The sequence below is a fragment of the Macaca mulatta genome, chromosome 11 (genome assembly GCF_049350105.2).
Source record: "Macaca mulatta isolate MMU2019108-1 chromosome 11, T2T-MMU8v2.0, whole genome shotgun sequence".
Lineage (NCBI taxonomy): Eukaryota > Metazoa > Chordata > Mammalia > Primates > Cercopithecidae > Macaca > Macaca mulatta.
In genome coordinates, this window is record NC_133416.1 from 117,789,750 (window position 1) to 117,999,886 (window position 210,137).

General features: G+C 46.0%; 3 protein-coding genes and 2 long non-coding RNA genes across 31 annotated transcripts; 2 read left to right on the plus strand and 3 right to left on the minus strand.

Moving 5' to 3' along the window:
- The first annotated feature begins 8,653 nt into the window (after nt 1-8,653).
- On the plus strand, nt 8,654-52,275 carry TCTN1 (tectonic family member 1). Of its 18 annotated transcripts, none has more exons than XR_013401388.1 (17): nt 8,654-8,900; nt 14,014-14,134; nt 20,416-20,546; nt 23,107-23,258; nt 26,852-26,939; nt 29,333-29,442; nt 31,430-31,450; nt 35,284-35,418; nt 35,924-36,049; nt 36,443-36,528; nt 37,114-37,254; nt 37,652-37,756; nt 40,027-40,189; nt 42,259-42,384; nt 42,806-42,950; nt 46,238-46,438; nt 51,156-52,275. XR_013401388.1 is itself a non-coding variant. In XM_077955049.1 (16 exons), the coding sequence occupies exons 1-15, from the start codon at nt 8,681-8,683 to the stop codon at nt 42,947-42,949; spliced, it is 1,869 nt and encodes a 622-aa protein (XP_077811175.1). In that variant the 5' UTR covers nt 8,654-8,680; the 3' UTR covers nt 42,950; nt 51,156-51,283. The 18 variants fall into 18 exon arrangements, 13 of the variants coding, with proteins under 13 accessions (XP_077811175.1, XP_077811173.1, XP_077811176.1 ...); XR_013401387.1 differs by having other exon boundaries at nt 51,174-52,275; XR_013401389.1 differs by lacking the exon at nt 37,652-37,756.
- Nucleotides 43,832-85,134, minus strand: HVCN1 (hydrogen voltage gated channel 1). 9 transcript variants are annotated; one of them, XM_077955082.1, is made up of 8 exons: nt 84,846-85,134; nt 83,522-83,605; nt 78,106-78,145; nt 56,435-56,715; nt 50,611-50,715; nt 46,260-46,491; nt 45,197-45,309; nt 43,832-44,515 (listed from the first exon to the last, which is right to left on the minus strand). In XM_077955082.1, exons 4-8 carry the CDS (start codon nt 56,678-56,680, stop codon nt 44,450-44,452), a joined length of 762 nt encoding a protein of 253 aa, XP_077811208.1. In that variant the 5' UTR covers nt 56,681-56,715; nt 78,106-78,145; nt 83,522-83,605; nt 84,846-85,134; the 3' UTR covers nt 43,832-44,449. The 9 variants fall into 9 exon arrangements, with proteins under 9 accessions (XP_077811208.1, XP_077811205.1, XP_028685700.2 ...); XM_077955079.1 differs by having other exon boundaries at nt 56,435-56,719; XM_028829867.2 differs by lacking the exon at nt 84,846-85,134 and adding an exon at nt 84,210-84,263 and having other exon boundaries at nt 56,435-56,719.
- A 13,060-nt stretch (nt 85,135-98,194) lies between these two features.
- On the plus strand, nt 98,195-101,045 carry LOC144333060 (uncharacterized). Its single transcript, XR_013401402.1, has 2 exons — nt 98,195-99,102; nt 100,996-101,045. It is a non-coding gene; the product is annotated as an uncharacterized LOC144333060 (long non-coding RNA).
- LOC144333056 (uncharacterized) lies at nt 100,555-106,263 on the minus strand. Its single transcript, XR_013401398.1, has 2 exons — nt 106,077-106,263; nt 100,555-101,195 (listed from the first exon to the last, which is right to left on the minus strand). It is a non-coding gene; the product is annotated as an uncharacterized LOC144333056 (long non-coding RNA).
- A 5,656-nt stretch (nt 106,264-111,919) lies between these two features.
- On the minus strand, nt 111,920-135,931 carry PPP1CC (protein phosphatase 1 catalytic subunit gamma). Of its 2 annotated transcripts, XM_015152791.3 has the most exons (8): nt 135,660-135,931; nt 123,466-123,597; nt 121,787-122,017; nt 116,227-116,331; nt 114,490-114,713; nt 114,153-114,287; nt 113,218-113,278; nt 111,920-112,315 (listed from the first exon to the last, which is right to left on the minus strand). In XM_015152791.3, exons 1-8 carry the CDS (start codon nt 135,712-135,714, stop codon nt 112,245-112,247), a joined length of 1,014 nt encoding a protein of 337 aa, XP_015008277.1. In that variant the 5' UTR covers nt 135,715-135,931; the 3' UTR covers nt 111,920-112,244.
- Nucleotides 135,932-210,137: the final 74,206 nt, after the last annotated feature.

Here is a 210,137-nt window from a genome sequence, read left to right on the forward strand (position 1 = left end):
GACCAACATGGTAAAACCCTGTCTCTACTAAAAATACAAAATTAGCCGGGCGAGGTGGTGTGTGCCTGTAATCCCAGCTACTTGGGAGGCTGAGGCAGGAGAATCACTTGAACCCGGGAGGCAAGGTTGCAGTGAGCCATGATCACACCACTGCACTCCAGACTGGGCAACAAGGGTGAAACTCTGTCTCAAGAGAAAAAAAAAAGAAGAAGAGGAATTCACTAACAGGCTGCCAGTAGCCAGTAAAAGGTAAGTGAAAGAGGAACTATCTGCAGGTCCCGAGGAAAGAATGAAAACATATTTACAACACAGAAACAGAAATAGCGGTGGAGGAGGAGAGAGCAGGGTTGCTCAGTGGGACCAGGAAGCCAGCTGACTTTCATTTTTTGAAGCTCCTTATATACAGAAAAATGAGTTTATTTTTTCATTTCACATTTGACAAATACTTTCAGCACCCCAAGATTAAAATGTAATGTAGATGTGCTGTCACCAGGTGAATGGATTTCTTTTCTTTCTTTCTTTCTTTCTTTCTTTCTTTCTTTCTTTCTTTCTTTCTTTCTTTCTTTCTTTCTTTCTTTCTTTCTTTCTTTTTTTTTTGAGACGGAGTCTTACTCTGTCGCCAGGCTGGAGTGCAGTGGTGCGATCTCAGCTCACTGCAACCTCCATCTCCCAGGTTCAAGTGATTCTCCTTGCCTCAGCCTCCCAAGTAGCTGGGATTACAGGCACCCATCACCATGCCTGGCTAAATTTTTTGTATTTTTAGTAGAGATGGGTTTTCACTATGATGGCCAGGTTGCTCTCAAACTCCTGACCTCATGATCTGCCTGCCTCGGCCTCCCAAAGTGCTGGGATTATAGGCATGAGCCACCGCGCCCGGCCGTGATTGGATTTCTTAAAAGCCAGTTAATGAAACTGCAAAGAAAAACCACCATACACCTATCAGAATAACTAAAAACAAAAATGAAAACAATGGTGGCCATCCTAAGTGCCCGTGAGCATGGGAAACTGGGACTTTCATACGTTGTTATTGGGAAAGCAAATGGGCCAGTCACTTTGGAAAAAAGTTAGGCAGTTTCCTATACATTTAAACACATACTGACCACACAGCCCAGAAATCTCACCCCTAGGTATGTATATAAGATAAATGAAACATATATTTTATTTTTAACCACCAAAACCTAGAAAAATCCAAATTCCTTCAACTGATGAATGGATGGATAAATTGCAAAAGAGCCATTTTTGGAATACTTGTCACCAAGAAAAAGAATGAACTGGGGCACCCGGCCTGTAATCCAGGCCTAGTGGCTCATGACTGTAATCCCAGCACTTTGGGAGGCCGAGGCGGGTGGATCACCTGAGGTTGGGAGTTCAAGACCAGCCTGACCAACATGGAGAAACCTCATCTCTACTAAAAATACAAAATTAGCCTGGCATAGTGGCGCATGCCTGTAATCCCGGCTACTTGGGAGGCTGAGGCAGGAGAATCATTTGAACCCAGGAGGTGGAGGTTGTGCTGAGCCAAGATCGTGCCATTGCACTCCAGCCTGGGCAACAAGAGCGAAACTCCATCTCAAAAAAACGAAACAAAACAAAATGGACTGGGTCAAGCATGGTGGCTCATGCCTGTAATTCCAGCACTTTGGGAGGCTGAGGCAGGAGGATCATTTAAGGCAGGAGTTTGAGATCAGCCTGGGCAACGTAGTGAAACTCCATTTCTACAAAAAATTGTAAAAAATAAAAAAATAATGAACTGAAAGAAATTTTTGCAAATATGGTTAGAGGAGTTTCAACAAGCATGCCAAGACTACGCAATGCAGAAAGAAGAGTCCCTTCAACAAATGATGCTGGAAAAACTGGAAATCATGTGCGGAAGAATGAAGCCGGATCCTTACTTTATACTATATACAGAAATGAACTCAAAATGGATTAATGACCTCAAAATGTTAAGACCTCAACACTCCTAGAAGAAAACATATGGGAAAAGCTTCAGGATATTAGATTTGGCAATGATTTCTTGGATAAGACACCAAAAGCACAGACAACAAAAAAGAAAAAATAGACAAATGGGACCATATCAGAGTAAAAACATGTGGACATCAAAGGCAAAAATCAACAGAGTGAAAGGCAACCCAATGGAATAGGAGAAAATATCTGTAAATCACCTATCTGAAAAGAGGATAATTTCCAGAATATATAAGGAACTCCTACAACTGAACAATGACAATAAACAACCCAATTATAAAATGGGCCTCTGACTTGATAGACATTTCTGCAAAGAAGATATACCAATGGCCAACAAGCACACAAAGAGATTCACAACATCACTAATCATTAGGGAAATCAAAACCATGAAATATCAACTTGTACCCATTAGGATGATAACTATCAAAATAACAGAAAACCATAAGTGTTGACAAGGATTTAGAGAAGTTGGGATGCTTATGCACTGTTTTTGGGAACATAAAATGGTACAGCCACTATGGAAAACAGCTAATTTTTTCACTTCCATAGAGATGGGGTCTTGCCAATGGCCCAAGCTTGTCTATGAACTCCTGGCCTCAAGTGATTCTCCCAGCTTGGTCTCTCAAAGTGCTGGGATTATAAGCGTGAGCCACCTTGCCCACATGTTCTACATCTTGATTGTGGTTGTGGTTAACATGATTGTATGTGTTTGTTAAAACTCATAAAACTAGGCCAGGCATGGTGGCTCATGCCTCTAATCCCAGCACTTTGGGAGGCCGAGGTGGGTGGATCAATTGAGGTCGGGGGTTCAAGACCAGCCTGACCAACATGGTGAAACTCCATCTCTACTAAGAATACAAAAAAAGTTAGCTGTACATGGTGGTGTATGCCTGTAATTCCAGCTACTTGGGAGGTTGAGGTAGGAGAATCGCTTGAACTCAGGAGGCAGAGGTTGCAGGGAGCTGAGATTGTGTCATTGCACTCCAGCCTGGGCAACAAGAGCAAAATTCCATCACAAAAAAACAAAAACATAAACAAAAAAACTCATAAAATTGAGCCAGGCGTATGGCACGCGCTTGTAGTCCTAGCTACTCTAGAGGCTGAGGTGGGAGGATCCCTTAAGCCCAGGGGTTCAAGGCTGCAGCGAGCTATGATCGCACCACCTTACTCTAGCCTGGGCAACAGAGTGAGACTCTGTGTCTACCCAAAAATAAAAATAAAAAAGGAAATAAGAAATATTCATAGAATTGCCCACCGAAGAAACCTGTACCCTGATGTGTAAGAAAAACCTTACATCAAAACTATTACACAAAAAATGTATACTGCATATAAATTATCCCTCTATAAACCTAGGAAAAAAGAAATGTGGAGCAAGTATGGCAAAATGTCAATTTATGAATAATCTTGGAGGAGTACACAGTGGCTTTCTTTTCTGTGCCTTTCATCCTGTTTGGAAAATTTCTTTTTTTTTTTTTCAGAGAAGTCTTGCTCTTGTCCCCCAGGTTTGAGTGCAATGGCTTTATCTCGGCTCACTGCAACCTCAGCCTCCCGGGTTCAAACAATTCTCCTGCCTCTGCCTCCCAAGTAGCTGGGATTAAGGTGCCTGCCACCACTCCTGGCTAATTTTTGTATTTTTTAATAGAGACGGGGTTTCACCACGTTGGCCAGGCTGATCTCGAACTCCTGACCTCGGCCTCCCAAAGTGCTGGGATTACAGGTGTGAGCCACCGTGCTCGGTCCCTGTTTGGAAAATTTCAATCTGAAAAGAATAAAAACAAAAATGATTTTTTAGAAAGCCGAGTTTATTCAAACTGCAGTCTGGTTCAATAATAGGATGCAAGGTTAAAACTGTATGGTAAGCTGGGTATGGTGACTCGTGCCTGTAATCCCAGCACTTTGGGAAACTGAGGTGGGTGGATCACTTGAGGTCAGGAGTTTGAGATCAGCCTGGTCAACGTGGTGAAACCCTGTCTCTACTAAAAATACAAAAATTAGCCAGGCGAGGTGGCGGGCACGTGTAATCCCAGCTACTTGGGAGGCTGAGGCAGGGGAATCACTTGAACCTGGGAGGTGGAGGTTGCAGTGAGCTGAGATTGGGCCATTGCATACCAGCCTGGGCAAAAGAATGAGACTTTGTCTCAACGAAAAAAAAAAACCCAAAAAGAAAAAAAAAAAACAACTGTATGGTAAACAAGGAATTCTTATTTCATTCCTGTTGGTGAATGTCTGTGACTGTATGTATGACTTTGTTTTAGAAAAGGTCAAATGCAAATGTGAGACCTTTCAAGAATGTGAAGTCTGCTCAGATAGTCCTTCTGTGCCTGTAACATTTCAGAAAACACTTAAAGAACAAGAATAGGCTGGGCGCAGTGGCTCATGCCTATAATCCCAGCACTTTGGGAGGCCGAGGTCGGTGGATCACTAGGTCAGGAGTTCGAGTATCTGGCCAAGATAGTGAAACCCCGTCTTACTAAAAATACAAAAATTAGTTGGGCACGGTGGCGGGCGCCTGTAGTCCCAGCTACTTGGGAGGCTGAGGCAGGAGAATCCCTTGAACCTGGGAGGCAGAGGTTGCAGTGAGCCGAAACTGCTCCACTGCACTCTAGCCTGAGTGACAGAGCAAGACTCAATTACAAAAAAAAAAAAAAAAAAAAAAAAAAGGAGCAAGAATAGTACTCAGTGGTTGATGAGGTATGTGGGGACTGAGAGAATGAGAGCAGTTGAGGATTATTTTCTTCTAGGTGTTGATCTGGAAATCAATTACCCGACTAGTTACTTCAGTCAAAATGGTACAGCCAAACCTCTGTCTTCACACAGTCTTGATCCCTTTGTAGCTCTAAAGCAACCCCTTTAGGAAGCTTGATGACTCTGCCACCTCATTTGTGAAATGTTTGGGTAAGATGAATAAAAATAGATATACTAATCACCAGAAAAAAATTTATGCTTTTTTTTTTTTTTTTGAGACAGGGTCTCACTCTGTTGCCCAGGCCAGACTGCAGTAGTGTGACCATGGCTCACTGCAGCCCTTGACCTCCCGGCATCATGCAATCCTCCCACCTCGGCCTCCAGAGTAACTGGGTTTACAGGAACGTGCCATCATGCCCAGCTAATTTATTAATTTTAAGCAGGTTGGAGCCATGACTTCAGCAATAACAACAACAATAACCAATTCACCTCAAACCACACCAAAGAGCAAGACAGAGTGGTTGACACTACCTTGTGAAGTTAGCCTTAGTTTTGTTTCCCTACCTACATACTCCTCCTATCTTTGATTTTTTTTTTTTTTCTTTCAGGCTCCTCATATATGGCAGCTTCTCAGCACAGAATTCTAAAAAGCTGAATTGTCTTGATCCTCCCAATGTCAGCATACACTATAAGGAATTGTGAATGCCAATAATCCTGGAGAAACAGATGGATATTTGAAATCACAAACATTTTTGCACAAACCAAATGTTGAGGTTTTGGGCACAATATGGAACTCAATCTTAGCCACTTTTGTGTCCTTCCATCCTAATGAGGGAACCTGCTAAGGCCAGGGACAAAAGGAAGGGAGAAAGTGTGTTCTGGGTTGAAAGATGAAAACAGGCTGTCAGAAATGGGTCACCTGTGAAATGAAAAGTTCCAGTGTTCCTAAGGTTTGCAAAATGTATCTGGGTAGGTGCAATCCTCATTCAGAGTCAAATGTCATAAAATTACTTTGGGGCCATCTACCAAGTGTTTATTTGAGATTGGACAAAAGAGGCGGTGAAATTGGCAAATCATATCATAGCAGGTCCTTGTTGGAAAAATGGGATATCAGAACTGAAGAGGATCTCAGAGGTCCTATAACCATAACAAAAATTATAAAACTGGATGGGAATGGTGGCTCATGCCTGTAATCCCAGCACTTTGGGAGGCCAAGGTGGACGGATCACTTGAGATCAGGAGTTTAAGAACAGCCTGGCCAATATGGTGAAATCCCGGCTCTACTGAAAATACAAAAATTAGCTGGGCTGGTGGCGGGTGCCTGTAATCCCAGCTACTTGGGAGGCCGAGGCAGGAGAATCACTTGAACCTGGGAGGCAAAGGTTGCACTGAGCCAAGATCCTGCTACTGCACTCTAGCCTGGGTGACAGAGTGAAACTCCATCTCAAAAAAAAAAAAAAAAAAAAAAAATTATAAAGCTAAAGGACGAGTTATCAAAATTTAATCCAGCAGTCTAAAATTTCAAAACAGAAAGTAGAACAAAATGGTTCACAGGTATTAAGAAATAGGAAAGAAAGTAGAGGGCTGGAAGTAAAGAGGTTTAAAAGGAAAACAAATATGCCCTGGTTTTAGAAGTTATGAGATGAAGGTTTGGAAAATATACTTTTGGTGTTTTTTTTTGTTTTGGAGACGGAGTCTTGCTCTGTCACCAGGCTGGAGTGCAGTGGTGTGATCTTGACTCACTGCAACCTCCACCTCCCAGATTCAAGCAGTTCTCCCACCTCAGCCTCCTGAGTAGCTGGGACTACAGGCGCCCATCACCACGCTCGGCTAATTTTTGTATTTTTAATAAAGATGGAGTTTCACCATGTTGGCCAGGATGGTCTCGATCTCTTGACCTCATGATCCGCCCGCCTCAGCCTCCCAAAGTGCTGGGATTACAGGCGTGAGCCACCATGCCCAGTCTACTTTTGGTTATTTTTTTAAAAGGGGAAGCATTTAATCAGTTATTAAAAGCAGCCCAGAATTTCAGTCAGATGCTAAAGCAATCCTTCGCAGAAAAAAGAGAAATATCTGTCTTACACATTTGAGTGATTCAATTATATTTTTATACACTGTCTCTGGAATGCCACAGGAAGGTGCTAAAGATATCACTTTGATGATTTAATTTTGCTAAATACATTTAATAAACTAGATATATATATGCTGTTTGGCATTCTTTTGAATTGGTATATACATTTCTTGAATAAATACTGCATTATGTTTAAGGTTTTTTTGTTTTGGAGTGCAGTGGCCCGATCATGGCTCACTGTAGCCTTGAGCTCTCCGGGCTGAGATGATCCTTCCACCTCAGCCTCCTGAGTAGCTGGGACTACAGACACGTGCCACCACACCTGGCTAATTTTTGTATTTTTTGTAGAGATATGGTTTCACCATGTTGCCCAGACTGGTCTCAACTCCTGGACTCAAGCGATCCTCCCAAAGGGCTAGGAGTACAGGTGTGAGCCACTGCGCCTGGCCATGTCTAAGTAGTTTGACATCTACTTCTGAATTGTACAGAGATTAAGTGTCAAAGGTGCAGCCAACATCCCTGGGCTTGGGTACCTCCTAAATAAGCCCATTCAGAATGGACAGGCTTTCCTAAATCTTAGGGTCTCCAGGTCATTTTGTAGCATTACAGTGGATTTGCTTTGTTTTCCCCTTTAAGATGTCTAAATTATTTTACTTAATTTTTGTGAAAGATTTTTGTCTTTAAAAAAGTTCTTAGGCCTGGCGTGGTGGCTCATGCCTGTAATCCCAGCTCTTTGGGAGGCTGAGGTGGGAGGATCACTTGAGGTCAGGAGTTTGTGACTAGCCTGATCAGCATAGTGAGACCCCCTCGCTACAAAAAATAATGATAATAAAAGTTATTAAGTGTTCATTTGTCCCCTTTATCACAATACAGCAGACAGAAGTTATGTGGCAACCTTGTGAGATGCAGCTAAAACAAAAAAGGTGAAGCCAGTGTTGACAGAGTCTGGGATAGAGAGAATTCAGGGACAGTGATCTCACAGATCCCTATGCTCCTTTGAAACACCCACATTAGTGGTGTTGAGACGGCGCTTCCCAAATTTCCATCCAACTCATCTGCTTGTGTCGGGACATTTGTTAAAAATATTTATTCCTGGCTGGGAGTGGTGGCTCATGCCTGTAATCCCAACTACTCAGGACTCAAGAGGCTGAAGCAGGTGGATCACTTGAACCCAGGAGTTTGAGACCAGTCTGGGCGACGCCTGGGAGGGAGACCCGGGCGACGGAGGGAGACCTCGTCTCTACAAAAAAATACAAAAATTAGCTGGGTATGGTGGCGCGCGCATGAGTTCCCAGCTACTCAGGAGGTTGAAGTGGGAGGATTGCTTGAGCCCCAGAGGTCGAGGCTGCAATGAGCCGAGATCGAACCACTGCACTCCAGCCTGGGCGACATGTCGAGTGAGACCCTGTCTCAAAAAAATCCCCCAAAAACTGATTCCTGGGTCCTGTCCTAGACTTACTGACTCAGGATCTCCTGAGGTGGTACCTGGAAATCCGTCTTTTTTTTTTTTTTTTTTGGTTGAGACAGAGTCTCGCACTGTCGCCCAGGCTGCAGTGCAGTGGCACGCTCACGGCTCACTGTAGCCTCCACCTCCTGGGTTCAAGCGATTCTCCTGCCTCAGTCTCCCGAGTAGCTGGAACTACAGAAAATCCACATTTTTTAAGTAAGCGCCGCAGACCGGTTGGGAACCACAGCTGGGATTTACACGCCTCTCGTTTATGCCAGCTTCACAGCCGCTCACTAGTGCTCGCCCTAGTGCCTGCCATCGCTGCCTCACCCAGGCTCCGCCCTCTGGCCTCATCCAGGATCCGCCCCCTGCCTCATCCAGGCTTCGCCCCCGTCAGTCTCCGGCAGCTTCTCGCGGCTTAGCAAGCCGCTTCCCGTGATGCCTCGCGCCTGGGTGTAGCGGTTGCCGGGCAACGCGCGGTCCCTGGCGCGGGCGTAGCTGGGACCCGCTGGAAGATGAGGCCGCGAGGCCTCCCGCCGCTCTTGGTGGTACTCCTGAGCTGCTGGGCCTCCGTGAGCGCCCAGACCGAAGCCACCCCGGCGGTGACGACAGAGGGCCTCAACTCCACCGAGGCAGCCCTGGCGACTTTCGGACCTTTCCCGTCGACCAGGCCCCCTGGTACTCCTAGAGCACCAGGGTCCTCCTCCGGCCCCAGGCCTACCCCAGTCACGGACGGTGGGTACTATGTGCCAGCTCCTGTGGTCCACAGGGATCCAACCTCAAGGGGGCAGCCCGGGTGAGGACGTAATAATGATAGCTAACGCTTATTGAGCACTTACTGTGTGCATACACTAAGTGTTCCATAAACGTCCGTTCTTTAAACAATAACCCTGAGAGGTAGCTCTTACTATCACTGTCATGTAAATGAGAAAACCGGGTCTCAGAGAGTTTAAGTGGTACGGTATCAGACCTTTGAAAATACTTGAAGTGATCCCAGACAACAGTAATGCAAAGAGCAATAATGAATGAATCCTTGCAGCCCAAGACGAAATTAAGTCGAGACAATGGTGGAAATTGGTGCCTAGGCTGCATGGAACTTTCACTTAAAGAGAGGCCAAAGGTCTATCTTACTAAATGTGACTAGGTTAAGACGCTTGTCTGTTGACCTGAATTCTAAAAACCCAGGATTCCTCCTGTGTTGAATTGGAGGTGGGAAGCCATGGAGGGAGGGGTTATGCTCACTTCTTAGGAGTCATATTTAGGGATAATTAACATTTTTTTTTTCAGAAAATGATTGTCTAATTCTAGAATTACACATTTAGTGGAAATATTTTATAATCTAATTTGACGTTTGGCTGGCGCCGTGGCTCACGCCTGTAATCCCAGCACTTTGGGAGGCCAAGTCGGGTGGATTGCTTGAGGTAGGAGTTCAAGATCTGCCTGGTCAACATGGCGAAACCCAGTCTCTACTAAAAATAGAAAAATTAGCCGGGCATGGTGGTGCATGCCTGTAATCCCAGTTACTCGGGAGGCTGAGGCAGGAGAATAGCTTGAACCCAGGAGGCAGAGGTTGCCGTAATTACCACTGCACTCCAGACTGGGCGACAGAGCAAGACTGTCTCAAAAAAAAAAAAAAAAAAAAAAAAAAAAAAATTGACGTGGATGACTTCAGAGAATGACTGTGACCCTCTAAGATTGAGTGCAAAACTTTGTGAATATGCCTTTTCCTGAGATGAGAGTTCATAGCAGCCGATTCTTAAAGTGGTTCATGATCTCAAAGTTTTTAAAATTTTCCAGTTGTGTGGATTGAGAGTAACCCCAATAGGTATGCAGTACTTTAAATCTTTTTTTCAGTCTTTTTTTTTTTTTTTTTTTTTTTTTTGAGGCGAGGTCTCACTCTGTTACCTAGGCTGGAGTGCAGTGGCATGATTATATCTCACTTAAGTCTCAATCTCCTGGGCTCAAGGGATCCTTTTGCCTCAGCCTTCAGAGTAGCTGGATCCACAGGTGTGCTCCCCCAGCTTGCTTTTTAATTTTTTTAATTTTTAGTAGAGATGAGATCTCGCTAAGTTGTTCAGGCTGATCTCAAACTCCTGGGCTCAAGTGATCCACCTTGGCCTTCCAAAGTGCTGGGATTACAGGTGTAAACAACTGTGCCTGGACTATCCCTTCTTAAGAAGATCTTTTCTCAGATTGATTAAGACTCAGTATTAGTAGGTAAAAAAGTCATCAGCTGGTATCTTGAACTCTAGAACTTAACTTCAGTTACTGAACCTTGATTTCTCCAAAAAGCTCTTTCTGAATTATGAGTAATCTGAAAGAAAAACTACAGAGAAATATATTTGCTATTTTAATATATAAACAGAGCTCTGTTTTATATTTAAATTGTTGATTTGATGAATTAGTAGGGAAGTTAAATCAGTGACAAACTGGGACAGAATGAAGCCAAGTATTCAATGTCTGAAACTCTAAGTAGTTTTTGGACTGGATTGTCTTTTATTCATGTAAGTACTCCATCTGTTAATGCATTTTCTCTCCAAAATAAAGCTATGCTTGAAACATCATTATTATAGCATGTGTTCAAGGCTGTTTTTCCATTATCGGGGATGAATTTGTACTTGTCCCCACATTTTATTTTTTTTTTGGATACAGGGTCTCACTCTGTCACTCAGGCTGGAGTGTAGTAGCATGATCACAGCTCACTGCAGCCTCGACCTCCTAGGCTCAGGTGATCTTCCCACCTCAGACTCCTGGGTAGCTGGAACTACAGGTGCATGCCACCACGCCTGGCTAATTTTTTGTAGAGATGGGGTTTTGCCATGTTGCTCAGGCTGGTCTCGAACTCCTGGCCTCAAGTGATTGCCCACCTAGGCCTCCCATAGTGCCTCCATACAGGCATGAGCCACCGCACTCTGCCTGTCGCCTGTCTTCACTTTTTTAAAGGACCTCTCTTAAGACTTGTGACAGTAATAACTCATTTGTTAACTGTTCACTTAGCACTGTGCTAAGCATTTCACCTATGATGTATCTCATTTAATCCTTACAACCTCATGAGGGTACTGTTATCCCCATTTTTCAGGTGGGTAAATTATTTGCCTAATTTTAGAACACACAACTTATAGATATTAGAGCAGGAGGCTGACTCTGAGTGGAGAACTGGATGGAACATTGCAGGTGGCTTGCAGGCAGTGTTGGTGGAGAAGAGTGATAACCCTTCATCTTGAATCTGGGCTCTGTTCATTAGTACCCTGCTCTACAAGCCAGGTGTGCAGATGCTATAGGAGGCAAGAGCAGCTGAGTGCTTCTTGGACCTGATGGGGCTCAACAGCTACTTGTTGGATGATTAAGTGCACTTGCATCCTGGGTAGAAACCTTTTTCCTAAGTGGAGTTATTAAACACTATTGCTTCGTCCTTAGTAGTCTTATAGCTACCTACAAGGGCTTTAAGTTTTGAAAACAAAGCAAGATTGTAATTTTAAACATACAGGGAACCTAAAGCACTTTTTATTTTTTACATTAGCATGCATAAGTTGTATCATTTTACTAAGCACATAGAAGAGTTCTCAATTAGAAGCACTCTAAACTTTAGGGGGAAAGCTTTTGTGTCTTAGACTAAGAAATTATCGTGTATTAACAAAACCTTCCCCTTCACCTCACACATTTTTTTCCAGAGTGCATTATACCTTTTATGGGGTACTTTTTCTTTTCTTTTTTTTTTATCACCCAGGCTGGAGTGCAGTGGCGCAGTCTCAGCTCACTGCAACCTCCACCTCCCAGGTTCAAGCAATTCTCCTGTCTCAGCCTCCCAAGTAGTTGGGATTACAGCTGTGCGCCACCATGCCTAATTTTTTTGGTATTTTTAGTAGAGATGGAGTTTTACCATGTTGGCCAGGCTGGTCTCGAACTCCTAACCTCAGGGGATCCACCCTTTTCAGCCTTCCAGAATGCTAGGATTACAGGCGTGAGCTATGGGATATATTTTTCTTTTGTTTTCTTTTTTCTTTCTTTCTTTTTTTTTGGGGAGGGGATGGAGTCTTGCTCTGTCGCCCAGGCTGGAGTGCAGTGGCACGATCTCGGCTCACTGCAACCTCTGCCTCCTGAGTTCAGGTGATTCTTCTGCCTCAGCCTCCTGAGTAGCTGGGACTACAGGTGTATGCCACCATGCCTGGCTAATTTTTGTATTTTCAGTAGAGATGGGGTTTTACCATATTGGCCAGGCTGGTCTCAACCTCCTGAGGTTGAGACTATGTCTGGCTGCTCTGGGGTACATTTTTCTAAAGCTCCTTTTTATCGTGAAATAATTCATACGTACAAAAAAGAATGTTGGGTGGACACTAGCAGCATTTGCTTCAGATTCCTTTTTCGTTATTTTTGTTTTTTGGCTTGAGTTTCTTTTTTTTTTTTTTTTTTAAGATGGAGTCTCACTCTGTCATCCAGGCTGGAGTGCAGTGGTGTGATCTCAGTTTACTGTAACCTCTGCCTTTTGGGTTCAAGTGATTCTCCTGCCTCAGCCTCCCTGAGTAGCTGGGATTACAGGTGCCCACCACCATGCCTGGCTAATTTTTGTATTTTTAAGACAGACAGGGTTTAACCATGTTGGCCAGGGTAGTCTCAAACTCCTGACCTCAAGTGATCTGCCCGCCTCCCAGAGTGCTGGAATTACAGGTGTAAGCCACCATGCCTGGCCTTGAAATCTTCTTTTGAAAAAGAAAACATTACAGATATGATTGAAGGTTGATCTTACTTCTTCCCTTCCAGCAATAATTGCAACCATAAATTCATTCTCTATTTTTTTAAAAGGGCTTTCTCTTCCTTATTTGACAGAATAAAATAGAGAATTGAAAATCCAGATAATCATTTTTGTTACAAAGCGGCAAAGAAAAATCATCCTTATTAATAATTAAAAGTTGGCCAGGAGCGGTGGCTCACGCCTGTAATCCCAGCACTTTGGGCAGCTGAGGCCAGTGGATCACTTGAGGTCAGGAGTTCGAGACCAGCCTGGCCAACATGGTGAAACCCCATCTCTACTAAAAATACAAAAAAAAAAAAAAAAAAAGCCGGGCATGGTAGTGCATGCCTGTAATCCCAGCTACTCAGGAGGCTGAGGCAGGAGAATAGCTTGAACCCAGGAGGCGGAGGTTGTAGTGAGCCAAGACTGCACCATTGCACTCCAGCCTGGGCAACAAGAGCTGAAACTCCTTTAAAAATAAAATAAAATAAAAGTTGTGACGTGGGGGAGATTCCTACCCTGCCCTCAAACCTTATTGTCTAAATCACCAAAGACATTCTGAGCACCTGAGCCGTTATGATTCTTGGCCAAGAATCTGTGAATATGAGTTCAGCTTTAAAGCAGCAGGTTATACATGAAGAGAGGGGCAAGGTTGAAAAACCTCTTTCCTGAAGGTTTAAGTGGGCCCTTCCTCTGACTCGTAATCTCCGGAGAAGAGGCTTAAGGACTTTGGAGTTTTAAACTGGTGGTTCTATGGTCAGGCAAATGGTTTAGGCGTGCTGGTTCTTAAACTTGTCTAATTATAAGTATCACCTGGAAAGTTTCTGAAAGCTGCAAATGCCTGGGTTTCGTATTCAGCTTATCAAATCAGCATCTCTGTAGGCAAAGCACTAACAGAACTTTCCAAGCGAGTCAGATCATTAGCAACTTTGGGGAAACCTCTAATTGTGGAATGCTCAAACTGACTCATTTCCACTTCACAAATTTCCCCCAAAATGCAATAGGAAAAATAAAATGGACCCTTTGTATGAAATTGACTTATGGTACACTGTGGTGGCAGGGGGCAGTCACCACCTGCTGATGGTGATGCTCTGGATCCTACCCCTCTTTTTTGTGCAGTTGCTGCTCTGTGTGTCTGTGACTTGTCCCCAGCACAGTGTGACGTCAACTGCTGCTGTGATCCTGACTGCAGCTCTGTGGATTTCAGTGTCTTTTCTGCCTGCTCAGTTCCAGTTGTCACGTAAGTTTACGTATGACACATGCAATTTTGATAAAATTTGACCAGGATAATACAATTTGGGGAAAGGGAAAACTTTCCCAGGCTTAAAAACCCAAACCTGATTTCCGGTGTTTTGCATCGTTCTGAAGCCATACTATCCAAACAAATATGTAAAAAAGTAGCTGTCCCTGGCCAGGTGCGGTGGCTCACACTGTAATCCCAGCACTTTTGGGAGGCTGAGGTGGGTGGATCACCAGATCAGGAGATTGAGACCATTCTGGCTATCACAGTGAAACCCCGTCTCTACTAAAAATCCAAACAAATTAGCCAGGCGTGGTGGCGGGCACCTGTCCCAGCTACTGGGGAGGCTGAGGCAGGAGAATGGTGTGAACCCGGGAGGCGGAGCTTGCAGTGAGCGGAGATCTCGCCACTGCACTCCAGCCTGGGCGACAGAGTGAGACTCGTCTCAAAAAAAAAAAGTAGCTGTCCCTTATCTGCATTCAACCAGGTGACTGTGCGGGCAAAAGAGAAGAGAGAATGTACATTAAAAGATTGTAATGAAACCTCTTTGTTTAGAGATTGAATCACATTTCAATTTGAGTTGTAAACAGACAGTGGTCACATTTTTTGTATCAGTGAATTAGTATAGCCTAGGGTGAAAAGTGCAGTTTAATTTCACAGCTTTTGTTGTGGACATAGTACTTGTAACAAAAAATTAGATAAGAAATCTTTTGTACTTTTCTGATATGTAAATCTACCAGGAATTCTCACAGTTCGCATTGTATAGAACAATGAAAAATGACATTCCCAGCTGATTATAAGGTAAAGAAATAATCTGTTCTGAATGATCTCTTATAATTGAGATTTCAAGCCTTTTTTTTTTTTTTTTTAATGAGGTGGAGTCTCGCTCTGTCGCCCAGAGTGGAGTGCAGTGGTGCGATAGTGGCTCACTGCAACCTCTGCCTCCTGGCTTCAAGCAGTTCTCCTTTCTCAGCCTCCCGAGCAGCTGGGACCATAGGTGCACGCCACAATACCTGGCATATTTTTAGTAGAGCCGGGGTTTCACCATATTGGTCAGTCTGGTCTCGAACTGCTGACCTCAGGTGATCCGCCCGCCTTGGCCTCCCAAAGTGCTGGGATTTCAGACGTAAGCCAACGCACCTAGCTTCAAGGCTTTTTGAAAAACTAGCAACACTTAGAAGAGGCTCATTAATTCAGGATGGGACCAACTTAGTATTCAGAGATAGCTAATTTAAATTTAGCCTTATAGCAAGTTTTAGCAATTGATATTTGATAGGTGAACCTTTTAAGAGGTACATTGGGTTTTTCCTGTGGGAAACTATTTTATTGACTAATGGGATTTTGAGCCTATTTCTAGTATTGTAAAAATGCTCAGAGAACAGGGCAATGTAGTCAGATTAATTTTCTGGCTACCTGGCCTGTAGCATGTTTCAGTATTTGTTGAAAATCATTCTGTTTTCCTCCCTTAGTAAATACAGGATCCTGAAAGTGAGATTTTTGCTCCAACTTGGGGCTTTTTTTTTTTTTTTTTGAGACAAGCTGCTTTGTTGCCCAGGCTGGAGGGCAGGGGCTCCATCTTGGCTCACTGCAACCTCCACCTCCCGGGTTCAAGCAATTTTCCTGCCTCAGCCTCCTGAGGAGCTGGGACTACAGGCGTGTGCCACCACGCCCAGCTAATTTTTTGTATTTTTAGTTGAGACAGGATTTCACCGTGTTAGGATGTTCTCGAACTCCTGACCTCGTGATCCGCCCACCTCGGCCTCCCAAAGTGCTGGGATTACAGGTGTGAGCCACCGCGCCCCGCCTGGAGGATCTCTTTACTTCTGAACCATTAGTGCCTAGTAGAGCTCCTGCCACGTAGTGGGCCCTCATTAAGAATGAGTTGAATTGGCTGGGCACGGTGTTTCATGCCTGTAATCCCAGCTCTTTGGGAGACGGAGGTGTGTGGATCACTTGAGGTCAGGAGTTCGAGACCAGCCTGGCCAAGGCGGTGAAACCCCGTCTTTACTAAAAATACAAAAATTAGCTGGGTGTGGTGATGGGTGCCTGTAATCCCAGCTACTCAGAGGCTGAGGTGGGAGAATCGCTTGAACCTGGGAGGCAGAGGTTGCAGGAGCCAAGATTGCGCCATTGCACTCTAGCCTGGGCAACAAAAACGAAACTCTGTCAAAATAATAATAATAATAATAATAATAATAATAATAATAATAATGAGTTGAATGGATGAATGAATTTCTCCTCTCCATCTCTAACTGATTTCCTAGTGTCCCTTTTTGACTTCCTCTACCATTAGTCTTTTAGGCAGACACCAGGCCAGAAACCTGGAGGCTCCCCTGACCTCTGCCTCTTCCTTTCACTTTTCATGTCTCAGCAGTCTTTTCTTTCTCCCAACCTTTCTTGAGCACCTCCTGATGCCAGCACCAGGGACGTAAAGATGAGTTAGGCACTCTCCTGCCTTCAAAGAACTTACCATTGAGTAAGGGAGATAGAAGAGTGGATGGCAGTTTCTACATCAAGCACGATGAGAAGGCAGAGGAATGGCATCTAACTCAGCCTCACTAAGAAATGCTCCCCAGAAGACAGGAGCTGAGCTGGGTCCTGAAGGACACGTGGAAGATGGTCAGCATGGACCGAGGAGAAGGGCATTCCAGGCAGAGGGAGCTGCATGGGCAGAGATGGGGGATGCAGGATGGCCTGCTTAACTGCAGGTAACTCAGTGTGGCCAGAGAGGGGTGGGGTGAGAGGAGTACAGCAAAGAGATCAGGGGTCAGGTCCCCAGGGGCCTTGTGTGTATGCTGAGGGGTTTGGACTCTGTCCTGAAGTCCACAGGGCCTGGGTTGTTAAGAGGATCAGATTCACATCTTCTGTAATTCTGCAGCAGCATGTGCAGTGGATCACAAGGCCAAGCCTGATGGCAGAGAACCAAGTAAAAAGCTATTGCAGATGTGGATTAACGGTTTCCCTCCCCACCTTCCCCAAAAGCTGTGACAGTGGGGCTAGAGAGAAGTATCTAGATCTGATGATGATACTGAAATACTGCGCAGGACTGGGGAGGTGGTTGACTGGAGGGGACTAAGGAGTCCCATTCTGTGGAGCCTTCCATCACTCTAGCCCTTATGGTCGTCCATCCCTGCTCCTACTTTATGAGCTCACACCTCATCCTGTCAGGCGCTCACTAAAAGACCTTCAGAAGTTATCATTATCTATAGGCTTCTTAACCTGGATTCAGATTGATTCCCACCTTCTTTCAGAGCCTGTTGCCTGCTACCAGCCATCTTGAATCCACTCCAGTCCAACCTCGGTACTCAGAGTTTCCCAAAGACCATGAGTCATTACCCAGCCTTGGCCATTGCTGTTCTTGCACTTGGATTTGCTTCCCATTCCTACTGTCTGTCTGATTTCTACTTATCCTTTAAGGCCCAGTAAAAACTGAATGATAATATCCAGTCTTGGCAAGAGTACAGGGAAATAGGCACTCTTACTACAGTGTTCGTGAGAATGTATATTGTGCACTTCTAGAGGGCAATCTGGGAGTGTGTCTCAGAAGCCTTAAATAATGTTACCTGCCTTTTGGCTTAGCAGTTCCACTTCAGGAAACATATCCTAAGGAAACACCTGGAGATACTCATAAAGATATATGTATAAGGATGTCATTATAGCATTACATATAATTGGGGAAAATTAGAAACCTAAACCAACAGTAGAGAATTGGTTGAACAAATTGGGGTATTAATAGGCTGGTATACAATGAAGCCACTTAGTATAATATTGCAAGTGCATATTAGGCATTATATATTAAGTGAGAAAAGCCTTAAAACAGTATGTAGAATATGGTCCCATTTTTGTTATGACTTTGTCTCTATACCATTATCTATCTGTCCAGCTATTTTTTTTTTTTTTTTGTAGAGACAAGGTCTCACTTTGTTGCCCAGGCTGGTCTTGAGCTCCTGGCTTCAAGTGATCCTCCTGCCGTGGCCTTCTCAAAGTACTGGCATGGTAGGCGTAAGTCACTGTGCCCAGCCTCTATATTTTTTTGAGACAGGTCTTGCTCTGTCACCCAGGCTGGAGTGCAGTGACACGATCATAGTTCACTGTAACCTTCCTCCTGGGCTCAAGTCCTCCTACCTCAGGCTCCCAAGTAGTTAGAACTATGGGCATCTGCCAGCATGCTGGGCTAATTTTTTCTTTGATTTTGTAGAGATAGGGGTCTGTGTTGCCCAGGCTGGTCTTGAATTCCTGGCCTCAAGTGATCCTCCTCAGCCTCCCAAAATGCTGGGATTAGAGGCATGAGCCATGGTGCTTGGCCTGTACCATATCCATATCTATAGCAAATTGATTGGGGTTTGTCAAATCTGGGATTGGTTGAAGACTTACAACTTCCTTTTTTTTTTTTTTTTTGAGACAGAGTCTCACTGTGTCGCCCAGGCTGGAGTGTAGTGGCATGATCTTGGCTCACTGCAACCTCCCAGGCTCAAGCAATACTCCTGCCTCAGTCTCTGCATGCCACCACGCCTGGCTAATTTTTGTATTTTTAGTAGAGGCAGGGTTTCGCCATGTTGGCCAGGCCAGACCTGAGGTGATCCGCTGGCCTCAGCCTCCCAAAGTTCCGGGATTATAGGCATGATCCACTGTGCCTGGCCCTGTACCATAACTTGTAAGCATTAAACCTTCCAGATGACTGATCTCAGGTGGTCCACCCGCCTCGGCCTCCCAAAGTGCTGGGATTACAGGCATGAGCCACACTGTGCCTGCCCCTGTACCATAACTTCTAAGCATTAAACCTTCCAGATGACTCCACATTTTCTTATTCTCACAGTCCTTTGAAGACAGCTTTATTCTAAAGACAAGGAATTTGGATCTGTTCTGGGTACTTTTAAACAATCTGAAGGTCTGCAAAATTTTATCTAATTGATGCTATCAGAGTTTATAAGGTTCATTGACATAAAAATTATACCCTGATCTACATTTCTTGACAAGATTTCCTTAAAAGCTATTCTACTTGTCTCAATTTTTTTTTTTTTTTCTGTTAGAGGAAAAAGTTTTAAATGCCAAACTTTTTTTTTTTTTTTTAAAAGAGATCAGGGTCTCAGTGTGTTGCCAGACTGGCCTCGAACTCCTGACCTCAAGTGATCCTCCCATCTTAACCTCCTGAGTAGTTGGTAATATAGGTGCATGCTACTGTGCTTGGCCCAAATGCAAAAATTTTTTTTTTTTTTTGAGATGGAGTCTTGCTCTGTCACCCAGGCTAGAGTACAGTGGCACGATCTTGGCTCACTGCAAGCTCCACCTCCCGGATTCATGCCATTCTCCTGCCTCAGCCTCCCGAGTAGCTGGGACTACAGGCGCCCACCACCATGCCCAGCTAATGTTTTGTATTTTTAATGGAGACGGGGTTTCACTGTGTTTGCCAGGCTGGTCTCGATCCCTTGACCTCGTGATCCACCTGCCTCGGCCTCCCAAAGTGCTGGGATTACAGATGTGAGCCACCGTGCCCGGCCAATGCAAAATATTTTAACACAGAATAAACTAAATAAAAATGGATTCAGCCGGGTGTGGTGACTAATCCCTGTAATCCCAGCACTTCGGGAGGCCGAGGCAGGTGGATCATCTGAGGTAAGGAGTTTGAGACCAGCCTGGCCAACATGGTGAAACCCTGTCTCTAATGAAAATACAAAAATCAGCCAGGCGTGGTAGTGCACACCTGTAGTCCCAACTACTTGGGAGGCTGAGGCAGGAGAATCACTTGAACCTGGGATGCAGAGTTTGCAGTGAGCTGAGATCATGCCACTGCACTCCAGCCTGGGAGAGTGAGACTACATCTCAAAAAAAAGATCCAATTTTTTTTTTTTTTTGAGATGAAGTATCACTGTGTTGCCAGGCCGGAGTGCAGTGGCGTGATCTCAGCTCACTGCAACCTCCGCCCTTTTGGTTCAAACGATGTTCGTGCCTCAGCCTCCGTAGTAGCTGGGATTACAGGCACACGCCACCATGCCCGGCTAATTTTTGTATTTTTAGTAGAGATGGGGTTTTACCATCTTGGTCAGGCTTGTCTCAATCTCCTGATCTTGTGATCCGCCCACCTCGGCCCCCCAAAGTGCTGGGATTACAGGTGTGAGCCACCGTGCCCTGCCGGATTCAATTCTAATGTCATGCTTTCATAAATATCCTCCACATAACTGTTAACATAGTATAGTACAAGCATCTGACAGTTTTTAAATAATCTTGCTGAGATTGTGTGCTTATGTCTTGTAACTTCGTATTATTATTTTTTTAATTTTCAGGGGTGACAGCCAGTTTTGTAGTCAAAAAGCAGTCATGTATTCATTGAATTTTACAGCAAACCCACCTCAAAGAGTATTTAAACTTGTTGAACAGATTAGTCCATCTATTTTCTGCATTCATATTACAAACTGTAAGTATTTGACATTGATATGTTTTGTGAAACTCTGGAAATTTTTTCTCAAAGTTATGGAAAAATGTCAGATTTATTGTATGATTATGATTATTATTTTTTTGAGACAGAGTCTTGCTCTGTCATCTAGGCTAGAGTGCAGTAGCACAATCTCAGCTCACTGCAACCTCTACCTCCCAGATTCAAGTGATTCTCCTGCCTCAGCCTACTGAGTAGCTGGGATTACAGGTGCCTGCCACCACGCCTGGCTAATTTTTGTGGTTTCTTTTGTTTGTTTGTTTGTTTTGAGACGGAGTTTCACTCTTGTTGCCCAGGCTGGAGTGCAATGGCTCGATCTCAGCTCACCACAACCCCAGCCTCTTGGGTTCAAGCAAGTCTCTTGCCTCAGCCTCCCAAGTAGCTGGGATTACAGGCATGGACCACCATGCCCAGCCAGTTTTGTATTTTTAGTAGAGTTGGAGTTTCTCCATGTTGGTCAGGCTGGTCTCGAACTCCCGACCTCAGGTGATCTGCCCGCCTCGGCCTCCCAAAGTGCTGGGATTACAGGCGTGAGCCACCGCATCCAGCCCCCTTTTTTTTTTTCTTTTTTTTTTTTTTGAGACAGAGTCTTACTCTGTCACTCAGGCTGGAATGCAGTGGCACGATCTCAGCTCACTGCAACCTCTGCCTCCCGGGTTCAAGTGATTCTCCTGCCTCAGCCTCCCGAGTAGCTGAGATTACAGGCACCTGCCACCACACCCAGCTAATTTTTTATTTTCACTAGAGATAGGGTTTCACCATGTTGGCCAGGCTAGTCTCAAACTCCTGTCGTTAAATGATTCTCCTGCCTCAACCTCTCAAAATGCTGAGATTACAGGTGTGAACTGCCTCGTCCAACCCTCAGTTAGATTTAAAGCAATTATTCTATGTTTTGCTATATGTATAGTGTATCTCTTTAGAGACCATTTCACAGGTAATAGGAAGTAACTTTATAGACCTGTGGGCATGCACATTTTCTTTAAAAGTAATTATGTTTGTGTAGTTGTCTTTTGAAACCTTATACTTATCTCAAAGGTGTTTATAATATGCAGACATACATAGGAATCTAGGTTTCTATATATACATGTTTTTTTTTTTTTTTTTGAGACGGAGTCTTGCTCTGTTGCCCAGGCTGGACTGCAGTGGCCGGATCTCAGCTCACTGCAAGCTCCGCCTCCCGGGTTTATGCCATTCTCCTGCCTCAGCCTCCCGAGCAGCTGGGACTACAGGCGCCCGCCACCTCGCCCGGCTAGATTTTTGTATTTTTTAGTAGAGACGGGGTTTCACCGTGTTAGCCAGGATGGTCTCAATCTCCTGACCTCGTGATCCGCCCGTCTTGGCCTCCCAAAGTGCTGGGATTACAGGCTTGAGCCACCGCGCCCGGCCTACATGTGTTTTTTTAACTTTATTTCCTCCTGGTTTAATGGTTGAAAATCAGGCTCAGCTTTGAACATTACCTGTGGTTTCTATTTCCTTTTTTTCTTTTATTTTTACTAAGAATATTTGCATGAAAACAGGATCTTTATTTTTATCTGAGCATTTAGCTCAAATATATTTCTAGATCCAAAGTACAAGTGCATGTAAAATGTTATCAGGATATCAAAGATCAGAGACACATTTATGCTTTTATTTGTCAATTAAACTCTGTCATATTTTCAGAATATCTTTACAGATTTTGGTTTTATTCTCTTGTGATTGAACAGACAGATGCTCTGTGTGGTTTGTAGTCTGAAGTGATAACTGGCCAGTGACTCAGGTTCTCTGTTGTAACACCAGCCCAGTGAACATGCCAGCCTGCTCCCTTCTCTCTCTTCTGTACACAGCACATTTTTCTCCAGGACTTTCACAGTGGCTGTGTGAGAGTAGAAATCGGATTCTTTCATTCCCACAGGCATCCGGAGAGAGCTTCTCCTTACAGGTTGATACAGCAGACTCATCAGTCCATGGGCTAGAGAAATAGACAGATTATTATCGGCTTCTGTTGTGCTGTTCACTTGTAGATGCTATCAACTATTACTTCCCCATTATTAGAAGAAGCAGGCTGAGTCTGGAGGTCCTGTTTATTGAATAAGCTTTAAAAATTCCTGGGAGAAGTGAATATGGAAAAAGACACTTTTTTTTTTTTTTTGAGATGGAGTCCTGCTCTGTCGCCCAGGCTGGAGTACAGTGGCGCCATCTCAGCTCACTGCAACCTCTGCCTCCTGGGTTTCAGTGATTCTCCTGCCTCAGCCTCCTGAGTAGCTGGGATTACAGTTGTGCACCACCATGCCTGGCTAATCTTTGTATTTTTAGTAGAGACAAGGTTTCACCATTTGGCCAGGCTGGTCTCAAACTCCTGACCTCAGGCGATCCGCCCACCTTGGCCTCCCAAAGTGCTGAGATTACAGGTGTGAGCCAGTGTGCCCAGCCAAGACACTATTTGTTTTTTACATCAGCCTTAATGCTATTAAAAACTGTTTCCAAAACCTTTATATATATCATACATACTATACATATATTTTATACCGATTTAAAATACTGTTTTTTTTTTAAAAAAAAACAGATAAGCCTGCATTATCCTTTATTAATCCAGAAGTACCTGATGAAAATAATTTTGATACATTGATGAAAACATCTGATGGTTTTACATTGAATGCTGAATCAGATATTTCCTTCACAACCAAACTGGATATTCCTACTACTGCTAAATATAAGGTGAGCCTGAACTTGATTGATTCTTTTCATCCCATCACAAATGTCTTGTCCTTGTAAGTTAATTTTCAGGTTACCAGCAAAACTGTCTTCGCTGAGACAGAGTTGATATTACAGACTAAATAACTTAATGTTCATGCCTACAAATCAAAGATCATGAAAATTAAAACTGAATATTTGAAGATGGATTAAAGACTTAAATGTAAGACCTAAAACCATACAAACCCTAGAAGAAAACCCAGGCAATACCATTCAGGACATAGGCATGGGCAAAGACTTCATGAGTAAAACAACCAAAAGCAATGGCAACAAAAGCCAAAATTGACAAATGGGATCTAATTAAACTAAAGAGCTTCTGCACAGCAAAAGAAACTATCATCAGAGTGAACAGGTGACCTACAGAATGGGAAAAAATTTTTGCAGTCTACCCATATGACAAAGGGCTAATATCCAGAATCTACAAGGAACTTAAATAAATTTACAAGGAAAAAACAACCCAATCAAAAAGTGGGTGAAGGATATGAACAGACACTTTTCAAAAGAAGACATTTATGCGGCCAACAAACCTATGAAAAAAAGCTCATCACTGGTCATTAGAGAAATGCAAATCAAAACCACAATGAGATACCATCTCACGCCAGTTAGAATGACGATTGTTAAAAAGTCGGGAAACAATAGGTGCTGGAGAGGATGTGGAGAAATAGGAACACTTTTACAGTTGGTGGGAGTGTAAATTAGTTCAACCATTGTGGAAGACAGTGTGGCGATTCCTCAAGGATCTCAAACCAGAAATACCATTTGACCAAGCAATTCCATTACTGAGTATGTACTGAAAGGATTAAAAATCATTCTGTAAAGACACATGCCCTTGTATGTTTATTGCAGCACTATTCACAATAGCAAAGACTTGGAACCAACCCAAATGCCCATCAATGATAGACTGGATGTAGAAAATGTGGCACATATACAACATGTAATACTAAACAGCCATAAAAAAGGATGAGTTCATGTCCTTTGCAGGGACATGGATGAAGCTGGAAACCATCATTCTCAGCAGACTAACACAGGAACAGAAAACAAAACACCGCATGTTCTCACTTATAAGTGGGAGTTGAACAATGAGAACACATGGACACAGGGAGGGGAACATCACACAGCGGGGTCTGTTGGAGGGTGGGGGGCTTGGGGAGGGGATAGCATTAGGAGAAATACCTAATGTAGATGATGGGTTGATGGGTGCAGCAAACCACCATGGCATGTGTATATCTATGTAACAAACCTGCACGTTCTGCACATGTATCCCAGAACTTAAAGTATAATAATAAAAATAAAACAAAACTGAGTATTTGAATTCTGAATAGAGGATTTAAGGTTGTTTATTCTATGATAAACTTGTATTTTGTCTCTTCAGAGTTCTTTGTTCTCCTCAACCTTAAAAGATGTAGCAAAATGCTTGAGGCACGTTGCTGAGACCATGGAGTAGATTAGTTGGATACCTGGTCATCTTCTCAAAATTGTATTTAGTTTTACGGGTTTTGGAAGATGTGTGCTGTTTTATGTCTATTCAGTAGTACATCTTTAAATGCAACACATATTAACTTTGAATGAACCTTAACTTTTTTGGAACCTTAACTTTTTTTAAAAGGAAAGTATGAAAAAAGTCGGGAAACAATAGGTGCTGGAGAGGATGTGGAGAAATAGTTCTAAAAGTTCAAAGTATAGAGGCATATAAGTAAAAGTTGAAAGATCCCTGTATCCATTAAAATTCATACTGCAAATCACTTTGAAAAGATTGGTGTGTATTCTTGCTGATTTTTAAATATGTCTATTATAATGTATATATGGTGTTGTACAGAAGTGGGATTTATAGCTATCCATGTTGTTCTAGAAAATTCCTTTTTCAGTGGTAAGTCATGTGCATCTTCCCATGTCAATATAAAATTTACCATTGAGCATTTTTCATGTTCTGGCACTGTGAAGAGCTTTTCAGGCATTACTTCATGCACCCCTCTGGGAAGGATACACCATTGTCTCCATTTACCTGATGAGAAAAACTTAGGCACGGGAAAGTAACTTGTCAGAACTAGTGATAGAGCTGCTGCTGCGGCCTTTTTTTTTTTTTTTTTTTTGAGACAGAGTCTTGCTCTGTTGCCCAGGCTGGAGTGCAGTGGTGTGATCTCGGCTCACTGCAACCTCCGCCTCTCAGGTTCAAGCGATTCTCCCACCTCAGCCTCCCAAGTAGCTGGGATTGCAGGCACCCACCATCATGATCAGCTAATTTTTGTATTTTTGTAGAGACAGGGTTTCACCATGTTGGCCAGGCTGGTCTTCAGCTAACTTTTGTGTTTTTGTAGAGACGGGGTTTCACCATGTTGGCCAGGCTGGTCTTGAACTCCTGACCTCAGGTGATCTGCTCACCTCGGCCTCCCAAAGTGCTGGGATTACACGCGTGAGCCACCGCACCCAGCCAAGAGCTGCAGTTTACAAAATATTCTTGGCGCGGTGGCTCACGCCTATAATCCCAGCACTTTGGGAGGCTGAGGCGGGCAAATCACTTGAGGTCAGGAGTTCCACACCAGCCTGGATGATATAGTGAAACCCCATGTCTACTAAAATACAAAAATTAGCAGAGCATGGTGGCGCGTTCCTGTAGTTCCAGCGACTTGGAAGGCTGAGGCATGAGGATCACTTGAACCCAGGAAGCGGAGGTTGCAGTGAGCTGAGATCATGCCACTGCACTCCAGCCTGGGCAACAGAGCGAGACTCTATCTCAGGGAAAACAAAAACAAAAATATTCTTTTCTGTGTATGTATCTGAGCTGTTCCACTCTTAACAGTTTCCCATTTTTGCTTTTATCCACAATGAACATTCTCATATATACATACATTTTTGTACACTTCACTGATTAAATCCTTAGGATACATTCCTATAAATGAGTTAGTTTGGTAAAATGAATGGAAAATTTAAATATTGATACCAGATTGCTCTCCAGAAAAATTGCAGTGCTTTACACTCCCAGCTCCAGTGAGTGGAAGGACTTGTTTCCCATACTCCTGCTGGCACTGAAGCATTTGGATAAACTTGCAAGTTCGAGAAAATTGGCTATAAACCTAATAGCTATTAATCTGAGTTTTGAAGATTGGGAAATAATTTTGTGGGGTTTGGTTTTGGGAAAGAAGGCATTCTTTCATAAAATTGATTCATAAAAAATTGATTTTTATTTTAATGTATACTGTATATGTTATTTAAATAATTAATGCTAGTGAAAAATAATTCTCTCACCCCTGTGTCCAGCCACCTAGTTCCTGTCTGCAGAGGCAAACTGTTATGTCAGTGTCTCGTGTACCCTTCCAGAGGAGTTCCATGACTAAGAAGCCTACAAATACAGTAACATGCACACACACAAACACACATCCTTTAAAAAATGGCGACACAACTAAATGTGAGCTTCTTGAGGGCAAGGACCACATCTGTTTTTTGCTCATCACTGTGTCCCTGATGCCTGCAGTGCTGCTTGGCATGTTGTAGGTGCCCAGTAAAGTGTTGAATGAATACCTTAATTACACCATAATTACTGTTGGTTGTTGTGTTTGCAGTATGGGGTTCCTCTGCAGACTTCAGATTCGTTTCTGAGATTTCCTTCATCCCTGACATCATCTCTGTGCACTGATAATAACCCTGCAGGTAAGAAAGTGGCCATTCTTCTTTCCTTAGACATTTGCTGTTATTATTAGGTTAGTGGAAAAGTAGTTGTGGTTTTTGCCATTAAAAGTAATGACCAAAATCGCAATTATTTTTGCACCAACTTAATACCTTACATTTGTAGTAGTCATAATTAAACAGGCCTTGTGACTAGAAACAGAATCTTTGGGTTAAAGAGGCCTCAAAGGTCATGTAGTTCAATTTCCCACTCAGGGCCAGTCTTTTCTACCACGTGCAGCCACTGCTTGAGCACTTGTAGTGATGGGGAACTGACTACCTGAAAACAGCTCACTCAATTGTTTACTTCCAGTTATTGGAAAGTTCTAAAGCATATCAACAGCTAACAATTATTAAGCACTTATTTGTGCTGGGTATTATGTTAAGTGCTTGCATGTGTTTTCCCTTTAATTCTCTCTGTAATCCCTTGAGGTTAGTATCTCTGGTTTTGTTTGTTTATTTTTCTTTTTTTTTTTTTTTTGAGACAGTCTCGCTCTCGCCCAGGCTGGAGTGCAGTGACACCATCTCGGTTCACTGCAAACTCCGCCTCCCGGGTTCATGCCATTCTCCTGCCTCAGCCTCCCGAGTACCTGGGACTACAGGTGCCCGCCACCACGCCCGGCTAATTTTTTGTATTTTTGGTAGAGACAGGGTTTCACCATGTTAGCCGGGATGGTCTCGATCTCCTGACCTTGTGATCTGCCCACCTCAGCCTCCCAAAGTGCTGGGATTACAGGTGTGAGCCACCGCACCCGGCCAGTATCTCCCTTTTTTAGAGCAGGAAACGGAGATGTGCAGTTTCTTATTCAGGCTCACTCAGGTGGTGGTAGAGCAGGGATGCAGTTGGCCTGCAGCCTGTGCTCCCCTATGCTCCTCTCCATTCAGGGGCCTCCAGGAGTTTGCAGAGCGGCCCCCTAGGCAGTGGAAGGCAGCAGGCTTGGCTCTGCCATCCCCAAGGGACCTCACAATGAAAAAGCTAAGTAATGGACGATAGGAAAATGTATTCTTCTGAAAAGACAATCTTGTACACACCAAGAACAGTGTAAATTAAAACCAAACCAAAGGCTGGGTGCAGCTGTTAATGCCTCTAATCGCAGCACTTTGGGAGGCTGAGGTGGGCAGATTGCTTGAGATTAGAAGTTTGAGCCTGGGCAACATAGCGAAACCCTGTCTTTATAAAAATTACAAAAATCAGGCCAGACATAGTGATGCACATCTGTAGTTCCAGCTACTCAGGAGGCTGAGGTAGGAAGATTGCTTGAGCCAGGGAGGTGGAGGTTGCAGTGAGCTGAAATTGCACCACTGCACTCCATCCTGGGTGACAGAACGAGACCCTGACTCAAAGAAAAAGAAAAAGAAAACAAAATTAAAAACAACTCCCCCACTGCGACAAAACCTAAAAACCAAACTGAGATACCATTTTCCCCTGTCAGATTGGCAAAACTCAAAAAAACTGAAGCTGTGGGGAAATAGGCACTTACCTACATAGCTGATAAGACTAAATTGGTACAACCTTGGTGAAGGGCAACTTAGCAATTTGTATCCAGATTACCAATAAATGTGCTCTTCAACCCAGCTGTTCTACTTCCAGGAGTTGATCCTACAGAAATGCTGGCCAACATGCAAAATAATAGATTGCAGCATTGTTGGTGATAGCAAAGATGGAGACAACTTAAATGTTCATTAATAGGGAACTGGTACAATAATTATGCCACATCTATAATATAATACTAATTATCTCCAAGAAAGGAAGAGCTGCTTCATGTAAAGACAGGCCAATCTCTAAGATATATTGTTCAGTGAACAAAATGAGGGGCAGAATAGTGTATATATTGTACATTTGTTTCCAAAAGGGGAAAGAATAATAACTATATATATATGTTTTTTACACACATATTTGCTTTTTTTCCATAGAATATTTCTCGAAAGATACACAAGAAGCCTCTTGCCAGTTGCCTCTGGAGAAGGGGACTGGTGGTAGGTGGGGGGCAAGAGAGGAATGGGAAGGGGCTTTACTTATTATCTTTTTGTGCTTTTTGAATTTTGAATACAATCTCATGAATGTATTACCTATTTGAAAAATAATTTAAAACCCTGTTTAAAATATCGTAGGCCAGGCGCACTGGTTCACACCTATAATCCCAGCACTCTGGGAGGCTGAGGCGAGAGGATCACTTGAGGTCAGGAGTTTGAGACTAGCCTGGGCCACATGGTGAAACCCTGTCTCTACTAAAAAAATAAAAAAAAAAAATTGTATATCTGTGTTGTAACTTATTTTACAGTTTTACCTAGATTGCAATTTTTTAGTTGCCATTGGGAAATTGAAAAATTTCTTCTCTTTTGTATTTTTTTCCCTTGGGAATGTTAATGATTTCCAGCGTTTCTAGTGAACCAGGCTGTTAGGTGCACCAGAAAAATAAATTTAGAACAGTGTGAAGAAATTGAAGCCCTCAGCATGGCTTTTTACAGCAGCCCGGAAATTCTGAGGGTAAGAATTGTTTTGAAGTGGAACTTACTCATTAGGTATGTTTCTGTTCTTTCTGCCCTTTTAAAATATGACAAGTATAGAATAATTTCAGTACATGATTGACACTCAAGTTTAAATTTCTCCAGTACTTTTGTATCAGTGATTATTGAAATAATCCTTTAAATAATTTATTTTTATATAATTAGCTCATATTTTGCTTTTGTTGATTTTTTTCTTTCATTCATTTTGATGGTAACCAATACCTGTCTCCTGAATAAAAACAAATCTTTACTAATAACTAAAAACTTTAGAAATCATAAAAACATCTTCATGTCTGTGACAGAAATAATCTTTTTTTTTTTTTTTTTTTGAGACGGAGTCTTGCTCTGTCGCCCAGGCTGGAGTGCAGTGGCCAGATCTCAGCTCACCGCAAGCTCTGCCTCCCGGGTTCACGCCATTCTCCTGCCTCAACCTCCCAAGTAGCTGGGACTACAGGCGCCCGCCACCTCGCCCGGCTAGTTTTTTTGTATTTCTTAGTAGAGATGGGGTTTCACTGTGTTAGCCAGGATGGTCTCGATCTCCTGACCTCGTGATCCACCCATCTCGGCCTCCCAAAGTGCTGGGATTACAGGCTTGAGCCATCGCGCCCGGCCCCAGAAATAATCTTATTAGCCCCAAAAAGGGCTCTCTCTCAGAAACAGGCCAGAAAATAAGAGGAAATCCACTTTTTGGTTGGCAGATGACACAGGCAGTCAGGAAAGAACAGGAAATGGGAGAAGAGGGCACGGTGGTGAAAGGGCCCCTTCTCTCTGGTTGCAGTGTCTGAACCCTAAACTGAAGAAATGAGTGAGGCCACTGGCCCACATGACAGATGAGATGGAGGGTGGCAAGGCAAGAAGACTTTTTTCAATGATTAAAAAACCATATGATAGGCTGAGGCAGGAAGATCACTTGAGGCTAAGAGTTCAAGAACCAGCCTGGGCAACATAGTGAGACCCTGCCTTACAAAGAATAAAAAAACTAGTGTGGCATGGTTGTGCACACCTGTCGTCCCAGCTACTCAAGAGGCTAAGACAGGAGGATCACTGGAGCCCAAGAGGCTGAGGTTGCAGTGAGCTAAGGTTGCAGTGAGCTATGATCACACTCCAGCCTGGGTGACAGAGTGAGACCTGGTCTCTAACAAAACAAAATAACCCCCCCGCCAGAAACATATGATTATTGTCAAAGGGGTCCCTTCTCAATTTCCTTTTTATGAGGGGTACAGGGGTAGGGTGGTTCATGGCACCATTATTTGTCTGGACTTCAGTTTTTAGGATCAAGCTTAACCTTTCCCTCTCCTCTCATTTTCTCTCTCCCTCTCTTGTGTAAGTCAGCCATCCAGGCTTGTGAATTCTTCTAGTTAGCTTGAGCTCACAGTTGTCTTGAAGTAATTCCTTGGGCATCCAGGTACAGTTCTCTTTCAGCACAGTCTCTCCAAACAGGTGTATTTGTCTCCCTCCCCACATTTCCCAGTGGGCCTTTCAGAAACAGAGCTGCGGCTCTACTGGGGAGGCAAGGGCTTGTCATTGAGGAGGCTTGGGCCAGAGGCAGGAAGACCAGTTAGGATGTGGAAATCGCCTTGGCAAGGAATGGTGGCCTTCCAGCAAGGACAGGTGCAGTGAGAGTGACCAGGAGTGCAAGAACTGTGCTTCTCACAGTGCTTACGGCCGTGAGACCATGTGGAAATACACAATAATGACCCTGGAGCATGGAACCTTCCTGAGACTAGCTCAGTGAGCTTCCACCTGGAGGAAATGAAGATAGAAGGAAAATGCAACGTGACCTCTTTGATTAGGACGTAGATTCAAACAGATGGATATGGGAAGTTTTGATCAAGGAAATTCTGTTTTCTTCTTTGTGAAACCTTTAATAAGATGAATATACTCTTCAACTCAAGATCTGAAAAAGCAATGAAAATGCTTCTTTTTGTTGTACTTAACACAATTTTTTGTGGTTTCTTTTTATCTAGGCACCTGATTCAAGAACAAAGGTAAGAGTATTTTTTTTTTGTAAGGGAAAGTAGAATAGTTTATAATACTCTGTCTTATTTCTGAGCCCTTTTAAAGGAATACAGTTACAGTTAGAAGGGGACCTTGTTGTCAATAGCAAATACATTTGCCAAAAAGCAAGCAGAAGAGCAATAGGGAAACTCCTTAGCGGGAGTAACACTTCTGGGCTTTCCAGCTGCCTCCGTTGTTGTGGTTTTGTACTCTTCTACGGTTCAGTGACACCACTGTCGTGACCAGCAGTGGGTGTGATTGACAGATTCTGGACATTCAGGCTGTCCCTTGTTCTCTTCTTGGTCTCTTGTTGAGAAAGCTGTCCAGCTCCCAGGATGCTGCCTGTCCAGGACAGAAGCTGTAAGCACTTTGGCCAGTAGGTGTCCACACCATGTGGGAGGCGTGCCCCACAGTGTACCTTCAGGGCTTTATTTGAGGGTGGGTTCTTTTCAAAACCTTATCGCCCCAGCCCAGGGTTCTGCTTGGTTGTGGTCAGGATGCCAGGGTCTCTTCATGGCTATGTCAAAGGAATGTGGATCCCTCACCCCTTATTCTAGGGTCTGTAGCCTAGGCCTGCCTGTGAACACAGTCCCCATGGAGGCCTGAGTTGGTGGCTTTGTCCTAGTTTCCCAGCCTATGGAACTGGCCAGCCTAGGTTCAAACCTCAGCTTTGCCATTATTTTCTTGTCTTAGTAACACTGAGTTCTCCCTTTGTTGAGTGGATGGTAAGTATCTGTGCAGAGGCGTGATGCAGGGTCAAGTGGGAGAAGCACATGAGGTGCTGGTGTGGCATCTGTGCATGGGACGCACTTGGGATGGGGATGCGCTGGCTGTGATTGACTTCACTGATGCTCTGCACACAAACGTGTTTGAAGGAGATGTTTGAAAGGAAATAGCCACGTGACTTTGGGTCTCACACAATGGTGTGTGGGGCTGGATCCCGTCTTCTGTGAAGGATGGAAAGACCTATTATGAGGAATGATGGATGTTACTGGATGTTACTTGTGTTTTCAAACTTGTTTTAGTTATAGATATCCTTTCTTAAATGCAGTCTGAAGCGGAACCCTCCCTAGAGTATAACACAGACTGAATGTGGAGCTGTGCTGGTTGGAGCAGGGATGGGGCCTGAAGCCCTCCACCTGCCCAGTCTCCTTCTCTTTCCTCTTTGGTCCCAGTAAAGAACGCTAGGGCTCGCAGGAATGCAGTGTGAAAGTCATGCAATGGGCTAGCTCTCACCTCCCTCCAATCCCTAGAGAGTGCTTGGATTCTACCACTTAAAACTGGAACTGTCTGTGGGGGCAGCAGCCCTATCAGCCTTGTTCATGATATATCGGTATTTCTAATGCAGCGTCCGGTATGTTCTGGGCACTCAGTGAGTTATGTTTTTAGTGATGAATGACTAGGAAGGAGGTGGGTCCAGTAAGTGTGGAAAGACCTATTATGAGGAATGTGATGGATGTTACTGGGAGGCTTGGAGCAGATGCCAGGCACCATTCTAAGTGCTGTACGTGTCCACCATCTTTGAATCCTCTTGGCTGTCCTAGGAGGTAGGTTCAGTTACTGTCACTCTCTGGCAGATGAGTTACAGGGAGATGAATGAGCTTGCCCACGGCTGCACAGCTGGGAAGTGGCAGAGCTGGGACAGGAATCTAGGCGGTCTGGCCCCAGGGACCTTATACTTTACCACCACACTGGGCCAGCTCTCTCTGTGAGCCCACATGACAGGCTACACACACCCAGTGGACTGGGACTTCCAGCTTAGGTCTGTGTGACACCAAAGGTTGTGCTCTAAAGGACGAGCATGTAAACTAATAGCAGGAATTTGTTTAAAATTTTCTTAAGCAGATTTTAAGGTTAGAGGATCAGGAGTATAGAAATTGGGTCTAATCTCCTCACTAAGTGAAGACTGTTATGATTGCCTGGAATCATTGACAGTATCTGTGAAGCCATCAGTAAATGATTCCAGGGTAGCCCTGTAGTTTCATTGAGTATGCTGGAGTTCTTTACCAGTGTGTGGTTTGGGAATGGTATGTGGTGAAAGAGGAATCAAGGAAATCAGCACGGCCCTACCGTTTCCTTCTCGTGACTGTTGAGTGAGCTGCTGAGATGAGGGCAGCTACTGCCATTGACACCAGGACTCTCCAAAGCTCATTGATATTGAATCCTTTGGTTTTTGCCAATTCCACGGACACACCATGGAAGTGGCTTCAGCAGAGGCTGGTATGGCAGGCTATGCTCTTTCTTGGAACCCGGTGTCATTGCTGAATCAGGGGCCACTGTGCTCAGAGTAAGGAACCCAGGTTGTCCTTATGTTAAACAAGAGCTAATTGAATCGCAGCCTAGGATCCCCTCCATGCTGAAACTCTTTGGTGCGGTGTGTTATGCAGAGGGCTTCGCAGTGACTGGCGTTGCACTTCTGCCATTCTCGTCACATGACAGCTCACAACCTTGTTACTGAGTCATGTCACTTTCTTCTGTGAGAGGTTTTGACTCGCAGGTCTTCTTGGTCATGGGGGCAGACACATAAGGACTGCTTATTTATCTCTAAAATGACTGCTTAAATACTTGGTCATTTTGAATTATAAACAGCATGGTGCATGATTAAGTTCAAAGTGGTATAAACAACTATTAATAGATACATGAGGCTCCTTCCTCAACAGTGGTTTCCAAGAATTGAAGTTTAGAGCAAATGACAGATTCATCCTATAGTGTGAGGAGGCCCAGCTACCTTTAGAGGATGGGTTGATGCCTTGCTAGTCTGCTGGCGGTGGCCATGAATGCAAAATGTCCTTTAATAGCACTGGGATAAGCAGGGCTTCCTGGTGTTGCTGAAAACGTTTGTCTGTGTCTGTTTTCTATTGCTCATAATCCTACCACCCAGAGAAACCACTGTGTGTGTGTGTGTGTTTATGTATGTGTGCACTTGCATTTGTGTAGAAGTTGTGTATAAATTGGGTCAAATGAATATTCGGGGGTGTGTGGGGGCTTAAGCATATGTATCCTGGGACTGTGTGTGAATGTGCATGTGTGGGTATGGAGTGTGTAGGAGTTGTGTTTTGGAGGTGAGGATATATATGTGCGCTTGACAGTGTGATGGAGTTTTGTGTGTATGTATTTGAGATATAATTCACATACCATAAAACTCACCATTTTAAAGTATACAATTCTGTGGCTTTTAGTATAGTCACAGGTTGTGCAACCATTACCACTAATTCCAGAACATTTCCATCACCCCAAAAAGGAGCCCTGTGTTAGCAGTCACTCCTCATTCTTCTCCAGCTCTGTCCCCCAGCCCCTGGCAACCACTGATCTAGTTTTCATCTCTATGGGTTTGCCAATTGGACATTCCGTATAAATGGAATTAGAAGTGTGGCCTTTCGTGTCTGGCTTTTATGACTTAGCATGTTTTCAAGATTCATCTGTACTGTGGCATGTATTAGTACTATTTTTAAGGATAAGTCATATTCCTTTGTAAGGCTAGACTTTGTATTTATCCATTTATCAGTTGATGGACATTTCGGTGGTTTTTGGTTTTAGCTATTATGATAGTGCAGCTGTGAACATTTGTGTACAAGTTTTTGTGTAAACTTTGTTATTAGAGGTAACTACTTTTAAAGTTTTGGTTATATCTTCAAGTATTTTCTTTGTGAATGTATATATGTTTATTACTTTTGCAAATGTGGATCATAGTATACACATGTTGTGTAGCATGCTTCCCCCTACTTGGCCATATATCAGGGGAGGTTTCTTTCCAGTTGGTTGTTATTTTAGCCCATCCTCCCTGGGTAGAGCATCTTCAACACTCCTGGTCTTCACTCTGCAGGTCCCTATCACTGTTCAGTCAGTCCTCATTCAGTCTCTAAATAAAACGCTCACCCGACGGGAAGACACTGATGTGCTACAGCCGGCTCTCGTCAATGCTGGACACTTTCACCTTTGCATGAATGTTGTTCTTGAGGTAGGTGCCGAATTTGGCTTTGAGAGCTTGTCTGTGGCAGACTTAAGCCTCCTGTCACGCTGGGGTAACTGGATGCCGTCCGAGGACACTCTGTCCTAGCCTGTGGTGTGGCTTTACCTGGCTTGGCTGCCTGCTTGCCTTTCTGCTGTCTCATCAAAGGACACCTCTTGTCTCCACAAACCTAGTGACTTGCCGGAATACATCAAAATATTTTTGTTGTTGCTGTTTTTGTTTTAACATGTTTCCTCTGCAGAGATAGGCTTATTACATTCTGCTTGGACCAGCTTATGTGGAACTTCTGTAATTGGGCAGAGTGGCTCAGATGACCTTGTCTGCTAGGGGTGGTGCTGAGGGAACACCTCTCGTAATCCAACTGGACAGCAGAGCAAGGCTTTAACACATGGAGAAATGGGGAAAGATTTGCTATCTGTGGGTATTTTCAGTTATTCATACAGCTTCTGAAATGTAATGGAACAGGTATATTAGGAGTATCATTTTTTTTTAGGTAAAATACAGCCTCACATACACAGATAGAGGTGAAGTCACCAAAGCTGATCTGTCATTCCTTCTGGGGACAGTTAGCAGTGTAGTGGTCCCACTGCAGCAAAAGTTTGAAATTCATTTTCTTCAGGTAAGGTTGATCAATTTGGCATAAGTATTTAATTGCCAAGTTAAAAAGAAATAATGACTTCTTAGTGGATAAAACTGAATTTCTAAGTATTACATCCAAGCCTTTGTAGTGAACAGAGGGCTTTGTGTAGCCTGTGGCATCTGTAATGAAACCAAGCATTCTCCTTGTATTTTTTTTCCTTTTGGGAAAAGATTCCCTTCCACGTTAGCTTGTTCTTTTACAGTATGATGTACTCCTACACCTGGCAGATGTATTTATAGTTCTGAGTAGGGAGGGAGAAATTATTTTGTTGGTTGTTAATTCCAGATTTTATTATGAAAGAAGCATTTTTCTCCCTGCCATTTCCTTATTAAAATGAGAATTATTTGGGGGCATTTCTACACTGTCTTTCAGGAAAATACCAAGCCAGTCCCTCTCAGTGGAAACCCTGGTTATGTCGTGGGGCTCCCGTTAGCTGCTGGATTCCAGCCTCATAAGGGATATCCTTTTTGGTTCTGTAGAGGGTGGATTTATTCCTGTCTCCGTGTGCGTGGGCTGCACTGCTTTTTATCACCGAGGCTCCCCTGGGCTGCTTGTGGGAAGAAGAGAGCAGTCCAGGCCGAGCTTCCTGCAGGTGGCTCTGGTGGGCGGCCAGTCTGGCTACACAGCAGGTGGGCTGGGGGGAGACTGGCAGTTGGGGGTGAGACAGCACATCCTGGGAAAATGTCAGGTTTTTTTTTTTAAAAATCTCCTTTTTTTTTTTCCCAGCCTGCCATTAAGCCACAAAATATGTCAGTGTTTTACAACGAAAATCTTAAGAGAGAAAAGTTGACATTTAAACGTTTTTAATTTCACATTTAAACAATTTTGAAGGGCCAGTTTCTGATAATTTTTCTTCTGAGAATCCACTTACTAAGGAAAATAGAACTACTTTTTTGCCCACTCCTGGGAAATAGCTGTTAAAATCACAGAGGCCCAGAAAAAGTGTATTTGGGTCTCCCTCATGTCACACAGTGACACTGTCTTCTTACCTGAGAATCAGGCTGCTCTACCACTAGGCAGTTGTCCCTTAACTGTCTGTGAATGTCTGGGATTATTCAGACCACGAACAGATACAGACAGTTTACTATTCTTCATAGCACAGCTGAGCAAGACTGCTTAGCACTGGAGGGGGTCCGGACCCCAGTATTATTTGGTTACACTATGCAATCTGGCTGTAAACTAAGGTAAAAGAGTCACTTGTTTCTATTTGAACTTGTGTTGATCAGAAAACAAAGCATTCTCACTTTTCCCCATTTTAATCAAATCTCTGCATCAGCTGATGAGCTCATATGAAAGCCACATACAGTATATCATCATGCATGAATAGTAGCAAAACTGTTACAATCATTTTTGTTATTAAATGTGGCAAAGCAAAAATTTCAAGGCTTTGTGTGTTTCTTTTTTTAAGAGATGGGGTCTCGCTCTGTCTCCTAGGCTGGAGTACAGTGGCGCCATTATAGCTCACTGCAGCCCTGACCTCCTGGGCTCAAGGGATCCCACCTCAGTCTCCCAAGTAGTTGGGACTACAGGCACGCACCACCACACCTGGCTTTTTTTTTTTTTTTTTTTTTTTTGAGACAGAGTCTCGCTCTGTCACCCAGTGGTGCAATCTCAACTCACTGCAACCTCTGCCTCCAGGTTCAAGCAATTCTCCTGCCTCAGCCTCCTGAGTAGCTGGGACTACAGGTACGTGCCAACATGCCCAGCTAAATTTTGTATTTTTAGTAGAGACAGGGTTTCACCATGTTGGCCAGGCTGGTCTAGAACTCCTGACCTCAGGTGATCTGCCTGCCTTGGCCTCCCAAAGTGCTGGGATTACAGGTCTGAGCCACTGTGCCTGGCCTGTATGTTTCATTTTTAAGGTTGTTTAGAATTTGAGTTCACAGTAAAAATATTTCCCCTGAAAATATTTCCTATGTTTCTGCATTTTAATATACACAGCACATCAAAACCAGGGAGAGGAAATCTGAATATAATCTGCTTACATCTTACCAAATATGTACATAATGTAAAATATCAAACAGCGCTGCATGGCTTGTTATAAAAACAGTTCTTACCCTCATTTGCCCCACCTTGGAGGCAACCACTTTCAAATCTTGTTGCTGTTTTTTTCAAAATCTACCCCCAAATCTTGAAATATCCTGCATATAATGCTACTTCTTGATATTTTGGTTTTATGAATTTTTTATTGAGTTTCCATTAAGGAAGACAAAGGTTGGCTCTTTCCCCTTCATCCCCTACCTCATGACCCACACACTTCCCACATCTTCCCAGGGTCATTGGATCATTATTTTGTTTAGACCAATATTTACCATTTACTTATTATTTTTTGAGACAGGGTCTCACCCTGTTGCCCAGGCTGGAGTGCAGTGGCGTGATCAGGGTCACTGCAGCCTCGGCCTGCAGGCTCAAGCTATCCTCCTGCCTCAGCCTCCTAATAGCTGGGCCCACATGCGAGTGCCATCACACCTGGCTAATTTTTAAAATTTTAGTAGAGACGGCGTCTCCCTATGTTTCCCGGGCTGGTCTCGAACTCCTGGGCTCAAGTGCTCTTCTTGCTTCAGCCTCCCAATATGTTGGGATTACAGATGTGAGCCACTACATCCAGCCACCATTTACATTATTATTATTATTATTATTATTATTATTTATTTTTTTTTTTTGAGGCGGAGTCTTGCTGTGTCTCCCAGGCTGGAGTGCAGTGCAGTGGCCGGATCTCAGCTCACTGCAAGCTCCGCCTCCCGGGTTCACGCCATTCTCCTGCCTCAGCCTCCCGAGTAGCTGGGACTACAGGCGCCCGTCACCTCGCCCGACTAATTTTTTGTATTTTTAGTAGAGACGGGGTTTCACCGTGTTAGCCAGGATGGTCTCGATCTCCTGACCTCGTGATCCACCCGTCTCGGCCTCCCAAAGTGCTGGGATTACAGGCTCGAGCCACCGTGCCCGGCCCACCATTTACATTATTAATTCTGATCCATTTAGACCAGCATTTCTCAAAGGGAGAGGGTTCCATGGAATACATTTCCACAAGACATCAGTAGGGGTAGGTCTACGGTCCAATACGTTTGGGAAACACCAAATTAAAGTTAAAACGATGGTTCCTTCCTATATTACTCATCAGAACCTTTAATAGACACATGTGCCTCAGGAGGGACATGGGGACATGGAGGTTCAATGCTTCCCCAACTTTGGCCATGAAACCCTTCTTGTACAGAGCTTCAGTGGAACACATTTTGGGAAACATTGTTTTAGACTCATCATCTCGCAGGTCAAGATTTTGCAAAGTTAGAGACACTTTAGCTTCTGTCAGATAATCCCCCATTTGGAGAGTGAGGAGATAATGAAACTGGGAAGGAATGAAACTGCTGGTGGGGCTGGGAGCGGTGGCTCACACCTGTAATCCCAGCACTTCGGGATGCCAATGTGGGCAGACCACCTGTGGTCAGGAGTTCGAGACCAGCTTGGCCAACATGGTGAAACCCCATCTCTACTAAAAATACAAAAAAATTAGCCGGACACGGTGGTGGGCGCCTGTAGTCCCAGCTACTCAGGAGGCTGAGGCAGGAGAATCACTTGAACCCGGGAGGTGGAGGTCGCAGTGAGCTGAGATTGCCTCACTGTACTCCAGCCTGGGTGACAGAGCAAATTCCATCTCAAACAAAACAAAACAAAAAACAAAAATCGAAAATCAAAAAACAAAAAACTGCTGGTGGGCTGGGTGTGGTGGCTCACTCCTGTAGTCCCAGCACTCTGGGAGGATCGCATGAACCCAGGAGTTTGAGGCTGCAGTGAGCTATGATGGCGCCACTGCACTCCAGCTTGGGCATCCGAGTGAGACCTTGTCATAAATAAATAAATAAATAAACAAAGGGAAGGAAAGGAATAAGAAAATAAAGAAAAACTGCTGGTGGATGAACAACAGCCTCATTCAGTTGACTTCTTTTTCCTTCACCAAGACTGATTGGAGCTCTCCCGTGTCGGCTTGTAGCCCAGAAGGTGAAGAACCTGCTGTGGGGCCAGGGCTTCCCAGATTATGTGGCCCCTTTTGGAAATTCGCAGGCCCAGGATGTGCTGGACTGGGTGCCCATCCACTTCATCACCCAGTCATTCAACAGGAAGGTAAAGGGGAGAAGGTGCAGGTTCCATGCTAGCAGTCTCTCTCTTCCAGGTGGTGTGATGAAGGCAGCCGGGGAAGCCAGCTGTTAAGGAGGCAGGATGGTTCTGAGTGGGAGCATGTGCTGAATCTTGGATACTGATTTTTGCCCCTTGTTAGCAATGTTGTCTCTGGCTGGCAGTTTTATGGCTTTGAGCCTCTGTTTTCATCTGTGAAATGGGAACGCTAGTCATAGTGGGTGAGTGGCCTCATGGGGCACTGAGAGGGTTAAGTGAGGTAACATTTATGTGGCCCTGGGCATGGTGCCTAGTGGTCCATAAATGGGAACCACTGTGATCCTCATCCTGTTGCTACCATCATTGTGATTGTTGGTGTCCCTTGAGCCCTCTCCAGGCATCTCATGACACGATAGACGAATGTTGAGTCCTGTATCAAAGACTGAGACTTCCTTCCATGCACGTGGCTATCCCACCCATTGTCCTCTGGTCTACCCAGGCAGCCTACACCTCAGAGTTTTCACTGCCACAGTTCCTCACAGAGTTGAATGGAAGTTGACAATCCTACAGATAGGTTCCTGGTCACATGTGATGCTTCTGCCCACCTTTTTCTTTTGTCTTAGCAGTCAGTGTGTGGGCCAGCCCTGGCCCGGAGGCGTGCTCTCCATCTTAGCCTGTAATTGCCCAGCTTGTTCTTGTCACGCTTTCTTCAGACCTCTCATTATCTGCTCCGAGTATTTCTAGCATGGGCATAGCAGGGATGAGGACTGCTCGCTTTTCTGATCCGCCCTCCCACCGAGGCCAGCAGAGACCCAGGATTACTCCATTCCACTGCGAAGTCTTGGCTCAACTCTCCCGCCAGAACCAGGCACATTGCTTCTGGCTTCTTGGCCATGGCTGAAGACATGCAGTTATTACTCCTCAGAAGGGAAGATACGGGTCGGGAGGAGAGGCAGCAGTGCGCACACAGCATTGTCAGGGTCTGTGCTGATCCTGAATGCTCAGAGGGCCTGCAGCAGTGGGTTTTGTACCAACTCTGCCGGCAACCCAGGTAGAGGCAGGCACGAGCACCTGCTAAACTCAGTTTCCACCAGCTGCATGCTGCATTGTCTCCTAAGAACTGGATATTCGAGAGGATTGTTCAGCCTGCACGGTTTTTAAAGGCAGTTCCAAGCTAAGGAATTCCATCAGTGCTTTTTTTGCAGCCACCAAATTTAGCAGGCCTGTGAGGTTTTCATGTCCTGAAGAGATGTATTTTAAAGCTTTTTTTTTTTTAATGAAAACATGTCATACATACACAAAAGTAGAATAGTACCATGGGGTCCCCATGTACCCAGCCTGCAGCTTCAACAGTTACCACATTTGCCAACTGGAGAGACTGCAAAGGCAGGAAAAAGTCCTGGAAGTCCCACGGCCCCTTTTTCCCTTGGGTCAGAGGCCTTAGAGTTGGCTCCCAAAGCAGCCAACCAAATGGGCAGCTCAGCTCCTTCATGGCACCAGCAGCGTTCCTGGTGCAGATGAAGAGTTGATGTCTTTGACAACATACTGACACTGCCTGGTTACCCAAATGTCACATCTTAAGTGCCAGTTGATGAAATTAGATAAATGAGAAGGCACTTAAATTTCCCCTCAGAGCATTTTAACATGATATGCAATCAGGTTTTATTTGTCTGCTAATAATTATTTCTTCCCCTCCATCCCTCCCACCAGTTTCTTTCCTGAAGTCTGTGAGGCAGGTGTAAACAGGTAGATGAAGTTAGAGCAGTTATGGCCCTAAAGGGTCCACAGTTGAATATCGGCACTACCGCAGTTTCAGGTGATGTCGACTTTTTTAGAAATAGAAGGGGATGGAAAAATTATGCTTCAGTTGTTAAAAATATTTTTGGGGCATTGAGTTACTTTAAAATACGTACTTTCTCTAAGCTGTTTTTATCTGAACTACTAGAGTCTATTCATTTTCTTGTTCAGAACATTTTGTAATATATGAAACCTTTTCTAATTAACACTCTGAACTGCAGATTAAGTCTGACTTGTGGTTGTGTAAGATTCCAATGGATTAACAGCATTCTGTTTTGCAGGATTCCTGCCAGCTCCCAGGGGCTTTGGTTATAGAAGTGAAGTGGACCAAATACGGATCCCTAATGAATCCACAGGCCAAAATAGTCAATGTAACTGCAAATCTAATTTCATCCTCCTTTCCTGAGGTAGGTCTAACCTAGTTTAAAGGCATATGTTAAGACAGAAGTCTAGACACAACTCAAGTGTGGTAGGTGACAGGTATTACTTTGTGTAAAAGATTATAATTTAAACCATGGGGGTTCATAAAATACTTCAGCATTCTTTTACTTAGAAGGAAACACTGATGATGGTACTATTTATATTAGCATTCTGGTTTCGATTGGATCTTTAAAATTCTCATGAAAATTATGACTGATATTCATGTGTTAATCAGACACCCTGGTAAAATTGTTTCCCTCATCCAAGTTAATGGCTGATTAGTGCTCCAGGATCTATCAGATTCATGAACTGACAGTGGTTGAGTGAGGAAGAGAATGAAAAGTGTCTCATTGTTGTCATTCTGGGAGCACACTGGAGGGTGGGCCTTGCTCTCTCTGTTTATTACAGGTCAGCTCAGGAAATGAAAGGACGATTCTTATTTCTACTGCGGTTACTTTTGTGGATGTGTCTGCACCTGCAGAGGCAGGCTTCAGAGCTCCGCCAGCCATCAATGCCAGGCTGCCCTTTAACTTCTTCTTCCCGTTTGTTTGACGTAAGTCATCACTTGAGGAAACTACGCCCCTCCTCTGAGGTCATCCCCTGTGGAAAGTGCATGTGGGGCTAGAAGTCCCTAGGGGACACTGCATTTTATACTTTTTGAGGGTCTTGCTTTGTCACTGAGGCTGGAGTGCAGTAGTGTGATCATGGCTCACTGCGGCCTTGACCTTCTGGGCTTGAGTGATCCTCCCACCTCAGCCTCCTAATAGCTGGGACTACAGGTACACACCACAACACCTGGCTAATTTTAATATATTTTGTAGAGATGGGGTCTTGCTGTGTTGACCAGGCTGGTCTCAAACTCCTGGGCTCAGGTGCGCCTCCTGCCTCAGCCTCTGAAAGTGCTGAGATTACAGGTGTGAGCCACCATGCCTGGCCTTATTATACTTCTAACCTTTGAGGTTGCCTCCAAACCAGCACACTGCCCTTCTCCATTCCCTTCCCACCTTTTTTCCTTTTGGAAATGTTATTCTGTCTGACTTTTGAATGGGGAATACACTTAACACATAGGTCATAGATAGAACCGAAAAAGTCTTTGGAGAGATGGTAAAGAAAATGAACAGGCCTTGAAGCAGCAGAGGCATGGGGGATTTGGCCAGTTCATTCATCCCCTGCTTTGAGTTATTTTAAAAATATTCAGTTCAGGTTTTTTCCTTTTTAGGTCTGGTTGCAGTGAGTACAAAAAATAGCAATATATTAGATAAAATCGTGCGAGAAGAGTACACAGCCTTGCAAGGGATCTTCCCCTAAGTACCATGTTAATTATAGTGGAGTCTTGGGTCTTATTGCCATTTCTGCACCAGGCACTATAGCTAGCTTGCTCTCTGACTGGCAGGCTGGTATGGGTGCCACAGAGGAAAGAATACAGTAGGAGGATCCAGGGGAAAGAGAGAGTTTATTTTATACAGTAATTGTACAGTAATTGAGGAAAAATATCAGGTGGCAGAACGCAATGGAGCCACCTAGAAAGCTGGCTGATGCAGCTGGGGCACACAGAGGAGGGGCCTGGGTACCCCTTTTGGGGAAACTGAGACAAGGGAAGCTATTTAGAACAGCTTGAAAATAAGAGACTTTTCTAGAATGGGGTGGCAGCTAAAGTAGCTTCTTTTTCTTTCTTTCAGAATGCTCATATGAAAGGATACATCAATTCCTTAATATACATGTGAAATTTGAAAACTGTACATTCGATGCGACTAAATTTTATATACAACTAGAAATTGTCCAGCTTTGTTGCTCATTTTCAAGCAAGGCTAAAGTGTTCAACATGAGAAAATGTGATACCTTTGACACAGTGTGGGGTGGGAATGGATGGGCAGCTCTTGGTGGTACTGGACCTTCCACAAGGCTGTGTCCACCCAGAATCCATGCTGGCAGGAGGGAGGCAGAGGCATCAAACCAAACCTCTCACCAGGTGGCCCAGGAGGGGCAGCTGTTCCTCACATGACAGCACAGGCCCATGAGGCAGTGTCTTCTCTGCGGGGAGCTGGTCTGGGTCTAGTTCACTTCACCAAGAAGTCCATGCTGTCGCAATAGCTTGTTAAGTCTTTCAATTTCTTGTTCCTATTGCAAAAGCAGACAAACACTGGAATTTACTTTGAGCCTCGCCAGGGATGTGACAATCATTCAGTAAGCCCCAGGCACAGAGCCACAGAGATGAATGAAAGCTACACTCTGTGGCATTCAGTCTGCTGAGGAGACTGCTACAATTATAGGCTCCACTGAGCAGCAGTGACAGCAGTGAGAAGACAAAGGTGGGGGACCTGGCAGAGCCCCAGGGTGTGGGAGTGGGCACAGCTTCAGGGAGGATATGATGCCTGGGCTGGATCTGAAAGGACAAGGCAGGCTCAGCCCAGGGAAGGGCGCTCTAGGTGCATGAGCAGCGCTGTGCTGCAGGCGGCTGCTGCAGCAGAGGCCAGCTTCTCAGACGTCTTTTTGTTGTTGTTGTTGAGACAGAGTTTTGCTCTTGTTCAGGCTGGAGTGCAATGGCGCAATCTTGGCTCACTGCAACCTCTGCCTCCCAGGTTCAAGCGATTCTGCTGCCTCAGCCTCCTGAGTAGCTAGGATTACAGGCATGCGCCACCACGCCCGGCTAATTTTGTATTTTTAGTAGAGACAGGGTTTCTCCATGTTGGTCAGGCTGGTCTCGAACTCCGGACCTCAGGTGATCCACCTGCCTCAGCCTCCCAAAGTGCTGGGATTCCAAGCATGAGCCACCATGCCTGGTCCCCAGATGTGTCTTACCTTCTCAGAGCAGCTGAACTCAAGGTGTTGAATCTTGGCGGCCAATTGTACATTCATCTGTTTTAACCTTAAGAGTTGCCGTTCTGAACGTGTCTTAACTGAGATGATAATCCCTGAAATAAAATTGGGGGTCTCAGTGATACTGGTTTCTAACTTAACCACTGAGGAAAAAAATCTGTATTCTTACACCCGTATAGTGTTGGGAGGAGTGGTGACAGACACACGAGACAGTCATCACTTTAGGGCATCAGAGCTGGGAAGTCAGGGTTTCATGCCTGAGCTACTTAGTCCCCAGTTATGCAATATCTCTCTATAGCTGTTATGGCTGAGAAATCCTTAAAAATAATTGCTGACAAGATGAACATTAGGCTTCTTAACCTAGAACCTGTTCACAATCATATGGGTGCATAGCAGCAGTGTGCACAGATACCACGAAAGCACAGGCTGGGAAATGCCCCCTTTCTCCATAACAGGCATCTTCCGTAGGAACTCAAAGGCTTTTTTTCTTTCCTTTGACAGAGGCCAGTTTTTTTTGTTGTTGTTGTTGTTGTTTTGAGATGGGGTCTCGCTCTGTCACCCAGGCTGGAGTGTGGTGGCACAATCTTGGCTTACTGCAGTCTCCAAATCCTGGGCTCAAGCGATCCTCCCACCTCCGCCCCCCCCAGTGGCTGGGACTACATGTGTGCACCACCACACCCAACTGATGTTTCTATTTTTTTTTTTTTTGTAGAGACAGGGTTTCACCTTTGTTGCCCAGGCTGGTCTTGAACTCCTGGGCTCAAGTTATCCTCCTGCCTCAGCCTCCCAAATTGCTGGGATTACAGGCATGACCACTGTACCCAACCGTTTCATTTTATTTGCTTGACATAAACCTGCTCATAACCAGCTCCTAAAAGGGCTGAAGAGGAAGAAGGGAGGAGAGGGAGGTGAGGGGTCAGTGGGGAGGCCTCCGTAATGGGAGCCACTGTGAGCTCAGGCGCCCAGAGTGACTGTGCTGCCAGGCCTCGGATGTATGCCTGAGCCCCCACTCTCCATCCACAGCCTGGGAGTGCACGAGACGTACCGTTGATGATCCGGGCCACCCGCCACAGCCGAAGCAGAATCAGCAGGCCCAGAGCCTCAAACTCGTGCTCCTGGAACAGGAGGACAACGTCGAGGACGAATGAGACCACCACCACGACGGCATCCAGGATCTCAAACTTGTGGTGAAAGAACTCCAGGCGGAAGACAAATAATTTAAAGGTAATCTCCATCATAAAAAGGGCCAAGATGGTGATGCTCATGTAGTGGAATATCTGAAGGGGACAAGGAACCACAGTCAGGGGAGATCGGGCCTCTGGGAGGTCAAGCTGCCTTCGCATGCACCTGCCTGGTCACCAGCAAGATAATTCATCTGTTGGACAAATCCAGATGCCCGGTGCTGGATACACGGCTGTGAACACCACAGATGAGGCACCTGCTGTCTAAAGGGCAATTAGGCAATGTCGGAATTAAAGCGTCCTCCAGACCCTTTGGACCAGCAATTCCGTGGCTAAGAACTTATCCTACAGCTGAACTCCCGTGTGCACAGGGACTAAGGATATTTACTGCAGCACTGTTTGCAGAGCAAATATTTTCTGCATTGTTTGTAAGACAACGGAAATGTCCGTTAGACAGAAATGTCCATTAGAAGGTACTCTTAAAATGAATGGTGGCACCTCCATATGGGGCCCTAAGGACACAATTGTTAAAAAGATTAAGCTGGGTGTGGTGGCTCGAGCCTATAGTCCCAGTTACTCAGGAGGCTAGGTGGGGCCTCCTGCCCAGAGCCCAGTTTGAGGCCAGCCTGGGCAACATAGCAAGACCCCATCTCTAAAATAACTGAGTGAATGAATGAATGAATGAATGAATGAATGAATGGAGGCAGATCCATATGTTCCAATTAGGAGTGATCACCAAGGTAAGTGAAAAGGGTTCCGAGATCTTGATCTAGTCCTGGCTGGGCACAGTGGCTCATGCCTGTAATCCCAGCACTTTGGGAGGCTGAGGCAGGTAGATCACTTGAGGTCAGGAGTTTGAGACCATCTTGGCTAACAGGGTGAAAACCTGTCTCTACTAAAAAAAATACAAAAAGTGAGCCAGGTGTGTTGGTGCACGCCTGTAGTCCCAGCTACTTGGGAGGCTGAGGCAGGAGAATTGCTTGAACCCAGAGGACAGGTTGCAGTGAGCCGAGATTGCACCACTGCACTCCAGCCTGGGTGACAAGTCAGACTCCGTCTCAAAAAATAAAAATAGGCCGGGCGCGGTGGCTCAAGCCTGTAATCCCAGCACTTTGGGAGGCCGAGACAGGTGGATCACAAGGTCAGGAGATCGAGACCATCCTGGGTGAAACCCTGTCTCTACTAAAAAAATACAAAAAACTAGGCGGGCATGGTGGCGGGCACCTGTAGTCCCAGCTACTTGGGAGGCTGAGGCAGGAGAATGGCATAAACCTGGGAGGTGGAGCTTGCAGTGAGCTGAGATCAGGCCACTGCACTTCAGCCTGGGCGACAGAGTGAGACTCCATCTCAAAAACATAAAAATAAAAATATAAAATAACCAGTCCTCACACCAAGATAACCATTTCCAGATCTGGGGCAGGGAAGGTACAATGTGGGCAAGGATGTCTTGTGCCAGAAAGCAAGGAAGTCTTCAAAGACATCACAGAGTCATGTCAACAGGACCCAGCAGTCAGCTTGAAGAGGTTCACAGTGACAACATTTGGGGCAATCTGAACATTGAAAAGAATGACTAAGATTGATTGTAACACAGTGAATAAAAAAAAAATTCACAGTGCAGCACATACACCCATGCAAACGCACACACATGGGAAAACAGGGAAGTGCCTTTTTATAGAAGAGTACCGACTACTAAATGTAGAAGGAAAGACAGAATTAGAAAATCACCATTCTGCATCCCCTAGTGTAGTCACTGACTCAGGCAAGGATCACCAACAGATGCCAACTGGGGAAGAGGATATTTGCATGCTACCAAAGGAGTACCGTCCGGACAGATCATTTACCACTGCAACAGGAAAAATGCCCCTGGCCAGTGGAGCCATCCAGCATTTACTACCTAAATCAAGTGACCCAACTGAGTGGGACCCCTGGCGTGTGCCTCCTGAAAATGCCACCTCCAGAACATCGCCCGCCAATGAGGACTCCCTGCTGATCAAGCCCTGGACCTAACCGTGGTGTGCAGGAAATAAGGCAGGAGACCTCAAACTCATCAGACAAATCCAGAACATGGGACATTCTATTGGCTGGGCTCTTCCAAGAGTCATGGTCATGAAGGAAAAAGAAAAGCAGGAGGATTTATCTAGATTAAGAAAGCCCAGGGAGGCTGCGTGTGGTGGCTCACACCTGTAATCCCAGCATTTTGGGAGGCCAAGACAGGATTGCTTGAGCCTGGGAGTTCAAGACCAGCCTGGGCAACACAGGGAAACTCTTTCTCTATAAAAAAGTTTAAAAATTAGCTAGGTGTGGTGGTGCATGGCTGTGGTTCTAGTTACTCAGGAGGCTGAGGCGGGAGGAAGGCTTGAGCCCATGAGGTCAAGGCTGCAGTGAGCTGTTAGTGCTACTGCACTCCAGGCTGGGTGACAGAGCAAGACTCTGTCTCAAGGAAAAAAAAAATTCCAAGGAGACACAACCAAATAGAATATTGGAATTCCCTATCCTAGTTTGAAAAAAAGTGCCATTAAAGACATTCTTGGGCTGGGCATGGTGGCTCGTGCCTGTAATCCCAGCACTTTGGGAGGCTGAGGTGGGCAGATCACTTGAGGTCAGGAGTTTGATACCAGCCTGGCCAACATGGTGAAGTCTCGTCTCTACTAAAAATACAAAAATTAGCTGGGTGTGGTGGCGAGCACCTGTAATCCCAGTTACTCTGGATCCTGAGGCAGGAGAATCGCTTGAACTCAGGAGGCGGACGTTGCAGTGTGATGAGATCGTGCCACTGCACTCCAGCCTGGGCGATAGAGACTCTGTCCCCCAAAAATAAAAAGAGACATTTGGGATGAGTGAGTGAATAAAAGTGGTTGTTAGGTGGGACTATTGATCTTATTTTAGGTCTGATGATGCTCTCATGGCTCCACGGGAGAAAAACCTTATTAGGCATGTTGAAGTATTTAGGAGTGAAGGTTTGTGACGTCAAATGGTCAGATGGAAATGTGTGTGCATCTGTGGGGATATATAGTGACAAAGCAAACAGCAAAATGTGTCTTTGCCATTTTTCATAATAAAAAGTTGAGAGAAAAAAGACAATATGGCAGGTATGTTAATGGATTCTATTAAAAATAGAGGAAGAGAGCCAAGTGCAGTGTCGCACGCCTGTAATCCCAGCACTTTGGGAGGCAGAGGTGGGTGGATCGCTTGAGCCCAGGGGTTCAAGACCTCAGTCTCTGAGAAACATGAAAGCAATTATTTAGGAGAAATTAGATGGACAGGGAAGATTCTCCTTTCATGCCGGCATAGGAGATGTCACTGGGCTGCCTCTGGGAAAGGTACCAGGAAGAAGGAGGTTTAACATTTCCTTCTGCCTTTTTCACTACTTGCAAAGACATATATTTGCATATCAATTCCATTTTGTTTTTCCAAAAAAGGGCATGGCGGGGGTTGGGGACGGGAAATGCTTTTTTTTTTGTGGAGACGGAGTTTTGCTCTTGTTGCCCGGGCTGAAGTGCAGAGGCGCTATCTCGGCTCACTGCAACCTCCGCCTGTGGGGTTCAAATGATTCTCCTGCCTTGGCCTCCTGAGTAGCTGGGATTACAGGCCTGCGCCACCACGTCCAGCTAATTTTTTGTATTTTCAGTAGAGACGGGGTTTTATTATGTTGGCCAGGCTGGTCTTGAACTCCTGACCTCAGGTGATCCACCCACGACCTCAGGTGATCCACCCACCTTGTCCTCCCAAAGTGCAGAGATTACAGGTGTGAGCCACTGCACCCAGCCAGGGATGATTTTAACTCTCCTGATCTCCTCCCTTGGCACCGAGACAGGGTGTGTCCACCACCCTTTGCCTGAACGTCTGGGATGGGCTCAGTAACTGAATCAGTGAATAAACAGCACATCCCCTGACGGCCCAGCATGGGGACCATGCAGACCATCAACAGAAGACAGGAGAAATGCCCCTCCTGAGCCAGAGATGGCAGAGTGGATCCACCCCACATGCTCACTAGCCTAGCATCACCCAGGATTCCAGCCATCATGTGAAACAAGGTTTCCTGCTTGTAGTAAATGCTAATCCATAATCTGGAAAGGAAGATGAAAACACCTATTAAACTACCACAGACCTTGCTACTCCAAGTGGGGTGTCAGCTGCTCCACTCTGCACCCCTACTGTGCGGATAACACAAGCAAAACATATCAGTAAGACCCCAGAAGAGCTGTCAACCCCTACCATGGCGGCATAGTTTTTCTTGTCGGGCTGGATGATCCTCAGGTCCAGGATGAGCTCAGCAAGCACCAGGAGGGTGTCCAGAACCACCAAGCAGATGATGATGACCTGCGGGCCGAGGGAAGGCACCAGAGACCATGAGACCCATATGGAGGCCCTCCCTCTTCCCATGATTAAGAGCTGGCTTGGAAGCACGTGGGTGAAACCACTGGGCAAAGCCATTAAGGGTGGGAGGCTATTGCTATAGTTCGCCAGAGGCCCCACCGGGATGGTGGCTGCGCAGGGCCAGCTCCTCTCTGATAGAAGCCACCAGCCTCCTTCCCACCACCCTCCTGGCCTGCTCTGCCTCTAGGTGGTACCCACCTTCCCTGCCCTCCCAGAACATGTCTGGCTCATTTTCTGACCCTTGGTCACTGTTTCTCAAATACCACCTCTCAAACCAAACTGCCCATACCTAGATGGCAACAAATAATCAGTTTGTGTGTGTGTGTGTGTGTGTGTGTGTATATATATATATATATTTTTTTTTTTTCTTTTTTTTGAGACAGTCTCGTTTTGTCGCCCAGGCTGGAGTACCATGGCATCATCTCGGCTCACTGCAACCCCCACCTCCTGAGTTCAAGCAATTCTCCTGCCTCAGCCTCCCGAGTATCTGGGATAACAGGCACACACCACCATGCCTGGCTAATTTTTGTATTTTTAGTAGAGATGGTGTTTCACCATGTTGGCCAGGCTGGTCTCAAGCTCCTAACCCCAAGTGATCCACCCACCTTGGCCTCCCAAAGTGCTGGGATTACAGGCGTGAGCCACCGCGCCCAGGCAAGTTTGTATTTTTCTATTCCTGGGGCCTGCTGTTGCTGGGGTGCTCACAGAACAGATGCTCAATAAATAACTCAACACAGCCCTGCCTCAGCAGTCTGAGTCCTGGAAGGGACCTTGGGGACTGCCGCCTGCAGGCTCCTCAGCTATAGGGATGGCTGCTGTGCTTACAAACCAGCTTCTGCCTGGAGATGTGAGGTGCCTGCCCCAGCTCACGTGTGCCCACAGTGGGTGAAGAGGGTGACGGGGAGAGGAGTCCCGGTGTCCTGGAGAATTGAGGAGAGCTGCTATGGGAAACAACCTCGTGGGCTTTGTGATGGGCTGACAGAGGACAGGTGGGCAACAGTGTGGAGTGGGTGGGTGGTCTCACTGATGGCAGCTGTGGGAAGCAGCTGGTAGTGATGGCAGTCATGGTGACAGCTGGTGATGTTGGCGAGGGCACTGATGGCAGGGTGAAGGTGACAGCGTTGGGGATACCATAATGGCAGTGGAAATGTAGCAGTGGGAGGAGCCCCACAGGACTTTGAGTGACCCTTCTGTTCCCTAGGAAATTCTGGACCATCGCCATCCCCTGCCATTCGCACTCTCAGATCAGTTGATTCTGGCCTCTGAAAATTAATCTGCCACTATCTTGGCAATTTCTGCAGTTTCAGTTTAAAATTAAACAAGTTCAGGCCTCTGCAAGAACAGACTATTAATTCTTTGATCCTTTCAACCTGTAGGTAATTATTTCAGTAATTAAAGTATTCTATGATATGGTTTGTTGTGAAAATTGCATGGCAAATTGCCTTATAATGAAGTTTTCACACATTCCAAATTCAGCAAGCTTAATAAAGGTGCAAGCCTCTAGTGGGGTTTTTGTTGTTGTTTTTCCTTGGTTTTATTTTGGAACTAAAGGGATCTGAGAGCTCATATGAGGTAAAACCAAGCCACAGAGCTACAAGGAACAGACCTAATATTCAGCCATGAAAAGGATGAGGTTCTGACCCACACTACTATGAAATCGTCATACTAAGTGAAAGAAGGCAGACAGAAAAGATCACACATTATATGATCCCATCTATACGAAATGTCCAGAAATGGCAAATCCAGAGACAGAATGCAGGTTCACAGTTGCCTGGGGCTGGGGGAGGGGGAATGGGGAGTGACTGCTAATGGGTACCAGGTTTCCATTTGAAAATGCTCTGGGGTCAGGCACGGTGGCTCATGCCTGTAATCCCAGCACTTTGGGAGGCCGAGGCGGGCAGATCACCTGAGGTCAGGAGTTCGAGACCAGCCTGGCTAACATAGTGAAACCTTGTTTCTACTAAAAGTACAGAAAATTAGCTGGGCATGGTGGCATGTGCCTATAATCCCAGCCACTTGGGAGGCTGAGGTAGGAGAATGCTTGAACCCGGGAGGCGGAGGTTGCAGTGAGCCGAGATCACATCATTGCAGTCCAGCTTGGGCAACAAGAGCAAAACTCCGTCTCAAAAAGAAAAAAGAAAAAAAAGAAAATGCTCTGGAAGTAGATAGTGGTGACTTGTACAACACTGTGAATGTATTAAATAAATGCCACAGAATCACTTACTTAAAAATGATTGTTACGTGAATCTCACCTCAATTTAAAAAACAATGCAAAAGAAAAATGAGAGACAGACCAACCCAAGGTCACAAAACTACGATGCCTGGATAATAACCCTGGCCTCTATGAAAATTCATCCCCGGGGCCCTGAATCTGCCAGTTCACAGGGAGTGTTGCTTCTGAGGGGAACCAGGTCACAAGGAAAATTGCTGAGAATTCAGAGAAGCTGCTTCATTCCAAATCCTCACCCTGGCAAAGACTGCAGAGTCCGCGCTGTGGGGCGGCCAGTCCTGGGCTCAGCTCCCAGCTCCCCCATCTGCCTGGACCTTGGGCACATCTCTCATCGCTGGAACCTTCACTGTCCTCACGGGGAAAATGGAGTGGGCCACATTTTCTACCCCAGAGCAACAATGGGAGCATGATGTGAGTGAAGTATGAAGAGCGCTTAGCACAGGGCTGGCCTGCGGTACATGGGAATAAAAAAGCTCCCTGACTCCTGGGACCACCTTCCCTTGGCTCAACTCTGTCCTGTCATTCATGGCTTCCTTGGGCCCTGAATCACCCCCTGTATTCTCTCCCTTGGTGGTGCCATCCCATGTAAGAAGGGACCGCAGTTAACAATATATCAAGCACCTTGGCCATCTCAAACCACTCAAGAAAGGGATCCCAGGAGCTTCCTGGATGCCGATCCTACCTGCAGAAACCACAACCTCTGAGCCTCCCCACCTACTCCAGTGTGGCCTCACTGCTGCCACTGAGTCCCTCTACAAATCTGATCCCCCACCCACACACTTAGAGCTTTCAAAGTTACCCCACAACCCGTGGATGACCTTCCCTGGCCTCTTCTCTTGCCAATTGCCTGCTGGCAGCACCCACACCCAATCCACGTGCACCCTTCTCAATTCCTCCAATGCTGCAAGTCCTTGGCAAAGGAAGCCCTTCTACCTGGAAGCCTCCCACGCCATCCATCCACGGGGTTCACTCCTGCTCAGCATGCAGGTGTCACCTCCTCCAACTCCAGTCCCTGATCAGTCCCCCACCCCCAGGACCTCTCAAAGCCTCCCTCCTCCCTGAGGAGGGCTTCTCTCCATCTGTAACCAATGTGTGTCTCAGTGACGGCTCCCATCATTCCTGCCTCTCTGCAGCCTGCCAGATCCTCAATGAGGGCGAAGATGTGTCTGCCACATTTGTCACTGTACACAGCAGGTGCTCAATAAGTGACTGTTGGGTAGGTGAATAAACACCTCCACTCACTTTATGACAGGCATTTGTCTTTTTCCCCAGCAGGAGTGTCTCTGGGGGTCCCAGCTCAGGGGCCAGTCCCCAGCCCTAAGCCCAGGGAGGAGGGGAACATCCTGAGGGGGCGGCCCAGGGCTCCCCTTGCAGCTGCAAGGAAGCTGGTTCCTTCCTTCTGCTCCTGAAATTGAGGGTTTGGGATTTCAACCCCCAACAACTTAATAGCATGTTTCCTTTCCCATCACAGCCACAGAGGAGCTGGGCCGCCAGGCGCTCTGGCATGTCAGCTCTCTTGCTTCGCTGCTTTCAGCCACACAAGAGTGGGGGAAAAAAAAGACCAAAATAATTTTTTTAAATCTTTTACCCTGGAATAAAGTCAGTGATAGAAGATGCAAGGGCTGCATTTCTCTGCTTCCAGAAGAGGGACAGGCTCTAAGGAGGGACAGGTCTATTTTGTTTGGGGACACCTGCAGTAGCATCCTCCAAATGCCCACCTTTGAGAACTGTGTGCTTCCCTGTGGTCCCCAGGCCTGTGCCCTCCCAGGACTTGAATGGACTTCTAGGAACCCAGACATAGGCTCTGCCATGTTGGGGTTGGGGATGGGGTCTAGAGAGAGCTGACCAGACTCCACTTGCATTTGTCCTTCAAAATCAGAAATGTCTTTCTAGACCATGTATGGTGGCTCACACCTGTAATCACAGCACTTTGGGAGGCCAAGATGGGAGGATCACTTGAGACCAGGAATTCGAGACCAGCCTGGGCAACATAGCAAGATCCTATCTCTTAAAAAAATAATAAAAGCCCTTCTAAATGGCAGGACATGGCCAGGCAGAGTGGCTCATGCCTGTAATCCCAGCACTTTGGGAGGCTGAGATGGGTGGATCACTTGAGGTCAGGAGTTTGAGACCAGCCTGCCCAATATGGTGAAACCTATTCTCTACCAAAAATACAAAAATTAGCCAGGTGTGGTGGCGGGTGCCTGTAATCCCAGCTACTTGGGAGGCTGAGGCAGGAGGATAGCTTGAACCCAGGAAGCAGAGGTTGCAGTGAGCTGAGATCATGCCACTGCACTCCAGCCTGGGTGACAGAGCAAGACTCTGTCTCAAACCAATCAATCAATCAGTCAATGGCAGGACAGTTGGCCGGGCACGGTGGCTAAGACCTGTAATCCTGGCACTTTGGGAGGCTGAGGTGGGTGAATCACCTGAGGTCAGGGGTTCAAGACCAGCCTGACCAACATAGTGAAACCCTGTCTCTACTAAAAATGCAAAATTAGCCAGGTGTGGTGGCAGGCGCCTGTAATCCCAGCTACTTGGGAGGCTGAGGCAGGAGAATTGCTTGAACTCCATAGAAAGTTCAGTTCCCTTCGCTCGTCTGTGAGGACCACCCCAGCTCTGCTTTCTCCCTGCAACCACACCTGGAGGCTATCAGCAGTGGGCTAAGGCCAGGACAGCCAGGTATTTTGGGTATCACTCCACAAGAGAGACTGAGGCCCCCAGCAGGATGGGTCTCCATGAGGCAGGGGAGCCTCTGGCACTGAGTGTTCGCAGAGTGAACGGATGAGTGTTCTTTCTGTCTCTGTTATTTACCCTTTATTTACTTTGTGTGTGGTAAAATTTGCATAACGTAAAATATACCATTTTAAAGTTGGCATAAAATTTAGTGGCATTAAGTCCATTCACGAGGTTGTGTAACCATCACCACTATAATTCCAGAACATTTTCATCTCCTCAAATGGAAACACTTCCCACCTGTGGCAGCCGCCAATCTGCTTCCTGTCTCTATGGATTTGCCTGTCCTTAGACGTTTTGTATCAATGGAATCTTACACTCTGGCCTTTTGTGTCTGGCTTCTTTCCCTCAGCACCATGTTTTCAAGGTTCATTCACATTGTGGCATGGATCAGCACTTCTTTGCTTTTGATGTTGGAATCATATTCCACTGTACGGATAGAACACATTCGATTTCACACTCATCCATTGGTGGACCCTTTCCTTTTGGATCATGACTCTTTTCTCCCTGACAACTTGAGATCTGCCTGCCACATGCCCAGTGCAGTACAGGGTCCCCGGCACGTGGTAGGTGCTGGGCAAACACTCATAGAATGAATGAGGCAGTGGCCAAATGGGCTCAGCCTGGCCGCCTGCCTCACATTCCCTGATGGCTCTCCTGCCAGCTCTGGGCATCCCGGACTCCTGTCCCACTTACCTGAAACCTGTGGGAGCTGAACAGTTTCCTCAACGTGCCCCTGAAGTCAAGGGGGGCCCTGGGCGCGGGGCCAGGGGCAGGAGCAGCGTCAGGGCCTGCAACTCTGCCTTCCTCGCCCGAGGCTGGTGTGGGTGGCGGCTGTTCCTCCTCCTCCTCGTCCTCTTCATTCTCCCATTTCTTGTAGTTGATGTTCCAGGCATGGTAGTCGTCCCCTACGACCGTGAAGTGCTTTAAGAACTTGCTCATCCTCTCAGCGGGAGCCACCTTGGCCCTGCGGGTGACTGCCTAGAGGGCGGGGACAGAGAGCAAGAGCTTCAGGCAGGTGGCTCTGGGGCCCTCTGGGCCACTCAGAGCCCACATGGCCCAGGCCGGGCCAGGCCACTGCAGGTGAAGATGGTCCCGGGTGCTCAGAAACCCCTGCGAGCAGAGACCATGAGGTCACGGTGGTTTCTCGTGCTTTTATTTTTGGAATCCAGGGTCTCGGTGTCTATGAGGCAACAGGAAACTCCTGCCCCCAGCAGGCCTGTCGCTGTGGTCTGGTTGGTGGTAACCAACGGAATCAGTACTGCAGCCTGGTCCCAAAACACCCGCTACAGGCCCACGTGTGAATACCGGAAGGGCCGCCCCAAGGTTCAGAGACATCACAACCTGGAAACTGGAGGGGCCAGTGGGCAGGGCGTGGGGAGGGGAAGCCAAAAGTAAAAGTACCCAGAGTTTCACAGAGAAGTCATGAGATCCCCACCCATCACGCCACACATCATGACAGGCGCGTGGCAGATGGACATTTTCCAAGTTCAGCCAGCGTTATTCACACAGACAGTTATTTAAAGCAAAAGCAAATATCCCTGTGCCCTTTCTCCACTTTACCCACTTGCCCTACCAGGTATCAAATTTTACGTAAAGTTAAATAATTGAAATGTATAGGTATGAGTGCAAGAGCAGGCTACATGACTACTCATTGGGACTACTCCTACCTCATTGGGAAGAGAGAGCCCAATGTCCCTGAGGGAGCCTAGAGGAGATGGGGTGGCAGTCCAGACTCATGAGAAAGAAAGGCTGGAGAGGCTGGGACACCTGGCTTTCTCAATAGGAAAAAAAATCCATTCCCCACCTTGCCCCCGACACAGAATACATCTGAGATGCACTTTCATCAATGTGTAAAGTGTATTTAAAAAGGAACAACTTAAAAAGTCTTAAGCCAGTAACTTCATGAGCTTAGGATAGGGAAGATTGCTTAAATAACACAAAACACCACAAAATAGTTTTTTTTTAAAAAACACTATTTTTTTTTTGAAACACCGCTGGGCGCGGTGGCTCATGCCTGTAATCCCAGCACTCATCCCATGGGCTAAGGCAAGTGGATTGCCTGAGGTCAGGAGTTTGAGACCAGCCCGGCCAACACGGCGAGACCCCATCTCTACAAAAAATACAAAAATCAGCTGGGTATGGTGGCGCATGCCTGTAATCCCAGCTACTGAGAAGGCTGAGGCCCCAGAATCGCTTGAAGCTGGGAGGCAGAGGTTGCAGTGAGCTGAGATCACGCCACTGCACTTCAGCCTGGGCGACAGGTTGAGACCTGTCTCAAAACACAAACGAACAACACAAAAGCAAACACAAAATCCATAGATTTGACCGCATCAAAACTATAAACTTTACTATGACACACACACACACACACACACACACACACACACACACACACACACACACACAACCTATGAAGTTAAAAGACATACCTCAGACTGGGACACCACAGACTGGGATAAATATTTGCCATGTATTTGATAGACAAAGACTTAGTAACCAGAATATATAAAGAAATCTTATAAACCAAAAAGAGAAAGAAGAACTCCATGGAAAACTGGGCAGTGGACGTTAACAGGCAGGTCATGTAAGAGAAAACTCAAATAGCCAAGATGCTTATCCCCAATAATACTCAGAAAAACGCAGAGTGAAGTAACAACAGCACATCTTTTCACTCCTCAGGTTGGCAAGAGTCTTAAAATCTATATCAAATATTGGTGAGGGCGTGAAGCAATGGCGTCTCTTGACTACTGAAGTTCTATAGGCACCAGCACCATCGTTTTGAGGAGAAATTTGGTATGATCTTGTCAAGCTGAAATTGTGCGTATCTTTCTGAATGATCTAGTGATTCTATCCCTACATAGGGTCCAAAGAGAAACTTGGGCACATGTGCGCAAATTGGTGACATGTTCAAAAACGTTTATTGCAAATATTCACGTAGTTGGGCAGGTGTGGTAGCTCACACCTGTAATCCCCACACTTTGGAAGGCTGAGGTGGGAGGACTGCTTGAGCCCAGGAGCTGAGACCAGCCTGGGCAATATGGCAAGACCCTGTCTCTAGAAAAATAATAAAAAAAAATTATCCAGGCAGGGTAGCACACCTGTAGTCCCAGTTACTTGGGAGGCTGAGGCAGGAGGATTGCTTGAGCTTGGGAGGACGAGGCTGCAGTAAGCCATGTTCTCCAGCCTGGGCAACAGAGCAAGACTCTGTCTCAAAAAAGAAAAAGAAAATTCACCTAAATGTGGGAGATAGAGGAATGAATATTCTCTGTTCATGTGATGGGACACTATACAGCAGTTAAAATGAATTAACTGCATCTCAGTATGTCACTGGTGATGCCCATGTGTACCCACTCGGCAGCACTGAACACGGTAGACCAATCACTTCTTTCTTCAAACACTTCCTTCAGTGGCTTCTAGGATGCCACAGTCTCCTGGTTTTCCTCCTACCTCAGTGGTTGTTTCCTGCTAGTTTCTTTTGGTCAGTGGATACTTTAGAGGAAGACCTTACATTTAATTTTCTTTTCTTTTCTTTTTTTAAAGAGGATCTCACTCTATCACCCAGGTTAGATGCAGGGGTGCAATCATAGCTCACTGCAGTCTTGAATTCCTGGGCTCAAGCAATTCTCCTGCCTCAACCTCCCAGGTAGTTCAGACTATGGCACACTATACTGTATCTGGCTAATTAAAACAATTTTTTTTTTAGAGATGGGGTCTTGCTATGTTGCCCAGGCTGGTCTTAAATTCCTGGGCTAAAGCAACCTTCCAGCCTCAGCTTCTTGAGTAGTTGGGATTACAGGTACATGCCTGGCTTACATTTAAGTATCAAGTACAACTGTATACCCAGCACCTAGAACAATGCCTCGCACTTAGCAGACACTCAATAATATTGAAATGTTTGTTAAGCAACAATGAATCTAGCAATGTGGATAGCTCCTAAAAAATGTTGATTATAAAAGAAAGATATGGAAGAATAAGAACAATGTCATAACACTTAAGCAAAAATGTTAAATATATGGAAAATATTATATACTGTTTTAGAATGTATAAAAGCATGAGTGTAAACATACACAAGAATGAGATTTCTGCTTCTGGCCTTATTACACTATAGAGTCACTAAACAGATTATCCCTCCTGCCATAACCAATTATAAAACTGGATAAAATATGTGAAATTTACTGTGATCCCTTAGAGAAGAAAAATGAATGAGGCACACCCCACAATCACCCTGCCTTTGTGCCTGGAGGTACTTTCTGGACTGTGAAGGCAAAGACTGGAGTTCAAAGCTATTGAGGCTCCCTCCCTCGGGAATCTGCATGGCAATGTACCAGAAATAGGAAAGCTATGCAAAGGAGGAGATCCAAAAATATGGACTTTGGCTGAGTCCTAAACATCGTGTATATGGAACAAGATTTCATGAGGCAGGGAAAAATATAACTTTCAGGAAAAAAAAACCCAAAAAACCTTGGGGTGCTGTGAGCTGAACAACGACCAGAGATTACATAGGACTGGGTTGGGAGATATGTGAGTTCCCAACAGCCAGAGTAGAGAGACCTTATTGAACACCCTAAGCATTCAGCAGAAATCCCAGAAAAATCATGGCCTTATAAGTAGACCTAATCTAGCTTTATAGGAAGGGCCACATTACACTCATCCCAACAAAGCTTAAAAATAAGCCTTGAAATGAACAAGCTGATACCCAGGTAAATTAACTGCCTGTTGGAACAAAACTCAATACTCTATTAGGAAGACAACAACATAAACTCAACCTCATAGATGCATACTGTCTGGCATACAATAAAAATTACTAGACAGATAAAGCTGAAAAATGTGGCCCACAACTAATAGAAAAATCAGCTAATAGAAGACTCAGAATAGTTGGGTGCGGTGGCTCACGCCTGTAATCCCAGCACTTTGGGAGGCTGAGGTGGGCAGATCACCTAAGGTCGGGAGTTCGAGACCAACCTGACCAACATGGAGAAACCTCATCTCTACCAAAAATACAAAATTAGCTGGGCATGGTGGCACATGTCTCTAATCCCAGCTACTCGGGAGGCTGTGGCAAGAGAATTGCTTGAACCCAGGAAGCAGAGGTTGCGGTAAGCCGAGATTGCGCCATTGCACTCCAGCCTGGGCAATAAGAGTGAAACTCCATCTCAAAAAAAAAAAAAAAAAAAAAAAAAAAAAAAAAAAAAAGACTAAAAGTGGATAGAAATGATAGAACTGGCCAACAAAGACTTGAAAACAGATATTACAAAAATATATTCAAGAATTTCAAAGAAAACATAAACTTAATGAGGGAACAAATAAAAATCTTAATAGAGAAATGGAATCTACAAAAAAGATCCAGATGGCTGAGCATGGTGGCTCACTCCTGTAATCCCAGCAGTTTGGGAGGCCGAGGTGGGCGGATCACCTGAGGTCAGGAGTTTGAGACCAGCCTGACCAACATGGAGAAACCCCATCTCTACTAAAAATACAAAATTAACCAGGCATCGTGGCACATGCCTGTAATCCCAGCTACTCAGGAGGCTGAGGCAGGAGAATCACTTGAACCCGAGAGAAGGAGGTTGCGGTGAGCAGAGATTGCACCATTGCACGCCAGCCTAGGCAACAAAAGTGAAACTCCATCCCACAAAAAAAGAAGGGGGAAAAAAAAAACCAACCCTGATCCAGATGGATATTTTAGAACTGAAAAGTATATATATGAAATGAAAAATCAATGGATGGGCTTAACGACTTATAACATATTACCAAAGAAAAGATCAACGAACTTAAAGACATGGCAATAGAAAACATCAACTGGAAACACAGGGAGAAAAAAAAGCTGAAAGGAAAAATAAACAGAGCCCCAGGGACCATATCTACTAGTTTAACATATGTGTACCTGTAGTTCATGGCCCTCCAGGAATTGGCATCTCTCCTTCCCCACAGCTTCCTCGCCACACTCCAGCAACTCTTCTACCCCTCTGATGCTCCACACTGAACCATCATGCAGGCTGTTCCCTCAACCTGGAATGCTCTTCTCCCCACTCCGAGCTTCGCTTACTCTTACTTCTGCTTGAAACTTCAGCTAAAATGTTAGTTCCTCAGAAAGACCCTCCCTGACCCTAAAATCTAAATCAGTTCCCCTTCCATTTATAACTTCTCTTCCCACTTTTCCTTTGAGAGCCCTTATGCTAGTTTCTAACTAGAAACTGTTTTGTGCAGTCATATATTTATTCCTTCTCCCTCCTCACTAGCATTTACCCTCCATGAAGTCAGGGTCTGTGTCCCCCAATTCTTGTGTGACATATGACCTTGAGCAGAAGCCCATCATGCACCTGTTGGCTGAGGGCACTGATACCTCATCTCCCACGCTGGGCTCATCTCAGCCAGACCAAATGTCTCTGAACTCCCAGGGCTGGCCACGGCCAGGGCCAGGGTATACTTAAGCTCTCCAGGCAGCCACCGGCCATAACTCCTTCTTTTTTTTTTTTTTTTTTTTGAGATGAAGTCTTGTTCTCATCCCCCAGGCTGGAGTGCAGTAGCACGATCTCAGCTCACTGCAACCTCCGCCTCCCAGGTTCAAGCGATTCTCCTGCCTCAGCCTCCCAAGTAGCTGGGATTACAGGTGCCTGCCACCATGCCTGGCTAATTTTTGTAATTTTAGTAGAGATGGGGTTTCACCATGTTGGCCAAGCTGGTCTCGAACTCCTGGCCTCAGGTGATCCACCCGCCTCGGCCTCCCAAAGTGCTGGGATTACAGGTGTGAGCCACCGTGCCTGGCCATAATTCCCTTTTTTGAGACAAGTTCTCACTCTGTCACCCAGGCTGGAGTGTAGTGTGCAATCACGGTTCACCACAGCCTTGACCTCCCGGGATCAAGCGATCTTCCCACAAAAGCCTCTGAGTAGCTGGAACTACAGGCACATACCATCACACTTGGCTAATTTTTTATTTTTTGTTTTTTTTTGTAGAGGCAGGGTTTTGCTATGTTGCCCAGGCTGGTCTCAAACTCCTGGGCTCAAGTGATCCACCCGCCTCGGCCTCCCAAAGCACTGGGATTACAGGCATGGGCCACCGCGCCTGACTCCATACTTTCCTTTGGAAACACCTTACCTGGCAGACAAGAGCAGCCTGTCCTATTTCTCAGTAGGGTGGGAACCTCAAGGTACTTTGCAAAAACCGCATTTATATTTTACAGAAGAGGAAATTTTTCTTTCTGAAACCTTGCAACCAGTGAAGAAGCAACTTTTAGTAATTTGGGATGAAAATATCTAGGGCACTCAGCAGAGCAGAAAACATTTCTGGTTTTCAGTCAAGAGTCTGTCATTCCAGAAGCAGAAAAGTTCCAGAAAAGGGCAAAGATAGGGCTAATCAAGAGAATGTGGTGGGCCTCAGCAGCTTCACCATGCACCCCGGACTCCTGGCATTCATGGACAGACTGATCCAGTGTGGCGCACGGAGCACCTACCTTGGTGCCTGGCTCGGAGCAGCCCCCAGCTCTGGAAGTGCCAGCTATGATTATCCCTTAACAACAAAAATTCGCCTGGGCGCGGTGGCTCACACCTGCAATTCCAGCACTTTGGGAGGCCGAGATGGGCGGATCACTTGAGGTCAAGAGTTTGAGACCAGCCTGACCAATGTGGCAAAACCCCATCTCTATTAAAAACACAAAAAACAGCCAGGCGTGGTGGTGGGCGCCTGTAATCCCAGCTACTTGGGAGGCTGAGGCACGAGAATTACTTGAATCCAGGAGGCAGAGGTTGCAGTGAGCCAAGATCACGCCACTGCACCCCAGCCTGGACGACAGAGTGAGACTGTCTCAAAAAAAGAAAACAAAAAATCCTCAAACTCCTCTCCTCCAGCTTCATCACATCCTTGGATATTTCACTTCTCTGCCCACTGCCTGCCTCTGCATCCCTCAGGCGTTAAGTTACATGAGCGGATACAGCTGCTTTGTGGCTTAAGTGACACTGAGCTATGTTTCTGTCACTTATAACCCCAAAAGTCTACAGGTGGAGTTGCTGATGTGGGACACCCTCACAGCTCCATCTCCTGTGCAAGACTCCTTGCTGTCCCCACTGTACTCTGATGCTCCTCTGAGGTCACCTTTCCATATCAAAGCCTGTGACCGTGACTCCAGCCTGCCTGACTGTCCCATACTCTTTGACGCTGTTGAATCTGCTCTGCTTGGCAATCTCGCCCCCTGCTTCTCCTCCTATCTCTGGCTGCCCTCCTCAGCCTCCTGTACCATGTCCCTGCCCCGCACCAGGAGTCCTGGTGACCTCAGTCCTGACCCTGTCCTCGGGCCGGTGACTCTCTCTCTTTGGGGGTCTTAGCACACCTGTGTTTTCGATGCGGTTCACATTCAAATCAAAGACTCCAATCTGATGTTCAAGATCCTGCTGGGTCATTGGTTTGCTGTGACCCACTTGAACTGATTTCTTACCTTTCTCTCCCAGTCCACTCCTCCTTCCACATCCCCTAGGGCATGCTGTCACTTCCACCTGTCTGCCCAGGCCAAGAACAGAAAATCGTCCTTGGCTCCTCCCTCTCCCTCACACCCTATCGGTTTCACTTCCTGAACCCGGCTGGCACTCCATCGTCCCCTCTCCCTCCCCAGAGCCTGCCCTGACCCTCCCTCCACCTCCCTGTGGCCAGGGTCCTCCTTCTCCAATGCCAACCTGACTGTGTCCTTGCTGTGCAGCAATCCCCACGCCCACAACTGCCTTTGGGATCAAGTCCCAGCTCTCTTGGCTTCCCCAGACCCTGGTCTCCCTGCCAGCCTTATTCCTTCCTAGCACCCTGCCTCTGCCACCCTCCAGCCACATGGAACTTGTAGTTCTAGAGCGGACCATGCTCTCTTGCTTCCAGGACTCCGCATGGCCTGTCCCCATCCCATCTATCTTCCAGGTCTTATACCTAGATTTTACCTTCCCTGGGAGGCCTTCCTTAATTTTCCCTCATCCCGGTTAGGGTGTACGTCACACCATCTTAACAACTACTGGGACACTGTCCCCACCACACTGGGCTGCGAACGCTGGGAGGGCAGAGACTCTTCCTCAGTCACAGGGAGAGGCTCAAGAAATGGTTAAGAGGCTGGGCATGGTGGCGCATGCCTGTAATCCTAGCACTTTGGGAGGCCGAGGTGGGCAGATCACCTGATGTCAGGAGCTGGAGACCAGCCTGACCAACAGGGTGAAACCCCATCTCTACTAAAAATACAAAAATTAGCCGGGCGTGGTGGCGCATGCCTTTAGTCCCAGCTACTTGGGAGGCTGAGGCTGCAGTGAGCCAAGATCGCGCCACTGCACTCCAGTCTGGGTGACAGAGCGAGACTCCATCTCAAAAAAAAAAAAAAAAAAGAAAGAAATGGTTAATAAATGAATGAATGAACAAAATCTTAGGCACTGCTCCTTCAGGGTAAACATATTGCTGACCTCTCTTACAGGTATTAGACCAGAAAAACTACCACCAGGGAGAGAAGGGGAAAGTGAAGAAGACAGACCTAGAAGTGAAGGAGAGAAAAGCATTTTGTGGATGCCTATTTTTACAGGCTCGGAAGCTGCCATCTGTGGGAGGGGGAAAGTCCCTAGTTCATTATTATCCAACAATTGGAGAAAAAGGTACTTTTTAAGAAAGTCAGCCAACTCCCAATTCCCATGGCCTGATGTCCCTTCAGTTTCTATTTCCCTGTTCCCTCCCAGAGCTATTTTTGGGGACTTGATTTGCATATTAACTACCACCCTCACCCCAAAACTCCAACACACAATGGCAGCAACGTGTATTAGTATGGTTGCTTATTTTATCACATCTCATATCATCTCCGCATGCTGCTAACTTCCTTCCACGCACTATTTCATTTCAACTCCTAACAACCCTGAGGTTGAGGCCATCCTCTAGGGTCCTGATGATGGGGGGCCTTGTCCAAGCTCACACACCGTGGGGAACTGGAAAAGCAGGATCTGCCCCTGGGCTCCATGACTTGGAGACTATGTTCTAGAAAACACAGCTGACAGAAAGCCAGGCAGCCAGTGACCGGAGAGCCACCTGCTCAGAGGGTAGAGTAGGTGGAATCGTGCATACCCCCCCAACAATTCCTGTCCCCCTGGAACCTTAGAATGTGACCTTATTTGGAATGTAGGTCTTTGCAGATGTAACTAAAGATGTTAAGATGAAATCATACTGGATTTAGGGTAGGCCCTAAATCCGGTGACTGGTGTCCTTATAAAAAGAGAAAAGGGGCTAGGCACGTTAGCTCACGCCTGTAATCCCAGCACTTTGGGAGGCCGAGGTGGGTGGACCACTTGAGGTCACGAGTTCAAGACCAGCATGGCTAACATGGCGAAACCCCGTCTCTACTAAAAGTACAAAAATTGGCCGGGCGCGGTAGCTCACGCCTGTAATCCCAGCACTTTGGGAGGCCAGGGTGGGCAGATCGCCTGAGGTCAGGAGTTCGAGACCAGCCTGGCCAACACAGTGAAAACCTGTCTCTACTAAAAATACAAAAATTAGCTGGGCGTGGTGGTGGGCACCTGTAATCCTAGCTACTCAGGAGGCTGAAGCAGGAGAATCGCTTGAACTCAAGAGGCTGCAGTGAGCCGAGATCATGCCACTGCACTCCAGCCGGGGCGTTAGAGCAAGACTCTGTGTCAAAAATAATCATAATAATAAAATAATAAATAATAATTAAAAATAAATAAAATAATTAACCAGGCGTGGTGGCAGGCGCCTGTAATCCTAGCTACTAAGGAGGTTGCAGCGAGCCGAGATCATGCTATTGCACTCCAGCCTGGGAGACTGAATGATACTTGGTCTCCAAAAAAAAAAAAAAAAAGAGAGAAAAGGACACGTAGAGGGTAAGGTCACGTGAAGTCACAGAGGTCAGAGTGATATGCCTACAAGCCAAAGACTGCCAGCAACACCAGAGGCTGGGACGGAGGCCTGGGACAGATCTTCCCATCCCAAAGCCTCCAGGAGCCAGTCCTGCCAACACCTTGAGTTTGGGCTTCTGGTTTTTGGAACTGGTGAGAATGAGTTCCTGTTGTTGAAGCCCCCAGTTTGTAGCAGTTTGTTACAGTAGTCACAGGAAACCAGGACAGAGGACGTGTGCCCGAGTTAGCCAGGGTAGTCTGTAGACCAAGTACTGTTTTTCCCTTTATGTTTCTGGGCCACACGTTTGTCCTGGACTCCAAGAAGAAAGCCGACCTCTTCAGGGCCCAAAACCACTTGGAGAAAGCCTGATTCTGCAGCCAACAACAGCGACAGCTGCTCCTTTTACTCAGAGCTCACTGATCACACCACCTGCTGTTGCTTGATACTTTTAAGGTGCCTAAGTAGTAGGCAGGGCGGGTAGGTGCAGTCTCTCCATTTTGTAGAAGGGGAAACTGAGGCCTGGGGAGGCAAGACCGCTTGCCTGAAGTCACACCGTGCCACACATTGTGGCAGGGTGACAGAAGCAGAGGGAAGTGGACACTCCTGTATGCCAGCTGTTGGGCATGTAAATGGGTATACCCTTCCTAGGAGGGTAACAGGGCAGTTCCTTTCATCTTTTGAAAAAAATATTTGAGTCTCTCTGATGTGCCAGACTTGGGGACAAAGGAGGGGATTGGCCCTAAACCAATTTATATCAAAATTTTATTTCCTTTTTATTGAGATGGGATCTCATTTTGTTGTTCAGGCTGGAGTGCAGCCTCAAACTCCTGGGCTCAAGCAATCCTCCCGCCTCAGCCTCCCAAGTAGCTAGGACTACAGGTGCGTGCCACCATGGCTACCTTATTTTCTATCAACATTTAAAATGCCCTTATCGCCTGACTTGACAGGAGACCCCACGTGCACACGGGTGCTCGCTCCAGTCCTGCTTCAATAGCCCAAAACTAGAAACCACCTCAAAGTCTGTTACCCAGGACGCCATGGAAGACCCACACCACAGAGCACCTCGCCACCGTGTGGCCGGCCTGCAGACCTCATGCACCGACAGGGAAAGGGGTCCTCAATCTACATTTATGGGAAAACTGACAAAATCAGCCCCAACTCCCAGGAGGAGAGAGGGACTGGGTTGGTGGGTGAAACTTTGCATTTTTTTCTAATAGGTTTGGCTGATACCAAACCTATTAGATATGATTTGGTTTGGCTGTGTCCCCTCCCAAATCTCAACTTGAATGATATCTCCCAGAATTCCCATGAGTTGTGGGAGGGACCCAGGGGGAGGTAATTGAATCACAGGGGCCAATCTTTCCCATGTGATTCTCGTGATAGTGAACCAGTTTCACAAGATCTGATGGGTTTATCAGGGGTTTCTGCTTTTGCTTCTAATTTTCTCTTGCTGCCACCACGTAAGAAGTGCATTTCACCTCTGCCATGATTCTGAGGCCTCCCCAGCCATGTGGAACTGTAAGTCCAATTAAACCTCTTTCTTCCTAGTCTCAGGTATGTCTTTATCAGCAGTGTGAAAACTAATACAGTAAATTGGTACCAGTAGAGTGGGACATTGCTGAAAAGATATCCGAAAATGTGGAACCAACTTTGGAACTGGGTATCAGGCAGAGGTTGGAATAGTTTGGAGGGCTCAGAAGACGACAGGAAAATGTGGGAAAGTGTGGAACTTCCTGGAGACTCGTAAATGACTTTGCCCAAAACGCTGATAGTGATCTGGACAATAAGGTCCAGGCTGAGGTGGTCTCAGATGGAGATGAGGAACTTTTTGGCAACTGGAGTAAAGGTGACTTTTGGTATGTTTTAGCAAAGAGCTGGCAGCATTTTGCCCCTGCCATAGAGATTTGTGGAGCTTTGAACTTGAGAAAGATGATTTCGGGTATCTGGCAGAAGAAATTTCTAAGCAGCAAAGCATTCAATGCCTGCTATTAAAGGCATTCAGTTGCATAAGGGGAGCAAAGCATAAAAGTTTGGAAAATTTGCAGCCTGATGATGTGATAGAAAAGAAAAACCCATTTTTCTGAGGAGAAATTCAAGCCAGCTACAGAAATTTGCATAAGTAGCAGGGAGCCTAATGTTAACCACCAGGACCTTGGGAAAAAGTCTCCAGGCCATGTCAGAGACCTTCACAGTGGCCCCTCCCATCAGAGGCCCGGAGGCCCAGGAGAAAAAATGGTTTCATGGGCCTAGGGACTTGGTGCCCTGTGTCCAGCTGCTCCAGCTATAGCTGAAAGGGGTCAACGTACAGCTCAGGCTGTGGCTTCAGAGGGTGGAAGCCCCAAGCTTTGGCAGCTTCCACATGGTGGTGAGCCTGCAGATGCACAGAAGTCAAGAATTGAGGTTTGGGAACCTCCGCCTAGATTTCAGAAGATGTTTGCAAATGCCTGGATGCCCAGCCAAAAATTTACTGCAGGGGCAGGGCCCTCATGGAGAGCCTCTGCTAGGGCAGCGCGGAAGGGAAATGTGGGGTGGGAGCACCTTCTGGGGCATCACCTAGTAGAGTTGTGAGAGAAGAGGGCCATAGTCCTCCAGACCCCAGAATTGTAGATCCACCAATAGCTTGCACCATATAGCTGGAAAAGTCGCAGACACTCAACCTCAGCCCATGAAAGCAGCCAGAAGGTGGGTTATAACCTGCAAAACCACAGGGGCGGGGCTGCCCAAGACTATGGGAACCTACCTCTTGCATCAGCCTGACCTGGATGTGAGACATGGAGTCAAAGGAGATCATTTTGAAGTCTTAGAATTTGACTGCCCTGCTGGATTTCAAACTTGCATGGACCTTGTACCTCCTTTGTTTTGGCCAATTTCTCCCATTAGGAACAGCTGTATTTACTCAATTCCTGTACCCCCATTGCATCTAGGAAGTAACTAGCTTGCTTTTGATTTTTACAGGCTCATAGGCAAAAGGACTTGCCTTGTCTCAGATGAGACTTTGGACTGTGGACTTTTGGGTTAATGCTGAGATGAGTTAAGACTTTGGGGGACTGTTAGGAAGGCGTGATTGGTTTCAAAATGTGAGGACATGAGATTTGGAGGGGTCAGGGGCAGAATGATGTAGTTTGGCTATGTCCCCACCCAAATCTCAACTTGAATTGTATCTTCCAGAATTCCCATGTGTTGTGGGAGGGACCCAGGGGGAGGTAATAGAATCATGGGGGCCAATCTTTTCCACGCTATTCTTTTGATAGAGAATAAGTCTCACAAGATCTGATGGGTTTATCAGGGTTTCTGCTTTTGCTCCTCTCTCATCATTGCTGCCACCATGTAAGTGCCTTTTGTCTCCCGCCATGATTCTGAGACCTTGCCAGCCATGTGGAACTATAAGTCCAATTAAACCTCTTTTTCTTTCCAGTCTCAGGTATGTTTTTATCAGCAGCATGAAAACAAATACAACGTTTATCCCTAAGAAACTGCCATTTTTGGAGTGAGATCCAGCCTGCAGGGAGTTAAGTGGTGAATGAAGTATTTAGTGAGGGTGGGAAGAGAAGGAACCAATATACTCATAACTGGAATCCCTGAATAAGGAAATTAGATTAATAGGCTAGAACAAAGATATAATTCAAGAAAACTTTTCTGATATAAAAGAGGACTTAAAAATGCCATCGTTGTAGATAAAAACTAGAAGAAATGGACAATTTCATATGATTCAACCTAATATATACCTGTTTGCTGTTTTATTATGCTATACATATGTTCATGTAGAGTTGTTAAAAAACAAACACAAGGCTGGGTGCAGTAGCTCATACCTGTAATCCCAGCACTTTGGGAGGCCAAGGCTGGTGGATCACCTGAGGTCAGGAGTTCAGGCCCAGCCTGGCCAACATGGGGAAACCCCATCTCTACTAAAAATACAAAAATTAGCCAGGCGTGGTGGCACGTGCCTGTAGTCCCAGCTACTTGGGAGTCTGAGGCAGGGGAATCACTCAAACCCGGGAGGCAGAGGTTGCAGTGAGCCAAGATTGTGCCACTGCACTCCAGCCTGGGTGACAGGGCAAGACTCCACCTCAAAATAAACAAAAAAACATAAAATCATAAGTAAGTGATGAAGCCCGCACAGGAACTCAAGTCCACCAGCTTTGTTCTTTCCTCTGCCAATACGGAGAAAAAAATGGCAGAAAAGTAGATTTTTTTTTTTTTTAAGTAACAAAAATGATATTTTAAGAGATGGAACTGGGAGTGGTGACTCATGCCTGTAATCCCAGCACTTTGGGAGGCTGAGGCAGGTGGCTGGCTTGAGCCCAGGAGTTCAAGACCAGCCTGGCCAACATGGTGAAACTCTATCTCTACTAAAAATACAAAAATTAGGTGGGGGTGGGGGTGGTACATGCCTATAATCCCAGCTACTTGGGAGGCTGAGGCATGAGAATCGCTTGAACCTGGGAGATGAAGGTTGCAGTAAGCCAAGATCAAGCCATTGCACTCCAGCCAGGACAATAGAGCAAGATTCTGTCTCAATAATAATAATAATAAAATAAGAGATGGGATCAAGGTTCTGAGATACAGTCTTACCTCCCTTAGCAGAGGAGCAAACTGAGGCCTGCAACACGGTAACCACCACCTGTCAGTGGACAGTCCATAGACTTGCAGCCAGGTGTGCTGCTTCCTGGTCCAGGGTCTTAACGCCACCCAGGCAGGGCCAGGGCAGTTGTCCCCTGTCCTAGCTTCACTCACCCTCCTCTATAGCCCTATCCAGCACTAAGCCTGGTGCATTTCGGCAACTAAGTGACCCCTGATCTGCCACCTACTTCTCCCACCCTCTGCCACTGCCCTGGCCAACTCCCCACCTCACTTGGAGGCTGTCGCAGCTCCTCTCTGCTCTCTCCTTCCCTGCTGCATTCTCTATCAGCTGCAGGAGAGCATCCCTCCAAGCATGACTACATCACTCCCCGTGCAGAAAAGGGCCAGCCCAGCAGGCCTGAGGCTGCCTTCCTCAGACAGGCCTGCCTAGCCTCCACTGGCATCTGGGAACGTGGACTTCTGGAAAATTCCCACCATTCCCTGATAAGAGCAGCTCACTGTGCCTAGACTGCTTGTGGAAACAGCATGGTTTATGCTGAACTCCTACTTTCCTTTGGAGAGTCTGGAACTTTTCTAAGTGCCAGGCAGAGGGTGCCTCTGTGCCCAGCTCCAGTGAAAACTCTGGGCATTGGGTCTCTAATGAACTGCTCTGCTAGCAAACACTTCACACATCTTGTCACAACTCCCTGCTGGAGGAATTGTGACCCCTAGGACCTCTGCCTCCAACCCAGGAGAGGGCTCTGGAAGCTTGCGCCAGGTTTCTTCTGAACTTCACCCCACGTGCCTTTTCCCTTTACTGATTTTAATTTCAATCCTTTCATGGTAATTAATCTGCACCAGGAGCGCATCTGCATGCGAGTCCCACAGGTCCTCCTAGTGAGTCACTGATGCTGGGCACAGGGTCTCGGGGACCCTGACACACTCCCTTATTTAAAACTTTTGGCTGGGAGCAGTCACTCACACCTGTAATCCTTGCACTTTGGGAGGCAGAGGAGGGAGGATCCATGAGTTCAGGAGTTCAAGACCAGCCTGGGCAACAGAGTGAGACCCCCGTCTCTACAAAAAAATCTAAAAGTTAACTAGGTGTGGTGGTGCTCGCCTGCAGTCCCAGTTACTTGGGAGACTAAGAGAGGGGGATCACTTGAGCCCAGAATGTCGAGGCTGCAGTGAGCTATGATCGCGTCACTGCACTCCAGCCTGGGTGATAGAGCGAGACCTTGTCTCTTTAAAAAAAAAAAAAAAAAAAGACACCAATGCCTTCCAGAAGTTCACTCCTGTTTGCACGCTGTAGCCTCTATCTGCCCAGCTGACCTTCCCTCTCACCTCTCTCCCCACTCTGGCCACACTGTCTCCTTTGAGCCTTTCATACTTGGCTGGTTTCTCCAACCACAGGGCCTTTGCACACGTGACTTCTTTTGCGTAGAATGTGCAACCCCCTCTCACCCTGTCCTCTATCTTCTTCTTCGTCCCAGCTCTCAGGAGCCAGCCAGGCCTTTCCCATCACACTCTCATGTGGCCCAACTGTTCACAGCATGACCTCTGTGCCTGGCAGACCGCAGGCTCCTGCTGAACATACCTCCTGGATGGTGGAAGCTGGAATGAAACCCCTGAACAAATCTCTTCTCTGTGGGGAGGCAAGAGGACTCCAAGCAGCAGGCTCAGCTGCCCCAGCACTTCTCCCCTCCTGCCCCAGGGGATCTGTGTTCTGAGGAAGGCCTATTTTTAAAATCAGGGAAGTCTTTAAATAAGTGTAGAAACTTTTCCTTCTCTAGGGTGGGGAGGAAGTCTGAGGTTCATGAAAACAGCCACCGTGACAGCTGATCAGCTCTGGCAGGATGGGCTGCTTACAGGCTGAGGGGTTTAGCTGGTGGCCCAGGTCCTCCTAAAGCCATGGTCCCCAGCTCTCTCCTTTTTCTATAGGGTTAGGAACCCTCCTGTCTTGATAGGTGAGCCGCTCAGCCTGGTGAGATGATGGCAGGGCTGCATGCAGACTAATGGGACATATTTACAGGAGTGGGAACTGTAATCATTGCAACTATCCCTAGAATACCTGCTGTTTAATATTTTCTGAGCTCTGTGCAAAGACCTTCATTAACATACCGTAACAAGCCCATGGGGCAGGGACTGCAATGTCTCTGTTTATGGATGAGGAGACTGAGAACAGAGAGGCCAGTGACTTGCCCCAGGTCACACAGCCAGTGAGAAGCAAGGCTAGGATTCCAACCCAGGCTGCCCAGCCCAGCGCCCCCTCCTCCTGCAGGACCCCTCATGAACACTGCCCAGCCCTGCACCTTCCTCACAGCCGGCGAAGCCCCGTGCTGGGAAGGGAGTTTGGAGCAGTGTTTCTCAATAAGAAATCACGTTTCATACCCTGCCTCTCAGTACACACTGACTTGTGTACACACATTCTATAACTAGCCCTAAAGTTACTATGTGAGGAGATCTTATTTTCCATTTTATTCTATTTACTTTTCTTTTCTTTTCTTTTTTTGAGACAAGGTCTCACTCTGCCACCCAGGCTTGAGGACAGTGGCATGATTAGGACTCACTGCAGCCTCAACCACCTGGGCTGAAGAGATCCTCCCACCTCAGCCCCAGAAGTAGCTGAAACTACAGACGTGCACCACCACACCTAGCTAATTTTTTGTATTTTTAGTAGAGATGGGGTTTCTCCATGTTACCCAGGCTGGTCTCAAACTCCTGACCTCAAGTGATCCACCTGCCTCGGCCTCCCAAAGTGCTGGGATTACAGGTGTGAGCCAATGCACCCGGCCCTATTTCATTCCTTAAAAGGTTGATTGTAGCCCACTCAATGGATTTCAGGACCCGCCAATGGGTTGAGTTTAAAGACAGTTCTAGGGGGACACACTCTGCCTATTTCCCTGGGAATGACTGAGAGGGGAGTCTGCTCCAAGCCTGTGACATCAGTCATGTCAACCAGGAGCAGGGACTGTGCAATTTGTTTTACGAAAGTGTAGAAAGAAAAAGGAAAAAGTTACCCAGGTAGAAATGTAGAGCTGCCACCCGTGTGACTAGGTTGCCTGAGCCAATGTCTAGTGATGCTTTGGCCATGGAAACCACAGGACACACAGCTCAGCTATTTCTCTTTCCTCCTTCTGCAGAGGGAGGGGCTACCCAGGCAAGGCTGCATGTTGGAATCACCCGGCAGCTTTAAGGCACCCCAAAACCTGAGTCCTGGGCTCAGAGCTTCCAATTCAACCCATCTGGGTGTGGTCTGGGTACTGGCGTGGTCGATGTGCAGCCGAAGTGAGTAAGGAACCCCAGCTGCACCGGGCCTTTCTGCATGCCTCACACGAAATGAGCCCAGCAGTTGCAGGGATTTCTACACACACCTGGCTCTTAAGTTCCCCAGAGGTGGCTGCTGAGTGCAGTCACCTGTGCTGAGGAACAAGGTCAGCTGATGGCTGAAAAGCGGTTCATCCTCATGACAGAGCCAGCAGCTCCCATGTCTTAAATGCAGGCTGGAGCCAGGCACCCAGCTAAGTGCTTTCCACATGCAATCTTGTTTAACCCTCACCTCAACTCTGTGAGGTAGTGTGATCATTCCCATTTTACAAAAGAGGAAAACTGAGGCTCTGGGAGATGGAAGCAGGCAGAGAGGGGCTCTGAGGAGGGCTGGTGAGCCTATCTCAGCAGAACTGCAAGCCAGGTCTGCACCATGGCTACAAAACCCCACCAGTCTCTCCCCCAACACAGCTGTTCTCCTCTCAGAAACTAGGAGAGCTAACACAAAAACTTCTAAAAGCAATCTCATTAAGACAACTTTTTCCCAAAACACAATTAATTCCATAAGGGCAGATCATGAAAAGGAACATGTTCTTCAACCCAGTAAGAGGCTTATTTGCCACAAGTGGTCCTGGCCCTTTCCCCAGCCCCCCAACAACGCCCTCCTGACAACGCCCTCCCAGGCTAGCCTCTGTGTGACCACAAACAGGCTCCAGGCTCCAGGCTGCAGGCCCTGGGAGTTCCCTAAGGTGTGTCCCTGGTCCTGTATTTCAATCTCTACTTCCCTTGCTGTCCCTATACCCTGGTATGGGCTTCTGACAAGGCCCTCACCCCACCAACTCGTTCCTGCAACCCCCAGCCTCATTTGGAACGCCCAGACTCAAATGCATACCCCCAGTTTGACCTGCTACCTTTTACCCCATGAACAGATCTTTAGCCTTGATCTATTTCTTTTAGTATTACTATTGTGAAAAGAGGAAAAGAAAGGGAAATAAATTCATAACAATCCCAGCACACCAAACTTATGTGTCATCTACCTGTCTACCTCTTTCTCTCCCACCTGTCTATATCTTTTACAATTATAATCAAAGACAGTGGCCCAGGTGCGGTGGCTCATGCCTGTAATTCTAGCACTTCGGGAGGCTGAGGCAGGTGGATTACTTCAGGCCAGGAGTTCGAGACTAGCCTGGCCAACATGGAGAAACCCTGTCTCTACCAAAAATACAAAAAAATTAGCTGGGGATGGTGGTGCACACCTGTAATTCCAGCTACTAGGGTGGCTGAGGCCCAAGAACCATTTGAACCCAGGAGGCAGAGGTTGCAGTGAGCCAAGATCATGCCACTGCACTCCAGCCTGGAAGACAGAACCAGGCCCTATCTCAAAAAACAAAACAAAAAAAGACAGCAGACAATTTCCTATCTTATTTTTTACCACTATATGCATCAGATTCACACCTATTCAGAGACCAGGAAACTTACCAAGGAGCCAAATGGTCTTCATTATTGCATTTTGCATGTTTTTTAACCATTTTGGATGGTTTTTAATCCAATCCTAAGACCACGTTTTCTCACATTTTAACGTCTCTGAAATCCAGCTGGGCCTGACAATTGACCGGTTTCAGGCTTGTGTTACTTTTAATCACAGTAAATGGCAGCACATGCTTGTTTCACTTTTTTTCTTCATAGTACATAAAATAAGGTGCATCTACAGTGTTGTCTCATGTGCTAAGAACATGGTGCCATAAATTGTACTTTTTATTTTTTCTGGGTTCTTTTCCCATAAGTGAGATGACCAGGCTTGAATATGGGAATTTTCAAGATTCTTGATATACATGGTCAAATTTTGTGTCTAGAACAGTGGCATGGGTTAACCCAGTTCCCCGTGCTATGTATGAGTGAGCTGGTTTCATCACAGTCTAATCGGCATTAAGCATTTCTGAATGTTCTTTTTGGTTTGCCTAATTTAATAGGGAACTACAAATGAAGGAAAAGCATGAACAGTTCCCACTTAACCTTTCTTCCATGCTGACTCTCTTATGGATACCTGGAGCTCCTGGGGCTCCTAACTCTTACAGTTACCGGGGTCATCAATTTGATGAAACACACAATCACCATCATCACCATCCTGTGGTCATTCTGACCCTCACATTTGCTTCTCAGACTCTGCCCCACTCACCCCTGCTGCTGCCCTGAGCTTCCTGCTCTGCCCTTGCCAGCTTGGCCTGGCCAGGCTCCCAGAACCTCAAGATGAACAGCTGATGTGAAAGTCAACACTTCCTTTCTACCTCGCCCCCAATCTTCACAACCAATGCCCCCCAAATCCAACAAACCTGCGCCTCAGATATCAAAAACAGTCTATTTCCTACTCGAGATGGCCACAAGATACAGGAGGAAAGCATTTCCTCTGGAGTCAGGCCAGGTTGAAATCCCAATTTCTGTTTTTTTTGGAGATGGAGTTTTGCTCTTGTCACCCAGGATGGAGTGCAATGGCGCGATCTTGGCTCACTGCAGCCTCCACCTCCCAGGTTCAAGCGATTCTCCTGCCTCAGCCCCCTAAGCAGCTGGGATTAGAGGTGTGCGTCATGATGCCTGGCTAATTTTTGTATTATCAGTAGAGATGGGGTTTCACCATGTTGGCCAGGCTGGTCTCAAATTCCTGACCTCAGGTGATCCACCTGCCTTGGCCTCCCAAAGTGCTGGAATTACAGGCATGAGCCACCGCGCCTCTGCCTCCTAAGCTCAAGCGATTCTCCTGCCTCAGCCTCTCCAGTAGCTGGGATTACAGGTGCATGCCACCATGCCTGGCTAATTTTTGTATTTTTGTAGAGATGGGGTTTTGCCATGTTGACCAGGCTCATCTTGAACTCCTGACCTCAAGTGATTTGCCCACCTTGGCCTCCCACAGTGCTGGGATTACAGACATGAGCCACCACGCCTGGTGTGAAATCCCATTTCTGCCACTTTCTAGCTGTGTGATCTTGGAGAAGTGACTTTACTTTGCTGTGCCCAAGCCCTGTTATGGGCTCAGTACTTGCCTAACATTCTGAGACCATTGTATTATCAAATCTTCCCGACAATCCTTCAAGGGCAGGGCTGGTAAATAATCTTTTCACTATTTTCCAGATAAGGAAACTGAGGCTTAGGGAATTGAAGGGCACAGTTACTTTGTGCCTAAGGACACATAGTTATTAACATGCACAGTTCGAGACCAGCCTGACCCACATGGAAAAACCCCATCTCTACGAAAAATACAAAGTTAGCCAGGTGTGGTGGTGCATGCCTGTAATCCCAGCAACTCGGGAGGCTGAGGCAGGAGAATCACTTGAACCTGGGGGACAGAGGTTGCGGTGAGCTGAGATCACACCATTGCACTCCAGCCTGGGCAACAAGGGTGAAACTCCATCTCAAAAAAAAAACCAAAAAAAACCCAAAAAACAAAAAACGCACATAGTTATTAACATGTAGGACTGGGATTCAAATGGTCTGATGTGGAATATCAGGCTACTTGGAGGTTTTGTGAAGTCCTTTTATAGCTTTTGATCATTGTGATTTTAAATATTTCAGTATAGTGGAAACATCTAAACAGGTGGTTCTCCCTCTCCTGTTTGAAACACCAAACAGAATTATCCTCTCAAGGTTAGGATATCCTCTAATGCTGCAAGACCACAGAATTCATTTACCTTCTCGTCCCAGGTGGCCATGTCCCTGTTGCCTCTGGATCTGAAAAATAAGAAGACATTTGTCCAGATCTATCATCCTGCTGCCATCTACCTTGGTATTTGCTCTGCAATTCTTTCTGACAAATTAGTTTTAAGTTAGTTTAGTTTTAACTGTGCCTGAAATTAGTGTAAAGTACAAAGTGTATGTAGGAGGGCATACATCCTGGATATAGAGCCAAATGAGCTGAAACAGGGACTTTGAGTCCTGTGTACAAACACTTATTTGTACACAAAAGTTCATAGCTTTCCACAGCATTATTCTCAAAAGCCAAAAGGTAGAAACAACCCACTTGTCCATCAACGGATGAATGGATCAACAAAATGGGTCTATCCACACAATGGAACTTTATTCAGCCCTACAAAGAAATGAAGGGGGCCAGGTGTGGTGGCTCACACTTGTAATCCCAGCACTTTGGGAGGCCGAGGTGGGTGGATCACCTGAGGTCAGGAGTTTGAGACCAGCCTGGCCAACATGGTGAAACCTCAATTGTACTAAAAATACAAAAATTAGCTGGGCATGGTGGTGGGGACCTGTAATCCCAGCTACTTGGGAGGCTGAGGCAGGAGAATCACTTGAACCTAGGAGGTAGAGGTTGCAGTGAGCTGAGATCATGCCACTGCACTCCAGCCTGGGTGACAGAACAAGACTCCATTTAAAAAAAAAAAAAAAAAGAGAGAGCCAGAGAAAGTACTGATACATATTACAATGTAGATGAAACTCAAAGATACCATGCTAAGTGAAAAAAGCCAGACATAAAATGTCACATATTGTATGATTCCATTGATATGAAATGTCCAGAACAGGATATGAAATGTCCAGAACAGAACAAGCAGATTGGTAGTTGCCAGGGGCTGGAAGAAGGGAAGAATGGGGAGTGACTGCTTAATGGCTTAGGGGGCTCCCTTTTGGGGTGACAAAAATGTTCCATGCAGCTAACAAGGTATTTTTAAAAAAGAAAAATGATTTAATTTTAATACAAAGAAAAACAATGAAAATATTCTGATAGAGGGTGAAGGCTGCACACTGTGAAACGTACTAAATGCCACTGAATTATTCACTTCAAAATGGTTAACTTTACATCATGTGAATTTCACTCCAATTTAAAAAAGACAGACATTACAGTGTTGGGGTTGCTCTGAAAAGCAGTAAAACCTTCTGAACATCCACCACCAGCTACATCAGTGAATGCACCTCTGAGCAGCAGGAGCTGCTAGTGCTGTTTGAGTATTCACATAAGGACGTGGAAAGACGCCAGCCACAGAGCAAGCAGAGGAGTCACATTACGGCAGAGTCTACAGGATGACCCCATCTAACTCAAAAGAAATACAGATGCTTTTTTTTTTTTGGTCTGTAAGGATCACTCTTCGCAGTGGTTATTTTTGGAAGAAAAGGGTGTAGGGCTTTTCTCTGCTTCTGGGAGGTGTGAACTTTTACAATGAGTAGGTGTTGCTTTAAAACATTATTTTTAACATAGGTGATCTATGCATGTAGTAAAAAATTTAAATTATATAAAAAGATATTCTATGACGAGTCAATCTCCCCTCTACCCATTCTCCTTCCCAGAAGCGGTTGCTCTGACCGGTTTCCTACGTCGCCTTCTGGAGTATTCTATGCCCTCATAAGCACATGAGTATACACTCTCCCCCAACCTTCTATTTTTTTTTCGTAAACAAATGTGAACCCACATACTGCTCTGAACCTTATTTCCCTTTAGGGTGTGGTAGGCAAAATAATGCTCCCCCTCAAAGATGCACATGCCCTAATCTCTGAACTTGTATATTACTTTACATAGCAAAAAGAATTTTGCAGATATGATTAAGTTGCAGCTCTCAAGATGGCGGGAATGATTCTGGATTATCCTAGTGGACCCAATGTCATCAGAGGAGTCTTTGATAAGTGGAGGCAGGAGAAAGAAGAGATTGTGAGGACAGAAGCAGAGGCTGGAGTCAGAAAGATCTGAAGATTCAATGCTTTAAAAGATGGAGGATGGGGCCTCAATCCAAGGCATGTGGGCCCTTCTAGAAGTTGGGAAGGCAAGCAAACAGATTCTCCCCCAGAGCCTGCAGCAGCAACACAGCCATGCCCATACCTTGACTTGAGCCCACTGAGACGGATTGCGGACTTTTGACCTCCAGAACTGCAGCATAATAAATGTGTTATCTTAAGCTACCAAGCTTGTGGCCATTTGTTACAGCAGCCACAGAAGACTAACACAGTATCTCAGAGGTGGTTCTATACCAGTGCATCCTGCATGAAGTGCACGCCTTGCCATGGCTGCACAGGAGCCCCCTGCAGGAATGTGTTTAATCTCACTAGTGATGGACACCTACGGTTGTTTCCAATCTCCTCCCACCTCAGTGCTTCAATGAATAACCCTGCAAGGTTATTCGTTGCACCCTTTGTTTTTTTGTTTTTTTTTTTTGTTTTTTGTTGTTGTTGTTTTGCTTTTTTGGAGTTGGGGTCTCACTCTGTCACCCTGGCTAGAATGCAGTGGTGCGATCAGTGCTCACTGCAGCCTCAAACTCCTGGACTCAAGGGATCCTCCCACCTTAGCCTCCTGAGTAACTGGGACTATAGGCACACACTACCAGGTCCAGCTAATTTTTGTAGACAGGGTGGGTCTCACTATGTTGTCCAGGCTGGCCTCAAACTCCTGAGTTCAAGCGATCCTCCTGCCTCAGCCTCCCATGGTGTTGGGATTATAGGCGTGAGCCATTGCACCTTCTCTCTCTATGTAACTTCTATACATTTTTTTTTTCCCCTGAGACGGCATCTCGTTCTGTTGCCTAGGCTGGAATGCAGTGGTATGATCTCGGCTCACTGCAACCTCTGTCTCCCAGGTTCAAGTGAATCTCTTGCTTCAGTCTCCTGAGTAGCTGGGATTATAGGTGCCCACCACCATGCTCAGCTAAATTTTGTTTTGTATTTTTAGTAGAGACAGGGTTTTGCCATTGTTAGCCAGGCTGGTCTCAAATTCCTGACCTCAAGCGATCCATTGCCTCAGCCTCCTAAAGTGCTGGAATTACAGGCATTAGCCACCGTGCCTGGCCTAATTCTAAAAAATTATTTTGAAATAAACTTTCAAGAAAACTTTAAAAAGGTTCTTTCTCTCCCCACAGTTACATGCTGAGGGTGCAAGGGACTCTTAGAGTTTCTCGCTGGTTGACTGGGCAGCTTCTGGACCTAGCAGAGCTCAGCTTTGTATGTCCCCATACCAGCCCCCTGGGATCCTCAACCTGCTCTCACGAGAGGGGCTCAAGTGGAACCATCACCACAAGAGGAGGTGAAGGGAAGAATTAAGGTACCCCGGAGATTTCCTTCCTTTGCAAGACAGGAACTAGAACTAGCACACATGCAGAGAAACACTCAGCTTCAGCAATTCAAGCAACAGAAAATGTAAAACTACCATGCCCTTCTCCATTAAACTAGCCAAAACAAATAAAAAGGGTAAAACCCAATGCTTGCAGAGCTGCAGGGAAATGTGCACGCATTCCTGGAGATGATTTTTCTAAATAGATACCTGGTCACAAGAGGTAAGTGCCTTCAAAATGATCCCATCCTTGACTTGCACGCCTCAGTTAGGAAACTGTATCTCCAAGAAGTCATTTGATAGCCAAAAACATGCACAATATGGACAATGATATTTATAGCTAAGTTGAATAGTACGGTTAAAACCTGGAAGTGGCCCTCAACCCTCAAGCCCTACTTTAGGGAAAAGCTGAGGAAGGCAGTGGGCTCTTGGGAGGAATGATAATTCTGAGGTCTATGTAGAAACAGGAGAAAAAAATGCTGTCAAGCAATGAGAAGAAAAATAGGCTGATGGCTGACACATTGCATGCAACTGTACAAAAGTATCTGCGTCTTTCCTAGGTGCCAGGCACTGATTTCCCAGGTTCTGGGAAATCCAAGGTGAAGAGGCAAGGGCAAGGGCAAGGTCAGGATGCTGGTAGACTGACATGTTACCTGGGAGACAAACAAAGAAGCAAGGAAATATACAAGACAGACCACATCCCCAGCTAAGCACTGGAAAGCCAACCAGCCACAGTAAGGGGCCAGGGAGCAGGCGGGGTCTCCTTAGGTGGGGTGGTCGGGGACAACGTGACATTTAAGGTGTCCCCTGAATTACAAGGGAGTATGTCACAGATTGCAGAGAAGAGCATTCCCGGGAAAAGGAAGAGCATGTGCACTGTGTACAACCCCTGAGAGAGTGGAGAACTTAGGAGGAGGAGGCTGGGGACAGCAGTGTACAGGACAGTGGCCGGAGAGAAGAATCGAGAATAATCACATAGAGCCTTATCATGGAGAGGGCTTGGCAGGCGATGCTAGGGATTTGGATAGGAGTGAGGGGTCAAGCGTGATGAGGAGGCAAGAGATGCTGGCAGCCTGGACTCAGGGTGGAAGTAGGGGATGGAGGAGTGGCCGGATTCAGGATATACTTTGGGTTAGAACTTGTCGCTGGCCTAGACTGTGGGGAAGGGAGGAGGAGGAGGGTGGTGGATGACAGCTCCCAGGGCCCAAGCCCCAGTGACTAGCAAAGGATCAAGTTTGGGGACAAGAACACTCTGGCTTCCTCCTTCTTGCTAAACCAGTGGCGGGGAGGGCTGGGGGCCACGGAGCAGCTCTGGACCTTGTGCAAACCTCAGCCCAGAGATTTTCAAAACCCTGCCCTTATCAGCCTTTCTCTCTGGGGAGTCAGAGCCAGAGAAGTTGCCGCCCCCTCACCTTGGTCTTACCCAAGCAGCTCCTAGTTGTTGGTGGGGCTGTCCGGAAATCCTGCAGATCTCAGATAGCCCTGAACAACCTGAAGTTAAAGGTGCCCAGGACAGAGAATTACCCTCAGAGGGGCGCGACGGAGGGTGGAGCAGGCACTGGAACCATGAACTTTTGGTAGTAACCTGGTGCCAGGGGGCTAAGCCTGTACACCAAACATCTTATGTCATCTTCTCGGCAATCCTGAGAGGTAGGTACATGCTTAACCTCATGGCACAGATGCGGAAACTGAGGCACAGACAGGCTAAGTCACGTAGCTGAGCCTGCAAGATCCCCCACACCTAGCACTGGTGAGAGTGGTGGGGGCAATGTTCCTGGAGGAAGTTGCAGTGAGGAACCGCTCTCCCCTCTCTGTCTTGGTGTTTCCCTTGGCCCCAACCATGCTCGTTCCTCAGCATCTCTGTCTCCAACAGGTCGGTGTTTTTAAACTGTTTCCAGGGAAGGGTTTGCTGCCCCGGGGCTCCTCCTTCAGGGATGGCTGGGTCTGCTCACTGCAGCCTTCTCCCGGGACACCCAGCACTGCCTGTACCCCTACTTCTCTCCCACAATCTCCCAGGAGGGCAGCGGGGCAGGGACGATGCATCCGAGGACTTAGGGGACACAGACCTGGTTGTGAGTTCTGGCTCTGCCTCCTTTGGCTGTGTGACCCAAGGCAAGGGGCTTGGCCTCTCTGCGTCTTGGCTCCTTCACCTGTTAAGAGACGACGATGGTCACCTGCGGCTGCTGCACGGAGTGTGAAGAACTGAAGGCACCTGGCCCAGGGCGGCGCGCACCACCAATTTTCCGAGATGGGCGGGGGGGGGGTCACTGGGGCCGGCGTCTCCCGCGTCCCCCTCCCCTGGACTCCAGTCCTCGCCGAGGGAACCACTGCCCGGCTGCGCCGCCCCCGCTGGGACACGCCAGAGCCGAGGGCAACCGAGGGTTGGGGTCCTGCTGGGGCTCAGCGGCGAGGCCTGGACAGCGGGGATGCGAGGGGGTCCCCTCTTCTCAAAGGGATCGGGCACTGGGGGTCTTGGAGAAAGGGCTGCACGCCAAGTGGGGTACGCCCCCCGCCCGGCCCGAGAACTTACCCGGCGCCCCACCCTCCCGCGGTCACCGCTGCGACTGGGAGCCTCGGAGCAGGTCTGGCCCGGCCCGCCCCGCCCCGTACCAGGCCCCGCCCCGGCCCGGGCCGTCTCCGCCCCCACTGCCCGCAGCCCCCCAACCGTTGGCGGGCGTCTAGGCCTCTCCCCGGGTCTCAGCCCCCTTGTCCCTGCCTGTGGTCAGTCCACCCGTTCGTCCCTACCTCCCTCACCCCGACTGCCTCCCGCCCCGCAGGCTGGGCCTGTCCTGGGCCTCCCGCAGTTACAAAGGTCCCGCCCGTGGGAGCGAATCGCGGATCACGAGAATCCTGCCCCGGACCAGCCTAAGGAAAGGGTGGGCGGAGGGAACTACTTCCTTCCTCCTCAGGCTGGAGCGGGGCGAATTCATCCCGCCAACCCCTCTCGGGGGGCTTCTGCTCCATTCCACCGTCTCCGGGCCGTCCCTGCCTCCGGATGTCCTGATTCCTTGGGCTCGTCCCCTGCACAGTTTCTGCATGCAGGGGTGGAGGCTGGGCAGCATGCTGTAAGGAGTGAGCAACCTCGCAGCCCTCAGGACTCCTCTTGGTCGGGGGCGCTGAGGCTGCTCATGGGATGGTACTGGCAAGAGCGAACCTTCCTGCGGGCAGCCCCTGCCTGTCCTGGGCTGCCTTGCTCCTGGCTAACTCTGGCGCAGGCCCAGCTCTGAAGTCCCTCCCCTGTGGGCCCTCCCAGTACCCTGTTCACACAGTGGAATCAGTTCTGTTAGCTTCTGTCTTTCCCCAGAGACCATTTGTCCCAAACATCCTGCAGAGCCCTCTTCTGCACCCCTCTCCCTTCCGGTTGGGTCGGGGCTGTGGGGAGAGGCTCACCTCCTTGGGGTTGTGTTAGTTTCCTCATGCGGCTGTAACAGATCACCACAAACCTAGTGGCTTAACACAAAAGTGTTATCTTAACAGCCCTGGAGGCCAGAAGTCTCAGATGGGTCCTACAGGGCCAGAATCAAGGTGTGGATGGGGCTGTGCCTTCTGGAGGCGCCAGGGTAGTGTGTTCCTTGCCCTTCCGGGCTGGAGAGGTGCCTGTGATCCTTGGCTGCCTCAATCCACCTCTGCCTCCACGGTTACAGCGCCTTCTCCCTTCTGAGGAGCCCTGTGATTATATGGGATCCACCTGGATCATCCAGGCTAATCTCTCCAGCTCAGGATCCTTCTGGTAGTCACATGTGCAAATTCCCCTTTGCCACTTAAGGCAACATACAGGTTTTAGGGGGTTAGGATGTGGATATCTTGGTAGGGGGGTGCATTCTTCTGCCTCCCATAGGGGTATTGTTTCCACGGCTTCAACTGACTCGGCTTTCCTCAATTCTGCTGGGCTTTCTTTTCTTTTTTTTTTTTTGAGACGGAGTCTCACTGTGTCGCCCAGCCTGGAGTGCAGTGATGGGATCTTGGCTCACTGCAACTTCCGCCTCCCAGGTTCAAGCAGTTCTCCTGCCTCAAGCCTCCTGAGTAGCTGTGATTACAGGCCAGCATCACCATGCCCGACTAATTTTTGTATTTTTAGTAGAGATGGGGTTTCACTATGTGGGTCAGACTGGTCTTGAACTCCTGACCTCAAGTGATCTGCCTGCCTTGGCTTCCTAAGGTGCTGGGATTACAGGCATGAGCCACTGCACCTGACAACATTCTCATTCTGTGACCCAGGCTGGAGTGCAATGGCATGATCTTGGCTCACTGCAACCTCTGCCTCCTGAGTTCAAGCAATTCTCCTGCCTCAGCCTCCCGAGTAGCTGAGATTACAGGTGCCCACCACCATGCCTGGCTAATTTTTGTATTTTTAGTAGAGATGGGGTTTCTCCATGTTGGTCAGTCTGGTCTTGAACTTCTGACCTCAAGTGATCCGCCTGCCTCGGCCTCCCAAAGTGCTGGGATTACAGGCATGAGAAAGCCGGCCTGCAGCAGGCTTTCTTAAAAATATTTTGGTCGGATCTCCTGACTTCTCAGTCATGTATGATTACAACAGTCCTATGCTAGTTCCTAAGGCATAGTCTGGTCCATTTTCAACTTCAACTTCCTTATATTTTATTAAAAATTCTCCTCCTCCTCCAGGGCCAGCTACACAGACTAGAGAGGATGTGGGGACTGCTCCCGACAGCCCCTCCTCTGTGTTCACTCCCCTCTGGTTGAGGAAGGGAAAAGGGAACAAGTACCCCGTCCCCTAGTTGCACACCTGGAAGTTGCAGTCCTCTGTCTTTACATCTGGTCTTGCCTGTAGTTAGACCCTTAGTGTAGACAGGTGGTGACCTCAGCAGGCCCTGCTAAGGCAAGGCAAGGCTCAACCCCTGGCCTGGCTCAATCCTCTGGCTGCCTTCCCCCATCCCTTCCCCTACAGAGGCATCTCTCAGTCTTCTCCCCGGGTACTTGCCTCTGCTCCGCATTGCAGTGGCCCTGAGAAAGTCTGCAGCTCCCAGCCTTACTGATGGCCTGGAACCTGGGGCCACCAGCAGGGACCTATGTCCGTACTTTTTGGGAACCAGGATCCCAAAGGAGCACTTCAGCAAGTCTGGAGAATTTGGTGATGTTCTCAGCATTGTTGTGTTCACTGAAATCCTGCTACTGCTCAGACATTTCAGTGGACAGGAAAAGATCTCAAATGTGTTACATTGTTATCCCCAGGCACAGGATTTGGATTGGGGTGCCCTCCACCATTGCTACTATTCAACATTTCATTAATGATCTCAGTCAATGCAACAAGACAAGAAAAAAGAAATACAAACATTGAAAAGAGAAAGACTATCATTTGCAATCGATGTGATTGTCTACCTAGAAAATCCAAAAGACCTAACAGACTAACACATGACCACTTACTGTGTGGTAGGCACTTTCAAGCTACCAAGTGTAAGGTGAAGGAACAGCCTTTGTTCTTAGTGAGCTCCCATTTTAGTTGGGAAAGTGAGGCCAACAATACTTAGGGCAGAAGTCCGGGCACGGTGGCTCACACCTGTCGTCTGAGCACTTTGGGAAGCTAAGGTGGGAGGATTGCTTGAGCCCAGGAGTTCAAGATGAGCCTTGGTGACAGAACAAGACCCCATTTCTAAAAAAAAAAGTTTTAAAAAATTAACTGGGCATGGTGGTGTCCCTGTAGTCCCAGCTACTCAAGAGGCTGAGGTGGGAGAATCCCTTGAGCCCAGGAGTTCGAGGCTGCAGTGAGCTATGGTTGCACCACAGCACTCCAGCCTTGGTGACAGAGCAAGACCCTGTCTCTAAAAGAAAAAAAAAAAAAACTTAGGGAAGAGTAACCCAAGGTCCACAGAAAGAATCCAGGAGGTCTATGAACTTGGGTGGGAAAAAAATTGGTTTTATTTTCATTAACCTCTAACTGAAATGTATTATTACTTTGTTTGTTTAGAGACAGGGTCTCACTTTGTTGCTCAGGCTGGAATGCAGTGGCTCGAGCACAACTCACTGCAGCCTCAAACTCCCAGGCTCAAGTGATACCCCTGCCTCAGGCTCCCAAGTAGCTGGGACTACAGGCACATGCTACTGTACCCAGCTAATTTATTATTTATTTATTTTTATTTTTTGTAGAGATGGGACCTTGCTTTGTTTCCCAGGCTGTTCTCAAACTCCTGGCTTCAAGCAATCCTCCCGCCTCAGCATCCCCACATTTTTTTTTTAATTGAGATAATAGATGTGAGCCACTGGCCTTTAACTGAAATTTAATATTTCCTTCAATTATGAATGTATGTAACAAATTGCAGTTGCATTAAAAATATCACTAACTGGCCGGGCATGGTGGCTCACGCCTGTAATCCCAGCACTTTGGGAGGCTGAGGTGGATGGATCACCTGAGGTCAGGAGTTTTGAGACCAGCCTGGCCAACATGGTGAAACCCCGTCTCTACTAAAAAAATACAAAATTAACTGGGTATGGTGGTGCGTGCCTGGAATCCCAGCTACTTGGGAGGCTGAGGCAGGAGAATAGCTTGAACTTAGGAGGTGGAGGTTGCAGTGAACTGAGATCACGCCACTGCACTCCAGCCTGGGCAACAAGAGCAAAACTCCATCTCAAAAAAAAAAACACACAAAAAACAACAACAAAAAAAACCCACTAACTTTGTCATCAGTCGAAATCACAGATGTTTTTAAACCACAGTATAGTTATTGCAGATATCTCAAAATATAACTTATATGTATCATTACTTCAAAATTATAGTAGTTACTGAGCCAGCTGTTCTTATAGTTTCATGTGTACTATAGGAGCCTCATCTATTTATTACAAGTGAAAAAAAATTCAAAACTTCAATGCAAGATAGCTGGCGTCATTTGTAATACAATGCATTCGTTCTGTTTTATGCATTGAAAAACATGACTCTCAGAAGAGGTCCGGAAGCTTCCCCAGATGTCAAAGGCCCCAGATTACAAAAAGATTAGGAACTGCGTTAGATGAAGGACTTGTTCTGGTTTGGTCAGAACTTACACAGTTCTCTTACACAAGGCAGTCCTCTTACACAAGCCCCACCCCCGGTCCCTGCCCCACCCCCGCTCCTCCGCATTTCTTACCAAGCGGTGAGCCCAGCTTGCTTGAGTTTTCTGGGTGTCCTGCCTTTTGATGTTCATGGAGCATGTACTTACTTATTTAGGGATGGGATCTTGCTCTGTCGCCCAGGCTGGAGTGCCGTGTGGCAATCACTGTCCACTGCAGCCTTGACCACCTGGACTCAAAGTATCCTCCCATCTTAGCCTCCTGGGTACCTGGGACCACAGGCATGCATAACCATGCCTGGCTAATTTTTATTTTTTTGTGGAGACAGGGTCTTGCTATGTTGCCTAGGCTAGTCTCAAGCTCCTAGGCTCAAGGGGTCCTCCCGCCTCAGTCTCTCAAAGTGCTGGGATTCTAGGCATGAGCCACCGCACCCGGCCACATGGAGCATTTTGAGGAAGATCTGAGTATAGCCCTAGGGGACTGGGCCTTCCCTGGGCTCCAGGACAGCTGGGGCTGGGCCAGGGCAGTGGCCAGCTCTGGCTTTGCCCAGCAGGAAGAGAGAGGGCTGCCTCTGCTGGTTTTGGTTCCTCCAAGGCAGTTTTCAACGGCTGCAGTTGGCCACTTCGTTTCCTAGAGCAAAAGCCCTGTCCTGGCTCTGGTAGAGTGTGAGAAAACGGACAGAGGGAGAGCAAAGTAGATGAGTTCTCAGTCAGGGACAGGGTGGGGGTTCTGTTGGGATTTCTCAGAGTGACATCTGTTGTTTAGGCCCAGAGGCGCCTTTCCCAGCAGATATGATTTATCTACAGCAGTGACGGCCACATGACGGGATTTGCACAAGGCCTGGGCAACGATGCCTGACGACGTAGCTATGGGAAAAGGGCATGGTCACCTCCGACTCTCTTCTCTGGCACTTGACTCAGCCTTCTGCCTCATAGTTCAGAGTCACACAGAGGAGTAGGAAGAACACAGGAGTTGCATCAAAGAGGCCTGTGTGTAAATCCTGCCTCCATTCTTTCTCTTGCCCACTGGGTGATCTGTCATCAATTCAGCAAAGAGTTTCTGAGTGCCAACAATGTGCTAGGCAGAGAATACAGAGTGGAGTAAGACAGGCAGGTCCTGCCTGCCCTCATTAAACTTAGTCTATGTAGGGAGGCACACAAATACTAAACAACAAATTAAAAAGCAATAAGTATTGAAAAGGGGCTGGGTGCGGGGGCTCACGCCTGCAATCCCAGCACCTTGGGAGGATGAAGCAGGCAGATCACTTGAGGCCAGGAATTCAAAACCAGCCTGGGCAACATAGTGAGACCCTGTCTCTAAAATATATGTGTGTGTATATATATATTTCTATAATTATAATTGTGTAATTACATATATTTTATTTTTTTTGTGTGTATACACACACACACACACACACACACAAAAAAAAAAAAAAACCTAGCCAGGTATGGTGGTGCATGCCTGTAGTCCTAGCTACTCAGGAGGCTGAGGCCAGAGGATTGCTTGAGTCTGGGAGGTCAAGGCTGCAGTGAGATGTGATCACGCCACTGCACTCCAGCCTGGGTGACAGAGTGAGACCCTGTCTTGAAAAAAATTAAGTATTGCAAAGGAATGAGCTGGGGGTTGTGGTGGAGGTAACAAAAGGTGGAGACTGAGATGAGGAGCCACTGAGGCAGGATGGCAGGGAAGGGGTCTCTGAGGAGGTGATATTTAAACGGACACTGAAAGTTGAAGGAGAATCAGCTATGAAGAGAGAGGGAAAATCTTTTCAGAAGAGGGAACAGCATGTGCGAAGGGCCTGAGGTAGGAAGAGCTTGGCCTGATGAGGCCAAAAGGAGGCCAGGATTATGGATACACAGAGGAGAGGGAAGAGAGTCATGAGAAGTAAGGCTGGGGAGGAGGCCAGAGGCCCACAGAAGGGGCTGGAGTCCATACAGAGCACAGGAAGCCATGGGAGTTCTAAGCAGGGGAGGGACCGTTTGATTTTTTTTTTTTTTTTTTTTTTTTTTTGAGCTGGAGTTTTACTCCTGTAGCCCAGGCTGGAGTGCAATGGCGCCATCTCGGCTCACTGCAACCTCTGCCTCCCAGGTTCAAGCAATTCTCCTGCCTCAGCCTCCTGAGTAGCTGGGATTACAAGGGCCCGCCACCATGCTCAGCTAATTTTTGTATTTTTTTAGTTGAGATGAGGTTTTGCCATGTTGCCCAGGGCAGGTCTCAAACTCCTGACCTCAGGTGATCTACCCACCTCAGCCTCTCAAAGTGCTGGGATTATAGGCATGAGCCACTGTACCCGGCTGGGACCATTTGATTTTTTTACAAAAAATATGGTAAAATACACATAACATAAATGTTCTCATGTTAACCATGATCAAGTATACAGCTGATGGCATTTAGTACATTCACAATGTTGTGCAACCTGCAGTACTATCTAGTTCCAGAACATTTTCATTATCTCAGAAGGAAACACTGTCAAAATCCCCATCCATGGTGGCATGCACCTGGAATCCCAATCACTTTGGAGGCTGAGGCAGGAGGATTGCTTGAGCCCAGAAGGTCGAGACCAGCCTGGGCAACATAGAAAGACCCCATCTTTAAGAAAAAAAAAAAGGAAACTCTGTACCCGTGAAGCAATTACTCCCATTCCCGTCTTCCTCCAGCCCTAAGAACCTGCTAGTCTACTTTCTATCTTTATGGATTTGCCTGCTTTAAGTGGAATATCATCATATATGGTCTTTTGCGTCTGGTGTCATTCATTTAGCACAATGTTTTCAAGCATCATCCGTGTTGTAGCATGGTCCTTCATTCCTTTTATGGCCAAAGAATATTCCACTATATGGGTATACCACATGTTGCTTATCCTTCCATCCACTGATGTGGTTTGATTAAAAAAGATAACTCTGGTTGTTGGGTGGGGATTAGATTATAGGGAAGATAAAAATTGAAGTGTAGAGAGATAAGGATGGCTTGGACAAGTCTTTTGAGAGTAGGGAAGGAAAAAGGGGCATGATTCCAGATCCATGTGGGAGACAGAATGGACAGGTGGGAACTGTGGGTGGCCTGGACATCGAGGGGAGAGGAAGGGCAGAGTAGCAGGGTGAACCATGGTGCCCTCTATCGAGCAGAGAAGCCTGCGAGGGGGCCAGGTGGAGGATGTCCCTGTTTTTGATAATGTTTCGTTTGAATTGTCGAAGTGGAGGTGTCACCTGGGCAGTAGGATCTGAGTCAGGAATTTGGCAAAGAGACTTGGGCGTCATCAGTGCACAGCTGGAATTGACAACAAGGCCTGGGCTGGGATCCCCTTCCAGAGTGTTGACAAAGGGGTTCAGGACCAAGCTAGGGCCTGGGCAGGTGAGGAAGAGGCTGCAAAGGGAGACAGAAAGAGTAGCCAAGAGGTAGAAGGAAAAACCAAGGGCGTATGGGATCCTGGAAACCAAGAGAAGAGTGTTTTGAGGAAGAGGAAGGAATGAATAAGTGGTGTCAGATGGAAACTGATAGGGTGAACAGCGCAGAGAGGGAGGGAGTGGAGAGGAGATATGAAAGCACTTGAAGGGAGCGAGAAAGGGGAGGACGGGGGGGGGCCACACTGGAGTCCCCCCAAGACTAGCACAGCGCCTGGAATGCAAGAACACCCATTGATTCAGTTCTTACTATATACCAGGCACTGTGCTAAGCATCTTTTTTTTTTTTTTTTTTTTTTTTGAGACGGAGTCTTGCTATGTCGCCCAGGCTGGAGTGTGGTGGCATGATCTCAGCTCACTGCAACCTCTGCCTCCCAGGTTCAAGCGATTCTCCTACCTCAGCCCTGCCTAATAGCTGGGATTACAGGTGCCCACCACCACACCTGGCTAATTTTTGTATTTTTAGTTCAGATGGGGTTTCACCATATTGGCTAGACTGGTCTCGAACTCCTGACCTCGTGATCTGCCCACCTTGGCCTACCAAAGTGCTGGGATTACAGGCATGAGACACCGCACCTGGCTGTTAAGCATCTTGTCTCCATTTCACAGCTAAGGCTGAGACTCAGAGAATTATTCACACGGCCACACAGCTGGTAAGAGGCAGAGCTAGAACATGAACCTGGCTCCCGATACAGGATTCTCAGTGGGCTCCTTCCCTGCCTGCAGAGAGAGAGAGTGGGTACGGCTAGTGTTCATGGGCCAAGTTCTCCAGTCCTTTAGGATCTTTCTTGTCTGCTTTTTATTATTATTTTTTTGTTGAGACAGGGTCTCACTATGTTGCCCAGGCTGGTCTTGAACTCCTAGCTTCAAGCGATTCTCCTGCCTTGGCCTCCTAAAGTGTTGGGATTACAGGCGTGAGACTCTATGCCCAACCTTTCCTGTCTGTTGAAGTGGGTGAGACTTAACATTGGGAAGATGGAGGCAGAAGACGCTGGAAATATGTTCTAACTCACTTTAGTGAGCAGAACCTCATACTCAAGGGTTTAGCAGCATCCCCTTGTTCCACCTGCTGGTTGCTGGTGGAAAGTGCTCTCCACACCTTGGTTCCATCCTCCAGGCCAACTAGAGGCTCCCACAGCGGCTGCAGCACTGGAGGAGAGCCGACCTGGGAGGACTCCCAGCCGTCTCCACCACAGGAGTCTACATTGAACTCCCCCGCACCCCTTGCAGTTACCTATTGCAGCAGAGGTCATGTGATCATCAACTGCTCTGGCCAGGGGGACCCGAGTGCTGTCTGCAGGACTTCCAGGAGTTTCCTCCTTCTGCCTCTGCTTCCTCTGGACAAGGCCTGGTGCTTAGTCACTCCATCCACTGGCCCTGGGCAGCCCCCGCTTCCGTCCTTCGGTTTTTGAGAGGAGAGGACCCATTTACCCTTTGTTGGGTCAGGGTGTCTGGTGCTTACTGTCAAGAACACACAGCCAGCCAGGAACGGTGGCTCACGCCTGTAATCCCAACAGTTTGGGAGGCCAAGGCAGGCAGATCATTTGAGGCCAAGAGTTCGAGACCAGCCTGGTCAACATGGCAAAACCCCATCTCTACTAAAAATACAAAAGTTAGCTGGGTGTGGTGGCGGGCATCTGTAATCCCAGCCAGTTGGGAGGCTGAGGCAGAAGAATCACATGAACCCGGGAGGCAGAGGTTGCAGTGGGCTGAGATTGCTCCACCGCACTCCAGCCTGAGCAACAGAGTGAGACTCCATCTCAAACCAAACAAACAAAACACAGCCCCTGGCCAGACTTGACCTTTGCTGGGCTTTGCTGAGTCTTCAGCCCAGGGCACATTTCATGTTCTCGGCACTCTCGCTGGGTCCCTGATGGAACTGCTCATCCAGGCATCCCCCTCTTCCTGCCAAAGGGTTGGCCTGGGACGGGAGTCAATGGGAGAGAGACAGAATCATGGTGAATGGCCACATGCACTCCTGTTGGGGTGGACTCCTGCAGCAGAGAAGCTCCTAGGCCCCCTACTCAAGCCAGGGTTTCCAGGCCTCTGTCGTTCTGTGGGGCCCCCTCTGCCTTCGCCGTCTCCGGTTTGCTGCAGTCAGCCTGAACTGGTTTTGTCGTTTGCAGAATAGGAGCCCAGGCCAGGAACTGAGGGAGAGACAGAGAAGATGAGGTCCTTGCTGGTAAGGGACACACTCGAAGTGCGGGAGGCAGAACCGAGAACAGCCAGATCGAATGTGATGTTGAAGAGTGAAACGGCCAGTGATGATAATAACGGGGAGATAATAACAGCACCGCCGCCCCTACCCTCCCGGCCGTGTGCCACGCGCTGCGCCAGGCACGTGACACACATCTCCTCTTCTAGTCTTCACAATAGCCATGAGGTAGGCCCTCTGACGAGTTAGGATTAGGTTCTGCGCGGTAGAAAGTCCAAAATATCAGTGATTTAAACAAGCCAGCGCTATTTCTCATGCCACAGGCTGGAGGCAGGAAGTCCAGGGCTGTGAGGTGCCTCTGTTCCACAAGGTGACAGGGACTCCCTGCTCTGCCAGGCCTAAGCGCCTTCTTCCTCATGGCCCAAGAGGGCAGCATCTGCATTTCAGGCAGGAGGACCCAGGATGGGGCGAACAAGATTGGGACCACAGTCACGTGCCGGTCGCCTCTCTGAGGAATTGCCCAAAGTGGCCACATGCTCCCAGCCCATGGGCAGCACTTAGTCTCATGAACAAGGGAGACAGGCAGTGTGGCCTTTATTTAGGGCACCACATGCTAAGCTAAAAAGTCTGTGATTGTTGAAGAAGTGGAGAAGAGGTCTTTGGGAACCTGCCGGTTATGGTACAGATAAGAAAAACAAGGCTCAGAGAAGTGAAGCTGTTTGTCCTCGTCGCCCAGCCATGAAGGGGCAGGACAGGACTTAAACTCCAATGGGACTTAAACTCCAACTCACAGAGAGGACAGCAAAATCACAGGGAGCCAGAGGAGGCCTTTGGGGCAGTGGTGTTTAAGCTGGGTCTCCTGGTCTAGGAAAAGGGTAGAAAGGACGTCGTAACAGCCAAGTTCTAGAAGAGTGAGTATCTTTTGAAGAAAACCGCTTTTCTTGGGGTGGCATTTCTGGGCCACTGCTTGACTATCTCCAGCAGTGGGGAGTTCACTTCCTATGAGGCAACTCATTGTGCTTGGGAATATTTCGATCTCTCTCTTTGTTTTGTTTGACAGGGTCTCACTCTGTTGCCCAGGCTGGAGTGCAGTGATGCAATCATGGCTCACTGCAGCTTTGACCTCCTGGGCTAAAGTGATCGTCCTGCCTCAGTCTCCCAAAGTGCTAGGATTACAGGCGTGAGCCACCACACCTGGCCTACTTGGAGATAGTTATAATTGGAGTTTTCCCTTAGAGAGTGTGACTGCTGTCTTCTGTTTTTCCCTGTTAGGCATTTCTTTCCCTTCTTCTGGTACCATCGACTGTCCCATAATTTCATTTCGGGTGATTTGAGAGGCTGACCTAACCAGGCCAGTGGGGCTCAAGAGTGGAACTCCAGCTGGAACTCTTAGTGGAGAAGTCTCAGCTGCAACTACTATTTGCAAAGATGGATGGGCCCAGCCCCGTGGGGCATTGCATGGGGAAGGCCTGCCTGGAAGTTAGACCGACACAGAGCAGAGAGCAGGGCCACAGGATGGAGAAACAGAGGCCGCATCTGGTCTCACTGAGGCCTTGTATCCAGCTGTGCCCAGAGCTACCCTGGACCTGTTAGTTGTACAAACCAACAGATTCCCTCTGCGCTACGGCCAGTTCGTTTCTGTCACTTTCACCTGAAGGGCACTGACTAATGGAGGTAGAGCTCTCAGGTCTGTTTTTATCACCATCTAGGGGGAGCTGGGGAACACCTATGTGTTTTATAAAAGTACTATGGCCTAGAGCAGTGTTTTTCCAAGTGCAGGCCACAAAAAAATACCAGCATCACTCTGATACTAAACTTGATGAAAATGCACATTCCTGGGCCCCAACTTCCAAACCAGTGGCTGAATTAGGTGACCTGGAATCCGATCTAGCTCAGAGCCTGACACCAACTTGGATATTAAAACAGGTCCCTGGGCTGGGCGAGGCAGCTCATGCCTGTAATCCCAGTACTTTGGGGGACTGAGGTGGGCAGATTATCTGGGGTCAGGAGTTCAAGACCAGCCTGGTCAACATGGTGAAACCCCGTCTCTACTAAAAATACAAAAAGTAGCTGGGCATGGTGGCGCACGCTTGTAGCCCCAGCTACTGGGGAGGCTGAGGCAGAAGAATCACTTGAACCTGGGAGGCGAGGGTTGCAGTGAGCTGAGATCATGCCATTGCACTCCAGCCTGGGCGACAGAATGAGACTCTGTCTCAAAAAAACAAATAAAAACCAACAAAAACAAACAGAAAAACACAGGTCCCTGTAGCTTTTCTTTTTTCTTTTTTTTTTGAGATGGAGTTTCACTCTTGTTGCCCAGGCTGAAGTGCAATGGCACGATCTTGGCTCACTGCAACCTCTGCCTCCTGGGTTCAAGTGATTCTCTTGCCTCAACCTCCCCAGTAGCTGGGACTACAAGTGACTAAAACTTGGTCTAACATATCACAGGCACACATATATGCTTGCAAATACAAAGTAATGATCTAGAAGAAGACAGAAGAAACGAAGACTGAGGAAGTCTTGGTATCAAAATGGCCCTGGTTTCTGGTTCTAGTTTCCAGGTAAACACTATCAGCTGTGCTGGCATCAAATAGGCCCCATGTCTGATCACATGAGTTTTTCCCCCCCGACACGGTTTTTTTCCTATTGTACTTTTGGCTTCATGCTTCTCTATTTTCAACAAAGGGAAGTAGAACCTTATTTCAATAAGCTTTTTGAAAAATTAGAATCAGGGGCTGAGTTGAAAGAATAGAACGAAATAGAGCTCTACAATGTATTAATATGGGAAATCTACAAGATACAGTAAGTAATGAAAACAATGATTCGATGTCATTTGTTAGGAAGATAGGTACTCATACACGCTGGTACAAAAAACAAACAGGGACAGTTTTCTCTGGGGAGGGATCGGGGCAAAGGGACAATTTAATTTCACATTTTTTTGTTTTAAAAGACTGTTTTCAGCCTGGGCAACATGGAGAGACCTCACCTCAGGCTCGGGAGGCTGAGGTGGGGGGATTGCTTGAGCCTGGGAGGTTGAGGCTGCAGTGAGTCGTGATTGCACCACTGCACTCCAGCCTGCCCAACATACCAAGACACTGTCTCAAAAAAAAAAAAAAAAAAAAAAAGTTTAGTTTTATGTTCACGGCAAAATTAAAAGGAAGGTACAGAGATTTCTCATATACCCTTTCCTCCCACTCCATGCTTAGGAGTATTTGGATCTTTAAAAAGTGATTTACAGCTGGGCACAGTGGCTCACGCCTGTAATCCCAACACTTTGGGAGGCCAAGGCTGGCGGATCACGAGGTCAGAAGACCGAGACCATCCTGGCTAACATGGTGAAACCCTGTCTCTACTAAAAATACAAAAAATTAGCTAGGCATGGTGGCGGGCACCTGCCATCCCAGCTGCTCGGTAGGCTGAGGCAGGAAAATGGCCTGAACCCGGGAGGTGGAGTTTGCAGTGAGCCGAGATGGTGCCACTGCACTCCAGCCTGGGCGACAGAACCAGACTCTGTCTCAAAAAAAAAAAAAAAAAAAGATTTACATGCTATCATATTTATTAAAAAATTAAAAATGTTAAAATATGCTAAAAGAAAAGAATCTGGGAGGCTGAGGTGGGAGGGTGGGAGGATCGCTTGATGTCAAGGCTACCGTGAGCTGTGAGTACACCACGGCATTCCAGCCTGGAAGACAGGGTGAGACTCCGTTTTCAAAAAGAACCAGTAATTGATTTGTTGACTGTATGAAATTACTTTTCCTGGCTGGGCACGGTGGCTCACGCCTGTAATCCCAGCATTTTGGGAGGCCGAGGCAGGCGGATCATGAGGTCAGGAGATCAAGACCATTCTGGCTAACACAGTGAAACCCCGTCTCTACCAAAAACACAAAAAATTAGCTGGGCGTGGTGGCGGGCACCTGTAGTCCCAGCTACTCGGGAGGCTGAAGCAGGAGAATGGTGTGAACTTGGGAGGCGGGGCTTGCAGTGAGTCGAGATCGCACCACTGCACTCCAGACTGGACAACAGTGAGACTCCGCCTCAAAAAAAAAAAAAAAAAAAAAAAATTTACTTTTCCTTCAGTTTCCTGGTTGGCTCTGTGTTAATTGTGGAAAGCTTGTGGATTTTTGTGGAACAGAGTTTCCTAACAGTGCTTTTAGCAAACTATCAACTACATGATGGTAGGCAGATGGAGTTCTTGTTTTGTTTTTTGTTACTGTGTTTTACACCTTTCATCAATGCTACCTGGATTTGGTGGCAGGAAATAGTCAAACAATAAAAATAATACCTAATATTTGCTGCCTATTATGTGTCTGGGTACTTTCCATGTATTAATTTATTTAGTCTCAGAGCAACCATTGATATAGATGCTGCTATCCCTGTTTTTTTATTATTATTATACTTTAAGTTATAGGTACATGTGCACAATGTGCAGGTTTGTTACATAGGTATATACATGTGCCATGCTGGCTTGCTGCACCCATCAATTCGTCATTTACATTAGGTATTTCTCCTAATGCTATCCCTCCCCCAGCCCCCACCTGCTGAGAGGCCACTGTGTGTGATGTTCCCTGCCCTGTGTCCATGTGTTCTCATTGTTCAACTCCCACTTATGAGTGAAAACATGCGGTGTTTGGTTTTCTGTCCTTGTGATAGTTTGCTGAGAATGATAGTTTCCAGATTCATCCATGTCCCTGCAAAGAACATGAACTCATCCTTTTTTATGGCTGCATAGTATTCTGTGGTGTATATGTGCCACATTTTCTTAATCCAGTCTATCATTGATGGACATTTGGTTGGTTCCAAGTCTTTGCTATTGTGAATAGTGCCACAATAAACATACGTGTACATGTGTCTTTATAGTAGAATGATTTATAATCCTTTGGGTATATACCTAGTAATGGGATTGCTGGGTCAAATGGTATTTCTAGTTCTAGATACTTGAGGAATCGCCACATTGTCTTCCACAATGGTTGAACTAATTTACACTCCCACCAACAGTGTAAAAGCATTCCTATTTCTCCACATCCTCTCCAGCATCTATTGTTTCTTTTTTTTTTTTTTTTTTGAGACGGAGTCTCGCTCTGTCGCCCAGGCTGGAGTGCAGTGGCCGGATCTCAGCTCACTGCAAGCTCCGCCTCCCGGGTTTACGCCATTCTCCTGCCTCAGTCTCCCAAGTAGCTGGGACTACAGGCACCCGCCACCACGCCCGGCTAGTTTTTTGTATTTTTTAGTAGAGACGGGGTTTCACCGTGTTAGCCAGGATGGTTTCGATCTCCTGACCTCATGATCCACCCGTCTCGGCCTCCCAAAGTGCTGGGATTACAGGCTTGAGCCACCGCGCCCGGCCTATTGTTTCTTGACTGTTTAATGATTGCCATTCTAACTGGTGTGAGATGGTATCTCATTGTGGTTTTGATTTGCATTTCTGATGACCAGTGACGATTAGCATTTTTTCATGTGTCTGTTGGCTGCACAAATGTCTTCTTTTGAGACGTGTCTGTTCATATCCTTTGCCCACTTTTTGATAGGGTTGTTTTTTTCTTGCAAATTTGTTTAAGTTCTTTGTAGATTCTGGATGTTAGCCCTTTGTCAGACGGGTAGATTGCAAAAATTTTCTCCCATTCTGTACCTTGCCTGTTCACACTGATATTTTATTTTGCTGTGCAGATCTTTAGTTTAATTAGATCCCATTTGTCTATTTTGGCTTTTGTTGTCATTGCTTTTGGTGTTTTAGTCATGAAGTCTTTGCCCATGCCTATGTCCTGAATGGTATTGCCTAGGTTTTCTTCTAGGGTTTTTATGGTTTTAGGTCTTACATTTAAGTCTTTAATCCATCTTGAGTTAATTTTTGTATAAGATGTAAGGAAGGGATCCAGTTTCAGCTTTCTGCATATGGCTAGTCAGTTTTCCCAGCACCATGTATTAAATAGGGAATCCCTTCCCCATTTCTTGTTTTTGTCAGGTTTGTCAAAGATCAGATGGTTGTAGATGTGTGGTATTATTTCTGAGGCCTCTGTTCTGTTCCATTGGTCTATATATCTGTTTTGGTACCAGTACCATGCTGTTTTGGTTACTATAGCCTTGTAGTATAGCTTGAAGTCAGGTGCTGCTATCCCTGTTTTAACCAAGGGAAGCACTGAGGCACAGGGAGGTTAAGGATTTGTCCAAGGTCACACACAACAAGAATGCAAGAGTCAGGATTCCCACCTGGGCCACTGGCTGCAAACCCCAGGCTTTAACCACTGCCCAGCATGACCTCTCAAGAGAAGCAACAGCTTTCAGAAGTTGCCCCTGTGGGCTTCTGTAGACTGAGGTGCCAGTGTAACTAGCTACATGAATCCACCAACTCACTATAGAAAGGAGTACCCTGCTTCTGTAAGAGCTAGGTTGAGCCTCATAGTTTGCAGAAAACCTTATTATAGTTTTGAGTTAGTTTCCTACTTCTTTATAACAACTGACTTTTAAAGCAATAGAAAGCTTAAATGGAATCTCACCCATCTATCTATATTGTTTAGAAACTATTAGCAACTCAGAAAGTTCTCTCATGGCTGGAAGATATATGTGTCTCCAATGTTTATTCATCAAAACAAACACATGCACAATGAAAATATTACAGTTATTACCAATGGGATCTCATTACTCTTGGAAAAACAACTTTCTGCTGAGAATTCACAACTAGGACCTGCAGGTTTGTGGCCTAATTTCATGAGACTTATATGATCTGAAAAATGTCAAGTGGGTCTGGGCGTGGTGGCTCACGCCTGTAATCCCAGCACTTTGGGAGGCTCAGGTGGGCAGATTACTTTAGGTCAGGAGCTCGAGAACAGCCTGGCCAACATGGTGAAACCCTACCTCTACTAAAAATAGAAAAATTAGCCGGGCGTTGTGGCAGACGCCTGTAAATCCAGTTACTTTGGAGGCTGAGACAGGAGAATCGCTTGAATCTAGGGTGGAGGTTGCAGTGAGCTGAGATCACACCACTGCACTCCAGCTTGGGTGACAGAGCGAGAGTCCATCTCAAAAAAAAAAAAAAAAAGAAAAGAAATATGTCAAGTGAGGATTTAAACAGTCTAGGTTGATACTGCCCCAGTCTACCAGCAGAGGCAAACTCTAATCTTCTCTGGAGGAGCTCAACTTCAATTCAGGCCGCAGAGAATCCCATGGATAAAGATGTGAAGAAAATGGGCAACTCTGTCAAAAAATCACAACACACACAGAGAAACAACTATGAGGAATAATAGAAACAACAGATGATAGAAACATTCAGAAGAATGGCAAAACCCCCCACAAAAACCGACAAATGATAGATACAAACCCACAAAGACTTCAGATATTGGAATAATCAGATAGAACATGAAATAATCATTTATTTTATTTTATTTTTTTGAGACAGTCTCTCTCTGTTGCCCAGGCTGGAGTGCAGTGTCACGATCTCGGCTGACTACAACCTTCACCTTCCGGGTTCAAGCAATTCTCTGCCTCAGCCTCCCGACTAGCTGGGATTACAGGTACATGCCACCATGCCTGGCTAATTTTTTGTATTTTTAGTAGAGACGGGGTTTCACCATTTTGGCCAGGCTGGTCTTGAACACCTGATCTCGTAATCCACCCGCCTCGAGCTCCCAAAGTGCTGAGATTACAGGCGTGAGCCATGGTGCTTGGCCAAAAAGCGACAGACCAGAAGGCCATGGGGTCTTGAGTCTCACTCTGTTGTCCAGGCTGGAGTACAGTGAGTGGCGTGATCTCGGCTCACTACAACCTTCACCTCCCAGGTTCAAGCAATTTTCCTGCCTCAGCCTCCCCAGTAGCTGGAATTACAGGCGCCTGGCTAACTTTTGTATTTTTAATAGAGATGGGGTTTCACTATGTTGGCTAGGCTGGTCTCGAACTCCTGACCTCAAGTGATCCACCAGACTCAGCCTCCCAAAGTTCTGGGATTACAGGCGTGAGCTACCGTGCCTGGCCACATTTTAAAAGTTTTACAAAGATTAGCAAGGTATAATAGACAACAAAAAATGACCAAGTGGATTGTGAAAAACAAAAAACTCCAAAAAAAAAAAAAAAAAAAAAGGGAAAACAAAAAACCCAATAGAACTTGAGATAAAAGTGTAGTAGTTAAAATTTTAAAACTCGGTGGATGGATTAAACACAGCTGAAGAAAAAAAATAGTAAACTGGAAGATAGAGCTGAGGACATTATCAAGAATGCAAACCATAGGGAAAGAGATGGAAAAAAACAAGATGTTAAAGTGAAATGAAAGACAGAATGAGGTCTAACACATATCTCATTATATTTCCCAAAGAGAATAGGATAAAGAGCAAAGACAACTTCTAATATTAATAATGCAAATTAAGGCCAGGTGTGGTGGCTCAGGCCTGTAATCCCAGCACTTTGGGAGACTGAGGTGGGCAGATCACCTGAGGTCAGGAGTTTGAGCCCAGCCTGGCCAACATGGTGAAACCCCGTCTCTATTAAAAATTTCAAAATTTTTTTTGTTTTGAAAAACAAAAATTAGGCTGGGCGCAGTGGCTCACGCCTGTAATCCTAGCACTTTGGAAGGCCGAGGTGGGCGGATCACGAGGTCAGGAAATTGAGACCATCCTGGCTAATACGGTGAAACCCCGTCTCTACTAAAAATACAAAAAAAAAAAAAAAAAATTAGCCGGGTGTGGTGGCGGGCACCTGTAGTCCCAGCTACTTGGGAGGCTGAGGCAGGAGAACGGCATGAACACAGGTGGCAGAGCTTGCAATGAGCCGAGATTGCGCCACCGCACTCCAGCCTGGGTGACCGAACGAAACTCCATCTCAAAAAAAAAAAAAAAAAAATTAGCTGGCACATGCCTGTAATCCCAGCTACCTGTGAGGCTGAGGCTGGAGAATTGCTTGAATCCAGGAGGTGGAGGTTGCAGTGAGCTGAGATTGCACCACTGCACTCCAGCCTGGGCAACAGAGAGTCCACCTCCATCAATCAATCAATCAATAAAAGAAAAAGAAAAATACAAAAATTAGCCGGGCATGATGGCACGCATCTGTAGTCCTGTAGTCCCAACTACTTGGGAGGCTGAGGTAGGTGGATTGCTCAGCTCAGCGTCACTGCAGTCCAGGAATCTGAGACTGCAGTGAGCAAAAAATCAGCAAGAAAGGAGGGGGGACCCTATCTCTTACCTGCAAAAGCCATAAAATGGGAATTTAGCAAGATAACATGGATACATTTCTTTATTAAAAAAATGCTTGCTGGGCGATTACATGCCAGTAATCCCAGCACTTTGGGAGGCTAAGGTGGGCAGATCACTTGAGCTCAGGAATTCAAGACCAGCCTGGGCAACAAGGCAAGACCCTGACTCTCTAAAAAATAAATAAAAAGTTTTAGGCTGGGCATGGTGGCTCACATCTGTAATCCCAGCACTTTAGGAGGCTGAGGTAGGGGGATCATTTGAGGCCAGGAGTTTGAGACCAGTCTGGCCAACATGGTGAAACCCCATCTCTACTAAAAATACAAAAATTAGCCAGGCATGGTGGCATGTGCCTATAATCCCAGCTGCTCAGGAGGCTGAGGCAGGAGAATCGCTTGAACCCCGGAGGCGGAGGTTGCAGTGAGTGATGGCGCCACTGCATTCCAGCCTGGGCGATAGAGTGAGACTCTGTCTCAAAATAAAATAAATAAATAAATAAATAAAAATTTTTAAATGCTGAAGGAAACCATTTACAGAAATACATATATTTCTCTTTCTATGAAGCTCAAAAATTGCCAGACACTGTAGTTTGCACCTATAATCCCAGCTACTTGGGAGCCCAAGGCAGGAAGATCTCTTGAGGCTGGGAGTTCCAGACCAGCCTAAGCAATATAGCATGACCCTGTTTCTACAAAAATAAATAAATTGGCAAAATTTAACAGGGATACACACACAATGAAGAAAAGTAAGGAAGTGATTACTTTCAAATTCAAGATCATGGTTAACTCTGGAGAATTGGGTAAGTATGTAACTGGGGAGGTAAGCACACAGGCTCTTAAGCTATTGTAATATTCTACCTCTTAATCCAGGTGATAGGTATGTGGGTGTTTTATGTATTCTTTTGTATTAAGACATTTCATTTAAAAAATACACTAGCCAGGCACGGTGGCTCACGCCTGTAATCCTAGCACTTTGGGAGGCCAAGGCAGGCAGATCACCTGAGGCTGGGAGTTCGAGACCAGCCTGACCGACATGGAGAAATCCCGTCTCTACTAAAAATACAAAATTAGCTGGGCGTGGTGGTGCATGCCTGTGGTCCCAGCTACTCAGGAGGCTGAGGCAGGAGAATCGCTTGAACCTAGGGGGCGGAGGTTGCAGTGAGCCGAGATCATGCCATTGCACTCCAGCCTGGGCAACAAGAATGAAACTCTGTCTCAAACAACAACAACAAAACAACAACAACAACAAACCATTAAAAATACAGTCACATGCCACCTAACGAGTTTTCAGTCAATGATGGACCACGTATGTGATGGTGGTCCCATAAGACTATAATACCATATTTTTACTGTACCTTTTCTATATATTTATATGTTTAGATACAGAAATACTTACCATTGTGTTATAATTGCCTACAGGGTCCAGTGCAGGTTTGTAGCCTGGGAGCAATAGGCTCTACCGTATAGCTTATGTCATCTAGGTTTGTGTGGGGACACTATGATGATTTGCACAGTGATGAAATTGCCTAATGACACACTTCTCAGAATGTATTCCCATCGTTAAGTGAAAATGGGACCGTATATACTATATAAAATAGTTAATATATAAAATGACAATATACCTCATAGATACACACCACATTGAAAAACAGATACACAGGCTGGGCGTGGTGGTTCACGCATGTAATCTCAGCACTGTGGGAGGCCAAGGCGGGTGGATGGCTTGAGGTCAGGAGTTTGAGACTAGCCTGGCCAACACGGTGAAAACCTGTCTCAACTAAAAATACAAAAATTAGCCACACGTGGTGGTGGGTGCCTGTAATTCCAGGTACTTGGGAGGCTGAGGCAGGACAGTCACTTGAATCCGGGAGGTGGAGGTTGCAGTGAGCCGAGTTAGCGCTAGTGCACTCCGGCCTGGGCGACAGAGAGACTCTGTCTCAAACAAACGAACAAACAAACAAAAAGAAAGAAAAAAGAAAAGAAAAACAGACACACAGAGAAAACAAAACAAAACAAAAAAACCGTGGCACTGAAATCTACTTGATGAAAAACCCTGGTCTCCTAAAGGATGCTTTGTTCAAATCTGCAAAATGCTTTTCTGATCTCCTGTGCCTGTTACTGCAGTGCAAAGAAATGAAAACCAGGCCAGGTGTGGTGGCTCATGCCTATAATCCCAGCACTTTGGGAGGCTGAGGCAGGCAGATCACCTAAGGTCGGGAGTTCGAGACCAGCCTTGCCAACATGGTGAAACCCCGTCTCTACTACAAAAATACAAAGTTAGCTGGGCGTGGTGGCATATGCCTGTAATCCCAGCTACTCAGGAGGCTGAAGCAAGAGAATCGCTTGAACTTGGAAGGTGGAGGTTGTGGTGAGCCGAGATTGTGCCATTGCACTCCAGCCTGGGCAACAAGAACAAAACTCCATCTAAAAAGAAAAAAAAGAAAAGAAAACCAGCTAAATAACTTGGAAAATAGTGGTTACATGTTGACTTTCTTTTTTTCTGGAGATGTAGTCTCACTCTGTCGCCCAGGCTGGTAAGCAGTGGCACAATCTTGGCTCACTGCAACCTCCACCTCCCGGGTTCGAGCAATTCTCCTGCCTCAGCCTCCTGAGTAGCTGGGACTACAGGCGCACGCTACCAAGCCCTGCTAATTTTTTTGTATTTTAGTAGAGATGGGTTTCACCGTGTTGCCCAGGCTGGTTTCGAACTCCTGACCTCAGGCAAGCCCACCTCGGCCTCACAAAGTGCTGGGATTACAGGCATGAGCCACCGTGCCCGGCCACGTGTTGACTTTCTACTCAGAGAATACTTGGATTGAACCTCTTAGCTATTTGGATCTCAGACAAGGCATCACAAAGTCAGGGAAGGCTCTACCTCGTAAGTTGTACTGACATCTTACCAGTGCTGGTCTACAAACACAGGCCTGTATGTAGCAGCCAATGTTTCTCCTAGACTGTGGTTTCCATCTTTGGAGGTGGAAGCCGTTGGGGGACAAGCAGTCCCCAGCTCCTGCTTTTAACAGAGCTGTTCTGATTTTATTCATTTTACATGAGGCCTCCGATATGACTTTGTTTGATGGGTTCCACCTGTCAAAAAAGTTCAAACAGCATTGTCTTAGAGGAATTCTAGTTTTCTGGAGTTGAAAATGCAGACCACTTTCTCAAAACTTTCATTCTTGTGCCAGGCACACTGGCTCACACTTTGGGAGGCCGAGGCAGGCGTATCACCTGAGGTCCAGGGGTTCGAGACCAGCCTGGCCAACATGATGAAATCCTGTTTCTACTAAAAATACAAAAATTAGCTGGGCGTGGTGGTGGGCACCTATAGTTCCAGCTACTCTGGAGGCTGAGGCAGGAGAATCGCTTAAACTTGGGAGGTGGAGGTTGCAGTGAGCCAAGATTGTGCCACTGCACTCCAGCCTGGGTGCCAGAGCAAGACTCCAACTCAAAAACAAACAAACAAACAAAAAAACTTTCATTCTAGCAAGATTATATTGACCTCAGCAAGATATGGCTTCTAAAAATAAACATATAAAAACACAGCATTCATGGTGACCAAAATGTGCACCCAATGAGTAATTTGCACTGCAGCAAATCTTAAGATTGCCTGCTTGCTCTCCTCTCCTCAGTCCACCCTCCTAAGTAATACTCAATGGCCCTAGAACAGTGAGAGGAACATGGGGCAGATCTGAAACCAATCTAAGCCAAGCTGGTGAGTAAAATCCAGCTAACCCTCTGATCCACGCTGAATCTGTGTCCTTCACTTACTCTGGACAGCCTCCTGAGTGGGGGACTATGTGAGTCTACATCTGTCCATTCCACTTCTCAATCTGAAGGGCAAGCACTAGAGAAGATATGTGGTGTTTGTGGGTCAGTAATCAAAACTTGGGAAGGCCTGGAATCCCAGCATTTTGGGAGACTGAGGCAGGCGAATCACTTGAGGTCAGGAGTTTGAGACCAGCCTGGCCAACACAGTGAAACCCCGTCTCTTCTAAAAATATAAAAATTAGCTGGGTGTGTAGCATGCACCTATAATCCCAGCTACTTGGGAGGCTAAGGCAGGAGAATGGCGTGAACCCAGGAGGCAGAGCTTGCAGTGAGCCGAGATTGTGCTACTGCACTCCAGCCTGGGCAACAGAGAAAGACTCTGTCTCAAAAAAAACAAAAACACAAAAACAAAAATTGGGAAGTGATTTCATTATGGTAACTAGCAGGTATGGAACTGGGCTCCTTAAGGGGTTCATGGAGCTGGTGAATGAGCAAAGCTCCATCAGATGGTAAACGAACTTCTGCCAACCTCAGCAAAAACACCCTTATCCCACCTGCTCCCTCTGCCACACCTACCTAACTTGCCATGGAAAGGTCAAGCAGCCAGTCTGTCCAAGAATATAATGACTAGTTTACTGTTCTCTTGTTCACCAGCCCTGAACAACTGGTGTTGGGCTGGTCCTCTTTGGGAGACATGGTATGTGATACTGTGCTAATTGGGTGGCTAGAAGAAAAAAGGAATATGCATTTTTAAGTGGCATTTTAGAATTGTTTCAAGAGTTGCACCAAATATGCATTTTGGCTGAATGAATATTAAAATCAGCATTTGGTGATCATAGCCAAATATTGCTATTGAGGAACTGGTTGGAACACAATAATGAATTTGAAATTCTATCAAAAATTATTTTTTGAGACAGGGTCTCACTCTGTCACCCAGGCTGGAGTGCAGTGGCGCGATCTCAGGTCAGTGCAACCTCCGCCTCCCAGGTTCAAGCGATCCTCCCACCTTAGTCTCCCAAGTAGCTGGGACCACAGGTGTGCACCACCATGTCTGGCTAATTTTTTGTATTATTATATTAATAGAGACGGGGTGTCACCATGTTGCCCATACTGGAAAAAAAATTGATACCATTTAATCATTACAATCATCAGAATTCTCCTAAATTTGACGCTGGGCTGGTATGCTACTTTTTTTTTTTTTTTTTTTTTTGAGACGGAGTTTTGCTCTTGTTGCCCAGACTGTAGTGCAATGGTGCGATATCAGCTCACCACAACCTCTGCCACCCGGGTTCAAGCAATTCTCCTGCCTCAGCCTCCTGAGTAGCTGGGATTACAAGCACCTGCCACCACCATGCCAGGCTAATTTTATATTTTTATTAGAGATGGAGGTTTCTCCATGTTGCCCAATCTGGTCTTGAACTCCTGACCTCAGGTGATCTGCCTGCCTTGGCCTCCCAAAGTTTTGGGATTACAGGTGTGAGCCACCGTGCCCAGCCGATATGCTACCTTCTTAGCACCACCCATTGCTTTATTGCTCCTGAAGTATCTGCACATTTGTAATACTAAATAGATGCTCACTTTTATCTGAGGTTGGTGGAAGGGCAAGTTGCTTTCTGGCTGGTCCTACCACCAAATTGGTTGTTCCATGCCAATAGCAAGGTAAGGACTTATGTCTTCCTTCTCAATTCCTAGACTTTGGGCAGTGCCTCACGATGCCTTCTGAGATGCACTTACAAGACTTGCCATACTGATTTATTCCCAATATTTTGCCTGCCTTATATTTTAAAATTCTTACAAACTTTTGTTAGTTCAAGAGTATAAAGTTCTTGAACTTATGCAACATTCTATTTCCCTATTTTATTACTGCAAACTTTCCAAGTTTTAATTTTTTTTTTGAGAGTCTTGCTCTGTTGCCCAGTCTGGAGTACAGTGGCACAATCTTGTCTCACTGCAACCTCCGCCTCCCGGGTTCAAGCAATTCTCCTGCCTCAACCTCCCGAGTAGCTGGGATTACAGGCATGTGCCACCACACCCAGCTGATTTTTGTATTTTCAGTAGAGATGGGGTTTCACCATGTTGGCCAGGCTGGTCTCAAACTCGTGACCTCAAGTGATCCAACCTCGGCCTCCCAATCACACTAGGATTACAGGCATGAGACACTGCACCCAGCCTAGTTTTAACTTTTTGATTACAAAATTGTTTACATGATTAACTGAGGTGCTTTAATCCTCTAACATATTTATCTTTCAAATAACTGACAAAATTTCTACATAATTCTCACAACTAAAATATTTACCTGTGTTTGAAATTATTGGGATACTTGTAATACATCTGGATGTCAAGCCCATTGGAGCTACAGCAGCTGCTGCGCTGATCAGGTAAGACGGCAGTCATCTCCGTGATCACACAACTATGAACCATGCGCTAATTCAGGGATGCACTAATGCACGTACTCATTCTATTTGAGTCGTAGGCTGAAGGTGTTGATAGTCCATCATTTCCACTCTTCTGAAGCTCATACATCAGCAAGCATGAATGAAAATGACTTCTGCCTGTGCCTGGATCAAGATTTCCTAATAAACGTTCCTGTGTGTTGCCATTGGTTTAAATCTTAGGACTATTCATCGGTCTTATATGAGGGCTGTTTCTGGAACGCTTGTAAGGCAAGTTGTAGATGTTTTGGTGGGCTAATCCAATCCCATCGGTAAGTATTCTAGTTATCCCTATTCTGTGGGTGAGAGAAGGAAACCAAAGCCTGGGGCAGAGGGTGCCATGTTCTTCTAGTGTAGGCTGATGTATACATCTGATTTGCAGGACTGAAAAAGTTCTTATTCATCAAAACCACCCCTGCAGATTCAAGTTAGCCGGTACATGAGGTTGAGTTTTGGGTCTTTTCCTCAAGATAGGAAAATGGAGACATGGCACTTCAAACCTATACTAACCCACTTCCTGGAAGCTTTCTTTAATGTTCTACAGACCCAAACATAAGGAAGACATTCCTTCTTTGTTCTGATGCGGATCCTCAGCTTTGTCCCCTCTACTACTAATTCCAGGCGATACTTGGATTACGTGGCCCTTGTCTCCGTGTCTCAATTCACATGGCAAGTCTGCAAACTGCCAAATAAACCTAAGGTCTTTCATGCAGCACTTCCCTGCAAGGTTCCCTTGTGTTTTCTGGCATCATGATGCCTTAACTTCATAGCTTTTATCTTCACTTCCCAGCAAACTGAATTCCCTTGCAAACTCTCATCACAGTCCCACATTGAGAAACGTGACTGATATTCCTTTCCATCAGTTTAAATTCTGTGCCTTCTTCATGGCTCAGCACTCAGTAATTTTTTCCTAGTCCCTGTGCTCCATATCCCATTTATGCATGTTACTTGATAACTCTGGCCTTAAATCAAGGTACTTCAAGAACAAGGGTTGTATGTGAGCATCTGTGCCGTCCACTGCAGCTAGACGTGGGCAGGCCTAATTTGTGTACCAAATCAGCGATTTCAATGGGAGGGTATTACATAGATGACTGAGCGACTAAGGATGCCTATCACCTGCCTTTCTGTATGCTGTCATCTTGTGATCAGGAATACTTGACAAAAATAAAACAACCATTTACTAGAATAGTATCACACTAATAATGACAACTTCCTCTTTCCTAGTTCTTTCTTTTGCATATGCTGGAAACATCTATGATGCTATTCCCTTATGCAGTAAATGCTCAGACATACTTAGCTATCCATGGCTTGGTATCAGGTCATAAGAGGGCCGCAAAGCAAAGGCAGGTGACACTTCAAACTCAGCCAACCAAGATGTGCAAAGACACGAAAGAACTGGGATCGATAAGGCAACAAAAAGCAAACATTTAAGCAAATACCACCGAGTTGAGCATTCTAAAGACACCACACAATTTCACTCAACATTCACAAATGTGAGACAGCTACTGCTATGGACGTTTCATAGCTAGGAACAGTGGCTCAGCATTCAGGTCACTCACTCAAATTAGGTAGGAGGGGCCAGAACTTGGGTTATCACACACACCTCAAGTTCTACTGTCACACAGATTTCAAATTGAGTCTCTCCTAAGGATCTCAGGTCCAAAGACTAATCTTGTCTTCTACTTGACCAATGAATGTTCCTTAAGAAAATTTTGAGCCAGATACCACACTCCAATAATGATATAATCCAAGTACAGCAGCTCAATTTTACAACTTCATAGCATTTTGAAATCCTAGTGTCAATTCATTAACGTTCAGGATATAAAGATGGGCAGAATTTGCCTTTGACACAATTACTGTTCATTTTTTTCTCCTATGGTCAAAGAAGTCTGGGAGAGTATTACATAAAAGTGAAACAGCGCAAGTTTGGATATTGTCAATGTGGAGCAGGAAGGTCATGAGGTCCCCCTTCCCGCTTTGATGGGAGCAGGGCAGGGTGCAGATGCCTCAGGACCGGAGCCTGTTAGCAGAGGGGGGTCCACGGCCCTGTGCTCTTCTGTGTCCTTCAAACAGTTCCTCACTAGGTCCTCTGCCAATGCCCTCAGGGAGACCACTTTGTAACAGAAAAAAAAAGCTTTCCAAATGACATGCTCTTCACTCATTTTTAGCGTACCTCTGAGAAATTAAGATATATACTTATGACAAAATATGACGTGATACTGTGTTCCATATAAACCAGGGAAGGGGGAAGAGATCAAAGAACTGTGCATGAAAATATAGGTGGCTGACTCAGAATAATGAAGTGAGCTGCTTTCAAATTCGCCACTAGGTTCAAGTGAACCAGACAGTAAGAAAACTATGGACACAGACAGATTAATCCCCATCTCCCCAAACGGTAGAGGAGGAGGATCATTCCACCTCATCACTCTGTTACATGAATAGCTGTCTCCAGGTTACAACTCGAAGAGTATTAGTATCTGTATTATAATCCATCTTTGGAAAACAGACTATATGAAAGAAGACAAAACCAAAATGCAACCATGTGGTTTCCAGAGCAATTTATTCAGGAAAATCTATTCAATATGCCATCAACAGTTCTCCTGTGTGTATTGTGCTGATAAATAGACACTGAGAGGATTTAACAAGTTCATCATTTAATAAGTCTGAATTCATTTTCACCACATGGTATTGTACACGGTCATCTGCTGAAACAGATTTCTTTTTTAACAGATCTTAAGTTTAAAAAAAGTCATAGATACTGTGAGTTCTGTATAAACTGGTGGACAGTAAGTTAGTTCCTTTGTTTTAACTTATAAGCCTCAACTTCACCGCAGAATAAAGAATGTAGGCCAAAGAAAGCATAATCGGTCACTCGTATAGAACAGTATTGTTTCTATAATTTGAAGCTTTCTGAATGGACGGGTTCAGGCCTGATGCAACTGTAAAAAGATTACTTAATGAATAGACTATATGGAAATTGTACAAAATGTTATTACCTTTAATCATTAGTAGCTTAAACAGCACTATATCACTAATTGCTATTCAAAATCAAAAACCTGTTTTTGAATCCCCGAGAAGGCAGCATGTGTACACAACCATACCACCTTGTACTTAGGGGTGTGCCAAAACGTAATTCAACAGAAACTTTGGCTTTAGGAAAGAGTCACAAATATTTAAAAGAATGGCTTCAATCGTCATTTTAAGTATACGGTAGGGGAAAAGTGTGCTTTAATTAAATATACATCATACCAGTGATGCTGGCAAGGTTGAAAGTTACTCCTAATGTTGATAGCTATAAAAACTAGTTTGTACATAACAAGACAATGAGAGGAAAAAGCAATCCCTTTGAAACAAAATTATCAAATAAAAAATGTTCACAGTGGTTTGTATCAACAGTATGCATTTTATGACAAGAACATGTACAGACTTGGAGCACCCTAGGGCTCTTTATGTCCTAAAGAAAACGAGCATTTACATGATTATGGGTTGTACTGAATTTAAAAAGATCAACTGTACACTTACTCCTTAGACAGGATAAACTGTCCTGGGGTGTACAGCTTTAACACCATCATTAAAATTGTTTGCAAAAGGAAGAGAGAATTAAAAAACAAAACACTTTTCTTTTTGGAGTGAAGAGTCTCTCATTTGCTGTTATAACCAGCAAATGCCATTCACTAAATCAAAAACGGAAGGAAGGGCCCCCACAAACACAGATCTATCTGAGCAAGCTGACCAGTACACATTACAGTCTTAAAAATGAAGGTTATATACTCTATGTTACAAGTCCCAACTAGGCAGTGTCAAAATGACATCTATTTCTTTGCTTGCTTTGTGATCATACCCCTTGGAGGCGTTACAGGTCTCGTGGCATTTGGCTTCTTTTTCTCTGCAGGCTTTAAAATCTGGAGAGATTCAAAAGACAGTTCATTTAGGAAATATACTCAACCCCAAATCTTAAAGAGTCCTTACATTTCATTCAAATCTTTTGTTCAGATGGCGTTTACAACGCCCCAACAACTGTAAAAGCCTCCCTAGCATATTAACACAAGCTAAGTTGACATGTAAACATTTAGTAATTAAGGCTATGATGAAGAGATAAAAATCTATGATCTGGACAAATTATTTTGTCTCTGAGTACTGGTAATATCTTTAGCTATTCCTTCTGATATAGGGGAGAAAGTTCTTTACAAAAGTGTTTCTCCAACCTGCAGGGGATTCTTGCACAATCTTTGGAATTTTGAAAGCTGCAAGTTCTCTGACAATTGGTAAAAAACAACAACAACAACAACAACAAAAACTTGCAAATGAGAAAAAGGCTGAGGCAGATTCTAAATAATGCTTTTGTGCCAACTGAAGGCCAAATGATGTCGTGGTACATTAACAGAAGTTTTGTGGAAATTAGACTAGAGGGCAGAACTAAGTAAACACATAGCACGAGGCACTCAGTACTTTTCACATGCAAGTGGTGATTTAATTTTAGCTGAACATTACATTGTCATTATGGTTTTAGATCTACAGTAAAACAGCCATAAAAGCATAAGGAGCCAATATGCAATGCAAAAAAATCATAATTAAACACTGGGAAAAGGTGCCATAATTAATTTTTTCTTTTACAAGGGATCTACACATTATTCAACTATAACACACACTGGTTAAGGGAAAATAGAAACAGCCTACTTAGCATAAATGAACACTAGGCAAAAAGTGGCAATTATATTTTTCAACCAGCAAAGTGCAAACATAGTAAAAGGAAATAATGTTGAAAGCATGCTCTACCTGAAAAGAACACATTAGTGTTTCATCCACACTCATCATGGCACCTGCATTGTCAAACTCTCCACAATAATTGGGCGCAGAAAACAGAGTGACCAACTGCCTCTTTGCAAAAAATTCATATCCATCTTCAACCACCTTTGAGAGAAAATTTTTTCAGTATAAATAGGTGCAAATATTAGGTAAGTAAAACCACGTTTCAGTTTCCCATTGAGCCTGATATCTTGTGTTCCAGAAACACTTTGTATAAATAAGCAATACCTACCCACCAAAATCAACAAGGAGAATCTGTGCTCACACACATGCTCTTAAGTGTACATGTAAAATTCAAAATCAATACCTGATGGGCTCTACATATAAGATCCAAATCATGCTTATGGAGAAATTTTGCAACCACTTCTGCACCAAATGTGAAGGACACTCCTCTGTCATTTTCACCCCAGCCTAAGACATCTTTATCGGGGTCAGACCACAAAAGATCACAAAGAAGACCTTGATCTGGTACATCAGTTGGTCGCATAATTCGCCGAATCTGCTCCATAGATTGAAGATCTGGTGATAAACCTATTCAATGAGGAAAAGAAAAACGAAGAAAGCAAAACTTTTAAAAGGATATTACCCCTTCAAAAGTTCCATTTGTCTACAGAGAAATTCAATAATACTGACACAAAAACTGAAATCGGATTATATTTTATTTACTTTTGGTTAAAAGAAAAAAAACACACACACACAGAAAAAGGACAACTGGATACACACTAGAATTATATGCAGTAATGCATGGGGTGCTGCAGGTTTAAACAGTACATGGAGGCAGTTATATTATACAGAACACTGTAAAACAAAATCCAGTGATTTAAAAAACTCTTCTACGGGCTTCCCCAGTTGATGACAATAATGAGCAATGTTACGATTGATGGCTTATAATGACTGAGCTGAGAAGATAAGGATGCTCAGTGAGAGGTAGTTCTCTAGGAAATCTGCACTATTCATAGACCATTAAAATCTACAAGAGCTCATTGTATCGAGTTACAATATGGGATGCATATTATAAGAGTTAAAAACCATGTATCCAACTCTACCAAAACCTGTGTAAGTATAGAAGCACAGAGATAAAAGACATTATGTTGGCTTTTTGATGGCTGATTAATTTCACACCATACATGAAAAGAAATTCTCTTTGCAATTACTATTTTAATTACATTATAGAAAGCACAACCACTGAGCAAAGAAAAATAGCTTATAAAATTTGTATGTATATATTTTTAGAGATAGGGTCTTCCTCTGTTGCCTAGGCTGGAGTGCAGTGGTGCGATCATAGCTCACTGCAGCCTTAAACCCCTGGGCTCAAGTGATCCTCCCGCCTCAGCCTCCCAAATAGCTATGGCTACAGGTGTGCACCATTACACCTGGCTAATTTTTAACACTTTTTCTAATGACAGGGGTCTCGATATGTTACAAGCTGTTCTCATATTCATGGCATCAAGCAATCCTTCCACCTTGGCCTCTCAAAAGTGCTGGAATTACAGATGCGAATTACTATGCCTGGACAAAATAACTTTTAAAATCCAAGTCAGAGAAAGTTCTGAGAGGATAAAAAACAAACAAGGGAAAATCTATTCACATCTTCAGTGTTCTAGAGGATCCCTGGCACAGCAAATTACATATTGTTCATTTTATAGTTAAAAATACTTTTCCGAGCCGGGCACGGTGGCTCACGCCTGTAATCCCAACACTTTGGAAGTCCAAGGCAGGAGGATTGTTTGAGCCCAGGAATTTGTGACCAGCCTGGGCAACATGGTGAGAACTCATCCTTACAAAAAATAAAATAAAAATAAACATTTTCTGCTCTATTTTCAATCCTAATTTACAGAGTCTAGAATTCCCTGTAATAAATCAGTTCCTTAAGATTTTTATCCAAGTAATCCTGGCTGTATCGGAGTGACAGTGCAATGCAACACATCAACAAAGGAGAGTGTTCTGTCAGAGGAAGTCATCCCAATGGTAACTCACAAATGTTAAAGTGTTCATCCTTTGGAAGGGATCAAAACCTATTTGGAACAAAAATCAGCCCAACTACCTCCATGACAGCAGAATATCTTCTCATCCACGATGGCTGCTATCGGTAAACAGTTAAAACAGTCTGTGAAAGTTTTCCATAGTTTAATGTTGTATCTTCTTTTACCTGTGATCAAAAAGAGAGTATTACTGTTCCGTAGGCTCATTCTCTCAGGATTAACTTCCCCCAAAGCAAGATTCTGGGTGCTTTTTAAGCAAACGAAACTATGTTTTTATTAAGAATCTTAATAAAACTGTCTTATTTTAACACTCTTTTAAAATAAGAGCTGGGCGTGGTGGGTCAGACCTGTAACCCCAGCACTTCGGGAGGTTGAGGTAGGAGGATCGCTTGAGCCCAGGAGTTCAAGAACAGCTTGGGCAACGTAGTGACACCCCATCTCTTTAAAGAAAGACTCTCCTGGAGGGAAGGGGTTTAGGAGAGACACATCTGATCTAAAAGCAATGACTTACATTTTCACATGAAATCTTTTTAAATTCCACAGAAGTATGAAACCAGAATTCCAGATTTGATAATGATTAAGGATTGCCATCAAATCCCAGGAATTATCTGGTAGCATCAATTCTGTCTGAAATCCAGTATGCTTTGTCCAATCTCAACGCAGCTAGTTCCCTAATTCTTAAGGCGATTACGAACTTACACCATGTGGCATTACGACCTTCCTTCTGAGGAATCCTGAGTTAGCACCCATCCCCCATGTACTCCCCTCAACAACCTACAGATACCAGAGGATCCCCAGGCCTCAGTGCTCTAGCAGGAGGCACAATGATCACACGGCAGTGGTGCCTCTCACAGGCACTACAGGGCATTTGTTTCCAACACTGCACAGACTCCACATGCTCCCACAGGCCTGATGTCACAGGGTGGTCACGTTCTCTCACCAGCACAGGCATCCACACATTCTGGAGTCAGAGTGCAGTTCTGACAGAAATATGCCACTATGCACTGTTTCTACAGGAAACTGATGTTCTGAGTTTAAAACCTACTCACATACCTTGCAAGAACAAATTTCTCTGGATTGGTTGAGGACTGTCCAATTGTCCAGATGCCTTTGTTTCCTGTACCTTACTAAGCACAATCTTTAAAAACCAACAGTTTGGCCAGGCGGGGTAGCTCACATCTGTAATCCCAGCTCTTTGGGAGGTCAAGGCGGGCAGATCATCTGAGGTTGGGAGTTTGAGACCAGCCTGACCAAGATGGAGAAATCCCTTCTTTACTAAAAATACAAAAATTAGCTGGGTGTGGTGGTGCATGCCTGTAATCCCAACTACTTGGGAGGCTGAGGCAGGAGAATCGCTTGAACCCGGGGAGGCGGAGATTGTGGTGAGCCTTGATTGTGCCATTGCACTCCGGCCTGGGCAACAAGAGCGAAACTCCATCTCAAAAAACAAACCAAACCAAACCAAACCAAACCAAACCAAGAGTTTGTCCCTATTAGTCTTTTCCTGGGGACTACAGGGACATGGAAAGGTTTAAACCTGTACCTCTCCTTTGAGAGTTAGGGCCAGCCCAAACAACTGACCTGAACCACACTTCCCACCCTGTAATGCAAATCAAGCAGTCTAGGGAGTTTAGCACAGGGCTTGAAATGTAATGTAAATTCAACAAATGTTTGCCTTCTCTCTGCAGAGAAGAGTGTTATCTTTTCTCCTAGTAATTTCTGGTTTCTCAATGACTGGGTCTAACTCTGTGGGTCACCCTGTTGCGCATTTCTTTAGAGGCTACTAACTCCTTCACTGGAGGGGTTCTGAAAGTTCAACAAACTCCTCCCGCCAGGCTGAGGAGGCTGAGGCAGGAAAACTGCTTGAACCTGGGAGGCAGAGGTTGCAGTAAGCCAAGATCGCACCATTGCACTCCAGCCTGGGCAACAAGAGTGAATGAAACTCCATCTAAAAAAAAAAAAAAAAAAAAAAACCAACAAACTCCTCCTTACGAAAGGCTGATGGGCAATCTGCAAAAACACCACCTCCCATGTCCAACAGCAATACTACTACTAACCACCACCACCACCACAAGATGAGTATCCTTAATCCAAGATGCTCCAAAATTTGAAACTTTTTGAGCACTCACATGATGCTCAAAGGAAATGCTCACTGGAGCATTCCGGATTTCAGATTTTTGGATTAGGGATGTTTAACCAGTAATTATAACACAAATATTCCAAAATTAAAACAAAACAAAACAAAACAAAACACAAAACTCTGAAACCTGCAACACTTCTAGTCCCAAGCATTCCAGGTAAGGAATACTTAACCTGTATTATAAGAACAGGGCTGCTGCCTTAGCCCCCCAGTGATAGTGACTTCCTCTTTCCCCAAGGTCAGCTTCACTTCTGGATATTTTTTTTTTTTTGAGGTGGGGTCTCACTCCGTCACCCAGGTGGAGTAAAGCAATGTGATCTCGGCTCACTGCAACCACAGCCTCCCGAGTTCCAGGGATTCTTCTGCCTCAATCTCCTGAGTAGCTGGGACTACAGGTGTGCACCACCACACCTAATTTTTGTATTTTTAGTAGAGATGGGTTTTCACCATGTTGGTCAGACTGGTCTTGAACTCCTGACCTCAAGTGATCCACCCACCTTGGCCTCCCAAAGTACTGGGATTACAGGCATGAGCTACCATGCCCGGCCTTTGATTCTTTAGTTATGCCACAAACTCCAGTTTCTTCTCTTGCCGATTTCTGCTGGCCTCTCCATGAAAAATCAGTTTGCTTCCTCCTTTTGCCTCTCAGCACTTGAAGCGTGGGGCTGTCTCTTTCTCTTCTCTCTTCATATCCTCCCTAAGGCCACCTCAAACCACTAGGAACATCTGGGTCCTAAAAGGTTTAACCAGGGAAATCGTCTAGCTTCCAAATCCTAAGATTCTGAGCCATAACCTGTAATGCAGTTTCCCATTACTGTACATCAGACAGCTCCGATAGCAGAAATGGATCAACAAACACTCCTGTTTTACCCAACAACATATACCTCAGCCTTTTCATCACATTTGCAAAATTTAAACAAACAAACAAAAAAGAAATGGTAGTATAAAGTACTTATGTACCTGGAAAACAGGCAGTGGTTTTAAAATTGTCCCATGAAAATCAACATTTGAATACAACTTTTCATTTTAATAAAATTAATATATATAATATATATACTAAATGTCTGCAAGCCTTCAACCAGAAGCCACCTATGTCAAGGGCACTTTTATGCCCACAAGTAGACTGGATGGCAAATTGTATCTGCCTGATGGGAGAGAGGATGCTTGATCTATAAACTGTGTTGATGATCAAACAGGAGTCGAAACTGATACCAACCGACACTGATCTTCTAAGTCATTTTAAAGGCCTCTGCATTGAGTAGAAACTGAAACTGATGCAGCTAGTATCATTACGTTAGGATAGAAGTCACAACAATGAGGTCAAATGGATTTGAATTCATCAGTGCAAACATGAAAAGTATTTACTGGGCTAACAGTTATGTAAAAGGAACCCTTTCTTAACTCAAGAGTAACACTTGGAATAAGTATCCAAAACACAATGTTGCCTGGGTGTGGTGGCCCATGCCTGTAATGCCAGCACTTAGGGAGGCTGAGGTGAAAGGATTGCTTGAGCCCAGAAATTACAGGTTGTAGTAAGCTATGATCCTACCTCTGCACTCCAGCTTAAGGCTCTGTCTCAAAAACAAAAAACAACAACAAAAAAAACCCACCACATCTGCCTTGTATTTCACTACCTAAGGAGTAGTAACTGGCTTACTGGTACTTCTATGACACAGAATCCCTGTTAATATCGAATATCTTTCCTGTACAGGTTCAATGGTATCAGTCAGTCCAGAACCCACAGAATTTTTGTCCCTGATCATTCCTGCCACCTCATCTTACCAGCTGGATCTCAAGGACACAGACCAAGCAAACATCCAGTAGTGGGAAAGGGTGGTAGTAGAAGGGCTCAGTCTGTGAATATAATCTTTCTAGGATGCACTTCTAACAAATGTGCTAGCTCACTGCATCTATGTGAATTGAGATGGAAAAACACACATCTGGAGACTCTAAGTTAGGATGTGGTCTAGGGGAGGGCCACAGGGACAACACTTTGCTGATCTCCCTATAATCATATTAGCAAATGCCAACTACCTGAAGTTCCTTAACCACCCCTTCACTCCAAACCTGAAACCCCTCCTGGCAGAAATAAGCACAAAAGGAAGGTGAAGGTAAAGATTCAAAACCTTTTCTGACGTAAAACCCTTTATCAAACTGATTATTTTCAAAGTTTTTTTTTTTGATACGGAGTCTCACTCTGCCACCCAGGCTGGAGTACAGTGGTGTGATCTCGACTCACTGAACCCGACTCCCGGGTTCAAGCGATTCTCCTGCCTCAGTCTCCCAAGTAGCTGGGACTACAGGCATCTGACACCACGCCTGGCTAATTTTTGTATTTTTAGTAGAGACAGGGTTTCGTCATGTTGGCCAGGATGGTCTCGATCTCTTGACCTCATGATCCACCTGCCGTGGCCTCCCAAAGTGTTGGGATTACAGGCGTGAGCCACTGCGCCCAGCCTATTTGACTGTGTTTTGTCAATAGTCAAATCAAAGTGCACCTTTAAATAAACAATCCAAAATGAGTCATAAAATGCGTAAAATACTGTAAAAATAATCTTTGTTCAGCACATTTTAGTTTTAGGAAAGTTATTGCCATTCTTCCTGGGTGCGGTTATGCCAGAGGAGAAAAACCATAATAATTTCAAAAACTAATTATTTACACATTGCCAAGATTCTATTTGCATGCAATGTTCTCTAGCAGACAAAAAGTAGATTAGTGGTTGCCTGGGGGCTACGGTGAGATGGTCGCGTTAACTATAAATTTACTACAAATCACTGAATTGTATACTTTCAACAGATTAATTTTATGGAATGAAATTACATAATAAAGTTGCTTAAAACTATTTAGAATGGTTCTCAGATTTCTACCAAGAATTAAGTTATCTGTGAATACAACAATTTACATCTTAAAGAAACCACTACCATGATCATTATTTCCTAATCTGATCATCACATCATAAAAGAATCCAAGACCTTATTTTATTATAGCGGCAGTGTTCTTTTTCTACCCAAGAGAGAAAAAACTGGCTGGGCGCCATGGCTCACACGAGTAATCCCAGGACTTTTGAGTGGCCTAGGTGGGCAGATTCCTTGAGTCCACGAGTTTCAGATCAGCTTGGGCAACAAGGTGAAACCCCATCTCTTCAAAAAAATACATGAATTAGCTGAGCGTGGTGATGCATGTCTGCAGTCCTAGCTACCTGGGAGGCTGAGGCAGGAGGATCGCTTGAGCCTGGGAGGCAGAGGTTGCAATGAGGTTAAGATGGTGCTACTGCACTCCAGCCTGGGCTGTTAACAGAGTGAGACTCTGTTCCCCCACCTCCCCTAAAAAGCTAAGTTAAAAACAAGTTGATGAAATAGAAAACATGAGAGATGATACCACTGCATCTAAACTCTCACAATTCCTAACAGAAGTACGTGATAATTGTTTATGATAAATATCTTAATTTCAATAACTTCCTGAGATATAGAAAAGTACTTACATTCATCATAAAATCCATAAATTCTGTTGATGCTGGCACATTCATGGTTCCCTCTGAGAAGAAAAAAATTCTCAGGATATTTGATTTTGTAGGCCAGTAAGAGGCAGATCGTCTCCAATGACTGCTTTCCCCTGTCCACATAGTCCCCAAGAAACAGGTAGTTGCTTTCTGGCGGGAAACCACCGTACTCAAAAAGTCGCAGCAAATCATAGTATTGCCCATGGATGTCACCTAGAAGCAAGAATTTTGTTACACAGTGTTCCCATACTTACAGCTCAATCCACTAACAAAGCTTTAGAAAGAAATTCTTTAAAAATTCATTGTACAATGGCATTGACCTCTAGTAATGAGAGTTTAATTGGACAGCCAACACTAAGTAATTTCCAAACTGGCATCATATTTAGTTCAATTGAACTTAATAAAATTTTTAAGTATATGTGTATGTCCAGAACCTCACACAAAATTCAACTAATTAAGAATTTATTCTGTGGAAAGGGTTATTATGTCCAGGCATGCCTTCTTGCCAAGTAACATGGTATTCCTTTCAGGATGACTGATCAATATCAGATCCCTGATAGCTCAGTCTCTAGGTACTGTGTCAGCAGAACTGCTGCACTTTTAGCGAGCCTTGGCCCAGTCTGAGCAAAGCACATACACACATACACACGACCCCCACCCCCCACCCATCAATGCATTTAGCTTTCAATTGCTCCCTGCTAGATAATGCCAAAGAACATTTTACTTTTAAAAACATGAACACAGGCCGGGCGCGGTGGCTCAAGCCCGTAATCCCAGCACTTTGGGAGGCCGAGACGGGCGGATCACGAGGTCAGGAGATTGAGACCATCTACACGGTGAAACCCCATCTCTACTAAAAAAATACAAAAAAATGGCCGGGCGCGGTGGCTCAAGCCTATAATCCCAGCACTTTGGGAGGCCGAGACAGGCGGATCACGAGGTCAGGAGATCGAGACCATCCTGGTTAATACGGTGAAACCCCGTCTCTACTAAAAAGTACAAAAAACTAGCCGGGCGAGGTGGCGGGCGCCTGTAGTCCCAGCTACTTGGGAGGCTGAGGCAGGAGAATGGCGTGAACCCGGGAGGCGGAGCTTGCAGTGAGCTGAGATCTGGCCACTGCACTCCAGCCTGGGCGACAGAGCAAGACTCCGTCTCAAAAAAAAAAAAAAAAAAAGAACACAAAGTTTTATCAATGCAAATATGCTATAAGAATATATTACGCAAATGAAAACAGTTTAGTTTTACATTGAGTTAAAACACAAATTATCTGCTTCCATTATGCAGAAAACAGAACCACAAAATCAACATCAAGGAAGTTCTACTTTTAGTTATAAACAGTGTTGCTTTAAACTTAAAACATATTCCTATACATCTATGTAGTTCAGACCTTTCCTTGGCTCTCCATTCTTAGTTTCATTTTTTCTTCTGCAATGTTTATTCCTTCAGCAAAATATTTTTTTAAAAAATCTGAAGTATCTCTAAGTAAACTAAGTCCATTAGAGGTATTTATTCTAAAGCTACTATTTAACTTAATTTTTAGTAGTTCCAAGCTATTCACAAACAGGAGAATGATTCTGCTAGCTAATACAAGGTCATTAACATATTCTTGACTCAGTTAATCAATCACGTAACCAAAGATAATTTGTGTGCCCCAAACTTACCACATATTTTGAGTGGTGCTTCAAGTTCTAGTAGGATAGGCTGACTGAGAAAGATTTCACGAGATTTTAAACACAGTCCTCTGATTTCATTCTCCTGAAGCTGGACGTTCTTACCAGGCTTGGACCCTCTCACTGCAGAGGAGAAAAACCGCAATTAGTCTACTGAAGCCAAAATACAAAATACAATACAAGATTTAGATAAATGGGCAAAAACATGGTTTAACTAGCTTTCTCTGAGTGGCTTCATTTTCAGGACACTTACAATAAACATGGTTTTATTTATTTTTATTATTATTATTTTTTGAGACGCAGTCTCGCTCTGTCGCCCAGGCTGGAGTGCAGTGGCTGGATCTCAGCTCACTGCAAGCTCCGCCTCCCAGGTTTACGCCATTCTCCTGCCTCAGCCTCCCAAGTAGCTGGGACTACAGGCGCCCGCCACCTCGCCCGGCTAGTTTTTTGTATTTTTAGTAGAGATGGGGTTTCACCGTGTTAGCCAGGATGGTCTCGATCTCCTGACCTCGTGATCCGCCTGTCTCGGCCTCCCAAAGTGCTGGGATTACAGGCTTGAGCCACCGCGCCCGGCCTAAACATGGTTTTAATGTCTAATTAGAATCTTAAAATATTAGACAAGATTTAATTGTATCTTCGATATCAAGTAAGACTTCTTTTTTTTTTTTTTTTTTGAGACGGAGTCTCGCTCTGCTGCCCAGGCTGGAGTGCAGTGGCCGGATCTCAGCTCACTGCAAGCTCCGCCTCCCAGGTTCACGCCATTCTCCTGCCTCAGCCTCCCCAGTAGCTGGGACTACAGGGGCCCGCCACCTCGCCCGGCTAGTTTTTTGTATTTCTTAGTAGAGACGGGGTTTCATCGTGTCAGCCAGGATGGTCTCGATCTCCTGACCTCGTGATCCGCCCGCCTCGGCCTCCCAAAGTGCTGGGATTACAGGCTTGAGCCACCGCGCCCGGCCAAGACTTCTTTTATAGTATTCCAAAAAAAGGGGCCATCCTGTCTCTGCGAATGCTATTAGAAACAGGATTGGAGGCCGGGCACAGTGGCTCACACCTGTAATCCCAGCACATTGGGAGGCCGAGGCGGGCGGATAATGAGGTCAAGAGATCGAGACCATACTGGCCAACACGGCGTGCACCTGTAATCCCAGCTACTCGGGAGGCTGAGGCAGGAGAATTGCTTCAACTGGGAGGCGGAGGTTGCAGTGAGCCAAGATTGCGCCACTGCACTCCAGTCTGGTGACACAGAGAGACTCTGTCTCAAAAAAAAAAAAAAAAAAAAAAAGAAAAGAAACAGGATTGGAAATACTCAGAACCTTCCCCATCAGTGTTTTTCAGAGGACCATGGGACCATGGGTATTTCCTCCTGAGAATCTCTGATTTAATTTACCTATGAAAAAATGTTTGTGTTGTTTTCATTTCATTACGAAAATGTTGGCTGGGCGCGGTGATTCATGCCTGTAATCCCAGCCCTTTGGGAGCCTGAGGCGGGTGGATCGCCTGAGGTTGGAGTTCGAGACCAGCTTGGCTAGCATGGTGAAACCCCGTCTCTACTAAAAAATACAAAAAACTAGCCGGGGGAGGTGGCGGGCGCCTGTAGTCCCAGCTACTGGGGAGGCTGAGGCAGGAGAATGGCGTAAACCTGGGAGGCGGAGCTTGCAGTGAGCTGAGATCCGGCCACTGCACTCCAGCCTGGGTGACAGAGCGAGACTCCGTCTCAAAAAAAAAAAACAAAAAAAAAAACAAAAAAATTAGTCGGGAGTGGTGGCACATGCGTGTAATTCCAGCTACTCGGGAAGGTGAGGCAGGAGAATCGCTTGAACCAGGGAGGCAGAGGTTGCGGTGAGAGGAGATTGCGCCATTGCACTCCAGCCTGGGCAACAGAGCAAGACTCCATCTCAAAAAAAAAAGAAAATGTTGGTTCGTTGTACTTATTTTGCCATGCAATTTCTGGGCCTGCATTTGTGTTTATGCTCACGTCTGTAGCAAAGGATGTCAGTCATGTGCTATACTGTAAGAAATCACTGCACAGCATGGGGCATCCACACCACCAGAGCACTTAGGGTTCTTCTACCAAAGTACAAACTTTGCAACAGAGCTCACTTGTCAGCAGGTAGGTAGTTGTGGGAAATAAATTTTCTGTTTTTGTTCCAGTCATAACAGATTGGACAGTCATTAGATACAGATAAAGTAGCACTAAACTGCTAAATGTACCTTAATTTTACAGTTATAAAGTTCATTTTTGGACCCCAAAATATGTAACTAAGTCTCATTCTGATAAAAATGTTATACAACAAGAAGCAATAAAAGCATAGTAATGATAGTCTTCGAGGAAAGATATGAAACAGATGCATATTTAATAAAACAGCAACTGAGCAACAAATAATGTTTTTTCCATAAGTGATTTTCTTTTTCTCTCTAGACATACATAACAGAGTTAGGACTCAAGAAATACTCCCTGTGAAAGATGGGATCCCTGCTTCATTGGCCAGAAAATGCCAATCATTAGTGATTTCACCACAAGTTAACCAAAAACTTGGGCACAATGCCCAGCAGGAAGCTTTATTTTTGGCTAGGAAAGAAATCCTAGAAGCTTCCGGTTTCAACGTGAATTTTTTTCAGCAGAGTCCCACACTTATGAATGAATAGCTGACTTTAAGTCTTCCAGGAGAATATTTCTGTGATAATTGGCTCATACCATATAATGGCAGGCTTTGTTTTATGAATGCTATTGTATTTAGTCAATGCCATCAGATGAAATCAATGTTGCTAACAATTTTTTTTGGCTTTGGAAGCTCTCCACTGTCACCTTTGAACATAACTCCTTTATTCTGTTTCTCTGTTTGTCCTCTGGGTGGGGACATTCAGAGATCAGTAAAAAGCAAAAGGAATACTACCAACAATTTAAAAATTCTTCCTCTTTTTGGAAGAAGCCTGGTACCCAGGCTGGAGTGCATGATCCTAGCTCACTGCAGCCTCAACCTTCCAAGATGAAGTGATCCTCTTGCTTTGGCTCCCCCAAAGTGCTGGGATTACAGGCATGAGCCACTGTACCTGGACTTAAAAATTACTCGTCATATTAAGATTAGATGCAGCTTTTTCAGAACAAAGATTCATATTTAAAGAATAGTGCTTATGAAAAACATCAACAAACATGGTCTGAAAGCTTCTTAAATTCCCTACAATTAGCGGAAGGAAAAAAGTTATATAAAGATAGAAACTGCCAAAACCGTCTTCCATCAGTTATTATACAGCTGCTCAGCCTTTAGACACCACAGACACCACACTTCACCCTGGAGAAAAGCTTCTCTCATCCATCTCCTCTCCCCTCACAAGCTTGCTGCATGCTTTTTGAAAGGCTCTCTCAATATCAGGTCACTACCCACCACCCCCACCTCCACCATGCTCGTATTTGTTTTATACTTGCCAGTTTGCTTCTGCCGGCTTATCTGGCCCCACTGGTAGAATGCAAACCCACTGTAGTAAAACCCACAGCAATAGCCCTGCTCTGTAGCGTACACAAGCCATAGCCAGCAAGCAGTAGGTGCTCAAAATCTGTTGCATGACTGAAATCTGGATAAATCTTTAAGTAGTGTTGACTGGTGGCACTAGAATTAAACACACATTCCAGACTATATATTTATTTATTTAGAGACGGAGTTTCACTCTTGTTGCCCAGGCTGGAGTGCAATGGCATGACCTCGGTTCACCACAACCTCCACCTCCCAGGTTCAAGCAATTATCCTGCCTCAGCTTCCCAAGTAGCTGGGATTACAAACATGTGTCACCATGTCCAGCTAATTTTGTATTTTTAGTAGAGACGGAAGGTTTTCTCCATATTGGTCAGGCTGGTCTCGAAATCCCGACCTCAGGTGATCCGCCTGCCTCGGCGCCCAAAGTACTGGGATTACAAGTGGGAGCCACTGTGCCCAGCCCAGACTATATACTTTTGATGAGCAAAAAGCATGTTTCTGTGCTATAAAATTACAAAACAATAGTGCCTTTTGCTTACCAGGCTTTATTGGAGTATTTTTCAAAGTATGAAAATCTAGAATTACTCTTAATTTTCACGTTGAATTGTCTAACAGAGATTTCAAATGCGGCTTATGGGGCTTGGCAGTCCAAGTGAACATTGGAGAGTTCTTAAAAGTTGTCATATCAGGTTGGACGTGGTGGCTAGTTACTGTGGAGGCTGAGGCAGAAGAATTGCTTTAACCTGGGAGGCGGAGGTTGCAGTGAGCTGAGATCGTGCCACTGCACTCCAGCCTGGACATCAGAGTGAGACTCCATCTCAAAAAAAAAAAAAAAAAGTTGCCATATCAGCCAAAAGCATACAAATTCACTTCACTATGTTTTTCTTTCTTTCTTTTTTTTTTTTGAGATGAAGTCTCACTCTGTTGCCAGGCTAGAGTGCAGTGGTGCGTGATTGTGGCTCACTGCAACCTCCACCTCCTGGGTTCAAGTGATTCTCCTGCCTCAGTCCCCCAAGTAGCTGGGATTACAGGTGTGCGCCACCGCGCCCAGCCCACTTCACTATTTTCAATGTCCATCAAACAGTTATTTACTCACTGTAGTTAACATTTACCGAGCACTTATCCACTAGGCACTGTACCAAGGGCTTTATATTGCCATTCAATCCTGTCAACAATCCTAGGAAATCAGGCACTGTCATCTCCCATTTTACAATGACTTGGTCCAAAGTAACAGAGCTTAAGGACACGAGGACGCAATGCTAGATCTATTGGTGCATCCACCATACCACCCTCCCAATTAAGAATCTGTTCTACATTGAACTTCAAAACCAAAGGAGAAGGCCGGGCGCGGTGGCTCATGCCTGTAATCCCAACACTTTGGGAGGCTGAGGAGGGTGGATGACCTGAGGTTAGGAGTTCAAGACCAGCGTGGCCAACATGGTGAACGCTCATCTCTACTAAAAATACAAAAATTAGCTGGGCATGGTGGCACACGACTGTAATCCCAGCTACACAGGAGGTTGAGGCACGAGAATCACTTGAACCCGGGAGGTGGAGGTTGCAGTGAGCCGAGATTGTGCCACTGCACTCCATCCTGGGCAACAAGAAAGAAACTCTGTTTCGGTCGGGCGTGGTGGCTCACGCCAGTAATCCCAGCACTTTAGGAGGCCAAGGCAGGCAGATCACCTGAGGTCAGGAGTTCGAGACCAGCCTGGCCAACATGGTAAATCCTGTCTGCACTAAAAATACAAAAATCAGCTGGGCGTGGTGGCAGGCACCTGTAATCCCAGCTACTTGGGAGGCTGAGGCAGAAGAATCACTTGAACTTGTACCCAGGAGGCGGAGGCTGCAGTGAGCCCAGATGGCACCATCAACTCCAGCCTGGGGGACAAGAATGAGACCTCATCTCAAAAAAAAAAAAAAAAAAAAAAAAAATTCCGTCTCAAAACAACAATAAAAAAGCAACACCAAATTCGACCTAAGGATGTGACTCTTCAGTAGAAGTATCAATATTTCTTTATCTGGCTAGAAAGGGAGATTCAGGAAAATGTATTATTACTGTTAAAAGCGAAGGTTGCTCTGTAGAAATGTATCTGATCTATTTTTCTGGCAAATCACTGGCATGAGCATATTATAAAAACTTCCACACATTTTTATTGAAAACAAACTGGTAAAAATTTGAATTATAAAAGAACAGCAGCCAGGTGCAGTGACTCGGGCCTATAATCCCAGCACTTTGGGAGGCCGAGGTGGGAGGATCACTTGAGCTCAGGAGTTGGAGACTAGCCTGGACAACATGGTGAAATCCAGTCTCTACCGAAAATACAAAATATAGCTGGACATGGTGGCATGCGCCTATAGTCCCAGCTACCCGGGAGGCTAGGATGGGAGGATCACTTGAGCCTGGGAGGTAGAGGCTGCACTGAGTTGAGACCACACCACTGCACTCCAGCCTGGGCCACAGAGTGAGACCCTGTCTCAAAAAAATAAATAAAATAGCATTGGTGATTATTTACAACACCAGCTCTTTCTCATAAGCAATACCAACTTTTGAAAGTTAGTTGCTGGCAACAAGCAAAGCAAAGATGGAAACTATGGAAGGAAATTTAAGACAAGTTTGAGATTATTTATGAGGAATAAAAAAGTATTTTCCTTGCCACAGAAATGCCCCTTAATTGTTTAAAGAAAAACATATTAAAGAAATAGCACACACTAAAAAAGCCCTAGCTGAATTCTAATGAAGTTTCAGAACCCAAGAAAGGCACGAGTGGTATAAAAATAAGTCAACGAAGATTTTGCTGTTTTAAAATAATCCTGTTAAAAAGTAGGTGATAATTTTAACAATATGCCACATCATATTCATTTCAGTGAATCAATAGCCTCATGATATCTGACAGATTTAGGAAAATAAGACTCAAATCAAAACAGAAAGTAAATATTTCCAACATTAAGCATTCCCATAAACAACTGAGTTCTTTTCTGCAAAAAGTATATCAAGAATCCTTTGGGCCGGGCATGGTGTCTAATGCCTGTAATCCCAGCACTTTGGGAGGCCGAGGTGGGTGGATCAGCTGAGGTCAGGAGTTCGAGACCAGCCTGGCCAACATGGTAAAACCCCATCTTTACTAAAAATACAAAAATTAGCAGGGCATGGTGGCACGTGCCTGTAGTCCCAGCTACTCAACAACTGAGGTTGAAGCAGAAGAATCGCTTGAACTCGGGTGGCGGATGCTGCAGTTAGCCAAGATCTTGCCACTGTACTTCAGCCTGGGTGACAAAAGTTCAAAAAAAAAAAAAAAAAAAAAGAATCCTTTAGTTTCTCTGCAAAGTCACCAGCAGGAAGACTTCCACGTTCTGATTATCACAATTGTTTCCACACCCTGCCCTCTCCCCATCCTGACTTTCCTAACTGATGGGGTTATACTTCGGGCATTGAAAAGTGACACTAAGGCAGGGAGCTGTGGCTCACGCCTGTAATCCCAACACTTTGGGAGGCTGAGGCCTCCCTTGTGGCCAGGAGTTCAAGAACAGCCTAGGCAATGCCCGTCTTTAAGAAAAAAAGAGCCGGGCGCGGTGGCTCAAGCCTGTAATCCCAGCACTTTGGGAGGCCGAGGCGGGTGGATCACGAGGTCAGGAGATCGAGACCATCCTGGCTAACATGGTGAAACCCCGTCTCTACTAAAAATACAAAAAACTAGCTGGGCGTGGTGGCGGGCGCCTGTAGTCCCAGCTACTCGGAGGCTGAGGCGGGAGAATGGCGTGAACCCGGGAGGTGGAGCTTGCAGTGAGCCGAGATCGCACCATTGCACTCCAGCCTGGGCGACAGAGTGAGACTCCGTCTCAAAAAAAAAAAAAAAAAAAAAAAAAAGAAAAAGAAAAAGAAAAAAAAAATTAGCCAGGTGTGGTGGTGTGTGCCTGCAGATTCAGCTAGCCAGGAGGATGAGAACGAAGAATCGCTTGAACCCAGGAGTTCAGGTCTCCAGCCTGGGGACAGAGTGAGACCCAGTAAAAAATAAATAAAAGTGACACCATTTTTTTCAAGACAGATAGGATGTAGCTGCAAAACACTGTTCACTGTTCTCAATAAAGCATCTTGAGTTTTCTACACCTAGAGTAAAGCCAATCCATTAAAAACTTCAATTTTCCACAGTCTAAGAACACATTTTGGTAATACACCACTGAGTAGACTCTACATCTGACCCTACATTTTGAGTTTTCATTTGCTGTAAGCTTTACTGTCGGTGACAACCACTCCCTTCTAGAAGAGGGATGACAGTAAACCCCAGTGAAGTGGGGAAGCTGGAGAGTTCAGACAAATCACCAAGATCCATAAATAAATCATCTGTTTTTGATGCTTTGGATACAGAGGTATGACCTTAAAATGTAAACTCAAACTCTGTCCTGGAATTCCATAAGCTCCATGGAAATGAAATCTTTCCTTCTTGGTCTTGAATGACTTTCCAGCCTACAAAGCGACTGACACCCAGAATATTAACTCCTTCATATTTCAATCTCTAAGGTCAACTAATGGCCTCGATTGTAAATTAAGTTAAATGGTGAAGTCCACATAATACCAATAATTTCCCTGCTTCACAATCAGAGATCCTCACCTAGTCAAGTGGGCTGACTGGTACTGTGATTCTGCACAACAGGTTACAGGTTATAATAGGACTGTGCTTTCAAAGACATCAAATCACCTCACTAATTTCCACAGCTGACCACTGCTGGGCCACAACTTCATGTCCATTTGCCCAGTTCTGAGGAGGAATGCCCAGGGCTCTGCTCCTGCGTGTCACATCCCCCCCAAGCACAACAATGTCACACACAATTCTGTCAGTAATCACTGCTGCCTCCTGCTACTGACAGGCAAGAGGGCACTGCGGGCACAAGGAGAGTAATCCTTTTTCAATGCTGTGATTTAACAAAGAACTCCTGCAAGCTGCAGATCATCTGTCTCCAACAGAGCTTTCCTGCCTTGCCTAGGAGAGGAAATGGGCATACAACCAACATGCTGATGGGAAGGAAGGGCAAGGGCTAACACCAGAGTTCTTATCAATGAGGGAATTAGAAATTGGTAACTTGGATGTGAGTGTAAAAATTACCTTTTCCGTAAACAAATAATTACAGGCTGGGCACCATGGCTCATGCCTGTAATCCCAGCACTTCGGGAGTCTGAGGTGGGCAGATCACTTGAGGTCACAAGTTCGAGACCAGCCTGGTCAACACGGAGAAACCTCGTCTCTACTAAAAATACAAAAACTTAGCTGCACGTGGTGGTGTGTGCCTGTTAATCCCAGCTACTTGGGAGGCTGAGGTACGAGAATCGCTTGAACCTAGGAGGTGGAGGTTACAGTGAGCCGGGATTCCACTCCAGCCTGGGTGACAGAGTGAGACTGTCTCCAAAATAAAATAAAAAATTAAATAATTACAGATGTTCATTAGGAAAGATTACTTTTGTTTTTTTGGTTAGCATATTAAGAAAGCTTCCCCTTTTTAAACCATTATGTTTGTCCTTTATTATCTTTAGGACCAGGGACGGCTAACCATCAGAATATGAACATTTTATACTGCACCAAAAAGTTGAACACATGGGTTATTTAAACAATCTTAGAGTTTCAGAATATCTGAACACTCCCTACCTTCAGAACAACCCTTATATATCAGAGGATTAAATGTGTAAGCACTTTCTGTGAGCCAGGGCAGAGGTCGTATTTAAACCAATAAAACAAGTCAGGCAATTCTGCAGAACCTGACATGGTCTTGCAGTTTGACAATGGCCTTCTTCAAAGCAAAGATGCTTCTTGCAAACCAAGATGTGAAGTATTACAACCACCTGCTGTGCAAGAAAAATGCTAGCCTCCATGGCTCCTTGAAGGAGGTCATTTACAAAGTAAAACTGCCCCAAATCCCACTTTTCTTCAATACATCAGACCAAATCAACAGCTGGCTTATTTTCTCTCAAAATGCCGTTTTACTGTCCGTTACACTAAGGAGTTAACAACCTTAAGGTTTTATCATCAGCAAGGCAGAGTTTGGATAAAAGCATCCATGGTGGGTTGCAGAGGTGATGCCATTACTTACAGAAACATTCAGGAGTTCAGAAAAGAAAAGAACTGCAAAGTTAGTGACTAAGATCTAAACCAACATGCTGTTTTTCTTAAGACTTCACTTTTCAGTTAGCTTTTTAGTACTATTACTGAGCTACTTCTCAACTAGCTTATACTGCTCTCAAGCTTAAAAGATCAATTCTGAACACGTGAAAAAGTCTACCAAGGTCACAAAAGTCATATTGCCTCTACTTTCAGATATACTTACATCTTAAAGCATTTAAGGGGAAAAAAAAAAAAGGTTTTGGGGGCATTACGAAAAGCACAAAATTCAGGCCGGGCATGGTGGCTCATGACTATAACCCCAGAACCCAGGAAGGCCGAGGTGGGAGGACTGCTTGATACCAGGAGTTTGAGAACAGCCTGGGCAACACAGTGAGACTCTCATTTCTATTTTAAATTATTACATTTAATTTTTTTAAAATAAAAAACTTGTAAAGCACAGAATTTATTACCAACATCATTTAACTTAGATATCTACATATCCTCAATGGATCATCTTCAAATGTTTCTCTGCCAATTTAACACCCACGAGAAAAAAGGAAATTTAAGTATACTTTGCAGTTAGCCTATTCCCAAGGCATTAAAATGCACTGCTTTCTTAATTTCAGCAAAAAAAGAAATATAAGAAAACCTGGTTTTCAAGTGCCATATAACAAGAGGAACTATTAAGAAACAATGATCTCATTTTAGATGTATCATTATTTACTAGGCAAACTACTTATTAGGATTGTAATGATTAAAATTAACAAAAGCTATTTATGAATCCAGAGGCAGTTATGGGCAAACCAGAACTTAAATTAGCAAGCCTTAGATGATCTTAAAATTCTAATTTAATTAGATTTAAAATTCTAATGTTTCTAATCCATGCAAATTCCAACTTTTCCTGTTTCCTCAGAGAAATAAAGCCACACATATCCCTGCAGAGATAAGCAGAATTTTAAAATTTAGAAAGAAAATATTTAACAAAAAATTCTTTTCTTACAGCAAACTATTTTAATCAGTTTCTGACCAACTGCTGCCTCAAATAACTATATTAACTAGCATGAAAAAATATGGTTCTTATATAAATACCTGACATTAAAGGAATGACAAGGTTTTCACCTACAACACAAGGTTTTCACCTGCAATAACATTTCAAGAGCATTTCAGGGGTCCTTAATGACATTTAGTGTTTTTTTTAAAGACAGCATAAAAGGAAAGAATGCACAGATTAAGAAAAGGACGAGATATTTTCAGAGTTTCATTTTAATAACTTACTTTAAAAGATCTGCAAATTCTAACACTAGAGCTGTCATGCCCTCGACTCCACCACTCACAGCATTTATAGTCCAGTAATATTTTAGGACTACATAAAGGCAAAAAGCAGTTAAAACTGCCAAGTTCCCATTATGAAGTGTCCAAGTTAAGGGGTATGACTGAATTCTTACAAAGTCTTGGATAAGATGTTAGCATCTGTTGACATGCCCTTGAATCTGAAAGCAGCTCATTTCAGCTTCCGTCTTTAAAAGCTGAACCTCGCCCCTCTCCCACATCAACATGAATCAATTGCCAGGCACCTCACCAGTCTTAGATGAGCCGAAATTTAAACCTTTCTATTAACCTTTACTAAACCACTGGCCCCCTTCCTTCAGTGTTGTCTGTAGCGAGTTTTACTAGCTCCTGGCTATCTGGGTTTGAAACCCAATTCACTAACTGTGTGACCTTGGTTAAGTGACTTCATCTCAGTTTCTTCTGTAAAATAACAAAAACAACAAAAAAAAAGCAAATATCTTGCAATGGGTGGGAGAATATGAAATCTGTGTTAAGTGCTCAAAGAATGCTTGACACACAGTAAGCCCTTTAGAAGCGCCAGTTATGATTATTACAGTAATAATTTCATGGACGCAAAGTGCTCAAGACAGAGCCTGGCACATTGGAAAGATAACGATACCGTCAGCCTTGCTGACTTCCTGTTCAGATGCACGTTCAGGAAAAGAGCGCGGAGACCTCTCCAAGATTAGAATAACTTAAAAGGATTTGGAGGGCAGGCGAAGACAGGTTCTCACACCTCTTGAGACATGAACGCTTGTTACCAAGTAACAAGAAATGGGCCCCCCAAGACCCCAGAACCACGAAAAATAAAAGCAAGCAGGAAAAGAGCCCCCAAACCCGGTGGAACTCACGCCCTCATCAAACTGCCTTCCGTGAGGACGAGCACCGAAAAGTCCATCTCGCACAGTACGGCGCACGCCGTCCAGGAGGCTGGACTGGGGCCCCCAGCCCAACAATCGCTCCAAAGACCCGTCTGGTGTGCGGGGGCAAACGGGTAGAGGCGGGAAACATGGGGGTGGGGAGCGGAGTTTTCAAATTCCACGGCCGGGAGAAAGCCTGCATCCTCGTGCAATGAATGAGTGGAGCCTGGAGGGTCCGCGGCTGGCGACAAGTTGGGGATCCCAGGCTGGCCTCCCTCCAGCTGCAGCCCCCGGCCCGTGGGCCAACTCGAGAAGCTCACTTCCCACGGTGCTGCAAGCCCAACCGGCCTCCCAACTCCCCTCCCTCGAGCCCCCGGGGCCGCCTGCCGCCCTCGGGCCCGCCTCCCCCTTCAGCCGCCCGCCGCCCCCCTTACCTTCCAGCAGCCGTTGGATGATGCTGTCGATGTTGAGTTTGTCTAAATCCGCCATCGCCTTCCCACCGCCGACCCTCCCGCAGCGGCGCCGCCGCCGGCTCGCGCCCGGGACTCACACCTCCTTTCCCACGCCACGAGCAGAGGCGGTGGTGGCGGCGGTGGCAGCAGCCGCGGCGGGTCCCCCCCCTGCCGCCCCGCTCCCTGCTTCCTCCTTCTCTCCCCACTGGAACCACGAGAAGAACAAAATGGCCGCCGACTCCTTAGACAGCCTCGGGCGGCGCACGGATGCACGCGGGGAGTGCAGCGGCCCGGCCGGGACTTCTTTATGGGCCATAGGGCGCGCGGGAGGGGGCGGGGCCCGGGCGCGGGAGGGGGCGGGGCCAGGGCGCGGGGCGGGGCGGAGAGGTTGAGCGCAACTGCGTCCACGCGCGGGATCCTTCCGCCAAACGGGCCGAATAAATAGGCCCGCCCCCGACAGCGGGCCCGAGAGTGAGTTGCAAAGTTGCATGCGGGAGTTGGGGCTGGGGGAGGAAATGCAGCTGTGCATACTGCCGGTTGCGGCCATCGCCGGATCTTGTACGTTGAGGCTAGATGTTTGCAGACCTGGCCATGTGGGAACTCACCGAGGGATTTCGGGGGTCCTGGAATTTACCCTTTAAGATAAATCTGGGGTGAGGATGGAAAAGGAGAATAATAAATAAAAGAAGGTTGACTTATTTTGGATTAAGATATACTGGAACTTGGGAGAAGAGAAAGGTTTATTTGGTAACTAAAAAGAAAAAACCCTCTTCGAGATAAGTCAAAATGTAAGTTACTCTTTGTGAGTGGTGGGTGTATGGGTATTTGTATATATATTTTTTGTGCACTTCTGTAACTTTACTTTGGAGGTAAAAAATCCGTCCATAAAGAAAATTTCATCATTTCTCTCCCTTGGATTTCTCTTTCCTGAACTCGGAAAGTTATATAATCATCGGGACGGTTATCCCGATTCTAGCCAGGGCGAAGTTGAACGAGCGCGTGCAGCAGTTGAAAGGGGAATTTGCAGATTTCACGCGTGCAGGCCAGGGGCGGGAAGAGAAGAGGCAAGCTGTGCGGGCGGTCCTGGGTTCTGCAGATACCCGAAGAAACTTTGGCCCATTCCTCTCTGGCTTCCCAGCCTCCCCGAGTGCACGCCTATCCAAGGGGTCCCCAAACTGTGCCACCTCCAGGGGCTGCGCATCGACTTTGGCCGCGTTTAGAAGTACAGCCCACACTCAGCAAACAGATCGGCTCTCTTTCCTGACCTTTCCATGTATGTTGCTTCCTGCAGCGCTTTACATTTTGCAAAGCCCTGTCTCTCCGAGAAATTCATTTTGTTTCCCAATGAATGCAGGATGCACGAATCCCCATCTCAGTATGCCACGAGGTAATTGCACCACCCAGGCATCCTCTTCCAAAGCAACATCCTCAGGGTGAGGGCTCCATGTCCTCTCAGTTGGGCCCCCTCGCTACTGGTGCAGGGCCCTTGAGTTTAAGAACTCAGCCTCTCGATCCACTTTCCTCAGGCACCAACTCACTTTCCCCTGCTACAGCTCTGTCCACCAGAAGTCACATAAGTGCCATTTGTCAGGGCAAGGCAATGAGCCCAGCTGGTGACATTTGGAGTTGGTGCCCAGCGCTGCTGTGAACATCTGACTGTGGAGGTCAGGGTGGCTCTTGCTGGAGTCCACAGGACTTTGGGCTACTCCAGGGCAGGGCGCATCATCGGAATGGCATTTAGAGTAGAAATATGAAAGACAGCAATTCATTCAGCAGACAAATATTTATGGAGTACCCACTCCGTGCCAGGCATTGTTCTAGACAGGGAAGCAGGGGTGATCAAGACAGACAAGGCTTTTCTCTATGGAGAATCATTTAATAAGTCAGACGGATGGTAAGCAAAGATGCAAATAAAAAATATCAGCTTCTGATAAGCGCAGTGGAGAAAAATAAACAAGGAAAAAAACCCAAATTCTACTGTGTTCATTTTCTTAGTATATGCCAAAAAATGATCTAATTGAATCCCCAAGACAATCCTAGGAATTATGTCCTATTCCTATCATCCCGATTTACAGATGAAGAAAGTGAGGCACAGAGAGGCTAGGGTGGTTGCTGAAGGTCACACAGCCAGGAAATTACAGAGCCAGGGATGGAACTCAGGACAGCCTGAAACTACAGCCCTCGTTCATATTCAGTAAAACCCATCAGTGAACCCCCACAGCATTCACATCCCTGGCACATACCAGGCACATATCAATGTGGAACCCAGTGGAATGATTGAAATGTGTCTCTGCCCACAATAAAGTGCCATAATTTTCCACAGCAAAATGGCAGGTGTGTTAACCTCTTGCAACATCATCAGGGCTGGAGGAGGACTTCAGACTGAGCTGGGACATGGGGAAAGCCTCTGTCCCCAGGCTGTTTTCTGCTGGGCAACTCCCCTCCAGAGTTCAGTTCTGCTGGCACATGCCTAAGTGATTAGCTGGCTCTGAGCCTGAGCATGGCATAGCTCACCAGGGTGGGCCTGCGCCGCTCCCAGGAACCAGCAAACAGCTCATGGAGGAAAGCACTGATTCCCTATTCACCTTTTCCTGCCATTATCAGCACCAGTAGCTTTCCAAAGATCAGTTGATATAAGCATCTTGTCAGAAAGGATACAGCGTAATAAATGGAATGTCCCTTCCCCTCTCTAGGCCTCAGTTTGCCTATCTGTAAAATGAGAAGAGTGGATTAAAGTGCACTTTTCAAACTGTCTTTCCTGGCTCCACAGAGCTTTCTTAGGGGGCTGCTGAAGATGATGGGGAGCTGATGATTAGAAGAGAGTGGCTGTGGCCAAAATATTGGAAACCCAATAGTGTCTCTGAGGATACTTAGACTTTGAGGGGGGATCCCAGTGCCTGAAGGGACCTGGCTGATAATACGAAAGAATTCAGCCTCTGGGTAGGGACTGGAGCAAACTGAGCCCACGTTTCATCCAAGGGGGCGGCCACTTCTCAGCTCCAGTCCCCTGGGGCCACTTGTGGCCACATCCTCTGAGTTTTTGGTAAAACTTGAACATATGGATTTTTGTGTGAAATGTTCCAATTTTAAAAAGTCGGTCATGAACTCAAAATCTTCTAAAACAGTGTGAGGCAGACAAAGTATATCTGTGGGTTACATTTGGCCCTAGGCCAGCAATTTGGAACTCTGTTCTAGAAGGCTGGGGATGAACTTTATTCTCTCCTTCCTTGCAATTTAATGAGCATTAGGATTGTGGTTAGATGACTGAAAGAAGTGTTGGTGGCCAGGCGCAGTGGCTCACGCACTTTGGGAGGCCGAGGTGGGTGGATCATTTGAGGCCAGGAGTTTGAGACCAGCCTGGACAATATAATGAAACACCATCTCTACTAAAAATACAAAAATTAGCTGGTCATGCTGGTGGGTGCCTATAATCCCAGCTACTCCAGAGGCTGTGGCATGAGAATTGCTTAAGCCCGAGAGGTGGAGGTTGCAGTGAGCCGAGATTGTGCCACTGCACTGCAGCCTGGGCAAAACGGTGAAACTCCGTCTCAAAAAAAAAAAAAAAAGGGAAAGAAGTGTTGAGTGTTGGTGATGAGGTTTGCCTGCAAATCTAGACCTCCCTGGACATTCCGGGGGTTTTATACAAAGGAGGGAACCATGGGGAAAAAGTATGGGTGAATGCTCTTTGACAACATCCACAGTTCTATCTCGGCGTCCTGTGGTGTTACCAGCAGACACTGGTATTCTTTTGGGCAACGTTTGTCAAGGCCCTACTGGGTGTCAGGCACTGTGTGAGAAGCTGGGGACATAGCCGTGAATGAGCCAGGCTTACTCCCTGTCCTCATGGAGCTCTCAGTCTAGAGAAAGACACAGACGGGAACAGATAAACCATTTGGGGAGGATAATTTCAGAGAGTGGCGATTTTATGAGAATATTAGAAAGGGTCATGTGACCACACAGGCGGACTCTGAGGATTTGACATTTGAGTCAAGATGTGAAGGATGAAGAAGAGAAAGTCATGGGAAGGATGGCATAGGGGAAGAATATTCCTGACAGAAGGACCACCAAGTGAAAAGGCCCTGAGGCAGGAACAATCTTCCAGTGTTGGAGGAATGGGAAAAAAGCCAGAGTGGCTGGAGTGCAATGTGAAGGGTAGAATAGTGTCCCAAGTGGGGGTTGGAAGGCCGGGCGCAGTGGCTCACGCCTGTAATCCTAGCACTTTGGAAGGCCAAGGCAGGCAGATCACCGGAGGTCAGGAGTTTGAGACCAGCCTGGCCAACATGGTGAAACCCTGTCTCTACTAAAAATACGAAAATTAGCCGGGAGTGGTGTCAGGGGACTGTAATCTCAGCTACTTGGGAGGCTGAGGAAGGAGAATCGCTTGAACCCGGGAGGTGGAGACCACAGTGAGCTGAGATCGCACTATTGCACTCCAGCCTGGGTGACAGAGAGACTCTATCTCAAAAAAAAAAAAAAAAAAAAAAGAAGAAGAAGAAGGTGGGGATTGGAGAAGTGGCTAGAGGCCAGATTGCTCAGAGTTTTTTGTTTGTTTGTTTGTTTTGTTTTGTTTTGTTTTCCGCTCTTGTTGCCCAGGCTGGAGTGCAATGGCACGATCTTGGCTCATTGTAACCTCCACCTCCCAGGTTCAAGTGATTCTCCTGCCTCAGCCTCCCAAGTAGCTGGGATTACAGTCACCTGCCACCACGCCCCGGCTAATTTTTGTATTTTTAGTAGAGACAGGGTTTCACCATGTTGGCCAGGCTAATCTCAAACTCCTGACCTCAGGTGATCTGCCCCCGTCGGCCTCCCAAAGTACTGGGATTACAGGCGTGAGCCACCACGTCCGGCTGACTCAGGGTCTTATAAACCACAAGAAGACATTTGGATTTTATTCTAAGCTTAACGGGAAGTCACTGCAGGATTTTAGGTAGAGGAGTAACATGATCTGATTTCACTTTTTTTTTTTTTTTTTAGAGACAGGGTCTTGCCCTGTTGCTCAGGCTAGAGTATAGTGGTGACATCATGGCTCACTACAGCCTTGATCTCTAGGCTCAAGTGATCCTCTTGCCTCAGCCTTCCAGGTAACTGGGACTACAGGTGCACACCACCAGACCCAGCAAATTTTTAAATTGTTTGTGGAGACAGTGGTCTTGCTATGTTGCCCAGGCTGGTCTTGAGCTCCTGAGCTCAAGCAGTTTGCCTGCCTCCTCCTCCCAAAGTGCTGGGATTACAGGCATTAGCCACTGCGCCCAGCCTGATTTCATGGTGTGTGTGTTTTGTTTGTTTGTTTTTTTGTTTGTTTTAGATGGAGTCTCTCTCTGTCGCCCAGGCCGGAGTACAGTGGCATGATCTCAGCTCACTGCAACCTCTGCCTCCTGGATTCAAGCGATTCTCTTGCCTCAGCCTCCCTAGTAGCTGGCATTACAGGAATTCACCACCACACCCAGCTAATTTTTTGTATTTTAAGTAGAGACGAGGTTTCACCATGTTGGCCAGGATGGTCTTGAACTCCTGACCTCAAGTGATCCACCCGCCTCAGCCTCCCAAAGTGCTGGGATTACAGGCGTGAGCCACCAAAACCGGCCTCATGTTTTTTGTTTGTTTGTTTGTTTGTTTTGAGGCGGAGTCTCGCTCTGTCGCCCAGGCTGGAGTTCAGTGGTGCGATCTTGGCTCACTTGCAAGTTCCGCCTCATGGGCTCGTGCCATTCTCCTGCCTCAGCCTCCTGACCAGCTGGGAATACAGGCGCCCGCCACCATGCCCGGCTAATTTTTTTGTATTTTTTTTAGTAGAGACGGGTTTTCACCATGTTAGCCAGGATGGTCTTGAGCTCCTGACCTCGTGATCTACCCGCCTTGGCCTCCCAAAGTGCTGGGATTACAGGCGTGAGCCGTCGCACCTGGCCATTTTTTTTTTAAATAAACTTTTTATTTTGGAATAGTTTTAGGTTTACTGAAATGTAGCAAAGATAGTACAAAGAATTCCCATATGCCTTTAGGTTTCCCCTTAATGTTAACATCAACAGCCAAGGCATTGCTCATAATTATTTCCTAACACCTAAATCATAAAGAAATGGTGGATCAGGCTGGGTGTGGTGGTTCATGCCTGTAATCCCAGCACTTTGGGAAGCTGAGATGGGTGGATCGCTTGAACCCAGGAGTTTGAGCCTAGGCAACATGGCAATACCCCAGCTCTACAAAAAATACAAAAAATTAGCTGGACTTGGTGGTGTGCGCCTGTAAGTCCCAGCTACTCAGGAGGCCGAGGCAGAAGAATTGCTTGACCCCTGGAGGTTGAGGCTGCAGTGAGCTGTGACTGCACCGTTGCATTCAAGCTGGAGCAACAGAGTGAGACCCTGTCTCCCACACAAAAAAGAAATGATGGATAATAAAATATCACATCTCATATAACCCAGTGAGTATCTTCTTCTAAATAAGGTCCGATTGTGTGTGTGTGTTTTAAGAGATGAGGGTTTTTGTTTTGTTTTGTTTTTGTTTTTGTTTTTGTTTTGCGACGGAGTTTCACTCTTATTGTCCAGGCTGGAGTACAATGGCGCGATCTCATCTCACTGCAACCTCCGCCTCCCGGATTCAAGTGATTCTCCTGCCTCGGCCTCCTGAGTAGCTGGGATTACAGGCATGCACCACCATGCTCAGCTAATTTTATATTTTTAGTAGAGATGGGGTTTCTCTATGTTGATCAGGCTGGTCTCGAACTCCTAACCTCAAGTGATCCACCCACCTTGGCTCCCAAAGTACTAGGATTATAGGTGTGAGCCACCGCACCCGGCCAAGATCAGATTTTACTGTGGTGCCCAGGCTGGACACGAAGTCCTGGACAGTTACTTCCTACCCAAGTAACTGTGATTACACGTGCACACCTCCATGCTTAGCTCTGATTGTGTTTTGTTTGTTTGTTTGAGATGGAGTCTTACTCTGTCACCCAGGCTGGAGTGCAATGGCATGATCTCGGCTCACTGCAACCTCTGCCTCCCAGGTTCAAGCGATTCTCCCACCTTGGCCTCCTTAGTAGCTGGGATTACAGGCACCTGCCATCATACCTGGCTAATGTTGGCCTGGCTGGTCTTGAACTCCTGACCTCAGGTGATCCTCCCACCTTGGCCTCCCAAAGTGCTGGGATTACAGGCGTGAGCCACCACACCTGTGTTTCCGTGAGGAGAATGGACTGTAGTTGAGAAGGAGAGGAAGCTATGAGACGAGAGAGAAGGCTGTTGAAAAATGTGGCTTTAACCGGGAGCGGTGGCTCACACCCATAATCCCAGCACTTTGGGAGGCTGAGGCGGGCAGATCACTTGAGGTCAGGAGTTTGAGGCCAGCCTGGCCAACATGGCTAAACTCATCTCTATTAATAATACAAAAATTAACCAGGCGTGGTGGTGGGCGCCTGTAATCCCAGCTACTCCAGAGGCTGAGCAGGAGAATCCCTTGAACTCTGGAGATAGAGGTTGCAGTGAACCAAGATTTCACCACTGCACTCCATCCTGGGTGACAGAGTAAAATTGCGTATTAAAAAAAAAAAAAAAAAAAAAGTGGCTTTACTGCTGAGTCTCAGTTTTCTCATCTGCAAAATGAGGACATTATTACCCATCTCAGAATGTGATTGTGAGAATGTATCTTCCAATGTACTTAGGGTGCTAATAGGAATAATGAGGATAATAACAGTGATAATAGCTGGCATTTATTGAGTGTTTTCTGTGTGCCAGTCTCTATGCTCATGACCTTTCATGCACGCTCATTTTATTTTATTTTTGAAATGAAGTCTCACTCTGTCACCCAGGGTGGAATGCAGTGACATGATCTCCGCTCGCTGCAACCTCTGCCTCCTGGGTTCAAGCGATTCTCCTGCCTCACCCTCCAGAGTAGAGAGTAGCTGGGAGGACAGGCATGCACCATCACACCTGGCTAATATTTTTGTATTTTTTTTTTTTTTAGTAGAGATGGGGTTTTGGCATGTTGGCCAGGCTGGTCTTGAATTACTGACCTCAGGTGATCCACCTGCCTCGGCCTCCCAAAATTCTGGGATTACAGGCGTGAGCCACCATGCCTGCCCTGATTTTATTTATTTATTTATTTATTTTGTAGAGACAGTCTCACTATGTTGCCCAGGCTGATGTTGAACTCCTGGGCTCAAGCAATCCTCCCGTCTCAGCCTCCCAAAGTGCTGGGATTACAGGCGTGAGCCACTGCGCCCTTCCTGCATGCTCATTTTAATCTTCACACTATTTTAGGGGTTAGGTTTCGCCAGGGGAAATAATTTATAACCCAGCTAGGGAGGGCCGGAGCCAGGATTTGAACCCAGGGAATCTGACGTCACACTTCTTCCTCCAAACACAGAAGCTGTGTTCTTAGGGATCAGGGAGAGCAGATTCTTTGGGATGTTCCCAGGAGCCTTCTTGGAGGAGGGGGATTTAGATGGGTTGTTTAAAACCTCTTGCACTGGCCTTGGCCTTCACAGAGCCTTCATTGTCATTTGGTGTGTCTTTCTTTGAGAAGGCCCCAAATATACTTTTATCTGGACTTATCCAACAGAGAAACTAGGATGCTTATCGCTTTGCTAAATGTTTCTTAGCGTCACAAAATGACTCACTCTGTGGTCGGGAAAGCAACAAGCTGTCCCAGCATCTGGAGGATGGATCGCACTGCCATTTGGAACAAAGTCTGGCAAAGGGAGGCTCGCTTTAGAGCAGAGATTGTTGACCTGGGCACTATTGACATTTTGGGCTAGATCATTCTCTGTTGTGCGGGTTCTGTCCTGTGTACTACATGGTATTTAGCGGCATCCCTGATCTCTACCCACCGGATACAAGTAGCATGTCCTCTTCTCCAATCACGACAATACAAGATATCTTCTGGCCAGTGTGGTGGCTCACACCTGTAATTCCAGCACTTTGGGAGGCCAAGGTGAGAGGATTGCTTCAAGCCCAGGAGTTTGAGACTAGCCTGAGCAATGTAGTGAGACCCCATTCCTTAAAAAATATGTTTTGGCTGGGCACAGTGGCTCATGCCTGTAATTGCAACACTTTGCAGGTGGATCCTGCAAACCAAGACAGGTGGATCCCTGAGGTGAGGAGTTCGAAACCAGCCTGGCCAACATGGTGAAACCCCATCTGTACTAGAAATACAAAAATTAGCTGGGGTTGGGGGTGGACGCCTGTAGTCCCAGCTACTCGGAAGCCTGAGGCAGGAGAATCACTTGAACCCGAGAGGCGGAGGTTGCAGTGAACTGAGATAGCACCACTGCACTCCAGCCTGGGCAACAGAGTAAGACTCCATCCAAAAAAAAAGAAAAGAAAAAACATTGTAATGAACTATTTAGAACTTGGAGCAAAGTATAGCTTGGTAATGAAAAAAATGTAATGAACTATTTAAAGCTTAGAGTAAAGTACTTCCATATAGATACCCCTATTCACACTCCAGAGATTCCAAATGTTAACATTTGGCCATATTTAGTTTTTTTTTATTTCTTTTTTTTTTTTAGGTAAGAAAGGAAATGAAGTATTATGGCTGACACTCTTTTTTTGTTTTTGGGATGGAGTCTTGCTCTGTCGCCCAGGCTGGAGTGCAATGGTGCGATCTTGGCTCACTGTAACCTCCACCTCCCAGGTTCAAATGATTCTCCTGCCTCAGCCGCCCAAGTAGTTGGGATTACAGGTGCCCACCACACCTGGATAATTTTTATATTTTTAGTAGAGACTGGGTTTTGCCATGTTTGTCAGGCTGGTCTTAAACTCCTAACCTCAAGTAATCTACCCACCTCGGCCTCCCACAGTGCTGGGATTACAGGCGTGAGCCACTGTGCGCAGCCAACTCTCTTTGAATCCCTTCTCCATCCTATTCGCTTCCCCTTTCCTTCCCCGGAGGTAGCACCAGGCAGCCTAAGATTGTTGTGTAGGTGACTATGTTTTCACTAGGTTACAACATCTAATAAGCAAACTAACAGTCAACAAGGAAGAAAACCAACAGCCTTAACCCTCAGGGGCAGGTGGAATGAGTTTTCATGAAGCCAGATTTATTTTGTTTAAAAGACCAGCTTTGATTCTGAGAGCAGGACATTCTGACTTTATTTATATTAAAATGTCCTTCCAAGTAAGAAGGGTGGTAATAGTGAGAGATAGCTATTTTTTAAATGTCCCATTTGGCAAAAGAAAAAAATCCAATCATAGGATGACAGAGAAATAACTTGCAGCATGTTTAGGCAATGATGGAAAGGAAGGAAACCGAGCTATGTGTATCAATGTGGATCCATCTCAAAGCTAATATCATCAGAGCAAAAGCCAGCTGGGGGAAGAATTTGGGCTGGATGGTGCTACTTACATAAAAGTTTAAAATGGGAAAACAATATTACATATTTAGGGCAGGGTTTTTCAAACTTTTGGGGGGCCGCAATGTGCTTTAAGAAAGATATTTTAGGTGTGGCATGGTGACTTATGCCTGTAACCCCAGCATTTTGGGAGGCCAAGGCGAGCAGATCATTTGAGGTCAGGAGTTTGATACCAGCCTGGCCAACATGGCGAAACCAGTCTCTATGAAAAATACAAAAAAATTAGCTGGCACATACCTGTAATCCCAGCTACTCAGGAGGCTGAGGCAGGAGAATCACTGGAACCTGGGAGACAGAGGTTGTGGTGAGCCAAGATCCCAGCCACTGCACTCCAGCATGGGTGACAAAGCTAGACTCTGTCTCAAAAAAAAAAGAAAAAAAAAAACAAAACATTTTAGCCTGGGCATGGTGGCTTATGCTTGTAATCCCAGCACTTTGGGAGGCCGAGATGGGAGAATGGCTTGAGGCCAGGAGTTTGAGACCAGCCTGGTGACCATAGTGAGATCCCATATCTATTTAAAAAAAATAATAATATGAACCAGGCACGGTGGCTTACGCCTGTCATCCCAGCACATCGAGAGGCTGAAGTGGGCAGGTCACTTGAGGTCAGGAGTTTGAGACCAGCCTGGCCAACATGGTGAAACCCTGTCTCTGCTGAAAAGACAAAAATTAGCCAGGCATGGTGGGCGCCTGTAATCCCAGCTACTCAGGAGGCTGAGGCAGGAGAATCTAAAAAAACACACCTATTTGGAGCCTGGCAACATAGTGAAACCCTGACGCCACAAAAAAAAAAAAAAAAAAAAAAAAAATTGGCTAAAAGTGGTGGCCCACACCTGTAGTCCTAAGTACTCAGGAGGCAGAGGCAGGAGGCCTTAAGCCCAGGATGTGGAGGCTGCAGTGAACTGTGATTGTGCCACTGCACTGCAGTGTGGGCAACTGAGACCCTGTCTCAAAAAAAAAAAAAGAATATGTCCATCCTTTCACCTGTTGGCAGGCATTTGGGTTATTTCCAGTGTTTATATTATCTATCATTTTAATGCCTGAGATAGTTTATCAAAAAATGAATATACAATTTGAGATGGTTTCCAAAGAGAAAAGAAACAAAAAAGCAAAGAGAAAAGAAAACACAAAAACAAACACACACAATAAATACATCCTGTTACAAACCCCTCCCCCCTATACACACACACACACACACACATTATTCTGGCAATTTTCCTGGTGTCCAATCCTCAAGTAAAGTCTTCCTTGCCAGCACTCTGGAAAACTACTGAATGCTGTCCACAGTGGAAGTTGATGATCGGCCACTGGGCAGGAAAACCAGTGGTCCCCAGAGACCATCTAGGTTTCTGTACTGACCTGGCCTTCTCTCCTAGGAAATATTGATCAAAATAAAGGGGCTATTGGCTCGACTTAGAAAGCTGTCTTTAGATTTCAGATTTGTGCAGCCTGGAACATCTAGCCATACAGTTCCCTTGCCGGGCATCTAAGCACCACATTGATGGTTTCTGGAATAAGTGCTTTCCACTATCCCTTCCATCTGCCCACACACTGGCCTGCACCCAACCCTGCAGGGAAGCTCCATCCAGATTTTAGAGCTCTCCAGAGCCAAGAACAGGCTTCCAGGGCCTGCTCAGGGCAAATTGTGTTTTCTGCTTATGCGTGTTCAAACTCCTCCTTCTCCTTCTCCTTCTCCTTCTTCCTCTTTTTAAAAGCAGGGTCTCTTTGTATTACCCAGGCTGTAGTGTAGTGGTATGATCTTGGTTCACTGCAGCCTCAACCTCCCGGGCTCAAGCAATCCTCCTACCTCAGCCTCCTAAATAGCTGGGACCACAGGCATGTGACAATACACCCTGTAAGTTTCAAAAGTTTTTTTTGTAGAGAAGGGGTCTCACTCTGTTGCCCAGGCTGGTCTCGAACTCCTGGGCTCAGGTGATCTTCCTGCCTCAGCCTTCCAAACTGCTGGGATTACAGGCATGACCTCATGTTCTTATATTCTTATAGCCTTGAAATTAGAATAAAATCATGGTCTTAGAGCCAGCTGGGAAACTAAGGCTAACCCTAGTGAGGCCAGAGGCTGTGAGTGGGCCCAGAGCAGGCAGCTCTCATCTCTGGCTGCCCACTCTCTGGCTTAACCTCGGAAGACCATTCTCTACCACTTCCAAGTCTTGTTTGGCTGCATTTGGCTCGGCCAGGTTCTTGCCAGTTACATGGAATCAGACTACTGGAATCAAACTCCAGTCCTGTCCCCTTAGTGACTGGGTGACTTTGGGCAAGTGATGTGACATCTCCAAGCTTCAGTTTTGTCATCTGTAAAGACAGTACAGGATGGAATGAAATAATGTGAGGGGGTGCTTCGCCTAGGACCAGACACATAATATGGGGATTGTATTTTCTAAAATTAGCCATGACAATATTTCCAGTCTCACATGTTCTTCTAGAACCTTACCGCTCCCCTAGCAAGAGATGGAATCTATGGTCCCTCCCCTTACCTGCGGGATGGGGTGCAGTGGAAGCGATGCTATGTAGCTTCAGAGACTTGGTCTCAGAGTGCAATATAGCTTCCATCCAGCTTTCCCATTTTCTTGGGACACTTGCTCCTGAACCCTGCTGCTGTGCTGGGAGGAGGCCAAGGTCACATGAAGAATGTTTGCATAGGTGACCTACGTGACAGCCCCAGGTGAGGTCCCAGTTAACAACCAGCATCCACCAGCATTGCACATGTGAGTGAAGAATTTTTAGATGACTTTAGCACCCTTCAAACCCCCCATGGGATGCTGAGCAGGACAGATGAGCTTTCCCCACAGAGTCCTGCTAAAATTACAGATATGTGAGCTCAATAAATAACTGGTATGGCTTTAAGCCACTAAACATCCAGGTGTTTTGTTATGCACAATAGATGAGGAGAACACACAAAGGTCACAATCACCCTCGGTGCATCTCTCCATGCCTCTCTCTTGCTCACACTTTGCACTCCCTATCCAGCAGTAAATCCAAATACATTCCAAATCCAACCCCCACCTTCACCTTTTTTTTTCCCTTTGAGACAGAGTCTCACTTTGTTGCCCAGGCTGGAGTGCAATGGTGCAATCTTGGCTTACTGCAACTTCCGCCTCCCAGGTTCAAGAGATTCTCCTGCCTCAGCCTCCCGAGTAGCAGGATTACAGGTGCCCGGCTAATTTTTGTATTTTTGGTAGAGACGGGGTTTCACCATATTGACCAGGCTGACCTTGAACTCCTGACCTCAAGTGATCCACCCTCTTTGGCCTCCCAAAATGCCGGGATTACAGGCATGAGCCACGGCGCCTGGCCTAAATCCAACCCCTTTAAGTCCAAGCCACCATCATCTCTTGCTGGGAGGACTAAATGATTTCTCCTCTTGCCTGCCTACTCTTTTCTCCATACACAGCCCAGAACGATCTCTAAGAAACAGAAATAAGAGGTCACTCCCTGCTCCAAAGCTCCAATGGCTTCTTGTCAAACTTGGAATAAAATCCAAACTCCTGACTGTGACCTACAAAAGTCAGTGAAAGAAGAAGGAGAAGGAGAAGAGAGAAGAGAGAAGAGAGAAGAGAGAAGAGAGAAGAGAGAAGAGAGAAGAGAGAAGAGGGAAGAGGGAAGAGAGAAGAGGGAAGAGGGAAGAGGGAAGAAGGAAGAGGGAAGAAGGAAGAAGGAAGAAAGAAGAAGAAGGAGGAGGAGAAGGAGGAGAAGAAGAAGGCCCTGATTTATAGCTTTTGGCAGTTTTCATGGTTTTAATACTCCCGTCACAATCAATTTCAAGCTTACCAATTTCAGGCAGCAGCATCCTGCTCCGCAGAACCAGGGGAGTCTCTGACTCATCTCTAGCCTCAAACTCTTCCACCTTCTCCTTGCTCCTGCCTTGAGCCACACTGGCCTTGCTGTGCCTGAAACATCCCAAACAAACCCCAGTCCTCGAGCCATTCCTTCCACAGGAATGCTCTTCCCCAGCTATTTATTCCTTCACTCCATTCAGATCTCTGTTCAACTGTCACCCTGGCAAAGAGGGTTTCCCTGACCACCGGAATAAAATGCTCCCTAGCCCTCAACCCTTCCATCACACTTTTTCTTTTTGAAACAGGGTCTGGTACTGTCACCCAGACTGGAGTGCAGAGGCATGATCAGGGTTCACGGTAACCTTAACCACCCAGGCTCAAGTGATTCTGCAGCCTCAGCCTCCTGAGTAGCTGGAACCACAGGCATAGAGCACTGCACCCAGCTGATTTTACAATTTTTGGGCCAGGCCCGGTGGCTCATGCCTGTAAACCCAGCACTTTGGGAGGCCCAGGCAGGCAGATCACTTGAGATCAGGAGTTTGAGACGAAACTGGCCAACGTGGTGAAACCCCGTCTCTACTAAAGAAAATTAGCTGGGTGTGGTGGCACATGCCTGCAATCCCAGCTACTCAGGAGGCTGAGGCAAGAGAATCCCTTGAATCCCGGAGGCAGAGGTTGCAGTGAGCTGAGATTGCTCCATTGCACTCCAGCCTGGGCAACAAGAGTGAAAAACGCTGTGTCAAAAAAAAAGACAGGAGTCTCACTATGTTGTTCAGGGTGGTCTCGAACTGCTGGGCTCAAGCAATCCTCCTGCCTTGGTCTCCCAAAGTACTGGGATTGTGGGTATCAGACACTGCACTCAGCCCCCTTCCAATTTTTGTATTTTTCTGCATGTGATTCTTCACTGCCTGACATTGTGTTATGTCTTCGATTGCCTGTTTTCTGTTTCCATGTGGGTGGGGATTTTTGTCTCCTTGCTATTCTTGCTTTTGTGCCTGGGTCTGTGCCTGGCACATACAAGGTATTCAGTAAAAAATTATTGAATAGGCCAGGCAAGGTGGCTCATGTCTATAAATCCCAGCACTTAGGGAGGCCGAGGTGGAAGAATAGCTTCAGGCTAGGAGCTCAAGACCAGCCTAGCAACATAGTGAGACCCAGTTTCTACAAAAAAAATTAAAATTAGCCAGGTGGAGTGGGTGCACTGTATGTAGTACCAGCTACTCACGAAGCTGAAGCAGGAGGATCGCTTGAGCCCAGAAGTCGAGAATATGGTGAACAGTGATCACGCTGCTGCTCTCCAATCTGTGTGATAGAGTGAAACTCTGTTTCTAAAACAACAACAACAACAAAAGTTGAATAAACATAAACAAATGGGCGAGGTGCAGTGGCTCACACCTGTAATCCCAGCACTTTGGGAGGCCTAGGTGGATGGATCATGAAGTCAGGAATTTGAGACCAGCCTGATCAACATGGTGAAACCCCGTCTCTACTAAAAATATAAAAATTAGCCAGGTGTGGCAGGCACCTGTAATCCCAACTACTTGGGCGGCTGAGGCAGGAGAATCATTTGAACCCGGGAAGTGGAGGTTACAGTGAGCCAAGATCGCACCATTGCACTCCAACCTGGGCAACAGAGCGAGAATCCGTTTCAAAAAAACAAAACAAAACAAAACAAAACAAAAAAACCAACGAACAAACAAATTAAAGCTATTAATGTTATAGTTGTAAAATGAGGATAATAGTTGGGGAAGAATTGAATGAAGTGATTCAGGTAAGTGCTTAACACAGCACTGGGCTCCCAGTGGGTATGCATGGAAACCTTGCTATTCACCTCACATCACAGGCCTAGCGGGGCCCAGGAGCTGATGCCTGTTTCTGGGAGAAAGAAAGGCCATTTGTAGGCTGTCTCATGAGGCAGAATAGGCCTCTGTCTGGTCCAAGAATGTCCATCACTGCAGCCGCTGGGGCAAGGGACAGTCTGTCTTTGACTTTGCTGCTTTATAGACTAAGCAAGAGAGAGCACCCGAGGGAGTTAGGGCTAGAAAAAAAAATCTTGATTATTTTGACAGTGAGAGTGGGAGAGGGAAACAAATGGCTCTTTATTGATTTAATTTTCCAAAGTCCAAAATCAGCATGGCAACATCACCAAGGGAAATACAAATTAAAAGAATAATCATCCCTCTCCTTTCATACTCTTTCTATTTATTTGTTGTTGTTTATTTCTTTGTTTTGTGCTTATGTTTAAAGATAAAAACAAAGTCCTGATATTTTAGTGATAGTTATTCAAATATTTATAGATGAAATGACATGATGTCTGGGATCAGCTTCAAAATAACCTGTTGGGTTTTCCAGAAACAGGCACTGAGATGGAGCTTGAGGTGCAAGATGTATGACAGGCTTTGAAAATATACAACGATTTATTTATTGTTCAGTGCAAAAAGTCACGTTACAGAGCAGTATATAAGTCATAAACCTGTTTGCGTAAAATAAAAAAAGTATGAGGTGGTTATATATCCTTGTCTAGGAGAAAATTTCTGGCAGGGGGCTGGGCACAGTGGCTCACACCTGCAATCCCAGCGCTTTGGGAGGCCAAGGCAGGTGGATCACTTGAGCCCAGGTTTTCAAGACCAGCCTGGGCAACATAGCGAGACCCTGTCTCTATAACAATAAAAATAAATTTAACAAAAAGAAAATTTCTGGCAGGATATACAGAAAATATCAACAGTGGGGAGTGTGGCTGGCTGAGAATAGGTGCTGGTGTTCCCCTTGTTATCTTCTATACTCTTTGAATTGTTTTAAAAGTATCAGACAGATATTAATTACATAATAAAAATTTCAGGTTAAAATGTTGGTCATGATTTTTGGTCTACCTTTTAAAAATTTTTAGCAGTTTACTGTCCGTGTTTGAATAATGCAAATACAATATGTGCTATGGGCTGAACTGCATCCTCCCAAAATTCCAAGGTTGAAGTCTTAACCCCTAGAACCTCAGAATGTGATTGTATTTGGTGATAAGGCCTTGGAAGAGGTGATTGAGTTAGATTGGAGGCATTAGGGTAGGCCCTAATCCAATATGAATGATTTTCTTATAAGAAGAGAGATTAGGGGCCGGGTAAGGTGGCTCACGTCTGTAATCCCAGCACTTTGGGAAGCCGAGGCGGGTGGATCATGAGGTCAGGAGATCGAGACCATCCTGGCTAACACAGTGAAACCCTGTCTCTACTAAAAAAAAGAAAATTAGCTGGGTGTGGTGGAGGGTACCTATAGTCCCAGCTACTCAGGAGGCGGAGCTTGCAGTGAGCTGAGATCACGCCACTGCACTCCAGCCTGGGCAACAGAGTGAGACCTCGTATCAAAAAAAAAAAAAAAAAAAAAAAAAAGAAGAGACATTAGGCCAGGCATGATGGTTCATGCCTGTAATCTCATCACTTTGGGAGGCTGAGGCAGGAGGATTGCCTGAGCCCAGGAGTTCGAGACCAGCCTGGGCAGCATGGTGAGACCCCATCTCTAAAATAAATAAATAAATAAATAAAATTAGCCTGATATGGTGATGTGTGCCTGTGGTCCTAGCTACTCAGGTGGCTGAAGAAAGAAGAGAGATTAGGGGCCAGGCATGGTGGCTCACTTGAGAGTATCACTTGAGTCGGGAGATCAAGGCTGTAGGGAGTCATGATTGTACCACTGCACTCCAACCTGGGTGACAGAGCGGAAAAAAAAAAAAAAAAGAGCAATTAGAACACAGCAAACACACACAGAAGAAGACCCTGTGAAGATAGGTGGAAGACAGTCATCTACAAGACAGGGAGAGAGGCCTCAGAATGAAACTGCCCTGCTGACACCTTCATCTTGGACTTCCAGCCTCCAGAACTGCGAGGAAATAAATTTCTGTTGCTTAAGCCACCTGGCTTGTGGTATTTTGTTGTGAAAGCTCTAGCAAACAAATATAATGTGTTAAATATTTAGAAACATGGAAATGTGGAAAGGATGAAATCACACATAATTCCACAAGCCAGCAAGACCCACAGCAAGATGCTGCTTCTGGCTCAGCGTGAAGAGGCCAGGGGCTTAGAGTCCATGCTCCTCACCTCCCCACTGGGGAGGGCGCTCTCTCCCCACTTGCCTGTGGAAAGCTGGGGTAGATTTTGCATCTAAAGAGCCTGCTTCAACACAAATGGGACATCACAGCAGTTTGGCCTTTTCAGCTTGCTGTGGACTTTTTATGAAAAGGTGATGCTTCCCTCTATAAGGTCATAAAATTCCATACACCAGAGAATTTGAGTATGACGTGATTTAGAGCAGGAGATGGTAAATTTTTTCTGTAAAGCTCCAGATAGAAAATATTTTTGGCTTTTGCCGGCCCAGTGGTCTTTGTCGTGAATACTCATCTGCCAATGTAGCATGAAAGCAGTCGTTGACAATATGTCAAAGAACGAATGAGTGTGGTTGTGTTCTAATAAAACTTTATTTACAAAAATGTGGTGGGCCCATGACCCTCATCAGACAATGCTTGCTTTAGAGCAGTGATATATTTTTAAATTTAATTTAATATTTTAATTAGAAGCAATGATTAAGGAGAAAGTATCAGTTGATGTTAATAAGTTTTTGTTTTGTTTTGTTTTGTTTCTGAGACGGAGTTTCCCTGCGTCGCCCAGGCTGGAGTGCAGTGGTGCGATCTCAGCTCACTGCAACCTTGGCCTCCTGGGTTTAAGCGATTCTCCTGCCTCAGCCTCCTGAGTAGCTGGGACTACAGGCACCCACCACTACAACAGGCTAATTTTTGTATTTTTAATAGTGACAGGATTTCACCATTTTGGCCAGGCTGGTCTCAAACTCCTGACTTCAGTGATCTGCTCACCTCAGCCTCCTGAAGTGTTGGGATTACAGGCGTGAGCCACTGCACCTGGCCTGATGCTAATAAGTTTTTGTTTTTGTTTTTGTTTTTTGAGATGGAATTTTGGTCTTTCGCTCAGGCTGGAGTGAAGTGGCATGATCTCGGCTCACTGCAACCTCCACCCCCTGGATTCAAGGGATTCTCCTGCCTCAGCCTCCCAAGTAGCTGGGATTACAGGCGCCGGCCACCATGCCTGGCTAATTTTCGTATTTTTAGTAGACATAGGGTTTCGCCACATTGGCCACACTGGTCTTGAACTCCTGACTTCAGGTGATATGCCCGCCTTGGCCTCCCAAAGTGCTGGGATAACAGGTGTGAGCCACCATGCCTGGCCACTAATAACAGTATCCTAACTCTAGCCGTCTCTTTTTTGTTGTTGTTTTTGAGATGAAGTCTCACTCTGTTGCCCATGCTGGACTGCAACGGCACGATCTCAGCTCACTGCAACCTCTGCCTCCTGGGTTCAAGTGATTCTCCTGCCCCAGCCACCCCAGTAGCTGGGATTACAGGCACCCACCACCAGGCCTGGCTTGTTTTGTATTTTAGTAGAGATGGGTTTCACCATGTTGGTCAGGCTGGTCTTGAACTCCTGGCCTCAAGTGATCTGCCTGCCTCGAACTCCTAAAGTGCTGGGATTACAGGTGTGAGCCACCATGCCAGGTTGGTAATCTCTTTTTAACAAAGAGAAAGTAGACCTCAAGTCCCGTCGTTAGAAGGTGTGAGAATACCCAGTCTGAGTTCAAGAAAACTGGCCTTCAAAGTGTATATATTTACAATTATCTTCTGTTTATGGCACGTGGCACTGATTTTACATTTATGAGTGTTTTTTTTTTTTTTTTTTTTTTTTTTGAGACAGGATCTGCAGTGCAGTGTCACAATCTTGGCTCACTGCAGCCTCGACCTTTGGGGCTCAAGCAATCCTTCCACCTCAGCCTCCCCAGTAGCTGGGATTTCAGGTGCCCGCTACCACACCTGGCTAATTTTTGTATTTTTAGTAGAGCTAGGGTTTCACCATGTTGACCAGGCTAGTCTCAAACTCCTGATCTCAGGTGATCTGGCCACCTCAGCCTCCCAAAGCACTGGGATTGCAGGCGTGAACCACTGTGCTCAGCCAGTACTCTATTTTTCTATCAAAAAAATATTTGTTGAGCACCTGCTACCTGCCAAGCCCTATTCTAGGTGGTAAGCAAAAATTAAAAATAATAAAAAATTGGCCGGGTGCGGTGGCTCACATCTGTAATCCCAGCACTTTGGGAGGCCGAGGCGGGCATATCACGAGGTCAAGAGATCAAGACCATCCTGGTCAACATCTCTACTAAAAATACAAAAATTAGCTGGGTGTGGGTGCACGCCTGTAGTCCCAGCTACTCGGGAGGCTGAGGCAAGAGAATCGCTTGAACTCGGAAGGCAGAGGTTGCAGTGAGCTGAGATCACGCCACTGCACTCCAGCCTGGCGACAGAGCGTGACTCTGTCTTAAAATAAACAAACAAACAAACAAACAAATAGACAAACCACTGCCCTTGTGCAGCAGTGATGGTAGGGGACAAAGAATAAAAAAGACAAATAATGATGTATGGTGAGATTGTGAAGAAGGAGAATAGAAAATTGAGACTGTTTTTTGCAAGAATAAGAAAACCCACTCCAAGTGGCTTAAGCAAAAAAGTTACTTGATTTACTAATATGAGTAAAAAGTACATGCATAATAAAAAGACATTCAGCTGGGTGCATTGGCTCACGCCTGTAATCCCAGCACTTTGGGAGGCCGAGGCGGGGGTATCAGCTGAGGTCAAGAGTTAGACCGACCTGGCCAACATGATGAAACCCCCATCTCTACTTAAAAATACAAAAATTAGCTGGGTGTGGTGGAGGGCGCCTATAATCCCAGCTACTTGGGAGGCTGAGGCAAGAGAATCACTTGAACTAGGGAGGTGGAGGTTACAGTAAGCTGAGGTTGTGCCACTGCACTCCAGCCTGGGCAACAGAGTGAGATTCCATCTTAAAAAAAAAAAAAAAAAAAAAAAAAGACATTCAAGTGTGGCTTGATCCGGGAGCTCAAATGATGCTATCCAGGCTGGTCTCTGTGTGTCTCTTTCTTCCCATCACTTAGTTTAGCTTCCTTCTGTGCTAATGCCACTCTCTCAATCAGATCTTACCCTCTGTGTGGAAAGGTGGTTGCCAGCAGCCCCCACCTTCCCACCCTCACAGCCCCAAGACCAGCAGAGAAGGTAGTAACCTTTATCTTTGCAGGAGATGAAACAAAAATCCTGGGCCTGACTCTCAGTGGTCCAAATGGAGTTACTAATCACTGAGGCCAGAGGCCTGCAAGACTCTGGTTGGCCATGTGCAAATCACATGACTACATTGGGTGCAGAAAGTAGAATTTCCATCACTCAGACCAAATGAACCAGTAGTGGGGTAAGAAGTTGTCCGGAGGAAAACTGAGGTGTTGTTACTTGAAGAAGGGTGAACAGGTGGGGTGCGTGGGTAAAGAAACAGTGTTAAGTGGTTGGAATATGGCAGCTGAATTTAAGGGTAGTGGTGGATCTCATTTCTCTGAGTTCTAACTTGGCTATCTTTGGTTGCATCAGAACATTATTTCTGGACCAGGCGCAGTGGCTTATGCCTGTAATCCCAGCACTTTGGGAGGCCAAGGTGGGAGGATCGCTGTGACCAGGAGTTCCAGGCTGCAGTGAACTATGATGGTGCCTCTGCACTCCAGCCTAGATGACAGAGCAAGATTCTGTCTCAAGAAAAAAAAAAAAGAAAAAAGACCAGAAAAAAAATATTACTAAAAAAATTTTTGGCAGTTGTGGCCTGGTATCTTTCCAAGAGATGCATTCATCAGGATGAAAAGGTCCAACTGTGTAGTGAATGAGCCTAGTGGAGAGATGGGCAGGTCTACTGTGAATGGAATGGGTGCCCACTGAGCTCAAGGGAAAGGGGGACTTGGTGTTGGGGCAGCTCATACCCTCGTGTCTGGACTAACCTCAGGGCTGATCTGACATGGATTGGTGTTTCTGATTCGTGTCTTTGCAGAAAGCAGAAGTCACTTGGGTTAGTGCAGAGTGGGGATTGAAGCCTTTGACAGGAGATGGAGAGAACGTGAGGGACAGCCAGATCCCAGGGGCATGGGCAGAGGAGCCACATTCTGCAGGAGGCAAGACTTGGGAATGTTCCTCTGCAACCCCCAGAAAACACGATCTTCCACCATGCTGTGCCCAGAGCATAAAAAATAATAAAATAACGCCAGGTGTGGTGGCTCACATCTGTAATCCCAGCACTTTGGGAGGCTGAGACAGGTGGATCACCTGAAGTCAAGGGTTCGAGACCAGCCTGGCCAACATGATGAGACCCTGACTCTACTAAAAATACAAAAATTAGCCAGGCGTGGTGGCGCAAGCCTGTAGTCCCAGCTACTTGGGAGGCTGATGTAGGAGAATCACTCGAACCTGGGAGGCAGAGGTTGCAGTGAGCCAAGATTGCGCCACTGCACTCCAGCCTGGGTGACAGAGTGAGACGCTGTCTCAAAATAAATAAATAAACAAACAAACAAATAAAATAAGAAGAGTGTGTACCATAGAATTAATTTTGGCTGTATACAACAGAAACTCAAGTACTTATTGATTTGTTTTTCTCTCATATTAAAATAAGTTCATGGAGGGGTGGGGGACAACTTAGGGCTTCTGTAGGAAATCCATAGAGTCATCAGGGACCAAGTTTTTCTAACTTTTCCCTTGGCCTCCTTTTTCTTTTTTTCTTTTTTTTTTTTTCTTTTTTTTGAGACAGGGTCTCTCTCTGTCGCCCAGGCTGAAATGCAGTAGCACAATTTTGGCTCACTGCAACCTCCACCTCCCAGGCTCAAGTGAGCCTCCCACCTCACTCTCCCTAGTAGCTGGGACTGTAGGCATGTACCACCAAGCCCAGCTAAGCTTTGTATTTTTAGTAGAGATGGGTTTTCACCATGTTGTCCAGGTTGGTCTTGAACTCCTGGCTTCGAGTGATCCGCCTGCCTCAGCCTCCCAAAGTGCAAGGATTACAGGCATGGGTCACCACGCCCGGCCTTTTTTTGTTTGTTTTTTGTTTTTTAAAGACAGGGTCTTGCTCTGTCACCCAGGCTGGAGTGCAGTGGTGTGATTACAGCTTACTGTGGCCTTGACCTACTGGGTTCAAGTGATCCTCCTGTCTCAGCCTCCTAAGCAGCTGGGACTACAGGCACACATCACCATGCTTGGCTAATTTTTATTTTTACTTTTGTAGAGATGGGGTCTCACTGTGTTGCCCAGGATGGTTTTGAACTCCTGGTCACAAGCAATCCTCCTTCTTTGCCTTCCACAGTGCTGGGATTACAGACATGAGCCACTGCACCCAGCCTCTGTCTCCTTTTGTACGTTCTCAAGGTTGATAGAGAGTTTTCATAGCCCATTCTAGAGAGGAACCACAAAGTCACAAAGCAGAGGGCGTGGACGTGTGATTCCATTAAAGGAGAAATGGAAGAATTCCAGTCCACCACCAGGACCAACACAGAGTGCTAATATTTCTTTTTAATGGCCCTCACTTCCCATCTTTGCATCTTGCAGGTGTGCAATAAATATTGCTGCCTGAATTATAGCTTCCTGGCCACTCCAACATGGCAGGAGCTTCCTGCTTGCATGGGAAATTGAACACCCAACAATCACACCTAAGATTTATTGCACACTTGACTTCAAGTCAGGCACAGTGCTTAGATAAGCACCATGCATACATCTTTTAATTTTATTTAAAGCTTTAACAGTTGTGGCGAAATATCTTATTATTAAATAATAATTTTTATTTTTATGAGATGGGATCTCCCAGCCTGGGCAACATAGCAAGACCTTATCTCTTAAAAAAAATTAGCTGGGCAAAGGTGGCATGTGCCTGTAGTCCCAGCTACTTAGGAGGCTGAGGTGGGAGGATTGCTTAAGCCTAGCATGTCGAGGCTGCAGCAAGCTGTGATCACACCACTGCACTCCAGCCTGGGCAACAGAGTGAGACTGTGTCTCCCACCACCCCCCGCAAAAAAGTAAGAGATGGGGTCTTCCCAAGTTGCTCGGGCTGGTCTCAAACTCCTAGGTTCAAGTGATCCTTCTGTCTCAGTCTCCTGAGTGACTGGGATTACAGGCACATGCTACCATGCCCAGATTAATAATTACTTTTATTAGAGACTTGAGATCCAGAGAGGTTAAGTGATTTGCCTAAGGTCACATAATAAATTGTGGACTTGGGACTTGAACCCACATCTGTCTGAGCCAAAAGACTCTTTTCTTAACTATTAGGTGATCTTGCTTCCTTGATCCTCAAAAAACCACCAGGGCTGAGCGAGGTGGCTCATGCCTGTAATCCCAGCACTCTGGGAGGCCAAGGCAGGTGGATCACCTGAGGTCAGGAGTTTGAGACAAGCCTGGCCAACATGGCGAAACCCCATCTCCACTAAAAATACAAAAAGTAGCTGGGCATGGTGGTGCGTGCCTGTAGTCCTAGCTACTAGGGAGGCTGAGGCAGGAGAATCACCTGAACCTGGGAAGTGGAGGATGCAGTGAGCCAAGATGGCACCACTGCACTCTAGCCTGGGGAACAGAGCTAGACTCCATCTCAAAACAAACAAATCCAAAAAAGCCTACCAAGATAAATGCACTATAACATTCATTGCAATGTCATCAGAGCTAATGCTTATGGGAGGCTTATTTTGTGCCCAGCTGTGTTCTCAGCATTCGATATGAATCATCTATGTAATCCTCTCTAACAGTCCTATGAAGTAAGCACTATAATTATCCCAGTTTACAGATGTGGAAGCAGAGTTATAAGGAAGTTAAGTGAGTGGCCCTTGAGTGACTGAATGAAGAATCAAACCCAGGCAACCTTCCTGCCTGCAAAACCTGTAGCAGACACTGTCAGTGCCTCCCCCATAGCCTTTCAGTAACTGCCTTTCTGTGAAAGAAAGTTTCAAACTGTCCACTCTGCAATTGCGAAACCCCAAGAGTGAGTGCCTCCTTAAATTCTGCACACTAGTCACCTCACTTGCCTCCCTCTAGTTGTGGACCTGCTGCCAGCAGCTGTACTTGGCTCTGTCCACCAGGGCTTGCTCAACAAGTCTGGGGGCAAATCAGTAGTTCCAAGAAGTTAGCTTGCTCTGGGAACATCTTTCAACCAGTGACTGACAAGGGTTGGTGGATAAATACCCCAGCTCCCTCGCCCCTCAGATGGGATAACCCTGTTTTTATTTATTTTTTTATTTAGAGACAGAGTCTCGCTCTGCTGCCCAGGCTGGAGTGCAGTGGCGTGATCTTGGCTCACTGCAATCTCTGCCTCCCAGGTTCAAGTGATTCTCCTGCCTCAGCCTCCTAAGTAACTGGGATTATAGGCATCTGCCACCACGCCCAGCTAATTTTTGTAGTTTTAGTAGAGATGGGGTTTTACCATGTTGTTCTCAAACTCATGACCTCAAGTGATCCACAGATGGGATAACTCTGAAGTGTGTTCTACCCAGCTCCTGGCATTCCCAAACAGAATGCCCCGGTTGCTGCAGTGGTAATCTGCTTGATAAAATACCCTTCTATTAACTTCCTTCTCTTACCCTCTTCCTGATATTTCCTGGAATCACCCTCCAAATAAACAACTTGCAGTAGAATCCTTGTCTCTGAGTCTGTTTTGGGAGGAACTCAAACTAAGTCAGAGCCTAAAGTTCCACCCTCTACACATACTGCCTCTACATGTCAATGTCTTTTGTAATTGCAAACAGAACAAGCAGCTTAGAAAAAGCTTGGAAGTCACCTAAGCAGGAAACTGGCTAAGAAAATCTTTGCTGGGCGTGGTGGCTCATGCCTGTAATCCCAGCACTTTGGGAGGCAGAGGCAGGCAGATCAGGAGGTCAGGAGTTCGAGACCAGCCTGACCAACATGGTGTAAACCCTGTCTCTACTAAAAATACAAAAACAAAACAAAGCAACGACAACAACAAAAACAGCCGACAACAAAAACAGCCAGGTGTGGTGGCATATGCCTGTATTCCCAGCTACTCGGGAGGCTGAGGCAGGAGAATTGCTTGACTCTGGGAGGTGGAGGTTGTAGTGAGCTGAGATCATGCCACTGCACTCCAGCCTGGGCAATAGAGCAAGACTCCATCTCAAAAAAAAAAAAATTTTGTGTGCATGTATATATAAGTGGTTGTATGTGCATGTATATAAATGGTTGTATATGCATGCAGGTTTGCGTGCATCGGTGTGAAATTGTGTGTTCACAGACCTCTTCCACATCATAAAAACTTGCTCAATGGGCCACTTCCACAACATAAAAACTTGCTTGAAAGTTCGAGGTCATCCAGTCAAGCCAAGAGCAGGCAAACTTTGAAGGGTGGACCAACTTTGCTTCCCAAACAGCCCAAGAGGAAGGACACGTATTGATAAGATCAACATAAACAAAATTGCCATGCATTGTGAATGATCATGGTTCAAGCCAGCCTTAAGCAGCACCCTGAGCTGTGGGTTTTCTGTTCTTGTGTTTTTATTTTATTTTTTTTTGTGGGAGAGGGTTTCCTTCAGAGGCCTGAGGTTGGCAAGAGGAGTGTGGAGGAAAGAAGTTGGTGTAGCTTTTTTTTTTTTTTTAAGGTGGAGTCTTGTTCTGTCACCCAGGCTGGAGTACAGTGGCACCATCTCAGCTCACTGCAACCTCCGCTTCCCAGGTTCAAACGATTCTTCTGCCTTAGCCTCCTAAGGAGCTGGGATTACAGTTGTGTGCCACAATTCCTGACTAATTTTTGTATTTTTAATAGAGATGGGGTTTTGCCACATTGGTCAGGCTGGTCTCGAACTCCTGACCTCAAGTGATCCATCTGCCGCAGCCTCCCAAAGTACTGGGATTATAGGTGTGAGCCACGACACCTGGCCAGTGCAGCTTAAACTTGAGGCTGTTGTGGGGTTCTTGTTAACCCAAATTATGTGTGTGTATATATATACACACACATATAGGCTAAATAATCTAGATCTAGATCTAGATACCTATATGGATATAGATATATATAGATACAGATATCTAGATCTAGATTATTTAGCCTGGATAGTTCAGCAAGGTTATAATTCCACTTTGAGATCAAGGTCAGGCCTTCGTCAGGCTTGGGATCTGAAATATCAGTTGAACTTTTCCTTGTACCTCCTATTAACAGAGCCCTTTCTCAACTCCAAGCCCTTTATGGACAAGATCTCATCTAATCCTTACCATAACCCTATGACTTACAAGCAGTATTATTATCCTCATTTCACCGATGAGGAAAATGGAGTCCCAGGAGGTAAAGCGACTTGTTCAAAGTCACCTAGGATTCAATGTTGGGAAGACCTGGGATTCGAACTGAGGTCCATCTTCTTCCACATCCTTTGGTCCTTCCCAGAACCCTGGGGCAGATGTGTAAGTCAGCTTTGCTGCATAACAAGCAACCCTCACATCTCAATGGTTTACAACAATACATGTGGATTTCTTGCTCTTGTTAATGTCAGTGGCTGCAGCTGTGTCTCCACTGGGCTCTGCTTTGTGTGTCTTTTCATTCTGGGGCCTTACGGGACACACCCATTCTTGTTGCAGAAGGGAAACTTGTAAGAAAGCAGGAGAAAACCCTAGCAATGCCTCTTAGAGCTGTTAGGTGGATGTGATGGGTATTACACATTCTGTTGGCCAAAGCATGCCGTATGGCTAAGTCAGTTGGTGGGAAACAGAGAAGGGAGTGAAAAATTAAGAACAATAATACGTTCTACGATGTTTGCCCTATGGTTACAAATAGTTGTTTCTGTCCCGTCTGCACTCAAAATACACCTCCCCATCTCCCAAGGAAGACACCTTGAAAAGTCACATCCAGTCATGACAGAAGGCTTTGAGTCTAGGATCTTGTGCTGGTCTCCCCTTCATTTGTGGAGAGAACATTACCTCCAAGAGCCTTTTCTGCAGGCCCTTGTACTGTCTGAAAGGAATAGAATAGACTGTCACTGTTTCAGGTTCCCCCATGACAACTTGGGGGAAGGCATTTCAGTAGCAGGAGAGCTGGAAGACTAGCTGGGCCAGTCATAGCAGGAGATAATAATAGTAATAGTAATAATAATAATAATAAAAATAATTGCTAACGTATATTGTGTGCATCCTGTGGGTCAGGCAACATGTTAAGAACTGTGTCTCTTTTCATCATCACAACACCATTTTATTATTTTATTCCATTTGTTAGCATTAGCAACCCATTTTATAGATATAGAGGCTGAGGCTTGTCCCTGACCCCAGTTCACAGAATCACTCACTTAATTCCTGAAATGTCTCTTCATTGCTTACCTATGATGGCTGATGGTCCTGGGCTATTAACCCTTTAATCTCTGCCACTGCTGTCCCACTTCTAATGCCTTCCACACTATCTGAAGCAGTCCAGTGCCCTCCATGCTCTCCCAAAAGTCTCACCGATCTTTCTTTCCCTACTCCTCTAATCTACAACTTGTCACTCTGAGCAATGGTCTGTATTTGTTTTTTTATATATTTTTTTTCAGGCAGGGTCTCACTCTGTTGCCCAGGCTGGAGTGCAGTGGTGCAATCATGGCTCACTATAGCCTCAACCTCCTAGGCCCAAATGATCCTCTCACCTCAGCCTCCTGAGTAGATGGGACCGCTTGTTTGTTTTCATTGTCTGAAATTTCTATAACCTTGGCCTGTGTTAGTTTTAAAACAACTAGGCTGAGTGTGGTGGCTCACGCCTGTAATCCCAGCACTTTGGGAGGCTGAGGTGGGTGGATCACCTGAGGTCAGGAGTTCAAGACCAGCCTGGCCAACATGGCAAAACCCCATCTCTACTAAAAATACAAAAATTAGATGGTGGCGTGCACCTGTAATCCCAGCTACTTGGGAGGCTGAGGCAGGAGAATCACTTGAACCTGGGAGGCAGAGGTTGCAGTAAGCTGAGATCATACCACTGTAGTCCAGGCTGGGCAACAGCGTGAGACTTAAAAAAAACAATAACAAACAAACAAACAAAAAAAACTTCAGTCACTTTAACAAATAGACACCAACTAGCAGTGACTGAAATAAGATAGAAGATTATTTCTCTTTCATATAAAGGTATTGTGAAAGGAAAATACCTTGGGCCCCCAAAATTACTAAGTAAGGGAAAAATCAAGCTGGGAACTGCTTATGGCAAACCTGCCTCCCATTCTATTCAAAGTCATCCCTCTGCTCACTAAGATAAACACATACCTGATTGCCTCCTTTGGAAAGGCTAATCAGAAACTCAAAAGAATGCCCCCATTTGTCTCTCACCTACCTGTGACCTGAAAGCCTCCTTCCCTCCCCCACTTCCAGTTGTCCCACCTTTCTGGACCTAACCAATGTTCATCTTACATATGTTCATCGATGTCTCATGTCTCCCTAAAATGTATAAAACCAAGCTGTGCTCTGACCACCTTGGGCACATGTCATCAGGGCCTCCTGAGGCTGTGTCATGGGCACACATCCTCAACCTTGGCAAAATAAACTTTCTAAATTAACTGAGACCTGTCTCAAATTTTTGGGGTTCACAGTACATGCAGGTAGACTTGGGCTCAATGGCAGTTCCATAATTGTCAGGTACCTTGGCTCCTTCCATCTTATTTTTATGCTGTCCTTAACAGTTGTCTGCCCTCTTGAGACACAAGACAGCTGCTGTAGCACCTGCCATCATGTCTGTATTCCAGCAATAGAGAAGCTTGCAAAGGGGAAGCAAAGAGCATGTCCCTTATTTTTAAGGACACTTCCTACAACTTGTACATACTATTTCTGTGTACATCCCATTGGCTGGAAGGTAATCATATGATCATATCACTACCACAGAGCTGCAATTATTACTGGAAAGGAATCCTGATCCACACCTCAAGAGAGGGTTCGTGGATCTTGCACAAGAAAGAATTCAGGGCAAGTCCATAAAGTGAAAGCAAATTTATTAGAGAAGTAAAGAAAAAAAGAATGAGCCAGGTGCAGTGGCTCTTGCCTGTAATCCCAGCACTTTGGGAGGCCGAGGCAGGCGGATCACTTGAGTCCAGGAGTTCAAGACCACCCTGGGCAACATGGTGAAACTCCATCTCCACACACACACAAAAATTAGCTGTACATGGTGGCATGTGCCTGTAGTTGCACCTACTCAGCAGGCTGGGGTGGGAGGATCACTTGAGCCCAGGAGGCAGAGGGTACAGTGAGCTGAGATTGTGACATGGCACTCCAGTCTGGGTGACAGAGTGAGACCCTGTCTCAAAAAACTTAAAACAAATTAAACGTCGGGCACAGTGGCTCATGCCTGTAATCCCAATACTTTGGGAAGCCAAGGTGGGTGGATCATGAGGTCAGGAGATCAAGACCATCCTGGCTTACATGATGAAATCCTGTCTCTACTAAAAATACAAAAAATTAGCTGGGCGTGGTGGCACTTGCCTGTAGTCCCAGCTACTTGGGAGGCTGAGGCAAGAGAATCACTTGAACCCAGGAGGCAGAGGTTGCAGTGAGCCGAGATCATGCCACCACTGCACTCCAGCCTGGGTGACAGAGTGAGACTCTGTCTCAAAAAAAAAAAATTTTTTTTTTTAATTTAAAATTAAAAGAATGGCTTCTCCGTAAAGAGAGCAGCTCTGAGAGCTGCTGGTTGGCTATTTTTATAATTATTTCTTGATCATAGGCTAAAGGGGTGGATTCTTCATAGGTGTTCTGGGAAAGGGGCAGGGATTTCCTGGAACTGAGAGTTCTTCTTCCTTTTAGACCATATAGGGTAACTATAAAAATTAAAGAAAGAGGAAAGAAGCATGAAAGGTGGCTCACCAGTCAAGACAGGTTTATTTTAGAGAAAACAAACCTGAGAGGAGCTTCTGGCTGAGTTGTCAGGGGCACACTGTCTTACAGACTAAGAATTTTTAAGGATTCAGGATGGGAGAGTTTATCAGAGGCTTGAGCTGCTTCTGTGTCTCTTTGTTGTGCTTATCTGGGAGAGAGAGTTGTGTGTTTGTTCCCAAACATCTTCCTGCAGCTGCAGGCACATCCTCTGAGTCTGCTTTTAGCTTCCCTATCTTAGTGCACCTGAAGGGAAAGGAATATGCTTATTTAAGGCCCACTGTTTTACTGGGGCCCAATGTATGAGGGTGAAGTTTGGCAGTTACCTAAGAGACTTTCCCCCTACCTCCCTCTGTACCCAAGCTGTCTTATCTGTGTTTTACTGTCTGCTCTTTCTGGCTGCTTGTAGTTAGAAGAGAAGTGATTTCCTTGAAATGCATGAAGCTGGAAAGGGAGCTGGAACTTAAAGTAGTGGTGTTTGTCTGAGATTATGGTGCTCCTGCTCTGTCAGTAGCTTCCAGACATTGCCGTGGCATTTGTAAACTGTCATGGTGCTGGTGGGAGTGTCTTTTAGCAGCTAATGCATTATATTAAATATATACATATATATACACATATAAAATACACACACACACACACACACACAGAGGTGAAGTCATTTGCCCAAGGTCACATGGCCAGGAAGCAGTCATTGCTGCTATATATATATATATATATTTTTTTTTTGTTTGTTTGTTTATTTGTTTGTTTTGAGACAAAGTCTCACTCTGTCATCCAGGCTGGAGTGCAGCAGCACAATCTCAGCTCGCTGCAACCTCTGCCTTCCAGGTTCAAGCAATTCTCCTGCCTCAGCCTCCCGAGTAGCTGGAATTACAGGCGTGCACCACCACCCCTGGCTAATTTTCATATTATTAGTAGAGATGGGTTTTCACCATGTTGGCCAGGCTGGTCTTGAACTCCTGACCTCAGGTGATCTGCCTGCCTCGGCCTCCCAAAGTGCTGAGATTAGAGGTGTGAGCCACTGTGCCTGGCCAAGCTAATGCATTATAATTAGTGTATAAGGAGCAGTGAGGATGACCAGAAGTCACTTTCGTTGTCATCTTGGTTTTGGCGGGTTTTGGCCAGCTTCTTTACTGCATCCTGTTTTATCAGTGGGGTTTTTATGACCTGTATCTTCTGCTGACCTCCTATCTTAACCTGTGACTAAGATGCTTAACCTCCTGGGAATGCAGTACAGCAAGTCTCAGCCTCATTTTAGCCAGCCCCTGTTCAAGATGGAGTCGCTCTGGTTCCAATGCCTCTGACACAATGAAGTGTCATCTATATTCCAGATGGCCATGTGTAGTTTTTTTGTTTTTTGTTTTGTTTTGTTTTGTTTTTTGAGATGGAGTCTTGCTTTGTCACCCAGGCTGGAGTGCAGTAGTGCCATCTCGACTCACTGCAACCTCTGCCTCCTGGGTTCCAGCGATTCTCCTGCCTCAGCCTCCTGAGTAACTGGGACTACGGGTGCGTGCCACCACACCCAGCTAATATTTGTATTTTTAGTAGAGACGGAGTTTCACCATATTGGCCAAGCTGGTCTCAAACTCGTGACCTCGTGATCCACCCGCCTCAGCCTCCCAAAGTGCCGGGATTACAGGCATGAGCCACCACACTCAGCAATGTGTAGTTTTGTTACCAAAGGAATAAGGAAGCACAGACATTAGGGGACAAGTTTCTCTAATACCTGGGGAACCAGGCCTGTTCGTGCCCCAGAATACTTAATAAAACACTTACTTTTCAAATGTAAACTCCATATTAATTCAGACTGGCAGGGGTTGGGCCTTGCAATGGGTAGGGCAGAGAAGCAGGTATGGAATTGTCTGATTGGTTTCTCCTCTGGTCCCCAAACTAACAAAACAACCTCCCCACCCCCAAAAAGGCTGTGGATGAGGACAGGCACAGTGGCACATGTCTGTAATCCCAGCACTTTGGGGAGCTGAGGTGGGCAGATCACCTGAGGTCAGGAGTTCAAGACCAGCCTGGCCAAATGTTGAAACTCTGTCTCTACTGTACAAAAATTAGGCCAGGTGCTGTGGCTCACACCTGTAATCCCAGCATTTTGCAAATAGCCAAGGAAACCTAATTATGCATCCAACTTGCTGGCCCATTGACTGAGCCACCTGCCAGGAAGTTTTCAGAATATTTATAGGTAACTGATCTACGGAAAACAGAAAGTGATACCATCTCCAGCCCCCACAACCTTCCTTCAGTCTCAAGTTTGCTGTCTCAGCTACTGTTTTCTAGAGGCCCAGCGGGAAGGGTCTGCAAAGTGGCAGTAAAGTACATATGTAAACGTGCAGGCAAAAGGCTGAGAAGATTCTTACCAAATTGCTCACAGTGGAAAATAAGAGTAACATCAAAGCAGAGTTTAGTTTTGTCAGTAATGCCCTAATTTTGTTTTTGTTTTTTAGAATGTATTCACGTATTATTTGCGTAAGTGAAAGTCAATTGATATTTATAGAGAGAATAGTAAAGAAAAGTAACCATGATTTGCGGTAAATCCCCAAGAAGTTTAACGAAAAGCAGTGAGTGCAGATATTACAAGGTGGACTCTGGGGCCAGCTGCCTGCCTTTGCGTCCTAACCCTGCTGTCTACTAGCTGTGTGACCTTGGGCAAGGTTCTCCTGCTCTCTGGGCCTCAGTTTCCTCATCTATAAACTAAGGATAAGATGGGACCTATGTTACAAGGCTGTCACGATGATTCAATGAGCAGATATAAGGTGTTGAGATGGGGTCTGGAACACAGAGTGTCAGCTGTAATAACTAAAATAGTTAGCATTATCACTGTTTTTGGTGGGCGGAGTAAGTAGCAAGAAACTCTCTTGGTGAAAATACACCGGGCCGGCTGCGGTGGCTCACGTCTATAATCCCAGCCCTTTGGGAGGCATAGGCGGGCAGATCACTTGAGGTCAAGAGTTTGAGACCAGCCTGGCCAACGTGGTGAAACCCTATCTCTACTAAAAACAGAAAAAATTAGCCAGGTGTGGTGGCACACCCCTGTAGTCCTAGCTACTTAGGAGGCTGAGGCAGGAGAATCACTTGAACCTGGGAGGTGGAGGTTGCAGTGAGCTGAGATCACACCACTGCACTCCAGCCTAGCAACACAGCAAGACTCCACGTCAAGAAAAAAGAAAAAAGATAAGGAAGAATACTACGCTGGAGTGAGAGCTGGGAGACCAGCTGCTAAGTCTGGATCTGCCGTTACCTAATTTATATAAACTTGGGCCTCAGTTTTGTACTAATACTAATTCTAACAACAACAACATACATTTTCTAGTCCTTACTATCGTCTTGTAACTCTACATGTCTCGTTTGATCAGATCTTCACAACACCCCTCTGACAGAGAGATACTGTTGTTATTACTATTATTATTATTATTAATTTGAGACGGAGTCTCGTTCTGTTGCCCAGGCTGGAGTGCAATGGCACGATCTCAGCTCACAACCTCTGCCTCCCAGGTTCAAGTGATTCTCCTGCCTCAGACTGCCGAGTAGCTGGGATTACAGGTGCCCGCCACCATGCCTGGCTAATTTTTGTATTTTTAGTAGAGATGGGGTTTCACCATGTTGGTCATACTGGTCTCGAACTCCTGGCCTCTGGTTATCCCCCGCCTCAGCCTCCCAAAGTGCTAGGATTACAGGTGTGAGCCACCACGCCTGGTCAAGATACTGTTATTATTACCATTCTACAGATAAGGAAACCGAGGCTCAGAGAGCTGACATGGCTTGCCCAAGTCGGCAGCTTCTAAGTCCCAGGGAAGGGATTTGAGCTCAGGGTTGTCTAGCCAACATGAGAGGCTGAGGCAATGCTCTCTGCACCATGCAGCCCCATGTGTGAGGTCTTTTTCAGCTTTGCTTTGTCTGTGATGCTGGCGGTTGAGTTGCATGCTGAGCTAGGAGTTCGGGGTTGGAGTACACGTTCTTTTGAGCTTTTGGATTCTAGAGTTTGCCTGTCAGTTTTTTCATCTGTAAAATGGGGCCAAGAACAATGCAGTGACCTGAATTTGAGTTTTGTATTTGTTTTTGTTTTTTTGAGACAGGGTCTTGCTCTGTCACCCAGGCTCGAGTGCAGTGGTGTGATCTTGGCTTACTGTAACCTCCGCCTCCCAGGTTCAAGCAATTCTCCCACCTCAGCCTCCTGAGTAGCTGGGATTACAGGTGCCCACCATCATGCCAGGCTAATTTTTGTATTTTTAGTAGAGAAGGGATTTCATCATGTTGGCCAGGCTGGTCTCAAACTCCTGGTCTCAAGAAATACACCCACCTTGGCCTCCCAAAGTGCCATGATTACAGGTGTGAGCCACCATGCCTAGCCCTGAATTTGAGGGTTTTCTTTCCAGCTCTTTCCAGGCCTTTCTTTAGACTTCCTTCCTCATTTTATCTTATCTTTCCAAACCCCTCACTCACAAGATCACTTGAAGATCACAGGATGCCAATTAAAAGTATTTGAGATGATTAAACAGCACCAGGTTTTTAGCTATGTTAGGTAGGAGGAGGAGAAGAGGGAAGTTGCAGGGGAAGAAATTTGAATCAGATTACATTAAAGGATACAAGTGAGGCTTTCAGACAATGGTGACTTTTGCACAGGGTCTCATGAGGGAACACACAGGGGCACACAGGTGCGTGTCTTCACGTAGACATGCTGTGTTAGACGCCCCTGCGGCGGATGTTCCGGGGGAAAACAAGGAAGCTGTTAAATGATCCAGCTGTTCTGTCTGAATACGTTGCACATCTGGTGGCCTGGAAATCTCCAGGTGACTTTTCACTTTATATTCACTATCTTGCTGCCTGGCCCCAATCTTGAGACTCTAGGGGAGGGGAGAAGGGAGAGAAAAAAGAGAAATGGGGGTGGATTGGAGGCAAGGGGTTGGGGGAGGGAAAAGAGCAGAGAGAGAGAGAGAAATGGGGAAAGGGAGAGGAAACTCAAGAGAAACTGACGTGAAGGGATAGAGCAACACAGAAACAGAAAGATAAACTTCACAGAGAGACAGACAGAAAAAGAAAGCTGGATGATATAGAGTCACATAGAGAAAGTCAGTCATATACAACATACAGTGTAAGAGAGAAATAGACAAAGATTGAGAATGAGGGATCCACATACAGAGACGGAGACAAAGGAAGTCAGACAGCCGGGCACGGTGGCTCACACCTGTAATCCCAGCACTTTGGGAGGCTGAGGCAGGCAGATCACTTGAGGTCAGGAGTTTGAGACCAGCCTGGGCAACATGACGAAACCCTGGCTCTACAAAAAATACAAAAATTAGCCAGACATGATGGCCAGTGCCTATAGTCCCAGCTATTTGGGAGGCTGAGGTGGCAGGATAACTAGAGCCCAGGAGGTTGAGGCTGCAGTAAGCCAAGATCGTGCCACTGCATTCCAGCCAGGGTGACAGAGTGAGACCCCATCTTTAATAATAATAATAATAATAATAATAATAGAAAGTCAGAGACACACCCACAAACACTGCATGACAGAGATTCCCATAAAGAGACGGACTGCCAGCCCTTTGAGGAAGAGAGGGGCAAAGGAAGAGACGAAGAGATTGAGACTGAGAAAGACAAATGCACTTATAGAGATACACAGAGAGATAAAAGAAATAGAGACAGAAAGAAAAAGGTGCAGAAACAGAGATCCACACAGAGAAGGAAAATAAATTGTTCAAATGAAAAGAGCCATCAGGGGCTTGGTGTGGTGGCTCATGCCTGTAATCTCAGCAATTTTGGAGGCTGAGGCATGTGGATCACTTCAGCCAAGGAGTTTGAGACCAGCCTGGGCAACATAGTGAGACGTTGTCTCTTAAAAAAAAAAAAAAAAAAAAGCCATGAGGATTTTCTGTCCTGCCAAAAGAATCCTGAGAGTCAGAATGTGTTAGGCCTTAATGCAAAACATTAATCTCTTCAGAGGAAAGAGTAGGTTTAAAAAATGTTTTTAATATAAGTAATTGCTCCCCAAATGGAAAATTATTTTATTCATTGTTTTTCTTCTTATAACATCAGAACTTTCTGAGCCACACCAAAGACAGTATTCAAGTGTTGTTTATCTACTTTCTACTAACATCTAGCATCAGCGGTTTCTTTTTAACCGGAGAAAAAGTTTCCGGGCAAGACTGAGGCCTCTTGCTGAATGTTGTGGGCTGCAGAGCAGGCTGCCATGTAGAAAATGCTAGAATAGGGAAGGAAATCCCCTTGCACCTCCTGTGTGGATGGGTGATGAGGAGTGGCTGCTGGTGGGGCTGTGTGAGAGACAGTTCTGAGGCTGCCTCTCAGGGAGAAAGAGTGCTGTGATCCATTGCTGATGTCTGCCACAGTCAGGGAGAGGGAAGTCACAGTAGGCTTGCCATGTATTTGCCATTCCTATACCAGAATCTAGAACCTACCTGAAATATCAGCATGGTCCGGGATGAGAGTATAAATGGAGGCCACATACCACACATGTAAATATGTAAGTTAGAAAAGTCAGAAATCAGCTGGGTGTGGTGGCTCATGCCTGTAATTCTGGCACTTTAGGAGGCTGAGGCGGGAGGATCACTTGAGCCCAGGAGTTCAAGAACAGCCTGGCCGACATAGCAAAACCCTATCTCTACAAAAAATACAAAAATTAGCCAGGTGTTTTGGTGTATGCCTGTGCTCCCAGCTACTCGGGAGGCTGAGGTGGCAGAATGACCTGAGCCCAGAAGGGTGAGGCTGCAGTGAGCTGTGCCACTGCACTCCAACCTGGGTAATAGAGTGAGACTCGGTCTCAAAGGAAAAAAAAAAAAAAAAGGAAAGAAAGAAAGAAAAGAAAAGTTTGAGGCCGGGCACAGTGGCTCGCACCTGTAATCCCAGCACTTTGAGAGGCCAAGGCAGGTGGATCACCTGAGATCAGGAGTTCAAGACCAGCCTGGCCAACATTGGTGAAACCTTGTCTCTACTGAAATATAAAAATGAACCAGGCATGGTGGCAGGCACCTGTAATCTCAGCTACTGCGGGGCTGAGGCAGGAGAATTGCTTGAACCCAGGAGGCAGAGGTTGCAGTGAGCCGAGATCACACCACTGCACTCCAGACTGGGCAACAGAGCTGGACTCTGTCTCAAAAAAAAAAAAAAAAAAAAAAAAAAAAAAAAAAAAAAAAGAGAGAGAGAGAGAGAGAGAGAAAAGAAAAGTTCAAAACCAAGTTATTCCAATGGCCTGGCCATGAGATCTTCCTCTTGGTCCCCGCAGCCCAGTCCCTGGGATTTCCCTCACAGCCTGTGCACAGACTAAAGGAGCTGAAGTCTTCCATGGGCCATCCTCGCCACCCACAATCCTCAGTGGTGACTAGATGTGCAGGGCAAGGCATGGTGACGGGACCTGCAGAGGCCTGCAATGGGGACTTCTCTAGGCGATCTTACTCAGGATTTCCATGCAGTTCTAAATTACACTACCCCAGTAGGGGAGAGGAAGGAAGCATGGTTATCTGAGGAGTGTGATCTAAGACATCAACTTTGGGCGATTAGAGGCAGCTGGCTTCAAACCGAAGGAGCCATTTTTCCTTCAGTGCCCAGCTGAATGTCTGGCACATAGTAGTTGCTCAGGAAATATTTGTTTCAAAAAAACGAAAGTGTCAATGTCAGTGTTGTAGGACTCTCGCTTTAGTTCAGCTAAGAGCTGGATCCTTGTCACACGGCCACAAAAAATTAGGCTTGCAGACAATTTGAAGGATGAGGAGGGCTGGCTTTATTGGGTGAAAAGGCAAAAAGGGAAACGGACCCTCCTCCGCAAGGTCAGAGTTCTCCTGGAGCGCCTCCCGCCTCACAAATTGAATCCCAGGTTCCACCCAGGAAGAGGAGGGGCCAGGCTCCTCCCCGCTGCAAATGGTGGGAATTTCTGTGGCTCCACCCCCGTGCACGCTCCTCCCAGTGCGCAGGCCGGTTGGTGTTTTTCTTTGGGAACCCCCTTACGCTTGACTGTCTCAGCTCCTGCAACTCAGTACTCCCTCCCAAAGGTGAGGGCCCAGGGAGGGGCGTGCTGGTTTTATTTTATACAGGTGGTCAGAGGAGGACACACAGGTAAAGTGACATTTGAGCAAAGACTGAGGGAAGTGAGGAAGTGAGCCATGAAGGTATCTGGGGGATAAGGTGGCAGGCAGAGAGAACAGCCAGTGCAGTCCCCGAGGGCAGGTGCCTGCCATGTCTTAAGAACAGAAAGGTGCCAAGCGCAGTGACTCTTGCCTGGAATCCCAGCACTTTGGGAGGCTAAGGCCGGCAGATCACCTGAGGTCAGGAGTTCGAGATCAGCCTGGTCAATATCGTGAAACCCCGTATTTACTAAAAATACAGAAATTAGCTGAGTGTAGTGGGGCATGCCTGTAATCCTAGCTACTTGGGAGGCTGAGACACGAGAATTACTTTTCCAGGCTCTCTCTCTCTCTCTCTAAAAAAAAAAAAAAAAAAAAAAGAGCCCTATGTGGCTGGAATGGTGTCAGTGAAAGTGGAGCAAGGGGTTATGTTATAAGAGGAGGTTGAGGCTTATTCCCATAGGGCCCTGTGGCAATGTTATGGGTTTTGGCTTTTATTCTGAGTGAGATGGGTTCGTCTGAGAGTTTGGACCCCGGAACTGCCTTGCCCAGGTGAGAAGTGGCGGACCAGTAACTTGGAGACGGGGAGAAGTGGTCCGATTTTAGATGGACAGTCGTCCCCTGCTTCTCTGCGGTTTCACTTTCTGTGGTTTCAGTTACCCACGGTCAACCACAGTCAGAAAATCATAAAATAGAAAAATTCCAGAAATAAATAACTCGTAAGTTTTAAATTGAGTGCCGTTCTGAGTAGCATGATGGAATCTTGCCTGTCCTCCTCTGTTCTGGGACATCCTTTTGTGTCACTTGGTAGCCATCCCAGTTATCAGATCAAAAAAACAGTCTATGCAGGCTTCAGGACTGTCCTCAGTTTCCGGCATCCACAGGGAGTCTTGGAGCATGTCCCCTGAGGATAACGGGGGACTGCTGTGTGTTGGAGGCAGAGGTGACACAATTTGATAAGGAATTGGGCATGGAATGGGAGAGAAAAAGAGTCTGGGAGGATCCAAAGTTTTGGCCTGAGCAACTGGAAGGATGGAATTGCCGCCATTTCCTGGGTCTGGGAAAAGGTGAGGGAGGCACTCATTTAGTGCCACCCACCATAAATTCAACATCACAAATGGATTCGGGGCCAGGTGCAGTGGCTCACGCCAGTAATCCCAGCTGGGAGGCCGAGGCAGGTCAGGAGTTCGAGACCAGCCTGGCCAACATGGTGAAACCCCGTCTCTTCTAAAAATATAAAAAATTAGCCAGGCGTGGTGGCATGAGCCTGTAGTCCCAGCTACTCGGGAGGCTGAAGCTGGAGAATTGCTTGAACCCAGGAGGCGGAGGTTGCAGTGAGCCAAGATCACACCACTGCACTCCAGGCTGGGCGACAGCGAGACGGTCTCAAAAAACAAAAAACAGAAAAAAAAAAAAAAGAGAGAGAAATTGATTCAGGGGTCAGATTGTGCAATCTAGTCGCAGTGAGTACCACATCAGATAATTGCATTTTTTTTTTTTTTTTTTTTTTTTTGCTCCTTCTAGGACTTCCTGGCTTCTCATCTTTATTTTTATTTCCTCCTCTTCTCTCTGCAAATAGGTTTTTCTCTGGTTGTCAGCATGCTTCAGGCTAAAACCATCCATCTCTTCCCTGATTCCACCTCTGTTTGGCCAGCTACTCTCTGTCACTCAGTTTACACCCTGGAAGCTGCAATTTTCAAATTGTGTGCCAAGGCACTGGGGTTCCCCACAAACTCACAGGTACAGCAGGGGATATTTACATTTTCAAAGCAAATACAGTGAAAGTTCACATATCTCAGATACTTCCCAAACTACTGGCTAAAGGAGCTTACAGTTTCAGCGTTAGATCGCACTACATCCCTTTCCACGATGTCATCTTTTTGCAAGCTGGGTTTTCCGTGATTGCTGTAATAAAAAGCAATTAGTAGCCAAAAATCAGCATGGAACAGGAAATGAGGCAGTGCCCGATCTGATTCCGAGGTTCGAGAATTTGTGCAGTGCCCAACAGATACACACTTTCCATTCAACAGCAAGTATGGATACTTAAGAATGAATGAAAAATATTTTTCATTTCAATTTATCTTTTCAAATGGCTGCTAAGTTGTTAGGCCATAAATAGTTATTAAGTTGCTTGATGTAACTACTTAACAAATGGAACTGTTAGGTATTTCTTTTGGCCTAAGGCCACCCTGGAAAAAAAAAAAAGAAAACCCTAAGATTCCTTTTTTTTTTTTTTTTTGGAGACAGAATCTCGCTCTGTCACCCATGCTGGAGTGCAGTGGCACAATCTCAGCTCACTGCAGTCTCTGCCTCCTGGGTTCAAGTGATTCTCCTGCCTCAGCCTCCCAAGTAGCTGGGATTACAGGCGCCCACCACCACACTTAGCTAATTTTTGTATTTTTAGCAGAGATAGGTTTCACCATGTTGGCCAGGCTGGTCTTGAACTCCTGACCTCAAGTAATCCACCGCCTCAGTCTCCCAAAGTGCTAGGATTATAGGCGTGAGCCACTGCATCTGGTGAAAACCCTGACCATTCCTTTTTTTTCGAGACAGAGTCTCTGTCACCCAGGCTGGAGTGCAATGGCATGATCTTGGCTTACTGCAACCTCCGTCCCCCCAGGTCTAAGCAATGCGATTCTACTGCTTCAGCCTCCTGAGTAGTTCAGATTACAGGCACATGCCACCATGCTCAGCTAATTTTTTTGTACTTTTAGTAGAAATGGAGTTTCACCATGTTGGCCAGGCTGGTCTTGAACTCCTGACCTCAAGTGATCCACCCACCTTGGCCTCCCAAAGTGCTGGGATTACAAGCCTGAGCCACCGTGCCTGGCTGAAAACCCTGACATTCTAAGGACACTGTGAATGGAGAAAGTTTGAGAGTCTCTTCTCATGGGAGAGGCTCTGATTGGCTACTGGCCAGCCAATGGGTTGATGGCTTTGAATCAGGGGGCCATGGTTGCCCCAGTTAGGGGCCCATCTGGTCCAGAGGCTTCATCTGGGGAAGGGAGTGTGAAGTGGCTGATAAAATCCTTTAGGGATGGTCACAGTGGCTCACACCTCTAATCCCAGTGCTTCAGGAGGCTGAGGTAGGTGGATTGCTTGAGCCCAGGAGTTTGAGACCAGCCTGGGCAACACAATGAGACCCCATCTCTACAAAAAATACAAAAATTAGCCAGGCATGGTGGTGTGCACCTGTATTCCCAGTCCCAGCTATTCTGGAGGCTGAGGCAGAAGGCTTGCTTGAGCCCAGGAGTTGAGGCTGCAATGAGTTATGATCACACCAGTGCACTCCAGCTGGGCAACAGAGAAAGACCCTTTCTTAGAAAAAAAAAAAAGATCCTTTAGGACTTTAGGATCCACTTTGGTGCCTGCCCTTAGTCTCTGACATACCTGGCAGGGCAAACACTGTAGGCTTTCCATGTTTCCACTGCTCAGTGATTGTCTCCCCATGCTGAATTTGTCACTTCACTGGATTATGGCTCTCAGGGGGACAGGCAGAGCACACCTCAAGGAAGCCAGGTTGTCTGTACTCCATTTCCCAGCATCCCTTGTAACTGACTAATCAGCTGTATCCACCGATGATTTTTTTTTTGGATTGGGGTCCTGCTATATTGCCCAGGCTGGTCTTGAACTCTTGGACTCAAGCAATGCTCCTTCTGTCTTGGCCTCCCCAACTGCTAGGATTACAGGCATGAGCCACTGGGCCTGGCGCATCCACAGGGGATTTGCCCAGAGTGGGCAGAGAAGCAGGGACAAGGAGAAATTTGGGGTGAGGGATGGAAGGTGGGGTGGAAGTGGCAGGACTGTCCATGTTCCAGGGTCAGCAGTAGCAGTCAGTGGGCTGACAGGGTTCAGAGACACGAGCTAGGGGGTTCTCAGCAGCCTGGTCCTGGGCAGGTTTCTGAATGTGTTTCCCACTGTGTGCCTGTCCTCTGTGTGTGCCTTCCAGGCAATTGTGGGAGCTCATGGCTCTCCGTGTTGAATTCCTTTTCTGCTAAATTTAGCCAGTCTGCATCTATGTCTGGAGTTACTACTAAAAACCCTGCAGAGGCCGGGCGTGGTGGCTCACGCCTGTAATCCCAGTACTTTGGGAGGCCAAGGTGGTCAGATCACTTGAGGTCAGGAGTTCAAGACCAGCCTGGCCAATATGATGAAACCCTGTCTCTACTAAAAATACAAAAATTAGGTGGGCGTGGTGGCGGGCACCAGCTATTCAGGAGGCTGAGGCAGAAGAATCTCTTGAACCCGGGAAGCAGAGGTTGCAGTCAGCAGAGGTCGTGCCACCTCTCTCCAGTCTGGGCAACAGAGTGAGACTCTGTCTCAAAACAAAACAAACAAGAACAACAACAACTCTGAACTGATACTGGAACCCACCTCTGAGAGTGAGGAAAAAATTGAAAATTTTTTCAATTTTCAATTTTTTCGTTTTCAATTTTTTTCCTCTGCTCTCACTCCTCAACTGCAACCATCACAGGCGACTTCTGTGACCATATGCATAGGGGTTTCTCTCCACCACTAAGCAAGCAGTCGAGTCTGCAGTGGACACCAACCGAGCATCCTCCAATTCATTTCTGACACTATGTCCTTGCAGACGGTGTCAGATCCAGGTGTCAGGTTGGGGCTCAGTCCCCAGGACTGCCCCCAACCTTCAAACACCAATCACAAGTCCCGGTGTCCAGAACTTCTACTGACCTACTTCAGGCTGGGTTCCCATGACCCCCTTTTTGGGTTTGATTAATTTGCTAGAGTGGCTCACAGAACTCAGGGAAATACATTTACCAGCTTATTATAAAGGATTTTACAAAGGATACAGATGAAGAGATGCATATTTTGAGGTAAGGGGGAAAGAGCATGGAGCTTCCCTGCCCTCCAACAGCCTTGTGGGGAGAACACCATCCCCTGAGAACCCCCACATGCACGGCTGTCCAGAAGCTCTACAAACCCTATCCTGTTGGGCTTCTTTTTTTTCTTTTGACGGAGTCTCGCTCTGTTGCTCAGGCTGGAGTGCAGTGGCACGATCTTGGCTCACTGTAGCCTCTGCCTCCCAGGTTCAAGTGATTCTCCTGCCTCAGCCTCCCGAGTAGCTGGGATTACAGGAACATGCCACTATGCCTGGCTACATTTTGTATTTTTAGTAGAGATAGGGTTTCACCATATTGTCCAGGCTGGCCTTGAACTCCTGACCTCAGATAATCTGCCCTCCTCGGCCTACCAAAGTGCTGGGATTACAGGCCAGCACACACAGCCAGCCCTTTTATGAAGATTTTATGGGATAGCCATGACCAACAACTGTGTAGAAATGTGATTGGACAAAAAGGGCAAATGACCTAATGCTAGTAGACTGAGGGGGAAACCCAGCAAGCCTGTCTGTTCAGATTCTTCTTGGCCTCTCTGTGCAGCCTTCTTTCCTCTGCGTTATGGGGCAGGACCCCTTCTGAAATGAGGGTCTTATGATTTTACTATCAGACAAGGTAAGTCAGAGAATTTCCTTATGGTCAGCTCCAAGATAGAAAGGTGGGGAAAGATTTCTGCTTTGGGGAGAGAATGGAGCAGGTGAAAGAAGGGGAGGAGAAGGTCAGATAGAGATTCTGTTTCTGAGGTTGGCTTCTGAGGCCTGAAGCACCCCAATGTTACAAAAAGGCTATAGGGGCTGGGTGCGGTGACTCACACCTGTAATCCCAGCACTTTGGGAGGCCAAGGTGGGCGGATCACCTGAGCTCGAGAGTTTGAGACCAGCCTGACCAACATGGAGAAACCCTGTCTCTACTAATAAAACAAAAATTAGCTGGGTGTGGTGGCGCATGCCTGTAATCCCAGCTACTCAGGAGGCTGAGGCAAGAGAATCACTTAGACCCAGGAGGCGGAGGTTGCAGTGAGCTGAGACTGTGCCATTGCACTCTAGCCTGGGCAACCAGAGCGAAATTTCATCTTGGGAAAGAAAAAAAAAAAGGCTGTGGGAATTCTGAGTCAGGAACCATGGACAAAAACCAACATCGATATCATAATTTCATACTACTTTATTCATTTATTGGCTGAAAAAATATCTATGAAGTATATCAGACATAGAAAATGTATACATCCACTTTATTTATTTATTTATTTATTTATTTATTTAAAACAATTTTTTTTTGATACAGGGTCTGGCTCTTGTCACCCAGGCTGGAGTGCAGAGGCATAATCTCGGCTCACCACAACCTCCGCCTTCCCAGTTCAAGTGATTTTCCTGCCTCAACCTCCCAAGTAGCTGGGATTACAGGTGCCCACCACCATGGCTGGTTAATTTTTGTGTTTTTAGTAGAGACAAGGTTTCACCATGTTGCCCAGGCTGGTCTCAGACTCCTGACCTCAAGTGGTCCACCCACCTCGACCTCCCAAAGTGATGGGATTACAGGCGTGAGCCACTGTGCCCAGTCCTATACGTCCACTTTAAAAAGCTCTAATGAAACAAATACCTATGCCCACACCAGCCAGGCCACGAAATCAAGTGGGACTATCCAGTGCTAGGGTTTGCCTAGGACAGTTTTGGTTTGCACCTGTTTTCTGCCATAATCATTACTAACAACCTCCCTTTTTGTTTGCAAATGTGTGCCAGTGAGGTAACAAAATATATGGTCTCTTTGCCCAGAAGATAATGATTGGATATAATTTGGATCCATGTCTCCACCCAAATCTCATGTTCAATTGTAATCCCCAATAATCATGCTTCCTGTATAGCCTGCAGAACAGTGAGTCAATTAAACCTCTTTTTTTATTTTTATTTTTATTTTTTATAAATTACCCAGTCTCAGGTATCTCTTTCTAGCAATGCAAGAATAAACTAATATGGCCGGGCACGGTGGCTCAAGCCTGTTATCGCAGTACTTTGAGAGGCTGAGGCAGGCAGATCACTTGAGGACAGGAGTTCGAGACCAATTTGGCCAACATGGTGAAACCCCATCTCTACTAAAAATACAGAAAATTAGTTTGGGCGTGGTGGCTCACGCCTGTAATCCCAGCACTTTGGGAGGCTCAGGCTGGCGGATCACAAGATCGAGATGGAGACCATCCTGGCCAACATGGTGAAACCCTGTCTGTATTAAAAATACAAAAATTAGCTGGGTGTGGTGGTGCATGCCTGTAATCCCAGCTACTTGGGAGACTGAGGCAGAACAATCACTTGAACCCGGGAGGCAGAGGTTGCAGTGAGCCGAGACTGTGCCATTGCACTCCAGCCTGGTGACAGAGCAAGACTCCGTCTTAAAAAAAAAAAAAATAGCTGGGCATGGTGGTGCATGTCTGTTTTCCCAGCTACTTGGGAGGCTGAGGCAGGAGAATCGCTTGAACCCGGGAGGCAGAGGTTGCAATGAATCAAGATTGTGCCATTGCACTCCAGCCTGGTGACAGAGCAAGACTCCATCTCAGAAAAAAAAAAAAAAAAAAAAATTACCTGGGCGTGGTGGTGCATGCCTGTTTTTCTAGCTACTTGGGAGGCTGAGGCAGGAGAATCGCTTGAACCTGGGAGGCAAAGATTGCAGTTAGCCGAGATCGTGCCACTGTACTCCAGCCTGGGAGACAGAGCAAGTCATCTCTGTCTCAAAAACAAAAAACAATGGACTAGTAAGCCACCTATGTTCTCCACTCCCCTTCCTCCATTGCAGCCCCTTCCTTTTATCAAGGAACTACTATCTGGAAATGTACTTTACTTATTTTTCCCTTTTCTTTATAGTTTAAATACCCAAACAATGTATTGCTTAGCTGTACATGTTTTTGAGCTTATATAAATGGAATCATCCAGTTCATTTTTTTTGTGACTTGCTTCTTTATCCCACCTAATGTCAGTATGTGAGATTTATGCTTGTTGTTGCAAATAGCTACAGTTTATTCCCTTCTCCCACCATGTAACATTCCATTATGTGCAGAGACCACAGTTTATTTATCCCTTCTCCTTTGGGTGAGATGTGACTTGTTTTTAGGTTTTGTCGTTATAAACAATGCTGTGAGGAATGTTCCTGGATGTGTCTCTTGGCTGACTTGGGCAAGCATTTCTGCAGAACTTAACTCAAGGGAAATAGCTGCCTCATTGTCATGCACATAACCAACTTTATAATTTAGTTTTGCCAAACTGTTTTCCAGAAAAGAGGTACCATTTGTGTTAGTTTCCTGGGCTGCTGTAATGAATTACTACAAACTCAGTGGCTTCAATCAACAGAAATGCATCCTCTCTTTCTTTTGGAAGCCAGAAATCTGAAATCAGCATCACTGGGCTGAATTCAAGGAGGGCAGGACTCTCTCCAGCTTTCAGGGGAGAGTCCTTCCTTGGACTTTGCAGCTTCTGGTGGCTCCAGGCATTCTCTGCCTTTGTCCCCATGTGGCTCTCCCCTCTGTGTGTGTGAAATCTCCGTTTGCATCTTTTATGAGGACACTTGTGATTACATTTAGGGCCCACCCAGATAATCCAGGATAATCCCTCCCAACCTAAGCTCCTTAATTTAATCACATATTTTGCCATATAAGGCGATATTCTCAGATTCTGGGGATTAACGCCTAATCAGTTTGGAGGGGGATATTTTTCAACCTTCCATCGGCAACAGATAAAACCTTCTTGCTGCACCTCATCCTCCCACCCATGCTTGGCATTATGTGACTTCTACATTTTGCTAGTTTTATTATTATTTTTTTTCTTGAGACGGAGTCTCCCTCTGTCGCCCAAGCTGGAGTGCAGTGGTGTGATCTCAGCTCACTGCAACCTCCGCCTCCCAGGTTCAAGCGATTCTCCTGCCTCAGCCTCTGGAGTAGCTGGGATTACAGGCATGCACCATCACTCTTGGCTAATTTTTGTATTTTTAGTAGAGACAGGGTTTCGCTATGTTGGACAGGCTGGTCTTCAACTCCTGACCTCAGGTGATCCACTCGTCTCCCAAAATGCTGGGATTACAGGTGTGTGTGAGCCACCATGCCTGGCCATTTTGCTAGTTTTAAAATGTATTCATCTTGAGGTATCGATGCCTTTTCTGGGCCTGGCCTGGTGCTCAGCATGGGGACACAGAAATGAGTCAGACACAGTCCTTGACCTCTAGGACTTCAGGGTTGGATGAGTGAGACGGACAAGTGAGTCAGGTGCTGTGACAGTCAATTCTGAGTGTGTTTAAGAGCATTTGACCCAGCCTGGGGAGGTCAAGAAGGACTTCCTGGAGGAGGCGATCCTTCAGTTGAGGTGTAAAGGACTGGAAGAAGTTAGGTAGGTGGGAGGACTTGAGGAAGTGGGAGAGGGTGTTTCAGAGACCAGCAACGGTAAAGGTGTGAAGGCAGGAAACGACATGACGTATTTGAGAAATGGTAAGTAGTTTCATGTGGTTGGAATGAAGGGTGGGGGTAGTTGAAGAAATGAAGGTTTTGTATGCTAAGCTAAAGAGTCTGGTCTGGGCACTGTGACTCACATTTGTAATCCCAGCCTTTTGGGAGGCCAAGGCAGGCAGATCCCCTGAGCCCAGGAGTTGACCAACCTAGTGAGACCATGTCTCTAAAAAATATATTTAAAAACTTAAAAAAAAAAGAGTCTAGGCTGGGTGTGGAGGCCGAGGCAGGAGGATTGCTTGAGACTAAGAGTTCGAGACCAGCCTGGGCAACATGACAAAACCCCATCTCTACACAAAATACAAAAATTTGTTGGACGTGGTGACACGGGCCTGTGGTCCCAGCCACTCGAAGGCTGAGGTGGGAGGATCGCTTGAGCCTGGGAGGTCGAGGCTACAGTGAACCATGATCTTGCCTCTGCACTCCAGCCTGGGTGACAGAGCAAAACCCTGTCTCAAATAAGAAACTGAATACCAAAAAACTCCACAATGATTTGTCATATATATTTAAAGAGAAAGAAAAATTTTAAAGAGTCAAATAAAATATGAATTTAAAAATATTTATATTTCAAAAGAATTTGTATTTGTGTGCTTATAAAATATTTAGATTCACATTGGAAATCAAAAGCTCCCCATAATCCCAACTGTTCCGGGAGATAATCGCTAATCACATTTTTGGGGTATATCTTTTTTTCCTATAAAAAGATTAAGATAGACCTGGCGCAGTGGCTCACGCCTATAATCCCAGCACTTTGGGAGGCCGAGGTAGTCGGATCACCTGAGGTCGGGAGTTCGACACCAGCCTGGCCAACATCGTAAAACCCCGTCTCTACTGAAAATACAAACATTAGCCAGGCATGGTGGTTCACGCCTGTAATCCCAGCTACTTGGGAGGCTGAGGCACGAGAATCACTTGAACCTGGGAGACCGAGGTTGCAGTGACCCGACATTACGCCACTGCACTCCAGCCTGGGTGACAGAGCAAGACTCTGTCTCAAAAATAATAATATCTAGATTCACTACCAATAGTTGGCTGTAGCTTTTATTTTAAATAGTAGAACAAATCCTTAAGTTCAGATATAGAGGAAGACAATCAAACATTTGCTGAATACTGGCCCTTTTCAGCTACTTGGGAGGCTGAGGCAGGAGAATCGCTTGAACCCGGGAGGCAGAGGTTGCAGTGAGCTGAGATCACGCCATTGCACTCCAACGGGGGCAACAAGAGCGAAACTCTGTCTCAAAAATAAATACATAAATAAATAATTAAGACATGGTAATATACAGTATATAAGAAAGTGTCCAATTCTTAAGTACAAATTGCTGAATTTTTACCCAGGTTTAACCTATGCTTATGTAATCACCACTAAGATCAAGATGTAGAATCAGCATGCTGGGGGTCTTTCTAGATTTTATTTTCTTTCTTTTCTTTTCTTTTTTTTTGAGACAGATGCTTTCTATTGCTCAGGCTGCAGTGCAGTGGCGTGATCTTGGCTCACCGCAGCCTCTGCCTCGAGGGTTCAAGCAATTCTGCTGCTTCAGTCACTTGAGTAGCTGAGATTACAGGCATGCCACCCCCCCCTGGCTAATTTTTGTATTTTTATTAGAGATGGGGTCTCACCATGTTGGCCAGTCTGGTCTCGAACTCCTGACCTCAAATGATCTGCCCACCTCCATGTCTGAAAGTGCTGGGATTACAGGCATGAACCACTGCACCCAGCCTAGTTTTTTTTTCAATTTATAGACCAGTAATCACATATATATCCAAATATGTCCTAATATATACAATATCCATCTATATACTAACCTACACATAAGCAAATACATGCATATGCTAATATCCAATACAATGTTGTGTACTGAATATAATTATCTTATCTCTCAAAAACGAGATCATCCTTTATGTAACATTCTACACTTTTCCATATCAATATATATCAAGAGATAAAGTATGATCCTGTTCATTCACACATGTATTAATTTACCAATCCAATCAACAAATACTTTTTTTGAGATTATCCAATATACCCAGCTATGTGTCACTGAAAGGATTTAAACAGTGGAGCAACATAAAGAGGAGAAATATAATCACGTTTCTTTTTTCTTTATTTGTTTATTTTATTTACGTATTTTTTTGAGACAGAGTCTCACTCTGTCACCCAGGCTGGAGTGCAGTGGCAGGATCTTGGTTCACTGCAGCCTCTGTCTCCTGGGTTCAAGTGATTGTTGTGTCTCAGGCGCCCGAGTAGCTGGGAATAGAGGCGCCCACCACCACTCCCAGCTAACTTTTGTATTTTTAGTAGAAATGAGGTTTCGCCATGTTGGCCAGGCTGGTCTCGAGTTCCTGACCTCAGGTGATACCCGCCTGCCTCAGCCTCCCACAGTACTGGGATTACAAGTGTGAACCACCACGCTCGGCCAGGACTCTTCATTTTACTATTGAAAAAATATTTATCAGGCCAGGCGTGGTGGCTCATGCCTATAATCCAGCACTGTGGGAGGCCGAGGCAGGCAGATCACCTGAGGTCAGGAGTTCGAGACCAGCCTGGCCAACATGGCGAAAACCCGTCTCTACCAAAAACATAAAAAATTAGCTGGATATGGTGGCACACGCCTGTAATCCCAGCTACTTTGGAGGCTGAGGCAGGAGAATTGCTTAAACCAGGGAGGTGGAGGTTGCAGTGAGCTGAGATCGTGCCATTGCACTCCAGCCTGGGAGACATAGTGAGACTCTGTCTCAGAAAAAAAAAAAAAAAAATTATTGAGCATCTGCTACCTGTCAAGCCTTATTCTAGGTGGTAAACAAAAATTAAAAATAATAAAAAATAAAAAATCACTGCTCCTATGCAGCAGTAGGGGTAGGAGGCATACAATAAAAAATATAAATAAATAAACTATATAGAATGATGTATGGTGAGATCATGAAGAAGAGGAATAGAAAATTGGGACTGTTTTTTGCAAGAACCAGAAAACCCATTCCAAGTGGCTTAAGCAAAAAAGTTACTTGATTTACTAATATGAGTAAAAAGTATGTGCATAATAAAAAGACATTTGGCCAGGTGCAGTGGCTCACGCCTATAATCTCAGCACTTTGGGACACAAAGGTGAGAAGGTTGCTTGAGGCCAGGAGTTTGAGATCAGCTTGGGCAACATAGCAATATCCTGTCTCTACAAAAAATATAAAAATTAGCCAGGTGTGGTGGCATGCACCATAGTCCCAGCTACTTGGGAGGCTGTGTTGTGAAGATCACCAGAGCCTGGGAGGTTAAGGCTGCAATGAGCCATGATTATGCCACTGCACTCCAGCTTGAGCGATGGAGTGAGACCATGTCTTTGGGAAAACAAACAAAAACCCAAATTAAAAAAAATTCATCTTTCTTACTTCACAACATCTCTTAGAGACTAGTCCTATCAGTGTATAAGGAGCATCCTCATTGTTTTTCGCCACTGCACAGTATTCTATGGAATCGATGGACATTTTCAATTTCAAACCTTACCCAGCAGCCTGGGGTCATGTAGTCTCCGCCAGACTTGTCTCTGCTCTTGGCCAGAGAACACATAGGTGGGCTGGGTGGGAGGCAGGGCTCTGAGGGTTGGCCAAGTTCCCTGGCCTGTCTGGGGATTCTTGGAGCTAGAGTGGAGGGACACATGTTCCTGCCTTCCCAATTCTTTGCCCCCGGCAGGCATCCTGTGGTCCCATCCTGTTCCCACTCTGTTATTTCAAGAAGCTGCCCTGGCTCATTTCTGGTCCTTTTCTCCTTTGTCTCTGTGGCCAACTGGGTCAGCAGCTGGCCTCAGGGGCCTCCACCCACCCCATATCCGTTCTTGACCTCTCACCCATGCAAGCGTCCAGCTGTTCCACAGCTGTGTCAGAGCCCCCAGGCCTGTGTCCACATTTTCCAGGACAGTTGCCAGACAGACAGGGTCAACCTTGGTCATGGGATAAAAGGACTCATCTAATGAGTACCTACTGTGTGTGAGGTTGTCTGGTAGCCTTTTGCAGGTTAGTGTTTAATTCTCATAACAATCCTGCCAAATAGATATCCTTATTCCCATTTTATGGATGGGGAAACAGGCTCAGAGAGCAGATGTCAGAGCTGAGGAATAATGGGGGAGCCTGAATTTGAACCCACTGGTACCAGAAGTCTTGGTTACTCTTGTACCCTTGGCGTTCCTGAGTCATTAAGCAGTAAGCCTCAATAAATATGTGCTGAATGAATGAATGAAAGAGTGAATTTGAGAGAGATTTCCTGGGCAAGTCCTATATGTCAGGCACTGGTCTAGGGGCTAGAGATAGAACAGTGACTAGACAGCTTTCTTGGCACTGAAATTCTAATGGGAAAGACAATCTAAATAAGCAAGCAAGCAAACAAAGATAAGATAATGAGGCCGGGCGCGGTGGCTCACTCCTGTAATCCCAGCACTTTGGGGGGCCCAGGCAGGTGGATCACCTGAGGTCAGGAGTTGGACAGCAGCCTGGCCAACATGTGAAACGTCTTCTCTACTAAAAATACAAAAAAATAGCTTGACATGATTGTGCATGTCTGTAGCTACTCAGGAGGCTGAGGCATGAGAATTGCTTGAACCCTGGAGGTGGAGGTTGCCATGAGCTGAGGTCGCGCCACTGCACTCCAGCCTGGGTGACAGAGAAAAACTCTGTCTTAAAAAAAAAAAAAAAAAAAAAAAGAGAGTGAGATACTGACAGGCTCTATGGGAGAATTCTAACAAGATGAGGTAGTAGGCAGTAGTTGGGTGGGAATGAGGGTGGGTGTGCCTGGTTTAGATAGGAATGGGGTCTATAAAGAGTTGACCTTTGGACTGAGATCTAAATGGCAAGGTCAAGCCAGCTACACAAATAGGTGGGAGAGGGGAGAGGATTTCAGGTGAAAGGAACAGCACATGCAAAGGCCCTGAGGTCAGATGAAGCCTAGTGTGTACAGGGAACAGGAAGAATGCATGTGGCTAGTGTAGAATACAGGAAAGGCTGAAAGTTCAAGATATAGGCCACAGCCAGATGAAGCAAGTGTGTGGCAGTGGCATAAAAACTTGGAGAGGCTGTTGGGTGCAGTGGCTCACACCTGTAATCCCAGCACTTTGGGAGGCTGGGGTGGGAGGATGGCTTGGACCCAGGAGGTCTAGGCTGCAATAAGCTGTGATTGCACCACTGCACTCCAGCCTGGGTGACAGAGAGAGACCCTTTCTCAAAAAAAAATAAATAAATAAATAAATAAAAACATAAAATAAAAATATAAATAAAAACGTGGAGAGCTTAAGCAGGAGAATCATGTTTTCTCAGGGTGCTGGGTGGAGAGTAGGCTGTGGTGTGGCAAGAGAGGGAGTAGGGAGCAGGTTGAGAAGTCACCCTGGGCTGAGAAGGCAGTGAGCTGGACCAAGGTGGGAGCTGTAGAGACAAAGAGAAGATTGGGGAACTGTTTGGAAGGAGAGCCAATAAAATGACGATGAATTGTAGTTGGGGGATTCAAGAGAAGAATCAAGGCTAAATCCTTGGTTTCTGGCTCAAGTAACTGGACAGATGTGATGGGGCCGTTTATCGCGATGGGGAAGATGGAGGAGGAGTAGGTTTCGCTGAGGGTGGTTGGAGAGCAAGGAAGACGAAAGGGAGAAGCTCTATTCTGGACGTGGGAGGTTTGCTATGGCCACTGCACCTTCCAGCTGATGTGTCAGTTAGCAGGTGGATAATGGTCAGGGACTTAAGGTGAAGGCAGGGGAGGAGACAGATGAGTCATCCTATGAACGATCCTTAAAGCCTCAAGACTGAGGAGATTGGGCAGGGAGTGAATGAAGACAGTCCCCTTCCGGAAACAGGAGAGTGATGAAGATGCTTGTCACTCAGGGTGGAGGGCTGGCTTCCAGAATGGTGATCTGGGTCTGGGCGAAGTGGCTTATGCCTGTAATCCTAGCACTTCAGGAGGCTGAGGCAGGCAGATTACCTGAGATCAGGACTTTGAGACCAGCCTGGCCAACATGGTAAAACCCCATCTCTACTAAAAATACAAAAATTAGCCAGGTGTGGTGGTACACGCCTGTAATTCCAGCTACTTGGGAGGCTAAGGCAGGAGAATTGCTTGAACCTGGGAGGCAGAGGTTGCAGTGAGCTAAAATCGCACCACTGTACTCCAGCCCATACGATAGAGTGAGATGCTGTCACAAAAAAAAAAAAAAAAAAAAAAAAAGGTGACTTGGGACATGCAACATCTCAGCCTTCTACCCACATCCAGAGGGGCCTGGAGGGGCCCTGGGCTGGGGTCGCTGTGATATTCTGCAAGCTGGATCTTAGCCACTGTCCTCAGGGTCTTTGACCTTTTATTTCAATGCCCTCATTCCGAAGGCCCTGGGCTGGTCATGAGCTGGACTTGCTATTTCCCTAACATCTTCCTCCTAGAACTTCAGAAGCCTGGCTGGGGTACCCAGGAAGCTGCTGTTCTCCCCTAAGGGCCAGGAACCTGGGACAGCAGGTACTTCATTCAAGGTCACAAGGGTTAGGGCAAGGCTGCCTACAGAACTGGGGAGGCCAATCTCTCATCCATTCATGTCCACATTGGTTTGACTTATCACCAGGCTTTTGTTGTGCCAAGTGGAGTATGAAAATAAAAAAGAACTCCTTAGAATAATGAAGATGTTTAGCAAGGGAGGAGGGAGAGAAGACATCCTGGATAATAGAGCTTGAGGAGAGACGAGAAGTTTAATACAGAAGTCTGAAGCCAGGTGCTGTGCATGTACCTGTGGTTTCAGCTACTTGGGAGTCTGAGGTGGGAGCCTCACTTGAGCCCAGGAGGTTGAGCCTGCAGTGAGCTATGATCACATCATTGTACTCCAGCCTGGGTGACATGAGCAAGACCCTGTCTTTAACAAAAGAAGAATGGCCGGGCGCGGTGGCTCAAACCTGTAATCCCAACACTTTGGGAGGCCAAGACAGGCGGATCACGAGGTCAGGAGATCGAGACCATCCTGGCTAGCATGATGAAACCCTGTCTCTACTAAAAAATACAAAAAACTAGCTGGGTGAGGTGGCGGGTGCCTGTAGTCCCAGCTACTCGGGAGGCTGAGGCAGGAGAATGGCGTAAACCCAGGAGGCGGAGCTTGCAGTGAGTTGAGATCCGGCCACTGCACTCCAGCCTGGGCGACAGAGCGAGACTCCATCTCAAAAACAAACAAACAAACAAAAACAAAAAAAGAAAAGTTTGACAACATTTAGTTCATAATATGTGATGTAATTCTGTATTAGTCCATTTTCACACTGCTATACTTGGTAATTTATAAACAAAAGAGGTTTAATTGACTTACAGTTCTGCATGGCTGGGGAGGCCTCAGGAAACTTACAATCAGGGTGGAAGGAGAAGGGGAAGCAAGGCACATCTTACACGGTGGCAGGAGAGAGAGCGCAGGGGAAATGCCAGACACTTATCAAACAACCAGATCTGTGAGAACTCCCTCACGAGAACAGCATGGAGAAAACCACCCCTATGATCCAATCACCTCCCATCAGGTCGCTCCCTCAACATGTGGGGATTACAATTGGAGATTGGAGAGCCAAACCATATCCTTATCATCTTTGATCTCCACTAGGAAACTTAAGCAAAATCTTTTAAGCAAAAGTATTGTACATCAATGCTTTGGGGGTCAAGTTTGTGGTTTGGGGGTGGAACAATGTGCTGAAACCAGTCCTTGGAAGGTTCTGGAGTCTCAACTGCATATGGGTTATGTCGGGAATAGTTGAGGAATGCCATAGGTTGCTTTCTGTTCCAGATTGGAACTTCTGGAGATCAGGAAACACATGAGTCACTTCTGCACCCCCACTAACCAGCACTGTGCGTTAACAGAGTAGGGGGGTCAGGAATTATTTGTGGAATGAATGAACGAATGAGGAGAATAGCAGGTGAGTGAATGAATTAAGTGTAAAGAAGGTGGCGCATGAGAAATAGAGGCAAGAAAAGTAGGCTGGTACAAACCAAACTGGCAAAAAGGAAAAGTTATGGTGATACTAAGTTTTGGTAGTCAGTCTCCAAGATGGTCCCAATAATTCCTGTCTCTGGTCTTCACACTGGTGTTAGTTTCCTACTGCTGTGTAATAAATTGCCATAAATACAGCAGCTTAGCACAACACCATTTGTTTTCACAGTTTTTGTAAGGCAGAAGTTCTCAACTCAAGGTCTCATCAGGCTGAAATTGAGGTGTTGGTGGGGTTGCTATCTCATCTGTGTCTTGGGGTCCTCTTCCAAGATCTCTGATTGTCACTAGAGTGTATTTCCTTGTAGTTACATGATGCAGTCCTTGTTTTCTTGCTAACTGTCAACAGGGGGCCCCTCACGCCTCCTGGAGGCTGTTCTGTAATCCACTAGGTAGCCCCCTTCACAGGCAGTTTATGCATAGTTATTTGCTTCAAGACCAGGAGGAGAAATCTTCTTGGCTTTGATTTTTTTTATTTTTCATTTTCTTTTCTTTTTCTTTTTTAGATGGCGTTTCACCATTGTTGCCCAGGCTGGAGTGCAGTGGCTCAATCTCGGCTCACTGCAGCCTCTGTCTCCTGGGTTCAAGCGATTCTCCTGCCTCAGCCTCCCGAGTAACTGGGATTACAGGCACCCATCACCATGCCCAGCTAATTTTTGTATTTTTAGTAGAGACGGGGTTTCTCCATGTTGCCCAGGCTGATTTCAAATTCCTGTCCTAAGGTGATTCACCCACCTTGGCCTCCCAAAGTGCTGAGATTACAGGTGTGAGCCATCATGCCCAGCCCAAAATCTTGGCTTTGACTCTCTCTGACCTCTTTTAAGGGCTTACTCAATTAGGTCAGGCCACTTGAGGCATTTTCCCTTTTGATTAACTCAGATTCCATTGATTAGGGACCTTAATTACATCTGTAAAATCTCTTCTGCTTTATAATGTAACATAATCATAAGAGTTTTATCCCATTATCTTCACAAGTTTTGACACACACAGAGGGAGGAGAGTATACAGGGTATGTACACCAGGAGGTGGGATCTTGGGAACTATCTTAGAATTCTGCCTGCCACAATGGTGTAGCACCGTTCCACACTGAATTGTGCTGACCTGTGTGACCAGATGGATTTTGCAGAGATGATGGTATGTGATTTCCAAGTCTGAGTCATAAAATACATTATGGCTTCTATCTTGCTCTTTCTTGGGTCACTTGCTCTGGGGTAATCCAGCTGCCATGTTGTGAGGATACTCAAGCAGCCCTGAAAATCACAAACGTACACACACAAAGAATTTATTTAAAAAACACATGGGGCTTCCATCACTTGGAGTCTATCACTTGGAGCATGGTACTCAGAACTATCATGGCACAACCTATAACCCAAAACCCTCACTCTCACGACTTACATGATTTAGACTCTAGAGATAAGTTTCTCCACATCCCTTAGACTGGGTCCTCAAAATAACAACTGTGTCCTAATTCAGTGAAAGTTCATGGGTTGGGCTGCTGCCAACATTGGAGATGAATGTGCTTGTAGGGGGCAAGGATAATTTAAGAATTTGAGGTGCTTAGATAAGATCAGTGAATTAATTTAGCAAATTCTTCCTCTCTGGCTGGGCGTGGTGCCTTATGCCTGTAATCCCAGCACTTTGGGAGGCCAAGGCGGGAGGATCACTTGAGGTCAGGAGTTTGAGACTAGCCTGGCCAACATGATAAAACCTTGTCTTTACTAAAAATACAAAAATTAACTGGGTGTGGTGGCATGTACTTGTAGTCCTAGCTACTCAGGAGGCTGAGGCATGAGAATTGCTTGAACTTAGGAGGCAGAGGTTGCAATGAACCGAGATCACGCCACTGCACTCCAGCCTGAGTGACAGACTTCTCTCTGTGTTCCACTTTGTGGTTCTGGAAGTCCTCACACATTAGTGTAATCTTTGCACAACTGCACAAGACAACTGTAGGGGACACATTCTAAAATGCTCCCCAGTGATCCCTGCTTTCTAGCATTCACACTCCTGTGTAATCCTCTCTGCTTGAGTACGGGAGGGCCCTGGGATCTGCTCTTAGCAAATAGAATACAGCAAAGGTAATAGGATTTCACATCTGTGACTACATGGCAGAGGATCATAACTGTTGTCTTACATGCAGACTCTTCTAATTGATGTTCTTCTTTGCTGGCTTTGATGAAATAAGCCACCAGAGGAGTTGGCCCATGTGCTTAGAAACTGAGGGTGACTTCCAGCCAACAGCTAGCAAGCAGCTGAGGCACTTAGTCTGAGAGCCTGAACTGGATGCACAACTGTATGACCTTAGAAGCAGTTCCTTCCCCAGGTGAGTCTCAGATGAGACCCCAGCCCTGGCTTGATACCTTGATTGCAGCCTTATGAGATCCTGCAGCAGAGGACCCAAGTAAGCCATTTCTGGATTCCTGACCACGGAAATGGTGAGATAGTAAATCAGTGTTATTTTAAGTTGCCAAATTTATGGTAATTTGTTAGGCAGCAATATATAACTACCACAACAAGAGGATCATTTAGAAACATTAAACAATTTGGCTGGGTACAGTGGTCCACACCTGTAATGCCTACACTTTGGGAGGCCAAAGTGGGCAGGTTGCTTGAGTCCAGGAGTTCAAGACCAGCCTCGGCAACATGGTGAAACTCCATCTCTACAAAAGATACAAAAATTAGCGGGCGTGGTGTTGGGCACCTGTAATCCCAGCTACTCAGGAGGCTGAGGCAGGAGAATCACTTGAACCCGGGAGGTGGAGGTTGCAGTGAGCCGAGATTGCACTCCAGCCTGAGCAACAAGAGCCAGACTCCATCTCGAAAAATAATAAATAAATAAATAAATAAATAAGTTAAATACATTTTATTTGACAACTGTAAGCTTGATTTATCCCATGAAGATGTTTAGATACATGGCCTGTGAACCTCCCTTCATACTCTTGTCCTGGGTCCTGTGGCTGTCAGGGCAGTCTGGCTCAAGCTCACTCAGCTAGTAAATGGAGCTGAGATTCAAGCTTGGACCCCGAGGTCTGGGCTGTATCACATGGGACCCTGCCCTGGGTCCGCTCATTTTCCAGGTAAGAAGCTGCCACCCTAGGAAGCCGATGGGAACTGAGAGACTCCATGGTTAGAGGCAGGAGAGCGACATAATTTGTGGGGCCATTTGCAAAAAGAAAATTCAGAGCCCCTTGTTCACCAATGACTAAGAATTTCCAAATGCTGACAGTAGATCACTAAAGCAGACATGAGGTCCTCCTAAGGGCAGAGTCCTGTGCAACTGCATGGGTCACATGCCACTGGTTGGGGGGCTTCCTGGAGGTGGTGGCATTGGGTTCTCTCAACCCCTCTGCTAATGGACAGGACTGAGTGTGGTGGAAAGAAGGTGCAAGAGCCAATGGAAAAGATGAGGATTATCTATGTATAGGACTCATCAGTGGCTTCCTTTAAAAATGAGTTTATTTGGACAAAAATATCAGTCATTTAAAGAAAAAGTTAAGGAAATAAGAGCACATGTGATGTATAGATATGGAGAAAAAAATTGAGTTGTGTCATTTGAACACCTGGAGTTTGGGAAATTGCTGTCTGGGTGTGTGTGTCTACAGTGTGTAATTGTGAGTCTTTGCATGGGAGTCTGCATATGGATCTTTGATTGTATCCATGGAAATGAGTGAGTCTATGAGTGTGGGTGTGTGATATATTTATAAAAGTGTGTGAAAATGACAGTGTGTATGAGCACATGTTATTGTGTGACTGTGTATAAGGGGATCTGGGGAGGTAAATTTTTCTTATCCTAAGCTTCTCCAAGGGAAATGTACAATTGTGGGCTTGTTTACACTAGGCAAATCTCTAATACTTACGTATCTGTCAGCTATTGCCACAATAATGCTGTCTAACAAGTATCTCTCTACCCCACTTAGTGGCTTCAAGCAACAAACAGAAATGGGGAGAGACTGGGGATAAGAGTGAGACTTCTCTAAAAAAAAAAAAAAAAAAGAAAAGAAAAGAAATGGGGAGAGACTGCTAACACAATAGGTATAGAGTTTCTTTTTGGGGTGATGAAAATGTTCTAAAATTAATTGTGGGATGGTTGTGCAGCTATAGATATGCTAAAAACCGCTGGATTATACTGTTTACATTGGTGAATTTAACAGTACATGAATGACATTTCATATACTATTAAAAAGTCACAACAACAAACATTGATTTTCTTGCTTGTGAGTGTACGGATCAATCGTGGGTCTGCTGGAATCACTTGGGCTTGGCTCCTGGCTGCAGTTGGGTTCTGGTATATTCCATGTATTTCTTCTACGTGCTTCTTTTTATCCTCTTTAGGTCAGCAACTACTCAGGCATGTTCCAGGTGGCTAGCAGAAGTGCAAGGGGATGAGTAGACACATGTAATGTTTCTTTTTTTTTTTTTTTTTGAGACGGAGTCTCACGCTGTTGCCCAGGCTGGAGTGCAGTGGCGCGATCTCGGCTCACTGCAAGCTCCGCCTCCCGGGTTCCCGCCATTCTCCTGCCTCAGCCTCCTGAGTAGCTGGGACTACAGGCGCCCGCCACCGCGCCCGGCTAATTTTTTTGTATTTTTAGTAGAGACGGGGTTTCACTGTGGTCTCGATCCTGACCTTGTGATCCGCCCGCCTCGGCCTCCCAAAGTGCTGGGATTACAGGCTTGAGCCACCGCGCCCGGCCACATGTAATGTTTCTTAACACCTTGGCTCGGAGCTAGCACATCACTTCTGCACACATTCCATTGGCAAAAAATCTATGCCGATATCTATAGCTATCACCAAGCCTCACATCAACAGGAAGGGGAAAGAGACTTTCCTCACTCTCATGCATTTCAAGGTCAGATGACAGAAGGGAGTGAAGAATTGAGAAAGATAATCCGATCTACCACACCTGTGTAACAGGGTGCTCCTGCTCCTTCGAGATCTTAAACATGGCATAGACCCAAATTCCAAGTTGGGGACAGCTTAAAGCCTCCCATCAATTTCTGCCTATTCCTGCATCTTATTTCCTCTTGCTCTTCTCTTCCTCATACTCCTCCTGGTCTCAGGGCTCTTGTGACTGTGTGAGCTATCTTGCTCCCACCCCAAGTCAAAGCCAGGTTAAAAGCCCCACCCCTTCACTATTTTTGAGAAGAAACCCAGTCACATTCAGCATTTAGTACATGTTTAGTACAGCATTTAGTACAGCATTTAGTACATGATTTTGTGGAAGATTTGAAAGGTTGTGGAGAAGGATTGCAAGTTGCACAACCTCCTACTGCATTTATGGCCCCGCCACTCTCCCATTTCTGGCTGGAGACATTAGGGAAGGCTTCCTAGGGGAGGTGGCATTTGAACAGATCTTGAAGGCTGAGGAAGAGTGAGGCACAAGATGGTGACAGGAAAGAACATTCCAGACAGAGGGAATAGCAGCATGGATAAGAGAGGAAACATCTGGTGTAGTTGAGAAAATGCAAGTTGTTGGCATGGCTGGAGTGGAAGATGTGAGCTGAGGACTGCCTGGGGGGTGAGGCTAGAATGCTTCACAGGCCCATGAAGTGGCTTGTTCTGTGTTCAGCTAGGCTAGAACCGCTTTTCCAGAATTACATCTCCATATGGTTCTGGGTTGTCATTAGCCACAGGAGAAATTTGTATGAGATTTGGAAGGTGGGAATGAAACTGAGCCATATTTTTAATGCTAAGAAGGTCAATGCAGAGCCCCAGACACTGTGGACACAGCTTCCAGTTGGCGCTCGCAGTTGTCCTTGTGGTTCCAGTTCATCCTCAAGGTTCCAATTTGTCCTAGCTCTCATTCATGTCCAGCCTCCTCCTTGACAGCTGATATAAGTTACCCAGAGACAACATTAGTGAATAGAGTCCTCTACCAGCTCCCACAATTGTGTAAGATCTAAACCCTGTAATAAATCCCTTCTCTGATGCTCACAGCAGATCTCTGATTGAACCTTGAGTGATAGACTTTTGTGTGCCACACTGAGAAATTGGGGCTTCATCTTATAGACTTGTTTTTCTAAATTTTTTGTCATTTGAAGACTGCAGTGGCAGAGGTAATGCTAACTGTTCACCATTCTCGTCTTCTTCCTGGGCTCGTGCTTTAGTTACAGCCTCCCTTGCAGCTAAGTGGAACTATGTGATGAAGTTCTAGCCAATGGAATGTGGGCTAAAGTGAAGCATTCATGTTTAGGCCTGGTCTCCCAAATCCTTCCATGTGACAGCCTCTCTCTCACTTCTCTAGTTGGCTAGCTAAACACAGAAGGTTCCATGGTGGACCCCAAGGTGTGGGGGGTTTCAGAGCCACTAGCTGGAAGGAGCCTGAGTTCCTGAATGTCTCTCTGGAACTGAGACTCCCACTGCCTTGCATTGGGCTGTGACTTGAGAAACAGAACTTTATTATGTGAAGCCAGTGAGATTTGGAATTGTTTGCCAGAGTGGGTAGCCAACATCTAAACCATTACTGATTTAATCACTTTTAAAAAATAAGTTTACTGTTTTTTTTTTTTTTTTTTTTTTTTTTTTTTTAAGATGGAGTCTAGCTTTGTCACCCAGGCTGGACTATAGTAGCGTGATCTCGGCTCACTGCAACCTTTGCCTCTTGGGTTCCAGTGATTCTCTTGCCTCAGCCTCCTGAGTAGCTGGGATTACAGGCGTGTGCCACAACTCCTGGCTAATTTTTGTATTTTTAGTACAGATGGGGTTTCACCATGTTGACCAGGCTGGTCTTGAACTCCTGGTGTCAGGTGATCCGCCTGCCTCGGCCTCCCAAAGTGCTGGGATTACCGGCGTGAGCTACCACGCCTGGCCAGTTTACTTTTTATAGATTTAATTTATTTGAAAAGAGAACTTTTTATTACTATTTATAAATGCAAAAGCAGTTGTCACTCATAGTAGAGAGAAGGTAATGATAACCAAGAAGTGCTATGAAAATCAAACAATGATGTGATATTCTTTCCATATCTTGTTCAGGACAAGAGACCCAAAGTCTGCTCTCACTTTGTTATAATGGGAAATTAACAAGTGCTTGACAGATGGTGAAGATAGGGTGACACCAAACTAGACTTTTTCTGCAGTGTTCTTGAAACATATCATGATTAGGTGATAATCACACCATACTTTAGGAAACTACATGAGGGAAATAAAGCTGATGAATACTTTTTAAACATTCCTTACCATGGGAAATTTCTTTCTTTTCTTTTCTTTTCTTTCTTTCTTTCTCTCTCTTTCTTTCTTTCTTTCTTTCTTTCTTTCTTTCTTTTTTTTTTTTTTTTTTTTTTGAGGCAGGGTCTCACTCCATTACCCAGGCTGGAGTGCAGTGGCAATCACCTGTCTCAGCCTCCTGAGTAGCTGGTGTTACAGGCATGTGCCACCACACCCAGCTAATTTTTGTATTTTTAGTAGAATCGGTGTTTCACCATGTGGTCCAGGCTTGTCTCCAACTCCTGACCTCAGATGATCCACCTGCCTCGGCCTCCCAAAGTGCTGGGATTACAGGTGTGAGCCACCGTTCCTAGCCTATAATGGGAAATTTCAGACACACACACATAAATATCATGAAGATAGTACCATAAACCCCCGTGTATGCATTAGGCAGCTTTAATAACTACCAACCCTCTGCCATTCTTACTACATCTCCTACCCCTTACACATACCCTCCTTCCTTTTCTTGCTGGTCTTGCTGGAATATATATATATATATATATATATATATTTTTTTTTTTTTTTTTGGAGACAGGTCTCACTCTGTCACTGGAGTGCAGTGTCAGGACCAGGGCTCACTGCAGCATTGACCTCCTGGGCTCAAGCCATCCTCCCACCTCAGCCTCCAGAGTAGCTGGGACCACAGGCATGTGCCACTGTGCTTGCCTAATTTTTAAATTCTTTTTATAGAGACAGGGTCTTGCTATATTGCCCAGGCTGGTCTCAAACTCCTGGCTTCTAGCGATCCTCCAGCTTCGGCCTCCCAAAGTGCTAGGATTACAGTCATGAGCTACCATGCCCAGCCTGGAATATCTTTAAATAAATTACAGACATCATAACACTGTAATACATAGTTCCTTTCTTTCTTTTCTTTTCGAGACGGAGTCTCGCTCAGTCACCAAGCTGGAGTGCAGTGGCATGATCTTGGCTCGCTGCAACCTCCACCTCCTGGGTTCAAGTGATTTTCCTGCCTCAGCTTCCTGAGTAGCTGGGACTACAGGTGTGCGCCACCATGCCCAGCTAATTTTTGTATTTTTAGTAGAGATGGGGTTTCACCATGTTGGCCAGGATGGTCTCGATCTGTTGACCTCGTGATCTGCCCGCCTTGGCCTCCCAAAGTGTTGGAATTACAGGCATGAGCCACTGCACCCGGTGTGTAACATGTATTTCTAACAATAAATGCATTAGAAAATATTCACAATACCATTATCATACTTAAAGAATTAACACTTCCTAAGCCAGGCAGGTGGCTCACGCCTGTAATCCCAGCACTTCAGGAGGCTGAGAGCAGGTGGATCACCTGGGGTCGAGAGTTCAAGACCAGCCTGACCAACACGGAGAAACCCCGTCTCTGCTCAAAATACAAAATTAGCCGGGCATGTTGGTGCATGCCTGTAATCCCAGCTACTTGGGAGGCTGAGGCGGGAGAATCGCTTGAACCTGGGAGGCGGAGGTTGCGGTGAGCTGAGATCGCGCCATTGCACTCCAACCTGGGCAACAAGAGCGAAACTCCGTCAAAAAAAAAAAAAAAAAAAAAAGAATTAACACTTCCTTGTTACCGTCTAATAGTCTATGTTCAATTTGCCCTAATGACTCCAAAAATGGGGTTTTGCAGCTGGTCTGTTGAAGTCAGGATCTGAGCAAGGGCACACATTGCATTGATTGATATGTACTTAGTCTCTTTCTACCCTGTCGGGGATTGATTGCCAAAAAATGGTCTCTTTCTGTATCCACGCCCTTGGCAAGGTGAAGGCAGCTTCTCTCATTGAGGCGGAGTCTATTTTCAACTTTTGAAGCTGGACTTGGTCAGCTGACTTGCTTGGGCCAATAGAATGCAGCAGAAGTAAAAGTGAGTGACGTCTGGATCCCAGCCTTGATGCCTCTACGTGACTTTACGTGCTTCTTGGACCCCTTCCTCAGCAAGGAGAGCAAGCCCAGGCAGCCTGCTATGGGACGAGAGACTGTGGGCAGAAGAGCTGTGCCAGGTGAGGCTGTTCTAGGCCAGCCCATCTTCTGACCCTCCAGCTGGCCACAGAACATGAGATCAGCCCAGCCTAGCTCAGCTGAACCTGGCCCGGACCAAAAGAGCCACAGCTTCTTGTGTAATAATAATTGGTACTTTAAAATCACTAAATTTAGCTGGGCGCAGTGGCTCACACCTGTAATCCCAGCACTTTGGGAGGTCCAGGTGGTTGGATCACGTGAACCCAAGAGTTCAGACCAGCCTGGGCAACAGGAAGAAACCCTGTCTCTACTAAAAATAGAAAAATTAGCTGGGTATGGTGGTGTGTGCCTGTGGTCTCCGCTACTCAGGAGGCTGAGATGGGAGGATCACCTGAGCTTGGGACCAGAGGTTGCCGTGAACCGAGATTGCACCATTGCACTCCAGCCTGGGCCACAGAGTGAGAACCTGTCTCAAAAAAAATAAATAAATAAAAATTAAAAAATAGGCCAGGCACAGTGGCTCTCACCTGTAATCCCAGCACTTTGGGAGGCCAAGGTGGGCGGATCACCTGAGGTTGGGAGTTCGAGACCAGCCTGACCAACATGGAGAAACCCTGTCTCTACTAAAAATACAAAATTAGCCAGGAATGGTGGCACATGCCTGTAATCCCAGCTACTCGGGAGGCTGAGGCAGGAGAATCGCTTGAACCCTGGAGGCGGAGGTCGCCGTGAGCCGAGATTGCGTCATTGCATGCTAGCCTGGGCAACAAGAGCGAGACTTGGTCTCAAAATAAAATAAATAAATAAAGCATTAAATTCTAGTATAATTTATTATATAGTATTATTGTGGCCGATAGATAACTGATACAAATCTACAAATTTCTTCCGGTTTTTTTTTTTTTTTTTTTTTTGAGACGGAGTCTTGCCCTGTCGCCTAGGCTGGAGTGCAGTGGCCGGATCTCAGCTCACTGCAAGCTCCGCCTGCCGGGTTTACGCCATTCTCCTGCCTCAGCCTCCCGAGTAGCTGGGACTACAGGCGCCCGCCACCTCGCCCGGCTAGTTTTTTGTATTTTTTAGTAGAGACGGGGTTTTACTGGGTTAGCCAGGATGGTCTCCATCTCCTGACCTCGTGATCCGCCCGTCTCGGCCTCCCAAAGTGCTGGGATTACAGGCTTGAGCCACCGCTCCCGGCCTCTTCCTGTTTTTTAAAATGTCATTTACTTGCTGAAGACCCTGGAGCCTTGTCCTTCAGTTTCCAACATTCTAGAGTTTTGCTAATTACGTTCCAGGTGTTATTTATTGTTAGCCTCCATATTCCTTATAAATGGGTAGTTAATCTACCGGCTGGATTAGAGTCACATGGGGCAAGAACGCTTTATAGGGATTCTTATCTGCAACACATCAGGAAGCACTCAATGTTTGGTTATCCCACTTGGAGTGATGTCAAGTTTGATCAGTGGGTTCAGTGAATGATTTTAGACAAGGTTGGGATACCCAGGGGAGACTTCCTGGAGGAGTCAGGTTTGAGTTGAGCCTCTTTTTAAAAATGAATTTTATTTACTTATTTTTAAGACAGGGTCTTTTAAGATAGGATCTCTGCTCCGAGTTGAGCCTCTTTGAAAGATGGGCGGGATTTAGATAGGCAGAGAGAAGGAGGACACATCCAAAGTGGGGAGGGAGGGGTGGATGGCATGAGTCAGAGAGTGTTTTGAAAATGCAGAGCAATAACCAGCAATAACCTTCTGTCAGCTTTCTTTGTTATCCTCTGGTATAGAGGTCAGGGCAGGAACCAGATTTTATCTTAGGTTCTAATTCTAATGGGTTGGTAATGAGTACATGGAATACTTTGTTGAAATACATTGTGAAACCACATTCTTGCTCAGTGGGAAACTTGCTGTAATTGACTAGTGATGTCTGTCATGGATCTGGGAAGCGTTGGTGGTGGTACAATTGCTATGAATCTGCTGCAGATCAATGCCTCTGCTCCCGCCTCGGGGTCTTTGACATGGAAGCCCATAAGGAAATGAGGGCTGAAAGGGATATCTGACATGGACTGTGGCAGACCTTACCAACATTCATTCACTTTTTAAAAATTTATTTTTATTTTTTTGAGGTGTAGTCTCACTCTGTCACCCAGACTGGAGTGCAATGGCATGATCTCAGCTCACTGCAACCTCCACCTCCCCAGTTCAAGCGATTCTCCTGCCTCAGCCTCCCAAGTACCTGGGATTGCAGGTGTGTGCCACCATGCAAAGCTAATTTTTGTATTTTTAGTAGAGATGAGATTTCACCATGTTGGTCAGGCTGGTCTAGAATTCCTGAGCTCAAGTGATCTGCCCCCCTTGGCCTCCCAAAGTGCTGGGATTACCGGCATGAGACAATGTGCCCAGCTGCTCCATTTCCTTTTAAGGCGAGCCGTGTTCCAGCTGCTGAAAGTGGTGTCCTCAGAGAGCATCCAGGTGTCCAGCGTTTGGGCTGAACCCCTGCCTCACCTGCAGAAGGCCACCTTGCCCAAGGTTACATAAATTTCCTGGGGTGTCCCATGTCTAGTAATTTTGATTATGTGATATACAAAGATCTGGCCATCTTGGCTCAATCTAGACAGTTCTGAACAGCCATTTTAATTTCCTGTTTCCTGGCGGGTTGGTTAAGATGGTGTTGCACCTGCATTTCAGGTCAACTTCTCTCCCTACCCACTCCTGCTTCCTCTCCGCTCCTTCCCCAGGAGATGATACCAAGGGGGCTCCTTCAAATGTTCCCTGAACACTAAATTCTATCTTAGAGTCTGCTTCCTGGGGATCCTAACGCCGGACACACATAAGTCAAACAGGAGTTTTGCGAAAAATATTTATCTTTTCTATGTGTCATGCATTCTCATATTATCTATACTATTTTATCTATTTTCATGTTGGTCATGACCCACTACATTGATTTCAATCAGCCATGGCTTTGGAAACACCTGCCTGGGCTATACCCATGAAGCATGGAAGATGGTTACTGTGTCCTTTGGGCTGTCTTTGGCTGCAAGACCTGGCTAAACATGGATTAAATACTAGGGGTTCCTTTTTTAGATAACAGATTTTGATAATAGGTGATTTCAAAGTTAGTTCATGACTCAACAACTTCATCAATGATCCAGGTTCTTTCCATGTATTTCCTCTCTGACACCCTTGACATGTTGGCTGTGTCTCCTCATAGTCACAGAATGGCTGTCGTTGCCACTGCCAGGCATCACATCGTCATACAACCGCCTCTAAAGGAAACAGGCATGGAGAGCAGCTCCTCACATATTTCTTTTAATTCAGGGAAAAAAAAAAATCTGCAGTTAAATTCAGAAAAAAAAAAATTCTGCAGAAGCCCCAGGAGCAGCCTTCCCCTTATGTCTCGTTGGCCAGAAGTGGGTCATTGTTCATGTCTAAGTGAATCTCTGCCCATCCAATACCTACGGTTTCATTAGCAAAAACAAAAAGATGACTAGGCCAGGCACAGCGACCCACTCCTGTAATCCCAGCACTTTGAGAGGCTTTGGGAGGCGGAGGCTAGGGGATCACTTGAGGTCAGGAGTTCAAGACCAGCCTGGCCAACACGGTGAAACCCCATCTCTACTAAAAATACAAAAATTAGCTGGGTGTGGCTGTGCTTGCCTATAATCCCAGCTACTCGGGAGGCTGAGGCAGGAGGATCGCTTGAACCTGGGAGGCGGAGGTTGCAATGAGCTGAGATAATGCCACTGCACTCCAGCCTGGGTGACAGAGCAAGACTCTATCTCAAAAAAAAAACAAAAAAAAAAAACGGAGCGTTTAATGCCCATCACAGTGTGTGTGTGTGTGCGCGCGCGCGCATGCGCGTGTGTGCATGTGCTTGTGCGTGTGCTTGTGCGTGTGTGTATGTTTGTGTTACTAGACTGTGATGCTAATGTCTTCCTTATTGTGGGTCCTGGTCAGAGTGTCAGAGTGGTTTGCAAGCCCCTGGCTGGGCTGGGCTGTGCTTCGGCCTGAGTTGTTTTTCTCCTAATTGCATTGCAGGGTGTAGTCACTTTTTCCAAGGCTCCGTTTGTGAGAAGCAGCCCTGCATTTATGAGGCAGCCCCCTGGCATATTCGAACACCAATGCCAGGCAGAGCTGTTGGTGCCTCCCATGCATTAAGAAATGGCAGTTGGCCGGGCGCGGTGGCTCAAGCCTGTAATCCCAGCACTTTGGGAGGCCGAGACGGGCAGATCACGAGGTCAGGAGATCGAGACCATCCTGGCTAACATGGTGAAACCCCGTCTCTACTAAAAATACAAGAAAATTAGCCGGGCGAGGTGGTGGGCGCCTGTAGTCCCAGCTACTCGGGAGGCTGAGGCAGGAGAATGGCGTGAACCGGGGGGGGCGGAGCTTGCAGTGAGCCGAGATTGGGCCACTGCACTCCAGCCTGGGGCACAGAGCAAGACTCCGTCTCAAAAAAAAAAAAAAAAAAAAAATGGCAGCTGCTGCTGATGTCCCCAAACGAAAATGACTAAGGAGGGCTAAAGCCAAGCAATGTCGCTGCTACCCCTGATGAATACACTTACAGGAGCCCTCTGGTTTCCAGGGTCCTCCTCTATCCTGTCTTGGCTGCCTCCTCCTTGACCCTTGGTTTCTTTCTTTCTCTGTCTGCCTTCCCAGAAGATTGTCTTCAGCAAATTGTATTTTAAGTCATGTAATGATGAGTTGGTTAGAGGCTCAGAGCAAGCTCTGCCCTTGGCAAAAATCTGGATGAACCTCTCACGCTGTTGGTTTGCAAAGCCCTCCATGTGTGGCTCTTTGCTTGTTGCAGGAGGGAGGGAACAGCAGGGAGGGACAGGAGAGTAAGAACCTCAGGGGCTGTGCCCTCTGGGAATGGAGGCTTGCGTGTCTGCAGAGCTCACGTGTCAAGCTTCTTGTGTGCCCAAGTGCCCTAGGGAGCATGCTAAAAGTGCAGATTCCTGGGCTGCTCCAAAAGTCCAGTGAGTGACCCAGAGATCTGCATTTAAAAAAAAAACAAAACTTTTCACTGCCATAATTTCACCCTTAAAGAAAAGCTGCAAGAATAGTTCCAAGGAGTCGTGTATAGCTTTTCACATTTGCTCTATCACTTCTCACTTTCCAGATATAAATATGCATATTTTTTTTTCTGAATCATTTGAGAAGTTACAAACGCAATGCCTCTTTACCTGAGCTTACCTCCTGAGAACAAGGAAATTGTCTTGCATAACTCAGCACTGAATTATGAAATTTAGGATACTCATCATCAATACTAATATCTAATCCACAGTACATAGTAAGTTTCCCTAATTATCACCACCCCTTTATTTTTTAATGATCACACATTGCTTTAGTTATATTAGAACAAAAAATTCGTTCTCTTTTATTTTTTTTTTTGAGACAGAGTCTCACTCTGTTGCCCAGGCTGAAGTGCAATGGCGCGATCTCGGCTCACTGTAACCTCCGCCTCCTGAGTTCAAGCAATTCTCATGCCTCAGCCTCCCAAGCAGCTGGGACTACAGGTGCGTGCCACCACATCGGCTAATTTTTTTGCATTTTTATTAGAGATGGGTTTTCACCATGTTGGCCAGGCTGGTCTTGAACTCCTGGCCTCAAGTGTTCCACCCGCCTCAGCTTCCCAAAGTGCTGGGATTACAGGTATGAGCCGCCGTGCCCAGCCTATCTCTTTTAATCTGAGAGTTCTTCAGTACTCCCCACCCCCATCATTCATGACCTTAGCATTTTATTTCTTTTATCTCTTCCTTCTCCTCCTCCTCCCCTTCTTCTTCTTCTTCTGCTTCTCCTTTTCCTTCTCCTCCTCCTCCTCTTCCTCCTTCTCCTTCTCCTTCTCCTTCTTCGTTTTCTTTTTCTTTTTCTTTAGAAATGGGGTCTTACCATGGTGCCCAGGGCAGTCTTGAACTCCTGGGCTCAGGCTATCCTCCCGCGTTGGCCTTCGCAGACTTGGTCATTTTACAAGTGTTTAGACCACTTGTTTTGTAGAATGCCCCTCAGTTTGAATTTGTCTGGGGAACCTGTATTTTTAACATCTCTGTTGAACTTGAAACTTTTGAGAGGACTGGACAGCCCTGTCTAAGATGCAAATATTTACAACTCTTACCTTTCAAGAATTCAAAGGACTTGAAAAAAATAGCTTTGCAGGGCATCAGATTTAGTTCCTCAGAGGTGTTTTGAGTTGGGGACTTTTTTTTCAACATCCGATTTGCTCAGAACTCAAATCCCAGAGATTTCTTAATTGCCTGGGTTGCAAACTGGCTGAGTCTTAAGGGATCCTGCTGGGCTTTTAATTTCTCTGACTTTGATCCTGTGGAAGGCGGGAGGGTTTTGGCAAGGTTGAGGAGCAGGCTGGCAGGTGGGAAGTGGAGGGCAGACAGGGGTCAAGGCTGGGCAGGGATAAAAACAGCAACGTGGCTGGGTGCAGTGGCTGCCTGTAATCCCAGCACTTTGGGAGATGGGCGGATCACTAAAAATACAAAAATTAGCTGGGTGTTGTGGCGGGGGCCTGTAATCCCAGCTACTTGGGAGGCTGAGTCATGAGAATCTCTTGAGCCCGGGAGGTGGAGGTTGCAGTGAGCCAAGATCATGCCATTGCACTTCAGCCTGAGTGACAGAGGGAAACTCTGTCTCAAAACAACATCAACAACAACAAAAAACCAAAAAACAAACAAACAAAAACCTCAAAAAACAGCAACATGTCCTCCCTGCACAATAAGTGCTGGCAATGTGCTGGGCGCTCTGGGCTGACCTGTCTCCCGGGACTCTCACTGTTCTATCATCATTAGCTCCATTTCGCAGATGAGGCGACTGAGGTTCAGAGAGGTGACATCACTTATCCCTCATTGCTTAGTTAGGAAGTGGCTGAGCTGGGATTTTGTTGTTTTTTGAGACAGGATCTCACTCTGTCACCCAGGTTGGAGTGCAGTGGTGCAAACATGGCTCACTACAGCCTGGATCTCCTGGGCTCAAATGATACTCTTGCCTCAGCCTCCGGAGCAACTGTGACTATCATACCCAGCTTATTTATTTATTTCTGAGACAGAGTCTCACTCTGTTGCCCAGGCTGGAGTGCAATGGCGCCATCTCAGCTCACTGCAGCCTTGACTTCCTGGGCACAGGTGATCCTCCTGCCTCAGCCTTCTGCACAGCAGGGACTATAGGCATGCATCACCACGTCTGGCGAATTTTAAAATTTTTCTTGGTCAAGGCTGGTTTCGAACTTCTGGGCTCAAGCAATCCTCCCATCTTGGACTCCAAAGTGTTGGGATGACAGGTGTGAGCCACCACACCCAGCCTTGAGCTGGGATTTGAACCTAAGCCTGTTTGACTGCAAATAGGCTTTCACTGTGTTTGCTTAACCATTGTGGCATCCCTGTCACCAGGGATCAAATAAGTTCCAGAAAGTTCTGGAAGGAACTCAATTTCATGAATGAGAAGCATGCAATTTGACCCAAACACCAGCGTAACTGAGGCTGTGATCCAGCTGTGTTGGGGTGCGCCCCATCTGTTAGGTGGTCTTTAGACCTCGCCATCTGCAGCTGAGTACGTGCGGGAGCCAGATGGCTTGAGTTGAATTGTGGGTCTGCCATTAACTAGCAGCGTGACCCTGGGCAGTACTGGGTGTCTTCTGGTGGCCTCCCCAGATCCCTTCCCTGCCCCCTCCACTTTCTCAGCACCTGGGAGTTTGCCCTCTGCTTTTGGGTGGATTTGGTCAATTGGGAACCTGGATGGAATAGAGGGCGAGAGGGGAGGGGGCTCATGGTGTTCATTTTCCCAGCTCCTTCCGGTGGGGACACCATGCATTCTTCTACTGAAGGCCACAGTTTCAATCAGGCTTTTCTCCCAGCCAGGACAGCCACTGGGTCTGGTTTTGGAAGCCTCCCCTTCTAAAACCCTCCCTCCTGTTTCCTTTAGGGCTGCGGTGCTAATGGCTCCTGGCTGTTTTTGTTTTGTTTTTTTTTTTTTTTTTTGAGGTGGATCTCACTCTGTACTCCCAGGCTGGAGTGCAATGGTGTGATCTCGGCTCACTGCAACCTCTGCCTCCTGGATATAAACGATTCTCCTGCCTCAGCCTCCTGAGTAGCTGGGACTACAGGCACCCGCCACCATGCTTGGCTAACTTTTGTATTTTTAGTAGAGACGGGGTATCACCATGTTGGCCAGGCTGGCCTTCAACTCCTGACCTCAAGTGATCCGCCTGCTTCGGCCTCCCAAAGTGCTGGGATTACAGGCGTGAGCCACCGTGCTTGGCCCCAATAGCTACTTTTATTGAGTGCTTACTATGAGCTAAGATTTGTGCTATATCCTTTGCATTACTCAATTCCTCCTCGCAATCCTAGGAGGTAGGTACAATCACCATCCTGTTTTACAGATGAGGAAATTGAGGTTCAGGCAACTCAAGCCACTTGTTCAAGGTTACACAGCCGAGAAAACAGTGAGACCCTAGGCCCAGGCTGTAGCCCCTACCCGACCTCTGCGGCATAAAGGCAAATATGTGGTCTGAATGGGAATTCATGATACAAGAGGGCAGAATTGTGTCAGCCTGGCCTTGGCCTTGGGAGCTGAAACATTTGGGGCATTTTTGGCAGGGTGGTAGGGTGACAGTGAGGTGTTTTGCTCTGACACATGCCCAGGGTCACCTGGTCCAATTCCTGCTCAGCTACTTCCAAGGCTTGTCACCCCAGCAAGTTCCTTAACCTCTCTGTGCCTTAACTTACCCTGCTGTAAGATGGGGATACCACATTACCTGCCTCAGAGGTAATGTTGTGAGGATTAAATGAATGAATGTATTAAGAGCTCAGAGCAGCATCTGGTAAATATTTCGTGACATTAATGTTAGCTATCATCATCATCATCATCATCATCATCATCATCTCACCTGTTGGACAACCCATGTGTGTGTGGCTGAGGAAATGGAGTGCGTTTGGCAAATTCCCTCCTTCCCTTGCTACCTGGATCTCATCTGGTGCATCTGAGCTGGTCTCTGCTGAGTCATTTTACTTCTTTGTCCTCCGCAGCCAAAGGGAGTCCTCTCCCTGACTCTACTTGGCCTTCAGACACTTTCAGAAGGCGGTTAACACCATCTGGCCTTGAG

Coding starts and splice junctions, on each gene's coding strand:
- HVCN1 (XM_077955079.1), bottom strand. CDS start 78,126: ATGGCCACCTGGGACGAGAAG. Junction 56,720..78,105: donor TGGCCACCTGGGACGAGAAG/GTAAATGAATTC, acceptor CCCGCCCTCTAG/GCAGTCACCCGCAGGGCCAA. Junction 50,716..56,434: donor TCAGCTCCCACAGGTTTCAG/GTAAGTGGGACA, acceptor CTCGGCCCGCAG/GTCATCATCATCTGCTTGGT.
- PPP1CC (XM_015152791.3), bottom strand. CDS start 135,714: ATGGCGGATTTAGACAAACTCAACATCGACAGCATCATCCAACGGCTG. Junction 116,332..121,786: donor TTATGGATTTTATGATGAAT/GTAAGTACTTTT, acceptor TTTTGATCACAG/GTAAAAGAAGATACAACATT. Junction 112,316..113,217: donor ACCTGTAACGCCTCCAAGGG/GTATGATCACAA, acceptor ATCTTTTTACAG/TTGCATCAGGCCTGAACCCG.
- TCTN1 (XM_077955049.1), top strand. CDS start 8,681: ATGAGGCCGCGAGGCCTCCCGCCGCTCTTGGTGGTACTCCTGAGCTGC. Junction 36,529..37,113: donor GGATTCCAGCCTCATAAGGG/ATATCCTTTTTG, acceptor CTGTCTGTGAAT/GTCTGGGATTATTCAGACCA. Junction 37,255..37,651: donor CAATCTGGCTGTAAACTAAG/GTAAAAGAGTCA, acceptor TTTTTGAGACAG/AGTCTCGCTCTGTCACCCAG.